Consider the following 233,352-nt stretch of genomic DNA (forward strand, 5'->3'; position numbering starts at 1 on the left):
AATAACATCCTAGTATGACTTATATATCATGCTCCACCACCCATATTAAGAAGTTTGCTAAAATAGTGGGCATATTACTTTCTGTTGGTCTCCAAAATGCTCTTCGCTCATAGATACAGACAACCTTCCCTTAATATGAGTGCCTAAGAATAACGCATTCAAAGGCCATTCCTAGTGTGAGATTAGTAATAAACAGGAGTTTATTACTAATTAGTAATAGTAATAGGATTACTAATAGTAATTAGTAATAGGATTAGTAATAAACATGTTGAGAGCACATGGCATATGTGAATTGATTTTAAAGCCTGCTATGTGTTTGACATTTGAGGATTTTGCAGCAGTGGGCAAATGACTTACTGCACTTAAAAGACTATCCAATGCTAAAAACAATTCCAAAGTAAGAAGATGAATAGGATCACTAAGTATCAGATTGATGTTTAAAGCCTCATTAGTGTTTGACAGTATCTCAGGGAGCAAAGTAGTTGTTTAAAAATAGGCAGGGGAGGCAGAACTTCGAACAAGAACCCAGCCTGAGTACTTTTCCAGGATTTGCCATTGGATTTTTGTCTGGGGACTGATAGTGAAGAGCAGATTAATAGTACTGCCCCTTCAGACCCCAGCAAGGCTGTCTGAGAAGTTGATCACAGAAGCTGCTGACCAGGTAGCAGGAGAGTCCTTGCTATATACAGTACTAACAAAACAAGGTGCAAGATGTCCTGCAATAAATCTGTACCCCAGCAAATCATCCCCAGGGTCAGCAGGAGGTGCCAGTCGCACGGCTTCACTACCATTAGTGTTTTTCTTCATTATCTGCTTTCTGAAAAGCAGTTACTGCCTTAGATTTGGGGCAGCATGGAATGCCATGCTCAAATTCAAGGGGCTTACCCAGTGATTTTGTCCAAACCAAATGTTCTGTAGCTATGGATCAGCAAACAGCTTCATGAGCACAAGCCATGCAGATACAGACTTGGGTTTGTTGACTTTAAAGTTACAGAACTGTATTCAGAGTGGATCAAATCTCTGATGCTTTTTTTCAATTTAGAGTTGTCTTGTGCCAGAAGAAGAGATCAGCAAGTTGGTCCTAAGCTACCCTCAGTTATTGTCAGCAGTATTTTGTTTTAATTCAGATAATTTGTTTGATTTTTTATTCAGTGATTCTGTCATTTTTTGCAACACTATTGCAAACTTAGTCAACATGTTAATTAAGTTACCTCTCCTTTCCTAGGAACTGATGGTATTGAAAATGAAAGGATCATTTTAGTTGGCTTGTGTATTACAATTTGGACTTACTACATGTATTTGACAGATCTACCAAAGTTTTTGTAAGAGTGAGGTACAGAGGATGGGAACATACATTCACCCTGTAGTCCTGCAGGTTGGAAAAGGTCAACGAAAAGTGCACTCTCGTTTGTGCTTAAGGAGCCAGGCTAAAAAGAGTTCCAAAAGACTGTAGCTCTGTGAGAACAGAAAGGAGCAGGTGGATCAATACAAACAGCCAGAGAGAGGGGAGATCTGTCAAGCAAAAAAGCAGCTTAACATCCTTGTGGTGTAATCTAGTGAAGTTGAGAACACATCTGGGCTTCCTCCCTGCCACCAGCACCAGGCCTAGGGAGGCAAGAGGGTCAGAAACTCATGGGCCACAGAGTAGCTCTAGGCATCCTGGACTTGAATAGCAGCATGAATAACACTTTGTTATTCCATGCCATACAGGTGGATGACACAGGAAGACCATTAGGCAAATCTTGACCACAGCAGGACACCACAGATGGCAACCACCCCCCTAGAGAGAAAACGTAATATCAGGCTAATATTTTTTAATGGATCATGTGAGAGGCTCCAAACAGTAAGTCTATCTCCCAGGGAGAATGTGGGGTGGAAATGGTTTTTGCAGAGGCACCTGCAAAATTGATAGGAAGCAAACAAGCTGCATTGCAAGATTTCTCTGTGTGTGACTTGAAACTGGTTTATGCAAGATTTCTGTGTGTGACTTGAAACTGGTTTATACCCAGAAGTTGCAGACTCAGCTTATCATCAGCTCAAGCTTATCATCCACATACAGCATTTAGCATTTGTACACCAAACTACTTCATAAGTAGGAGCAGACTGCATTTTACCTAGAAGTAATCAAATATCCAATTTGTTAGAAGTTTATTCTCAGCAATAGGAGCAGGTGAACTTAAAAGGTGACTCCTTGCTTACAGAGTTTCTGGCTTTGCCAAACTGTGAGAGAGACAGTATATTATTTGCTCTTTGATATCCTGAGCCACTGGCTGCTAGGCTGTTACATCCACATAGGAATGTCAACAAGAATTTGTTTCTCACTTGTAACTTGACTAGTCTCACAGCCAGGAAATCAAATTAGCCAGATAGCAGCCCCATCTAGCAGAATAATTTTTATGCAGCAAGGCAACTTTATTTAAATCTAACTTCACACTTAAGTGAACAGATTCTCCAATAATGAGGAATCAGCTCTGTACACTTAGAGAAAATACTAATCAACTCCTCTGATAGTACAAAATAACATTTACTTTTTATAGCATTGACCCTGCTGGGTCAGCAGTGATGTGAATGGCATAGTAATTCAGAGGTTAGAGCAAAAGCACAGTGCAGGTCTTTCAGAAACCTTGCTCAACCATTCAGCAAGGTGATGCAATCATGCCTTGTCTGTGGGATCAAAGTGCAGCGTGTTTAATTGAAAAATAGAATAAAATAAAGTTCTCAGTCTGGGAGACCTCTTGGGGTTAGTCTGTTGAAGCATGTTCATCATTGCATTAGAGAATCTATTCTAGTGCAGGTTAAGTGGCTTTCTAGTTGTCCTGGGTTCAGCTGTGAAAATCTAATACCACAGTTAATCTCCTCTGACAAGCCTCCAGTGTATGTATAAAAACACTCAAATGGCCATGGCTGCTGGACAAATGCCTATTAAGTTAGCAGTATCTCACTATTTGAACAGCTTGCGTTAATGGGAAAAGGAATTATGAACAGCTAGAAACAACTTTTTGCTTTCACTTGAAAAGTCATCTTCTATTAACAGCTATTTCAGCTGTACCTCTGAGAAAGTTTGGGCTGTTCAGCCTGGAGAAAAGAGGCTGTGTTGAGACCTCATAGCAGCTTTCCTGTACTTGAAGGGGGACTACAAGGATGCTGTAGAGGGACTTCATCAGGGACTGTAGTGACAGGACAAGGGACAATGCAATCTAACTTAAACAGGGGAAATGCAGGTTAGATATAAAAGTTCTTTACTGTGAGGGTGGTGAGACACTGGAACAGGTTGCCCAAGGAAGTTGTGAATGCTCCATCCCTGGCAGTGTTCAAGGCCAGGCTGGACAGAGCCTTGGCTGATAGGGTCTAGTGTGAGACATCCCTACCTACAGCCAGGGGGGTTGGAACTAGATGATCTTATGGTCCTTTCCAACCCAAATCAGTCTGTGATTCTATTAATGTTAAGTATATTGTTCATTTAAATGTATTGTTATTAAAAAAATACAATTGCCATTATAGGCATTAGGTCAAGCACAATTTTACCTGTTCAGTTACAGCTGTAAGTTACTGACTGAAACCCACATAGACATATTGTGTGCTCTCTGGTGGTGCATATGGATAGGATTTAAGAGCTTTGTTTATACACAGTCAGCAGAGTCATAATTAAACCATACAAATATTGCTCATCTTAATATTTACTTTTTAATCCAGGGTGTGGATATGTCCTATTTTCCTTTTAAGTTTATAAAGTAATTAAAGTCCCCTACTAGTTTGCAGTTGAGAGAGTTGAGGACTAGTACATACACATGCTGATATGTTTAAGACCACTGAAACAACATCAGCCACCTACTGAATCATCAGCTCCATCCTCTCCCTTTTGAGTTAGTGGACAGAAATGGTACCACCTTCCTCTCAGACCTGCAGTACTTCTCCCACAGTAGTTACAGGGCTACTTCTCATCCTGGACAAACAGTTAACAGAAAGCTTACAGTCAGTCTTGAGGTCAGCTCCTACCCCCAATTCCTAACCTGTTCTCTTCTGTAAAAGACCCCTTGAAGGAAATAGGATTTATTCTCCCAAATCTTCAGGTTGCTCGATGCAACCAGAGAGCAGACTTAACTGAGCTACAGAACAACTTGCTCTGTCACACAGCAACAGCTGGGAGGAGTTTCTTTTATGTGAGAGCACAGAAACTCTTAACTTATCAGTGCAGTTGTTCACTTACCTTGGTCTCTTTCCCTCTCACCCTCCCTTCAATGCCTGATGCAGATTTTCTTCAGCTAGAGTTGGAACTAGATGATCTTAAGGTCCTTTCCAACCCTAACCATTATATGATTTTGTGATTATGCCTGTGCAAGCAGGCAGCCTAGCCTGCTCCCAGTGGGTATGTTCAATGAAATAGCTGGTGCTGAAGTCCCAGTAACAGCATTCCAGACAGCTGTTCTTCACAGCAGCTCTGGTATTATCCCACCAACTGGGTGCCCATTAACCATTAGATGCAGGAGGTAAGCTGCTGAAGCTCATCTTCCAGTCCATCACCAAAACCCTGTCCATTCCACATGTTCAGACTGCTCCACCATGCAAAGCAGGAAAGACTTAGCAGAGACAATTTGATCAGCAATGTGCTGTTGAATTAAATGTTCCAAACCAGCATACTAATTTATGCATGTCCAGAACTCCTACAGAACTATGTTCTTCAGAGCAAGTTCATTCCAATGAAGGAGCACAAGCTAGACCTAGGTTCCTCATTATGGAAAGAAGAGCTTGCTTAAATGGCAGCATATGTTTGTAACAAGAACTGGCAAGTACAGCAGCTTTCTGCCCTATAAAAATATCACCTGATAGAAGCTGGAAGTATTCTACATTATCCATCATACTAAAAGGCCACAACTTAAATTTGTGTTGAAAAACCTTACCTTGGAAAAAAAAACATGAATTTAAGCTAAGTAGTTGTTAACAATACTGTGGTATTGTTTCTAGGCATGCAAAATATGCCCTCTAACTCTTATTTCAGCAACAATCCTATTCCCTAGCCATCAGCGCAGTCCAGGTTTTTTAAAAGCCTGCTCCCACCCTGACAAAGTAATACATTAAGCCAAGGACAGTCCTCCCTGACCTTTGCTCTTCTCCCAGCAGGATAATCTGACTAAAACAGACCCACTTGCCAAGCATCTGAGCAGAGGTGCTTCCTGGAAAGTAAGGAGTAGAGACTAAGGTACTCTAGGCTTAAACCTTTGTTACTCCAGTCACACTTCAGGAATTCTTTAGCGCCAAGATTTCAGGCCAAGTAACTCACTTCTATCAAAGTTAATAAATTGAGTCAGTTCACTGGTCAAGTTGTAACAGACCATCAGTCTTAAAGCATTTATTGTTTACTTAATACATTACATAAGTTAAAACACCTAAGTTCCTATTACAGTGTAGGCAACCACACTTCCTAGTATGCCTCAAAAGCCGTAAGCAGTCAGTGCAGAGATGCATTCATCCCATAGCCTTGTGCAAAGCAACACCAGCTCCAGTCCAGGGGCCAGATTTACCTAGCCAGGCAGCTGCTTGGAACACTGCTCATGCCTTTGTAGCCTACCTTGCACATCTTCAAAACATACTTGAGGTTCATTTTTCATGTTGCCAAACCATTTCCTAAAGGGGGTGGCAGAGATCTGCTGCTCATGCAGTTGAACCAGGTTTGAAACAGGATTTACAGAGCTCTGCACTTGAGAAGGTCTCCTACTGCAGACAGGGTGAAGTTTAGGGGTTCTATGATTAATCTAAGCAGGTCTGACCTTAGATAAGCAGCTTCCAAAATCCCATTAATGGTGTCCCCACCACTGATGAACAACTCTATCCTCATGTTCAGTCACCAGGGTTCTGTTACCACATTCTTCCCAGCGTCTCACCTTCCCATTCTCCACCAAGATAAATTTCCACTCAACTCTGGTGTCTACTGGCAGACTAACAGATTCAGACCAGAAGTCGTCCTTGTCATGCTTGAGGGGAACATAGCTGTGCCACTGGCCAAGACACTCGTGGTCACCAGTAACACCAATGAGCTGAGCAGCCGAGTGGGTGATGTAGTGCACACGGAAAGTCACGTGGATGTTTTGAAACATGGGGGGCACGGCTGCAACTCGCTTGGCTCTCAAATCCCCATCAGGGCAGTCTCCTTGTTCCCATTCCTTGCTGTCTGCGTCTTCCATTCTGCCATTCTTGTCAGCCTCCCCCCAAGCCAGATGCTCAGAAACAACTTCCCAGTCTTCATGTTCCAAGTCCCTACTCTCCTGACCTTGCTGTTCCTCACTTCTATCCTTACAAACACCATCAGGGGCTCCTGCCGAGTTCATCACACACCATCCATCACTTTCCTGTCCCATCTGGGGTCTTGGTTTGCCAGCCTGGCTTCCATGGACATCAGCTGGATGCTCCCTGGAGCCAGTAGCACCCTGCTTCAGCAGCAGCTGCTCCATCTCCAGCGGTTCACTGGAAACTCCACCACCCTGAACATGGTTAAGCTCTTCTCTTGGCCCAGCCAACAGACACTCTCCTGGCTTCCGAGTGCTGGTCAGGGCAGCAGCCTTGGTCTCTTTAAGATCCTCTAGAAACAGAACAGGGATGGTTTTAGCAGTGCAGTTAAGCTTTACAGCAGCAAACCAAGTCCTCGCTTGCGCTTGGGCAGACCGGCACACCCCGTCCCCCAGCCGTCCCCCCGCCCGGTACCTGCGGCCGCCGCCGGTGCCTCACCGGCCACCTCCTCGCCTCGCCCATCACCTCCGCCGTACCAGAACCAGGCGACGAGGGCGGCCAGCAGCCCCACCACCAGCGCTGGCCACAGCCCCGGCCACAGCCAGCCCCAGCCCCGGGCCTCGGCGGGCAGCGCGGCCGCGGGGAAGCGCGGAGGAGCGGCGGGCGGCCGCAGGACGGGCGGCCCGCGGTCACGGGCCATGGCCGGGCACTCGCACTGCAGCCGCCGCCGCCCGCCCGGCGCCGCTTTAAGCCGGGACCCGGCCCCGGGGAGGAGCCGGCCCTGAGGCTGGAGGCGGCTCTTGTCGGACGGGCGGGAGGGGGGGGGGAAAGGGCAGGTCAGGGTAAAAAAGGCAAAAGTGAGGTGAGGAAAGGCTTCCTCTTCCCTGCTCCCTTTTGTATCATCTCCCCTTTTCCCCCCTTCTCTTTCCTCATTTGGGGTCTGTAGTTAGGCAGTCCACACAAGGTAGCCACATATAATGCAAAAATGAGGGCAGAGGACACACAGAAGTTAAGGACTGGATGAGTGAGGTTCTTCCCTATTTCTGTTGTAGGTGCCGCAGAAGTTTATGCAGCTTAATTCTAGCATAGTGATGACTGCATGCTGATGTATGCTGTAGCTGGGGTAACTGATTTGCTTTGTACTTTTAATGCCTGACCTGATGAAAATCCATTTTTTTCCCTGGTATCCCTAAGCAAGTGAGATTGAATTCACTATTAATGTTGTCACTTCTGCAACTAAAGACTACAATTGGATTTCTTAACACTGTCCTGCGCTTCTGTCTCCCTCTGCTCAGGAAGCTTTTTTGGGCTACCAAGACTTCAGAGTCCATTAGTGCAGAGGATAATTGATGTTCCTTTTAATTTGCCTTTGTTGTACTACTCAAGTTTCCTCTTTCAGCAATGATGTCAAATTGTATTTCACAACTAAGAGGTTATACAGATAAATCTCACTAGGAACTCAAAGAATTTGGTAAATGCAACTTATGACTTCATGTTTTGGTAGTTCTAGAGTGGCAAAGTGTAAAAATGTTTGTGGGTGTACATTACTAACACCAAAGATTAACCCCAGAGGAGAAGTTAGGGGAGGCAATTCTGTGCAATCTGACTGCTGCCTTTCTGAAACCCATTCTCTTTCTCTGAACAAAGGAGTTGTCATTACTTGATTTCTAAAGCCCACTGATGAGATTTTATCGGCTATCTCATTAGAAAAGTCTATTTCCAGTGTGTGAACTTCTTAATCTTTCCGTGTCATTTGGAGCAGTGCTACCTCAGCTTAACAGGACAGTAAATGTCATTTGAATTTATAGAAGCACAAGTGTGCAGCCTTCAAGCGAAGTTCCCTGGCTGATATGGAATATGGTGGCCTGTGCCAATGCACAGAATTCATGATCTACATACTTTTCCTTTCTTTGCTTGGCACAGTAGCTAAGACAGCTTCTCGGAAGCATTCCTCCAGCAAAGGGCTGAGCTTGTGTAAAATAAAATATCTACTTTGGTACTTTAATGTCTGGATGTGTTCAGGCCTGTGCTAAGCATGCACTGCTCAGATCTTCTGCTCAATAATACAGTGAAAGAAAAGAACTGAGAAGCCAGGACCTGCTTGGGCACTTTCTCAGGGAATGTGGTTTTGGGTGCACTCTCTTACCACTGCTGATGCTTCAAGGCCAGCTCAGCCTTGCTACTTAAAACAGACACTTGACTGTAATGAGTTGTGCTAACTACTGAAGCTCTTTGCATAGTAGATGATATTTTCCCAGTTTCCTTACATTTCTTTTTTCTAGCCTTCAAATCAGAGACAGTCCCATTGTACACCGCCTTGCTCAGCTGGGATTATTAGTTAGGGCACCTACTGTTTGTGAGGTAGTATGTGTGTACTGAAGTTAAACCTTCTAGTCATCTCCCTGAAGCAGAGCAGACAAAAATCCTTAACTATTGTGTTATGAGACTAAAAGAGCACCTCTCTGGCACTCCTCAGCACAGATGAAGAGGTAGTGTTTGGAGCTGCTAACCACATTTCTTTTCTTAGATATATTTGAGAAAGCAGCTTAGGAAGGAAGAGACACCAAGCTGACACAGCTTAGAAGTGACTATTACAGAAATCCTTAAGGAACAGTTTATTTTGGAGGACACAAAAGGCGCATGATGAAAGGCAGAGTGCTTCTTTAATGGGAAAGGAAAGAGCAAAGGTCTCCTCAGTTCTATTCATCTTCCATGTTCATACAACTCTCTTCTGTTGCCAGACTGTTTTTCACCCATTATCTCCAGAAGAAAGTAAAGCAAAGCATACAGATTACTTTGAGTGCTCAGAGAGTACCTGTTGTTACTAGAAATGTATTTGACTGCATAACTAGTATATACACTAAATGTATAGGGTATAACTAGTTTTAGGTTGCTGTGTCATGGTTGAAACAGTGATACCCTTTCCAGGTAGCAGTGCATTTGTGCTTTGGAACTCTTCTTAAGATGTCTGTAATTTATTTTCTGTTCCTTTTTTTTTAGAACAAGGTTCTTGGAGAGCACTAAGGCTGAAATTCCTGAGTCACTGATCACTCATTGAGTGTTAGAAGCAGCGATACTGTACAGAATAGTCATGGCCTAAGAGCTCACAGGATGCTGAGGTTCCTTTTCTGAAGCAAATACACAGGTTTACCTTAGGTAACATCCCCCTAGGTTTTGGTAGCCTTTCCTCCCTAGGGATTCTTGAAATGCTCACATCTCACATGGAGATCTCTGCCTTCTCTGGGAATTTCCGAAGCAGATTAACAGAAATGCTCCAAAATGCATTTTGTGTTTTTCTTGAAGCTTTCATTGGACCAACATGAAGGGACAGTACAATAAAGGAGTAAGAAAATAGTTTCTCCAAGCCTCAGGGGCACAGTTCTGATTCTGATGAATTCAAGACTTTAGTTTGTTCATGCAGCCATTTCTGATGTGGGGTTAGTTTGGAAGTTAGTGTTCTCTGAACACTGAGGCTTCATCCCACCGTTGTTCATTCTGTAAAATGGGATATCAGTTGCTGGACCATATTTTGAAAAGCTACGTGTTACTTTGCAGAATCACCAGCCCAGGATTAATTACTGTTCTGATATTAGGAGCCTCAAACCTGCAACTTCCCATTTCAAAACCAAGTCAGAGGGCAGATATTTGCTATTACAATTCTATAAACAACTGCACAACCATAGGTGTTATTGGGAAGGTCTAGCTCACATCTACTGTCTCAGATGAAGTTTCTGAAGTGTAGTCTGTAAAATGTGCCATCTAGTGTGGTGACAGGGAATCTCAGCTGTAGCTTAAGGCCCTGCTTAATCGGAATTCCAGTTCTGGCAGTCAGGGATGCTATTTCTGGAGCGCTTTTGAGCCTGGCCAGTGTCTGATACCATGGTATCCACAGTTGCAGTATTAAAGATGTTGGAGAGCACTGCTCTTAAACAAGCCTTGTGTGTGTGCAGTGCTTCTTCCAGTTTTATAATAGAACAAAATGGAAATATGAACACCTACACAACAAATACAAATAAGGGACCCTGCGGCTGTACTATCAGGGCATCTGCAAGATCCAGAGACAATTCAAGAATGAGTTTGGCAGGGAAGGCTTTATGGAGGCTTGCAGGGAGCTCTTCCTGAGGATGAGGACAGCACATGTAAAAATCCCAGTGGTGCTTTTATGAAGCTGTATTGAGGAGGGAAAGGAGAGCAAATCACATACCAGCTATTTGCTAGTGAGTTGGGTTGGGGTTTTTTTGCAGCCAAAGGAGTAAATAGTTTAACTGGAAATAGTCAGATTTGTTTGGGAATATACCTCTGTAGTAAAAGAGAAGGCACAGCAGAGTAGAGGAAGGCACGTAGGGGATATAAGGAGAAGGCAGAAGCACAGATGTAGTGGTGGATGCAAGTACAGAGGTAGGGTACTTTGTTCATCTCTTCTTCCTATCCCCAGCGAGAAGGTGTGCCCAAAGGCAGAGCTAAATGGAGATGGGCAAAGGAACAACATCATTTCGTAGATGTCTTAACCGTAGCTCACAAAGCCTAAAGTAGCTTTCCTTAGAAGCCAGGTTAAAATCTAGAATTCAAGACACTGCCATGGAGGTTTTCCTGGCAGCTGCTTCACACTTTCTGTGTTGGGTCCCCACCCAAACAGGCAGAAAGATGGTATGGGCAAAGTATTCACCTACTTTGGACCTGCATCAGACTCGAGAAGCCACAACCCTGTGCCATCCTTCTCCCATGGTGATTGCGAGCACCCCGGCTATGAGCTCTGAGCACTCTTCCCGGTGCAACATTTCCCAGGAGCCAGGAGGTGGCACATGAGGACCTTCTGTCCTAGATTGCTGACCCCCAAGTTGCTTTCTGCAGTAAGGGACTGAAGAAAGGGAGAGCAGAGAAGCAGGCAGGTTAGAACTGGTGGGAGTGGTGCCCTCAGAACTGGCCTTCAGGGTAGTTAGTAATAAGGATACCCCCAGATCCAAACCCACTTTACATTACCAGCCATTAAAATCTGGAAGGCAGCCAGGGATGAGCTCTTTCTCATAATGAATCAGCACAAGTGTCTATATGTCTTACAGTGCAGGAAAGCCAGGCACCATAAGGGCCTTTCCTTGTGTCCAGAGAATCAAAGCAATAGGCTGAAAGGGACCTCTGGGGTCCAGTTTGCTAGTCACCTGGAGGTCATCTGTAAATGCATTTATTTTTAAACTCCCCTCCAACATGCACTTGGATGGCAAATACATTTCTGCCTGTCAGCAGGCACAGGTTCCCAACCACTGCCAGTTACAGAGTTGAATGTTTATCATTCTTATTGTGAAATCCAAGTATTGTAAGACAGTAAAGCTTAGCTATATCTTAAGGGCTTTGTTCTTCATAGCCACCAACATAATTGTAGAGGGTCCATGTGTTCTCTACAAAAAGCAACTCCTAACAGTCAAGAAGCGCTGGTCCTTTTTACCCTTCTGCCACAAGACAGCATCAACCTACTGATGATTATGTGGCTGGTTTGAAAGAGCAATAAACCAGAGCCTTCAAGATGATGTATTAAATATTTAACTGTCCTTTCTGTTAGAAAATCATTGTTAGTTTGTAACCTAAACCTGTCCTCAAGAAATGTGGGAAGCAAAGTATTTCCAGTGTCTTTTTATCCCCCTTGTACTTAATTGGATCTTCTGATGCATGCCCTCAGTTATCTCTTAACTGTATTAGAAACTCTGCTTGCTCTATCCTGGCATGCTAGTCACAGGTATTGCAACCAGGCCTGAGGCTCTCCACATTTTCTTTAGAATTTCTTTCCATCTTTCCAAAGAACAGGAACCAAAGCAGGACATAGACATCACCCCCAGAGGTGGTCCCACCCAAGCTGAGAAGCAGACAGCTATCTCATGTTTGGCTTGGTTCTTACAATAGGATGGTTCCTTTTTTTTTGCATGAGGATGTGGCTGACATTTACAACCTACCAGAATCTTCATATCCTTCCCTTGCTTAACTCCTACCTCATCAGTTGTTCCTCATTCAGTGTTTGCACAGCTGAGAAGTTCTGCTTCAGAGAAGTCATTTGGCCCTGGTTTTGCACTCCCTTATTTGTCAGGTTTTGTCCAACATGTCAAGATCACTTTGAATCCATTTGAAGGCCTTCAACCCCTTTGTAGAGTTTTCTAACTGGGTTCCATCTGCACATTGAATAGATTCTTTGAAAGAACACCAGGTTTCCATGAATGTTCAAGGAAACAGCTTGTGATTCTGAATTTCTTCTATTATTTTTCCATATTATAATGCATTTCACTCTTGCTTAGCTTACTCAAAGCATCAAATGGATCTAATACCATTCTTTACTACTTACCCATAGTAACCTGACTTTTAATTCCTTCTTGGGTTTGAGGAAGAGCTTATGGCTTGCCCAGGCCAGACTCTTGTTTTAGTTCCTTAATTTTCTCTGTATTTGTGTACTGTGCTAGTAGCATCAAGGAATGACAGCTTCCCATAAACCCCCTTTCCTCAAAGATTTATTTCCAATGAGCCATTCATTATTTGACAGCTTTTTTAGTTTATTAGTCACCCTTTTTGCAAGTCATGCTTTCTATTTTGTTGTTCTCCGTTCTCTTTTCTCTTAGCTGGTACAGTTGTATTTCATGATTGATGACTGATGTTTTTTCCCTCCTCCTGGGTTAGAATCAAATCCTTTATCAGGATGCTACATATTTCTCCTCCCCATAATAAACAGCCAGGGATGTATCCTTATTTATAAGGCAGTATCAGCAGTCTTTCATGTGCCTTGAAATACAGTTTTGCTGACATCAGATCTGCGTTCCCTATTCTGAAACTGTTCCTGCAAGTTCCTCTTCCCGAGTCAAATTTTTGAGGGATGATGCCATTGGTCACTTAGTCATGTGCTGCATTGGTCTGATGACAGGAGAAAGCATGAAGTCCTTTCCCACTCAGTCATGTTAGAGGAAAAGGCAAGGCATTAGCCAGTAATTTGGCTTAACAAGCTAACACTTGATGTAGTGACTCCATCCTGAGACCCAGGCCACATGCTACAGCCAACCAGGAGTGTGGTTTTCTTTCTGCTTCTCCCAAGTGTCTTCTGCTTTGCCATGACTGTGGTGTCAGAGGATACAGCTAACCTCTGTAAGATACTGCAGACTGTGCTGAACTCTAGTTTAATGGTTCCCACCCGAGGCACCAGCACTGCTTTTGGCCACAAGATAGTAAATACTCAAAACTCATGCTGGCAGGCACAGCTAGTTTGAACTCACTTTCCATGGATGGGAACACCTTCCACTAGACCAGGCTGCTCAAAGGTCTTAAGAAAGGAGGTGCCATAGGCTTCGTAGCAGGACTAGACCCCTAGAAGCCCCCTCTTTTCTTTAACTCCCCAGTCTGGGCTATTTGAACATAGTTTCCTCCATACTTCCCCTGCAGTGGTCACTTTAAGACCTCAGCTGTGTGGCACATTTCCAGGCAAGTTAGTGCCTATCATGCCTTTAGCCAGTGTTGCCCTGCTCCAGGACAGGAGTTGTGGGCTGTGACACACAGAGCCTCATTGTACAGGCTGGTAGACACAAGCTATTTGTATCAAGGCTGACACACAAAACATTTGTTTACTGATGACTGCCACTGACTAGCTGGGAGTAGGGCTAGGGACTAACAATGACTCATTCTGGCCTTAGTTCTGGGCCTACCAAATGTGCATTTATGTGTAATAGACATTGGGGATCAGGAAGAAACTCCCGATGTGAGCCCTTCTGGTCTCTTTCCTCATCTGTGCCAATAAATTGCACTTAATAATAGAGTCATAGAACCATAGAATAATTTGGGTTGGAAGGGACCTTAAAGCTCATCCAGTTCCTACAGCCTGCCACGGGCAAGGACATCTTCCAGTAGACCAGCTTGCTCCAAGCCCTGCATAACCTGGCCTTGAACACTGCCAGGGATGGGGCAGCCACAGCTTCTCTGGGCACCCTGTGCCAGGGCCTCAGCACCCTCACAGGGAAGAGCTTCCTAATGTCTAATCTAAATTCCCATCTGTCAGGTTAAAGCCCTTCCCCCTTGTTCTGTCCCTACAGGCCCTTGTCCAAAGCCCCTCTCCAGATTTCTTGTCAACCCCTTTAGGCACTAGAAGCTCCTTTAAGGTCTTCCCAAAGCTTTCTCTTCTCCAGGCTGAACAAGCCCAGCTCTCTCAAGAGGGACAATCTGCAGGATTTGTGCATGGTAGGACTCCAGAGAGCTCAGCTGTGCTGGTATTGCTCCGTGCTGATACTGCCTGCTAAAATATACTTGCATTTCAGAATTTCAATTGCAGTTAATTGATTCCCTGAGTAAATAAGAATGTAATGCAGGCTAGAAAATCATCTAATTGCAGCCTTCAATACCTATGTTTATTTCAGGAACAAGGGAAGATATCAGCCTTGACTTAAGACACAAAACAGACATTGATTAGAGGTCTGCAGTCTTACTCAAATGCACAGGCACAGTCAACTGCAGTTAGCAGAGACTGGAAAAATCTCTTGCTTACTTTTCCAGACCTCTACTTTTCCTTAGTAAAATAGTATGTAGAGGTTGTGTGCATCTAGGCTTCATTGCAGCAGCATGCATTTTAAGCTCCAGAATCTTGAATTCTTTCAGATCAATAAGAAGTTGAGCTATAGGCTAATAAAAGGGGGGGGGGGGGAAGAGTCCTAGAGCACTGCAGTGGGTTTTATAAAGGTACTGGGTCAACTGGTCACAACTACACAACAGGTTTGTCTTTGGCTTCAAAAGAAGTAGTATGGGGAGTGCTGTGAATGGGTGTCGCAACAACACATTTCAGATATGATTCTGTCTTACTGTATTCCAGTGGAGCTTCCTTCACCTTGTCAGAGTGGCATTCATGTGGAATATGACTCACAGGGAAATGTGTGCCATTGGTTTGCCAATTTTAAATGTACCCTTCACTTAAAACTAGGTATATGGATAGTTGCAACTGTGTTTAGCCAGGCTGAATCCAAAATGAGGAAAATAAACCTAACAGGTCTCTGATCCCTCACCAGCAAGTGCCAGATGCACTTGGCAGCTCTACAGGTTAAGCTGACTTGTGATTTGCTTTGCATTTCAGCTCTCTCTGTGTACAAGGCTCCTGTCAAATCAAAGGCCTTGGGTCAGGTACCATAGTTTCCATCTACCGCTGAATTTATGTGGATTTGGGTCCTGAACAAAGTCCCACTGACAGCTATAGACTGCGATCCTCACTTTTTTAAGAGCATTATATAGGAAAAAAAAGAAGTATATGATCACCATTTATTCCATTGAAATAAGAGATTCTTTACTATTTCTGGCATGTTCAGCATTATCATGAGATGCTTTCACAGCTGGAGGGTAAAGCTTCTGCTCTCCAGTGCCCTGGACTGGTTCAGTACCTGAGCTGTGTAACTAATCTGACCATGTTAGCAAGATGTCTCAGAAACCTGCCAGCTCCTCATAGCTTTACCTATGGTAAGGTCAAAGAAATATTTTTTATGGTGATCCAGGCTTTGTTGTCTTCCTATTTGTAAGTAATAATGAGGGGCAGGGGATTTATAAGGCAAAAGGGAACACAATCCTGGACTGGTTTTGCATTTCAGGTACCGGATGGATGCTCATGTCAAGGAAGAATAGCAACACCTACATTGCCTTCACCTCTGTAAAGATGTTGTCTTTTAAATGAGAGTGAAATAACTGAGGGTGGTGGCTTAGGTGGTGGTCCATCTCCCTCATGAAATCTTTCCCAGCTCCCTGCTTTGACCTGAGCTTGCAGTTTGGTTTAGCAGATGTTTTACATGCCTTTATTTGAACGAGGTGGGCACAAAGTAGCTGTCTTCACTGGCTGGTGTCAAAGCTGAGGACCAAACATGCAGGACCACTCAGGCTCCAAGATCTCAGGGTGTGAGAAAGGAGCTGTGCTGGATGCTGACGTTCAGAAGCGAGATGAAGGTCTAGATTACAAGCCAGGTGCTGATAAAACAGATTTGGTTTGTCTGTTTTCCCGATAACACACTTAAAAGGGAAAAACTCGATCCAAATACTGCTAACCCTGATGGGTTTGGGTCTACTCCAGGTGGAGCCTTGTGAGGAAAGAATGAACATGCCAGAAGGAGAGGCAGGTGCTTGTGAACTCCATGTCACTGGGTGACTGCATCCAGAACTTCCTCCAGGGCCAAGAGAAGCTCTCAGTCACTCATCCCCAGCTACTATCTGCTTTGTTTGCCATGTTTTTGGGACATGTGCTCCACACTCTCCTCTTGCCTGTCCCCATGCTCACCAGGTCTGCCAGGAGCCCTGCCAAGTGACACATTGCCTTCCCTGCTGTTGCAAATAAGAAAGCCAAGATGAATTATGGATATCCTCTTTTTGTGTCAGCACAGCCAGATTAACCTTTGCTCTATTGCTGTGAACAGTATGGGCACATCTCAGCTGTGCTCTCAGCTCCTCCCTGGGTGCTCCTGCCCTTCTGCTTGGCCCTTGATGTGCAGTGGGTGTTCTCAGCTGTCCAGGGATGCTTGCAGTGCTCATCAGCAACAGATCAAGCAAACCTCTTTGGTCCTGGAGCTGCTTCAGGACTGTATTGCTCTGTCAGTCTCCTTGGGCTCTAGCAGTCTAACCCATAATGGCTCCTCCCATGCCCTGAGTTGCCCTCAGGGAAGAAACCGGGTGGAGAGCAGGACTAAATGAGCAAGTGTGTAAGATCAAGCACTTGATAGTGTTCTTGGCTGCTGCAATCTGCAATGAAGCACTATGCAGTCTAGCAGCTATAACTTGATTTAAGGTAGTAAAACTCTGACAGTAAGAGATTTACTGATTAGATGGGGGTGGCACTGCAAGCCAGGTCCTCACCAAACTTGGTACACTGTTTATGTTATCCAGACAGTGCCACTTGCCAGAGTCTTCCATACATCTGAGTGCAGATTCTTCTCCTTCCATAGAAAAATCTCTTTCACAGCTTAATGCAGGTCATAAGCCACTAGTAGCATTCTCCCACCCCACAGCATATTTCATAGTATCACAGACTGGTTTGGGTTGGAAGGAAGCTTAAAGCTCATCCAGTTCCTACCACCTGCCATGGGCAGGGACACCTTCCACTAGACCAGGTTGCTCCAAGCCCCATCCGACCTGGCCTTGAGCACTGCCAGGGATGGGGCAGCCACAGCTTCTCTGGGCACCCTGTGCCAGCGCCTCAGCACCCTCACAGGGAAGAACTTCTTCTGAAGATCTCACCAATCTCCTGTCTGTCAGGTTAAAGTCATTCCCCCTTGTTCTGTCCCTACAGACCCTTGTCCAAAGCCCCTCTCCAGGTTTAGGCACTGGAAGCTGCTCTAAGATCTCCCTGGAGCCTTCTCTTCTCCAGCCTGGACAAGCCCAGCTCTCTCAGCCTGTCTCCAGAACAGAGGTGCTCTAGTCATCAGAGCATCTCCATGGCCTCCTCCGGACTTGCTCCAACAGCTCCATGTCCTCTTGTGCTGGGGGCTGCAGAGCTGGATGCAGGACTCACCAGAGCAGAGTAGAGGGAGAGCACTGCCTCCCTCGACCTGCTGGCCATGCTTCTTTTGATGCAGTCCAGGACATGGTTCATTTCTGGGCTGCAAGCACACAAATTATTTCCTCCATCCCCCATCCCTTTGCATGGTTTCTTGGCCACGTTCATCTTGAGAGTGCCCAAGATGAGCAGTGAGGGCTCTGGCATTGCTCTGCAGCAGTGGTGAAAACAAGATGTTCAGCTGAGTAAAGCGGACATAGTGTGGGTCAGCAGGTAATGCGGTGGGGAGAAGAGGATCAAACAGAGCAGAGTTGAGTAAGGAGAGAAATGTGGGTGAAAAGAACAGCAAGGAAAAGGTGGCCTGAAGCAACACTCTGCCCTCCCACAGAGGTGGCACTGTTGGCCACCCCCAAGTCACAAGGCTTTGTGTAGAAGCAGCCCATGAGTCAGGGAAGCAGCAGACCAACCCAGAAGTAGCTGATGGGTGTGAGCTGTTGCACTAGCTAACCTCGGTAGAGCTCAGATTATGAGGAATATACGTGTAATGTTAAAATGTACTACATGACCTATATCACAGTTATGACAAGAATGAAGAGGTATGTGTGGCTTACAGTTCCTGAGGACTGTGGTTATTTAGCTGGAGAGTGTCAAAGAGTCAAGCAGGACCAGACTTCAGAAGGAAGACCATTATTGTTAAAAGTATTAATTTCCTCAGAAGCAAAGCTGTAGACAAATCTCTCATCTCCTGAAGTGTCATTGTCCCAGTTGTAGAAGTCAGACAGTGTTCTAAACACAAATCCCCGTCCAGTGCACACGCTTTGTGCACAACCCTGTGCAGCTAAGCCAGGAGCAAAGGCTGCTGTTGCACAAGCAGCAGCTTTGTTCCCAAACATTTCTGAGGTCACTGTTGCACCTGGCAATTGCAGGGGAGCTCTGCCCTGTAGTGAACTACTTCCCTCCCAGCAGTTAATTTGTACTGCGTGGGCAGAAAGCTTGAGTGCAGTGAAATTTGGTTGCTACTCACTTACAAACCTTTCAGAAGTTTCTCAACTCTCAGATGAAATCAGAATAATTAGATTATTACTTTAGTAATTATGCATACAGCACTAGAAACATACATAATATGTGTAATTTCATTGATGACAGCTATGTGTATTAGCTGCACATGAAAGGGGGAAGAGCAGAGTCTCTGAAAACATCTTCCTTGGGTGTTTCCCAAGAGCTGCTCTTCTAAGACTGGGAAACATCCAGCCAGCAAAGGCTCTTTGTGGTGAGCTGTTAGGAAACTTGAGATGTTAAAGACCTGCGGGTCACCTGTCATGTTTTATGTTCTGTTGGTGAGCTGGGCTGAGCTAAATGGCATCCAGGAGTTAAATTCCTGACACTATGCCAAAGAGAGAGATGCTGCACCTTCATAAAAGCACCGTTCTTGATAACTAGAAGGTGTCAGTCCCTGTAACATTTATCTCTGATTTTCTTCTGTTGTGTATTCCAGAGGAAAATACAGCTAGGATTCAAAAACACAATGATGGAGATGGAAGTAAAAAGTACCACACGTACATAGATGAAAGCAGACTACAAATACCATGCAGCAGAAGGAGATGAGTGGACAAATCTACCAAAATGTTAGAGAAACTGGTAATTTCATAAGTAAAACACTTTCCTAGTTACAAAGCTGCATTCTCACTGTTGATATGAAACTACACTTGGTTCTGGAAAGGCTGTTTCATGTCTCTATACACCCTCAGGTCACAGCTCCTGAAGGAAACAATGTAAGAGTGGCATCCAGTTAGACCTGGTGTAAACAGGTCTGTCAGCAGTGAGAGACAATTGTAGCACCAAAACCAGAAGTAAGGACAAGCGCGATTCTTGTCTTGGGTGGCAAGGACCAGAAATACATGAGGTGACATGGATATGAACAAAGAGACAACGAAAAAATCCTACTTCCCCTGTCTGCTGTTCGCACCCCAACATAATACATTCCCTAAAGAAAGGTTACTAATAGTTACTAAATTACAGGAGTAGGATGAAGGATTTCTGGAACCTGTTCTGATTTGGCTGATACCATTCTATCTGATTTCCAAATTCCTTCCTTGACAAGCCTTTTCCTTCCTTACACAGACCCCAGGGAGCCAAGAAACTCGTGTTAAACTGGAGACGCCACAGTACTTCACAGACAACTTCAGTAAGTAATGGCCCTTTATATTCATTAAACATTTTCCCAGTGCATAGGGCAGGACTGCTTCATCCATGCTTTAGTTTTTAAAAGGGGTTTTCAAATGATTTTAATAGGTGGAAATCATCAGGAGAGACCCTGGGCTAACGCCCTGGGAGCATGAAGCCTGCCCATTTCATCACAAGACAAAACTGGGGCAGCCCAGCAGTGTATGTGGGTGATGCGTGCAGAACAAGAGGCAGCAGCTTTCTGGGGCAGCCTCCACAGCTGCCTGCTTCATGTGTTCTTCTGCTGGTTTCACCATATTTATGATGTTGGTGCAAGACACCCACCGTGCGTGGGATCCCAGCTGTAATGGCTCTGTACAGGAACAGAAAAACAAGCTCTGCCCAGAGTTTACAATGGAGACCTGACAGCAATGCAGACCATGAGCAGAGTAACTATTGTGAACATCATAGAATCACAGAATGGTTTGGGTTGGAAGGGACCTCCAGTTCCACCCCCCTGCCATGGGTGAGGGCACCTTCTACTATACCAGGCACTTTCCATTAGAGCAGGAATAAATACTGTCATTTTACGTGGTGGCCATTCTTGGGAATGGCAAATTAATTAGTGAAAAAGTGAAAGGAGTGGGGAGAGGGAAAGCTAAGGGAAGGGAGTAAGAAAGGAAAAAGAATGAGGACACGAAGTCTTCTTTCACTAAGCACATGTTTTCCTGAACGTGGGCCTTATCTGCCTCTTCCTCTTGTAATATCATCTGGTATGAGATGATGTGCCTCTGCTTGCTGCAGGGATTTATAATTACAGCACAGTATAGTGCCCTGAGCCAGCAGTGCACCCACGGCATTCCCATGCTGCACTTCAGAGGTGGAGTCACCCTTCATGGGAATGTTTTAAGTGTGTCAGTGCTAGGAAGAACTTTCTGCATTTCCAAAGGTAAAATAACTTGCCACGAAAGAAAATAATTCACAAGTGACAATGTGGAAAATCTGCATGGAGAAGTGAGGGGGTTTGTGCATCACAGGGGTAGTTTTCTATGAAAAACCAAGGAAAAACCCCAAACAAAACCCCACTGAATAAAGCAAACCCAAAAATTCAAGAAATCACCACTTGATCTGTAACTAGTCATAAATATTCATGGCAGGGTTCAGCTAAAAGGATTTCAGTGGTCCTGCGGGCTGCAAGAATCCTTTTGCAGTAGCAAACCGAACTTATCCTTTGAAAGAAAACCCTGTATCTCCCATTTAAGATATCTCAGAATGATGGAATTCCTTAAATATTCCTGCCTTTCTTTCGATTTTCCGGGGTTTCAGTGCTCACATAAACCAGCATGTTCCTTAACATCATTGATAAATAATAGAGAAATAGAGAATTCCTGTCTGTGCTTGTTCTTCTGTGTTTATCTCTGATTTAGAGACACAAGACCTGGTCAGGTTCTTTCTTACATTGGACTGCAGCAAGATGTCCTCGCTAAACACCACAGGTCAGAGCAGTTAGACTGCTTCAGGTGAGATGAGGAGAAGGTCTCCCTTCCCCTGCTTCAGCAGTCATGGAGAACAGGTTTAAGGTACTGCAGGAGGAGGCATCTGCTTGTAAGTATTTTATTTTTACTGCATGGGTGGAACCACAAAAAAAAATCCAGTTTTCCAAACTATGAAATGTGACCTCATCACCTTTCACAAGCAAAAGGAGCAGAATAACATAACACTGTTATTGCAATTACAATTGCAGGAAGTAGTATTTATGAAGCAAAATGCTTCAGTCCATCTTAGCAGGATATCCACTTGATGGTCTGCTTGCTCTCTTCTAGGGAAGGCATTATTAGGAGCAGGTTGAGGATGGCAAGCTGCCAGCCTCATGGTTTGGAAAAGCAAGAGGAGAGGGAACTGACTCAGGAAATGCTGGCAGCTTGGTGATGGTTATGGGACAGAAGCCCTCTGTCTCAGAGGTTTCCCTTCCTCCTGTGCAGTATGAAGGCTGAGGTGGACTGAACTGTGTTGGCAGAAGCTGAGCTGTTACTGAATTGTGGAAGAATCTGATCCCTGTGAAGCTTAAGTCATCCTAGAGACACTTCTTGTTCCCTGCAAGTTTTTCCTTAATCTAATTCCTAAACCTAACACCCCATTTCAGGTTTTTCCCTAAACCAAATGCCCCATCCCTGGCAGTGTTCCAGGCCAGGTTGGATGGAGCTTGGAGCAACCTGCTCTAGTGGAAGGTGTCCCTGCCCATGGAAGGGGGGTTGGAACTGGATGCGCTTTAAGGTCCCTTCCAACCCAAACCATTCCATGATCCTCCGATCTTGCCGAAGAACAGCTGTTCTCCTCCTTGTTTTCCAGACAATCCTCTAAAGATGCATCGGGAGCTGCATCCCAGCACACACGGAAACTTCAGCTGTGCCAGCGGGAGCTCGTCTTCCCGGCAGGAACACACACACACCAGCTGGGAGCCCTTTCCCCCTCTGCCGGTCAGCAGGGCACGGTCACAGCCGGTCACAGCCCTCCCCGTACCGCAGGTCCCCGGGCACCGGCACCCTCCTGCCCCTGCGGGGCGGGCGGCACCAGCGGCTCCTCCCGGCCCGTCGGCGCTCGGGGCGGAGCGGAGCGGGCGTCCGCCCCTGCGCCCGGGCCGGGGCCTGGCGGCGGCGGTGCCTGGTGCCTCCTCGGCTGGAGCCATGAAGTCGCTGTGCCTCGTCACCGTGGGGGTCCTGGCCATGACACTGCTCATCGCCAGCATCTCCTTGCTGGTAGCGCACGTCTTCCAGACTGTGGTGGACCTGCAGGTGAAGCAGGTGAGAGCACGGCCTGATTCCCACCCCAGTCCCTTCTGGCTGCTTTATTCCCTCTCAAATGAATCCTGGAAGAGAACGGAGGGAGGGAAGAAGGGGCTGGTGGGTGGCGGCGGGGTACAGCTTCCTCCTTGCACCAGCTGTGGCTGGGGGAGGGTAGGAGCATCCCTGGGCAGTGAGCCCTTTCCTGCCCTGCATCAGCCGGCTGGGCTAGGGCTCAGGATGGATATGAGGCTGCACTGGGCCTTGGCTGCGTGAAAACTGAGTGAATAGGAGAAAATTCTGTTCTCCCGAAGCGATTTTATTGGCTGTGAGGAAGCAGCTGTAGTGAGAAGGCTTCTCCAGAGCTGTAGCAGATGGGGTGAGCAGGAGACACCAAAAGCACCCCCCGTTTTCGCATAGAATCATAGAATAGTTAGGATTGGAAAGGACCTCAAGATCATCTAGTTCCAACCCCCCTGCCATGGGCATCCCTGTCATAGATTTCTTGCAGCTTTCGTACAGTAGCTTATTCTACTGCTTCATTTGCTGCTGCCTCTGGAGCACAGCCAGGGGTGCTATGGGCTGAAACACGTGGTAGTAGCCCAGGCTAGGTGATGACAGTGAAGCATTTCACCCTGTTGTTACAAGGTGCTTGTAGCACGTTTTGGGGACACCCAGCCTAGCATGGTTATGAATGCAGAGCCCTTCAGGGTTGCTGGTCTGCCCAAGCTTTTGTTCCTCTCTCATACTGGCTCTTTACATTCATCCAGTGGTCTAGTGAGAAGAGTCAGCCATGTTAGTAATGCCTTTTGGGGTACTTATAGGGAGCTTACTTACTTACTTACTTACTTATAGGGAGCACTTCCTAACAGAAGCTATTTTGTCTTACCTTAAATCAGCTGGGTTTCGTAAGTGCATTTTCAGGTTGCCAGTCATCGTAGAGCAAGTTGTGGCACTCTGAAGTGTGCTTGTAAACTTTGGGGGATAGCCAAAAAAAAGAAGCTACCATAGGTTAAGCAGCCTGGCAGTGTGTCAGCTGCTCTTCAGGAGCTGCTCATACAGCTATTCCTATAGAGTTTGTTCTCAGGCACATGTTTCTGCTTTGCTGGAATGTAGCAGGGGCAGTGGATGGTTTATCATAGAATCACAGATTGGACTGGGTTGGAAGGGACCTTAAAGCTCATCCAGTTCCAACCTCCTGCCATGGGCAGGGACATCTTCCACTGGAGCAGCTTGCTCTAAGCCCCTGTGTCCAGCCTGGTCTTGAACACTGCCAGGGATGGGGCAGCCACAGCTTCTCTGGGCGACCTGTGCCAGGGCGTCAGTACCCTCATAGTAGAGGGTGGTGAGTTATTCTGACCTATCCTGAAGTCATCTGATAATTAGCCTGTACCTTTTCTAGGGCAGTCTGAAAGCCAGGTATGGGGCGATGTGCGTATTCATGTATGCAAAGTTGCATGCAAACCAAGGCAAAGCAGCGCAACTTTGCAAAGGTGTGTGCAGCCTCATATCTCAGATCAGAGGTCTTTGAAAAGGACCCCACCATCCTCTGCATCACAGTAGAACTCATCCTTTTGAGTCTGTTTCATGCTCTCATCAAAAGAGCAATGGGGTATAAAAACATGGTTTGATGAGAGAGTGTAGAGCTGTCAGGAATTAGGCGTGATCCTCCTTATGCGTATTACCTCTTAGCCGCATGCTCCTTACCCTTAATGGTTCATTATGTAAGAGTAAGTTGGTATTCACTCAGCAGAGCTTTCAGTAATGCAGGATAAAGTTTCCAGAGCTCAGTCTTTCCCTGCTTACCACTCTTCAGCTCATGCTGGTGTACATCTGGATTGTACAGAATCCAGTGTCCTGTACCCTGTGCCAGCCACTGCTTCCCTCCTGGACTTCTGTGGGAGCCACACACCCAAACTCCAGCATGCAGATCTCAGCCCCAAAGCAGCATGTTCCCGGTTACTCTGCTGATTCAGCTGCTTTCCACGTGGGCTTTATCTCACATGAACTTTTTCTCATTCATGTGTAGTCTAGAAAGCTGCTGTCACTTGTGTAACCATGTGTGCAGCTTTGTGCAAATAGACAAATCTCTATTTGCCTTTGAAATGTGGCAGGACTTGAGCGTTTTCCAGCTCTCTGCAAGGCACAGCATGGGACATGAAGCATTATCTCTGTGCTCTGGCCCTTCCTAGCCTCAACTGCTCTGTCACTGGAGGAGGTGCAGCAAGGGCAAGAGATTTTCCTTATGACAGGTAGTTCATAGAATCATCTAGGTTGGAAAAGACCTTTAAGGTCATCAAGTCCGTCCATAAACCCATCATTGCCAAGTCCAGCACTATATCATGTCCCTAAATGCCACATCTATATATCTTCTAAATACCCTCAGGGATAGGGACTCCACCACTTCCCAGGTAGCCTGTTCCAGTGCTTGACAAGCCTTTTGGTGAAGAAACTTTTCCTAATATCCAGCCTAAACCTCCCCTGGCACAGCTTGAGGCCATTTCCTCTTGTCCTATCACTTGTAACCTGGGAAAAGACTGACTCACACCTCACTCCATCCTCCTTTCAGGTAGTTGTAGAGAGCATTAAGGACTTCCCTGAGCCTCCTTTTCTCCAGACTGTTGTTATAACCCCAGTTTCCTCAGTTGCTCCTCATAGGACTTTGTTTCTAAACCCTCTCCAGCTTCATTGCTCTTCTTTGGACATGCTCCAGCACCATGCTCCTTTGAGAGCTTGTCAGCAGTCCTGAGACAGAGCTGACTTACAGTTGAGTTTTGGAGCAGCTGGAGCATGCCTGTGTCCAAACCCAGGACCTGTGAGCCACTGAGGATTGCTTAGCTCTCAGCAAGGGGTTTCTGTGGTGCATCCTTTCCAGCCAAAGGCAGGGTGCCTGGGTACAGAGAGGGTGTGGGAAGAGTGGGGAATCCAGCCTGGTGTCATGCTTCCTTGATAATCAACTTATCCTCTGTGTTATTTGCCAGTCTTGCTGGCTTTTTGTGAATTAGGGTGCCATGCCACTCAGATGTCCAGCTTATGAGTATCTGTTCATTGTCAGGGGTTGACACCTGAAAAACCAGCAAATAATAGGAAAAACCCTGTAATGAGCAAGAATAGATTAGGTGCCCACAGGAGAAAGTCCTTCCTAGCTCCTACCAGTGCTTGCCTTGTGCTCTCTGTTAGGTACATGATTATGTATTTTATTGCCATAAGCTTGCAGCTTATGAATATAAACACCTTTGATTTGTACACCTAATTCCAAACCTGGGCAATCAGTCCTCTGCCTCAGGTGAGGCACAGGGTGCCCAGAGAAGCTGTGGCTGCCCCATCCCTGGCAGTGTTCAAGGCCAGGTTGGACACAGGGGCTTGGAGCAACCTGGTCTAATGGAAGGTGTCCCTGCCCATGGCAGGTGTTTGGAGCTGGATGAGCTTTAAGATCCCTTCCAACCCAAACCAGTCTGGGATTCTATGATTCTTTATGCCGTATACCTCACACTGATTATTTTAGCAAACAAGTCTTCTAAACCCTTGAAGTGTCACTGGACATTGGCTGACAGCCATCTCTGGAACTGGGTTTTCTGGAGCATTTAGGACCCAAAAGGACAGGGAGGATACCTCATCCCTTGATTTAGTTTCTGTATTGATCAGTTTTTGCTGTTCTTGTCTATTTTGAAATACTAGAACTCCTAGCACAGTTAAGTGGAGGCTTTTATGAAGGATCAGTTGAGATGCTCCTTTCTGTGTAAGTTACAGAAATGTTCAGCACCATTTCCCACCCCCCATCACTAACAGTAACAGAGACTTTGTGTAAGGGAAGCTTGCTTTCCTTTGTGTGAAGCATGGTCAAGACAAGACACCAGCAAACAAGCTGCAAATTCAGGACTGGCATGATAAATAAAGTGAGTAGGAATGATGCTTTGGCACACTTGAAGTGAGTGTGGACTCCACTTGGAAAGGAGAACCTCTGCTCTGCTTCTGAATGTAGACAGTAGATGATAATTGTCCACTTGTTTTAGCCTGTGATCTTGCAGTAGGTACACCCTACGTTGTACATGTGCTTGTGTTGTATCTCTCTGAGGCTTCTAGGCTGCTCCCTCCTGGACTAGTGCTCCTGGAGGGATGGGGGAGAGAATGGAAAGAATGTAAACCCCATGGGTTGAGATAAGAGCAGTCCAGTAACTAAGCTGTAACACAAATCACTATTGCTGCCACCAATAATGGTAAGGGAAATAACAAGGGAAGAGAATACAATCGCTCACCACCCACCAATACCCAGCCCAACCCGAGTAGTGATCTAGCCCTTCTGGGTAACTGCCCCCAGTTTATATAGTGGACATGATGTGCTGTGGTATGGAATACTTCTTTGGCTAGTTTGGGTTCAGTGTCCTGTCTCTGCTTCCTCCCGACTTCCCCTCCCTGGCAGAGCATGAGACTCAGAAAGTCCTTGGTCAGAGTGAACATTCCTGAGCAACAACTAAAACCATTGGTGTTATCAGTGCTGTTCCCAGGCTGAAAGTCAAAACCACAGCTCTGCACCAGCTACTAAGGAGAAAAATGGCTGCTACTGCTGAACCCAGGACACTTGCATATAAATGTCCAAGATGAAAAATCTGATTCTCTGGCCTTACAATACAGCAGCAATAATGACAGCAGAGCTGTGTCTTTTACATATGTTGGATTAAAAAGCAGTGCCGTGTTCAGTATCTTGCAGGCTGCCCACCCTAGTAGTGAACACAAGCTCTGATGAAAAAACCCACTGGTGTAACAACAGACACTGCTCTGGTGTGGAGGAAAGGCAGCAGAGCTAACCCTGGATGCCACCAGCTGAGGGATATGGACATATGTTTTGCTCAAAAAGATGTGCTTCTGTTTTTCTCTCAGCTCTAGGCTGTGTAATACCATGTAACAGACCCACTGGGTAATACTTGGTGAAAACTGAAGAGCTTACCATTTTTCATTGAGAGTTTCCCAGGGTCTGCCTGACTCCAGCTCAGAGGTTTGTGAATCTGGGTTTGTAACTGGAGCTGTCACTGTACAGAGCTATAAACAGACATGTCATTTCTGTGGGAGATCCAAATGGTGCCAGACAGATCCAGGAAACAAGTCACCAGATGACTTTGTTTCACTACCCTTTTGCTCCATAGCCCATCTCCCAACGGATCACTTGTGATTTCAAACTTTCAAAAGCCTGTGTTTAAACTGACCTGCAGAGGAAGACTCTTGCATTTCCTTCTTACTAATGTTTATTGCATGTAATCTGATGCATACGTGTATATATACAGAGGATGACAGAAACACACCTTACATTTAGCATTGATACATTGAGTTGAGGAGCTTGTGTTCAATCTAGCTCAGGAGAGGGGGGAAGGGGGCCATGGCCTCCCTGAACACTATAAAGGTGATCTCACCGTCATAAGGGATCAACTGGAGCCTAAAACTGGAATGAATATGACCAGGGTGCACTTGTTTTTTTAAACATTGCACATTAGTTGTTAGGGAACAGTTCAAATCCCTAGATTTAGATGGTTAAGGACAGGCGATAGTTACTCTGCTTGTCAGTGTCACGCTTATACTCGTGGTGTTTCATGCACGTGCTCTCACAAGTGAGCTTTTTACAACTTAGGAAGGGAGCAGACATCTGTAGTTCACTACATCACCACTTTGGGTATAAGTTGACTTTGGAATGTGGTTATTTGCGTGTGGAGAAAAGCTATCATGGTCATCTGGAGGCATCTTAGATACATTGCTGTCTTGCTCCCAGCTGTTTAGGGTGGAACCATGGAAACACTACATCTGATATGGGGAGGTTTCTTATTCCTGATCCTACAAACCAACTTCAGGAGAGCTCTGTCTGAATACAGAGATGAGCCTCCTTGTCATAGATCACAAGTATACAGGATCAAAAGCATTGGGCTATGTAGGAAATGGTGTATATGAGGTGCTTGTAGTTCCAAAGAAATGCTGAAAGCTCCTGAGGCATGTCTAAAATAAGTTCTTTTTCATGGTGTGCACAGAATACGTGGCTTGAAATGCCCCATGGGAAGCAGGCTGCAACTGGGAAGTGCTACCAGCTGGGTTGGCTTTCACTGCCATTCAGCAATACTGCTGCCATTCCAAGCTCCTGCCAATAAATTTGTCTTTGAAACAGTCTTCTCTTTATCTAGTCCTTCAAAATGAAAAACTACATGGAGAGAAAACAGCTCCTTAAATGGGAGGGCGAAGAATGAGTCCTGAGGCAACTGTGGCTGATGAAGTGAGTGAAGGCCCCATAAACAGTAACCAAGGAATGGCAGTTGTCCAGTCTGGCCTGCTTTCCAGCTCGCATTTACAGTATATGACTTGTTTTCTCAAAAGAATAAAAAGAGCATGTGTTGATGAGACCCATTGAATTGCAAATGATCTCCCCCATCCCTTCTGCCTACAGGTGATACAGTTGTCAAAGATGTAGTTTTCTTTGTGCTTATTTCTGCAAAATCCACTCTGCAAGCCAAATTTCTGTACTACCACCACAGTGGCAGAATGAGTGTTGTAACTATATGAAAAACCTTGATTTTGGTGGTGATACTTTTGTAGTTGGGGATGAGTTTTAACTCAAATGTAATGGTAATAAAACAAGGGGTTGAGACCTATAATATATATTTCTATTACGGCTACCTAGAGGTTGTGGTTGTGACTTTCCTTATAACATGTTTGTTCTGGTAGGTAAAGAAATTACTGATTCATTACTTAAGTGCTTCTCTCATAAAATAACCATTTATAGCTTTGTCTTTTGTAGGTCCGTGTTTTATTGGTTACAAAATAGACTGAGAGCCCATGGGTCTGGAGTTGCATGTGCTCTCGTTGCTTCAGGACACTAACTGTTCATGGTATCTTATACCAGGTTAGGGTTTTGCTGGCACAGGATCACTGTGTGATAGCTGGTAAGTCGTCATTCTGAAAAATGTCAGGCAGAAGTGTTTGTGGAAAGAAGTAGATAACAAAGCTGATAAAGGTATGCCCCTAGCCTGTGAGCCTGTAGCATGTGTCTGATTTTGTTGATATTTAGTGAGATGCTTCAAAAATGTATTTATAAGCATTGTAGAATTGGAGTCTCAAATTCTATTGCCTGTGCTTATTCTAAGGGCATAGAATTCCTTCCTTCCAGAAGTATCTTACAGCATCTATCATTAACAGCTAATCTATCTTCCTCTTGTTTTAGGGAACAGTATTGAAAAATGGCACGGAAACCTTTGAAGCCTGGGAGGATCCTCCTCCACCAGTCTACATGCAGTTCTACTTCTTCAATGTGACAAATCCTTTGGAAGTGCTTCAAGGCGATACTCCTCTTGTAGAGGAAATAGGGCCATACACCTACCGGTAGGATCATCATTTCACTGTTTTCACATCACACTAAACCTGTTGCCTGTGAGGGAGCCAGAAAGTGGGATCCAGAGTGCTTGGGAGCCAGTTCCAGGAGGAAAACCTAGCTATTAATGTGTGATTACTCACATTCAAGGAGGCATCATCATACACCACCCAGACAGCACAACTAGACTGACATTTGAAGTACCTGAGATTAGTTTTGGATTAAGACAGAGTTCTGTCAGATGTTGGGCAAGATTTTGCTTGTTTGCTGCTATTCCTCAGCTTCTGGACACAGAGGAAGTTGTTTGCAGCCTAGTAGAGTGTCTTATTTGAGAAAAGAACAGTCGTGTGAGGTTTGAGAGTCTGGGGAGAGGATGATTCATGTGTTCACTCAGAAGTTACCTCCCAGCTGAAGTTGCACAATTTGCATTGGTAAAATGTGGCCAGAAAACCAGTTAGAGAGTGGTACTATAAGGATCTTCCTCAGCCAACCCCACTGTAAAACCAACTTGGATTGAGACATATCTACCATTTGTACAGACTGATAGAATTACTACAGCTACATGCAATGTTGGAACTTTATCTGGCCTCTTGAACTTTCCTTCTGTGTGATATGGCTGCACACAAAACAATCTGCTGCATGCAGAGTGATTTTAAAGTCACCTTACAAATGAGTTTTCCTTTCGAGAAATGAAACCAGGAGTAGTGCTATGACAGGAAGTAGTATGGTCTTTGAAGTTACAGAGATACGAAAACCATGGCAAAAGGTTGATTTCTCATTGTCAGACTCACTTCTAGTCACACACACTCATTCAGTCTGGGCACCAGCTCAGTGCCAGAAGGAGATGTCTTTATCTATGCTGCAAAAAGATCAGAATCTGGTTGTTAGTGTTTAAAAAAGATACTGTAGAATAAAAGGGAGAGCCTTTGTGGTAGCTTTGGCCTCTGCAGTATATCTTGCCTTTCTGCTTCTTTCCTCCCACACCTCAGCGTTGCTTCACCCTCTGCCATCAGTCTTTTTCCCTATTTCCTCTCTATTTCAGTACTGTGTCTGTTTAGCCTTGGCAAACTACATGGCAAAATAACTCATCTTAGATAAACTGGTGGGGCTGGAGAAAAGACATCATCTTTTAATAATAAGTTCCTAATCTTTTCTTCAGGTCTCTAATATGATGCTGATAATTGGCTAGCCATGCATTCTCTGTCAGGAAGATAAATAGGGTCAGCTCCAGGTGTAGTACACCTACATGAAACCACATAGGCCCATGCTTTTCTGCAGCCTGGTACTCAGTCCCCTTGGCTACCTTAATTTTTTCTCCTTAGTTCTGGCTGTCTCCTGGGTGTTATGCATAGCCCCACTTGTGAAGCTTCACCTTATCCATGAGAGAGTGTGATGGGATGGATGGGGTTGGTGGTGTAGCTGGCTGGGTTGGTCTGTTCCCAGGGGGAGGCCCAGCTGGAGCTTCTGGTTTGTGGCTGGCTGGGAGAGCCTTCCCCTGCAACACCACAGGCTGGCTGTGAGCCAGTTGGGTGATGCAGACTCTCCCTAAATTGTTTGTTGCAGTGTGAGGGAGGTTGCCTGTTTCAGTTGCTTCTGGCTTGTTTGGTTAGCCTGATTTTGACATGTCCAAACAGGATTTGGTTGTTCCGTGCTTAGTTTGATAGAAGGAAGAGGAAAATTAGGAAATGGAGTGCTCTTTTCCAGCAGATGTGTTAATCCTTGCCTGACTGTCACTGCTGGTACGAGACTGCAGCTATGGGTGGAGGAAGAGAGGAGGCATGTGGGAGGAGAGGGAGAAAGGAGGGATGTCGCATGCTGGAGCCAGAGGATAAACACCAACTTTAACTCACAGGCCCTGTGTAGCAAAGCCTTAAAAAAAATCATTTAGGTTTAGCATGTGGCATAACACCTAAAATGCCCTAAACATGAAGGATGTGGCTCAGTGCTCTTATGAAACAGGGTACTGGGGAGAAAGGCTGGAAGTAAACTGGCTCAGACAAGCAGAGTGACAGAGAGGAGGTGGGAAGGCTAAATAATCTCTTCCTGCATATTCTTCCTGCAGTTTATAATTTAGAACAACAGAGTTAGATTCTGTAACTCAAAAAACCCCACAAAAGCCCCACAAAAATACCAATGTAGTGCTTGCATTTTAAAATCCTGGAAGTTAAATCTGCAGCATATAAAATAATTATAAAGTACAAGCTGCTTATCTGCCCAAGCCTAAAGAACACTTCAATATTGCTTGCTCTTGCACACATACACAGCTTTTTGTCTTTAACATCTGAGATCCTCCTACTTGTATCTCTAATCAATTTTCCTCTCCTACCCTTTTACACTTGGAGAGGCTTCTCAGGTTAACTCTGGCCTATTTTAGGGAAGGCACTTACAACTGTCCATTGCCATCCCCTCAGTTCAAACCCTGGGTATAAAGTAGGTTGCTATACTAGAGGCTCGTGGCAAGTCAGACTGGAAGTGTGGCCAGACCAAAATGTTCCTTGGTGGTAGAGATGCTGAAGAGTGGTAGATTTGCTGTTTGTGTAAGAAAGATGGAAAATAGTTGGAACAGTTTCCCAGGCCTTTCCAGGCCTGAACCAGATTAATACAGCTGCATTGATGGATCTAGTGCAGCCGTGATAGGATGTAATATCTGAAAGGAATAAAAAACATCATAGCACAGGATATCACAGAATAATTCACTTTCACACCTTGGGGCTTAAAATCTACACCAGATGCAAAGCAATGAAAAAGCCAACAAACCCCTGAGTGAATGGAGACTTGGGAAATGCAGAGCATTTCACTTCATATGTACACCAAAGGTTTCATGCCATGGGCAGACAACCTGCCATTCCCCTTTGCTGAAGGGACACGCATAGCTCATTTTGAGCCCAAGCCAGCCATTTGTGCAGAATTGTGTGCTTCTTCTTTGTAAGATGGTAGTGGCCATGGATTGAATTATGGTTATGAGCTGTGTCTCAGGGTAATTAAGATGTGACTTCCTCATCGTGCCAGCAGGTAGCATTTGATGTTTCTTGCCAACTGCACTTGTTTGACAGCAATCCTGAGTTTTATGATGCTTGTCTGAGTGTGTAGACAGTAACAGAAATAACCTCCCAGGTCATGAGTAGTTCAGGGCAAAAATTCAGTTGAATTTCTGTTGTGCCCAGGATTTCTGCCTGAAAATTAAAGGAGAAAAGCTGAAATAAAGCTTTTTATATGGCCATGCTACATGGAAGCCCAGAAGTCCTAGTGCAAAGTACTTTAAAGCAAGCAGTAAGATGCTGGTAGGTTCTTAGGTCAGGTTAATGAGACTTACATGAAGCCTACATCTTGTTCTGCCTGAGAGTGGATTTTGCCTGAAGCAAAGTGTAGTTTTCAAATTGTACTTCAAGGGCAGTCCCATATCTAGTGCCTCTAAATCCTTCTGTACTGTTAAAATTGTTCTCTTTCCTTGGAGGTTTTTAAAGATGAGGCAAAATACAAACTGAACTGAACATGTGGGGTGACATTTCTGAAATAGCCCCGTGAGGTCTGATTCAGCTTACACTGAAACAAAGGGGAGTTCTGTGGCTGATGGCAGCAGAAGCAAAAATTAATCCACTCCTACTGAGCTGTTCCTGCCCTTTATGTGCTTAAAGCAGTAGAATAGCCATAAGTTAATCGCAATTAATGTCATGCATACTTATTTAACTTAATTAGAGAACAAACACTTTGTTTTTCAGAGAATACAGGCCAAGAGTGCACGTTCAGTTTTTGGACAATGGTACCAAAGTATCTGCTCTGAATCCCAAGACGTATGTATTTGAACCACAGAAGTCAGTTGGAGACCCTCAAGTGGACCTGATTAGAACAGTTAATGTTCCTGCAGTGGTGAGTTCTCTTTCATTTCTGCTAGGAAATCATCCTAACACACTTCATAACTCACAGCTTGTTGCTTCATGCTCTCTCTGTCTTTGTGGTAGATAAATGTGATTGAAGAACCAGAGAGGCAGCTTCTATCTGGGACAGATACTGCACTTAGTTTTGGGTTGGACTGTTGTGGTGTATTTTTATGATATTGCTCCTTCACCGTACATCTCTCTAGTGTTAGTGCCTCACCCTTGTGCTGAAAGCTGACACACACTGCAGGGCTGAGCAGAGATCAGGCTTGTTGGGTTTCCAGGTGTTAGTGAAACTGGAGAATAAGGTGAAAGTACTCTGCAAAGAAAGTCTTATTTGGGTGATCAGAAGCAGACTATCATTTTGGGTCTCATACAGGAACAGTATGAGAACAAGCAGATCCGAAGCTGTCCTACCTTCCAAAAGTAGACTGTACTAAAATATTTGTTGGTTGTGCAACTAAGCCTTTACTCCCTGTACTAGTTTAATTGACTTACATTACAGAATGCATTCATTTCTACTTTCCCGTCAACATTTCCAAAAATGCCTTCTCTGACTTTATGAATGAATACATAAACACACTACATAAAGGAGTAGATAGGACTCAGCTTACTAAAAATTACAGATAAGACAGTCAGTGTATTTACAGTTCCTCCCAGGATATGAGTGGTGGTAAGGATTATCTCCTGTTCAGGTTTGTTACAGTGATTCACTATAGCAGGTAGCGTGAGGAGAACTGCAGGTTGGTTTGCCCAAGGCATATTCCCTTCTTTTGGTTTTGCTTTGTTAAAGACATGTTGTGAATCACTTGGCAACTAGAAAGGAAATAAATTTGGGTATTGTTTGCATTTTGGAGAAATTGCTGTCTTTTCAAAGCGTAAACTGTGACTTCCTAAGGCTAGAATTCAAAGCATGTCTTCAGATGGAAAATACTTGTGAAATCCAGGCTGTTTAGAAAGCAGTTTTGCACATTTCACTTAAAATCCATTCTTAAGGCTATGGCAGTTAATGACATGGAACTGAGCTGGTGTCGCAGTGCCAGGCTGAACAGGAACCTCCAAGAGCACATCCCTGTAGGAGAAAAGCTGGAGAACCTGTTAACCAGCACTTACTTGCCATGAGCAGAAAGAATGAAGCCAAAAAGACAGCTGAAACATGTCTGTGTTTGTATGTGGATGGTATTACTTATTCTACAAGAAATCTGACTATTTCTCTCTTATTCTGATACTCTGTCAGACTGCAATGGAGTGGACCAGGTCAACCCCTCTTCAGTTTGCCACAGAGGTGCTGCTGCTTCTGTACCAAGAATCCCTGTTCACAGTTCACACTGTCCATGAATTACTGTGGGGCTACAAAGACAGGCTCTTGTCAACCATTCATCTTTTACATCCTGAGATAGATCCAGTGTTTGGTTTCTTTCATAAGGTAACCGGCATGCAAGATTTTCTGATGCTTTACATGGGAACGATGTTGGTGCTAAGCAGTTAGGAAGGCTGGAGATGGGCTGCAGGGACAGCAAAAGGGTGTTCCCTCTTCAGTTTAGCTGGATCTAAGCACTGGCTATGGCACAGCTGTGGGTGTTTTATTTGACTTCTCTTTATCAGGTATGGATAAGCTTCCCAAGGACAAATCACTCCACTATTGCCTGTGCTCTCTTGAATAACATGGGCTTTGCAGGCCCACTTGTGCAAACTACTAGAACATTTCCTGACCTATTTCCTTAGTCATTGATTGCAATGACATGTTATTTCCATGCTGGAGCTGTTACTGACTTCCACAGTGTTTCTGGTTGCACATCCATGGGCTTTGGAGACTACTTGTTTCTTGGAGATCATCTGCAGTGCTCAGGTTATTTTCTGTGGGTTTATTTTTTTTTGCTAAGGGCAGTTTCTTTCAGTGGCAAATTTCAAAGGTAACATTAGATTAGCCTTTTTTAATTTCCTTTATTTGGGAGGGGTAAGAATCTAGCCAGATCCTTCCACCTCATTGATAATCAAGTGGAATTTAATGAATTGCACTTACTTCCCAGGGAGTCCATCACTTCTGAGGTGGATTTGAAGTGATGACAGCTTAAACTCCTGCCACCTCATTTCAGTTACAAGCTGGGTGTTACAAAATGAGCAGAGTGAGTAAAAACTCATGTATCTGTTTGCAGATGAATGGAACTGATGATGGAGAATATGTTTTCCTAAGTGGGGAAATCAACTACCTTAACTTCTCAAGGATTGTGGAATGGAAAGGAAAAGAGTAAGTTTTTCAGTGTGGTCTCTGTCAAAATCTGTCCCTTTTAACATTTTGTATGAAGATAAGCATTGTTCTCCAAAAAAGGGTTCTCTTATAGCTCTTAGCAGCTTCAGGCCAGCCCCCCAGTATTTTGGTATGTATCATATAACTCTGAAGGGAAGACATCCCAGCCTTTAGTAAGCAGACTGCTGGGACTACTCAGCTCTGAACCCCTGACTGCCTCTTGGCACAGGGGACCCTCTCTCCCTTTCTTTCTGTAGGACACCCATCCCAGCCAACTGTTGGGACAGTATTCCCACATCTACACAGCCAGTGTTCCCAGACACCCACTTTCTTACTGCTCTGTACCCAGAGCCAAGGTTGGGGCAGCTTGTGCCTGGGTATCCAGCACCTCTTCAGTGTGCAGCCTGTGTTACCAAGAAGCCAAAAGATGAACTTCCTAAAGCATGACCACTGCTCAAAGATATTCTAGCCCTTACTATATTTTTTTGGTTTTCTTCAGGTCATTGAGCTGGTGGACAACAGAGACATGTAACATGATCAATGGGACAGATGGGACATCCTTTCACCCGCTGATTAGCAAAGATGAGAACATTTATATCTTTTCATCTGATTTCTGCAGGTAATGAGAAGAAAATGTTAACTCAGACTCTAAAGCAGAGCATTTACATCCATTCCTCTTGGCATTTCATGTTAGGCTGGTGCTTTTCCTCCTGTGATTTTGTTTAACATTATGAGTGTTCTGCAGTTATTCATGGTATGAAGGATGAGAGACTTAACATTAAAGAAACCCCAGTCTGCATCAAGTGAAGGAAGTGCTATTTCAACATGAAGTGAAAATCTGGAAGATGACTGGAAAGACAGACTGGATTGTTTTGCGAGCCTAGTCATGGAATGAATGGAAGGATTTACATCAACTTTGCCCAAAGCTTCTTTCCTCCAAAGTCCTCCTCTCTGCCCTGCTTTTTTAGAGAACCTGGATTGTCCTCTTTAGACATTCATGACTTGACATAATGCTGTTTGAAATGCAACAAGATGCAGAAAATCTTGGTGTTTCCTTCTTTATGTTCCACCTCATCTCCTCCCTTGGCCATTTCCCTGTCTGTGAACACCCAAACTGAGCTGAAATTCCCTATTTAAATCAATATAGATGTATGTTATGCTGAATTCAGGACTTGCCAACTTGTTCTATATTTCTTTCCTTGTCCCTCTTGGTAATACATACAGTTGCTGTCTCACACAAGAGGCAATAGCAGCATGGGGACTACAGTAAGACCCTGAGATGCTGGAAGCAGGCATTAATGTCCCTGGAGCAGCACAGCTGGCACAGGATTATCTATTCTGTGCAGCAGCAGAGTGATGGAATGCGCATTTGCTGATCAGAAGCCTAATAAATGTAATACTTAACATCTTTGGGCTTAAATGAAGGCTGTAGACTACTGCAGACTTAAGTAGATACACAGACAAGTGCTCAGGAATTAACAAATTGGGGTCTGGCTTTTCCTCCTTGCAGATCTTTGTACCTTGTGTACGACAGCTCGGGAACTGTTGCAGGCATCCCAACCTACCGCTTTGTGCCCTCTGCTATGGTATTTGCTAACACGACAGTTAACCCAGGCAATGCTGGATTCTGCGTGCCACCAGGAAACTGTCCTGGCACTGGTGTTCTCAACGTCAGTGTCTGTAAGCAAGGTATGTTACCAGGGTGTGGAAGCAGACTGGAAGAACGTCAGTGGGGAGCATGCTTCTTTCTGCCTGAAATATAGGAAGACACTTTGGTGAGGCCTGTAGAGTTATGATTGTGCTCAGTGAGATCTGCCACCAGCAAGCGATCATTTGGTTGTAAAATGCAGCAGCAATCTGAGGGGATGTTCTTGTCAGATCCTATCTGCTCCAGCAATTATTTAAATGAAGGAATTAGAAGGAAGTACCAGACATGAGACATGAAGCTGTGCTTCAGCACTTCAAGAGTGTTGATTCTTTAGCTCCAGAATGGACTTTTCCTTTCAGTGTAAATGGCACAGAGATGAGTTTTGGGGTTCTCACAGACTTCCTTGAATCCTGCTCTGTCTTGTTTAAGTGGTGACTTCTTATGTTTTCACATTCTAGGAGCTCCAATATTTCTATCAGCTCCACATTTCTACCAAGCAGATCAAAAGTTTGTAGAAGACATAGAGGGCATGCACCCAAAAAAAGAGTACCACGAGACGTTTCTGGACATCAATCCTGTAAGTGCAGCCTTTTTAAAAGGGTTATATAGGGAATCCAAGCACATGGGTTTAGGTCACCTTCTTGGGTGGTGTCTGTCAACACTGACCTCAAGGAAGGTGTACTAGTTTATGTGGAACTGGACTACTTGGATTTGCTTGTATAGAGCAAACTTTGCTGGATGGCAAGAATTAAAATACGTTTCCCTTTGTGTTGTGCAATTAGAGATGCCATCAGACTGGTAATGATGAGATGAAGGGATTAAAATATTTCTTAGAAACAGGTGAGGCTCCTTTTCTGGTTCACCCTGCCATCCCAAACATCTGAGTATTACCTTGACTGTGTTTTGCCCAAGCTGAAAAAATTGGGTATGTGGACCAAGAGAGGAAATCTATATTCCATGGGTATTGGACTCAATTTAGATAGCATGGAGTCATGAGAGAAGAGATACAGAAGCATAGTGATTACATCTTTTATGGGTGTTTAAAGAGTTGTTGGCATTTTCTGCATGAAATGTCAGAAATATGAGGAGCTTGGAAGTGATGCTCTGTGGTGGTTTTACACTTGTGGTTTAGCCCCAGCTAAGCACCACACAGCTGCTCACTCACTCGTTCCCAAGCAGGATGGGGGAGAGAATCAGGAGGACAAAGCAGGAGGAACTTAAGGAACTATGAGAAAATGATTGGACTACTAGTGCAGCTGCTGCTTGGTATCTGGTTTGGTACCAGGTTCTTCCCGTGACCCTGCTCCCACTTACCCAGCTTTTTGGTAACTGCCACAAAATGGCACCTTCCCCCTCCCACCCACTCTCCATAGGAAATTTTGCTGCTCGAATGAGGAAAATATTCCTGTGCATCCCATTGCAGCCCTTACTGTGTTGTGTTCATGCTCATTATCCCTGTGGCCATACCCTTTTATTAGTTGTTGATACTCTGATTTGTTTCATTCCCCAGTTGACAGGGCTCGTCCTGAAAGCAGCCAAGAGGATGCAGGTCAATGTTCACATCAGAAAATTACCTGAATTCTTGTAAGTGTTCTCTGCTGCTAGGTGGATACATCACATCTGATTTGATACTCACAATAATTTGTCTGCAGTGTTCAAATAGAATATTGGTTGGAGGCAGCAAGTGGTAGAGAGAGAAATCCAGTCAGATTTCAGCTGTAAGTGGCAGTATCCTCTCTTCTCAAAGATCAAGTAGATTTTGCAGTTTCATCTGCAGAGTAAAAGCAGTATTCAAGAAAAGCAAGATGTTATGGACCAGGTCCATGTGGTGCTTGTGGTGCATTTATCACGCTGGCTTGTTTGCTCACAGAGAGTGTTTGCCACCATGGAGTGCAGCTCAAACTCGTTGCAGTGAGGATATGTCATACTACTCTTCACAGCTTGCAGGAGATAAATACTGTAGTTACCATCGTTTCTCAGCAGTGGTCACATGAAAACCAAGTGAAAAGGCAGGAGGCCTGCCCCTGCCTTTCCCCAGCAAGCACAAAACACAGACCAAGTGCTGTGTCTTACAACAGCAGGCAAGAGAGGGCTTGTTTGATCGGGTAGAGGGATCTTGTTTGTGACTGCATTCATAAGGTAAAGGGAAATCTTTGTCCTGAAATGTAGGCAGTCAGTACAATCCTACAAACACGAACAGGGTACAATCCCAAGTAATGTGTGGGTAAAATGCCCTATGTCTTCTTTGCTGCAGGTGGATTCTGTCTTGTTTTCTGGGTATTCCAGTTTGAGTGGCATATCCCCAAATTGCAGCTCAGTTGTGCAGAAATACAGTTCCCGGCATCTTGTGTCTTTCTAACATACTGATTTACTTACCACTAAGGCTGTGTGGTAGCTATTCTTTCTACTAATCCTCTGAGCTTGTGTTTATTGGCACAGCTTTGCTACATATTGTGTAAAACAGAAGTATTTTACCTGCCTGATATGCCTGGAAGATGTTTCTTCAGACCAGCACCACCTTATTTTCTAGTGTCTAGGAACTGTTACATTAACACAACTGATGCATAAGCTGTTATGTTCTGTGTGCCGAATGTTGGAGGGATGGGGGATTGCTGCTGTGAGCATGTTCCTTGCAGAATAGTTTCGGTGTTTTGCAAATATAAATCATCTTCAACATCAGCTTAGTTTAGCGTTCTTGCTGACCAGCACAAATCTGCCATTCAGCTGGTGATTAATGGGCCTCTTATGGATCCTTCTCTTTTCCTCCCAGCCAAGCCCCTAAATATGCCACTGCTCCCAAAACAGAATTCTCTATCAGTCTTGGAGAATGAGATTGTTCTACTCCAGGAGGCAGGTGAAAATCAACCACAAGAAGGAACAGCCCAGAGGGTTTTTTTAGGGACAGTTTCCTCATTCGTTGTTCGATTTTCATCTGTCTTCAGAACCCCCAAGTTGAAAAGTTGTGAACCAGTAATTTTTTATTGTTGATTTTTTCTCACACAGTGAAACAGGCAACATCCGAACGCTGATTTTCCCAGTGATGTATATAAATGAGGTAAGTATTTTTGTTGTTTCATTGCAGCCTTGTGCTGTGTTTATGCTGGCAAAAACACTGGTTCGGAGCTAACCAGAAAAGAAAATGGTGTTGATCACTTTCATACAGTGATAGGTAGGAAGCTGTTGCTGTTTCTTTACTAACATCCTCTGCTGTTTGTTGACCATAGCATCAAGTTCAGCCCTGCAAAACACTCTCAGACAGTCTTTAATTTCAAAGGTCTTTGAAAGGGTCGAAGGCCCATGAGGAAAAGGGATGCTCAGATGAGGAGGTAGGAGTTCACAAAACCACATCCTTTTTTGCATAATCTGTTTTGAATACTCCTATACTTTAGCTGGATCACTGAATTAACTGGATTCAGGGAGGACTCTAGGGGACCAGTTTCAATGATGTACATCATTATCGCAGGCCTATATTGTTCCATGCCTAAACTGAGAGTTAAAAATCTACTTTCTTTTGAAATATAGACTATGTAAAGCAGTCTCATACAAAGGAAGAACACAGATCAATCTTTTTTTTACCTCCTCACATCTCTCTCTTCCAGAGTGTTCTGATTGATGAAGCATCTGCCAGCAAACTCAAGCATGTCCTGCTGGAAGCCAGTGTTGTAATTGGAATCCCATTCGTAATCATGGCTCTAGGAATTGTTTTTGGGATTGTTTTTATCGTGCTGGCGTGCAGGTCCCGAGGAATAAGTGAAGAGGTCAGCACCATTTGAATTTGGCCTTGCTTACTGTATATCTGCCTGAATTTGATTTTCTTTCTGTTGCTTTATACCTGCTCAGTATCTTTGTGCACACAAACGTTTTTATATGTTGTTTTTGTTTAACGTGACCTTTCTAGGGAAGGGAAGTTCTAATAGACTCAGAATAAATCGCCAAAGCAAAGGAATGGAGCTAATAAGAGGAATGTGGTAAGGCAGGTCATGTGTCCTGTGCCCGATTCCCTTTCCAACAGCAGTGAAAGAATCAGCCTGTCTAGAGGACCCTGGTGGATAAGGTGCAAGAAGTCCACTGTAATTAAGAACACTGTCAGAACACAGTATGTCAGTGTTCTCAGAAACAATTTTCAGCATCATAACGCAAACCTATGACCCAGGTATGGGTGAATTTTACAGACAGCAGCATGCAGAAAGTTTTCACCAGACAGTACTGATTTCTAGGTCTGTTTATGAAAAGTCGTATCATAAAGTGATGTGCTGGCATTAAGGTTGCTAGTCATGCTGAAAGCTGATGCCAAAATTTCACCCTTATAGGCAAGGCGGTCAGGTTCGGACAAGACAAACTACAGATCCTCTGGTTAGAGAAATAGACTGGGTACTCTAGTAGGCTGTTTTCTCCCCGTAGTTGCTGTTGTCTTATCGTGATCTCGCTTGTATGGTGTTTCCTAAATACTACTTTTTAACAGTGTGAGAAAGCACACTCATACCTACCTCCAGAGCACCCAGCCACCCTGTTCATATGCTTTGTCTTAGTCCAGCAGGACCTGGGAGTGGTAGCAGTGGTGGCGCTTTGGCAGCAAGGTCTCCAGCCTCCTAGCCTCAAGTGGTGGCTTTGAGAAGCTGATCTTTGGCTCTCTTGGCTTCATTCTTGATTCTCTCATGAACCAAAAGTGGTTCTTCGGGTTCCTTTACATGAGAGACTTTTGCCATTGAGCTTTTAAGCTTGCCTGTTACTGGCTGGCTCAACTAGAGAGTCAAAACTGTCCCATTGCCTGAGGTCCCTGTTCCAGGCATTCCTGCCCAACCAACAGGTATAGCTTCACATCATCTCTCTTGGATGTTCCTGAACATCCTGAACATTCATTGTACAGGGATTAAAATGAGAATGGGACACCTAAATTCCATGTTTTCTCTACATTGCCTTTGTTGCTTTTTTTGCAAACAAAAGTAATTCAGCTAGTTAATGCTTTCCTTGTGATCCCCTCCACACATGGCAGTTAAGGCCTCCTATCATCTGTAAGGTGCTGCTGTGAGCCTGAGGTCCCTGCCCAAGCTGCCACCCATCCTCTGGTACTTTTATAGTGCACTGCTGGTTCTCTTACAGCAAATTGCAATTAGGAGTAGGAGCCAAGAGCTTTTTCCTTTCTTGTCTGGAGTCTCAGCCATGCAGCTTCTCCATCATGGAAGCCCTCTGATGTGCCACATCTAACTTGCTGTGTTGTGATTCTTTTCCTTTCAGAGTACGGAAGATGAAAGGTCGCCGCTCATCAGGACATCTTAGTAGGTTTCCTTTAACACATGAGCTTGGAGAATAAACTATTAGAGTTGACCTAATACCAACTACCACTACCCAGCATTCTCTACTGCAGAGAAGCGATTGTGTCAGGTGTAACTTTTTGTGGTATAGAGATGGAAGAGAAGCTGCACTGTCCTGAAGGGAGGAGACTTTTCTAAACAGCTAAGTTACATTTTAAAACTGCTTGAGATCCTGCTTTTTCCAACCCCGCACTCTCTTTGTACCTGCACTGACAACCATAGATGATCATAACCACTGTATCGTTGAAAATAAAATGGCCTGAATCAATACAGAAACAAGACAAGGGACATTTCCAAATGGCCTTGAGAGTGTGGGCTGCAAAGGACCTTCTTGGAACACATCAGGCTCCTGTGTGCCCTGGAACAACAGACAATTGGGCTGTAGGCCTAGGCTTATCTTTTCTGTCAAGTGTTGTGCGCTACTTACTACCAGTATGCACTGACTGTGTATTACTCATGTCATCACTCCTTTCACACATATATTTGTACAACTAATCCAGAACACTGAGTGAAACCTTGTTCACCACCTCTAGTTCCCAGGTAAAAGGAGGCTGATGATTTGAGATGTGATGTTGTATAGACCTCTTCACTATTGTAACTCGGAACAGGACCCCACTGCATATTAGGATGCATTTCTCCTTAAGGTCTGGGTTTTTTTCAAACCACCCCACAGCATAACATTGTTCTTGATGGTGGAGGGTTCAGAAATTGTGTTCTTGTTCCACTGGTATTGGTGGCATGGTTGTCAGCTGGTTTAATGTGAATGCAGACTTGGCAGTTGACTGTTGAGGACAAAAGCACATCTCCGTATTAAGGTAGGCATAGGGCTTTGAGAAGTCATAACACTTATTGTCAAGCAGAAATTTGTTTTAAAGATCACAAAGGTATTTTCCCCCTGATGAAAAGAATATTCTTGTGGAGGAGTATTTCCATTAGACCTAGAGAGTGAAATGTATTTTAAAAATGTATTATTGTCTTCTAAATAGAGGCATTGGGTTTTGCATTGTCTTGGTTTTGTGGTTTTTTCCCAAGGCGGTGATGTGTTCAACAGTCCCATTCATCTGGAGCCAGTTCCCCCCAGCAAGTTTGAAACAGACTGCAATTATTTATCACTGGTATTACATAAAAGCACTGGGCAGAGTGCAGGCTTCTCGCAGTACTGCAACCCCAGCTTTGCCTCTTCAGAGTGTTTGCCATGGCAGAGGCCAGAGCTGCTATCTTGAACCTCAGCCAAGGACTCCGGTCAGATACTCGCCTGCCTCTTGCTCTGGGGAACAAAGAGCTTCTCACAACTCCCTGCAGTGATCTTGTCAAGGGTGTTGTGCTGGAGATTGAGCAGGCTAAAACTGCCACTTCCACACACCCCCAAAGCATTGCTGTCTGAGTGGTAGAACAACGGGGTGAAACTCCTGGGGAACTCTGCTTTCACCCACATACTGCTCTTGTGCCTGTTCTGGATGCCAGATGCATTGGTGGGAGTTACAACCACCTCTTTTGTGCTATTCATAGAATCACTGAATGGTTTGTGTTGGAAGGCACCTTAAAGCTCACCAGTTCCAACCCCTGCCACAGGCAGGGACACCTTCCACTAGAGCAGGTTGCTCCAAGCCCCATCCAACCTGGCCTTAAACACTGCCAGGGATGGGGCAGCCACAGCTTCTCTGGGCACCCTGTGCCAGCGCCTGACAGGGAAGCCCATCCTAATGTCTAATCTCAATCTCCCCTCTGCCAGGTTAAAGCCCTTCCCCCTTGTTCTGTCCCTACAGACACTTGTCAAAAGCCCCTCTCCAGATTTCTCCTCAGCCCCGTTGGGCACTGGAAGCTGCTCTAAGGTAACCCCGGAGCCTTTTTCAGCCTCAACAGCCCCAACTTGCTGGAACAAACCTTTCGTGGGGGGAAATGTGGAGGGCGGAGCCGCTCCCGAGTCATTAATCCCTGTGGGGAACCGGTGAGCGCCCACCCCTCTCGTAGTGGTACCAACCCGGAAGCGCTTGGCCGCAGAGCCGGAAGGCGGCGGAAGGCTGTATTTAATGGTTGCAGCCGCCTCGGCTGTCTCTGTCCCATCGCGGCTCCGCTAACCAGCACCTCATGGCCTTCAGCTTCGGGGCGACGTTGGGCGCTGGGGCTGCCAACCCCACCGGTGAGCAGGGAGGATCCGGGACCGGGGGGGGCGGCGGGTGTTGTCTCCCTGCCGCGCGGTAGCCGAGCTTCAACGGTCGTGGGGGCGGGTGCCCCCCCACCAGTGAGAACCGTTGCCCCCTCAGCGGTGATCGGGCGCCTCAGCGGTGCTCTCCTCGGAGCAGTCCGCAGCCCGTCAGCGGTGCCGGGGCGTGCGGACAGCCCCCTTCACACTCACCCGCAACCCCTCAGCCATGGCGGAGCAGCCAAATACCCCCCTCATACCCATCCGCAGCCCCACAGCGGTGCCGGGGCGCCCGGGCACCCCTGTGGTACCGATCCGCAGCCCCACGGCGGTGCCGGGGCTCCCGGGCACCCCTGTGGTACCGATCCGCAGCTCCTCATCGGTGCCGGGGCTCCCGGGCACCCCTGTGGTACCGATCCGCAGCCCCACAGCGGTGCCGGGGCTCCCGGGCACCCCTGTGGTACCGATCCGCAGCTCCTCATCGGTGCCGGGGCGCCCGGGCACCCCTGTGGTACCGATCCGCAGCCCCAGAGCGGTGCCGGGGCTCCCGGGCACCCCTGTGGTACCGCTCCGCAGCCCCACAGCGGTGCCGGGGTGCCGTGGTTCAGTGAAGCGTGGCCGGTACTCTCCCCCCCGGGGCCATCCGCAGCCTCTCAGCGGTGGCGGAGACGCAGGTCCCTATTGTGTCTGGAGCTCCTTTCGGCGTGGCTTCGGCGGGGCCGGGTGTAGCCGTTCCTGCTCGTCCCGTCGCGGCAGAGCCGGTGAGATCCACTTTCCTCCCCGGTTTTCTCCCCATCAGTCAATAAACACGGTCCCCGCCGCACTGCCCGAGTTCCGTTCGGTTGTTATCCACTCCCCGCGTGGGGGAACGTCCGGGGGCTTCATCCTGCCCAGAGGAGTGTGAGTTGCTCTTAGGGCGCTTGTGCCATGGTGATGGATGCTCGGTGGTGCCTGGTTAATATTGCCAGGTCCCTCGAATCATCACTTTTGATTGAAGTAATATTCCTGTTTGATTGAGATGCTCTTGAAATTTAATTTTTGAGCAATGTAAAAGTGCTGAATTTGTAAGGTGGAAAAAGCCTTTTTTCCTTTTTTTTTTGCTGCTGTTAACTGAGTGTCAGAACATGCCTTACTCTAATTTAGTGGAATCTTTGTTGGCTCTTACTCAGAGTAGACACTCTGGGTAAGTCCTTTGGATAGGGCTCATCTTCACTGTAGCTGGCCTCATCTCTACCATGTGGTCTTTCACTGTGGCTGATTTAGACACAGACTTTCTGGTCTCATCTTCAAGTAGAAGATAATCTTGCGCTGCTCGTACACTGCTGCAGGGTTTATGGTGCTCACAGACCAATATTAGAGGGAGTTCTGGGATCACACTTGCCATTGTCTGTCTAGTGTGAAGCTGTTACCAGCAACTCCTGGGAGAGAACTGGGGAGCTGCTCCGTTAGCATTTGTCTTAGAGCTGAAATAACCTGGATGCATCAGGTAAGTTATCATCAAGCACTGGAGCTGACAGAGTTTGCAAATACAACTTGAATAACTCTGCCTGGGGGTATTTGAGGCACACATGGTGCATCGTCTGCTGGACTTGCAGTTTGTGGGTTTTCTGCCATTGCTGCTCATGTGTAGGTATGGTATTAGCATGAAAATAGTTTATTCTTGTCTTCTTGATAGCTTATGAAATAATTATGGTACTGTTGGTGCCACTAGTGCAGATGCAGCTGTATCGAGCAATCTTAGGTGCTTAAATACTGTTCTTAACAGGAATGTTGAATTGCATGGGTATTTTGATGTGTAGCTTTGTAATAAGATAGGAAAAGTGTTGCCTGCTTTATATACAGTATAGTTGAAAAATAGCACACATATAGCAGTGAAGTAGGGAGAGTGGGTCAAACAGGATTTTTTGTGTGTTCAGTAAATAATGTTTAATGTCAGTTAATATCTTCCTCTTATTTTTAACTCTGCCTGTCTTGCCTATGGTGATGGGAAAATATTTGAGTTCTTCTTTCCTGAACCTACCTTTTGTCTAGAACTAATGCTACCTTGCTCTTTTTCTGCTTCCCGCTTGTCAGGATTTGGTGGGCTTGAAACTACAAACTCCACTGCCAGTGGTTTTAATTTTGGTGGTTTTGGCTTAACTGCTAATCCTGCAGTGAATTTTAGTATTGGGAATTTCGGTGTTTCCACTACCTCAACTCCACCATTCAATTTTGGTAACAGTCTGGCAAGTGCAGGTAGATAATTCAAAGTACTTGTTCTGTTATATATTATAAATGTTAATAGCAGGGGTCCAAGAATTACATTCTAAACTGAGAATCCATATTTAGTGCTACTCTTCATATCCAGTGAAGGCTGGAGCTAAAAGCTTTGAAAGTGGAATGGGTTTGAGAGCCACAGGCTTGTAGAGGTTTTGCCTATTAAATTCTGAAGAAATGGCTACTGAGAAAAAATATGAATGTACCAAATCCTCAGGCTCTGAAATAGAAATGAATTGTGGTAACATCTCAGTCTGACCCAACCTAAAAATGAGCATCGATTACCTATCAAAACAGCATCAGTTCTCTGTTCAGACTCAGACAATCATGAGCCATTGCAGAGCTGGTCCCTAACTCCACATTTCCTGAACATGAGATTCTTGGACTACTGCAGTCATGTTTTCCATCTCCCCCCCGTGTCTCCTCATTGGCCCTCCGTGAGCTGTCATGAATGCACCACATAGTTTCTGTGGAGAAACAACTTGTATACGATCAGCACAAAGTTAACAGCCCTTCCTGTGACCTGTGTTTCCTGAAGGCTGTTCTGAAACAGCACCCATCCCAGGCTCTTGTTAAGAGATCATCTGTGTGGTGTGTGTGCTGGGTGCTGACTGTAAGAACTGTTCACAGCCCATGTAGAGCCACCAGTTCTAAGGATCAGGTGATACCATTTCAAGTTAAGTCTTTTCCATTTCATATGAAAATGCCTAACTGTATGGATTTCTAATGCTTTTAATCATGTAGAATTAGCCCATGGGGTCTCGTTGCCACTGCTAGTTGAGGAATTACATTCATTCCAGAGTGCCATTGCTCCCTGCATTAGTGTACTCTTACCTGTTTTGGTTTTATTTGGTATGAACACTATTGGACTGTATTTCTTCAGCTGAGTTTGAACTGCTGCAGGAGAGAACTTGGATACTTAATTGTGCTTAGCAGTTTGTACTCCTAGATCCCTTTTCCGGAAAGGATGACTAAATTTACTGTGAGTACAAAACTACCCAAAACATGGTGTTATCTGATGCCACTGCTGCCAGGGTTTCTTGCTCGTTGGTAGCTCAACCATCACAGGGAACAAATTCTCTCCATTCGCATTAAGATGTTTCCTGAATGAAAATAAAATGTGATTGCAGGTCAGCTTTGGTCTAAGCTTTTTTTCTGGTTTTTTTGACATCTACAAGAGGATCCAAGTGTTGTAGGTCTGAGAGGCTTTTTGTTGTTGACGTGTGAGTGAGCAGTAGCAGAATCTGTTTGACAAACCTTTTGTCACAGACTGTTTTCCTTTGTTTGAGTATATGGAAAACAAGCTAGAAATGGAGAGAACTTGGTGTCCTGGGGCTAGTCAGAAGTCCACAGGCTGTACAGTGCATTGGCACCAGTGGAGCGAGGAGGTAGTGTGGTGGCACCCAGCACCCATGCAACCTCACGTGCTGGGAGGCCATCCACCTCTCCTGGCACAGACACCCTGTATAGGAGCACCTCTAAGGGGGCAGATGGGAAGAAGGTGCTCTCTTGGGGCTTTCTCTGGCGCAGTGGAGCTCAGGCACTCACTCCTGCTAGTCATTGACTGGTTTTCCTGAAAACCTGTGGGAGTCTGATTGCTTTTGTGTCTGTCTTCCTCTGATAGACATTAAACTGCAAAATGAGATTTAACAGGGAGGATAGGAGGGAAACTGGTCTTAAGAAGAAAGACCTTGTAGAATTTTACCTGTGCATAGAAAGAAATGGTTGCTGTGACAGCATTCCTGTTATGCACACAGCGAGTTTGTGCACCCTAGCCTTAGTCTTTACCTGATGTGTTTCTGGTTTTGCTCTGAAGAGGTTAGGAATGTTTAAAAAGCTCACACAGGTCAGATTGTTAAACACTTAGCAACCACACTGACTGCTTGAAGTATTCCTCAGAAGGAATCTAAATAATACTATTATGAGTTGTGTCTGTCATTAAGAAAAGCACATCCTGCTGTTAAAGGAGCAGGATGGTAGCTCACTGCTGCTTTTTTACTTGCTTCTGTGGCACACCATTGATGTATTGGCTATCTGGTTCATGTTTTCTCCCCGACAAACTTGATACCCATGATCTATGTGAACTACATGCTTGTAACATAGCACGTTGTCTGTCAGCATCTCTTCTCATAACACTCCTTGGTGCCTGCAGTTTTTTGTTGTGTTATGCACAGCTGTTGCTCACAATGTTCCATCTACCTTACTTGTGATCTTTGTTTTTTAGGTGCTTTTGGAGGATTTGGGACAACTACCACCACTGCAGGACCAACATTTAGTTTTTCTGCTCCTACCAATACAGGCACCAGTGGTAAGATAGTACAAGTCCCAAAGGATTTGCTTTAGAACAAACTGGGGGGCATCAGGCCTTCACAATAATGTTTTGGATTGAGCAGGTATCTTCTTCTCAATAATTACTTGCTTATTTCCCCAGGACTCTTTGGTGCTACCCAGAACAAAGGCTTTGGATTTGGTACTAGTTTTGGCACAGGCACTGGAACTGGCTTAGGCAGTGGGTTGGGAACTGGGCTGGGCTTTGGAGGCTTTGGCACCCAGCAGCAACAGACCAGTAAGTACAGCCTTCTCTTGATTTACCCCTTCCCTGGCAACAAAAGCATAAGGCTGCAGCAGGCATGCAAGTAGTTGGATGGGAGTGTGTTATAAAAAAAGGCTGTTCCACTTCTGATCAATGGATGCTTCTCAGAAACTTGGCTTTTGAAATGCCTATGGTTGCAGCCCTTGCTTTTTTCTTAAACAAGAGCTCAAACAAGCGTTGAGTTTCACCCTTCAGTTTCCAACAGCAAATCCCCCTTTGGTTTGGTGGTGGTTAAGGCTAATTACAGAATTGATGCTCGCAATGACAGCATTACTAGAAAGATGAGGAAATGGGGTTGAATTTAGTCTAAATGTGACTTGGATCATGACCAGGTACAGACTGAGTGCACTGAATTTATAACAACAAATCTGTCCTTCAGATTGAGGTCTTGGAGGTGCTACATGATGTCATGTGTTGATATAAATGTCTTATTTAAAGAAAAACTAATCTCCTAACTCAGAGTTCAGAAACTTGTGTTGCTGATGAAGACTGAGTATAAAAAGACACTTTTGAAAAACATTATCCAATTTTGATTATTTATTCTGTGCATTTATTTTGCTTCTCAAAATGTGAAGGAAGTGATACCAATGATACACAGATGGTATGTGTTAACAAATGAGTCTGTCTTGGTTGGTAAAGGAGCTAATTTGTTTTCCTTCATCCTACACAGCATTAGGAAGTGGGTTGTTCAGCCAGCCTGCTCAGACCCCCGCCCAGTCAAACCAGCTGATCAACACAGCAAGTGCTCTCTCAGCTCCAACACTCTTAGGAGATGAGAGAGATGCTATTTTGGCAAAATGGAACCAGCTGCAGGCCTTCTGGGGTACAGGCAAAGGTTACTTCAACAACAACAGTGCTCCGGTGGAGTTCACACAGGAAAACCCCTTCTGCAGGTTTAAGGTATGAATTGTTCACCTGCCCATGAATGGTTCTGAAGCAATTGCCCTACTTGCTGGGTGGTGGAGGGTCTTGTGAACATTACATCAGATATAATTTCTGTTAAGGGTATTCTGAAAGAGTGTTTTTCCAGGTGATGTACACAGTTCTGATGCATGCTAATGAAAAGGCTTGAAGATGTATAGATGCTGGAAATATGGGCGTTGTTACAGTACTAGATAACAGGTGCATATGTGGATCATGAAAATGACATTTTCATGTGATAGTATTCAGATTAGTGTGTGTGTAATTGCAGCAGATCTCTAGGGTTAATTTCAGTAGGTATTTGTTTAGGTTACAGTATTACAGAAACTATTTAAAATAACCTTCTAAATAACATCCAAAAGAACTGTAAACATCTGGAATAAGAACTTCAGGGTCTTTCTTTGCTTTGTTTATATTAGAAAAACCCTCTATGAACCTGGCCTGTACATACCGTTCTAAGTACACCAGCCTTCAGGTTTCTTCTGCCTTTATACTTGCCAGTGCTAAAGCTCACTCCATGCCCTATGTGATATTGTCAGCTATTCCAGATCCTGCTTCTCATCTGAGCAAAAGATGACTTTCTTGCTAAGCTTCAAGCTTGTCAGTGAATTGGGGTCGGGGATGGTGATATCCTCCTTTCCCAAGCCAGTTCTTTTGAAGCACAAACTTTCTAACCTGAATGTAGGTTCATACCTAATTAAAACTAGTTTTGATTATGCACATCACGACAATTGTATAAAATCTTTACAGCAACTGAGTGCCTGTGTAACAAATATTTGGCTTCTGTTGCATTATTTTTTTAGGTGTTACCTTGAATATTTTGTTGCCAATGGTCCTGGCAGCTTGCTTTACTGTAAGTTGTGGCCTGGAATGGCTTTATAGCTTTCTGGCCTTTGAAAAATTGCAAAGTATTAGTTGTGTGATGCAAAATTTCTTATCTTAGAGTTTCATTTACTAGAAGTTTTCCTTTCAGGTTAGACAGTGCCACATACTAGGCTTACTTTTGTCCCTGTGACTTGAGTGTTATTAATACCATTATGAATCAGCATACCTTAAGTTACATACTGAAAAGTTCCATGAATGCCAGCAGTGGCAGATGCCTAAGGAAAATGTTAGACAAGTTGGTAGCATGGATGTTGGAGCAGAGTGTCATAAGCTAGTTTGATTTATTGCCTCTGTAAGCATCAGACATCTAATGAGAATGAAGCATTGCCTAAAGGGTTTCACAGGTATTCAAGGAATGCGCTTTCACCCAGTTCCAGCCCTAGAACAAATGAGAAGCAAGCAGAAGAAGCATGTCCAGCAGGTCAAAGGAGGTGATCCTGCCCCTCTACTCTGCTCTCGTGAGACCTCACTTGGAGTATTGTGTGCAGTTCTGGTGTCCTCAACATAAAAAGGACATGGAACTGTTGGAACAAGTCCAGAGGAGGCCACGAGGATGATCAGGGACTGGAGCACCTCCTGTATGAAGACAGGCTGAGAAAGAGGGGGCTGTTCAGCCTGGAGAAGAGAAGGCTGCGTGGAGACCTCATAGCAGCCTTCCAGTATCTGAAGGGGGCCTACAGGGATGCTGGGGAGGGTCTCTTCATTTGGGACTGTAGCGATAGGACAAGGGGTAATGGGTTGAAACTTAAACAGCAGAGGTTTAGATTGGATATAAGGCAGAAATTCTTTACTGTTAGGGTGGTGAGGTACTGGAATGGGTTGCCCAGGGAGGTTGTGAATGTTCCATCCCTGGCAGTGTTCAAGACCAGGTTGGATGAAGCCTTGGGTGACATGGTTTAGTGTGGGGTGTCCCTTCCCATGGCAGGGGGTTGGAACTAGATGATCTTGAGGTCCTTTCCAACCCTAACTATTCTATGAGTCTGTGATTCAAGCATCTGGAAAGGTAATACTGTAAACTATTTTGGAAGTCTAGTGATTGTTCTGTATTGAAGCTTGGTCCTCTGGTTCCTTTTGCAGCTTGGAAAACGTGTACATTTGTACCATGTTCCTGGTTGGTATTAGCTCTGAAGTAACATAAATACCCTGTTGAATTGGCCTCTTCCCATCCATAGCTGCTTGTTTGTTGGTTTTTTTTTTAATGAAAGGGGATAATTTTGTAAGTATTTGGGCTGTTTCAAAAGCTGGTGGCCTTGTGGGAGAACATTGAAGGTGAATAGATTTTGTTTCTGCATTGCTGAATATGTAGTAACTTAAATTTTCAACCAGTTGCTCTACAAATTGAAGGTTTTTGTGCCACATAGATACATTTGTGCTAAGTAATACATTGCTGGTTTTCGTTTGTTCATTTGCAGGCTGTGGGTTACAGTTTAATGCCCAACAACAAAGATGAAGATGGCCTTGTGGTCTTGGTCTTTAACAGAAAAGAAGCAGATATTCGAAGCCAGCAGCAGCAGCTCGTAGAATCACTACACAAAATTCTGGGGGGAAACCAGACACTCACTGTCAACATAGAAGGTGTTAAAACGATGCCAGATGACCAGTATGTGACTTTGATGCAGTTTTGGCTTTCTATCCAGTATTATATGTTGTAAAGGGATATGCTTAGTCTGTTTTGGCTCTCTTACTCCTTGACTTTAGATCTGTTCATCCCGAGTTCAGTTTTGTGTGTCTCATTCCTTGGTGTTGCTTTTTTTCTGAAGGTTTTAAGGCTATTATCTTTCCTGTGTATGTTACTTGCTTTTGCTGGAGTTGAAAGCTGAGGACCTCAGCTAAGGTCAGGAAATAGGCTTCTCCAGACCCTGCTCAGCAGCAAATGTTGGAGATAAAGATGCTAACCATGAGGACAAGATAAATAGTTCGTATTTAAGGAGCTGTGAAGTTTGTTTTCACTTGATCATGCATAAGATGGGCTGGCATTGGGGTTTATTGTAATAGTGACTTTGCAGTATTCCAGGTCACAGATGTTTGTTTTGGTGGGAAAGCTATTCCCAGGCTAGCAGAGTGGTCTCATTCTGCATATGTTATGTCAGAGAGCTGTCTGCTTGGAGTTGTTTGGGGGCCTCAGGCTACTCTGCTTGAAGTACTTCATTCAGCACACTAACATTTCTGCTTCTTACTTTGACCCTGTTCATTCTGTTTCAAAGACCAAAGGTTTTAAGTTATTCTTAATGTAGGAGTAGTATCGCCATATAACATGGTTGTTAAAAAGGGGGCTGGGGGCAGAATGTAATTCTGTGGAGTACTGTCAGTTTTCTCATTCTGCCTTGCTGTGTTAAACCCTGTGTTTTCTGGTAGTTTGTCTGTCAGTTACCTCACAGAAGTTAAAACTGTCAGCTGGAAGAGGTGGTAACTTTGATTTAGGGTTGTTCTTTGTTGTGTTAGTTTCTGTATACTGCTGACCTCTTTCTGACAGTATGCATGTTGTCTGGCTCAGGACAGAAGTGATAATTTACATTGTTGAGCGCTCACCCAATGGCACCTCAAGGAGAGTACCCGCAACGACCCTCTACGCACACCTTGAACAACCCAACATCAAGGCATCCCTGCAGCAGCTGGGGGTCAGCTTCTCCATGGCCAGAACAGAGCTTTCCCCAGCACAGGTCAAACAGCTCCTGCAGAATCCCCCTGCTGGTATGTGATCTGGGGCTGCACAGGGGCACAGCTGGGCCTCTGCTTCAGCTTTGTTGGGCCTCTGGGAAAAATGATGGTGTTGGGCAATTGGAAAACACCTTTCGAAACTACAGGAGTTTCCAAGGCACTCTGACATACTCTTGTAATGGGTTTAACGACAGCAGGTTTCCCCGTGCAATGTAGTCTGACAATACAGTTATGATTCATCAGTAATATGCCACACACCACTATACTATATGATACAGTCATCATAAACCCCTTCAACTTGTGCACTTAAAAAAAAGGTCCATATCAGAATAATCATGTCCTATATTCACTACCTAATTTTCAGTGGGGTTGCTTAGCCTATGTATGTGGCCAAAGGTAGTACATAGCTTTATTTTAGAGTAGGCATGCGCCTTTCCTGCAGTTTCAGAGGGCAGTTGTAGCTAATGCTGTGTCTATACAGTATCCCATGTAATACTTGAAGGGAATTCCCTGCAGGGGGTAAGGGGAAGCAGCCTGTGGTTTCCAGCAGCCAGTATGGAGCATGTTCAATAAGACCAGTGTTTAAAAGCACAGCAAAGGTTATATCATCTGGATGGCAAAAAGAGCTTGGCCTACTCCTGCAGGACAGAGACAAGCTGCACTGTTTCCCAGCTGCTGCAGTGCTGGGGAGTAACTGCTCTGTGCACAAGCAAGTTAGCTGTTTAATGTTGGAGGTGTATCATGGGGCCCGTGTAATGATGGTCGGGCACATCTTGTTAGTCCATGACTGAAAGGAAAGCAAAGGTTGTAGGCTTACAAGCAAGTAGGGTGGGCAAGGAGAGGTGTTGGTGCTGAGCTCAGGAGAAGCGGGCACACCCCAAGAGTTCTGGTATAGAGGCAAGAGCTCTTACAAAGAATGAGCTAGAGCATGGTGCAATGAAGAATGTTGCAGTAGCTGACTGTTCTGGTCTTGAAGCTGACCTGAAATTGTTCAATTACCACCTGTTTCTGTTTCTGGCATGTCTTTCTGGTCAGCAAGTCAGTTGCTTCCCTATCTCCGTTCTGTTTGTTTTTAACTAGCATGCCTACGTCTGTGCATTTCATACATGGATCTGATTTGCACTGACATTTGGAGCGTAATACCTTGCATCATGATGCTAATGCACATGCACAGTCAAACTGCTTTTTCTTTATGTAATTACCCAGTGAAGCAGTTAATGGCAAAGCAAACAACTCTTCTGTAAAGAGATCAAATCCATCAATAAATCCTGTTAGGAACCATGATAATTCTTACTGGGATTACTTTTCCCACTGGTTTGGTACTTTGGTCTTTAATTACTGATTTTTTGGTATTTCGTTTTATGCAACAACCAACCTGAAGAGGAAAGATGACCCAGGTGTAGCATACAGTGGGATCAGCAGGAACTTTTCACCTTGGCATATGGATTGTCCCATTTGATTACCTATGGGTTGTACCTTTCCTATGCTTTCAAACCAGTAGAAGTGATTGACAGCCTTTTGGACTGAACTTAGTGTCACGGTCCACAACCAAGACTTACTTAATGAACCTGAATTTGTATAACAGTCATTCAGGTTAGCATAGTTGAGAAGGTTTGTAACAGCTGTAAGATATGATATCTGTTCAGATCCATCCACACTAAAAACTTGTCTGTTTTTTTAAGGTGTTGATCCTATTATATGGGAACAAGCCAAAGTTGACAATCCTGACCCTGACAAGTAAGTAATAGTCTGTATCAGTATTACAGAAAGGTGAAAAATATACAATATTGTGTGTGTAGTACCCTTCAGGTAACTTGTAAGAAACTAATTAGAGAATAACTCTGTCAAGTGCTGATCTCTTTTGAAGCAGTGAGGATTACTAGAAGTGCCATTCTAATCCCTTTACCTGCTTAGGTGCTTAAGGGTTGTCAGGATCAAGAGCCTTACTTGGATTACTTCCAGTTGTTGTGTCCTCCATTATATGAACTGGTTATTGTGACTTAGTTTTTGCAGCCATTATAGTTTTTTCTCTTTATTCCTGCAGCTGAAAGTGATGTACCCTTGTAGCCTCCAGTGAGTACAGATAACTTAGGCTGATGTCTTTATGAAAAATGAATGTGTTGTAACAAGCAATGAGGACTGTAGAACCTTGCAAAACAAGATATGTCTTATTTTGTAATAAACTAAGATTATCTGTAACTTCATAGTAGTTGTATTAATGATTTTCAATTCACATCACCTATTTAATATGAAAATGTGTTGTAAGAGATATTTGTATTCTTACAGGCTCATTCCTGTGCCATTGGTTGGTTTCAAGGACCTGTTGAGAAGATTGAAGGTCCAAGATCAGATGACCAAACAGCATCAAACTCGATTAGATGTAAGGTTTCTTATCATGGCTCCTTGCTGTTGATGAAAGATGGGCTATTAAAGAGCCTCCCCCATGCCTGTTCTGAAAACTGGAACTATGTGCATGGGGCTGTGGCTCTATTTCTTCATATATATCTTCATTATATCTTTTGGCCAAAACTGAGCAGTGCAGTTTGGCTTGGCTTTTTTTTCAGGTTCAAGCTTCCCGTGTTGTTACAGGCTAATTCAAACCAGCTGAATTAAGTTGCACTGGCACAGACTCTTAATTTGGGTGCCTGGTTTTCTGCTACCTTCTGAAAATCATGGTTGCATCTGAAAATAAATAGAAATCAGAGCCGCAAAAAGCTTTCTGAAATCATCTTTGAAACTCCCCATTTTAGATCGGGACTAATGTGTTCTGTTATTAGAAACTCTTGTGATTTCTAACTGACTCCATCTCCTCTGCAGATAATATCAGAAGATATCAGTGAGCTGCAGAAAAAACAAACGACAACTATGGCAAAAATTGCCCAGTACAAAAGGAAACTGATGGAACTGTCTCACAGAACATTACAGGTAACATGGATAGTCTAAGAAACTCATTCTGACATACAGTATAGTGCCAGAAGGCAAACTGGGAGGGGGCAGGATGACCTGTGCAGTTTTGTACATGGACGATGTTGAGAAAGAAATTCTGACTTCATCAAATGGTGTTATTTAAGTAAGAGCAGCAGAGGTCTCAGGGAAGGCCTCCAGCATGTCATACTGCTGTGGGAAGTACACTCTCAGTACTTTGAAGCTGTGGGACTGCCCCAAGGTTGCAGAGGAACGGGCTAAAGAGAGCAAATCTGATGAGAGACAAGCTGGTGGAAGGACAAAAAGACGTGATTGGATTAGTGGGGAAAGACGGGTGAAGTCATCTCTAATGAACCTGAAAGACTTCTTTTGGTAGGTGTTAATAAAGCAGGAGATCCAAAGGAAAAGCGGTTACGCCATCCAAGCAGACGAAGAGCAGCTTCGTGTACAGTTAGATACAATTCAGTGTGAACTTAACGCACCTACGCAGTTCAAGGTGAGTAGTTAATAGCACTTTGCTGCATCACTGATAGGTATTGAAGTATTTTTGAGTTCAGAGAAGTATTGGAGTGGCTTGCCTTTTGCATGTCTTTTCCTCTCCCTCCTCCCTCTCCCAAAAAGCAGTTTAAAATGGAATGAGCAGCAGTGCCTCCAGCCCTGGTGCCTCAAAGAGTGGTACATGCTAGAGCTCTGACAGCTGTGAATGAGTTGGGTTTGATTTAAGCCTGTCTCTCTTCCTAGGGCAGACTGAATGAGCTCATGTCCCAAATCAGGATGCAAAACCACTTTGGAGCTGTGAGGGCTGAAGAGCGCTATTATGTAGATGCAGACCTCTTAAGGGAAATCAAACAAGTAGGTATTACTCTTTTAACTTTATAACTTAAGCCAGCTACACAGGAACCTGGGAGATCTGTCTGAGAACTTATACCAGGCTTTTCAGTCAGCCAAGGCCATGGTACCTTTGAGAAATACTACCTTAAATCAGTTAAGTTGGGCTATGCTAATGCTGGTTTTTAACCTATCTACCTGCAGCATTTAAAACAGCAGCAAGAAGGCCTGAGTCACCTAATTAGCATCATAAAGGACGACTTGGAGGACATCAAACTTATAGAACAGGAACTGAATGAGAGCATTCCCAGAGGAGCCAGCTTCAGTTGATGCAGTGGATGCTGCTGGGCTTACACAGAAGCTGTTACTAAAGTTCATGGTTTACCTTGCAAGGCTAAAAGAAAATAAACCACATACATACTTCCTAAAAGCGATGGTATTTTGGCTGTTACCTTTAGAATTAGCAAAGTCTCTCCTAAGCTTTTGAACTTGACCTTTGGAAGGTTTCTATTTTGTAAAGCTGCATATGCTTCAGTAAAAGAAGGACAACCGAATCTGTTCAGATACTGTTTACTATAAAACTCTATGTACTGTTGTACATGTTTCCTTTTTTTATCCTTTTTCCCTTTTTTTTACAACAGCATTGTCCTGGAAATGCAGTACTGATGGAATTGTTCCAACTGTGACTTGCTCTGAGGAAGGCTTAGTGCACTTCCATGTGTTTGTCAAAACAATCAGGTGCCATCCTTATGTATACAGCTAATTTAAATCATTACAGATCTGTATGTTGCTGTACGTACATCAGTCTCTGCAATACCAAGTAGCTTACTGGGGCAAGCTGCTGGAAGTTGGTGTTTCCCATTTCTGTCCTTCCTTTGGACTGTAAGGATCTGACGGTTATGTTTTCATCACTTATGTGAATTATACAAAGCTTTGCTGCCCCTTAAATAACAACAGAATCTCTAGATGTTGTGTTCTGCCTTTTTTGAATTGCTGGAGAGTAATAAATTCTGTCTGACTTTGTAATAACATGTGATCAGTATTGGATCTTGCTCAGCTCCATCAGCAAAGCAGTGAACCTGCTGGCAGCTCCAGGTTAATGCATTCTCTCTCCTCCAGGCACTGCAGGTAACAGATATCAAACCCAAGGTCACAGAGCTGCTTGGCAGCCTCTATCCCCAACTGAAATACAAGGTCATAGTCCTTAGATCCTACCTGAGACCAGGTACTCCAGAGCAGGGGGCTACTACAAGCACGGGAGAGACAGCTTCCCCACCCAAGTTGCCTTTTTTTCCTTATTACAAAAGTCACAGAATAACTGAAACCAAAATACATTATTCTCTGCAGTAGGAGTCTGTTACAATAGAGACAGAATAATTTTGTTCAGTAATCACAAAAAAATAAATAAATAAAATAGGCCAGAACCAGCAATGTAGAAAAATGTTTATTAAATGGGAAGTTGTGCTCTAGCAGTTGCTACCAGCTTAAAACACTACCTACAAGAAATACTTCCATTTTACTACACTGGAAGTAGACCTGTAACATTTTATCACATGTATTGACAAGATAAGCTAAATTGTACCTTCCCTTTGAGCAGGAAGCTCTACTTGAAACAGATCCTTCTTAAAAATGGCCAGATTTGAAGTGCAGCTTATCTATTTTACCTGTTCCCTTTCCATAATGGATCACTGCTGTTGGCTATAGCAGTCACTGTTTTCAACCAAGAAGTGCTCCAGGTATCTGCCTTGCCTTTCTCCACATTTGCAGGCACGCTCTGCTGTTAGGTGGGGGGCAGTCCTGGCTTCACGGGCAGTCAAGGCATTGAAGGTGGCAACCCACACCAGGTTCTCACTACTGTGACTGTTTGACAAGGCGGAAGGCTTCTAGGAACTCATTGAAGTCAATGTTTCCATCCTTATTGAAATCAATGCTGCGAACTAAGTCATTGATTCCATCATCCTTGAGTTCAGTGTTCATGTGGGAGCTGAACAGCCTCCAGGTTTGGTGGAATTCCTCAAACGAGATGAGACCTGTGGAGAGGAAAGGAAGGCCACAGCCACCTCAGCACAAGGTCACCATAGGCACTGCTGATAGGAGGGACCCCTGCTCAGGCTTGAACTCTCATTCCACCCCTGCTGTCTGAGTACCCTTAAAAGGAGGAAAGAAATCACTCATCATCTACATTTCACCTGCTGCAAACAAATTTCCTACCATGGAGAACACTGACTAAAACACAACTTAAAGCAGTAAAGAGACATAATGCAATCTGGGAGAACAAAAGAAGCCAAAGATTTGTGTTTTCTCTTGCCCAAAGTAATTTAGTGGAGATGACTGCTAGGAAGCAGGTAACACTCAAGATCCTGGGTATACTGCATTACTATCAGTGCTCTCATGACAGTTTTTGTGCTGTTGAACTTCAGAACAAAGAATTACTAATTCTCTACCTGGACTGCACAGAGCCCTTCAAAATGCATTAAGTTGGTGGAATCACACAGTGATATTTCAGACGTTCTTGTGGGAGGAGGAAGACCCAAGCCTTAAGCCACTGAACAAAAATGCCTTTGTATATACTAAAAGGGGCCCAAAAGTAGAGCAGAATACAATGCAGTGACCAAACACCCCTTGCAGACCTGCTTACCTGAATGATCTCTGTCAATGATCCTGAATATAGTCTCCAGGTTGGATCTGTTTCGATAAATGACTTCCAGCAAGCTTGTCTGGATGTGCTGAAAGACAACAAACTCATGCTCTGACATTCTGACAGCTATCTGCTTTCTCTGAGCAGTTGCTGCTACCTTCACATAAATGAAAACATTTACTGCTCTCAAGAGTTTGCCAGCAGTGCACTTAGCATCATTGTGCCTTATGAAACACCTTGGTGATGATGGATCCTCTGCGCAACTCTGTATTGTAGCAACTTACTGCTTCCAAACATGGCTTTTCTAGGCTAACAGAGAAGACAGTGACTTGGGTTATGCTTTTTAACCATTGCAGAGTTGGTTTTGCTGGGTGTAATTAGAGAAACTGTGACTCAGAGAATGGAATATAGTTTTCCTACTCAAAGGCCTGCATTCAAAACTACCTTTAGGTTTTGATTGCACATGCATCATCTATTTCTGCAATGTACTGAATGTTTCTGGACTGATTCAGTTCACGCAAGCTTTTCCGTCGACTTCAGTATGATATTGAATTACACAAGAACTATCAACTTCCCTGTAGTACCTTTCTTGGTTCCACATATTGACAGGATCTGGTGATCTGCTTTGATGGAAGGGGGTGAGTCCTTACCTCTTTGCTCCGCCGCTCCATGGCCAAGTCATCCAGCCAGGACTTGTATTCCAGCATGCCATCTGCTGTGCTGCTCACCAGTTGTGGCCTCAGCATTCGCCAGGGCAATCCCAAGTGCAAGACTGACTCCACTGCTGTTGCCCAGTTGCTCAGCGTGATCCTTCCTGCAGGGAAGAGCTCTGAGAATCAGACAGCTGGAAACACGTAAGGGCAATATAAGCCTACAGCATTATTTCTCCATGGCACACTTCAGCTCTTTGGTACAGGCAAAAGCCCTACATGGCTGTACAGGCATCAGGCGCAAGTGCTTTGCTGCTCCCCCCTGCCTCAGCAAGCCTTTGATCATTGCAAGAGGTCAGGGCCACGGGCCTGCAATCATCTAACAACAGGAAGACACTAACTTTGGGTATTTCATTATAAATTTGTGGCCTACAGCCAGGGTCACCCTGCAGATCGTGGCCTACACAGCTGTACTAGTATTTCCTCAGTGACCCAGAAACATGGAAAATCCTCTAGTTTAGCAGCTGCTGGAACAGCTGAACTGGCCTTTGGTCAACAATTTGGCTGCCAGACAAGAAAGCAAGGAAGTAGTTCTACCCAGAAGCAGCCAACCACTGTGTCCCCAGCTGGACAGAACTCAACACCTCTTTGCAACTGCACCAGCAGAGCACCCCTGGCAGATGTATAGTTATGAACTCTCAGCTCCTTCCTTAAGGCTCTGACAGAGACAGCTGCTACAAAGGACATCCCTCACGTCCCTCTTCCCTGTGCTTTTAGACTCCAGGGTTGAAGGAACATGTAGAGACCATGCAGCCCTTCCCAAGTGACACGACAGACATGTTCCAGGTCAAATTCACCTGTATTGTCCGTATCATAGGCCTTGAACGCGCTGATGAGGGCTGAAGTGTGAGCAAAGAGCTTCTCCCGCAAAGCTCGAAAGGCTGACTCCTCTACTCTGCTGATTCTGAAGGGTGCAGAAAAGAGAGAACCACATCAAGGGCTTGCTATGAAGCATGAGAGAAACTGCACCCTCCTGATCCTCTGGCTATCCCTGCATTGCCCAGCCCCTCTCACAGCTGCTCTGCACAGCTACAGCTGCATCTAACTGCTCCTGACGAAGCACTGCAGGACAAACTCAGCCCTGCATCAATATGGGAAGTGAAGCAGGAGGGAACCTCAGCAAGTGTCAAATTTGACATTGAAAAGAGAATGGAAAATCAGCAGTCTGTAAGTTTCTGATCCTGTAAGCTCCCTCCTCACCCCTTGCGCCCGCACAAAGCTGGAATCCTCCTCTAGTGCTATTACTTAGTAAATCAAGCTGTGAACGTTCAGCTCCAAAGCCAAACATTCTCAAAGCTCCCCAGGTTTTCCCTTGTGGAATTCTGACTTGGTGAATACAGCGCAACAGGAAAGCCTTGCCTTTGGGTCATAGTGAGAGTATGGGCTGCCTTGTTGGCTTGGTACTGAACAAAATGGGGGACGAGGTCTGGCCCCAGCTTCACGTAGGCTCCCCTGTTGCTGCCAATCTCATAGTAGTTTGAGGCTGAAAATATGGTCAGGACCTAACCCAAAAAAAGAGAGATATTTAAGATCAGTACATACATCCTATATAATATACACGTGTATCTGTGAAAACAACACAACCAATCCTATGTGGAGTTAACAGACTGAAAGCACCATATTTTATGTGGAAAAGGAAGAGTTAAGATGGCCTGGAAGCCTTACAGGTTGGAGTTGGAGGGCAGTGCAGTTCCTAATGTGGATCTGACCACACAATGAACTTCTATGATTTCACTGTGTTCTCCTGACAAACTTCCACTCTCCACTGCAGATAATGGAGTCAAAAGTGCCCCCGTGGAAGTCACTGAAGTGACCCTGAATCTTCCAAGAGCAAAACTGCTGCAGCAGCTTAGTAACAGCTTTTGTATGTCATCTTCAGAAACAGCTGCATTAAGAGGGGGCAATGGCACAAACAGGTTCAAATCTCAGCTACCATGCACAAGAACATGATTTGCCTGCACATCAAATGCCCCTCACAGTGTAGGTAGCTCCAGACTGTCCTGACCTAAGACCTCATCTGGAAACACAGTTCAGTAATTCCCAATAGGGCCGTTCAATGATCTTGTATGCACCTAACAAAGCCCCATTGGAAGAAATGCAGAGCTGAGAGAAGCCACTGTAGAACACACACCCTGGCAGGTTGGAAACCCAAGTATCCTTCATGCCATCCCCCTCACCGACCTTCCGGTTGTGACAGAACTCGTAGCCCTCTTGCTTGCACTCGTGGGAGCGGATGAGGAACTGCAGGTTGTACTTCTCAAGGATCTTCCTTGTCACGTCAGGCCCAAAGTAGCAGCCACCACCTCGCACTGTGTTTACTATGCAGCCTTCCTGAGGCATGGGGTCACTCCAGAGAATGTCTAAGAGCTGAAGGGATGTGACACATTTACTGAATGAACTGTACCCAACAGAGATCACCCACCTAAGTTTATGAAGCAAATACATCTCTGCCTCCAAATCCCTCCCTGGAGTGCTGCTATTGCCATAGTGCAGGTAAACAGGTATTTGCTGCATCCTAGCTGAACCACCATTCTGCTCTGCAGGGCTGTCACACATCTGGTCCACCACAGAGGTGACAGTATTGTAGGCCTGGGGGAAGAGGGCTGTCCCTAAATCAGGCCTGATACAAGCTCTCCTTTTGCTGCCTCTAAGATTTCAAGGAGCCTTGCCTGTCCTCCCCCACACCAAAACACATCCCAGGGCAGGAATACCTGGCAGATCCTGAGGCCCTGAGCAGGCTTAGTGTTAAATTCCTTTGTACTCTAGACAGGACATTCCACAGCCTCCAGAAATGTAAGTGCTGACTCAGTAACTGCTATTTGGATTAAGGTTTAATCTCTTTAACCCTGACCTCAATCTATAGCTTTATTCTGATAAGGTGTGCAGTGCTGAGTTGTCATGGAACACGGAGTAAGGAACGATGGTTTCAGAGCACACAGAAGAAGCTTACAGACTGGTCTAACACAAACAGGTAAGCAAATTCCCAAGCTCTGACACTCCATAACAATCTACTCACAGGGCAACCCAGCTAAAACTTTCAGTCTGCTCTTAGCCCACAGCATCACAACTCACTTGTCAGCAAAAGACATGCTCATTCATTACCTACAGACTGACTTCAGGTGCCCCACATACACAGCCAGTGATACAGCCCCTGGTCTCTACAGTCAGCCTTGTCTATTCTATTATTCCTCTTCCCTGCCATGATTCAAGAAAACCTATTGCTCTGCTCTATGTCAGAGCAGCAGTTTTAATTATACAGCCATGCAGAGAGATCTGTGCACTGCCCCACATGTTCTGCACTGAGAGCAACCCTGCAGGAGGCACATACAGCCCACTAAGCTCAGGGCCCCACTAGACTACTCACCTGCTTCCAGTCCTCCTGGCGAGTCTGGCTCGGCCCATCCAGATCTGTTAAGGAGACCATGCTGGCGTAGGTGAGCTCCTCCTCCTCTGAGTCACTGATGTCCACCAGCCGGCGGCACCACTCGATCTGCTCCTGCACCGTCTGCCGGACCCACCTGGAGAACTCCAGCCTGTTGGCTGTGCTGGGAGCCTGGGCTGGTTGGGGGGAGGGAGGTAAACTGCGAGCTGCCTCATTCCCTGCTGGGTCAGCCTCCGCTTTGCTCTCCTCATTTGTTTCCTGTATTTCCACGTTTCTATTTGACTTCTTTCTTTTCTTCCCTCTCAATACAGAAACAAACTGAATGAGGTAAAAAAGAGACCAGATCACATCACTTGGAAACCAGTATCTTCAGCTCTAACATCTTCCACTGGCAGACTGTCAAGTGACCCAAGCCTCAATTCCCTTTGCTACCGTCAAATGCTCATCAACTGTGAGTGATTACTACTGCCATCCTCTCATATATGCCATTCTAGATTTACAGCTGGGGTCCCCCATCCATCCTGACTACAGATCACTCATCTTCATTGGCTTTAAGGTGCTCAGGCATTTCACAAAAGATATAGTATATAGATTTAATCTGCAATAGGAATGTGTTGGCAGAATGAGGAAAGGACTAATCCTACACATTCCCTTCACACCTCCTGCACATACACTATTAAACCAAAGTGATCCTCTCCAAGCCTGTACCTAAACACAGTTTGTCTAGGAAGACCATCCACAGCCAAGATGGCTTGTAGAAATAAGCTCCTCACCACAGAGCAGCAACACTGTTGTCTCTTGCAGTGTTTAGGAAATGAAACCTACTTTGTTCCTGTGAATTTTCTCAAGCACATCCAGGTCAGTGGTGTCAGAGATGCCCCCATGTATAATGAGGACTTTCTGATCAATCAGGGTGGCAAGGGGGAGCCAGCAAAAGACATTCTGGATCATCTTCAAGATTTTCTTCCCATGCACCTAGGAGGACAGGTCAGAAAGGAAAAGATGCTAAAAAGCATCAAGGCTTTAAAGTAACTTCTCTCCTTATGTAAAGTAGACACCAAAGTATACCTACCTTGTATTTATGCATTACTTCCTTAGTGAAACCATAGCTAAAGGAACAGGAGAAAGGAAATTCAGTGGGATTTCACAGCGACACCCTTGACATTGCAACCAGCCCCACACAGAACCCATACCGTAAGTTGACCATGTGGTCCTCATGGTTCCCACGGTTGAGGTGAACCTCGTTTGGATAGATCAAGAGGAAGGTGAAGAGGATGATGAGGATCTCAAGGGACTGTTTGCCTCTGTCTACAAAGTCCCCGTTGAACACATAGGACTTAGAAGGGGAAGGAAGGCCATTCTGTAAAAGCAAGGAACAGGAAGATGTCACGAGAGGCCTCCCCACAGTGTCAATGTACCTCTCCCTGCCAGCCCCACATGCTCTCACTCCTGTCCCAGGTTACCTTATGCAATAGGTCCTGACTTCTACTTTTATCCTGTAGGTGCCCAGTGGCAAATGCACCGACAAGTGAAAGCTGTCAGTCAGGAAGAGCTGCCACTAGTACCAGCACTTACAAACATGTCCACTGTCACTTCCCAAATGTACACGTATATCACATTTCAGCAAGGGAATAAGCTACTGCTTTGTGAAGCCAAACTGATCAAATTGACCTGGAGAATTGCATGTGAAGGTCCCAGTTTGCAAACACTTCTCAGCATGACCCATGCGATCCCTCTGCCCATGCCTGGCCAGCCTCCTACTCCAGATTCGGTGCCTACCTTATAAAAGATGAGGAACAAATCATCCAGCTGGCCATGTAAGTCTCCTAACAGGCACAAAAAGACAAGTCATGGTATGTTTACCTTCAATTGAAAAAGACACCAATAAATAATAAAGTATCACCTCTAGAAACTGAAATATTTGAAATATTGAAATGAAAATTCTGAAATAAACTGAAATATTTGGGAAGTTCAAGGTACAAGTTTCTTTACACTGAGGTTCGGGCCCACAGGAAAATGACATGATGTAAAGGCTGACACCTGAGAATACCAAAAAACCCACACTAGCTTCTGAAGCCTCTGATTCATAAGTTTCATTCATTTCTCTCTTATGATGATGATACAACATGACATAAGAAACTGATCATTACATGGGAGAAACCCTTGCATATGAAATAACAACCAAACTAGTTACCATCTGGGGCAGGGTTTATCAATGGTGTATCCCAAAATCTGTCCCAGAAGCCAAACACAAGATACAAGCAGACAAACCACGTTCCCTCAACGCCCTGTCTCCTTCCTGTTCTAGACCAAGCAGAAGGTGGGCCAAGACACAGACATGTTCCCTCCACCCTCCAGGCTAGTCTGTACAGCAGCTCACAGTAAAGCATCATAGGGTAAACCTGCATATTTTGGACAGCACCAGTTGCTCAGTGCAAGCAGGCATTTGCTTACTGGCCTCATTTATGTTCCACATTCAGTACAGAGGAGGGCACAGGTGCTTGCTACCATTTGATATCCTTCCCATCCCTTCCACGCAAGTGATCTGCCCCACAGACTGTGCAGTACCCCCCTCCCAGACCTACCGCACACGGTGACCTCCTCGCTGTAGCACGTGGAGACATGGCTGATGTTTGGCAACTGCTTGAGATGCTTCCTGGTCTCATGCAGGAGGTTTAAGACATAGCGAGCATGGAGCTGCTACTAGGAGAAAGCGAAGGGATTAAAGCAGGAAATCAGTGACCTCTGAGCAGCAACACAGCTCTGTCGAAGGACCCAAGGATCCACCAGTGACTGATAGCCTGAGTGGCAGAAGCTTTCACTGGGACAACAGTGCTGACCTATGGGCTTGTAAACAAGGTGAGGACAACACTGGGAAACAGCAGGACCAAGGAGTCTGACCCAAAACAGTCTCTGCACTGGCAGGGCTGGCAGGGGAATCCAAAAGCCCTAGGCAACACTGCTTCTTAGAGCAGCAGCAACACCAGCCCAGCATCACACATAGGGAGCTGCACCTCGAGATCTTTCTTAGCCTTTTCCACCTTAAACCAGGCTGTGAACTCCCACATGTCCTGCAGAAGTGTTCATAGGGTGTAGGCATTTAATGTAAGTCAAGGCACTAGAGACCTGCGTTTTTAAAGTCATTTTGACTTTACAAATAACAGAAGGGGCCTTGTGGCCTGTTTTGCAGTTCAGAGGGATGGCAACAGAACACTGCATTTGTACAAAAAAAAGCTTTGGGAGTTGTCAGAACTGCATTTTCAGAAGGGAAAAAGTGTCTGTGGTACTGGGGGAAACACCAAACCATTGCCAGCCCCATTCCCTTCACAGCCTGCCAGCTGTAATACTCCAGTCAGTTTAACTTGTTAGTAAAGCTAAAACCAAACTATCTATCCTAGACCCTTGTGTAGAGGATGGGAAAGCAGGTTCCTTTTGGGATCCTTACTTGTTTCTGTTTGAAAGCTTCCAGCAAGGCAGTGGCATGGTCAGGAAGGAGCGGGAAAGAGAGATGGGGTCCGGTGTAGGAGTCTGGCACCTCTATGGATTCATAGTCACAGTACTTCTCCAGCTCTGCCTCTTTGAAGCTTTCCCCACTGATGAACATGCGACTGATGAAATCCCCTGGATGCAGATGGGTCAGTTAGTTTGGAAATAGACAAGGACAAGTTTGGTTGGCTCAGTGCCCCATTCTAGCCATTTGCTACAGAAGAGCTGTTTGGTGAGGTCAGAGCGAGTGGCAGGGGTGGGAGACAGCCTCCAGTTTGACACCACTACAGAATCTGCAGCAGGGGAAAAGGCTGCAGGGACAAGTTTCCATGTGCTATGTGTCAGGCAGTGCTGGCAGCTACGCTAGCAAAACTTTGGTAGAGCCAGATGGGCATTGGATGCCATGGCCAACTGAAATCTTACTTTCCATGACATGCAAAAGCAAGCTGTGTCATAATGAACCATCTCCTACATCCCACTGGCTTTTGTAAGCTTGCACCGACATTCTCAGAGCTGCACAAAATCTGTCTAAACACACATACACCTGTTTTTAGTGCTATAACATCTAGGAGCAGGACACTACTGTCCCCTTTTATACAGGCACCAAAAGTCTTCCTCAACAGTTTTGCTGTAAAATATGTGGGGTGGTTGTAAGAAAAAGGGTGGCAGTTTGAGAGGAAGGAGCAAATACTTCAGCAGGTTATGGTCAGCAAAGTAAATGGTTAGTTCTGACTTACTGCCATGAGATTTTAGAGCTAAGCTTTTTAGCAAGTTCCCAGCACTAAGATAATGCTCTCTGCAGATTCAGGAAGATACAGTATTGGTTCCCACAGAACTTCTTCCCCCCCACCTCAGTTATAAGTGGGAGACTAACTGTAAATCAAATAGACACCCTAGAGATTTCTAATTCTAGTTGTAGAAAACATATGGAGCTTCTATGCCCCCTTCTAGCTCCTAAGGAGCTGGAACTGTCCCACATCCCTTGCACAGCTCTGACAGTCTCCAGACAATACACTCCCTATCCAAATTCCTGATGCCATCACTTTTTAGACTCTTTTGATTACTCTTGCCATCCTGAAGGGGCAGCACTGGACAACGAATCAATACAGGCTGCAACCTGAGCTGCTGGTGCTCCACTACAAGCCACATGTAGAAACTTACTCTCTTTGCTGCTGCTTGGTGTGAAGTGATCCATGAGGTAAGTGAAGAAGTTGTGAAGCTGCAAGAAGAGAGCAAGCCCATCATCATTCACCCTGGAATGAAGTCCTGCAGAGTAGCAGCTTAAAAAGATCTTCGTTCTAGAAGTATTGTCTAAGCCCTTCTCACATTGTTGGGTGTGTAGAACAAAGCATGCTATACCAATTCTAGTTTGACTGTCTTGTGAACAAATCACTATGTAGCTTTACCTTCACCAAATAACACTGTCTATTGTGTCCAACTCAGGAAAAACAATACTAACTGGTCCTTACAGCTTTCTTTCAAGACTTATTACTTAGGGTCTCATCAGACATAAGCAGGCAGGAAGTCAAGAGGGTAAGAAGGGGCAGGAAACCCAGCCCTTGGCCCACTGAAGTACTTAGAGATTTACCAGCCAGTAGCCAGAAATGTGGCACAGAAACCCCCCTCGTGTGTATTTTCCTAGGAGCTCTTTTCCATGGCACCTTACCTTGATCTGATCCTGCTCACAAGCATACTCTATGGATTGAAAGATTCTCCAGGTGCAACGTCGGCGCATTTCCAGGCGAGCAACATAGCGCCGATACCACTGCTGGATCAAGACAGCTGCCTTGAAAGCTGGGGACAAAACCAGAACCAGTGTGCTGTGGTGCACTGGCTGCAGCTGAGGCATCCTGCTACTGCTCCTTTCCTGACCCTGAACACTGCAGAGGGACCTCTCTTCTTCAGTAAAGGCGTTCTGATGCCTAAATACTGTGGGCAGCAGAACACCCGCATCTTTCCAGTGTATTGGGAGAGGCTGATCTGACTCTGCCTGACCAGAGACCTCTGATGAAGCACTTCTAACCATCCCTGCTGGCTCCTCAGCACCAGCATTAACAACAGCTTATTAGGGCCTAAAGACCCAAATGTGCTGTTCAGTAAGGAGCTGAGGGAAAACAAGACAATGAGTCCCCTTCCACCTTAAAAATATGGGGGTTATCCACCTTCTAAGCTAAATCAGTTCCTCAGGTTTTGCTGTTCTGGACAAACTTCAGAAGGGATCTATTCCAGCATAAATGTAAACATACCATTATCTTAGAGTAAAAGAAAGACAAAATTAACACCCACAGTGAAAAGAGGCAGACAGATCTTTGGCCACGTCCTGACACAGAAGGAACGAAATGCAGAAAATGATGACTATTTGCCCTGATATTTAAACCATAACCATTCCTCTGTGTTTTCCCCATTCCAGTGTTCTCCATTAAAATATTATTTCACATGGGGTGTGTGCATATCTGAAGTACATTGGTGTGGGGTCCTGTTTGCTTTTTCAGGTTCTGCCACAATCTAGTACCTCTAGAAACAACTGCATCCTCCTTAACTGCTCTTGACCCCACATGGATTGCCTGGTTACTTTACAGCACCCTGCCAAACAGCTTTGTAACTCATCTCTCTTTCGATGACCTCTGTATGCCTTCCTGCAGTCCTACCCTAGAGCCCTACATCTAAACCATTTTCTAACACTGCTTCTCTGTGGCATCCTTAGCTGAGGGGGGGAGGGATGACTGCCCTATCTACAGGCTAGCCCCAGAATCAAATGGAGATGACAGAGCTAGCTCTGCTGCAGAAGCTTGTGTTCCTTTGGTATCTGGTTTGTGAGAGAGCACTGCCACATTCACCAAAGCAGGGAGAGCAATGGGAGGTGTGGGGTGGAGAAACCTGATTAAAAAGAAAGCAACACCCCACCTGTACCCCAAAGACTGCTACGTGCTGGCATGAGACAAAGAGATCACATTAATTCAATTAGCTTGCATTAATTATGTAATATAAACCACTCTCCTTGTACTTGAGCAGGAAACGTTGACCTTTACCTAAATAAGATGTCCTGATGGCTTATGTATGGAAAATAATAATCCTTCTAAATTATGTTACTGTTGTTACAGGAGTAGGAGCTGCAGAGCACAAACCAGAAAGAGCTATCGCTATTGTGCAGCTGGGGAACTGAGTCGTGGTGAAGTCATGGGCAAGAAGGTACAACTTGGCTAGCCTTAATTCAAGAATAACTTACGTAGTCTTTGCCTGAGCCTTATATCTTGGAGACAAAAATGCCTACTGAGCTGCTGTGCTTTGGGAAAAGAAAGGCTGACTTTTTCCATGCAGGTTGGTGCTCATGATGCTACCTCTTCAAGGCTCTTTAGCAGCCACCACACTAGCTACCTCACTCCCTGTACAGTAACTTGGCTGGCACATAACCAAAATCACAGTCACAATCATTCTCTAAAATAAACAACTTCTCAATATCTTGCATTCCCCTAACAGTGGGTAAGTGCCTAATTACTGTGGTAGGAGTCAGATATATTTCAAGTGAATACCAAGCGGAAACTCACAGCTATGACTCCACATGTACCAATAAGAGCTTTGAAATATTAAAGAACAGATCTATGAAAGACTCGTTAGCAAACACACAGTGAGCACATCTACCACCATTCACATTATTTTAAACTCCAGATGGGCAAGGCATGGGATTTTTATGCTACTATACAGAGACTGACTCTGCAACTGAAAAAGCCAGGTATTGTAATTCACCAGCTTACCTGGGTGAGTTTCATCTGGCAGTGTTTGTACTAGTTTAGAAAAAAAGAATAAAGAAGGAAGAGAAAGAGATTTATCCACATTTTATGGGGATCCAAGCAGTAAAGTGAATCATACATCATCACATAAGCTACTGAAAGCATGTCAAAATGGCAGCACTCAAACTAAAATCTGCTGTTCATGCTAGCAGTCCAGGTCACACATCAGCCTACAGGATCTAGGCTTGAGGAACCCTCTACTGGGTTCCCCATCCCCTTCCTCCCTCAGGCCCCTCAAAAGCCAGTTTGTCAGAGCTCTACTGGCTATGCTTTCTGTTGGGAACAGCCTCTGGGCCTTATGCAAGGGGTTAGGACAACACCTGGCACTCTGTACATGGATGGAAACTTATAAGCAGCTCCACATCTGCAGATCACCAGATCTGAAGAGTTTGAAGAGCCAGACACAAGAAATTCAGAGAGGTTTTACTGTCACGGGAAGCTTCTGACGGGGTAGTGGGTTTCAAATAAGTAACTAGTTTTACATTATACTTTGTTTGCTATAGACAAGCCATTATCATAAAACAGCCCTGAAGTTGTTGGGCAGGTCTGTGGTTTTCTGGTGCTATAGGCAATAGACAGATTTAATTTACTTTAATAAAAGTTGGAGGGATATCTTCAACAAGATAACATTACAATCAAAAAGGCTGAGTCACAGTGGTATCCCCACTTCCTTCATTTCTATCTGCAGTCACTACTTTTCTTTCCAAGGCTCCTGAAACAGTTTTCACCATTCTGCTGTTCTGCCAATGCCAAATGATTCAAACAACAAGGGAAGTGAACATTTACTTCTTTACACTTCATTATATGTAAAGTTTCACGCATAATCTCCCTTTGTTCCACAGCAGACCTAAGCACACACCCACAGAGCTGATACTATCATACAGAGGGTTTCATAAAGATAAATCATTATAGCTTTGAGAGCCAGCAACTGATAATCCTTCAATGTTAGTGCTAACTGGATTGCTTTTTGCTGCTTAATTTCTGTTCAGGTTTTCTTGATTTTCATCTAACCCTGGTCTAAAATAGCTGTTATTTTCTCATGTCTGTTGGTGGTCTGCCAACAGCTGAGACTCCTTGTTACAGGATACAGAAAGATGTGACCTCAAACTCAATACTATGATGAAAACCAGGTAACTCAGAATAGAAACAGATCCACTGCAACCTCCCAACAGCAGGTGCAGGAGCAGACACTCAAAGACTTTTCAAAGAGACACTCACCATTTTCAGACTTCTGCAGGGAGTACTTGTAGTTGGCATTTCCAGAACTACCAGATCCCATGTTCTCCAACCAATGCTCCTAGAATGTTGCAGTCTCATCCACTATCTTCAAAAGCACCAGAGAGATGCAGGAAAGACCATTCAGCCAGAATCAAGACAGCTGCAACATGTCCCACAGTGCTGAGAATCTATAATTAAATACATAAATACTTGAGATCAACGAGCAGGTGCCTGTCTTGTGCCCAAGTACATCTTCCACTACCAGGTTTTTCCAGCTACTTCCTTGTCTTCTCTATAGAAGTCATTAAGTTGATTCATTAACAATTAGTATATGCAGACAAATATTCATGCATATAGCCATCCCTGAAAGATAATTCTCATTCTGATGGATGAACACAGAGACGGTATTGAAATCTATTTGCAGTACCACAGCTAGAGGGGAAGTAAACCTAAAATAACAATTAGCTATCATAAGAAAGTAATCAATCAGCTTTGTTAAACACTGCTTTCCTTCACTTGTGGATCTGCTTCAGTGTGGGAGCATATTATACCATCAGCTGCCCAGGTCCTGCCAATTGCCTGTATACAAGGACAGCCAGCCAGGCTTCTATAACATCACTGCTGTGGAAGTCTCTGGCCAGAGCAAACAGTCCCTATTCCAAGATTAGGTCAAATTCTGAAATCTCTCACTTTGAGAACCACCAGAATATTGCTCACAGTCAGACATGCTTCCTCTGGAGGAAAAGCCAGCAATCACATACTACTGCTAGAGTACTCCCAGGCTGTCTGGCATGAGAATTGTACTCCTTTTTATTCTAACCTAGAACCAGAGGAGGGGAAGGTAGAGCATCACCTCGTAGAGCATCATCACCAAAGAAACCCATGGACTTAAGAGTCACACATGATCAGAGACAACAAAGAGCAACAGAATTCAGTGCCTCAGCAGACGACTGCAGGCATACAGAAAAGATGCATGTTCCCCATTCACCAGAATTCCTGTTCTAAAGGTGAGAGAAACACGTAACAGCCAGACTTCGCATACACCCCCAGACCCAATGGGCAATATAGTCTGTTTGCAATGCTGAAAACATAAGCTACTGACTCCTTTAATAATACCATACAATACTAAATAAAACTCAATAAAGGAAAACTAGCACAAATCCGTTTGCGTCAACCACCCTAAAACAAGAACAACAAAAGCCTGGCTAAATTTCCAGGCTTACTGTAAATACTACTTTAACTTCCTCAAAACCAAAGCAAGTGACAGCGTTTTGAATCAAATCCTACAGCCTGTCACACCCCTGAGCTTGTCCACATCACAGGTCTGTGCAGAATTTGGTGCTTCAGCCACATGAAGTGAAGGCTTCCTGCAAGGAACACCATCTCACTCCAAAACGACGGTGCTCCTCGGTAAGATGACACACTTCATGTATCGTGCATACAACTGAATCCCCTCTAAATTGACAATTTCATAGGTATTCAAACAACTGAGGGAAGAGATGAGCAGAATAGGAAGGAAAGGAAAGAGTACAACAGGCTGGCAAAAAGTTTACTAGGAAAAACTGAGAGATGTCAGAGGGAAACAGAAATCCTAAGGTCTGCTAAAAGCAAACCTGCAGCACGCAGTTCCACAGCTACAAGTGAACAGGAAAAACAGAATCAGATACTTCCTCCAAGAGCACAGCTGCCAACTAGCACTAGAGAAAGTGATGGTCCTGCCTTGCCCTCCTAAGAGGAAGTGCTTGTATATAACCCACGTGTACATCAGACTTGGCACATGTAGCAGCTGGAAACGAGATGGTGAAGCCTGTTTTGTTTTATTTACACAGGCACTGACCTCTGGACCTGCACACTTACTGCAGTGCCAAAAAGGAGAACTTTAGTTTTATACAGCTTGACATGTAAAAAGGGTATTTCACTTCAAAATATGGGTGCCGAGGAACTACTTCTGAACACAAAACGTTACAGTGAAAGAAATGGAACTTACCTTGCCATCAGTTTCTAGCTTATGGGTTCATTAAGGTAGACACAGTAGAAGCTCTCCACTTTTTAAGTTCTTGCTTCTATTTCAGCCCACTGAGTGATCAATAAGCTCTGAAGTGATTTGCTTGATTAGAGGTTCAGAAACTCCTCCTCAGAACATAAATAATCAAGGGAGCTGCTCCCTTGGCACACAGCACAGGCTGCCATGCCTGCCAGCACCTGCAGCGCAGAACATGTGTGCTGCTCTGCAACACACACAGACCCTTCCATTTATTTACCGCATGGTTCTTCTCAGCAGCTTTAAGAATCCTCTCCCATGTGACACTTAAGAAAGGCTGGAGATCTGATAAGGATTAGGATTACTGAAGAGGATTAGGAATGAGAAATACAGTACGTTGGCCTCTCTCATCTTGAGAGTCAGCTCTTACACACTTTCAATTTGCTGTTTGCTAAATGCAAACTTCTGGAGGAAAAAGGTTTCACCCATTACCTATGTTGGGATGAAAAATGGGGCTTCGTAGCTCTGTACTGCAGAAACAGAAGGAAGGATGAAAAAGCAATGATAAATGTATTTAACTTAGTTCCATTTAATTACCTAACAATTCTAAGTCATGAATCTGACCAGGCTTAAGAAAGCAGAAAAGCTGTTTTACCTCTCAGTCTCCAAAAGGCAGGTGGAATCTCACACAGAAGGATGATCACCAAGCAAATTCAACTAACTACAGATGATCCTGGTTTTTTTTAAAGATCCCACGGAACATCCCATCCTTCCAAAACCAGTGTCACTTTTTAACAGTCCCAGTACTGTGCAAAAGGTTTTATTTTGAAGTATTAACAATCTTAATTAATGACTGGAAAAAGGGAAATATAACCCCCATTTCCAAGAAGAGGAAAATGGATGACCCAGGGAATTACAGACCAGTCAGTGTCACCTCTGTGCCTGGCAAAATCTGGGAGCAGATTCTCCTGGAAGGCATGCTAGGGCACATGAAAAACAACAAGGTGCTTGGTGACAGCCAGCATGGCTTTACTAGGGGAAATCCTGCCTGACCCATTTGGTGGCCTTCTGTGATGGGGCTACAGAACTGATGGACAGGGGTAGAGCAGTTGACGTCATCTACCTGGACTTGTGCAAAGCGTTCGACACTGTCCCACATGACATCATTGTCTCTAAATTGGAGAGACACCAGTAACAAGTGGTGTCCCTCAGGGATCAGTGTTGGGACCGATATTATTCAACATCTTTGTCACTGACATGGACAGTGGGATTGAGTGTGCCCTCAGCAAGTTTGCCAATGACACCAACTGTGTGGTTCGGTTGATACACTGGAGGGAAGGAATGCCATCCAGAAGGACCTTGACACACTTGTGAGGTGGGCTGATGCCAACCTCATGAAGTTTAACCATGCCAAGTGCAAGGCCCTACACCTGGGTCGGAGCAATCCCAGGCACAGCTACAGGTTGGGCAGAGAAGAGATTCAGAGCAGCCCAAGGAGAAGGACTTGGGGGTGTTGGTCAATGACAAAATGAACATGAGCCAGGTTCAGTGTGCACTCACAGCCCAGAAAGCAACTGTATCCCGGGCTGCATCAAAAGGAGCATGACCAGCAGGTCAAAGGAGGTGATCCTGCCCCTCTACTCTGCTCTTGTGAGACCTCACTTGGAGTATTGTGTGCAGTTCTGGTGTCCTCAACATAAAAAGGACATGGAACTGTTGGAACAAGTCCAGAGGAGGCCACAAGGATGATCAGGGACTGGAGCACCTCCTGTATGAAGACAGGATGAGAAAGTTGGGGCTGTTCAGCCTGGAGAAGAGAAGGCTGCGCGGAAACCTCATAGCAGCCTTCCAGTATCTGAAGGGGGCCTACAGGGATGCTGGAGAGGGACTATTCATTAGGGACTGTAGTGATAGGACAAGGGGTAATGGGCTCAAACTTAAACAGGGGAAGTTTAGATTGGATATAAGGCAGAAATTCTTTACTGTGAGGGTGGTGAGGCACTGGAATAGGTTGCCCAGGGAGGTTGTGAATTCTCCATCCCTGGCAGTGTTCAAGACCAGGTTGGATGAAGCCTTGGGTGATATGGTTTAGTGTGAGGTGTCCCTGCCCATGGCAGGGGGGTTGGAACTAGATGATCTTGAGGTCCTTTCCAACCCTAACTATTCTATGATTCTAAAATAAAAGGAAAAATACCCAAAATAAAATAAACTTACACTTGTTCAAATCTAGATTCTTTTTTTCTAAATCTTAGAAAAACCCACATTCCCCCAATCTGTGCTGTGGCTGCACCTGAGCACATTCCAAACAGCTGATGAAACAAAAACCCAACAGGAGCAGCCAATTGCATCCTGAATATTCATAGCTACCAAATATTGACACACTCCAGAGGTGTTTATACACATCAAAACAAATACACCTGATTAAGTTTATATACCACTGAGAAGATAATCAGCCTAACACTGCTGAGGTCAACATGATGTTACACCTGTAAGGATCCTTTTGTCTTCACTTGTGGGTGGCTGTTACATAAACTGCTGGGATCTCTGTAAATTACACAATGTCATTCTGGAATCCGAGAGACATCGTGATTACTGTCATTTACATCTTCCTCCTGAAATTCCCTTTCTTTCCAATGTGTTGTTCTAGCACACTACTCCTAACACGTACAAACTGGGACAAGGCAAAGCTGGCAGCACATTTATCCCAGCAGAAGCAAAGGATGCAGGTAAGTAGGTTATGACACTCAGCCAGACTCAGCCCAAGGAGATAAAGGGCCCACAACCCCAGAAAGCTGTAGCAGGAACTGTTTGCATAACCAGTGGACAATTACTCCAAGGCAACATTGCACATACCTGGAAACAGTGCTCCAACCTAACTCTCTGATCACACGTCCTTCTCTCAGGGAAACTGGCATTAGGAGGAATTTTGTCCAGTGAAGAATGGGACCTCTGAGCTTTATGTAAAGTTATCCACTGGTATTGACTCTTTAAATCCTTCAGTATTTCTGGGGTGCTCCCAGGAAATACCCAAATTCAAGATGCAGTCACAGTGGAACCCAACAAACAAAAAAAGCCATCAGCTGCATATGTTTATTTCACTATATTCAAACCTACAGGCCATGCAAAATACAGGGTTTTTTATTAGTCAGCACATCAATACATTTCACAACCCTTTCCAAAAACAGTAAAAGTAATTTTTAGCCATCAACAGCTGCTAGTAAATTACAATTAGTAATTACAAAGTAATTCCAATAAAGTCAATCAAACTTTCATTACAGTTCACCAACAGTATCACCTGCAACACTTCAAAGAGCCAACAAGCCATTGGTTCCTCAAAGGTTCACATACTTAATAAGCCAGAACAACTGTACTGCTTGTGAAGGTGATTTTAAAAGCATACGCTGGTCTTGGAAAGCTTTAGCTTTTCACTCATTTCGTCTGTTGAACTAAAAAAACCCAAAACAAACAAAGATTCAGAAGAGAGCACAGCTTTGTATAGAATTAAGAAACAAACTTGTCAGAATCCCTAAGAGAACAGAACTGCTCTTGCTACAATCACATGTGCAACGTAACTGCCACAAATATAATACTAGTCATAATCTTAAAAGCTATTCAAACTGGAACAGGAGCTTCTCATGCTTCTGCCAAGACCACACAGCCAGAGCTTCTTGGAACAGAAACAACATAGCCCAGTACCTTTCTCTGAACACATTAAAGCTACTACAAGAGGCACCCTGGGCATTTAAGTGCTTCAACTTTTTCCACAGGCTCACAGGACAAACCCCTCAAAGGATGCTCATGTTCAGTCACCTGCAAGGGGCTGTCACAAATTAGGCTTCACCTTTCTTGCTGCCAAGTGCACCAACCCCTCCTGCTGGGATTAGGTTGGCTCTGGCAGGGCCTCCTGTCACAATCAGCCACCTGCAGGCATGCAGGCATAGGAGTGGGGAGACTGGCAAAAATAATAGCAAGAATGTGCACAGAGGGAACCTCTCCCCTTAGGTCACAACAGCAGCCAACCCCTCCTCTCTAGCAAAGCACTTTTCCTATGATAATCTCCAAGAGTTTTGCAAGGAACATCAATACTTGCGGATCATTACAACAACAAGGGAAGGTATTTACCCAAGGTCAATAAGAAAACCAAGGGGAGAAGCAGGAATTCAGCCTAAGTCACCTGAGTGCTACTTCAGTGCTTTGTCCCTCAATGACTCTTCAGACATTTTTATTTAAGTGCAAGTACCTGGGAGTACCAGCACACTACTTACACCTCTTCACGTGTCAGTTCTGATCCAGGTCTGGTACTTCTCTGGAAGGGCAGCGCTCATTACTGTGGTATACACCGTGTTACTGGCAGAGAAAGAGGTAAGGAGTGAGTGAGTGACATTCCAAAGGCAAGCAGGTTCGTTTCTAAAACTAGCAAAGCAGAAGAACAACTTTTAGTGAAAACAAATGTTCTGCTTAGGTACAGAAGGGTTAGAAAAAGTGAGAAGGAAATGGACAAAAATAAAGCTTGCTGGCACAAATTTTTAGTATTTTTCCCCCCACTTGAGAACTGTATTTCTACATCCATTTTATCACTGTATTAAAAAAAATGGTACTTCTGACCTTAGCAGTGACACAGATATAACCTTCTCCTTTCCAAATTTCCTCACATTTATATAACAGAGGAGAAGGAATCCTGGTATTAACCTTGAAGAAGCCATTACCAAGCTCTCATGCCAATAACCGATCTAGAGAACACATTGAGCTCCATATAAAAGCAAAACAAAACAGGAAAGCCCACAAAGGTGCAGAACAAAAATGGTACACTGAAATAAATCTCTCCAAAATCCAGTATGTGGTACCTAAAAGCTATGTTCCCATGTACTATTTTCTTCCTTTTTCTACATCAAGCAAAGCTACATCAGAAACTCCAAAGAAAGCCATTTTCAGTGTTAACACAAATCCTGCGGTTCCAAAAGTGCAAGGCACAAATGACTTAGCAGAAAGTTCAGTTCCTCCTCTAAGCAGTCATTTGCTTTACTTCTACAAAGGAACTTCCCTTCACCAGGCTGAGCCTGATGAAGTGTGGTTTCTTGGCTGGGGTAACAGACCAAAGAGCAAGAGTGCTGTGGAAGTAAAACACAGCATCATATCCACAAGCAAAAATCTAAGCTGGAAAACCACAAGATAATCATACAGACACATAGGAATATCCTAAGCAGGTTTGTGATTGAGTAGAAAGCAGCCAGAGGTATGGCAGGAGGCACTGATTAACATCTCTGGGTCCAGTACTTACTTGTTTAAGACTGGCTTCACTGACAACACCTGTACAGAAAGTTTGAAGAGTTGTCATTTTGGTAAATGAAGAGGGAATTAAAAGGCTATTTAGAGACAGCAATAGGGTGAAGTTATGAGAAGGAATAATGCAAACTCAGGGATTTCTCTTGCTGGTTGTTGGGGGTTTTACCATCAGACCATCTTACAAAAACGTTTTCAAAAACCCCTCTAAATACACAACATTTAAGTTCCCCAAACTCACTGGTAAATATCACTCATGCCTAACACTTTATCTGCCTACAGTCATATTTATAATTGTGCTTGAAGTAAAGAACTGCACAAAGATGATGCTGATGGAATTCACCTCTTTCTACTTAGATTGGCAGGCTACTACAAAATGCCCAGGCAAGTGAGTTCAGAAATACTTTAGCAAACAAACTTATCAGTCTTTAGCTCTCCAGAGATGGTTGTACTGCACACCTTTGTCACCATGCCTTGCCAATACAGCCTTTAAAACCCTGACAAGAATGCAACTGCACTGCTGCTTCAAGAAAGAAATTTTAAGTCAAAGTCACAATGCAGAATTTAAAAGAAATACCTTAAAGAGGGTATCAAAGTTGATGTTGTGCTGCCCAGTAGCATTGAGAGCTTTGATAGCTGGAGTTCTGGAAGAAAGCAATGCAGTATTATTAAACACATTTTACTGTTCCAAAAGCTACAAAGCACCAATGTGAAAAATTCCTCACTAAATGTCTTTACACTGAGAAGTCTTCCTTGGCCTTAAATAATCCAGAATTCTGTGTGACTGAATCTAGACTCACATCACTGTAGCTACTCTATTACTACACCACTGAGTACAGACCAACAAGTAATGTGCCGACAGCTTTTTGCATACTACCCAGCCTGAAGACTCTGTGATGTCTGCGAGCACCTTCATAGCATCACCAAATACTTCTTCACTGTGAATCTAAATCCTTTAACTTTTACTAAACTTTGCTTTATAAAGTAATTTTCAGTATATGCCTTAATTTTCTCATCTTTTATGCCAGTCAATGCCACACAGACTTTCCTCTGGCATCTGTGAATTTCACTCCTTACTTTATCTGTTTCCTTTTGAGTGGCTTTACAGAAACAGAGTAAGCTGCCTGCTCAAGGAGCTGACACCTCCTCAGAAAGGAAAACACTCAAACCTCTAAGCCTTTTCAAAATAACAGTGTTACCTCACCACAGAGCTCCAAACTAAATTCACCTTCGATCATCAAAAGGAGGAGGGGTAGTCCAGTGGTCATAGTTTGTCTCCACACGAAACCACCTGTAACACAACAAACAGATACAAAAGCAAACAAAAGGCAAAAGGTCATTAATCAAGGCCAAGACTTGGTGTCTCTGTCTTGCCAAAATGGAAAACCTCCCTAAAAACCCTCCTTCCTGTACTTCATGCCAGCACAAGGACACCTATGCTAGTACCCAGTGGCCTGTACCATAAAACACTGAACACAAATGAAAAAGGAGCAACCTCTGAACTCCTGCTGGCCTCAGTGACAAAAGCACTGCTGACTGCTATAAGAGCAGTATCAGACCTTTAAAGAGATGACTGGGGAAGAGACCATGGGTATGATGCAGCCAGCAGCATTCCATTGGGAGTACACAAAGCTAACAGGACACCTGGCCATGGGTAAGCCAGTACTTACTGACTGACTGTATGCACTAAGTGCCCTTTTCACCACAGGGCAACTATTTAGAATCTCCTTCATGTATTACACTGCTGATGTCAATAAAATGTATAGAAAGTTATTTTTGAGCCCTCAACCCTTCTACCATAGTAAGTAAAAGCTACCTGGGAATTGCTGCATTCCCGGTGCAATACCTGGCAGATGGACAGGAAAGGCCTCCTTTAGAATATAGCTAAAAATATTAGCACATACGGATGCTTTTTCCACCCTTAACCCTCCAGACTGCCCCAACCTGGTAAGGTGATGCGACTCCTTCTCAAAGAGAAGGAGCTGGGGCTCCTTGAAGAGGCTTTCAAGCCTTCCTGTCCAGCTGTAAGCATTAATAAGCAACACCCTGAACCTCTTGAGAAAGCCATGTCACTAACCTTACCAATCACCCAGGAGGGGGTATGAAAAAGAACACAAAACAAAATGGGTTTTGTTACTTACGCTCCACCTAAAGGATCAAGAGGCCAGAGATCTGCTGGCCCCTTCCTGTTCCTCGTTATGACCATGCCTTCTTTGGGCGAAACACCTCCTACAATATAGTAAACTTCAGCAATGATGGGAATGCCAGCTAGTCTGAGAACAGCTGACTGAAAGTCCTCTGCTCTGCTCAGGGTCTATAACAAAAAGAAGATCACAGTGAACCAGAGATCAGAGCATGGTCAGGCACAAAAGTGAGCACTGGGACATCTTAAACAGGAAAATGGGTCCAGCTTTTTTGAAACTGACTGAAGTGCTACTTGAAAATATTTCTCTGAAAATAGCTTTCCAAACTGACTGGCATATGAACATGAGCTTGGGAATGAACTCACTAACCCCAGCTTTGCAAATACTCAGACAGTAAATACACAGACACATATACACACACATATGTACACATATGTATATGGTTAAAAAGCAGAAAACACGTGAAATTCAAATGGAATTATTCAAAATGAATCTCACAAAATGCATCAATTTATTGAATTTATGTGAAACTAAAAGGTGTAACATCAGATTTACTAAGGGTTTGTGAGTACAAACGACGTCACTGTGAAATATGAGAAAATAACTCGGGGCACTTACATCTCGGACAAGCCAGCTGACAGGGTAATTCCGATTCAGAAAAGCTGCTATTGCATTTTCCCACCATCCACCACCCTCTAGAAAAACAGAAGGAAAAGAAATTACTATACATGCATGTTATGTATGCTCTGTGAAATTTATCCTCCTGCCTTCTTCTCCCGTCTCTAGCTCTGCAATCTCTCCCTTACTGCCTTACAAAAGAGCAGTGCAATAAATTCTTTCATTCTCTAACTACACCACTATGGTAAAACCATCAAATTTAGGCAGCTCATATTGACTAACAAAGCACACACCATCTGAAAACAGTCAGAGCCTCTGTACCATCTCAAGCTCACTGTTTATAACACTGAATGGTGATAGTACTCCTTTGCTACTGTATTCCTTTACTGATATTTACACATAAAATGTGCTGCAGAATCAGGCTAACATACCCTGGAAAACCCCCGGTTTACAAAATCTGTATTTCAATGCTCACCTTTCTGTATCATTAGATACTGAACTACCACAGACAGCTATATCAGTGAAACAGGGCAGCTGCCTATCACCATAAAATGTCAACACTTCAGAAGGGCTAACAAAGTGCATTACATCCAGGTAATAATAAATAGACAACATAATCCCAACTGAAGTTCAACCACAGCAGCCAGATTACCACCCCTGTCTTCCAGAAAGACCTGTAACAACATGGGTCATCATTATCTTTGATCATCTACCAAAAGTTACACTGTTCCTGTGACCAGCTGCCTTAACAGGGTGCTGTAAAATGAGGAGTCTGAGGTACGGTGGACAATAAAGACGACAGCACTCAGCACTGTACAGAGGACACACAATAGCACTCAGAACTTACCAGTGCTAGCAATTTCAGTCAAAAATATCATGTTCATTCCTGTTTTGATCACTTGCCAGCTGCTCAGATTTTAAACTGGTTTTGTTCATAGCTGAATACTAAGCAATAAAAAAGTCAAAAGTGACTGGAACCAGCACTAGCACTTTGTAATAGCTATTTCCAAAAATCTTGTATTCATATAACTGTCTCTGTCCGTCAGCTCAAATATTAGCATGAATCACCTCATTAGTCATCTTACTGAAACACTACAGCAGGAAGAATTACCAAGAAATCATGAAACAGCTAAAAAAGAGGTAGCAATAGTGTTTGTGTCCTTGAGAAAAACAGCACATACATTTTATAATTATTCATATACCAAAACCACACAAACCCAGCAGAAACAATATGTTTGTCACTTGATAAACCTTCACCCTAATTTAAAGTCAACCCCTTTGGCAGCTGTAGTTCACATACTCGTTTCTGTAAATTTTGAGTTCAGAAACAAGATTGTCTGATTAAAAGAGAGTATTCAAAAGACAAGGAAAAATGCTTACCACAATCACACATGAAAAATAAACAGTTGCTTTAGATGTTGGTCCTAACTCAGACTACACTGTTTCCAGTTCTAACAGCTAAGAAAGAACGGCAAAAAGTAGCTGCTGCTTAAAAAGAAAGGAAAAAAAGAGAATAAAAAAAAGAGGGGGGACAGGATGGAAGAGGTAAACCCAAGGTCTGAGTTGGACATAACTATTAGTATCTGTGAAACTGAAGTGCTGATGCAAAAGACAATGACCCTTCCTCTGCCTTCCTGTTACAAGACCTTCTACTGACAGGTCTTAGTTCCCAGTACTGACATCTTTCAACTTTCTTCCACTACTGGATCTGTCCTCAGCTGCCCTCCCAGCACCTCCTTGCATTCTCTCAAGCCCTGCTGCCCCTACCCTACATCTGTGTTACCCTTCTCTTCCCATCCTCTTTCAAGCTGCCTTATGTGGACAGAGAAATGCAGAATAAAGAGCAAAGGACGGAGAAGTAGGAAAGCATTTATTTGCTCTACACAACTGGGACTTTTTTTCCCAGTCTCTACTCTGCCATCTCCAGTTACTTCTCTTGAACAGACCCCATTATTTGTCTCTTACAGCTTTCCCTAAAGTCCTCTGCCTCCTGTGACACTTTTAAAGCTCAGATAACACTGTGATGGCAAACAAACCCTTCTCTCCTTTGCAACTGCCAAAACCTGGCAGCATGTGTGCTTTCACTCCCTGAGGGCAAGATGAGACATTAAATTTCAGCTCCTTAATCGTATTTTTCCCTCCAGGAGAATATGAGAGAAGGGCCAAAAGAGGCAATGATCAATAAAACAGTGTATGTTACATCAAGTGCCGAAGACAGATTTGTTCACCTCGTTCATCACCGGAGACTGTGAACTTGTGTGGACTTTGTCCAGTCCATAACCCGACGTAACCAAGAAATGTTGTGCCTTGATATGCTACCTGAAAACAGGAAAGACGCAGGATGTCAGCATGCTGGAACAGAATACTACTTAAAATACAAGCAACATTCTCTAGTAGCAAACTCTACTCTTTCTCTAAGAAACACACTTTAGTCACAAAAATTAACAAGGCCTCAGGAAAAAAAAAGCCTTAGAATCAGTCCCTGCCCAGACTGATCTCTGTTCTCTATTCTCTAGTATTTCTCTTACTATCTTGACATTTCCTTCCTTCAACATCTTCCAAATAATGATCTTGAGATACCAGATCATGTTCTTCTACTTGTTCCAGTTTATCATCACAAGCTGAATGTCCAGAAAGCAAAGAAACACAGCATTCATCCCACAGTCCTGGAGAGAGTGACAGCAGCACTCTAATAATCCATTAAACCTGGGATGCGAACCACATTCCTACATTAAATCCCAGCTGCCTATGCAGCCATATGACCGTACCATGTTCCTTCATGGAGTATCACCCAGCCAAGTCAACCACAGATCATACCTGTCCGCTCTTTATAAACTGCACATCAATTGTTATCTTGCTTAAAATATCAACAAAATCATAATCCAGGTTCCGACCGTGGTAAATGTTTCCTTTGTCATCCTGAGCGACAATACTAGTACAGAACCTTCCCAAACAAAAAGGAGAAAGAATGATTTCAGACAAGGCTATGACAACACTTGCAATATTACAGTTAAACTAGGTAACGTTTCAGAAGGAGCAACTGAGTTTATCTTCTGCAAAGTATTTTACTAATGTGAGCATACAACTAGGAGTCTGCATTAACACCTATGTTGCCCAGCCTGAGAGAACAGTCTCATCCTGCACTTTCAGGTAAGGTTTCTGACAGGTTTTAATTTAAAACTGGAAAAAACCGGAGGGGAGGGGGGGATAAGAATGGTTTGACTGAAGCTCTGTATAACTACACAACACTCCATAAGGTTTATGCACAATATTCATGAGGGAAAGTCCTCTTCCACACAGTCTAGCACACAAAACTGTCCATTATTTATCAGGTCACATATTACAGACCAGGTAGGAAGCAGCAATTCTAGTTGGAAAACATTCGTTGTTTCATTTTACTTCATTATTTCCAGTTTCATTATTTCACATCTGAATTGAGATGAAAAGCCAACATCTGAAAACGTCCACAAAGCATCAGTCTACAACATCCTGGATTTCATTCTGACAATTGCACATTATTTCATCTCCGTATGGACTCCACTCACACTTTTAATCACAACGAGATAAAAAGATCAAACAAAGTTCTTTCAGCTGTTGTTAAGGTGTCAGCCATCTCGGTAATGACCTAACCTCCTCTCTAGAACAGGAAATGGGCTGGAATTCCAAATAATGATTTTAGGATTCTCTGCTTATGTCCTTCCAGTGATACCCAGCACTGCCTTTCAAACTGCAAAGGGAAAAACACCTGCAAACAAGTACTTTGCTCCCAGATGATGCTTTTCATTAGTAATGTTAAGGTTGAGAAACATAAAATCTCATGAGCTTTACCCAGGGCTAAGAATGATGCCCATCCCTTATGAAGTACTAAGAGAGCCAACATTTAAATGACTGCCTCATGTGATATTAATGCCTATTAAAAGAAAGATTGCTTTCACCAAATACCAGAAGGTAAGAAAATCATAATCAAAATACTGTGCCTGGTTTTTAGAGCAACCTATATTGATTCTATATGGAGAAATACTTTTAGGCTCTTCACGGGCAACACCAAGTGTTTATTACTCTCCTGAATATGCTTGTAGGGGGGAAAAAAGACAACAAAACTGAGTATTCTTTCCACTGATGCTTTGTTTTCTATCATAAAGATACTACACCCATTTTCCATTGTGCAAATCAAAGATTACATTACACAGTCATTGAGAACATTCCCCCAGAAAGCGGCTGGGAAGCAATCTGATCTCAGACAAAAGGTTAAAATAACTAGATTGCAGTTTCTAGTTTCCTTTTTAGTGAAAGTGGACAATTTAAATGACAAAGGAGTGTATTACAGGGTCAAAGACAAATGAACACAAATACTTTGAATTGGTGGTCCTTCCTGATTAGCAAAAATTATTCTTATACCTCCATTTATTTAGACAGTTATATATTACCTTTATCAGCAGATAAAAACACGGTTTGCATTCCTCTTACAATTCAGGATACAAACTGCCTAATGAGAATGAAACCTTCCAGCTGGACATAGGAAACAGTATGAGAATTAACAGCGCAAATAATCTGCCACATGTCTACACCTGCCTTTCAATGCATCGTCCCAGATGGAGCTAAAATGACTCTCAGCATCCTTTCCTACCAGATCCTGTAAGTACCACTTACGCAGTAGATTCGTAGGCAAAGTTAAGCAGGACTCCATCGCCAAGACTTATTCCCAGGGCTCTGCACAGTCCCAGCATTTCCCCCGCGAAGGGCTGTGGCATAAGGAACTCCAATTCCACTGCTACGGATCGAATAACTTCGTGGACCCATTTTGGTACCCTTTCACTGCAAAACACACTCAAGGCATGAGCTGAGACAGAAACAAAGAGGTCTGCACCTTACACTCAGCAGTCCGACACTCCTCTGGCAGCCGCTCATCCCCAGCCTCTCCCAAGCTACATCAGACACCCCTGCATCCCTTCCCTCTCCAAGTCCCATAGGCTTCTGCACATCCCCCGAGAAGCCTGCACAACCCTAATGCCTCTGACAGGTTCCTAACTGTCCGAACAATGCAAACGCACTAAGTTAACCTCAAGCCGCCCTAAATTCCTGGGATCCGCGCAGCTCAGCAGCCCTGCCGCATCCCTTCACCCTCTTGCCGGGTCTCGGCGGCCGGACAAGGGCTCCGCGGCTGTGAGGAGTGAAGCAGCCCTGGCTGCTCCCTCCGCCGCCGCCACCTCACGCCCCTCTCCGCGGCTGCCCCGTCCGCACTCACCCGATGACCCGTGCGACGGCGGCGCGCAGGAATTCGGGGTCGAAGTGCCTCAGCACCGGCAGCCAGCGCTGCTCGGCGGGGCTGTCCAGGCTCACGTTACACAGCAGCGGGGCCGCCGAGGGGGGAGCCGGAGCCGGGGCCGCCCCACACAGCAGCGCCAGCAGCCCCCACAGCCGGGACCCCCACCACATAGCGCCGGCCCCGGCCGCAGGCCTCGGGGCGGGCCTAGGGGAAGGGCCGGGACATGGCGGCGGCCGCCCCCTGTGGTGTTACCTCAGGCAGTGAGGAGAGCGGGTGCACTGCAGCGGAAAGAACCCAGCGGTAAGCGAGCGGTCAGTGCCTGCAGTGCAGTGCTCCGCGGTTGGGTCTGGCTGAGAGCTTGGAAGAGGCAAGTTCAATAGAGTAGGGGAGGGGAGAGCCACGGCCCATAGCTCTCCGCTTGCGGTAAACAAGAGGGAAAAGGGAGACTAGACACTTGCCATAAGGAGTATAAAACGTAGTTGTCCCCCCCCCTTTCACCCTCCAGCTCTTTGGTTTTATGATAGCTGCACATCCAGGGAAAGGGGCTTTGGTTCCTCAATCAAAAACAGAATAGTGAAAGAGCAGTTTATGGAAGTGTGTCTCCTGTTTTAGTGGTCTCTTCAGCCCCATAGGATTGCTCCTCTGCATTTGCATCTCCAGATCTCACCTACACATCCTCCACTTGCTATTAGGCCAAGTCACAATCCCTGCCTTGTCCTCAGAAGAAGCATTTAATTAAAAGTGACATTTGCTCTTTATCTCCCCTCCACCTCTATAAGCTTTTCGGCTTGAGGAAGCAAGATGTGACAACAACCCACAAATAAAACAACTAACAGGAATGAAATACAACTGAGTATTAAACATAAATATAGCTAAGCTAAGTGAACTCCCAGGTGGGACAAACATTGACCTGCTTTCCCATGAAAGGAAATAAGTACCCCATTGAATGCTTTCCATTATACTGTGCCCCACAAGGAAACCATTTCAAACAGCATTTGAGAAAGGATGGTGCGACCAGTAACCCCTTGAGTTCTGGCTAAAGCAGGAGTTACTTTTGACAAAGAACCCAAAGATCAATGTTATGTTCACGCATACCTCAGAAATCAGACAACAGCAACTCCCCCCACAACAGGTACTGACAACGGAAGATTCCTTAGATTGCCTGTGTGTAATAACACGTTTCTATTTCAATGGCAACAGGAAAACTGCCTCCAATAGGCTCATTTTATTCCTGCTTTCTCCATAAGCCATAATGAGATTGCTCTTTCCCCTAGCTGTTCACTTGAACTTACCTGTATTAGAAAAAAATTGCTTTTATTATGATTACACTGGCAAAAACCAGCCACTGATGTGTCTGCACACTGATGTGTCTGCAGAATCATGTCCCCAAGACAGCCACACACCTTACACACACACACATTACATACACACACATTATTTTTCCTTCCAATGATCTATTTATGAATTGCTTAAAATACTTTTATCATGAGTTTTGTGTTCTCATACTTACACATACAAACCCAGGTGTAAGTAAATCGTATTCAATGCAAGACAAGCAATACCTTGCAATTATAAAAAAAAAGAAAGAAAATCCTGTGAGGATTAAAGCCTCTTCCATCTGTCCTAGAGATGCAGTTCCAACAGCTTGAGCATGTTCAGTTTAATACAGAACAGACAGAGATAAATCATTAAGGCATTTGAGTCCCTTCAACCCTTTTAGGGGAGTGGTGGGTGGAAATAAGCATTTCTAGGGCTGTTTCTTCAAGGGTGATGAAATATTCCTCTCCCTTACTGTTCTGTTACTTCAGCAGCCGTTTTCTCTTTTTCAGAAGTGCATCTCGCAGAGCCAGCTAAACAGAAAACAAGAGGGGAATATTCAGGTAAGGAGACAGCAACACTCACATCAACAGCCCTCTTAGGTTTTTTCCACCCCAAAAAAAAACCACTAGCAGTTTATCAGCTAAAACTGGGAGTGTAACTGGCCAATGCTAGTGACTAAGGTGACAGAAATGCTGTGGGTATTTAGCTAAAGTCAGTAGTACAATTCAAGAAAGAGTGGGGCTTCCAAAAAAAAAAGAAAAAAGGTTTTATAACATCATTAGAAACCCCTAGATAATGAGGAAGATTAGATTAGCATCAACTGTCCTTCCACTGACTCATGTTCAGTTAGATGAGATCAAGAAAAAACTTCAGCTGAGCAGTAAGTAGGATTAAATGGCATTTTTTGAAAGAGTATTACAAAGCTTCTTTTCAAGGTGGGAAGGAGGGATGCTAGAAACCTTTACAAGTGCCCTATGACTCTAGACAGAGATTTGGTGTGTATTTCAGACATGTTTTTAGGGGTTCCAACACTATGCTACAGAATCATAGACTCAGAATAATTAGGGTTGGAAAGGACCCCAAGATCATACAGTACCAACCACCCTGCAATGGGCAGGAACACCTCACACTAAACCATATCACCCAAGGCTTCGTCCAACCTGGCCTTGAACTCTGCCAGGGATGGAGCATTCACAACCCCCCTGGGCAACCTATTCCAGTACCTCACCACCCTTACAGTAAAGAATTTCTTCCTTATATCTAATTTATAGACAATAGTCTGTTTTATTCTACCACCAAAGCGGGAAGCATAGCAGTGTCCTACAACTGTAGTACTCCAATCCACTTTAAACGATTATTTCCATATCATGATCCACACAACTGACACTGTGGCCTAACTTCCTGTGAAAACAATGACGTATTTATTCTTTCACCATTTAGCTGTCACATTTAAACTTGAAACATTAGTGGGGAGTACTGAAACCATTCAAGGTGGCTTTTTAGGAAAAGGGAGCCAAGCATAAGAATCACTGTAACAGCAGTTTCCTCTAAGTGCCTGGATTGTCAGTTTGTGACTTTGTGTGTCTGAGAGCTGGGTGAACATGGTCAGCCTTATTTGTGGTAAGGCAGAATGATAGCAAATAAAAAGACTACAGGGGATATCAGTCCAAGTCTTCCTGTTTAACAGAAACACACAAGGCATTATCTCTCTACTGAGTCTATAACCCGTTTCACACTTGCCACTCTTAAGGCAAGGAACTGCAGACAAATATACATTACCCTAATGATATGAGCCTGGAAACAACTCAAAGGAGATTTTGTGAAAGAAGCATCTGAATGCACTCTAGCACAGGAAAGTAACACCACACAACCACATTATTCTAGAAGTTTTTCTTGGAACATGCTCAGAGGAGTCCAAATGTGTAACACCCTGTAAAGCCCTAGACTGGCCATCTGCCAGGTTAGATAAAAGGATTTTAAGGCATATTGTTGTTAGCACTGACTTACGCTACCAAGGTGAAACACAGGAGGGCAAGGCAATATGCCTACACCAGTGCTCCAGCAACAGCTGCCACACACAGTTTGGGCCTGATGCCCAGCTGAGGGGCACCACAGGAGAAGGGGGCTCCCTGTCCACATGCTTCTCTTGGCAGCGGTGCTGTCCCACGTGCCTGGGGTTAGATAAGTTGTCCCCTCGAGTTTCTGCCTTGCCTTTCCAATATCCCTCTAGCCACCCCTGGTACGGCTGCCTACAGAAACACACCATAACTGGACTGTCAAATAGACATTTGTATAGCCTTTCCCAAGGGCCACAGCCAAGCTCAGAGCTAAGGAAGCAGCAGAGGGCAGGGCTTCACCAATGAGAGCTGCACATGGTGAAAATATTATGGCAATCTAAACAGAAGCCTTTTTGGTTTTCCTAAACAGCTTCAGATAGATAGCAAGTACCATTCATGTCTGTGCTTTAAGTACATTTATAACAAGCTGTTAGAGGACCTGAAAGCCGAGGCAGGCCAGGCCAGAGGAGTCCATGATATGGCAGTAACGGGTGAAAGGACAAAGAAATAATACAAAGTGAAGAAACATACTAAAAGCTGATCTCAAAAAACACTCCTCCATATCAGGGAAGCTACTTCTATCACAGTATTATATCCAGGGTTCTAGTATGATCTTCAATTTATGTAAGGGAAAACAAACATATCATGTCCTTCCTAACCTACACATCACTTGGCAACTGAGCTTAGTTCTCAATGCACATTGAAGCAGAGACTGACAAAAGGATTCTTCACCATGACCATCTCTGAATTACCTCCTCATGACAGAGTTCACAGGAAGCCATCTCACCCAAAGGCCTTTCCAGCAATTAAACTGTCAAAATCAGCAGCAATGACTGAGGGCACAGGATAGACAGCACTTCATTTCAAGTTTACTCTCAGAACGGCCCATCTACTTTCAACATTAAACATTACCTGTTTTTCCCTGAAAGAACGCTTGGTTTTTGTCCGGACACTATGGCTATATCTCATCATCATGAAGTTCTTGTGCTTTTGCTTTTCTTTGTTGGAAGAGCTGGCAAATGGGTTAATTCTTGTTTTCTTTTTCACAAATTCTTTTCTGTCTGTTTTTCCAGCCTAAAATAGACAACATTATAATAATTTTTCATTCCCTACAGTTAACATCATCTGCTAAGGCGAGAGGTTCTATGGCAGTAACAATGAATGCAGGTTGAGTATGACTTTGTCATGCATTTTTCCATGCTGACTGTATTTAAGTCACAATGGAAATTGAGTGTGTCTATTTTCATTGTCACTTGTGACCAGCAAGAGGCTGTTAATTTGTTACAGCCAAGGTACAACAGAATAAAACTATACAAAACATTTCTCAAAACACAGATGGCAGGTGGACACCTCTCTTACAGATGCTCTCCACCACCTCCTCCTTGTGCAGGAGATAAACACAAACCTAGATCTAGAGAGGCACAAGATATGAAATCTCTTGTTAGAGCATCACCTTTGCAGTTGCCAGCCTGGTCTCCTTGTCCGATTTAGGCTTCTTGTGCAGATGTTCAATATCTCTGAGTGAAAGCAGCTCTCCCCTGCACACACACAAAAACCCAACAGAAGGCCATTACAAACAAAACTTCACCTGGCAAGTAAAACAAGATGCCCTCTTGAACCTTTGTCTCTCACTCAGCTCTTACACCCTTGTCCTTCCATAAACTTTCACACAAACACTTGTTGTTCACAGTCTAAGCCTCATGCCTGGGACAACCCCTTACACAAGTCTCTCATTCCTGTTTTCAAGTCCTGCTTTACAAAGCTTATGCACTCCAGAGATACAGTTGTGCAACTACTGCTATAAACCCCCCTCCCGCCCATTGGTCTGAACAAGCAAAAGAGACTCATGGTTTCCAACAGCCCCTCTTGTCTTCTCTCCCACATATAAACAAATCTTCCAGCTAGGATCTGTTCCAAGCTGTGTGGCTCTTCGCTTTGTGTCACCAGGAGATTGCTCCGTGCCCTGCTGCAGTTAAAAGCAGTATCACCAGATTACAGGTGACACAGAGAAGAGAAAGAACTCATCAGTAGTCCATATCCCACCTGCCCTCCTCCTCTTCTTCATCTATTTCAATGTATTTCCTCTTTGCAGCTTTGCCAGGTGCAGAATTCACTTCTTTGGAAAGCTGGGCAAGACGTATTTTGTGGAATTCTTCTTGAGTGAGCAGCCTGCTTGTACTGACTGCTGCAGCTTTGGCTTTCCATTCATCTATGGGCATGCTCTTCATCTTCTCTGCCTTTTCAAAGAAGTACAAACCATAGTCATCCAGAGCCTTGCAAACCATTTTTATGCCCCAATCCATGACCCCTGCCTCCCAAATACTTATGTAGGGGCAATATTGTTGGGAAATGCTACAACCAGCTGTAAGGTTTCTGTATAGTCTTACACCCAACATGTAGCACTAGAATAAAGATCCACTCAGCATTTCAGAGTGAGTAAAAGAACCTCATATAAGTGTTACAGCTCTGAAGGAGTTTAGCCCTGGGACAGTTTCCAAACTCTCTCCCTTACCTAACAACATGGGTACTTCTGCACAAGAGCTGAAGGGTACTTCAGCCCCACTGATCCTGGTCAAGGTACTCCACAGCTCTGCATAGTTATTTGTGAGCAGCCATGTCAAGGTGTGGAGCAAGATAATCTGGTCTGATATTACCAAGATACTTATTTGGGGTAGAAGACACATAGAACTCACTACTTCTTTCTGCTCCTCATCTGAGGAGTGATGCACATCAATCCATTCTCCATCTTCATTATCTTCTTCCTCACTCAGACTAGCACTTTCCCATCCATCTGCTCAGGGGAAGAAGCACAGAGAGTTGTTAGTACAGATTCTGCTTAACTGCTTGAATTGGAAATAAAATTTAAGCTTGGATTGCCAAATACTACTTCAAAGTTCATTTCCAGTGTTCTATAATACACAAAAACTTTCCTCTAGGGAGAGAAGCTTAACACCTGAAGTTTCATAGCTGTAAAACATCTGTCCCTCTGCTTTTCCATCCTTCGGTATCTATCATAACAAGCAACACAGACTATCAAACTTCACTGGGTAAACTGCAGTTATTCGAGGATAGTATGAGAGCTCCTTCTTGGACAGACACAGACATGCCCATGGCAGGGGTGTTAGAACTAGATGATCTTTAAGGTCCCTTCCAACCCAAACCATTCTGTGATTCTACATGCAAGCCATACAGCATGTGACAGCAACAAATAAAGTCAACGTACACCAAGTTTTATGTCCAAATAAGATCTCAGTGACAACAATGCTCACTAGAGAAGTAGTAAAGAAAAGAAGACCAACCTTCTTCTTGGGCTCCTCCCTTTTCCTTTTGACTCTCAACATCCAGTACTTCTGCTCCTGGAATATAATCTTTGGCATCCAGTTCTCCATATTCATGAATCCTGGCTTCCAATGAAGCCTCAGTAGGTTTGCCCTGTAAGTTAACAAAATACATGTTAAACAGGCTAGTGTTTTAATGTCCACAAATCAATCAAAAAGTCTGGGGAGAGGAGGGTGCAAAAGGAACTCTGCCTGATAAACTAAGAGAAGATCTTTAGTTACTAGGATGTTGAACGCATTCTAGGAAGATGGTCAGGCTTGCGTAACTGTCTATGACTTTGATAAATCTGAACTAACAGAACCTTGAAATAAGAGGACACCATGTCAGAAAGGCAGGGGAATAACATGAGCCTGTGTTCATGGCTAGTGGATTGCACGTAGAACAACACTTACTCTGAATTTCTTCTGCAGCATCTCTGGATTTAGGGAACGGAAGAGGTGTATCAGACATCTTGCAGACATCATCACATCTATCCAGAAAATAGGGAATTAGGATTAAATACAGAAAAGCAGACTTGTGAGCAAACCGAAAGCCCACTCACACCTCTTCTGAAGTTATAATCTCCCCCCAGTTTCACCCGTGCAGGATCCAGCTCTTCCTTAAGGCTATATTGTTATTAACAAGGTGTTTGCCTTCTTTGGCTTTGTCACTTAGTTTCCCTGCCATAACTACCCTTGATTATTTTGTCTCCTACATTTATACTCTCAAAATACAGAGAAATGCAACCAACACAGAAAACTGTACCTCTCAGCCCACAGAAAGAAATACAATATTAAGATACCACTATTGTGAAGGCTGTAACTATGGAGAACCAGCTAATATAGGAAAATAGTTTTTAAATCATACCCATGTAAAATACTCACTTTTATTTTTATGAGTCTTGTACTGAACGAGGTCTTGGAGCAGATCTTCAGTCATGGCCAATGGACATCTTGCAGTGATCTCTTTTATTGCATTGATTCTGAAAAATGGCAAGTGATTTATTTTGTCAACACCACAGCTGGTAGAGGCTCCCACCAACAGACTGAGTGATCTGGAACGTGAAAAACCTTATACAAAAGAGTAAGAAAGAACAGGACAAGGAGCTCTGTGCCATGGTTCTCAAAAACCATCCCTCTTTGGCCCCTGCTCTACTCTCCAGCCATTGACTAGAAAGTCAGGGAAGTAGTTCTTTCTAGAAAGTATGTAACAGTTTCACTAACAGCAACATTTATACCTGCTGTCAGTAGTGGCATTTAATCCACAAAACAAACTCAGAATCCTGAACTAGGACACTAGCCACTCACTGAGTTTATACTACTATATGTGTGTGTGTGTATATAGAGAATAGATATATATTGGTATATACTGATATAGTAATTCACAGACAAAAGCTCTGCCCCCAAAGTAGAAATAACAGTATCCAGGAAACAAGAAAAATAGAAGATCAAACCAGAAAGCAGAAAACCCACACCATGATGAAATCCAGAAAAGTGAAGCCACAACAGTAAGCCCAGAAACCCATCATTCTGAGGAATCTAAACCACTGCCAACAACAATAAGGGAGGTTTCTGCTGAGATACTGTCCTAACACATTTTTAATCAAGCAGGTTCTGTAAAGAGTAGTACAAATAACAGGAAAAAGTTGTTGCAGGTCAGTCAAAAAAACATAACATTCAGATTTTCACAGGTTTTTACTGTTCTGTACCCACCCTACGGTCATGACCTCCCCAGAATTCTTGTCAGTAACAAAGTTGTTGGCAATGGTCATTAACACTGACTGGATAATCTGAAAAGAAGAAAAAGAGGTTAAATTGACAATGTATATTTAATAAAATTGGCAAAATTCTTACATATTAACACCCAACAGAACATCTTCACAGAAGGAGCTCAGGACTTGTCACTATAACCTGTAAATATTTTCTAGACAAGCTCTCTCTTGCAGAAGTGAAGGCATAAGACATGGGTTTGGGTCTTCTTCACCTTTATAGTAAAAAATCCCTTGGAACTTGCTGAAGTAGCCAAAATTACAGTAAGCTTTTAAAGACTAAGGGTCTGACCAGATTCCCTTTTACCCCTCCCCATGAATGCACTCAGTTCTGTTCTGGTCTGCTGTCCATTTTTAACATCATCAAGCACAGGTGGAGTACTGACCTCAGGTGGAACTAGCTGATGCGAAGCCTGTGCAGCAAACAGAAGAATCTTTGTCACTTCTGGAAGAAAAGAGGGAAGAAGATGCCAAATATATACTGCTGCAGCTCACTCTGGCTAATAGAGGCATCCACCAAAGCAGCCAACTCAAACCACTCAGCCTAAGTCTCAAAGCCATTTTAGCCTGAAGTTACTCAGGACAACTATTTCTCCTTTCCCACCAAGGGAACTCACCTGGTCTCCACCCCAGCAGCAGTGCAGGCCCTTAATAGCCAATCAAGACACAAAGAAATGCTCTACAGCTAGAGTGAAAAACACTAGTAAAACAAAGCAGCAAAAGGCAGTCAAGCTTTGCTAACTAGTCAGGATTTGCAAGGAATCAGGGACTCAAATAGATGCACTTTACTCCATTGCTTGAGTTTCTCAAACACTCATGATCAGGAGCAGAGCACACACAGCTTCCATAAAAGTCCAAAGTTCTTTGCACTTCTAGCAGTCATAGCCTTTTACTTCCTTCACCCAAAACTCTGTGGAGTATTTGTACTTCCTACTAACCTCCTGCTGCCTATTTGTTTACAATACTGCTTCTAAGAAGTGACTGTAGATGTGAGATGACAGGACCAGCAGCATTATCTATTAGTAGCTACTTACCTCTCTGATGGGGCTGTAGGAATCTCTGAACAAAGGGGTAGAAATTAAAAAGAAAAAGCTGCAAGAAAGATGTAACAGGTTAGCTTCTTGCCTTTTAGTTTGAGATCACCACCCTAGGCCAATATGCTGTGAAACAACCCAGCATGCTCCCCAGATGCCTCCGGTTTTATTGCATTGTGCATTCTAACATCCTGAATTTGATAAACATGGAGATGAACAAGTGACTTACACAAAGGAGCTGAAGGCTCAATCCCAAACTCTGTGAAATCCAGAGCAGCTCTTGTTAGCCTGTGCATCATTCAAATTAGGGCACTCTGCTGCACAACCCTACAGTGTACTAGTATGCCTCAGGGACACTATCTTCTCTCTCAAAATATAAAGACTCCAGTGATGTCAATGACACTTAGGCTGTACCTCAGAGTGTGGTACATGAGCAATCGCTGGACTCCTTTGAAAAAGCCTTTCTCCTTTGAAGAATCTCCCGGGAGCACACAGGTCTTGACAAAGACATGCTCTCCTGTATTTGTTAGGGACAGCTCAGCTGTTCCAGACCAACAGGCTTTCTCTAACAGAGGTCACTTAGTCCCACACAAGTCCATCCCACTGCACCCTTCCATGAGGCCCACTGGCAACTAACTAACCATACATCTGCCCTTTTCAACACAGAGGAAAATTAAACCTCATACTCCAGAGCCACAAAGCCATAGCATGCCAGCACCCAAACCAGGCTGGCTACCATCACACCATTGTAAAATTAACAGAGTATCTACCTCGTGTATTCCGACTAGCCTAGATATTAGGTCCATAAGCATCATCTTCACTTCAAATCGCTCCTTAGAGCTCTCTAGCTGCTTCAGCAGTTTCTCTGCAAAGTCTAGAAGAAGCAATAAGAGATTTGTGGTAGACTTAAAAAGCACAAGGCAGAAATCAGCCAGGATTAGCCTTTAATAAAGGCTGTCAGTTCCATTTGGGTTTTTAAGCCCCAGTGCCCTCCCACACAAGAAATTAAAGGTGGCCAGAGCACTGCTCCCAATGGGGAAGTTTTTCTTCTCACATGCCTAAAAAGGTCCAAAGATGTGTACAGGCTCAGCAGAAGAAAACTAGCAGAAGTTCCACAGCATCATAAGCATAGGGTCAGTATTTACAGCTAGGGGGTTTTAGATAGATTTTTGGTTCATCTAAAAAACAAAATGCCTAGAGGTTCACTAGATGAGGCTAAGACCAAGACAAGTGCTATTAGACAAACACACTAGAAAAAGGGATACACTTTTGAAGGGGGTAAGCCAAGGAAGCTGTAGTAAACTACTCTACAATTACCAGTTTATGGGCTTCAAACACAGAACAAAGAGGTGGAGAGTTGCATCCTGATTTGTAACAACCCCAAGCAGATGATGTAATATTGTTCCGTCCTTGTCTGACTATCTACAAGTGTTCCACTACACCAAGCAAAAGACACCTGATCTTATTCTCTTCAAGTGCTATGAAGTTCTGGGATAAAGCACACAGCAAATATCACATTGTCACATTCATGTCTACTTGTCACTCACTGTCCTTGCTGACTTGTGTCTAAGCTTCAGAGTCCAGGATTAAGACCGATCTTGAAAATGACAATACACAATGCAGGCTTACCTTGGGGATCATGAATCAAGTGAATAGCAGAGAAGTTGAACACCTCTGGCTTGCTCTTCTTTTTCTGTTTCTGCATACAAAGAGAGACACAGTTTTTTTCTTTCCACCTAACCTAAGAGGCAACAGGAACTATATCAAAGGTTTATTTATTAAGACATCACACACTTTGTAAAGTAGGGGACCACACAAAGGGTACCCAAAGCAGAAATAATCCACAACTTGGACTTTAAGCCTGTTTCAAAACAGCTGTCTTCCAGGTAAGCACAGCATATGCCTGGCCAGTGGACACTAGAACACTTAAGGGCCTTTACCTAGAAGAAATGACAGAAGGTATCTAAGTCAACTGGGACAACGAGAAGATCTCTGCACTTGAAGAATTAAGCTAAAATACTGCCAAGTCAGGCACTCCTCACCTTGAGAACCTTCATCGCTTTCTCCAGTTTCTTCTTGCGCTTGGTGGTTTTCTTGTTGGTTGCATAGCGCATCATCAGATCTCTGGCCGTGGGAAGATCATCCTTGAGAAAGAATGCAAGGAAAACAAGACTCAGGAAAGCAAAGGATTTCTTAGCATTAGTCTTCAGACAGACAGCAAAGGCATCCTGCTATAAGATGGGGCCAGCTGTCAGAAACACTGCACTTTTTGGTGAAGCATAGAAACAGCTAGAGGAAACAAGATGGAAAACTAACAAAGCAGACACAATGGTCACTAGGATGACAGGACTATGATAAGTTTGAAGCACACAGAGGAGAAGATTTAATCACATACCTCAGATTCTGAGTCACTGTCTTGTTTCTCATCTTCATCTTTCCCCAGAAAGAACTTCAAAGCAGCAACTAACACCTGAAAAGCAAAGTAAGCATATGTAGGACAGGACAAACTGACAAGAGTATTTAAAACACCCCTACATCCACATCTGAGGTTATACCAAGTCTCCTCTAATTTTTTATAGGCATGGATATGACCAGAAAGCAAAACAAATCACAGAGTAAGCCAGAGTGGTTTACTGAGAGTCAACTTCTGCTGAGCAAATACCACCTCCTCCCACAATACAAGTGGTATTTGAGACTAAAACAAAGACCAATCCTCAGTGAAGCTTGTTAGCAATTACAAAATAAATTGCACCTGCAGGAAAAATGGTAACATCCAATTTCATCAAGTGATTTGTGTTCTCACCTTTGTCACTTTTGAAAAGCAGGCAGTTGTGATGACATTGACTGTTTTGGCATCATTCCTGGTATAAAATAAAACATCACCTTTCACTTTAAGTTTGGCAACTTCAAGTTATTCCCAGAAAAATTCCCATGTGACTCCTAACAAGCAGGAAGCTCCATCAGAATCAATCCTCTCAATGTTCCAACTAGATTTGCAAAGCAGTAAAGCTTCACAAAACCAAAACACACCAAAATTCCTCCTCCCACTGTACCTCACAAGCTGTATGCTAATTTAGCAGCTTTTACGTGCAAGAGCTCCAAGAAGTCAGCTGCCCACAGCTTCACTTTCAGATGTAACACACACAGTTTACATACCATTTTCAACTAAAACATCAAGTATTCCACCTAACTAACACCAAGACTTCACTCAAGAGTGTTTCTTCCCATCTAAACCCCATTCCACATAATACAGCCCCTCTGGAACAAATAAAAATATAGTGAAGTCACTGTCCCCTGCATTACATTTTACATTACATGATACAAGTGATGTCGGAGTGGTTGCATATGCTAAACCAGGGAAGCAATACGAGCCTGCCAAGCCTACCAAATATTTCTTCTGTAAAGCTCAATCATCACATCCAGAGATATCTTGGCAGCAGTGGGATTGCTGTCTCTCAGCATGGTGTACATGAAGTTCTGCAGTGTCTAAGAAACAAGTTCGGAAGCATTTATTGCTGCAAGTCGTTCATGGTATCAAGAGATTCAACTGAACTACATTTGAAAACCCAAACACTTACTGTGTTTACTTTGTTGTTTTTGTGTTTAGCATTGACATTCTTGATGTCCGACACAATGTGGGTATATAAAGTCTGTGAAGGGAGACACTCAAGTTAAGGTTTAAGTTAACAGCTGGAAAAACAAGAAGTTATCCTGTCAAGTCTCACATATGCTTTATTTTCATGTATTTGAAAAGCATACTTACACTAAGGCAGGGAAATGAACCCCATGAAGTATTACAAATTCCCAACCCGTGCTCCACACAGGCATGTTCCAATGGCCAGTTTAACAATTCTGGTGGCAGAAAGCAAGTATTGCCACTTCTGTGGCAAAAACCACCCCAAAATACAGCTTTAACCAGCAGCTAGTGTGGTTTTAGTTGTTTCCCTCCGAAGCCCTCACAAAGAATTCAGCAAGACCTATTCTGACAGCAGCCTCTTTAGGGTTTTCACCTGCAGCCACATCCAGGCTGCTCCATTCCAAACACAGGACATGCTAAAGATACTTACAGCTGCACATCCCATTGTTAACCCAACACACAGCTTAAGTGTGCCTCTGCCAACTGCTGCACAAGCAGAACTAACTTCAACTTTCCTATTTTATTACCAAGGAAAGGAGAAGAGCTGCCTGCCAGTGCTCTGTCTCTTCCAGCAAGTCAGGCAAATCCTACTGGAAATCAAGGTGGGTATTTTAAGCACAGCTTACCTTTCGTAGAAGCTTATCATGACACCGCAGCAGTTGGAAGAAGAGCTCCAGCAGACTCGTTGGGCTTATTAAATTCTTGTTCCTTAACAAGATCAAAGCCTTACAGAAGGTCTGTAAGAGAAACAGGGATTCGGATCCAGAACGTTATAATACTCACCAGTTTCTACGTTTCTTAAAAAATCAAAAAGTGAACTGTAAGCTCTCAGCTCACATCTAAAGGGCATATTTTAGCCACAGAAGGGCTCAAACCAGCTTTCAGTGTTGGTCTTACCATACGCAAGTCAACATCCAGGACTGTGTGGTGGTAGGACAACAGCTCCTTCAGCTGCTGGGGAAAACTGGCCATGTGCTCTGGGTAGCAGTGGGCAACCTGCATGGAGACAGGTCGTTATCATCCTATTGTAACCTTTTAATACACACAAAACTAAGTTCATAATGCACAAATGAAAGAGGTACAATACAATTAAAAAACGCTTTCAGAAACTCGTACCAAGTGCTCAAACACAAGACTTATGTTGCCGGGAACACACAACACTGCTGCAGGAACCTCAGTCAAGGCACAGTTTTACAGCAGCTCTGGCAACATTAACAGCAAAACCTGCCATAGCCACCACGCTGGTGGTGGGCTCCAGGCCAGCGTCACAGCGGCCCTTCCGAGGGGCAGCGGCTTACCTGTGCCAGGAACATGACCAGCTCGGCCAGCTCCTTGCTCGGCTTGTCCGGTTGGAAGGTGAAGATCTCCACATGGGACTGGTAGTGGTGGTACTGCTGGAGGAACTGAGCACACACAACAGGGCCGTCAGCTGCTAGCGGCACAGGCACCCCTTGGCCCCCCAGCCCTACACTGCCACCCCGGCCCCCCGCTCAGCCCCTCACCTCCTCGGTGTAGGAGGTCGGGTCGCGCTTGATGAGGTTCTGCAGCTGCGGCAGGTTGCTGGGCAGCTTGTTGCCCTGCCGGCCCGACATGCTGCCAGCGCGGCCCGGCTCCGGCCGCCACACGTGAGAGATCAGCTGCGCGCTGCCATCTTAGCCCGCCCCTTCCCATCGGTGCCGCCGAGGGACAAACTTCATCGAGCGGCGCGTCCTGCCGGTAGTGCGCCCTGATCTGGAGCGTGTCGCTGCCTTGCACTGGCCGGGCACTCGTTCCGGCTGGATCACAGAGCTTCATTTGGTGCGAAAAGACAGGTTTTAAGTGTTAAGTGCTACTAGTAGTGCAGCAACACTGCCGAGGAACGAGATCTGGCCCTTAATTCTTAAGGGATGTGGATATGTCAGCAGCGTGGGTAGGTTTTCATTCACCCTGTGATTTCTAGCCGGGGTGCCCAAGGGGCTTGCAGCCCTGAGATCATCTTCAGCACATAAAGTGAGCTCTTCAAGTGAGACCAAGACCAAGAAGAGAGCTTTAAAAGAAGAGCCTTAACATTCACAAGGACAGCGCTTACAAGGCAGGGAAAGTGAGGACAGATTGGGGAGTACAGGAGAACAGTACATCTAGATTTTACTAGCTGTAGATACAAAGCTCCTCAGAAGTGACACTCCTCCCACCTCCCATCTTCAGGACGATGTCAAACACATGTCAGATGAGTGTATGGGGATGGTGAGCATTCAATGTGAACACTCAACAAGGATAACAAACTTTGGCAGCTCTTTCTAATTCAGTTGTCTTCTTGATTTATCTTTAACTTGTTTTAAATAGAAAGCTTACTTCTTACTTTGTGTAGCTTTTAGCCCTTTAGGTAACTGATTATTTACACTGCAGAACAGATTTACGTTATTATTTTACAGAGCATACTTGTCTTACATATCAACATAAAATTAAGGATTAAACATCGCATTGTTACAGGTCCAAAGTTATGAATATTACTTCTCAAATGAGACAAAGCTTTTCCCAGTAAGAGACTTTCATTATGACAGTAAGAAAGTCACAGCCAGCTCTAACCACTTGAGCACATTCACTAACTGGCTGCCTGTAACAACCTGAAAATATTGGTTCAGATCAGTTCTGGCTTTCTCCAAAGCCTGAAAACAACTGGGTTCCTACATAGGAAGCACATCCAGGCACAGTGCTTGCTGAGACATGCTCCAGCTGTCAGACACTGCTGATGCTGCAGGTACTGAAAATCAAGTACAGCTTCAGCATGTAAACAGGAAGCTGTGCAAAGCTGAGGGACCACTTGCCACTGGCAGGGACACTGTAGACTTCTAACTGGGGTCTAACACATCTTCTGGTCACTCACTCGACAAGTCCAGGGGTTGAGGGGGGATACCCATATACACTCACACATTTAAAGCTTCCCTTTCAGGGTCACCTGTAACTTCAGGGGAATACACACATCTTCACTCACTTCAAGTACAGACACCTGCAAGAGCACAGCTCAAGCCTGATGGGCTGGATACTGCCATTGATAGTAGGCATTAAAACCTGAAGATGAAGGAGTTTAGTTCTTTAAAAAATAAAGGAAAAAAAAATCATCTGATTTCTGTCACCCTGTTCTTTCTAAACACTGATAGAGCTCACTTTAAAACATAAGCCAGGACAATAGCGCTAAGAAAAAAGAGTATTTCACATACTGATCTTTAAATTGATTAATTTCATGAATTAAGCATCTTGACATACTTAGTTTCTGCTTTCAGGCACCTCTGCTCTGTTGAAGACTTCAGTATAGTATTAAAAGAACAGAAGCAGAATCTCATATGATTGTGACCTTTCACTCAACACCCTACAGTCACTTATCACCACAAACTAGTTTGGGTAAAGACAATGTAGAACTACACAGCTGTTACCTAAACTGAATCAGAAAAGCAGATCAGTTTAAGAGTAAACTGTCCTAATACAGCAATAAATTACGAACTTGATTAAATATAACACTTTAATCAGACTAATAATTTTGGAAACAACCACATTAGAAACCAACCTTGCTCACATCATTGAAGATACCTGTAACAGTCTACTGGTTTTCTTTCCTAGTAGGTTGGTAAAAACATTATAGCGTTTACTTCTATGGAAATTAAAGCTTTTGTTTAGGTTAGAAAAAGTCTAAAGACTGAACTATTTTTTTACTTAAAACCCAGTGAACAGAGTAACCATCATACATATACCATAACTATCACACAGCTTGTTTAATAAGATTATTATTATTTGCACCTTAGCTGCTTCACATAAGCAAACACTTAGCATAAAAGTTTTATAGCCTCTTCAGTAAAAATTAACTTTGTAGCCTTTCAGAAAGATTCTAATTTCTTAACTAAAGCAAGGAAACAAGCTACTGAAAAGCTTCTAATCTTTTCCTATAAACACAGCAAACATCCAAAAGCCATTCCATAAACTTACCTTAATTTTACTAAAGCAACAATTTAAACATAAAAAATCTGCTCATTAAGAAACAAAACTGGATGGTTTCTTTACTGCTGCTATGGCTTTCTCAGCTATTACAAAGAAAAAGCAAGCATTAATTTAGTGAGGAGCTCCACATGAGTATTTATATCCCAACCCCCTTGTCTCCTGCCCACTCAATTAGTCTGATTTCCATGAGCTCATCAAGCCAGGAATGCTTAAATTCGGGGGGGAAGAGCCACTTCCTTTGTTCTGTTGGTGTTTTTTTTTTGTCAAGTGTATCTTTGAGGTGAGAATTTGAGATTTTGTTCACCCTGCTTGTTTTAGGGTTGGAACCTCCGGAGTGAATCACTTGTGCTGTGAGTAGGATGTGTTATGTAACATAATAGGGAACTTTGCTGGAAGAATCATTAGGCAGTGTTAAAGGGTACAAAGTATGATTTGTTTAATTTATGTGTGATTACTTCCTGATCTGTATATGGATGCTAGTAAGCTTTGGCTTTTTGAGTATTTTGAGTTGAAGGGTTTTTGTGGGCTACATTTAATACAATGTTATTAACTTGATTTATTTAGTCTTCTTCTTAACAACTAGCAACAAATTCCTCTAACTCCCCATTGCATAAGCAGCAGAACAGGATTTAGGTAAGGAAGACAGACCTGGGAAGAGTTAAGTTTAAAAGCAGTCTGTGAGCAGATGAAATAAAAATGTATTCCTACAAGTCAGAGGCAAAATGAATTAAGTTTAAATGCACTAAGTAATTATTCAAGAAACATTAAATGCAGCTGAAGAACCACCCTGACCTCTGAAGAACAAGGACTTGATAGGTAAGTATTGCAAGCCTTAAGGGGGAAGCCTTGTCCCACCTTCGTCAGAGAATGAAATGGAGGAGTTCACACCATTCTTCCCCTCAACATCAGGACTCCCTAAAAAAATCCCACTTGATGTAGCAGCTGCACAGTCTGAGAACCATGATCTTTCAAAGCAAGGTGTGGTTTTGTTGGCACATCTAAGCCTCCAGCAAGGAGCATGTCTCAGCCATCAACACTTCCACTGGTCTTTCAGGGAAGGATTCAGAGCCTGGTTTAACTTTCTGTGTTGCTCTGAGTTGCCTAAAACCTGGTTAACACAATCCAGGTTAGTGGTGTAGGCTTCTCCCTTTTAGAAAACATGGAGGGAATGAATCCTGATGCATTATAAAGCTGAAAAGCATATGGGATTTTACTGAATGCCTTTTTCTTGTTTCCCAGTGGCTGATTGTTCTGCCCAAGGTGATCTAAGCAAATACTTGCTCACAGCTGCTTTGACTTCCTGAATGCCTCTCATAAGTAGTCTGTTGTGCTGGTGTTTCTGGGCTTCCAGGATTTGCAGCAGGGTGATTTCCAGTCTTATGGAGGTGAACCTTTCATTGTCTCTACAACAGGATGCACAAATAAGTATGGAAACTTCATATTTACGCACAAGGTTCTAGAGTTAGAGGCAGAGCCCCAAGGACTGACTAGTTGTAACCTCAAGAGCTGTGCTGGGAGATGAAATGCAGCCTCACCATGACATACGAATTTCTTGTATCATATTTGAAGATGAAAATGTCTGAGATGTCGGTGAGTTTAGTACCTAACCCCTGAAGTATGTATAGCTGTGCCAGTAGATGGCAGGAGTCTCTTTGCAGGGAGGCCCCTTTGCATTTCTCTGAGTTGGCATCTTTTTGCCACCTTTCATTTCTGAGTGCATGGTCCATAACTCTGATGTAATAATGTAGTTAGGGTAATCTGTCCTCTTTGCTCTTTTCTTCAAGTTTGTTTTTTCTTGGAGGACAAGACACCTTGTATACAAATGACTAGCCCCTGCCATACCTGTCTTGAAGGCACTTCTTGCAGTGGTGAGGTAGAATTCTGATCTGCACCTTGCAATTTCAAGAGTGATTTAGGTGATGTTTGGATGTTCAAACTCTGGTCCTGAACTGACTGACAGGGCCTTGAAGCAGTTCAGTCAGGTGGAACTGATCCTAAAATCATAAACCTTGATCTGTTATAGCTTCTGCAAGTACATCATGATATTTCTATCCCAGTATTTCAGAAGGCTTTGCCTGTAAGTATAGGCAGTTATTTAGGGAGAACTTCTTCCTCACTGTGAAGGAGGGAAGAATACAATTATAGACTTGGCTTTTTCTGAGTTCTCATTGAACTGGAACATAACACACAGGCTGCTGCAGAAAATACTTTATTCAAAGTTTCACTTAACAAAGCTGGGATTAGGGGAGTAAGGTTTTTGCTGGTTTATTTCAATTACGTGTGAAGCCACAGATCAGTCTAAGGCTTAACAATTAATTTCTGACAACAGTGAGAAACATACCAGCCATGCTAAAGGTAATGCTGGACACCTTGGGCACTCATTCGTGATGTCTCTTACTTACATGTCAGATGCAATAAGGAGTCGGCTCCTTGATTTGGGAGGGTTTTTTTGTATGAAGAGCAAGTCTACTGATGTGAAAGAAGGAATAAATCCCTAGCTAAGGTGCTGCTTGAGCAATTGAGTCACCTTCATGGAATTTCTTGGAGTTTTAAATGTGAAGTGAGGAACAAGAGGAGATATTTGAGCTACCTTCTGGGTGGTATTTATCAATTGAACTGGGAGCAGGGGTGGAAGAAGGCACCAGTATCAGTAAATAAGCATGGAAAGTGAAATACCTAATGTTCTAGAGGGGTTTACTTTTCCTGGCACAGCTGAGCTCCTGGCAACTTTGCAGAAGAGTTCAGGGTAGAGTTATCTGTTGGTCTTCTCTAAATGTACATGCAAGCTAGAAGCTTGCAATGGTCAAAGTGCTTTAGGATGCCCAAATGACTATGACCTTGAAAATGGAATCCTTGGTCTTATCCCTCATCTTTTCTCTCAAATCTGATTGTACCAGAGCCTTCTAATCATGACACCAAGTCTGCTAATGCAGTCAAAGGGTTTTTTTTTTAAGGTTGTGTGGAGGCTTGCTCGAGATGGCTCAAGGAGAGAAATACACAGATATTCCAGCAGCCTTGCTCAGATGAAGACTGTTGGAAGACCACCAGAAAGAGAGGCTTTCTAGTGTTGTAAATCTATGTAGTTCCCTTTCCTTAAAGGGAATTACTGATTTAGATCTGCTTTAGATCTGGTCTATATGGTGATAACATCTGGGGCATACAATAATGGCATTGTAGATATGTATTGGGGATGAAGAGTCTGACAACCAGTACCTGCTCGTGGGAGATGGCAGTAATCTGCTGTTGAAAACAGTATGAAGAAGCAAGTTGGCATTACTCTGGGATCTGGTATTTTGGATGCTCTTGTCTGGGTGCTAATGGTGCTATACAATATTTTTTATAGGAACACTGAATGCAAAGAGGCAGTGGATTAAGCTAATCAGCATAGCAGGATGCCGGTGTCAGAACTGCTTGCAAGTTTTTCGTCTCTCCATGGTAGAGGAATGGGAAGTTTGTAGTGTAGCACTTGTCCCGGTCATAGGTGTAGCAGGTTTCAGGTTCATCGCAGGAGTTGCTTTGCTGGGCCTTGTATATCTCACCACCCAGCTCAAATTCTACAGGATCACATTTTTTGCAGCTGGAAGAGATGGAAAACAGAACAAGTGTTCAGAGTTGTGATGAGAAGATCATGAAACCCCCATCTTCCTTGCTGATCTGCATATGGAGCTAGGATAGTATTGTGGCCTTTTTGGGTTTTACAAAGGAACCCCCAGCCAGATGCTTTTAGTGTAGTCAAACTGCTGTTGTCAAGACTGGTCCCTGAAAGGGAGGGTTAAGTAGGCTATGTGTAATTTGCTTATATTTAAGACATTTGAGACTTACAAAGGTCAGAATGAAACATTTCCTGTAAGTGTGAGCCCTTGTAATGTGAATTAATCATGGAGATAACAATTTCTTGGCCTGGAGCTGAATATGAAAGCTAGACTGTGGGGAAAATTTTCCTCACTGACCCTGCCTCACCTTCTCTAGTGGCCTTCAAGCGTGGTCTTGAGCTTGGGTAGACGATGCTGCTGAGGAGAGGAAGTCTTAGGAAATTACTTTAGTAAATAATTACTTACAGGTCAGTCATGCGGTAGACAAAAGTGGTTCTGAGGGGGGACAGGGGGTCAGAGATGTTCTCTCGAGCCTTCAGGGGAACTCTGCAAAGGAGGGAAGAGAATCACTGTTGTGAAAACTGCTTATTGACCAGAACTACTCTGCTGGGAACAATTCTCAGCTCTCGTTGTCTTGTTCAGACTGTCTGCATTCCAACTTTTCTCTGTAATAAAGCCCAGGAGCAGCACATTTTGGCCCTTCAGTGCCCTCAAAGACAACCCCAAGATGACTGCAGCAATTTCTGAAAGTGCCACTTGGAAGGGGACAGTGCTGATAATCCTTTATTTAAACTCTGAGCTCTCAGATGCCTGGGAGACTTGCAGGACATGGGCATGTTTAATTACTGTTTCCAGTGTTGTGAGCCCTACTCCTGTGGCTCTAAGCCTGAACTTGGTCCATGTTTCAAAGACACACACCCTGCTGTAAGGTTTGTGTGAATAAAGAAGACAAAATCTTACTCTTCAACTGAGATCTGCCTCATAGGATTAACCTTTGTGATAGTTCAGGCATTAACCAGTTTTCCCATCCTATATAAATAGCAGGCTTGCTTTGAGTCCAGTGTTATCAGCCCAATTTGGGTTCGGGTTTAATCAACTGTAGAAATGTTATACCCTACTTCCCCAGTCTATTATGTAAAGGTACAACAGGACTGCTTAAAACATGAAAATGCTTTTTGTATCTGAAGGAACAAAACACTTATGGGCTCATGTAAACTATAAAAACATGAAGCAAGGGGAACATTCCAAGATACCATAGAAAGCAGCCCACAGGAAAAACACAATTCAATTCCTTCATGCAAGAACATGGGAAACAATGCAAAGAAAAAGGTGCTCCATGGAGACTTCATCTCCATGTAACACTCGTCTGCCACTTACAGGATGCGTATGTTTCTCTGTAGGATTTCTTCATTAGGATTTTCTTTGGAGCGGACGAGCTTTGAGGTCACTGTTACACACTGACACTTGTTATTGACCAACACTCGCTCCATGTCCTCAGGGTCACGTGGATAACCTGTGAGCACAGGATATGCAATCCCAAAGTCAAGAAGACAAACCTTGAAACCTGCTTTAGCAGAAAGCCAAGTGATGAACATGCTAGAACTGCATTACAGATACCATTACAGCATCTGGGTTGATTAAAACCTGGGTTGCAACAGGTACAAATTAGCCTCTTGGCAAAGATGAGTTCCACTGTTCTCCCTGCTTCATCTGCAGTATGGTTCTGTATGCAGAGGTGATGAGACTGGGATAGAGCAAATGATGGACCTGGACACTGTGTGGCTGGTCAGAGGCAAACATGCAGCAGTTTCTCATGAAATAGGAAAAAAATCCCCTTGCAAGCCTCAAGCTACACCTGAGAGCAGAAGTGCTGCTTTTACCTGCATGGGAGAGGTTACTCAATTCCTTTGTCATGCACCAGGACTATTCCAGCAGTCCAAATCCTAGTTTGGATCTGGCCTCTAAATGAATGTCCCTGATCTTGCCAGTGTAACAGTCTTCCTTAAGTAATATGTTGTCCTTCAAGCCCTTCAGGGAACAGATGCCAAAAAGCATGACAGGACCCAGCAATACAGCAGCCTGCTGACTTGGCAGTGAAAGGCAGGTGGCCCTCATGCTTGTGGTTTGCAGGGACGGCTGCAGTTTTGATGTTCTTAAATAGAGAAGAATCAGCTTAGGTCAACATGAACTATTGCTATTCAATGTGAAACCCAGTTAAAATGGGGTAAAACATCCTATCTGTCACCCAAGGGCTTTTTGAAGGTTCCTGATTGTGTGCAATACCTTCTTACTGTGCAGGCAGATGGATTTTAAGTAGTTGGTTTTGCCCAAACCAGAGCCTCTGGTCTCTTCACCCATAATAAGCCAGCTCTGCTTTTATATGCATGCAGTTATACCCTTTTTAAGGGATTGCTTTACCTCTGTATTTCTGAATTATGCTAAAATAATGTTCACAGCCATCACTATGTTATTGTTCTTCCTACAGAATCTTCAGCCTGCTTAGAAGTACCAAAACCACTGATCTTTGTAAAATGGGGTAGTTTATATTGGGCTCAGCAGGACCTCAGTTCTGGGGACTTTCCTACTCTGCTAGTCCCTTGGCTTAACTGTACAGGGAAAGAAGAAACAGGCTGATGATGCCTGTGTTCATATCTGTGAAGGATTTCAGAGTCATTTTGACTTAAAAGGATTGGTCCCAGCAGCTGTGTTTGAGTTATCAAAGCACACATCAGTAATGAAGCAGAAACACACATTGTATAAGCTCATGTCTGGTTTTTCTCTTAATCTCCATATTCAAAGCTGCTGGGTTTTATTAGCAACAGACCTTGTTGCTGCAGGGTGAAAGGGATGGTGCTCAAAGCCTGTGGGAGCAGTGCATGGACTTGGAGGTCGGCTGTAAGTTTTCTGATTGTCAGCCACCATTGGCAGCAGCTTAACTGTTACATAAAGCTGTATGCAAGCCCAGGCCAGGCCAGGTCTCTGCAGTGTTGACTGGCAGAGCCTCCAGGTATCTAGTCCATGCAATGTCATGCCAATTGCATTACAGGTTTTCTACCTAAGGTTTCTTACAGCTTCCTTCCTCCTCCACAATATGTTGGTCTCATCTGCTTCCTTGGGGTTATTTTCTGTGATCCTTGCAGATGCTGGTTTTGTGAAAAAGGCACCAAAACTGTAAAAGATGCCTCAGAGTGACCCTAAAATTCCCCTGGTGGTTACAAATGTGGTTTCTGTGACAAGCAGCAGCAGAATACTTTTCTGAATAGGACTGACAGTGGAGTTTCTTGATCAGGAAGGAAATGACTTTGCCTTCTGACTTTGGGCAGTGGAGCAAGCCACCATGGGCATATTCCCACAGTTTTCTTTATTTCTCTAAAGCGTATCCTGCTATAGCATGTGCCCATTGAGCCCTCTGGAGCAAGGGCTGGCTTTTAGCATTTCTCTGTACTGCACCCAGCACAACCCAGCAGTACAAATGCCACTGTAAAATGTGACTGTGACCTCCTCGAGTCTTGGCCTTTCTTTTGTCTTATACAAAGTCTCTTGCTTCTTGTCCTTCATACAGACCTTCCTCTGGTGTCTGCCAGTGTATTCTGTGTAACAATGTGTGCAATTCCTTATAAATCCTTAATTCAAAGCCAATAGTCAAGTCAGATTCTAATGTCTTTGGGAATTGCTCCAAAAAGTTTGGGAACAGGCTTTAATTCATCTTCTAAAAGTATATTAACATACTCTTATGAATATGCAGATTTTTTTTGACTGTACTCTAAAAATAGTGTCCTTATTTAATTCCTTGTGTAATGTTCTTGGCTCCAGTAAGCAGAAAATAGATATATTCTATAGAATGTTTTCAAATTAAAATTACAAAGCTCAAAAAAGGGTGGCTTTATCAGCACTATCTCCATGCACCAACCCAGTAAAGTCCCCTTGGGAAGAAGGCAGTTAAATAAGAGATTTCCTCATGCCCTTTTAAGTGTCTACAGGTTAGATTTTCTGGTGCATGATTCACTGCAAGGTGGTGTTCCCTCCTTCCTTAACAGTTATGCGTATTTCAGTACTGGCTGGTCCTGAAACACACTATGAAGCCCAACAGAAGCCAGCTCCAGCACAGTGAAGAAGCAAATGCATTCCAAAGATCTGTTCAAACCCTGCTGCAGGTCCAAATGGCTAATTTATTAAAGTAGGAAGAGGCTCAAATAGCCCAAAAATACATTCATTTCAATGTAAATAGTCCAAAGAGCAATCCCATAGCTATACATAACTCTAAATTGACCTCCCCTCTAAGCTGCTCATGTATATCTATATGTCTCAAGCCATGCATATGAATGGAGAAAGCCAGACTAGGCTCTGTGTTGAACCAACACAGTTGGTGAACTCAACATTTTCTGTCTTTTCAGCAAATAAATTATAGAGCTGGATGCTTTTCACAGGAAGCAGTACTTTACAAGGACCTGCCTGGGTAGGCAACAAGATGCCCTGTCCCAAAAGTGGGAGGAAATGCAGGGATGCTGCTGTTCATGCTGTTGGGATGGTTATCCTCAAGCATTGATTTAACCCTGTGAACCAGACCCACCTTGTGAATGAGGATGACTGTTGTATAGTATTAGTACAGTCAGCACCCATTAGCTGTGAACCACACTGAGAAGTGTGTTGGGATGACAGTCTGATCTCAGTCTAAACCAAGAGTATCCAGAAAATTCAGTGGAGTTAGACAATAAATTACAGTTTAATCAGAAATAAATTTGCTGTATCCATATATAGGACTACCAGAAAGACTTTGGAATCCTTTAAATCCAGCAGGTAACAGTCTTGCAAGCTTCTTACCACTGCAGAAAAGCAAGCATGCATGTTTGCTGTTTGTTGCTTCAGAAACCCAATGAAAAATGACTAGAGTCTTAAATCTGCAGATAGTCATGGCTTTTTTAGCCTCAAGGCAGCAATTAAAACCACACAGCTCTGTGGTGCAGAAAGACCCTGAGGTGTCCAAGCAGCACTGAAGCATGACGGCTTGAGCAGGACTTGAGGTGGTATTTTTGGCTTATAGAAATATTCCTGACTACACAAACCCCATCACTGCTCTCTTAAGCACAGTTATCCATGCTCTTCATTTCTCACCTACCTGCCACCAAGACGAGCCCCAAGGAGATGGCCAAGGCCACACACAGCAACAAAGAGCTCTTCATTGTGCCTTCCCTTCTTTTGAAGAACACGAGTGGAGAGCCTGCCTCTGCCTATAAGGGTGCCTGGAAATGATACAGCTATCTGTTTCCTAAAATAAAAGCCCAGCCGGCCAGCACAGCCACTGTGGAAAATGTGGCTGGGGACTGAAACCAGGCAAGTTCAATGCATGAAGACTTCTGGCTTTCAGAGGGGAGCAGGGGCAGATGGTTGCAATATTACTATGCCTTTCTATTCTATTCATCACAAAGTAACAGAGCTGCTGAGTGCAAGCTAGTGCAAATCCACCCTGGTCCTTAAGGGACATCTTGTCTTCAGGGCTAGTAGTGCTGAAAAGGAACTCCATGGATTTGCTGGTTAATGACAAGTTCTGAGTCAGGTCCTGAGCAAACTCTGTGAGGTATTAGGCAAGCAGACTTCTCCTGATGGAGGGGAACCCTGGAGAGGACCTGGGATTTGGCTTTTTTTCCTAGATTTGGGATCACTTATATAACTCTGAAAGCTGTCTTTAGGATGTTTATGTGACTTGTGCAGAAAAGCCCACTTCTTAAGGGAAGCCAAGTCTTAGCAAGGGCCTCTAAACACCTGCACTGGGAGACAAATGCAGGGGGCAGAGCAAAGTATAAACCCCTGGCCTGTTCTTAGGGTTATTGCTTCAGTGTTTCCTGAATTTCTTCTCCTGCAATGTGTGTTTCTCTCAGTTAACATGAGAAGCACAGGGTAAATCTTCCTGCATGCTCCAGCTTTTCCTTGTGCAGCAAGCACCAGCCCTGTGACCAGATACAAGCTTTTCACCCAGCCTGTGCCACCTTGGGCTCACCTGGGACTGGTTGCTCTCAAGAGGCTGAAGTCCTTAGGCCATGCTGCCAGGCACCCAGTTCCTAAAAGGGCAGCCTGTCACCTCCTTTGTTCAGACCTTGCAGGCTTTGTATCTAACCCTAAAGGTGTTCAAACACCCTGGGATCTGTCCCCTGAGCTTCTTCTCCTAGCACAAGCATCTCCTCTGGCAGCTGCATCATGCAATAAGCTGTTGTGTTGCATCAGCAGTGCTCACATGCAAGGTTTCCCTGGGGGGGTGATGGGTGCAAGCCCACCTCCCAGCAGGGCATCAGGTTATGCCACAGCTCTTTATAAATCTTGTTCTCTCACTAGGGCTTCATTTTTAGGAAGGCAAAATATGGTTTTGTTTCCTTTCTCCCTCCCCAGGAAACATTGCCAACAGTTTCATGTGGAGCTCTCTTCTGAAGCAGCAGCAGTAAGATGTTCAATGTGTCCTGTCTTTTGCAGAAGGTTAAAAATAAGCCTGGCTAACTATAAGGTGGTAGGGATGTCTGTCTAAGGCACTATTTGGTACAGTCTTCTTTGTAACAAAATAGGTAACATATTAAAAACATACAAGATGGTGGGATGCAGGCAGCAGAATAAAGCACTTGCAGAAGAGTCTGGTTCTGCTCAGTCTTGCCAAACTGCACTAATAAAACACAGCACTGGTAAGGTCCAGGCAGAGTCATCCATGACCATTTTCAAGCCCAAAGGGAGAGACTGAGCAGAACTATATTTAGTGTGATTCTGTTGATTTCGATGGGTTTCCCCAGCTGCCGGTGCTCAGCACATCTGAATTTCAGTTGCTAAATCGATATGACTGCATACAGGCCCTTTGGGCTGTATATGGTGGCACAAGAGCTATTTTAGTCCCGGCCAGCCACCTGCGTGTCTCTGAGCATTCTCATCTTGCTTGCAAGCTCTTTAGAGGAAGATTTGTTTTACGGTCTGTTACTTTTATGGACTACCCCCTTTTTACTGTGTGACATTTGAATTACCAGAAAATTATCTGGGAAGCAGACATGAAAGAACTGCAGCAGTTTGGTAAGGGGCTGGCAAACATCACTGGCATAGGACAGCGGAGGGGTAATTGAGAATCTGAAAAGAAATGGGAACCAACCTTGTAGTCTCAGTCTCCCTTCACTTGTCCTGTGCCTCCCATCAGCCCTGGACTTGCTGAATGAGTTTCCCAGGTCAGATGCTGGGTAGGTGCCTGGGTAAAGTGAGACAACCTTGTGTCTGTGTGTGTGTGTCCTTGCCATGCTGGGTGAGGAACGGGAAGGAGGACAGCTGTACCATGGCATGGGCCACCTCCAGATAACACACCCCTGCTAGCAGTCTGTCCTATGGCTGGCTTCTCTCTTCACTTCTCACTTGGAAGCAAAGTGGTGGGTTAAACCAGACCTTCAGTGGTCACTGATTATTGTATTGGTGGTGGTGACTCCACTGGTGCTTATAGCAAACCCCTGTGCTTTGTCTTGAGCAGTTCCCACTGACTGGATGAATTGACTCACATCAGATATCATTTCCAGCTTCATCAGAAATAGATGTTTTCAACAAGTCCTAGAGAAGGTTCACATATCTGTAGATGTGACTCCTTTTCTGCTCTTAGACATTAACCTTGGACTTGGCAAGGTAACACATCAATTCCATTTCAATCCAAGTGGAAGTCTGTCTGATGTTAAGGCTCTGAACTTTGAAAGGGCAAGTGTCAGGGACACACTGAAGGCCTGGGCTTCTGTAGGGCACACTTACAAAAGTTACCTGGAATTTTAATGACACAGCAATCAGCTGCAGACTTCTCTGGGTGGACCTCACACAAACGAGGGTGGGATTAAGCAGCAAGGTTACAAAGCCTGATTAGCAGAGATGGCTGTGTTTTAGTGGCCAACTAGTATCAAGTGAGGATTTCCACTGAGGTGTGGCTAACAGATCGAATTAATGCTATGTCTCACCAAAACCAACTGATTTTTGTTGCTCTTTGTTTTGCAGGCCTGTATCCAGGGGAGGTGGTATCTGAAAATTGGCACAGGCAGATTTGGAAATGGTGTTTTAGCCTGAGGTGAAACATATCTTTGGTACAAGAGCACACATGGACAATTTAGACCCAGAATTGACTATGTAGATGTCAGAAAAACTGCTCATAAGGGAGACTTGCCTGCTATCAGCTCTACCAGCATTCAAAGGAACCACTAAAAAGCAAGTAGTTGTGCACACTCCCCCCCCCCCCCCCCCCCCCAACCGTTTCAGTTAACTTTAATATTTGCTTGGCAGGTCTTTTTCCACAGGGAAGTGTGCATGAGTATGTATAAATAACACTGCACCTGTTCTGTGGTGAGACAAAGGCACCTGCACTTGTTCTACACAGAGCTCCTCCTGTGGGCAGGTGTGCCTGCTTAATTTACCAGGCTGTGGGTTTCTGAGCTCAGACTAAGCTCAGCACTGTGCCCCCTCTGCTCCTGCGGTGCAGCTACCTGCACCTTCAGAACAGAGCACTTCTGGGAGACCCTGTAGTAATGTTATGTAAAGACTGGGTGATGGGAAGCACTCGGAAGAGGTCATGATCTCGGATGTGTCCAGGAAGGTTCTCGAGTACTTCTTTTTCTCTCTGAAAGTTGGATGTGATCGTAGAGAACTGAGTAATAAGCCGTTTCAGTAAACCAGGGGACAGCTGTCAGGTGCACTTTGTATCTTGCTTTCCACCTCCCCCTTGTTGTAAGACTATACAGACAGCACCCCTATGTGTCTGTGCTTTTAGGCGAAGAGAAAAAACCCTGACGGGGGGGGAGGAAAAAGGCAGTCTTTTATTTCTGTGCGGCATTATTCGTTGCTGATACCTGCCACGACTGAACTAACTCCGTGCTTTGGGGCTGCCCGCATGGGACAGCTCCTCAGGGCTCTCTATTGAAAACCTAATAGAAGTAAACTCCGTTATACTCCAGCCTTGGGAGTAGCTACGAACCGGAGCTCAGCCCATGAACTAGAAGCTCAGCTGCAAGCGGTGGGGTTCACATGTGCAAGTACTTCCAGGAGACACCCGGCTGCGAGCTCGCCCCTGCCTTCCGACCCCTACCAGGGATCCCCACCGCGCAGGTCCGCCCCACCGCGGCCACGGCGGAAGCGGAAGCGTCGGGAAGCGGAAACACGTCCCGGTGGGAGAGCCGGAGCGGGGCCATGAGGACGCGGCGCGGCACCGTCCTGCGGCCGCGGGCACGGCCGGCCGACGAGGAGAAGGAGGATGTCGGGGAGCAGGTGGGCGCCGAGAGCCTGCGCGATGAGGTGGAGGAGTTCCATGAGGCACAGTTCCAAGCGGTGATGGAGGCCCTGGAGAGCGGGGAGGAGACCGGAGGCAGCGAGGAGGAGGAGGAGGAAGTGTTAGGGCTGCAGCTGGCCGAGGACAGTGAGGAGGATGGACACGGTGAGGAAGAAGAGGAGGCGGAGGAAACACAAGGGGTGGATCTTTTCCTGGACCACAGCGCAGAAGAGGATGGAGGTGAGGAGGAGCATGATGGGGAAGATGAGGATGGGGAAGGTGAAGGTGAAGATGAGGATGAGGAAGGTGAAGATGAGGATGGGGAAGGTGAAGAGGAGTTAGAAAATGAGGTTGAAGATGAAGATGGGGACTTGTCCATGGAAAGCGACTTGGAGGAGCACCATCAGGACACCAAGCTTCCTCATGAGCTCTCCTGGGGCCAGCGCAAGCAGATCTACTACGACACAGACTACGGGAGTGATGCGCAGGCCAAGGGCAAGCATAGCCAGCAAGAGGTTGATGCTGAGGAGGAGGAAGAGGAGCAGGAAGCTCAGGTCATCCAAAGGCGGTTGGTGCAGGACTTGGGGGAAGATGATTATGGGTTAGATGTGATTCAGGGCTATCTGGCTGATCAGCAGAAAACCCACGACAGCAAAGGGCAGAAGATTGACAAGGATTTGCAGGCCCTTTCCAAGAAGGAGCAGCTCAAGCTGCTGAAGCAGGAGTCCCCTGAGCTCCTGCAGCTGATTGAAGACTTTGAAGTCAAGTTAATGGAGCTCAAGGATGAACTGTACCCACTACTGCAGATGGTCAAAAATGGCACTATCCCACAAGGGAAAGGCAGCCGCTATTTGCAAACCAAGTATCATCTCTACTTGAATTACTGCGCCAATATCAGTTTCTATTTGGTCTTGAAGTCAAAGAGGATGCCAGTTCATAACCACCCCGTTATCGAACGATTGGTTGCCTATAGAAATATAATCAATGACCTAGCTGTTATAGATCAAAAGCTGTCCTCACAAGTCCGTGTGCTTCTGAAAAACTACTATGATAAGAGGGAAGACAAGTTACGGAAGGAGAAGAAATTTGCAGTGTTTCTACCACTGGATGTTAAGAAAACCAAACCCAAACGTGCTCCTGCACTTGCAAATGGCCGGGCTTCTGCTGGTGAACCCTCAGATGAGTCAGACCTGGATGAAGAGGCTGCCCTAAAATACTACCAGATGATGGAGGAGAAGTTGAAGCTCAAGAGGAAGAGAACTGAAGATGAAGACAGGCTTGGAGAAGAAGCAGTGTTGGATGGAGAGGATCCAAACAAAAAGAGAGGTGTCACTTACCAGATGATCAAGAACAAAGGCCTCACACCCAAAAGGAGGAAGATCGATCGGAACCCCAGGGTTAAGCACCGGGAGAAATTCCGTCGTGCCAAGATCCGCCGCAAGGGCCAGGTCCGTGAAGTCCGGAGGGAACTGGACAGATATGCTGGGGAGCTGTCTGGCATCCGTGCGGGTGTTAAGAAAAGCAGGAAGCTCAAGTGATAGTTCTTGTTGTCCATTCCTGAGAGCTGCAAGCAGCACTGCTGAATCCAATAAAGATCTTATCAAACATTATGTGGGGTTTTTTATTCCTAAGCAAACTGGGGTTGGGTTGGCACTTGGGTTTGTGGTTTTTTCACAGGATGCTTCTGGGAAGGTGCCACCTCTAGAAGTAGCACAGCCTGTGGGTTAAGGTGTTTTCCTGCACTGGAATGTTGTCATCTTTCTCTACTGTAAATGCTGGGTTTGGGGGCTGCCAGGGATGTGTGAAGCAAAGGGAATAAAGTAGGCTATGTGGGACAGTGGGGAGATGGGATAGGATGGAGTGACCTCCTGAGGGCAGGTTGTGAATAAGGTTGGTGCAGCTGTCACCACCTTTTCCTTTTTACTATCTTGTTTTAGTCCATCCTTTTTGTGTGTTGAACTACAGAATGAGATACATATGGTTATGGTATTTAATTCTGGTGATCTCCTGTTTGCCCTCATGTTTTGGAACTAACTACTCTGAGGATCTCCTAAATCTCTAATTTTCTAACTAAGCAGAAAGCTATTACTTAAATGCCATGTGGCCTGAGATACTGTTTCCCCTCCTGCTGAATTCAGTGAGAAGCCAAGCAAAGACTTCCCTGCATTTCATAGCAGTTTACCTGTGATAAATACATTAAATTCATCTATGATAAACATGTTAACTGTTGTCTGCTGTTGTAGGTCTAAAGTAGCATTGATACAGGACAAACAGATGAGGTGTAACATCTTCAGTTTGAAGGTAAACTCAACCGCACACTGAATTTCTGACTGGGAGCTCTGGTTCAGGTTGTAAAGGAGGAATGACTGATGAATTTTCCTTAAAAGCTGAACAAACACTGTCTCAGGTAAGACCTACACTTGAGCCTGGGACAGTTTTCAGGGAGCCCATCCTTAATTTGTGTTCCAGTAGCATGTGAAAGGTACTGCTGTCAGCTTTCCCTGTGAAATCATTTAAGGGGAATGAATATTACAGAAACCCCAGTGTATCTAGGTGGTTTGTTTTGGGTTATGTTTTGTTTTGAGGGGTTATTTTTGTGTGCTCTGCTCATTTTCTCCAAGCAAGGTATGCTTTCATAGGTTTTTATGTCAACCTTTGCATTCTAGGCCTGTTTCTGCCAGAATCATGCTTTTAATTGCAATTCTGAAGCAATTCTGTTGACTTTCAAAGCTGATTGTTAAAAGGGGAGGTAGAAAAACAAGATTGCTTCACAGAAACAAACTGCAAAGCATTGGGAATCAGTCCCTGCCATAGAGTTGCCTGGGTCATGCAGGCAAAGTTGAGGCTTTCTTCAAGAGGTTGCTGAACATGTGTTCTCATTTGACTATGTTCTCTGCATCTTGATGGCCTTAGGTGAGATGTGAAACATATCAGCTGTGGGGATAAAGATGTCCTTCGCCTGTGCTTTCTTGTCTTCCCTTACTGTGTGCAGCAACCAACAGAGTTAGCCTCTTGCTTTTTCCAGAGAGAAATGCAAGGCTTAGAGCTGGTACCAGCTTTAGCAAGGAGGGGGACAGAGCTTCCCAAAACTGCACCTTGTATTAACCCTGTGCTGGGATCACGATGGAGGCCACCACTGATAATGCCAAGCTATGCTCCTGAGGTCATTGAAAGGTAGCATGTTGGATAAAAAGCAGCTTTTTCTGGTGAAGAATGGTGTGTAACAGTCATCATATGAGATGAGAAAAAGATCCAGCAGATCTCAGTACAGCACTTGCCCATGTACATTTCACATTTTGTACAAAACTGAAAGGCTGATGATGGTTCGTAGATCTGCAATCAAGCTGTAAGTATCCATGGCAGCTTTGTGGTGCCTTGAAAAGCTTTAGGCAGCTTGCATGCAAAGTTCTGGCAACTTCCATCTAAGCAATAAATAAGAGAAACACTAAATTAGTGCACCATCACAGACCCAAGGAACATAACAATGAGGCCATACGGAAGAGGGAGCTCAGTGTTTCGGCATACCCGGCACAGGAAGCCAGCAGATGGCCCAGCACTGTAATGAAGATTAACCACAACATTAAGTTCAGTTGGTTAGTTCAGAGATTGGACAAAGCCATGAATAGCTCACTCCCGTATGGTTTTATGAATGAGTGATTGTGGGAAGGCCATGCGAGGGAAGGCATTGTGATGTTCTAAGAGATGCTTCTTAGAGGGATGTTTTGAGCTGAAGGGAAATCCTTGGTGCTAAACAGGTTTTGAAGATCTCTGTGAAAAGGGGCTATGCAAATAAGGGGAAGACCATGGATGATGGTCATGAAGATAAATGAGAAGTGGAGCAAGGTTGTGGTTAATGCTGTTTTTTGGCTGGGATTTTTTTTCCTTCCAGCAGTGCTTCTGGAGAGGGTTCTCATAGTGCCAAGTGACACTGAATGGCACTTGTCCTCACCAGGCTCCTGCTTGGTGAGTGCTGGCTGCTTTGCTCAGAAGGGGCTGGTCCTGGGGTCTGCCTCAACAGCACCTAACACAGGTTAGCATTTAAACACTTGGGCAACAGCCACATCTCACGTGAGTTGCCCCACGTGGCTGTGGAGATACCTGCCCCTGCATTGTTGCAGTGCTTCAAGCAAGCAGATGGAAATTCAAGAGACAGTCCTTTGTGCACTTAAATATGAATGATTTGCGTTTAAAAAGCACGTAGTGTGTAGCAAGCTCTAAGGAGAGGTAGAAGGTGCTCTGTTGGCTTTCTACACATGGCAAGCAGTCCTTGGTGGGCGATCAGCATCCAGAGAAAGCCTGGCTTGGCTTTGAAAGTGTGAGCAGAAAAAGCACAGTGGCAGAGAGGTGGACAGTGCTTTTTCTGCATCACAACCTGAAATTTCTATTGATGCAAGGTAAGGAAAATACATTGAATACTTCAGAAGGAAATTCTCCTGCTGCTGCTGCCTTAAATTTTGTCAAAGCTTTCCTCATTGTCTTCCATAATACTCCACCACAGTCTGGGTGTTGTTTCACTCTTGCTAGCACTGGAAAACTGAACTTCAAACGTTCAGCTTTGAGATTTGGAAAACGAGTTAAAGCATCTGTTAAATCAGTTGCAGCAAACCAGCAACCTGTTTCAGCTTCACCACAGGGCACTGAATGCAGGATGTTCTTTAGAAGCAGGCAGATTTGTGTTCTCCCTTCTTACTGACAGCACTACAGTCCACAGTAACTGCCCTGCCTTAATGAGAAGTCTATTACTGCCTTCAGAGAAATAATCCCCTAAGTGAAATTCCAATTGGCATGGTCTATGTGGTAGTTGTGGTAGTAAGGAATATATTTGGACCTTGTATTGTCACCTCTTGTCAAGAGAATATGAAAACCTTGTTGATGGGATCTTGCCCTTGGGAATGCGAGGGGGAGGCAGGATGTGGTGCAATAGCTTTTCTTTGTGGGTGAGTTAAAAACCATGTGCGAGTCCAACTTCCTTGTTGCTGTACGAAGGGGTTTTCTTAAGGTTAAAATCTGTGTTTCCCTGTGCAGGCTCTGGTCCCATGAAGGTATCTTTACATGTACAAGGCTGCCGCTTCCTTCCTTCTGGCCCGATGTAGAAACAGTGAAACACAGGTGATGAGATGGCATTTAACTGGAACAGGGCGGGTGGTGTTTGTAGCAGGGTGGGAGGCTTATGGTAGAAGCTGAGGTCGGTTCACCTTGGTTTTGATAAAGCCTGAGAAAGACGACTTGGCAGCAATGACAAAGGAAGTGTTACGGGTATGAGGCTGGAGGCAAACAAACCTCGCAGAAGGGTGGACACAAGGCTCTCTCCACACCGCCTGCAGTCTGGCTGTCCGGTGTCGGTCAGCCGGCGGTGACCCATCCGTCGGGGAGCGGAGGCCTGCTGCCCCGGGCCGAGGGGAGAGCTCCTCCGCGGAGCCGGGCCGGGCTCGGGCCGCCGCAGTCCCGGCACCGCCGGGCCCCGGGCAGCGGCAGGTGGGTGCGGGTCGGGCCGGGCCGGTTCGGGTCCGAACCAGCCGCTCCTCCCCGCAGCGAGGGCGGACCGGGGCGGGCCGAGGCGGGCAGCGGCCCTGCTTCCCGGCCGGGGCGGGGCCCTGGCGGCGATGGCGGAGGCGGAGCGGGCGTCGCTTGTGCCGCCGCTGCCTGAAAGTTCCCGGGACGGGGCCGCTACGGAGCTGCCCCCCTCCATGGAGCAGCGGGACGAGCCCGCAGAGGCGGCGGCGGCCTTGGAGGAGGAGGAGGAGGCGGCGTCGCCTGCCTCGCCTGCCTCGCCGCCGTTCTTCCTCCTCTACCCCGGCCATGGAGGCGCGGCCGCCGCCGCACCGCCCGGTGTGTGGAGACCCCCGGCGCCCCGCGGCGGGGACCCCCTGCCCGTGCTGGTGCTGAGCTATCCTGGGCCGGCCGGAGCCCGTGAGTAGCTGCGGGGCTCCGGCTCCTCCCCGGGCGGCCGGAGCTTCCCTCAAGGCGGGGTGGTGCGGGTGAGGGGGGGCCGGGGGTACGCGGCAAGGCTGAGGGTGCATGGAGCGGTGCCCGGGAGGTTTGGAAGGCACCTTGCCTTTGGCTTGGGGTGTAGTTATGGGGTGGGCAACCGTGCTGGCATCGAGGGCAAGGCGAAGGCGTTTATGAGGGGTACATGGCGAGGCTGAAGTGTGTTGCTGCCTGTGGGGCGGGGTGGGTGGGTGGCAAAGAGTTTTCTGCTTGGTAAGATCGCTTGTCGTGTTCTTGCGGTGTATTTGGGTGAGCCGGAGTACTGTGAAGTAGGTGTTGTGTTTTAAAAGCAAACAAAACCTACGTGTATGGGTGTATATAGAAGAGGTCTCCCCCTTTCAGTCCATCCATCTTGAAAGGAGTGAATAGCTGCAGCTTCTGGGCTTGGGCCGGGGTGTGGGTGACCACCTCTTTGCCTTTGCTGTGTCTCCTCCTGCCTGTGTTCACTCCCATACTAGCTGATTATTTGGGGAGGATATCTTTCCCCCTCTCTCGCCCTCCTCCTCATCCCCCCACACTCCAGCAGAGCACTAACCCGTGAAGGAAAAGCCCATTTCTGTAATGCCAGCAGCAGGTAAATGACACAGCTTTGCTTTGAGCTACTTGAAGGGTTGTCTCTGATGGCGAACTTTTGTCCGCAGTCCAAAACTCCCTCCGCAATGAGTTGCTTAAACTGAGAGTGTCCTGTCAAAACCTTCATTATTACTTCTCTCCAATCAGGAAATCTTTACCGAGTGTAGTCCTGTGATGTGTATGTGAAGTACTGAGCTATTTCTGATAGATAATAAGCTTCTAAGAAAAATATGTAACCTTAGCCATCCTATTTTTGCTGTTCAAACTTCGTTGTAAGGTTTCTGTGTAGATGTGGCCAAACTGAGGCACTGAGGTGAGCAGCAGTGGTTCACAAGGAGTTAGTGTAAAACCTCACTTGTTGGACAACGCTTTATCCCTCGTGTGAGCCTTGTTCAAGTGGCTGTTCATGTAGGCTTTGTGGAAGACCCTTATACAATAAATGTACATGTTTCCTTGTTCTTTGCTGACTCTGAGGTAATAGATGTCTCTGCAATATCCTATGTCAAAGCCTCCTCAGGAAGCATCAGTGATTGATGTGGTGATAGCAGTGTCTGAAGGGAGCACAGAGCATGATCTGCTCTCATGGTGTCTTGGAATCTGTTTCTCCCAGGGCAGACTCTGTAAATATCTTTTTCATCATGTCTTGCTTTTTTTGTTGTGTTATTCCCGGTTCTCATGTCTGTAAGAGCATTTATCACTGAGCAGCAGGAGCAATGGATTCTGCTGCTGTCTTGCTCATTCACTTGCTGCTTTGGGTTGACCCCCAGTCAGTGGGTTGAACTTCACTCAGGAGCTGACAGTATGTTGTGTGCTTAAATGCTGATGCTCATCCTGGCTATCTGTAGAGTAACGTGGCCTTACAGGTATTATCCCTTCTTGTATCTCATATAAATGACAGTCATTCTGTGCAGTGGTGTTACTCGTGGCCCGGGTTATGAAGACTGTTATGTCTGTGCTCTGCTTCTCCTTTTTCCACAGTAGTACGTGAAGTGACTCTTCATGTCTGCTTCCCTTGATCCTTCAGTGCTAGAATTACTTTAAGAGTTAAGGTAAACCAAGGAGTGTGAAGAAGGCTATTTTTGCAGCTTGTGTGTGTATTAAAAACATCCCAGTGATACACTTTATGGAGACTAGTTCCCCTCTATGTAGCTGTGAAATGAAAGAAGCAATGCAAGTGAAGGATGTTTCCTGCTGCATCACAAGTTCCTCCCTTCAGCCCCTGAAGGCTGTTATTTCCATGATTAGTAATAAAAATAACTACTCTGTATTGGCATTTATGTGTTCTAGTGCAGGGAGAGACCAATACACTGAAAAGTCAATACTTCAGAATGTTTTTGAGGTTTATTTAGGCTTGGGGTTTTTTGTGTTACGACCCAGTGGTTAAAGTGTTGTCTCTCAAGAGGTCTTACGACAGGATTGAAGGGTACATTAAGCTGCTTTTTAGGTACAGGTGTTTCCAGACAGACAGAAGGAACAAGAAGATTTACTTAAACATGCTGAGCTGCAGGAACTACAGTGAAAGCAACTTGATTATGCTGGCTTTACAAACAAAACCACAGCAAATAAAACCAACCCTGCCAAACTAATTCCTTGCTCCCACTGAAAGCCTACCAGATACCATGATACTTCGAGTTTTCCTTCCTGTTTTTTAATGGTATCCTCAATTAGGGGATTTACTTGAATCCTTAAATAATATCTCTGCATTTCACAGTAGGGAGACAAAAACCAGTTTGTCCCTTATTCTAGAAATTAAGGAATTGTGTCACTGCTTTTCAGGCTGTTAAACCTTCTTTTGCCTGCTTACATTTTTAGCATGCGGGGTTCAAAGTGCTGCTGCTGTTTGAGGTAATACATGAATCTGTGCTGACAGAAGAGTAAGAAATGGGCTTTGCAGTGTAGATGCTTTGTTACTAATTTCAGATTATATTCCACCTAAGAGATTGCCTGGAGAGAGGCTATTGGAAGAGCATATGATTTGTGGAATAGCAGCTCTGTTGGTTCTTAAATCAGGCACAACCCTGATGCTGTTTGTAGTCATCTCAACCAGTAAAGCCATTGCTGGACAGCACGTTGATGTGAAGTTGAAGCAGAAGTGAAAGAGAGAGCAAGTCATGTTCATAGGTTTGCTAGGAGCAGGTTTTCACGTGTCAGGCAAGAGCATGGGCAGAAAATCGGAACATCAGAATTGTTTCCCTTAGAAATTGGGAGCTTCCTTACTGGACCAGGCTGCCAGGCTTGTGGGTCTGATAGAGCAGCCACAAACAGCTTACAAGCATTAGGAGAACTTGGAGGAATCTGCTCATGATTCATATTTGTCATAGGCTGCAATATAAAGACTTGCATTTCTTCATAGTCTGAAGTAATAGTCTCCTCTGCCAACACTGGCACTTTGCTGTACAGCTGCTTTGCTGTACACAGTGATGGGGAAAGTTTTATCATAAAGTCTGAAGTTCAGCTTGCTGGCACTGGAGGTGAAAGTACACCCAAAGGTGCCCCTTGGAGCCCAAAAGGCTGTTTGGGAATTTGGCTTTTATTGCTTAGATGATTCTAAGTTACTCAGCTTTTGAAACTAAAAATACTTCCCAGTACAGCTGAGCTTTCAGATCCTGGTGCTGATGGAGTGCCTTGCTCTCAGGTGGTTAGTCCAAAAATTACAGCACAGTCAATCTCTAATTCTTTAATCATGACAACATTTTTGCAAGAACTGCCTTGTTTTGTCATCTAGCCAAAGCCTCCGTCTGCCTTTGCCAAAGTGTGGCTAACATGAGGGTTTTGTAAGACCAGCCAAAGCTGTCGGACTTGTTCGAGAAAGTGGTTCTTTGTGAATAACTCCTCTTCATCTATACCTGCGCTTGGTTCTCTTTCATCCGTGGGCAACCTCTTGGATCCTGATGGAGTTTTACCAGTAGGCCTTGAGTTGCACAGTAGTTTTATCAAAGAAATTATGAAAATACAAATATTCGATATCTTTCTCTTTTTTTCATCAGTGTTTCTAAGTATATCCATGCTACGTATATTTTTTTTCCTTACAGGACTAGAAGGTAGTTTTAGAGTGGTGAAGTAGCTCTGTTTTAAGGTGGCGATTGTTAAGTGGTATGTTGTGTCCAAAGCTTTGTTTTAAGCAAATAAAAATCAAACTAATAAACTGAAATTATTTCAAGTTGGAAAATTATTTTCCATGTACTTTAAGTATCCTTGTGGAGTATTTGCAGCAGGATCATGGTGTAGAAGAGCCTGAAAATAGAACTGAGGTGGTCAGGGCAGACTGGCTTCATTTATTTCTTCATGTTAAGAAGTAAATTGTATAAAAGAAATCCAGTGGGAGTTGAACAGTTACTTACTTGTTTTTAACAGAGCTCTGCTGTGATGCTGTGATTCAGCTTGCCAGTGCTGAGTTCAGTTGAAGACCTGTGTTGTGAAACAGGAACTCCTGGGTCACACCTAAGGCTGTTTGCTTTTCTAATTGGTCCAACCAAAACAGAATTAAACTGTCTGAGGATTAGGTATGTTGGACACCACTTTATGCAGGAGCTTATGGTGCTATGTTGATTCTAAGGAGTTTATCTTGATCATTTGCTGCTTGCTTAGACTCTTTCAAAAGGTTAGCAGGAGGGACCAGCTGTTCTCCTGTAGCTGTTTGTATATGGCCATTTCCACTGGGTTAAGAGCAGTGAAACTACAGGTTGTCATTGATGACAGGATGTATACGTATCACAGGAATTAAAATGCTGTCAGCACAGTTTATAAGCCCCATTCTCTCTCGGGAAGGAGGAACAATAGTAGCTGTTGTTGTTCATGTAATAACTCTCCTTTGCATCACTGTGATAACACACTACATGGCTCTTTGTTTGCTTTAGTCTGAGGGGGGCAAAGAGTTGCTGAGTCAAAATGTTATGCACTGAGCAGGAGGCTTTCACTAAAAGCAACTTCTCCCTCTTGCCTGTCAGAACTGACAGCTCTTAACCCTTTTTGCCAGTGTTAGGAGGTTATTATGTAATGGGTGCTTTTCTTCAAAAGCTTGTATGTGCTGGTATGCTGAACTCTGTCAAATGATGAGGTTTTGTATTGCACAGCCTTAAGCAATAGATGTACGTCTTTGTATCTCTTCAGGGAAGAGAAAGTACAGAGAATAAGGTCCAATGCATTAATCATTCATGTGTTCCTATAAATATACTGTTCTGGTGAACAGTCAGCCTTGGCCAAATTTAGCTGGGGGGACTAGGCATCCATTTCAGGTAGATGCACCATTATCTGCTCTCCGTAGGTACACTGGAGCCACCCAGGAATCAAGATAAACTAATTTAGTGTTGCCTGATCTCACAGTTCAGGTGGGTGGTGACACTGTGTCCTGTGCCCTGGTTAAATAGTAACCTCCGGAATAAGGAGGGTGTCTGTGACCTGGGACCTCTTGTCCAGGGAAATGGAGGAGATGGAGCTGGTTGGGAAGTGACAGAGCAGCACAGCACTATTGCCTGTTCTTGAGTCATTGAAAGCCTGCTTGTCTGCCTGCTGAGGGGCAGTACTGCTTCATCAGCCTCACCTGAGCTGTACCAATTTTCAGGTGAGGTTTTGAAGCACTGGTATTCTGTCATGAATCTTATAGATGTTTGTGGTATTCACCCTTGTTGTTCTTCTGTGTGCATGTGCTGTCCTAAAAAAGCTTAATCCTTGATCACTGTAGTGCTTGGAGCCAGGTCTTTCCCCCCCTCATTGTTTCCCTAAAAGAATAAATCCATCTGAACATTGTTTTGTGTGTGGGAAATCTTAGCTCAAAGGCACCCTTTGGGAAGGTAGCATGGCAACTAAAACACAAACCATGACTTGCACACTTACTATGAAAACAAAGGTGGTACTTTAATTCCTGTAGTGGCATCCAGGCATGCGAAAGGAATACAAATGTGGCTTTGTATTCCTCATGCTGCCAGTCTGTGCCTCTTTTGTAGTATGGAGATGACGGATGAGAAACCTGCATGGTGCCTTATGCTTGCTCCCAGATGGACTAGCACAGCCCGATGAGAAGGTGCTGTGCTTGAAGAGAGCCTAATTGCCGTCCCTGCATCAGCATCCTGGGAATCACTTGCCCTCCGCTCGGAGCAGCTGATCACATGAGCCTGATTTTTCAGTTCAGTTCATTAGTCAGCCATTTTGGTCACCACCCTGCTCACTGCGCACAGCCAATCCTGTCGGCACTCCGGCTTTGCTGGGAGGAAGAGACCAGCAGTGTGATTCTGGCAAACCTGGATATCCATCTCTGCATTCTCCCTTTGTTTTTGCTTGGGTAATCAGCAGAGGAAGCTGTTCCTTTTCCTTGTGCTGCTTTGCTTTATTTTTTTAATAGAAATATATTTTTTGCCTTGTTTTTTCCCACCCCCTGGCTTTGATGCAGCAGCCAGGTCTCCTGTGGGTGCTTGGGATCAATAGCCTCTAGCACAGCTGAAGACGACAACAGTTGGTGGCAAGAAGGGAGGACGAGAGGAGCCTGAAGGAGCAGCGTTTTTACCTTGCTTTATATATGAAAAGGCCAGAGCAGCCTGTGCGACCCTGAGCACATCTGCCCTTTAACAGCAAGGTATTTCTCATTTTCTTCTTCGGAAAGCTTTTCAGTCCTGATTTTTCCCCCTGTTCCCGTTGTTGTTGTACCAGCTGAGTCATCATGTCTGCTCTGACGCCTCAAAGCGACATGCCAACCCCCACCACAGACAAGATCACTCAGGCTGCCATGGAGACCATCTATCTTTGCAAATTCCGAGTGTCGATGGATGGAGAATGGCTCTGCTTGCGTGAGCTGGACGACATCTCACTGACACCTGACCCAGAGCCTACCCATGAAGGTACGGACCGGTTCCCTGCCTCGGGATCCCTGCACCCATCGCATTCTTACTGACGAGGTGGGAGGGGTGTCTCCAGGATGAGATGCTCTCGTGCTGCCTGGAGAACCCTGGACACCGTTTGACAAGTTAGAAAGCCACACTGGTGCTTTAGACTGCCCTTAGAATTTGCTGTGTCTTTCACAGTCCCCCCTGGGAGAGAGATTCATGCTTAACTGTTAGTATTTTTTAAGATGTAGCTGGAAAGATCAGCTTTGTAGGTCTCAGGAAGGAAGATAACTGTGATATGTGCTTAGTGATGCATTTAATCGCAATTGTACTCTTAAAGCAGGGCTTATAGCTTTATTAGCTGCCAGCTTATACGAATGGAGCACATTGGCAAAACACGGCCCTGTGTCTGCATATGGTCTGTGGGTAGTTTTTGGAAAGCCCCAAGTGATTACGCAGTTGGGCCCGTTGTCAGGTGATGATACCATCACACATCTGCTCACTCGCTTCTGGTGAGCATGCTGCTGTTTATACTGGCTTGGAAGCCTGAAAAGTGTAATGTATCTTGCTTTCTTCTTGAAAAGGGCTTTGTTATCTGGGTTGGGGGTGAGAGCATGTTAATACCACCAGGTCATGTAAAATGAGGTTTGAAAGCTTTGTGATACTAAAAACACAAGAGGTCATACATGCACTGCTCTACCAATAAAAAGTAGGGAAGAAGGAGGTTTGGTGTATTTCTGCTGGAATTTTGGCCAGTAACCAGTGCTATCACCAACACTGCCAGGTTCTAAGTGCCCCTTTGCTGCATGCTGAGTGTCTTTGGCTCTTACAGTGAGAGGGATCCATCTTTTTATGCCTGACCCTTTTCCTGTAAGCACTGAAGTGTCACTCCACCAAGTAGTCTTGCTTGGCCCATTTGATGCTGACTTATCAAGCCAGTAATGTTTTATATTGTCATCTTGCTGGATGAGGCAACTTAAACTGTGGTAAGGATTTGAGCTTTAACATTAGTTCCCAGGTGATAAATCGTATTTGACAGCTGCTTCCAGTGGTGGCAGCCCTTGGCTCTGGATTTGCTTGCCAGATTCTTAGTCACGCAATGGGATACTAGGCAGAGGTTTCAAAGGCAGAGCCTAATGCTCCCCTGGAAGCATGTCCTGAGATTTCAGGGGGGTGCTGTAGGCACAGGAATGCAGAACCAGAGTAGTGAGCACAGGGTGAGCCAAGGATGCAATAATTCTTATACCTGTATGGGGTGCAGACCATTTCAGACCTTGCTTGGTCTCACTCATCTGTTTTTGGACTTCAGTGTTTTGGGGTTTTGAACAGTACATTCTAGTATAGGTGAAATGATTTTTATATATTCTCTCTACCTCTTTCATAAATAGTACCTACTCTCTTGGCTTGTCACATTGTAGTCAGTAAATGGCCTTCCAAGCAGCCTAGGGCTCTTCTCTTAGTATAGCCTGGAAAACCTTGCAGTCACACTATCAGTCAGTCCTGCAGAGCCTTACTTTTTGTATGCATCTCTTTCCTCTCTGTTTGCCTTCTTGCTCTGAGCAAATTCATGGGGAAAGTAGGCTTGGCTGAATCCAGTGTCTGTAATGGAGCTTTTCTGGGTTGCCTTACTGAAATACCTGAATATTCAGTGTTTTGAATGTATCTGTACACTTCAGTGTATAGATTTCCCCCTGGCTTGCCTAGGTAAGCAATTCTAACACTAATACTAGACTAACCATTCCCCAACTAGAAAAATAATTGATTTTAAAGCTTCAATTACAGTCACTGTCTTGCAAGTACCATAAAGGATTAGAAATCAGCAAAGGGTTAATATTAGCTTATTTCATTGCCATTGTATTTAATTCTGTATCAAAAAAATGAATAGAGCTGTATCATAATGACCTTTACAGAGATGCTTATACATTCATAAAGTAAGGTTGCTTGTTGAAAGCCTGTGAGACTGGTTATTTTGGGGAAGTGAGCGGTGGTTGAACCCAAGTTGTGTTTTTAACAGATAGAAGGTCAGGAAGAAATGTGCATAGTAGAAAAGCTGACACAGCTTTATCCCTAGTGTTCAAACTGGTGCTACTGCATCAGCACTGCTGCTGTGTCCTCGCTGTGTGTGCAGGACAGGCGTTCAGTGCTTGTCTGAGAGAAAAAGCAGGGCAACTAAGATCTGAGGCTGGTGTGTCTTGTAAATACTTCCATAAAACTGATGTAAAAAGGTGGGGATTATGAAGAAGGAGGGGAAAAGAAGCTGAGAATTCTGTCAAAAGCACAACAAAAGGCTGCATTTTTTTCCCCTTGCAAATCAAGACACATAAAAATAGTATATTGCAGCAGCAAATCCAACAGTTTGTTGTCATCAGCATTTGAAGTCTCCAGTTGCTGTTCTTCAGCTCTTGCTGCTTCCTGACAGTTTTTTGCTGCTGTCATCTGCTATGCCCTAGCCCACAAGCAGCCATCCTGCCTTCCACCTCCCTGTGTACCCATCGTGTGGTCCTTGTTGTGCATCGTAGGTGTCTGCACCCATCCTTGCATCCTAGAACTGCCTGCCTATAGTGTCATAGGGAGAAGAGGAAGAGCATGGATATGGGCAGTGGGGAAGTAAGAAGAGAAGACAAAGGGTCAGGAACACAATGGGGAAGGTTAAAAATGCAATGGGAAAATAAGATGGTAGTCTTGAAGAGTTCAATGGCTGTAAGCTTCTGCTGGGCTGGCTGCTCTTCTGTAGGGTCCTGTGAATGACTCAGTTGTTATATGGAGGATGAGTGGTCCTAAGTGTTTCCTCTCGTGGGTCCCTGGCTTTTTCAGCTGAGTTATCTTACAGGCCTTGCACCTTCAGGCTTTACTTTGTACCACTGGCTGTGGTGTGAGTTTCCACTTTGCTGTTTTTAAAGATGTTTTTGTTTCCTTGAACCTATACCAAAGGTAAGGCAAAAAAGTAAAATATCTGAGAAAACAGAGTTGTGATAAGCAAGAAGCTTCAGTACTTTCTTCTTTCTCTTTCCAATTGAAGTAGTTTGTTAATAGTGGTTAGTTTTACTATATTTCCTTTTTTGTTATTTATTTAAAACAGATCACTTGGGAGTTTTGCCTCATCCAGGAAGAGGTGTAATAAGCAATTCTAATCTGCTCTGGTTTGATATTCCTATCCAGATAGATCATATTTTAATTCCAGTGAGAGAGAGGCATCAGAATAGTTTTAATCTTAGAATTGGGGTGCCAGGGGAGCTAGAGGCTGGGACAGGGAGAGAGTTAGTGATGTTGAGTGCATAGTGGTAAGCACAGTCTTACTCACTGGTGTTTAAAAACAATAGGCATTCTCCTGTGGTCGTGATGTTTTCTAGTAAGTCCAAGCCCAGTTCCACTACTTTTTAAGCCAAAGGCAGTATACTTTGGGAGATGGATTCAGAGCTGAGCTGGAACAGTGTAAATCTGGAGTAATTCCATTCCTGACAGAGAGTTGGTTGTTTCTGAGTGTAACGCTGAGTAAACAAGTTTTAGTCAAGTTAGGAGAAGCATGTACCATTAGTAGAGTTGCTGAGTTTCTGGCTGCTTGTATGTATTCAATATAGCATCTAATATGGATGCTCAATTTAACAATAAAAGTTTGTTATTGATGCACAGTTTTCCAGTTGTTTGGAACAATTCTGTGTGTATGAAAAGATGATGATTTTGCTACATATTGTAATCTGCTTGGTTCAGAGAAATTATTTCATTTTTTTAAGCAGTGGTTCTTCATTAGGTAATAAGAACTTCACTGTGCTCTGCAGGCAGCACAAAATGAAATGTGACAGGAATGGCTATTGAGCTCTTGTTTGTGTGCAAGATGTAATGGTCATTGAGGCATCTTTAGGGACCAAGGTGTGAAAATATCTTGATTATTTTTCTGTAGCACTTGTATATGGGATTTGGGCCCTAATGTCAACTTTGGGACAATCTATGAAATGCAAAAAGGGTCTTACACAGTTTTACAGAATATTAAATTTCTACTTGGAATACTCAGGAGGAGCTTCATCTCAGAGCAATGGAAGTTTTAATACTCATGGGATCAGCTTGTAATTGAGAACAGAAGGAATACACATGATAACACTATGATATGAACTGCAGCTGCCAGGAATTACAGAATTACCATTTTGTATTTTTTTTAATCCTGTGCTGTTAGCACTAAAAAGGAAAAGTTATCTTTTTTGTATTACAATTTTTGGTAGGAAGGTCAGTTTGGTGGGTTTTTTCTGCTTTTTTCACCATGACTTTAAAAGTTTCGGTTTCAAACACGTTCGTGTAAAATGCCCTGAGTAGAAACTGTACAGCTCTTCCAGAAAAGCAAATGCTCTTTTCAGTGCTCAAATGCCTCTCACCCATAAAACTGTTGCACTGTTTACTAAATCGGCCTTCGGATTCTACCTTTTTTGTCTTTGGGCTTTTCCCATCACAAAAGTACTCTTAAAATACACGTGGTGGCAGAAAGCCCTGAATGGATCAAAAGGAACTGGGGGCTAGATGTAATAGAACAAATATGAAGTCAATAATATGCAGGATAAATGAAATACAATGTGTTAATGGTCATAAATCTTTTGAATAGCAGTTAGGTCCTGTAACTGTTGACAGCACGTACTGGAAAGTAATATGATAAAGATGATCATCTCCCCAGGGATGGAGATGTCCTCCTTCCTGTATTTGCACTGAATCCCATCATGATCTGGGCAGAAAAGGAGGCGTCCAAGAGAAGATGGACACTTGATCCTGAGCCAAGGGGGAGGGAAGGTTCAGTTTCTGAAAGCTCCTAAGGACAATAAGCACAATGTGCCAGCCCTCCAGCTCATCTGAAGCAATTTAGAGAAAAAGATTGAGTGCCTAATTACGGTTTATGTTTTACACTTTAGACTTTTGTAAATATTTTTCAATGCTTTAATTGAGGAATTACAATCATGAGCTTTTTTCTTTGCTCTTTTAAGCTTGTTTAGTCCAAATTAGGTCAGATCTGGGAAATGTGGAGCAGATTTATTTCCCTTAGAAATAATGAATCAAAAGTGTTGCAGAGAAACCTCTTGGGTGTCAACAAAGATGGGAAGTGAAAGATAGGGAGGAAAGGGAGAGGGGGGAAGGATTTTGTTTTTTCTTTTCCTTGTGCAAACTATCAAGTGCCAAAATAAAAGAAGAAATTTCCTGGAACAGTTATTCAGGTATTTCCCTCTGGAAAGAGGATAGTCGTGGAGAAACATTCCATGCACCTCCATGCAGTTGCAACACATGGAAATGCCTAATGGTACATACCGAGACAGGAACAAAGCTTAGGGTGGGGTACCATTAGTACATGTGATGTACATTTGCTATTTCCTCGTCCTATACATATAGCGGAGAGTGGGGTTGGAATTCCCAAGTTCTCTAGGATATTTTTCTTCCTTTTTATCTCCTCCCAGTTTGCACATATGTCACTGCTATTTCTTTTGGCACAGCACAAGCCTGAACTTAGGTCAGGATGTGCATGGCACAAGAATAATGGTCATGTCAGTCTGGTGCTGCCAAATGGGGACCTGGTGCTGCCAAACGAGGAGCAGTGTGCATTAAAGCAGAAGTGATGACAACGGCCTTTAAAAAAGAGCAAACATAATCTACCAATTTCACTCTAAAGATATTGCAGTCAGTTGTCACAATCTGTAATGAAAGCACAAGCTGTAATGTGAGGTGGAGCAGTTCTGGGCAGCTGGATGCTGGATAAAGATGCATTAAGGGAGAGAACAAAGAAGGTGGGCTCAGGACAGCAGCGAGGCAATCATGGCTGTGCTGATGCGGTCAGAGGCAATACAAATACATAACATGAACTATTAACTGCTGGTGTATATTACCTTGGTGATACTACAGCAAGCTCAGGAGCATTGGTGAAGGACAGCTATAGATGACAGAGGATAAGGGAAGCTGCCCAAGGCAGCAGCCTGCATGTTCTTCATTTTGTTCTCCTGCCCTGCACACATAGAAGTTTAGAGATGGGGTTTTTATGTAACAAGTTTTTTAAAAACAGGGTTTTCTGTAAGCTGCTTTCTAAGTTCTGAACAGATTGTTCCTGACTTTATAGGCTGCAGGCTGGCTGGTCACCTCCTGGGGTTTTGGGTTACAAGGTGTTTGAGCATGACACCGAAACTCTCTGCTGGTCCCTTGTCCTTGCTTGACACTTCATGATCCACCTGATTTTCCAATCTAATCTGCAAAATAACATTTCATACCTCTGATTAACAGCACCTTCGAGCAGCCTGATCTAGTGGAAGGTATCCCTGCCCATGGCAGGGGTTTGGAACTGAATGAGCTTTAAGATCTCTTCCAACCCAAACCAGTCTGTGATTCTATGATTGTTTCTTGACCACTTTAATTATTTCTTATTAAATGTATTATTTATAATTCCTAAGGCAACAAATACAAATTAATGCAATTTAAATAAATATAATAATCTGACTATAAGTTTCTGTTTTATGATATAAGTAGTATTTGTCCATATAGTGAAGGAGAATGGGCTAGCCTTGGGAAAAAAACCCCATGTGAATCCAATTTTGTCATGCATATTCAGTATTTCCCAGAAAGCTCTGCCAACTTTCCCCTGTGCTGTGGCCCTGAAAAGAGCAGCAAGTGGTTAGAGCAGCAGACTACAAGTTAAAATTGGACAAATTATCCTATAATGAACCCTCTGAAGAGCACATGTGTCAGCATTCCTTCCAATAGCATCCTTCTCTGGAATACTTTTTCCTATGTAGGGCATAATGAGGCATAACTGACATTGAAACTACCTGGTTATTCTGATGGCTGTTGTAAAATTTCACTTCCAGTTCAATTTTAAAGTGCCTTTGAGTGAACATGGGACTTGCGACTGTCACTCCTGGCACTCTGATTCAGGCACAGCAATGCGGCATGGTGAAGTGGTCTTGTCTCTCCTTTGTGGATGAAAAAGAGTGCTTTGAATATTAGGGCTTATATAAAAGAAAGATGTTGAGTAAAAATGGGGGATTGGGAGACAGCAACCCTTATTGCTTGACACTTCTGTTTGCAGTTGGATTGGGTTCACTCAACCATCACCTGATTCCTGCATTTAGTGTTCAGTCCTAACTTGTCTGCACTTGTGCAGGTCTTATTTTAAACTTGTTGGTTGTTTTTCCTCCTTTCCTCAGACCTTATTTCAGTCATGGCAAATCAGTAGGCTGGAGCACAGGGAATTTTAACACTAACGTGTTGGTAAAGTGCACTCCAGTTGTCTTTCCTGCTCTTGGAGTTCAGCTGCTGGCATGTTCAGTATTTATCTTGACTGTTGTGAGCAAGCTCAAAAATCACGCCTTTCCTTATCAGTAAGCAGAATATGGGGACCCTGGTCTTGCTGCAGTTTTATCTGTTTATAATCCTTCAACAGAGTTCATATTTTCTGTAAGGTTAGTACAGAAACTAACAGATTTGAGTCAAGCCTTTCATAGCCACAGGGGCATGACTGGTATTTCTCCATGGATAGAGTACTTCCTGTATCAACTTCAGCTTTTACTTCCCCAGGCTGGTGCTGGTTGTTTTTTAGGTTATTTTAGTTCTCAGCTTCTCCATATGCATTTGCTAAGAACTTCTGTACCTAAAAAAAAAAAAGCCAAGCCAAATCCTGACCTATTTAATCTGTCTTTGGAGGAACTAGATTATCACATGATGCTCGGAAACTATAGTAAGGATGCATGCATTTATTGCTTTGTTCTGAACGTATATATAGCTATATAAGTAGTTTGGAGCATTCCATCCTCTTAGTTGTACTAACAAGGTATTTACTAATAAAAGTAAAGAGAATGTGAACAAAAAATGGATGGCCTGGAAGCTGTGTGTTTTGGGAACTCAGCTTTTGTATGTAGCATGTTTTCTCAGCACTGTGTAGTAGTATTGCAGCCCACTGCTTACCAGGGTTGCCTATGGACTTGGAACTTACGCACAACAGTGCTGGGGGCTGCCAGGAGGGATAGGAGAACATCAGGATGGGAGCTGGAGAGGTACAGTGGTAGGTTGGAATATTCATAAAGGTTTCTACTACCCAGCTATTTTAGGCTATTAACTTCAATCTTAAATAATGAAGCACTCCTTCTGTTTAATAACAGCATGGAATAATTTTATGTTGGTACATTCTCCCAGGGTTCATTTTTAAAAGCTTTTATTTGTATGAGAAAGCATATCCAGTAGCAATATCCCTACTCCTGTATGAGTTGCTCCAGATTGTAATGTAACTGTTGGCTATTGCATATGTATGTGAGAAATACTACAGCAAAAATGAAGATCTGGGCAAATTCAGAAAGATAAAGTTAGGATGGAGTGGTTTTGTTGTTTCCTTTGACACTGGCTTTAAAAGACACTGTGGCTGCTATGCCAGTTAAAATGATGAGTGGGATTTTCATGGTTAATATGTTAGTGATCACAAGTACTCCAGTTCTTTTGGAAAGAACTTCCTTATGCATTAATTCCAGTGGGATATTCAGTTCCTTAATACTAAACTTCTTGGGAGTCTAGTTGGAATGAGGTAATTGTTTCATGAGGTTGTGGTCATCCTGTTTCTTAAACTTGGTGTGCATCAGTCAGAGACTTGAGTATTTTTCCAGAATAAACTAAAATATTGAGTTTGTCTTAGATGTAGCATGGCAGGGAGCACGGAAGCTATCAACTCGCAGGTCTTTGTGATTTATTGATGTATTTATTTGTGTGTATGGGATGGCTTTTTCCCTGCTATTTGGTGGAAATTCCAGACAAGCAGAGAAAACTGCAGTGTGAAAGAAAGAATTAAATGTATGCAAATGCCAGTTAGATGCATGAAGAAATGTATGAAAACATGAAACTAAGTGGTAATTAAATGTGTGCTTTTGCCTCTAAATCTATACAAATCTCATAGTGTCTGTATGCCAGTATGAATTCATGCAGTTTTTACAAGCATTTCTCACTGGAAAAGAAGGGTTATTGCCTGTAGGGATGTAATAGAAAATATATGTGACTGTGGATATTTTCTGTAACCTTTACATGAATCACTTGCTAAGGGTTAATAAATAAATGTGCCATAATCCCTTCCCCTGAAGTGGGTAGCAATTGTCCAGGCAGAGCCAGCCAAGGTCCTGTGAGGCTCTTTGCTGCCTTCTGTGAAAGGTAGCCCAGATGCTGAGTGAGGTGCAGGGGCTGTGTATTCAAGTGATGGGAAAGCAAAACCTGTTCTACTGTGTGTAAGCCTCCTCTCTCGCTGTTGTTAACATTTGTCAGAGTATATCGCAGGTTTTGGGGATATGGAGCTGAGAAAAGAAAGGCTTCGGGGAGTAGAGAGCTTTAATTGGAGGCTACATGGTGCCTGTAGGGAGGAGTTTGAAGTGACAATATCAAACATTAGCTTGTTTATGTAATGTTGCTACATGTAACATTTCCTACAAATACTGAACTTCTCAATCACACATCTGCATTTTAAATCCTACCAAAAAAAAAGAAAGAAAGAGAAAGGGGTGAAAGTTACTCATGATGGAGGGAGATCAATTTGTAGCATTCCAAGGTAGGAGTATGGTCCAGGGAAGAGCTGCACTAAGCTACAAGTGTCCTGAACCCTCACAAAGCTGTAATATCCTTGTAAGACCAAAAGCCATAAGCTGACAGGAGGGAGATTTAGATTAGACGTCAGCAAGGAGTTCTTTAGTGTGGGGGTGCTGAGGCCCTGGCACAGGTCACCCAGAGAAGCTGTGGCTGCCCCATCCCTGGCAGTGTTCAAGGCCAGGTTGGACACAGGGGCTTGGAGCAACCTGGTCTAGTGGAAGGTGTCCCTGCCCATGGCAGGGCATTGGAACTGGATGAGCTTTAAGGTCCCTTCCAACCCAAACTATTACATCCTTTAATGAAGTATAGCACATGGGAGGAGCTGGTGGTGGTGGGGAACATCACCAAGGATTTGTTCTTGCAATAGCAGGGAATTTCTCAGGTGAAACTCCTAGTGGTTCCTAGCAAGCAGAGGGAGGTTAACCCGAATGCACTTCCTGTCTGTGCCTGCCAAAATGAGAAATCCCTGCTGAACCAAAAGCTGTCTTAGTGTGTAGAGTTTATAGGGTTTTTTGCTTTAAATGCGGTGACTGTGGCTGTGCTGTTCGGGCCCTGCTGGCTCTGACAGCAGGAGGAGCAGGCAATAGCTTTTCTGTGGGAGGGGGGAGGTCCCAGTACCATGTGTACTTTGCTCAGGACTTTGGCAAGGTTGGGCTGTGAAGGGACATTCAACTGATTGCAAATGAGCACTGGGGAGAACAGGCACGTAAGTAGGGAGCTGAAAATCCCGCGGGGGTCAGACCCTCCAGGGCCTCATCTGGCTTCACTTTTTGGGTTGGAAAACAGGGAATCAGTGGGCATGCTGAAACAAGTTTCTCTTGTCCTGCCTGCTCCTCTGCCAGGATGCCTCTTCCCCAGGCCTGTCAGCGTCTGCAGGCTCCTGCCATGGGGATAGAGGTGTTTCCTGACCTAGGACTTACTAAATCAGCATCAGGAAGACAGCACAAAACCTGGGACCGAGGTCCAGGCTCAGCTGGATTGTCTCAGCAGTTTTCGTTTGGAGTCACAGTCATAATCGACTTAAATCTCATTTCAAGCTTCTTTTTAAATGTCCTCAGTATGCCTCTTTCCCAAAAGGTGGTTGCTTTTCATGTGTGGCTGTTTCCCTGTTTGGGGGTTATTTTGGGGCTGGGTAGGAGGAGGAAATTGAAGCAAATGCTGACTTTGTACAAATATGACAACTTTGGTGCTTTGATCTTGCAAAAAAAATAATGCTTTTCTTGCTTCTCAGGATGTGCTTTACAAAAATATTGCTTGTCTTAATGCAGAAAGAAACAAAGCTATAAAAGCTTTACTGAAGCCTACCTTAATCTGACTCTCAAACACCTTGCTGTATTGCTTTGTGCAGACTAAAACCCTTTTGACTTGCAAATCTCTTGCCACTATGAATTAAGACTTGTATTATGCAAATCTCCCTTTCAGTTAGCCTTTTTTTTATACCTTGATTTTGAATCTTTCCTTTAGATCATGGCTTGCATGACATTTTCTTTCTTTTCCTTTCTTTTGGCTGTTTGCAAAGACTCTTGGGAGGATTTGACAGATGTGGTGGAGCAATTGCGTGATGATACTGAAGGTGCGTGCCACGCCAACGTCTTTCAGCTGTTACTTACACTAATGATTGGCTTTTGCCTTATGTACAGTTTGCCAGTGCCAATGGCTGGGGCTTTCTGAACGTGCTTGTCTGGTTGAACCAGGTTCCCAGCCAGAACACGCTGTACTAGTTGCACTCTGTGTGGATGGTTGGTTTCTGCTGTTAGAGTATTAAACAAAATGCCTTTGATCGCTCAAGTCTATGCATTGCTCTTGAAATTGTCTCAATTTACATTTAAAATGGATATTGTGAAGGCTTTTCTTACTTTTATCAGCCCTTTCATGGGTTCCATGTGATCAGTTTTGGCTTCTAAATTCTTATTGATCTCTCTTTTGAAAATATGTGCTTATAATATTGCTTAAAAATATGTTTCAGAAATGTTGGGGTATTGTGGCTTCAAGTAGAGGTAGAAAAAGTGATTCAACAAGGGGCTAATTTACTTATATCAGATGCTTTCTAAGGCAATGATTTTTCTGATCCTGATATAAACGCAACTTAAATGGTTGCAGCAATATACGGAAGCTAAATTGTAAAAGGATATTTCAGAAATCACCCCAAAGCTTTAGATTTTCTGAACTATTTCTATTGATCAACTCCAGACTTTGTAACAGTGACTCTAAAACTTGGAATTGCGAATTTTGATTAAAACTTGCCAAGTACTCCATGAGGTTATTCTTTGATAGTGCTTCATATTTCATAAAAATGGTGAAAAACCCCTATTTTATGAAATAGCTGAATCTCCAATTCGGCATTCACTCAAGTAGATTTGTAATCTGGTGACAAAATCAAACTGTTCATGCCTGGAATGGAAGTGTTTGCAGCACAAAAAGCTAATACACCTTTGGGAGGCAGAGGACTTCTTTTGTGCCTGGAAAGTTTAAGTGCTCATCACTAGGAAGAACATAGATGAGTGTGTAGAAGGATGGTTAGGGTATTTATACAGGCCACATGATTTTAAATGGCTGTCTCAAATTAGAAGCTAAAGATAGGGTTGTTGATGTCTAGAAGATTTATGAGCAGAAGTACTGTTAATCTCACACTGATAATCCTAAAGGAGTAAAGTCAGTTGGTGCATTTCAGCTCTTGTTGCCAATTTGTGCATGGAGTGTTTTCAGAGGTGTTGTGGATTGCAGATACTATGGTGTCACTCTTCTTACCAGTGTTTTACTCAGTTTGATCTAATTCTCACTGGTAGGATGATAACCAAAAGCTGCATTTGTTTCTTTATAGCACAGATAAGCAGTTTAAACATGAGACATGGAAAAGCCAAATAGTGAAATGGAGTGGGTTTATGTTATAGATTCAGGGTTATAAATAGGGTAAAGTATGAGCAACACCATGAAGGATAAATATGTAGCTGTGATTACTACTAGAATGGTAACTGTTAAGGAAGGTAATGCAGCTACGTTTGGGGCTTACTTAAGAAAAAGGCAAAATCAACCATGAAAAAGCAAAATTTGCTTATATTTGGAAACTTGGATGGTTTAGATCTTTTTCAAGAGGGTGTGCTATGCACAAAAATTAGTTTTGATGCATTAACTGCATCTTTGGCTGGTCATATTCTGTGGATGATGCCTTTCTTAACCATTGTGCTTAGTTAAATGCCTGGGCTTAGCCTTGTGGCTTGGTAAACACAGCAGGCTTCTCAACAGAGCCACAACACATGGAGATGTTCTTTCCTGGCACAACAGCTAATTCCCAGCACCTCCAGCACAAGGCACCTCCAAGGCTGTCTTTATGGGGGGGGGGAAAGGGTTGAGAATGTTTCTGTAAGTCATTGTGCAGTTATTTTGTATGTGTTTTGCTGGGGGGGGTGTGGGGTGTGGGATGGATATGTTTGAAATGTGTGTCTTGGCTGTTTGTCCTTCTGTCTTTATTTCCTATGACCATTCTTGTTTTTTGGAACCCCTACATGCTGGTGTGTGTGGGAAATTGGCCTCCTTTGTGGCTGATCAGGGACTGGTAGATGCTTGATGTAGGTTGGGACTTCCCCCTCAAAAGTCAATAGTAAGGACATAATAGCAAGGACAGATGAAGCAGTGGTGAGGCCCTGGCACAGGTCGCCCAGAGAAGCTGTGGCTGCCCCATCCCTGGCAGTGCTCAAAGCCAGGTTGGATGGGGCTTGGAGCAACCTGGTCTAGTAGAAGGTGTCCCTGCCCATGACAAGGCATTGGAACTGGATGAGCTTTAAGGTCCCTTCCAACCCAAACTGTCCTATGGCATGATTCTATGAAAATGCATCTAGTGGGATGCTAGTCCCACTGCTTTCCTCTTTATTAACAGTCCCTCAGAGTAGACAGGTAGAATTTTGAATATAGACACAAAAACTTTGTAGACTTAAACATAAATGTGTAGAAACAGACATGCTTCTGCTTTTCACTTCTGAATAGTCATGTCACTTTTATCAGCCTTGAAGAGAACGTCTGCATGATGCACAGAACATGCATTGCCCCATCCTTGAGGTGGTACTTGGGGGCTTGCATTGCTGGAAGGCAAATGAAGCATTTGGAGCTGAGGGAATGTCAGGAAATAGAAGAAGCTTAAAAAACCATAATGATGTTGAACTCCTGTTTAAATGATGTCCGTCCTTAATTTATCTAGGGATTTGCTTTCCACATTTGTTTGAATTGTACATGTGTTCATGATTTTGTAGTCTGACCAGCTGGAACTAATGTCTTTGCTGATGTGAATTGGCTTAACTGAAACTGTGCCCTGTAGATAGCGGGCTGGTTTGTTTTGAAAGCAAGTCTTTGCCCATTGACATATCTCAGTTAATCTGAAAACAGTGTGAACAGCTTGCAGGATGATATTTCTCTTTCACAGGCAGAAGCAGCCTTTCTAAATTTCAGATGGCTTTGTGCTCTTGATTGAGGATGGAGTCAGTACATGGAGCACCTTGCTCAAATACTACTTCACTGGCATTACTTTGAGCAGATTTGTTCACATTTGCAGTGTTTTGTGACTTTCAGCATTTGATCAAAGTTCTAGTTTTATTCTAGGTTCTTAATACTTTTAGAATAATTTAACAACAGATTACTGTTAGCAGGTGAGAAGTACTCAGACCACAGTTGCAGCTGAACCCTTTGAGATCTGGTTTGGCATTGACTTTTTCCTTGAGCTTGAGGTTCCTAAGTATTTTAGAAACCTGAGACTTTAGTGTTTTAAGGAAATAGGTGAGCTGATTGGTTTACCCTGTCATTTTGGTGGGATGCAATTGCAGTTCAGTCATGATCACTTATATCCCATGTGGTTAGAAAAAACTGTTCTGTAGAAGTTACAGTATCTAAATAGCAAAGTGTCTTGAGAACTTAAGATTCTCAAAGACAAACCACATTGACAGGCTAAGTTTAAGGGCCAAGATTTTACTTCTTAATGTTTTACAAATTTAGCATGTATAGTAAAACACTGGGAAAGGTTTTGGAGTTGAAGGCAGCAAGAGGTAGTTGGGGAAGATCCTGACACAAACAGAGATTCTCAATTGCACATCAGGGTCAGACTTATCAAAGCAAAAAGGGTCTGGTTGAGTTAAAGCTCTTTGGGTAGTGTTATTGTGTAAAAGTCATCTTTGCTTGCTGCTTTAAAGCTGTATATGTTGCAGTGCACATAACAATGATATAAATTAGGATTTATTTTTTGGAATAAATCTTTGTGATTTTATCTTGTTTCATAACTATATAACAGTTATTTGGTTTGCAAGATGACATCTTGGATGAGCTGCATATGCAGAGCACCATCGTTCACAACAGACTAATGAAGTAGAAATCTTTAATTAGTGAATGTGATGATTCTTTAGGCTGTGATTGCATGTTTTAGTCTTAAATGAAAGCATAGCCCTATGTTTTATTAAAGTAGTGATATGCAACAGTCACAGAGCTCTCAGACTCGGGGAAAGCCATGTGCCTTACCTTTAAAAGCATGCCTTTGACCTCAGTGTAGGTCTGTGTGAGGCAGCAGCTCTCCATACTCTTAAGAAATGTGTATGGTTTCCTGTGAGTATGTAATGGAGTAGGACACTGATCCTGAGCAGTATCCTTGGGCTCTGCCATAATTCAGATTAGCTAATAACTGCAGCCAAAGTAATATTTCTATACAAGCAGAGCATTATTTTGTGCCAGTATTTGTCTGCAGTAGAAACAAATGCCACAGTTGTGTTCATGTACTCTTAAAGGACAGCTGTGATAGACATTGTTGGAGGTGTTTGTCATTAGTTTTATCCAGAAGTACACAGGAGAGTGTTTTAATTGCAGGTACAAAAAGCAGGTTTTGCGAATACTACATCTGACTTGCTTTTCCTGAGTCTGTGTTCCTGGTAATGGTGACTGTTAACCTTGCTGGAAATCATAATATGGATTGTAAATCACGGAACAGGTGATCTGCTTAATGTACGTGCCAGATCTGTTGGCTTAAAATAGTGGTAGTTCTGCAAAGGCAATAAAAATCACCCACTAAATGAAATCTTTCTGCAGTCTAGTGCTTCTGTGAGTATTTCATTCTTAAATGAGTACTTCCTAAATGATGAAAATAAGTTGGAATTGCGTAATCTCAGCCTTTTTATAAGATGTGAATCGAGGCAATCAGTGCTTGAAGAGGGTAGTGCAAGTAGAACAAAACTCTTGGGGTGTTCTGATCGCTTTATCCCTCAGCAACGGAAGATTGGATGGAGATACAGGAACAACTGGACTTATTTGGCAGTTCCTTGGACAAGGAGGTGTTTGGCCTGGCACACAGCTAGACTTGTGGCTGTCAACTGGTGGCAGTTCCAGCTGGCATTGCTTAGTGCCATGTGGACTTTCTCCTTCTCCAACAAACATCTCCCCTCCTTGAGCTGCTTAGTGCAGTTCTAGTGGAATTTAGAGCAGGAGACTTCAGGTCCTGCTTTATCCTGGAGGAGAACAGGGTCCATCTCAGCTCTACACCATGGATTTTTTCACAGCCCTCAGCTTCAGTAATGTGTACACGGGTGTTAGTGCTATTGCCACAGTGCTTGGTCTGAGTATCTTTCCAAGTCATCATCAGCATCCCCAATAAAACAGTCTGTCCTCTGGCAGACAGGCCACCCAAAACTAAGTGGCAGTAATGAGACCTTGCCTGCTGTGGAGCCATGGGCACCTGACAGTGCTTCAAAGGCAGATTCAGCACATCCCCCGTTGTTCCAAGGTTTCACAAATGCTGTCTTTCCATTCCCTTTCATGATATCTCAGGTTCTTTGAGGATGTTTGCATTTCTGCTTCAGGAGTTGCTGCTTGTCTCCCAACCCTGAGGTGCCTTTTGGTGTCTCCTTCTGTCTGACATAAGCAGTATCAGTCTAGTTGCTCTTCTTGCCTGTTTTGGATTCAGCCATAGGTTACTGAAATCAAGATGTTACTCCTATCAGCTACAGGCTGTTGGGCCTGCAGTGCTTTTCAAGCTGCAGGAGGTAGTGAAGGTTGGAGGTGGGAACTATGGGAATTTTCATGGCTCTATGAAGTGTTGCTCCTTGCTCTCCTTATGGTTAATGAGTGCTGCCAAGATTCCTCACTGCAGTGGCACTAGGTTTGAGAGGACGAGAAGTTTGTGTTTGAGCAACTGGACTTAGCATCAGCATCATGATGAAGCAGAATGATGACTTCCATCATCAGAACAAGTCCTGTAGGCATCTGCAGTAGTCTCAGGAGAACATATGCCTTGGTGTCTTCTGCTAGGTTGTTGCTTTTGAAATTGCAAGCTATATTTCTTCACAGTTGTGTTGACAAGAGGATGAGAAATGCTAACAATCCAGAAGTAAATGAGTATCTTTCTTGAGGTGTTGGAAATGCACTGATGGTGTTTGGGAAGAGAGGATAGGTGTTGGAATGGGCATGCTGTACAAGTCCTGGAGCAGGAGGCCTGAAGGCCTGGAGTAGATTGCAAAATGGATGTCTGTATTTATTTCATGTGATGAAAAGCAACTAGCAAGTATGAAGTCCTAAATATTTGTACTGTGGTAAAGGAAGAATATAGTCTCAGAGGATCTGTCTTTACTGGGACATAGAATGAGTTGGGACATAGAGTGAGCTGGCAGAGGAGCCATGAAGATCAGCTCCTAATTGTCAGGGATAAAACTCAGTAGTGTTGATAAAATGAAGAGAGAGAGGTGGGAATTGGCTCCATTTTACATCCAAGTTGGAAAAAAGAAATAATGAGAAGGCAAGATGCAAGACTGGGTAGAGATGCATTGCTGGATTAAGTGTGGGTTGATTAATGGTTACCTTTAGGTGGAAGAACAAACACCAAGTTGCGAATTCTTGGGAGTTTATAGTTATTGGACGTAGCTGGGGATTTGAGTGGGAGCAAGTGATAGGCATAACATTAGTAGCATGTCATCAAGATGTAAAGCACAGTATTAATAGCAGCCTTCAAGCTTTTCTGTCTTGAAGATGTAAAGCTTTGGTAGTTATTTGAAGTATTGAGGCACCCTGAATGTGATACATTGCTTATTCCCATGTCGTTGTGGCTTTGGCCAAAAAAATGCTAGTTAAATTTGGGTTTTTTTCTACAAAAGGTCTGAAAAAAGTGCCTCATGTGAAACTCTCACTCCCCCTAAAGATGTCTTCAAAACTGAGGAACAGAAAGAGAGGGATGGGATATCTTATTGTACTAAAAATGGCTTTTGTTACTTGACACTATTTTCCTTTTTCTTTAATAGATCCTAACTATCTCATGGCGAATGAACGCATGAACCTGATGAACATGGCGAAACTGAGTATCAAGGGATTGATTGAATCGGCCCTTAATCTGGGCAGGACACTGGACTCCGACTACGCACCTCTCCAGCAGTTTTTCGTTGTGATGGAACATTGCCTTAAACATGGCCTGAAAGGTAAGATGCTGGAGAGGAGTCCTCCAGGCTGTTTGTCAGAGCGTAGGAGTGAGCAAGAGAAATCTAAGATCTATTTGGGGATCTGCAGTAGGCTAAGGAGGGGTGGACCAGGGTCACCGCTGTGGTCACAGTTGACTTGTGAGGCCATAGGAAGGGATGGAAATCCCCCCAAGGTATAACACTGCAGGTGAAAAGCTCACAGTTGTTGCCGGAGCTTGCCATTTTTAAACCAGCTTTTCTGGTGATTTGAGTACAGCTAAGTTATCAGTGATAAAATTAGCTCCTCAGCAACCTCATGGCTCCCTTTTTGTCTGTGGAGAAGGAGCAGGTTCCAAGTGGTGGTGTGGTCCTTCTCCCTGTAAGGTGATGGTCAGTGAGAGAAAATGACTGTGCACACATCAGGTGTGATGTAGAGAGAGTGACAACACCCTAGAAGAAGTTCTGACCTCTGGCAGTGAGTCTGAGTTGCTGGATTTCACTGGATGTTGTTGTTTTGGCACGTTGGGATGTGTGGACTGTTTTCTGGCATCTGTTTCGAGCTCCTGTTGCGTTATTTGAATGACACCAGTAATTGTCACACTTGGGCAAAGGAAGTCGTCTTTGGTACTTGCTGCCTGCAGCAGCAGGCCCAGAAGAACCTTTCTGGCAGTCTTTGTCTACTGTTTCTTTACTTCTGACCATGCCTAATGGGCTCTTTTTAAATCATCTTCTCTTATAGCCAAAAAGACTTTTCTTGGGCAAAACAAGTCATTTTGGGGACCTCTAGAACTAGTAGAAAAACTTGTTCCTGAGGCTGCAGAGATAACAGCAAGCGTTAAGGATCTCCCAGGGCTGAAGTAAGTACAGTCTTTTACTGCACAAGTACATAATATGTTACTTTATTGTATGTGGGATCCTGAAGAAGAGAAGGAAGTGTGAAGATAATCTTCAGGAATAATCCTGCCACCTTGGGCTGATAAAAATAGATCATTACTCTCTTTTTCTTAATCGAGGATCTGCAGAAGGAGAACATAGGATATACTCCTTCAATGGCTTCTTATGGGCAGTAGTGCATTTATGGACAGTAGTGCATTTATGGACAATAGTTCATTTATTAGTAGCACTGAAGCGGTGACCATGAGTCTTAGGGCTTGGAACACCCTTTACTGACTTTTTCTGAAGTCACACTGAAGAGGAAGGGAATTAGGAGGAAGGTGATTACAGGTTAAATCGTACTGAGGCTGATAGAGTAATTTTCCTTCTAAATAAATTCAGGTAAACTTGTAACATTTGTGTGAAATTGAAGCTCAGTACGAAGTTGGACAAGATACTAGCTTGGGTTAAAGAGGGGAGTTAAAAAAACACCGAAAACATATATTGCTTTTAAAAATTCCATAGTCATTCCAGACATCAGATTCAGGTTTGATTATTCCCATGCTAAAAAAGAAACTGTAAGAGGCTTTCAGCCTGGGAATAGAAAAAAGATGCAAGGAAGCTTTTGTATGAGCAGCAGGGCTAAGGTTAAATCTTCTTTGGTGAAAGAAGAGATGAATAGATTCAATAACAGCCTTTTTCGGGTTTGTATTTAGCCATGTGCATATGGACAAGTGCTTTTACTGGAGATCTGTGCAAGACTCTTCCTGGCACAGCTAACAGGACCAGTGTGCAGTGCCAGTAGTGTTGTGCCAGAACTCCTGTACCTTTTCCTATTGTAAAGGAATATTAAAATATGAAACAAAATGAAATAAAGAACAGTTTTAGAATTAAGTGTTGAAACCTTGGATTCATACTAACCCTTGGGAAATGTCATGTTTTAGTGAGGTCAAGAATGGGGAGTAATAAAGATGACTTTCATGGGCAGTGGCTGCTTATTCCAATTAAGGTTAGAAAATGAAGTGCCCCATATGCTCTTTGATATAAGACAGTTGACTGATGTCTGGAGGTAGAGAAGAAATTTCCTTCTGATCAGTATATTGCTCAATGTGGCAGGTTTACACCTTCCTTTGGAGTAACTGGTGCTGGCTTCTGGCTGGGGTAGATGAGCCAGAGCTGTGATGCAGCATATCAGTTGTATTTTTAAAGCTGTATGCTTCAGATTGCCAGAAGAAACAGAGGGAAGGACTGTGGCTGTAACCCATTGCATCCTGTGAGCATGTTAACAAGCAAACTAGTTGAAGAGAACAGTACTGAAGTTGTGTTTGCCATTGTCTTTGTGGATTCTCACTCAACTGAATACCTCCCTGAATGAGTGACGCTTGGGCATCTGTGATGAACTGAAGTATACCCGTTAGTCTGACTTGCCTTGTGCAAAGCTGATTTTGAATTGGAAGGCAATGTGTTGAAGCAGTTGATCTCTGTCTGTGTAGTAACATCCAGCAGGGTTAAGTCAGGGAAATATTTTTAGTATAACAAAAAATGCAGAATTACTTGTGAGAGAAAAGTGATTGCTTAAAGTATTTTGTAACTGTTTGCATTTAAATACCTTGTATTTCCTGGTTTTCATGGAATCTCAGGCTATTTTGGTTGGAAGGGACCTTGAAGCTCATCCAGTTCCAACCCCCTGCCATGGGCAGGGACACCTTTCACTAGACCAGGTTGCTCAAAGCCCCATCCATTCATCAGTGCCAGCTCTCTTTGAGATATGGATCCTTGAGATAGAAGGGGATTATTAGAGCTGTTTGTGAATGTACATTGCAGTATGCCTGTAACTGTTTTGTTTCTGGTGTTTGTAGGACACCTGTGGGTAGAGGAAGAGCTTGGCTTCGCTTGGCTCTGATGCAGAAGAAGCTTTCTGAATACATGAAAGCCTTGATAAACAGAAAGGATCTTCTCAGGTGAGTGCTGAGCTCATCCTCAGATTAGGTTATGTGCACCTCTGTCTCCTTGTAAGATCTGTATGAACTTCTACACCCAAACGTTAAAGTATGTGTGTACTTTTTGTGAGAAATGTTAATGTTTGTGACATGCAAACCGTCTTCTGGAGGATTAAGAAAGTGCAGTATTTGTTCTTAATTCAGAAGCTGCTAATTCTCCACTTTGTCTCAAATATTCATTAGAATAAACACAAATTTTTGGCTACAAAGAGATTATTTAGGTGAGATACAGATACAGAAGAGATAAGGATTTAATAAATATGTTGGGTGCTCCTTGACTCAAACCAGTAGGTGTTTGTTGGCTGTCCATGTAAATCCATACCTGACTTGAGGTTAGAAAGGACAGCTTGGTATTGTCTACTGGAAAATGTGGCAGTGGCTTGTGTTAATCACAATAGTAATAGAGGAAAAGAAGGGTGCTACTTAACTCTGGTATTAGGCCCCACTCTTAAATCTTCAATGTGCTGTGCCATTACTCCACAGCCGTGCTTACTTTCCACCACATTTCAGTGGTGAGGAACCAGATCTTCTACTCACTGGGTCTTTGCCTTGCCTAAAACCTTAATCTGCTTAGAGATATGTTCAGTCAGAGCAAAATTACATGGACAGTACGTAGAAGTACGTTTCTGTGTGGACAGCATGCCACAGCCTGGGTTTTTGTTGAGGCTGAGCTTGCATTGTGTCTGAAATAGAAGGGATCCATCCCGTGCCAATTGACATATTTTTAGTTGACTTTTAAAGATTCAACACTTGTCTTCTCTTGCTGTGCGTCATGCAGTGAATTTTATGAGCCTAATGCACTGATGATGGAAGAAGAAGGTGCGATCATTGCTGGCCTCCTAGTAGGTTTGAACGTCATCGATGCCAACTTCTGCATGAAGGGTGAAGACCTGGACTCACAGGTATTTGGTATTCAGTTAATGTGGGTTTTTTCTGCTCATTGGAATTGGAAGAATTTTGCATTGTAGAGGACTTTAATCAACTGAGGTGTAAGTTTGCTACTAAATGCAATGCAAGGCTAATATAAGCTTGTTACTCTGAGTGTGCTGGTGGCACTGAGCTCAGAGACTCAAAGTTTTGGTTTGCACTTTGCTGTTATGCTTTGCTGTGGTCTGCACACAGGTCACCGTGGAGTGAAATGCAGTAAATGAAAAAGGAGGTGAAAATGGGCAAGGACGTGGCTAAAATAAGGGGAGAAATGGATAGAACTGTTAATTCACTTATGCTGTGTGATGAAGTCATTGTAGCTGTTAAAAGAAAATCAGCCTGTGTGCACTTATGTTCAAGCTTGCATAAGCAGTGTACGTACAGATAGGATGATGGTAATGACTTATTCTTATGACCTAAGACTTGCAGCTTGTCCTAGGATAGTTTTGCTTGAAATAAGCCATGTTTTCATTCATTTTGGATAGATAACTGGTGTAATGAGTCCTTGTTGTAATACATCATGTATCGATGTCCTAACTGAATGACTTAAAACTTTCCCAGCTACAGACAGTGTTTAGTCTTAGAAAAAGTGTTTAATGTTAAATGCATTTTTTTTACCTTTAGGTTGGGGTTATTGATTTCTCAATGTATTTGAAAGATGGGAACAGCACAAAAGGCAGCGAAGGGTAGGTACCTACACAGTTGTCCTGTTTCTTACCTCTTGGTAACTTGTATTCAAGTATTCCAGGTTGCCCTGCAAGCTGTTATGGTTTTAATTAAAAAGCTACGTAGGCTGAATTGTTGTTCTATGATAAACCATAATATATTAATAAGATACTGTAAATGTTGAGAGGGGGCAGAGGAAAAGTAAATTCTCCTAGGAATTCTGTGTTCTTCCTTAACTGGCAATTGAAGTTAAAAATGTTCTAAGAGTGAATAAGGACTGCCCTTCTTTAAAGCCTTTTTGGTAGGCAGCTTAGTAGCCCTTGTCCCTTGTGTGGCTAGCAGGTAGGTATTTTTGGCACCAGAATATCCTCAGAAAAAAGAATAATTCCCCAGTCAGATAAGACCATAACTAATAATAGCCTAAAGTACTTGTGCCACCATATCCAAATGGGCTGTGCAGGTGGCTGGAAAACAAAGTGCAGGCACACTGACATATGGATCAGGTGTTGGGGTTTTCTGAGCTTCTTTGAGAGTATTCCTTCCTTCTAAGAAAGTCCTTAAATTCAGGTATGTATTTAATAATTATCCTTCAGGATCAGGTGTTTTGTTTGCATATATTTTATCTGTAGTTTTTAGAACATGCTTTTCTATAGATAAGATTTCCTGCTAGAAGTGGATGCAAAACGTGTTTGACATTTGGATTTTGGTGGGATGACTCTTGGACTCCTGTCCAGTATCAGAGTAGTTCGGAACCCTTTTTTTTTGGTCTTTGAAATAATGCTGTGCTCTTTGAAATGCCATCTGCTTTAATCATTCTGGTTGGTGTGTCACCTGAGTGTAGTCCAGGTGAGTGTAGCAGTTGCAGCTTCTGAGAAGTCAGGGAACAGTGACTGATAAAGGCATAGACTGTAACTTGACTTTGCTGTTTCGTATTCATCCTATAGTCCATTGAGACCTAGGGTCTTGGCACATTCTGGAGAGATATATAGATGGCAATATTTCCTCTTTGACCTATAACAGTGTCTCTTAGTTCCTTGAATCCAAATGATTGAGCTGAATGGTGTTTCTTCTTTCCAGAGATGGTCAGATAACTGCTATTTTGGATCAGAAAAACTATGTAGAAGAACTCAATAGGCATTTAAGGTAAGATGTGATTTATTTATTCTTTATTATCTAGTGTAACAAGATAGAAACCAGGATTTTTAAAAAGCAGGAATTACTGTAGGGCTTTTGTTTTCTCTTCAACAGTGCTACAGTAAACAACCTGCAGGCCAAGGTGGATGCCTTAGAAAAATCCAACACTAAACTGACCGAGGAGGTAAGTGTAATAGGAAATAATTTGATGTTTTGCCCTCTTGGAATTGGGTTTAAAAAGGTGATGGAGGAGTTATTTTTGGATGTCTGTTGTGTGTAATGATGAGTATTTAACAATGAACCTGGAATAACTGACCTGCTGAAGAATTGCACTGGCTGTTGCTGTAAAATGTGAGGTGGAAAATCAACTGAATGTTGATGTTAGAAAACGCAAAAGCTGCTGAATGCACTTGATCACTCTGAAGTCTTTGTATGCTTTCTGATATTTGGAAAATATCTTAGAATAAGTTGTATGGTGCTTGTAGTTTCAAATGCCCTTCAGCTGATGCAGGTTATGGGAGGTCCAGCCATGACAAAGACATTTTTAAATGTCTGTTTTGATGGTGCAGAAATTCACTACAATGGAAAGATAATAATTGAAATGTTTCAGTAATTTTCTCTGGCCTGTCACAATTTGCAAGAAATAAAGGAAAAATAACTATTAGGGATGAAACATTTTTCAGTCTGAGAAATGGTTGGTACCTGAATCAGAGCTCCAACCTGTATCTTTAAATGGGTATTGCAGTTCATTAATAATGGCATAAATGTAATAAAATATTTTGGGGTCAGTTCCCTGACAAATGGGTGATAAGAGGTCTCATCCTAATGGATGTACAGTATCTCTGTCCCCATGTCACTTAGCTGAGTAGAATGACTTTGATTGGGATGTCTCAGTGCTCTTGCAGAACAAATAGGAAATAGAAATTCTTTTTTGCTTGTTCATCCTCATTAAGAGGTCTGTGTGTCTGGTTATTGAGCTGTTACTCTAATGGATGTATTCCAGACAATGAGAAGCTTTAGTGATGGAAATTACTGTATCCACTCTTGCAGTTAAGGAGCAAGAAATGCTTTTTACAATTAAAATGTTCTTTTAGTTCTAAACATGTGGTCTGCAGTAGAGGCTGCCTTTCTCAGTGCTACTGTAAGTGGATTTTGATTCATCACCTGCAGAGTATGGATGCTGTGCCAATTAGGGATTGTACCCATGAGAGTAATTTCAGTGCTGACTGAAGTGGTGTTTGATTTTTAATGATTTACTTGTTTGCATCTCAGTGAAGTCTGCACACTGTTCAAAGTAAGAATATAAGTGACACTGGAACACACTGTGCCAGCCCAGGGGTGTTTGCAGGATGTAGTTAATGAACTGTGCCACATGTAACATCAATTTGTGCATTTTTGGCTTGAGCTGTACCAAAGACTCAGGCTTTTATCAGGGTGATTTCTGTTTGGGTTTGTCACTTAATAACATGGCTGATGTCTTGGAATGTCACTGAGGTTTTCTAGTGTGCAAGGCTGACGTAAATTGTGATTTACAAAGTCAGGAGGAGTTTTCTGAAGTTATTTTGGCCTTTGAACACATGCTGTTAGTCTGCAGAGACGTCTCCATTGGGAATTCCTCTGAGGTACATGTGCTGTCTCCTATGGGTGGCCTGTGCTGTTGATCCTCCATTTCCAGTCAAATCTTCCTCGTCTGGTGAGATTCTCACTGTGCTTCTCCTGCCCAAATACTTGAGCATCTTACATCTCAGATGCTCTGCCTAGCAGTGTACCCAGACCACTGAAGCTTTAGCAAACTCACACAAGCATTTCTTCCTGGTAGCAGATTTTGGTTGCTAGAAGTGGCGAAATTTAGCTGCTCTGTGCTCACATTTTTCCATCTTGTTATCTTTGGCAAGGGAAGGGAATGGAGTGAGGATTTCGGTTGAGTTGCACTAACCACATGGTACACCAAGTCTAGCAGGTAGAATCCTCAAGAAGTCAGTAATTTTACTGGAAGACAGGAACCAAAATAGGTTAGGAAGTCTCTGTTTTGGCTAATATTAAAAATCCATCACACTGGCACTAACTGATGGTTTTGGTTTTTCTAGTAGCCCTTCTCTCTTTTTAGAGGCCAGGTTGTCTTTAGCCACCCCAAATATGGAAGAAGATGGGTCTAAAGAGGAGAAAAAAACTATGGCCAAGTATGTTTGTGATACATCACTGTTGTTCTGTTTTGTTCACAGCTTGCAGTTGCAAACAACAGGATTATTACACTGCAAGAGGAGATGGAACGGGTTAAAGAAGAAAGCTCTTACATCTTAGAATCCAGTCGTAAGGTTGGTGTGTGTGTGTGAATGATTTACTGACTCTTTGGGGCAGCTTCCACCCAGGTTGAACATGCAGTCCATGTTTGAAAGAGACTTTATTTCCTTATGTATCTCACACAAAAAAAATGCAATAGATAAGCATGACTGCAGGTGGATCCTCATGGAGGGTAACAGATGGATCCTGGCTACAGTAAATCCTGCCTGGCCATAGCTGATTAAAGCATGAGCATGTGCAGAGCTGAGAGCTCACACAGCATGTTCATGGCTTGCACGGCAAGGTGTTGGAGGGGACAGGAGGAAGAATAATTTGTTGAGAGGCTGGCAGAACAATTTGGACGTAGGAGTTGTGCTGCTTTTTTGGCCTGAAATACAACCGTCTTCAGAAATCAAGCGGCAGGATCTCTAGTAACTATGGCAGAATCAGGTTTTAATTCTAAAACCCCCAAGATCGTTTCCTTAGGATTTGTAACCATCTATAATATACTGTGAAAGTTCTGAAAATAGACAGTGTCTGTTTAATTCATATCCATTGAAGTGCATGGAGCACTTGGGGAGACAGGGAAGTAGAATAACCTCCCATGGAAGCTGCATGCTGAATGGAGCTCTGATTTTTAATAGTTGCAGAATTCATTGTCCAAGTGGTGGGAAAAGCAAATAATCAGCAAATGTGAGGGTTAGTAGTATATAATAACAAGCTAATTGGGTGTCTTGATTAATTTAGGTCACTAAAGACAGAACTGCTGATGGACATGCACTGACTGAGGCACGAAAACAGTTAAAGGAGGAGACTCAGCTGCGGCTGGTAAGGGCTGTGTGAGCTGGGAGCTTGTGATAAATGGCTTTTTCACCTAATAACTCCATGTCAGACAATCAGTTTTGACAGTGTTTGACCAGTTTTGGGTTTTTTTTCATTCTCATCTTCCTGCTTCATTTTGTGGCTCTGTTGATCAGTTTAGGACTGTTTCTCAAGATGAGCAGTGCAGTTGCCTTTCTGGGTCCGATGCATCCCCCTTGCCCCATCCCTGGCAGTGTTCAAGGCCAGGTTGGACAGGGCTTTGAGCAACATGGTATAGTGGAAGGTGTCCCTGCCCATGATGGGGTTGGAACTGCATGAGCTTTAAGGTCCCTTCCAACCCAAACCATTCTGTGATTCTAAGAATATTGCTATTAACTGAACTGTTACTCCATATCGTATGTTCAGCTAGTGGGGAGAAAAATGCCTGAGCAGGATGCTTTTAGGAATTCAAGTTTTCCAGCTTGATGCTGCCTGATCTGTATGTTCCAGGATGTGGAGAAAGAGCTGGAGGCACAGATTGGGATGCGGCAGGAGATGGAGCTAGCCATGAAGATGCTGGAGAAAGATGTTTGCGAGAAGCAGGATGCGCTGGTGGCGCTCAGGCAGCAGCTGGATGATCTCAGGGCCCTAAAGCATGAACTGTCTTTCAAGCTGCAGGTAGGAAAATAATTCAGTCAAATTCTGGATAAAAGTGATGGCTTTTCTTCTTCTTGCCCCTCTCTATTTAAAAAGTGCAGTGCGTGGGTTACAGGGTTACAGGCTGGACAGCATACTTCTGTCTTGATGCAAGAAAGCTCAAGTGTTTGAGGTGGAGGTTGAGGGAAAATGCAGTTTCTTCTGAAGAAAGACTCACTGTTATCTGGAAATATATGTGTGTGACTGGAGAAAGTACCTTCTGTGGTTCTATAGTATGAAAACTGAGCCATGGTAGCTTCTGTTCCAGTACAATTCAGTATTGAAGGTGTATGGTGTATTACATACATTACTGAGTGATGGAAAAGCAGACTCTTATGACAAAGAGCAACACAAAATACTCAGAAAGAAATCCCCAAATAAACTTTAGGACAGGAAAGAGTGCTTCTGCTTTCCTTGAGCCAGTCATTCTCTGCAAAGCAGTTGTATGATATTAGCAGGAACCACATTAATATTTGTTGTACAGGAAGCTTCATTAATGATGGTATTGCCTTTTTGTAGGGCCCAGCTGTGGCCTGCTCCGACATGGCAAGATATTTGTCCTTGCAGTATTGACCTGGCCTTTGCTTTTTGAGCACCTTTTCCTACCTCTTTGGCTTCTATCCCTTTGGTTTCATTTGCCACATGATTTATGGTGGCCTATTTTGGTTTTACTGCTACTTACAAAAGCCCCACAATGCTACTTCTTGCAGAGTTCAGACATGGGAGTGAAACAGAAGAGTGAGTTAAACAGTCGCTTGGAAGAAAAAACAAATCAGATGGCTGCCACCATCAAACAGCTTGAACAAAGGTAAAAAATGAAGCTTTGACAATTACAAAAGCATGTGTATATTCTGATGGGAATGTCCTGCAGACCCTGCATGGAAGTGCTCTGCTCAGACAGTGATGAACAGAGCTACATGATGAGAGCTCTGGTTTTTGAGATGCTGTTCGGAGTGTCTTGCATGCTCTGGAGGGCTTGCAGTAGAAAAGAAAAGTAGTAATGAACACAGCAGCTTTGTTTATCTGCATCAGCTGCCCTTTTGTATGTTGTTCAGCCATTACAAGTCAATCACTGTCTCTTGTAGCACTGATAAAAAATAGAAATAGGAACTTGGAGAAGTTCTTGACTGTTAATGGCAGTATTAAAGAGGGAGGAGGAAGGAGGAGCAGCAGAAGCCAGGCTTGGAGGTACCTTGGTTATTCCACATCTCTCTGCTGCTCTTCGGAAAAAATACCCCCAACCTGAAGCATTCTCTTTATGAGAAATCAGATTGATTTGAGAAGAAGCAATGCTCATTTTCCCTTGTTGTCCTGTTCCTGAAGCCGAGCTTTGGCCAGAGGTTCAGAACTTCACTCTCTGGGAATTTCATTGACTGTTGCACTAGTGCCAAGAAAACTGTAGCTCTCAGGAGCATGTGGTGCCTGGGACTTAGTTAACGAGTAGGTCAATTGCACTAAATTAACATTCTCATTTCAGGGATTGTATTTTGAGTGGTTCTTTATAGAAAGTTCATCTTGTTTGTAGAAAATGTGTATTTTAAAATGTTTTATTACACCTACTCAGCTAATTTATCTGCTCTCTTTCTCTTGCTGTTCTTATTTTCCTTTGTTATCATCACCCTCATTCTGACTTACTTAAACAGTGAAAAGGATTTGGTGAAACAGGCAAAAACCTTAAATAGTGCAGCAAACAAACTGATCCAGAAGCATCATTAGACATTTTTATGTCTGGTCACCTCACAGCTCTGACATCAGAACTCCTTTATGAGGGGAGAACTTGCAAATTGCTAAAAGCAACTGTTAAAATGTTAATTGTCACCTAAAGTTGGTTTGGAATTTGCTGAATTTTTAAAATCAGTGAGTTTTTCTTCAGAGATTTAGAGTCGGGTATAAAAATCCCTAACTTTGCCCTTTAAACCGTGTTAAAGTACCAATGAGTTGGCCAATAAACACACCAGGAAAGCATAAGGAATGGGAGATCTGTGGCTCTGTACGCCCTGGTGATGCATACTGTATAGAGCAGCACAAGTCTTCAACCATTACGGATCCTAGGCGTGTTGGTCAAGCCACTGTCAGATTGGCCAGCTCTGGGAAGTCAAATAGTTTTCTGTGTTCCCCTTTTTGTGCAGTAGATGACAAAAATGCATCCCTGGAAGTTGTTGAAAGTAGTTGTGTGCGTAGCCCAAGCCGTTCCCTGTTCACTTCTGTTGTGTGGGTTCAGCCCCAAGTCCGAGATGCAATCGATCATCACCGTGAAGACCAGCCCTCTTGTAAACAAGACTGCTTGCAACGATTTTGCCTTAGTGACTTGGTGGGAGGGTGGGGACTTCTCCTTATTCCTTTAAACTTCATGTGTCCAGAATTAGTAGCTAGGTGTCTTAGAGTAACATGATAGAGTGGTAAGTTCAGTGGAAACCTCCTTATCTTTGCATTGCCTTGCCTTCTACCTCTGCCATGAATCCTGCTAGATGTGCATTGAGGTTCTTCCCAACCAAAGGAAGCCGAGGAGAGGTGTTCTGTTAGGTCCTTCCTCTCCCTAGGAAGGGAAGTCATATGTTCAATAACAAAAATCTGATCTTATTCTAGTGTTTAAAAGAAACAGAAGCATAAAATAAAAATAGAAGAAAGGAACAAAATGTGCAATGGTGAGGAGCGGAAATGGGAATTTGGTCCTTGACCCTTCCTTGTCTGAGTAGCTAGTGGTTAAAAAGGAAGAGTTACATTTAACTATCACACTTCTTTCGTTTGCTTGGGGAGATTTTCTTGCTCAATCCGAATGGAATTTGCTCATGGAAGAACAGCTAAAGCTTGGGAATCAGCTCTTGATAGGAAAAAGAATTGCCAGCTTAACACCCCAGTGTAAAATTTTAAGTAACTGTAGCTGGGAGTAATAATTCTCCTGCATGGGGCCACAGAAGTTCACCATGCTGGCCTGCCACAGGCCTTAGGCTCTAAGTGCTCCTTGAGATCATTTTTTGCTTTCAAGAAGATCACATTGGGGGGGTTCTGTGTTGAATAAGGGGTTTTTGCTCTGGTGAGATTCCTGTCAAAATTCTTTGATGCCAGTTCTCCCTTTTTTCTGTGGGATAGTGCTCTTTGGGGTACTAGGTGGCAGATGTAACTGAAACACAACTGGAGAAAGAAGCCCTGTTGATGCTCACTAGGTATGTTTGAAATCAGTGAGGCTCAGCCTAGTCCTACTGTACATAAGTGTGTGCCCTCACTTGGCTTATTTAATGGACTCGTGCACACAAGCAGACTTGGAGACCCCATTTGAAATCTCTATGTGATGCCCAAGTAGTGTGCTTGGAAATATAAAATTAACCTTTAATAACTAGAAACTCATTTTAACTACCTGGAGAATAATAAAATAATATTTAAAAGGTGGAAGCTTTCATCAGGGTATCCAAGTAGCTGATGAGAGCAGATAACTCCCCTGCTCTTCCCCAGATGTCTTCTGTGGAATTAAGGGGTTGTGCTGGGTTTGTTTGTTGTCACAATAATGCTTAAATAAGGCAGAATTAAGGATCTGGCCTTTTCTGGTGTCAGGCCCAGAGTGGAAGTGCTTTGGTATCCTAACGCCTTGTGTCAGTCCATGGAAGAGACCAGGAAAATGCACTAATTCTCAATAGAGTAGCTAACCTATGTTGCAAGTTCCAGTTACACGTGTAGAGCTGAAATGTAACGTACATTAAAATCAAACTGGACTTAAACTTCTGTGTACTTGAGGTTTGCTTTGAATCTGGATAAAAGTGATGTTTTATGTTTTTCATCTAATGGCTGTAAACTGTAGTAATAGAATAAAAACTATTGAAAATCAGAGCTTCTGCCTGGTTCACCTACGTTTTACTTTAAAATATCTTCCTCCTTCCCATTGATTTTACCATTCCTTTCTTTTCTTTTCTTTTGGCTTTACCTTTTCACTGGATGTTTTATTTGTTGGTTAAACTCAGTCTTCCTCCCCACCATGGCTTTTGTTTTTTATCACAAGTTCATGTGGCTCAAATCCAGATTGCGACAGTCAGAGAAGGACCGTCAGTTGGCCGAGCAAGACAACCGCCTCTTCAAGCAGGAGTTTGGGGACAAAATCAACAGCCTCCAGCTCGAAGTGGACGAGCTCTCCAGGCAGCGGTGAAGAGACCCTTTTCCAACCTCTTTTCTGGGCTGTTCGTAGTAGAAAGTAGGCAGAGTGATGGCAAAGAGAGGGGGTTGAGATGGAGAAAGACACTTGGTGTGTTAGATGCCAAGCAGGTGTTAACCATGAGGAGATGAAATGCTTTAAACTGACAGAGGGGATGAGCTCTTAGGCAGAAGCTGTTCCCTGTGAGGGTGCTGAGGCTCTGGCACGGGGTGCCCAGAGAAGCTGTGGCTGCCCCATCCCTGGCAGTGTTCAAGGCCAGGTTGGACACAGGGGCTTGGAGCAAACTGGTCTAGTGGAAGATGTCCCTGCCCATGGCAGGGGGCTGGAACTGGATGAGCTTTAAGGTCGTATTTTCCCCTGCAGTGTCATCAGTTTACCAGTGTTTGGAAACCAGACAAATCCTCTTATCTTAAAATAGAAGAGTGTCTCTCCTTCTGCAGCTGTGATGCATCTTTGGTTTGTTGCAAGGTTACTGGGATGAACTGTGGAAAAGCATTGCTGTGTGCTTTCATTTCATTTTCATCCCCTGCTCCCTTCCTGGCACAGCTTTTTGTTTCCTTGTTCAGAAAGCTACAGAGGCTCCCCAGAAAACCAGCAAATGGCTTTTATCACAGATCTGTGCAAGGTTCTGGGTGTGTATGGGTGATCTTAGCAGTGTTCTTGGTTATAAGGGCGGAAGGCATCTTCTATGCATATGCAAACTGGTCTATTTTTACATCAGCTGGACTTTTTCTCAAGCTAAATGGCAACGAAAGTATGAAAATGATTGAGCCTCCTTTACCAGGAGGCTGTACTGCTTTATTTAGCTGAGGTTCTACAGCAGGGAGTTGCTGGAGGGTGCTGCACTGGGATGTGGGCAGTCTCGCTTGAATTACATTCCTTTAAGAGGAGATGGTGCTTTTTGTGCTAGTGTTGGTTGTAAATCAAGTTATAAACAAGAACTTCCTCAGTTGGTTTAAGTGTCAACATGGCCAAGTATTCATTTCTGGGTCTAAGTCTCCACCAGCTTAACTCACTTCAGCTGGGCTATGGAATTAATGCAGCTGTAGTCATAACGAGTTATTTCAGTAACTGTCAGAGTGGTATGGAGATGAACAAGGGTAATAATGGATAATGCTGGTTTAAATATCAAAGAGGGTTCTGAACGTTTTATAGTATAAGTCTTGCTGCTACTTTTACCAGCAGATACTCAGTTTCTAGGCTCTGATTTCAGAGCAGGGGTCACTCCCTATGGCAGCTACTGCATTTCACTTGGAATGACTTCAGAAAACAGTGTTTCTAGTGCTTTGGTCCCTTACGGTCTGTGTGCTCAGAGAGCTTTGTTGGTGTTCCACACAGGCAGGCTGCAGTCATGGAGGCAGTGAGCTTTCTGGTGGCCCAGAGTGAAAGTTCCTCTGTCATCTGGCAGTGTTCAAGGCCAGGTTGGACAGGGCTTGGAGCAACCTGGTCTAGTGGAAGGTGTCCCTGTCTGTGGCAGGAAGTTGGAACTGGATGAGCTTTAAGGTCCCTTCTAACCCAAACCAAACGATCCACAGCTAGATTTAGAGTCGTGCTCTTCTTGAGCCTCCTTCAGGCTGTGTCAGGGAGCTCAGATGTCCTTGACCACTGATGAGTTGTTTTCCCAAATATGAATGCACTGCACTCAGCCACACTTTTCTTCCCTTGGCTTGATGCACCACTGCACATATGATGCACAGGACAGACACCAAAGCCTAGGCTGCTTGGCACTCTTGAAGCAGCATGTGTCATCCCTTAGTACAGGTTAGGCTAGACCAGGGGCTGGAGAGCACTTCCAGTGAGGAGCCTGCAGTTGTTCCGTGAGGACCAAGCTCCACTTTCAGGTGAGGTGTCAGAAGAATTGCCACAGCTCTCAGGGGGCAACAGTCCATCAATCCCATGTGGATAGCTTTGGGAAATGGTTAAAGATGCTGGCTTTGGTTTCAGAGCCTGTCCTGTAGCAGTTGATGTGCTTGAATGTTGATGTGTTTGAAAACAGTGCATATTGACAGTTGTGTAGCAGATGAAGAAGTAGGTTTTGTTCCAGGACTTCCAGACATAGTCAGGAGGTTTATTTCCCTCAAAACTGGAATTAGATGACGAACATCTAGATTATCCATCCTGACATATTATGGCTTAACTCACTATGAGACACGTTGTTATTCAGAGGCAGTTTTCAGCTCCTGAGTTGGGGTTCAGTTGCTTTAATGTGAAGAGAGGGTTAAATCGTTCATTATGTTTCCATGTCAAGTGTTAGAAAACCATAGCCTTTATTCACAATTCCACCTCGATATTCTAGGAGCCACCTGGAACTAGAACTGAAGCGGGAAAGGGACAGATGGTCACACAGTCACCAAAGCAGCCAGGAAAGCAAGAAAGGCACCAAGTCTTGGCTCAGGCAGGTAAGACAACTTGTATTCTTGGCTTGTGTTTTGCTCGTTTGCTGTTCCTGAGCTTTGTTGGGCAGTGAGTATGTAATACTGATATCCTACAACAAAGGCAGCTTTGGAACATTTGTTTACACACACTAAATAGGCTGTTCCTGAGTTGAACCTCACCACAAAAATGGCAAGGACACTGGTTTCCTCTTCCAGACTGGGTACCTGGCAAGGTTTTGTGCAGTGATTGTGGCTTGTCTTCACTAGATGAATAAAACTAAGGGTAATACAGCAGGAGAGATGCTGTACGCCTTACATCTGATGAAAAGCAAGTTTCCTTGCTTTTATTTCTTGTATTAGAAGGGAAATTCTCCCAAAAGGAATTGATAGAAAAATTCAGAAGGCAAAATTGTCTCAAGGGCATCACAAATCACTTTCACTGTTCTTTTAATGCTGCCCATTAGTGAATTTGGTGGTTTTAAAACAAAGGGCAGTGTTCATGTTGAGAGCAGACCTCTTGGTTCCCAAGTGAAACTCCTTTTTTAGTAGGAAGTTTGCCTTTGAAAGCTAAAAGCCACTCTGCAGCTTTTCCTGCAGAGCAAACCAGGCTTGTCTGCTGGGGACTGGCAGTAAAACTGTTGTTCTGGAGAACATAACTTGTAATGATGAGAACTGTGAAGTAATAACAGAGGCTGTAGCAGCAGTTCCCATGTGTGCTGCTGCCCTTGAGAGTTGCTTTCACTGGGCTCCCCTGGGCTGCTTCAGTGAGCCAAGGTGCAAAAAGTGACTGCAGAATGGATGCCTCTGTTGCCACAAAACTTGTAGGCAGTGCTTGGTGCAGCAGAAGTGTCTTTAAAAAGCCTGTTCAGCCCATCTGCCTCTTCAGCCCCTGCTGTTAACATAATAGTGACTGTGAAGTTTCTTGTACCTTCTAGCAAAAGGAGGTCATTGGACCTGTTGAAGAGTCCATCTCTAAAGTGTGAAGTCAGCACAAAAAAGTAAAGCATGTAGGGTGGATGAGTGCGTATGTGCTTTCTCATAGTGTCCAAAGACACCTCTGTGCCAAGGTCGGTATTCCCAAAATAGCAAGGTAAAGCCTCCCTTTGCAGTATGGCAGGGCTGAAACTGGAGTCATCACACAGTTCAACTGATGGGTAAATGTTTCCTTTTGGCAGGATGGGAAGCTCAAAACCCAGGAAGAAAACACTAAAGTGAAGCAGTCGCTAGGAGAGAACAGTGTCCTGACACCCAAGTATGAGAGAAAGGAAGTCTCCTTTTTGCCTTCTCCTTTTTCAAGTCCTGCTTCCCCTTTGCTGATTTCTGTGCTAGTGGGAAGGTTGTAATAGTGCAGCTCCCCTTTCTTAAAAAGATTTTCAACCTCATGCCCTTTGTTGAGGTCTCTGCTGCTTTTTCATAGCACTCAAAGGGAAGGAAGAGGTTCTGCCGCTTGCCCTCAGCCCTTCTGGGTCTGAAAAGCTCTGTCTTGCTCCAAGTTCCCTTTCTATTTGTGTCTATAAACCTGCTCTTGATCAATTGTTCTTACTGAACGAGCCTTTTGTAAGCTTTTCTGTTGGTGAGGGAAAGGAGAAGGGTTGGTGCATCAGTGGTGTTTGTAGGTAATAAGCTGTGGCTTCTGGACCAGAAGAGAAGCTGCTGGAGAAAGAGAATTGAAATAATGTTTCAAGATGACAGTTGTATGAAGATCAAGTTCAGGTAGCATGATTCTTAGCTGTACCTGGATCCAAATCCATTATCACTGCCTGTTTGCAGCAGCTGGAGAGGCTCAAACGTTTTGCAGCAACAAGTTTAAAGCTAGGTTTAAATTGTGTTTATACCATTGAAACAGTCTTTTCTATGCAGTGCTCCCTTTCTGAAGGTATTTACTAGTTTTCCTCCTGCTCTTCCCGTTTAGCCAGGTGTGCTAGATGTCTGAACAGCAGCAGTCATGTCCTGCCACTCTGCTTTGCTGTTTGACAGCCTCATCTCTTGTTCAAGCCGTGGCATGGTTTTGAAGAGACAAACCCAAAGCTCTGTATGGGTGGGATGTAAAAAGAAAGGATGAGGAATTCTCTGATGGTCCAGATGTTACTCTGAACTGATGCAATGAGTGAAGTGCCAGCTCCAGGTGATGATGTTCTTCTCTTGCAGGTTACTGAGCAGTACGCAGGAAGAGCAGGTTGGTGATTCTTTTTCCTGCACTGAAATACTGAAGGGACAAGGATGCTGAGGGAGCTCCTGGGTCACTGCAGCATCTTCCCTGCCCCAATACCCCAAAGTTTGCCCTTTGGCTTTTGCCTTGGGGAGAATTTGGCTGTAGAGTCCTTAGAAGCAATTTTTCCCTGGTATAAAAACCCTGCTGCATGTGTCAGCTCTCGTTCGCAATGAAAAAGGAGTTGATTTCCCACCTTGATGCTGGGCCAGCAGCCTGACACTGGCCTGAAAATGGAGCTGCATGGTCCTTGTTTCCCACAGCCGTGCTGTGATTCCCTGTCTGCCCCGTGTGACTGTAGGTGATCCTGCCAATGCATGATGTGCTGTGAATAGAGGGGGTTAAACGCACGAGCACATGAAACCTTCTTCTCTGTTGTGCGATGTGGATCAGCCGCAGAGCTTTAACACGGGTGCTGTGTGAAGTAGCCCATAAAGCAGAATGTCTTGGTTTTCACTTGGGGTTTAGGAGCAGCTCTCAGGACCTGGAAATGCTGAGATCTGCCAGCTCTGCCAGGAGGAAAGCAGCCGGAGTAAAAGAAAGGTAACTTCAAGGCCTCACCGTCCCTGTTGTATGGTGACACTGTTTCCGCCAGTATGGTGACACTGTTTCCTCCAGTTTTCATCTCAGTAGTGCAGATTTCCTGCTGGTGACCTGGGACAAGGAAATGAGCCCTGTTCTGAGCTCCATTTTACCCTTAATGTAAACTTGTTGAACAGTGCTTGGTTGAGGGCTTCTCGCTCTGCTTGGTGTTCAGTGGTTTAACTTCTTCCCTTTTCAGCTAGGTGGGTTCTTCAGGGACCAATGGGAAGTGAGAATAGGCAGTGGTACAGTTCTAATTTCTCCACTTGCCACCTTGCCTTCTTCTTATTTGTATTGTCTTTTTTTGTGGCTAAGCCCCTCTTGCTTTCCTCACTGCTTTAGTGTGGATCTAGAGGGATTACAAGAGAGTTACCAAGAAGGGTGTTCAGTGGCAGTGCTCCACTCCACGGTGGAGCTGTGAAGCATTTCTCTAACCCAGCAGATTTGGGTTAACTGAATATTCATGAGCGGAAATGTAAATGTTTTTGTTGGTCAGGTCTTGAGCATCTCTAATTCCTCTGTTCTCTTCCTGCCTCCCAGAACATCTGCAAGAACTGTGGTGGCATCTTCTGCGATGCCTGCGCAGTGAATGAGCTGCCCCTTCCGTCTAGTATCAACCCCGAGCGTGTCTGCAATCCCTGCCACCAGCAGCTCATCCAACAGTACTCAACCAGTCCCTTGTAGGGGATGGGCTGCAGGGAGAGGTGACAAGAAACGGCTGTAGATGATGATGGTTTCTGGGGTTGGTCAGGGGTATGTGAATAGAAGATGCTTGCCTGTGTTTGGATGTCAGAGGGGAAGCAGCTTCATGGTGTTTACAGTCTCTTGTGACAAAAAACAGTCTGAGCCTTCCCTGTACAAAAACCTGCCTGCTCTGAGGCCTGAGCTTGTGCTGAAGAACTGCTTTGGGAATGTCATGAGAAGTAGCCCAGGATGTGCCTGAGCAGCCTCAGGACACAGTGAGAACAGACCCCCCCAAAACAAGCTGTGTGTGTGCAAGTTGAGGACGTTCTCATCCTGAAGTGTGGTATGAAAGCTGCTGCTGTGAAGCAGAGGCTCACTGAAAGTGGAACACGAGCTTTTAATCCTCATGTCTGGTTGCACTTGAAATCCCGTTTCTCCTTTCCCGGTTGCCTTTGACAATCTGGCTCTACCTGCTACATCAGTGCCAGGCATCAGGAGGTGGGTGAGATGCCAGTAATCCCTTCCTAGCTTCGTTTCTTTGGCTCAGCACTCTGGCCGTGGGCTTGGCATGCAAATCTATACCAAAACCAATCAAAGCTGTGAAAATTCCCCTTCTGTATTGTAAGGGGTGGAGGTGTTGGTGCTTCTGATGGATGCACAGTATGAGAACTGGTGGCCTGCACTGATCTGGCATGTAAGCCTTATGGCATCTCTGACCTCCCTGTCAGAGACCCTCACTGTGACTTTGTGACTACGCGAGGGTGTAAGTGCACCTCCCACCTCGGTGTGCTAACAGAGGAAGTCCCAAGTATTTAGACACAGAAAGTGGTTTAGGGCCACTTCACCTTGTCCCCTTGCACACGTGGAAGTGTCACCATGGAAAACCTGGTGTTTCACTTTCTGCTAGGTCAGAATGAAGGCAAGATGAAATCAGAATGCTTTGCACCTACTAGAAGTGGTAGTTTGAAACACAGTTTAAAGAGGTGTCACAGTTTATGCTACATCATTCTTTGTTGCTGTCATCTCATGGAATTTCTTGTTAATCTGAAAAGCGGTGGTGGCTTCCTCACAAACACACAGCAGGTCATAGTTGTGTTGGGTTTTATTGGAAGCCTGCATCAGTCTTGAAGACCATAGAATGTTTTGTAGTCCATAGAGAACTGATGTATTTATGTGACAACAAATGCATTTGGGTTTGTACAAATAGTATTAGGGGGTAGTGGTTTAATTCCTCAGAGGGGATTTTCTGTTCAGTAGCTTGGCTGGGACTGCATTAAGTGTGTCAGAGCTGAGGTTTTGTGGCTGGTGCGAGTTTGGACTATGAATTACTCTTCTAGATCCCTCTAGGCCTTGGTGTGTTGAGCCACACGAGTTCTCCAACTCCTCTTATTGCCCTTTACAGGGGGGAAACTTCATGTAGTTTTTGTGCTCTTCCCCCCCCCCCCCCCGCCATGGCAGTTACCAGATCCATTTCCTTGCTGCTGTCCCTTACAGTAGATGAGTAGTTGTAAACTGTTGAAATATGAAAAGCCTGGAATTTGAGTGTGGGCACCCTCCTTCAGGGGCTGGACAGCAGAGATGGATGGGGAGGACACCAAGAACAGTGGGACAGTTTTGTGTATGTGCTGTACACGTTGACGACATGTAAAATTCCTGCACCCAAACCCAGTGTGACTCACCCCCCTGGAGAAAGTGAGACCCACACAATTTCCGTGTCAGAGGGTTAAACTAGAACCTGGGCGCTCCCTGTCAATCACTTTTAATGCTGGTATGACCAGCACACTGCAGCTCCTAAGGGTTGTGTGCCCTGTACCCAGCTTTTAATCATCCAGCTGGAGCAGCTGCCACTGTGCTTGCTCAAGGTGAGGGCTGACACTGTTGTTGGTGTGAAAGAGAGGACAGCTTGTGAGCAGGTCCCGTGGAGACACACAAGATCCCTACTCACAGGCAGGGAGGCGACTGAAACCCTTCAGAGCCCTGGAAACAGGCATTTTGGAAGGTTAGGGTGAGAGGGTGTTCCATGTCAGCACTTGCCTCTTCCCTTGTATCTCAGCCTCAGTGAAGGTCTCTGCTGGGACATACTGGATGCTGCAGATGTTCAGGGTGTTGGCTCAGGTACAGCTTGTAATGGTGGAGCGTGGGCTGACACTGGCTGTCAAGCCTGGGGGAGCAGAGGGCAGGTTTTCTGATGTTCATTTTGTTCCACACAATAATAAAAACTTGGTCATCTGTCTCACATGTCCTGAGTGGTCTTTCCATACCCTTCTGCCTTGATTACACACAGGGGAGGGATGAGGTGTTGGCTGTCTTGCTCCACCCCCACTGACCTGTGTGTGAGGATCTGAAATCACACTGGTTTGTTAACTGTGGATACTGGTGGTTTACTAATCCTTTGTATACCATAATGGAGCTGGAGACTAGAAGGGCTCCATCCTGCAGCATCTGCCATCCCTCCAGTGCAGCTGCTTCTGCTTTTCAGCACACGATCTGGTCACAGTATGGCAACACAATTTATTACATGCTTTTACACCATGCTAACCTAGATTTTAAACAGTTTATTGTCATTAGTGCACAGTGACACTTGTCCTCCATCTTTATGCTTGTATCCCCGGAATGTTTGCTTGGCCTAAAAAGAGAAGAAAAATCACTGCCTTGCTGTGGCTTGTCACAGTGGGTAGATGAAAACATTAAGAAATAACCTGAAGAATGTTACTGTGTCAGATTCCACTGTAATTGTAAGCAACATCCCCCCAGCCTAAAGACCAATTGCTGTTAAATCCATGGAAAAGGTTTAGCCACATTTCCACATCAGGGAATAATAACCCTAGCAAAACCTTACATCAATCATGCTAGCACTTTTCAAGGGAGGAGGGGAACGAAGCTCTCCCACTCCCTGCAGCAGGCCTCAGCTGCAAGGGGAAGCTGCTGTTGGAGCCAAACCATGCCTGGGCATCACAGCAACCGCTGCCAGCTCTGGCTGTATCCCCAGGAGCTGCTGCCCTGTCACCTCAAGGCTGCTATACTGTGGAAGCAGACTCGCTGGGTGGAGGGTGTAGGCTCAATGCCTGACCTCAGATTAGCTGGGATGAGCCCCTTCAGTCACTCTAAATTTTAGCCTTGAAGCTGGTTGAAATCCCATCAACAGAAGTATCAGAAACAGTAAACGTGAGGCACACACTGGTAAGGATGAACAGGACTGAGAAAGAAGGATGCACTTACCAATCTCAGACTGTGCCACTGTCACTAGCAGTTTTCTTTTGCCGTCGGATGTTTATTCAGGAATAATTCAATGGCACTGCACTCTGGAGAACAGAGAGAGAGAGGCAGGCTGGGTTTGGGTTCAGTGACTTGATGAGTTAGTTTCTCCAGTTTCTCTTTTGCTCATTTTTGCAGAAATCCAGTGTCTGATTATAGGGTAATTTGGAAATCTACATTTAAGATGATCCCTTTACAAGGGCAGTTAATAGCAGCTTGACGAGTTGTGCCCATGTGCCAAATTACCCAAGGGTCTGAAAGATGCCCTTGTCTTCACTTACGCAGCTGGGACCCCTCCTTGGCCATCGCAGCCACTGCGTCCTCATGGCTCTCGAAATGCACGTCTGCTTCTCCTGTGGCATCTCCATGGGAGTTGTATTCTATCAGGATCCTTGTGGGCTTCAGTGGAGCAAAAAACTGGAAAGCAGAGAGAGTTTTGTAAGGAAGAAAGAGAACAAGAACATGCCCCATTACCACAAAAAATGCTGTTTCCATTTATAAAGCCTGTCTGGCTGTGGGGCAGCCTGAGCTCTTGAGCAGCAGAAGGTCCCCCTTCTCCATCCAGGTGAAGCTGGTGCACACCCAAGTCACCTATCCCACCCTCTGTAAGCTCCTGGCAGGGTAACGCTTGGCAGAAACACAGCACACATGTTCTGTAGACACAATGTCATTAAGTGCAGGTACATTCAATCTGAGACACTGCTTTGCTATTAAAATCTATAAAATTGAGAATAAAACAATTCTGAAATTCATTTTTGTACAATCAGCTACTCTGAAACATAGATAAGATTATAAATGGCTACTTGAGCCAAAGTGATAGACATTAGGCCAGCCCCACAAGCTTTAATCCATTGGTATTTAGAGAGATGGCTACCCTGGAGTCTGTAACCCACAGTGAACTCCTCAAACACATTCAGCCTGAAGCCACGCAGCACTGAGGACTAAGAGCAACATGGATAAATTGAATATTTTATACCACTTATAGGATCATAGGAATCATAGGACAGGTTGGGCTGGAAGGGACCTTAAAGCTCATTTAGTTCCAACCCCCTGCCACGGGCATGACCATCTGTGACAATTCATCAAGGGTTTCCATTGGTAATGACTACCAAATGTCATTCATAGCTTTACTGTTACTTACATTTATAATGTCTCGGGCACTAGCCTGGGTAGGGAAACCCTTCATATGAACAAAGTGCAGTGGTGATGAGACACTCCCAGATTGTACAACATGCCCGGAGCTTTCCATTCCTTCCCTGCACAATTCTGTGGAATGGAGGAAAAAAACACATCATAAATGCTGGCAATGATGATCAACCTCACCTGAAAGCTGTAAACATGTGGGGTCATGCTCACAGCAGACATTCAGGGTAGAAACGGGCCTCAGAAAACACACACAAGAGACTCACTATTTCCTTTTCCATCACCAGAGCCACCCATGTCAGTCGATTCCCTTTCTTCAGAAATGTATTCATATTCTCTTCTTGCTTTGCGGTAGATCACTGTCTGCCTGTCATAAGGCAAATGCTTTTGCATTTGATGCTTCCTACTGACATACACTTCTATGTACCTGGAATGCAAAGGAAAAGATCACATAGCACTTCTTGCACCTCTGCAGAGAGCCCAAGCTTTTGAGAAAGCACCTTCAAGATGCTATCCCATCCCAACTCTGCTCATGTATGAGGTGTGAAAGCCATAGTATGGCAAACAAAGGGTTTGATACGCACCCTTTTATGTGAGTCTATTTTCCCCTGGCTGCACAGCTGCAAACTGCACTTTCCAATGTCTACAAACCCCCAGTTAAACCCCCACCCAACTCCAAGCGAGGCAACAGGCAGGCACAGAAGATGCACAGGGTCATATTAAATGCTTCAGTGGCACTCTTTAAGATTTTACAGATCACTCTGGAATTGACAGGATAAAATGTAATGTACGTGAAAGTCCTGGCTATATTATACCAATGTGTGATGCAACATTCAGGGACCCACTTACACCACAGAAAGGAAAACACAGAAGAAAACCAACCAACCAACCCTTATTCATAGGTTTCAGCAAAGTATAAAATTACAGTTCCTTATGTATCCAGCTGGCTACCCCAGAACCCCTGAACCTGGAGCTGCCTGTGCTCATCTTCTGGAGCTGGCAACAGTACCAGCCAGGCTGCACAACAAATATAACTGCTAGTCTGAAGCCATTTCCACAACACTGAAGGAATAACGTGATGAAGAGGAGAATACGGACATCCAGGTGAGGAGGCTTCTCTCCCTGCCTTGAATAAGGAAAGTAACCCCACGTGCAGGCTGACAGAGGCCCCAGCTCAGCACTGTGTGCAGCTGAAGGCCATTTCTGGATAAAATTGTTAGCTCAGGAAGAACAAGTAAGTTCAAGCTGACAGCAGTTTTGGCAACCACTCAGTTTCTTGGCTAATCCCCTAGCACCAGAGATGTACAGGCTGGGGTGGGTGAGTTACATCAGCTCTTGTTTGAGTGTGACAACCATGGCAGATTGATAATTCATTAATTGCTAGTGGAGAGCAGGGAAGTACAGTAGTTAATTCAATTACAGGGCACACCTCCAGAGCACCTGTTCTCCTTTAATATGGAAGGGAGGCACAAACACAAAGAAGTGCAGGCTGGGACCAGGAAGCAGGGAAACAGAAGAAAGGAAGTAAGTGTTGGGTGGAAGTGGGGAAGTTGAGAGGTTTTCTATTATGTTAAGAGCCAGAACTCAGTGGTTTAAGGAAGATTCAGCAGGGTAAAAGCAATCTTGTTGAGGCTGTATTTTTTTTCCTCTGAGTGTAGCTGTGGAGGCATATAAAAGAAGTATAAATGTGGTGCTCAGGAACGTGATTTAGTGGTGGACTTGGCAGTGTTTAGGTTTACAGCTAGAACCAACGTTCTTAAAAGTCTTCCACAACCTAAATGATTGTGGTTCTGGGGAAAAGTGATAGACACTTCTCCTCGACAAAAGAGGGGCTCCTGGGATGTGTCTGGCACAGGGCTCAGTGCTCTGGAATTACTGAATATGGATTCTTTAAGGAAGAACAGCCTAGGTGGATGAGGTCGCCATAGAGGCCAACAGCTGTATGGTGTCAGCCAGCAGTCAAGGTTGGGAATGGATTCAAGCCTAGAGGTAAGTGGTAAACTGTGCTTCATACAACAAACTCTCCAAATGGAGACACTGACTGTGCCTGGTACTAGAGACAAGGGTTACCAAAAGTGGAGAAAGGTAGGGAATCTGGTGGAAATCTGGTGAGAGCAAATGTCTGTAGGAGGGGTAGGATCCCCATGCACTTGTGACTGGGCAGGCAGGTTAGCGCTCTTAGCTCTGAATGCTGTCAAACCACTGTTGTTGGGATGAGGCTGCCTTCAGGAATGCTTGGAAAGAACAATCGTTTTCTCAGAGGCCCCAAATTCCCCCAAGCTACAAGTGCTGAAGGGACATCTGCAGCATACAGAGGTCTGCAAAAGCCTCTTCAGTTTTCTCACAGTTCTAAAGAATACATGATCAAAAGAGGTAACACTTGGGTTATCTGAGGGTAAATACTGAGTATTTTGAATACTTGAGTATTTCAGAGGTCCTAAAACATCTCTTTTTGAATGAGGCATAAAACAACAGTCTGACACAACTATGACAAAGGTTTAGTTATGATTTCTACTGACACATGAAGCTAAAGTTGAGTTCTGAGAGTAATAAAGGCAGAAGCTTCCTTAATAAATATGGGGTAGCTGAAGATTATCTGTTGCACCTGGTAATAAGCAAGCTGTCAGTCACACAGCATGCTTCATACCATGCTCCTGCACCCTCACGAACCCCAGTGGGGTACCTACCTATTTCCCATATATTCCCTGTGTCGTAGCAGGGCTTTAGCTGCCATATCAGGAGCTGCAAACTGCACAAAAGCTTCTCCTGTTCTTCTTTCTCCCCGGTAAACAAAAACGATGTCAGTTATTTTCAAACCTATAGAAAGATGGGGAGAAAAAGGCATTTACATTGTCAGGAACTTGTGCTCAGGGAGGCATCTTTTTTCCTTACTCTTCTACAAGTTTTCTGAGAAGCTAATAAGGCAGTTAACATAGCTGGGAAACAAGTACTCATGCTGGCCTACACAGCTTGTTTAAACCTCTAGTTTCTCAAGTTTATTTGCTTGGTTTGCTAGTTTTCACATAAGCTTGATTGCCAACAATGAACTGACTTGAGGCTTCAAATAGCAATGAAAATACCAAGTGAATCCAACTTCTAGACAACAGAGACATCCACAGCACAAAAGTTCCTGAAATAGTTTCTTATGGTAATTTTTTTCCCGTGTCTTCAAAACTGAGCTCAAATTCACTGAACTTCAACTTCTGTGCTTTTGTAAAACATCTTGGGAAGCCTGTAAGCCAGTAGGTAGCTGTATCTGACATGATACAGAGCACACGCTGGGCTAAGCTTTTACACTTATTTTCTTCAGGAATGCTTTTGTGTACCTCACTGCAGCTTGTTCTTTTCTCAAAGGGTCTCTCCAAGATCCTGAAGAAATGGAAATACCTGCTTCACAATGGTGCCCTAGTCATTGTGATCATTCTGCTACTATATGCTTCCAAACATACTGAACTACTTGGTATCAGTTCTGCTTTTGGTATGGTTACTATGAACCTCAGTGCTACATGACTCCATGTGCATGCCTACATGGAGAAGAAAGTGAAGAGAGAACTGGTTTTGGTTTAGCCTACAACTTAGAAGTTTACCTAGACAAATGTCCAGCTGTTTTGCAAAATCTAGAAAGGATACTTGGTAGATGAATGCAGGCAGCAACCACCTGGATTGCTCAATGTGCACACATGCTGTGTGATACTTGCTCAGTTGAGAAGTGGTGCAGTTAACTTTCACAATCACCATCAAGCCACTCAAACATTTCTGTTAACGTGGCATATGTGACCTAGCTGTCATGATTACCAAGCTGTGAATGCTCCATGTTGTATTCACTTGTACTATAATGATAATACAGGCATTTTTTGCTGTTCTTAATGTTGCTAAATTATCTGCTAACATAAATACAATTGCAGACAATAGGATCTAGGTTCCTCTCTTTCCTTCCCTTGGATTCAGAAGAGTGCTGCAAGTACTTATCTTAGGTTAGCCACAAGCTGTCCAGAAATATATAGTTACTTCTAGCTGCAGGAGGACAGAAACTCCTCATAGTGTTTAAGCTGTTCAAGCTTGTGTGAGCTTTTGCTTTTCTCATTTAAGAGGAACACCAGCATCAACTTGCAGAAGTAAACACCTCACAACCAATAATCACAGAGTAGGCTGCATTACCTGAGAAAAAATACGTGATATCATCCTCAGTGGAGTTGAAGGGAAGGCCTCTGAGTAGTACAACTCCATCATTAATGGCTTGCGACTCATCCTGCAGATTCTGCAGTAAGCTCTCTACATCACTATCGTGTACTTCAAAAACTACAAGGAACACAGGAACAAAACATGTTTTCTTTCGCAGTACTCAGGTGGCATTCTGCAAAACTTCCTGTTTCTTCCCCCACCCCATATTCCATGGTCCTGCAAGGGTGCCACTTTGATTTTTTCCATCCAGCCCAGGAATTGAGGTATAAAGGGTGCCCTGTTGGCTAATTTGCTGCTCTGTTTCACATCCTGCATCTCTCCACACTCACACCAGCTCACTTTATTATCCAAGCAGTTCTTCCTCACTTTATTATGCGTTCACAATGTAACTTGTGCTGTTGCAAACCCACCTTTCACATAGCGCGGGCCCATGTACCTCAGGTGCTTTTGCAAGGCTCTCTGGACATCTGCTTTTGACTCCAGCTCGATCAAGGCTTCCCCCTTGCGTCTCCCATCACTGTGTAAGAGGAAGTGTATGCCGTTCTCACCATTTCGAATTCTACAGCCTAGAAATCAAGGAACCCATGATACAGGAACATACACAACTTCATCAAACACGGAGCCTTTTGATCACAGATGAAAACTGAGTATTCTCCATAAAGCTATCCCCCCTCAGCAGTGCAAAACACTGCCTTGAAACAAAGGTTAGAACACTCCTACTTTTCATCTTAACTCTACTGCATCAGGCTTATCATGGATAAGAAAATGATATCCATTAGCTTCCACAGCTGTATAACTGGAAAAGATATATTCTCATATTGTTGGCAAACTGAATTGCTTGATTTATATGAAATCAAGAACAAACGCTATAGGTTTTCAGTCTCTACAGCTATGCTCTGCCTGCTCTATGTTCCTATCCCATAGACCTTAAATGGACCTAATATAGTATGGATGGATCAGTCCTGCAAGGGTATGCACAAGCCTATTAATTAGGACTGGAAAGCAACACTGAGGTTTAAACTAGTATGTAAAACCCACTCCAGCTTGTTTACAAGAGGAAAGCTGGGGGGTGAAGCCAACTGCAGCTGCCTTTAAAGGAACCACTTCAAACTGGATTGCCTTTACTGGGGAGACATCGATTAAGAAGGGGAAGACTTGCCAATTACATATAAAATGCCATAAAGATGAGTTTTGAAGTGGATTGTTTTATATGGGTAAATTGTGAATAATTTGGCTGTAATAACAGAAACTCCTCTTTCTCTGGCTAATAGTCTCCAAATTCTTTTTCAGTTAACTTAGTTAACTACTGAGTGCACTACTGTAAACAGTTACAAGGAGAATTAGGTCCCATACTATCAAAAAAGGTGAGCACGTCTTCCTCAGTGCAAGAGAATGGGAATCCTTGTGCCCTGATGAGAAAGACATTGTCGTTTTCTGCCTTGGGTGACTCCTGTTCTTCCTCTGAAAGGTGACCTTGCTGGGACGGTGCATCTGTAACCTGTAACCAAAGGAGAAACAAATCCCACGTTGACAAGGAGCAGCGGGCAGCAGCCGGCAGCGGTACCCGGTTCCGTGCCGCTCTTTAGCTGGTGCACGGTAACGGGGCAGTGAGGTGGGACGGAGGGGATAGGGAGGCTAAAGCACAGGCCAGCGGCGCACATGGCGCACGCAGCCGCCGCCTCCCGTTATCAATGCGCTAACGCTCTCGCTCCTGTCCCCGGCCTCACTACCGGGCAGGCGAGAGCGGCGGGGCCTACCCCCGGTCCGCCGGGACCACCCCGACTGCCGCGGCTCCATCCCGGGGGCTCCCCCCGCCCGCCGCCATCTTAGCCCCGCTCCCCCCGGCTGTACCTGACTGTAGCTGCGGCCGGCAGCCCGGAGCGCAGCGGGGGCCCGCAGCGTGCCCAGCCCCGGCCCACCGGCGGCAGCGCCGCAGGGCAGTGTGCGGGCGGGCGCCGGGAGCAGGCAGGGCAGCAGCGGAGGGCAGCGGCCCAGCACCAGGGCAGCCAGGCCGCGGCGGGCGGCAGCGGCGGCGGCCATGGCCGACGGGGGGCTCCGCCTCCCCTTCCCAGCAGGCGCCGGTGGTGCGGGCGGAGCGGGGGCCTTGGGTTGGGGGGGCTCTGCCTTCGCTTCCCAGCGGCCTGAGGGGTTGTATCCTGTTGCTGCCCGTGCCTGGCTCCTTCGTGCCTGCAGCCGACACTCACCCGTCTGGGCAGGCCCCGGCGGCTGCTGTCGTCCGACTCGGAGGACTTCAGGCGTGAAAAGAGGGAGCGGAACCATGTCCCGCGAGCGGGGAGAGGAGGTGGGGTTGTCTCCTGCCCTCTGGTGTGCGGCGGATGGAGGTCTGTGGGATGCTCCTTGTCTGACACGGGTGAACAGAGAAACGTGGGTCAGGGATTCACAGGTTATCACTGGCTTATGCTCATGTAGAGCCTCTGTCACCATTAACATTGTTTTATATAAATGGAGCTTTGCAAAACCAAACACGAAGGGAAAAAAAATCCACGGTATTTTTGCAATGTAAAGGTTCAAGTCAGACTTAACCACAACAACCCTCTTGCATCCCTTCCTGCAGACTTTTAATAGAACTGATTTTCTACCCCTTGCTCCCATGCTAGCTTAGCAGTCTGTGAGGCAGTACTGGCTAAACCTGTCTGGGAGAAACACATGCCTTCCAGATGATCTGGAAACACAGTCCTGGTGTTAGTGCTGCACTGAAGAGGGATGAGGAGGGAATAGCCAGCACCAGCTTACCAGGGAAGGTAGGCCATGCTGAACCCGGAAGAATATTTAGGATGAAGCAAAATGAGCAGGAAGAGAAAAGACAAACCCCAGAAAACCGACACCAAAACAATAGTGGAGGAAACCAAGGGAGAATATAGAGGCTCCGATCCAGGGTATTTAGGCAGGTGATAGTTATGACAGGGAAGAATTTCCTCTTCTGTTGTTCTTATCGTGGGATCACCAAGAGAGTTACCATCTTAAGCCACTGCAGACTATCACTCAAAATATGGCCTTGGGTTTTTGAGCAGAAGTCTTTCACCCTGTAGTAGTGCCAGTCCATTCATTTATCTGAAGCCTGGAATGTTTCTTCCTTATCCATGTTTCGAAAAAGTTAACAAGCTATTTTGTTGCCTTGTTGTTGCTGGCTTTAGCTTTTATAAACTATTGCTTGTAACAAAGTTCCATAGGACAGACTATTACCTTGAAAACAGCACAGTCTCTTGAGACTATCACTCCAAACTCATGAATTTTCAAGGTAAATCGGTTATTTATACACGTTTTCAAAGGAATGTTGACCTCAGTGCTCAAGCAGTTCACATTCCAGTTTTTCATAGTCTACTTGTCAGATTTCTCTTCAAAACCTTCTTTAAATAAGCAAGCAGATTTTGTAGAGCAGAAGTTGAGATAACTATAGGAATTCATCTTGAGCACTTTATCTAGATTGGCTTTCACACTGTAAGTTTAATAAACAGATCCCTGAATCTTACGGACTCAGGGAATGTTACGCACATTCCTCTCACGAGCAAAGCAGGGTGCAAGGAAGAATCCCTTTAAGAGATGCTTTCTTCCACTCATTTTTTCATTCAGTATCTTTGCTTCCCAAGTACAGTAAAATATATCCCACTGCTGTTTGTCTTGCAGCTTGTCAGTGTGTGTGAATTTACCTTTAGAGAGCAGCATTCTGTTGGGCATCTGCAGTTTTCCAGAAATCTCGGAGCTTCCTTGGCAAATATGAGGGATCAAAGTCTGCACCTATGATCAGGGGAAAAAATAAATCAAAATCATCCAGGGAGAATAGAATTTGCATTTATTTTCTCAACAGAACTGGTATTAAATGAAGTTACTTATGAGAGGAAATTTGTTAATATAAGTAGAAATAAAAAACCTCGGTAGATGTCCCTTCATTCTGCTGCTGACCAGGAAGCTGGATTTATCTGCCTTGGAAGATGCCTTATTCAATAGCCAATGTTAAACTGGTTATTGTTAAAAATAATTTAATACTGGCTGTGCTTTAGTTTGATCAGAGGAAAAAGAAAAAGCTTCTGAGTTGATACTAAAGCAATTACTGATCTTATATTGGGAAACATTACTTATCTCTTTGTTTAATCTGTCATCAAGAAAAATTACTTATTTTTTGTTGTAGCATTTCCAAAATTGCTTATTTAGCTTTAAGCCACTCGAGCAATGAACCTTCCATCAGTTTCTATGAAAGATGAGCTTGTTACACAACTGCTCATCTGCAGCTAGCTCAGCATTCAGCAGAAGATAGCATGCTTAGCTTGAGTGAGCCCACCAGCTCTGGGAAACAGAAAGGAGAGCAGAATTTATCTGCACTATAAACACTGCAGAGATTTGTGGGGCAGGTTCTACACCAATAATTTATTTCTGAGACACCCTAGGATTGTAATTTTTGCCTTAAAGATGAAGCACTCGGATGTGGCTAAAGCTATAGTGGAATGTGTGGTCCTCGTTTGATACAAATACATTGTATTTTGAAGCATTCTGGGTGCTGCTGCCTTTCCCTTGAACATATAAACTCACCAAGACAAACCTCAAAATAAAGAGCATTGTTCCTGGTTTGGGAATGGGAAGTGGGGATTCCCAAACGTTTGTAAGAAAAATTGGTTTTATTTTTCTTATACCCTCAGTAGTTTGCCTATATCCTCATTTTGGGGGTGGGCCCTTAGCTGACCGCTTGCCCTAGGCAGCTGCGTTAAAGGTTGCTCACAAACCAAACCGTTGTGTTGAAATACCAGAAGCCATTTGGACATGTTGCTTGTACAAAGGGTCAGGCTACTGAGTGAGGAGGGCACAAATACTGGTTAAAGTATTTGTTAATGACCGTGGTGGTTATCTCTGGGTTGGGTACCTGAACCCCTTTGCCATGTACCTGAAGAAGGTGGATAGAGAGCCTGAAGAAGCCTGGATGGCATAAATAATGTGTTTTGAGTCCCTGGCTTGACGTGTTGGAGCAAACTGCTGTTCTTGCACATCCCAGAGGAAGCAGTTTGGGATAGAAGAGGGGTGAACAATGGCAGGCTGCGCTATTGTTAAGGCACTTTTTGTGGTTCCACTGTGACATTTGGGAGGCAACCACGGGGATTTTAGCGCCAACGCCACCTCAAAGCTGTCAGAGGCATTTATGTTACACCAGTGCCCGAAAAGTATCGCCCAGTGACACTGGGACACTGCGGCCTGGAGCAGTGCAGAGGTTTACCCAAGGAAAGTGGCCTTTGGGTCACTCAGGGCTGGGGGAAATGTTTCCAGGGAGCCCTGTGTTGCCCCAGGGCAGAGGGGGGACGCCTGACGACAAGAAGGGAGTGTTTCAAGGGAGGGCAGGGTGGTTGTTTCAACGGTAAGGCGAGGGTACCTCAGTGATCCGCAGCGGAGGGGCCGCAGGCCTACCCGCGGAGCCGCCTCAGGAGGAGCCTGAGGACTGCCGTGAGGGGCGGTGCGGCCCCGGGGCCTGCTGGGGGCGATGGCTGCCGGGCGGGCAGCGGGAGGCGGCGGGGCTGTGTCCCCGCCCCGCGGCGTTCTCCCCGCACACGCCTGCCGTGCGCTGCCGCTGCCGCTGGGAGCTGAGCTGCGCCGAGCCGAGCCGAGCCCAGGCAGCCGCCGGTCCCACTCCGTCGCCATCGCCATGAGCTTCTTGTTGTGAGTAATTGTGGAGGGGGTCAGGGCGGCGCATGGGGAGGGGGCTGGCCCTGCTCCGGTCGCCTCTCCTGCTTGGAGAAGAGGAAAGGTTCCCTTCCTCCTTTCCTGCTCCGTCTCACCCGGCAGGGCAGCCCGGCCGCCGCCCGCCAGCCCTCCCCGCCGCTCTGAGGGAGCGGGGTGGCCGCTCCCTCCGCCATGGCGTCCCTTTCCGCACCTTTCCTCCGCTCTCCATCCCGTTCCGGCGGCGGAGCAGCGCCCTGATCCCCTCTCCCTTTGTGCCCCAGGCCTCCGGGGGACCCCGGCTGCGCTAACGGCTCTAACGGCCACATCCCTCCAGCCGCGGGGGCTGTGAGTTAGCGGCCGCTCGGGGCCAGCCGGCGCCGCTCGCGTGTGTGGAGGCCGGTGGTCGGCGGTGGAGCGGGGCCGAGACCTTCCTCACGGGCCGGGCGCCTCCGACAGAGGGGCCGTGGGTTTACAAGGGTTTTAGCTGAAGGCCGGAGGGACCTTCCCGGTGAGCGCTGTGCTGCAAGCCGAAAGGGTGCCACGGGAGAGCAGCCTGCAGGGGAGAACACCCGTCTGCTGGAGTCTCCCTTTTTATTTAAACCAGTGTTTTTTTCGCTCATATCAAGGCCGGTGTGGGCAGAAGTTGCTGCCCGTAGTGTTACCTGCGGTAGATAAGTTAAAACTGCATCGCACTGATGCAGCTCTGGCGAGGAGCAGCGTTGAAAAGTTAATTCCAGGTTCAGGTAATGGTTGTGCAGAGGAGTGATGGGATCTGGCAGGGACAAGGGATGAATTTTGGTAGGGACGGAGGAGTCTGCAGCAGACAGGGTGAGATGTGGTACAGAGCAGTCTGTTACGGACATAAAAGGGTCTGGGTATGGACAGAGCGATCTATTACGGGCACAGGGGGTCTGTAACAAACAGGGGGATCTGGTATGAACACGATGATCTGGTACAAACCCAACGAGCGAGGGGTCGCTGGTAGGGTGTGTGTTGCTAATAAGAAGGCAATTGTTTACTGCGGCATAAAGAAAGCTCCCTTAGGAGTTGGTGGTGATTTAGGTGTGCAAAGAGCCTTACATTTTGCAGTTTTGCTTCGTGGACAGTAACTGAATGAACTTTGGTCCCTCCCCTTGGGAACAAAGACGTGATACTTGTGACAATTAACATAAACCGGTTCAGTGACCTATTAATTAAACTGAAGATGTGCTCTAGGGAAAGAAGGGAAATCCAAGCAGCTGAAAAAGGCAGCCTCGCAGAGCTGAGCTCCACTAAGGCCTTCGCCCTGCTGAGAGTTCATGTGCAGTTGGAGTTACGTGCGAGCAGTTCATGGGACCGTTGCCATAATATCTGACAGTTGTTAAAGGCTTATACTGATAACCAACAGATGTATATGTAGCTTGCTTTTGGAGAAGATACTTTATCTTGGGAACCGGAGTGTTCTGGTAAGTTGTGTTCTCATGGAAACAAATAACACTGACACTGGCTTCCTTCTAAATCTCTCCACTGCATGTATCTTTTAACTCTGCCGTACCAAACTAGCTCGCCTGTTGTTGTGTTACCCCAAGAAGGGTTTTTAAAGACACCTATCAACTGCAGGGTGGAAGCTACAAATGGGAGGTGGGTACAAATGACTGTCCATGAATTCAGTCTGTGAATTCTCCTAACGAGAAGCCCAGCTGTCCCTCTCCTTCATAATTCTCAGCTGCTGCAGTGGAGAAGGGGAGGGACGACACACAGGATTGCGAGTACAGTGGTGTCCTGGGAGTCTGGTTTACAAATCAGAGAGCCTCCCTCTCTGTGGCATTTGTCTAACTGGTAACAGAAGAGCAAGAAACCCTCCACCCTCTGTCACAGGCAGTAATGAGATGCTTGTTTCTTTTTCATACCCTTCTGAAACCCAGGAAAGCAAACTGTGCCCCCCACTTCCATTGTTTGAAGTGGTCCTGCTGGATAAAATACAGGAATGGAAACTGAAGTTACTGCATGGCAAAACTAGAAATGTTAGCCAAGCTGCCTCAGCTGCTGTTGGTGGGGTGGTTTAGATGGCACCTAATTTGCTCATCTGCAGTCTAGAAATGGATTTTTAAAGTATAATTTAAAAATATGCTTTTTAGGTAGGCTTCACGGAGATCAGAGAAACTTTCTATGTTACTGGCAAGTAGTGTTTGTTGTTGGTATGCTTTTTTGTTTGGTTGTTTTGGTTTTTGTTTTGGTTTTTAATGTATCCACAAAGTTAGCATCGCCTTTTGACAAACTTGAATTTCGTGTTAACTTGGTAGAGTTATTCAAAGATAGTGGTTGAATATCTTTGCAGTTTACAGATTTAGCAGCAAAAGCTTGTATTTTGAGCTGCAAATTCCCCACATTTTCACAGTACTTTTAAAATCCTTTTTCACAGTACTTTTTTCACCTCTTTATTTCACGAAGAGTTTCCTTGGTATAGAGGTAGTAGTGTTGATTATCCATGCTGTTTTCTCTGTGTTGGTGATGCTGTTGTCTTTTTGTGAACTGCATCTCGATTTCAAACAAACAATAAAGATGTGGCAGATTAAGTTTGTCCTTCTGCACTTCAGACCAGAAACGTTCTCTAAACTGCAGTGAGCCAGTTGCACAGGTTTATTATCATCAGTAGCTGAGCTGTAGTTTGTCAGTTTGACACTCAAGTATGATATCCAAAGCCCTGCTCTGCTTGGAGGTTTGCTTGTTGTCAAATAACAGGGCGATTGTGCTTGGATAACACAGGGTGCTTGGGGCCCCCCTTGCAGCCCATTGCACAGTCCTTGTCCACTGGCAAACCCATTGCTATTCTTTGCTGTTGCTAGGGACAGGGACATATAAAGCTACAAAGGGAGGGGGGAAATAAAATCAAGGCAAACCATTGTGCTCTCTTGTTATGGATAACATTACAGAAAGACTGTCTTTTCAGACAAGTCACTGAATTAATACCACTCGGTTTTGACAGCAATAGTTATCTTCAGCAATGTTATTTTCTCTTTCTGATCTGTTTCTTCCTGTCTGAAAAGACTATAAACCTCTCCAATGGCTGAATAGGTTATCCTAAATCTTTTATAGTCCAATTTCTTTTGTTTTTTCTTTTTCCCTTAAAAAGAAAGAAAAAGAATTGGACTAGAAACTATTTTCAGTTCCCAAAAAAAAACCCAGTTTGATAAGTTCTCTCTAAAAGGAAATTACAGCATAGTTGCAGGTACTTGAGCTTCCATCTCCAAGGAAGAAATTAAAGATAGTTCTAGTAGGCGTGCCATATGGTTGCATGCTTGTGTTATCCTACACTGGCAAAACTTACATAAAAAAGAAGCTGTATGAAAAGCTTTTATTTTTAAAAAAAATATTAGCTTTTGTTATCAAAGTTGTGAAACTGTCTTTTCTTAAAAAAAAACCAAAAAACCAAACAAACCCCAAACCATTTATGTATTAGTAAATCCCTCTCAGAAAATTCTAGTGTATAGTTTTGTTAAAAATCAGATTCCTTTAAGTAAGAAGTTACATATACTTTGGAAAGACTAGGAGCTGATGGAGACAGCAAATAGGGGTCAGAACAAGTAGCTGTTCAGGGTGCGTGTGTTGATGAATCAATGCAGAGTTAACTTGTACACCAAACTGGGGGAAAGGTGCTGCTCTTCCTTCTCTGTCTCATCATATAGCACATCAGAACCTAGCAGCTTCTGATGATGTGTGTCCTCGGTTCATCAGTAGCAGTCAATTTTCTCCTTAGTAGCTGGTGCAGTGCTGTGTTTTTGACTGTCAGCCCGGGAACAGCACTGATAACACTGATGGTTTTAGTTGTTGCTCACTAGTGTTTACTTTGACCAAGGACTTTCTGAGTATTATGCTCTGCCAGGGAGGAGAGGAAGCTGGGATGAAGCGGAGACAGGACACTGAACCCAAACTAGCCAAAGAAGTATTCCATACCACAGCATGTCATGCCCAGTATGTAAACTGGGGGCAGTTACCCGGAAGGGCTAGATCGCTGCTTGGGTTGGGTTGGATATCAGTTGGCAGGTGGTAAGTGGTTATATTCTCTTCCCTTGTTATTTCCCTTACCATTATTGGTGGTAGCAGCAGTGATTTGTGTTATACCTTAGTTACTGGACTGTTCTTATCTCAACCCGTGGGAGTTACATTCTTTCAATTTTCCTTCCCATCCCTCCCAGAGCAGGGAGAGGAAGGGACGGAGTGGGGGAGGAAAGGACAGAGTGAGCAAGTGGCTCTGTGGTTCTTGTCACTGGCTGGGCTTCAGCCATGACAATGTGGGTTATTTTTTCATAAATGTAATTAAAATCACACTTTGTGTATATATATATATATATATATGTGCAGAAGGTACAATGGGATGTTGGCTTTTTTTCTTGCATCTCTTACAGAGTAACACCAAAGTTGGAGCTGATGTGGTTTTCTTTTCAGATTGACAAGCATTGTGGCCTTCCTAATTTCCCAGTCTGCTCCTGCCCTTGAAGAACATCATGGATATTTGTTGTTTCCCCTTCCTCAACTTGGCTTGATGCTACTACTTAACAAATGAAAGCCATGTCTAAAGTAGGCACTGGTTTTGATCTTGCTCTAGCTGGAGAGCAACCAACTGCTTCCTGAGTGCCCCTTCTTCTGATAGAAGCTGGAGATGTCGTATTTATCTCCTTTTTATCAAGGCCTCCCACAGAAGACTGTTAGGCACTTCTAAACTGGAATTTTGGTCATTGAAAATCAGCGTGTAGGCACTTAGAGACTGTTAGAAATGGGAAATTTATGCTTGCTGAACATTCATATGTCTTTCTCCCTGTATTTTCATGTACTGTTTTCTTCAGATTTGGCTTCTTAAATGTAATCCTACTGTGCAGGTTGTGTTCCTAGAGCAGAGATCAGGGTAGAGGCTCCTGACACATGACTCTTTTACCTTGCTGTAAAATCTGTTGTTTAACCAGAAGCATTAGTGATACTTCTAGTTTCTTTTTTGAAGAGCATTGAGAGTCAGAAGTCTCTTGAGTTTGCCTATGAGTAAATTGCAGAGATAATTCCAAAGTTATTGCCAACTTTTTAAAGATTTTTTTCCTTTTTCTGTAAGTCTTTGTTACAGTAGCTTTGAGGGAAGCAAAAGGATTCCTTAGAGTTTCTGTGGAATCAGCTCTGCCAGTGAATTTCACAGAAAGCAGATTTTTTTCCCCCTATTTTCTGTATTTTCTATTTTGATAGCTGCCTTTAGCTTTCATTGGTAGTACTAGTCTTATAGTTGGGCTCAGTGATCTTAAGGATCTTTTCCAATCTAAGTGATTCTAGGATTCATTGGATTAATGACTGTCGAAATACTTGCTCTTACCTGAAAATTGTGTTTCATGTTGTTGAAGCCTATCACTTCACTTGCAGTGTGAACTCTGTGTTTTATTCCTGTTTTGAAATGCCTGATTTGTCCCTTGCCTGGCAGCTGGGTTTGCTTTTAAGAAAGGGAGCATCTAGAAAGTTTTCTAGTAAGCGAAGAAAAGCTTACACAGAGGTGTTTGTGTTGCCTGTTGTACTGCCTGCGGTACTCAGTCAGCTGTCACTCTGCTTCCCTTCTTCATCTTCCCCAAAGACCCCAAACCAGTTTGTTAGGGTGCAGCTTGCTGATAGGGTTAAACTTACTGAGGCACTTCTTATCCTTCTAATGAGATGGTTGAAGAAGCTAAAGCAGCAGAGAAGTATTAATTCCTTTTTGGTGTGATTAGTGTTTCGCTAATTTAGTTACTTGGCTGTCACCAACCCTGTTCTTCCAACTCCAACTTGTATATGCCTTACTACCTGTGTAGGTAGTTGAGCTCTTGCCATTCCTCTGTCAATTACTTTGTTCTTTCTTGATGAGTTGGATGAAATGTCTGCTTGTAAGCTAAACTTTTTCAAAAAGTACCTGATCTAATTTGTGTATGATGAAGTAGAAATTACTTGTAGCCAACAATGTGTGAGTGCTGCTGCCTTGTCAGGGAGGGGGGAATTAGTAATGAAGCTGTTTTCACCCTGTGCATGGCTTTTATTTCAGCAACAACGAGTCTGCCTCGGAATAACAGGGCTGTGCACAAGTAATTCAGAATGAAAGGTATCTGAGCTTGGAATTGTATTGGAAAAAAAGCCCCACTTTTGTTGCTAATACTTTGTTTTGGGGAACATGTAATTGAAGAACTGAGCGACTGACACTTTTAAGTGTTCTCGGATGCTTCTTTCTCAGTATAGAAGCATTAGTTTGGAATGAAAAAAAACCTCAACCCAACATAGGAAGAAAGACATTGTTCAGTGTGAAAGTTGTGTTTACCACATCACAGTGATGCCCAGTCTTAATTGCTTCCTAATTGTTTGCTTTTATGCAACAATTGTTTTCCCTTGTTTGTCCTACTCTCTTTGTGTTTGCAGTGTAAGTGAACCTATGCAATTAGCTATTTACATTCCTCAGGCAAGAACAGTGGTGGAACAAGGATCAGTTTCAGGGGAGGGTTTGTGCACATGGACAGGGGCTTGAAAAGCAGGTGATAATTTTCTGTCAAGTCTTTGGATTTAGGACCTCGACCTGGCAACAGACAGCCACGGTGAGGACAGGGGGTCCTCAGGTGATCAAGTTACCTCTTACACTGTGTCCTGAGAGGTACATAGTCTTTCTTATTTTGCTTGAAAAAGCATGAAATATTAGAAGCATTTATCCACCGAGGGTGGCTTATGAGTTGCAGAATGCTGACAGAATGAAGCTGCTTGTTTTTCTTAGAGAAGCAAATCACTGCATTTAATTAGGCCACTTGAAGTCGTCCATAGTAAGCAATCAGAAGGATATTGCTGCCAAAGCTATCAATAAGCCTTTGACCCACAAATCAACCTAAACCACAGGATAAGCTTTGTGATGCTTTTAGCAGTTGTAAACTAAGCCACTTCCCTCTAGAGCTGAGCTACAATGAACTTGTTGTTTATTTTTTGTCCCCTTTTAAAAGAAACAACTTTTTAAAGTACACAGGGAGATTGTGGGTTGTGTATTCAAACACTGTAGAATCTGCTTTCAGCTGTAAGTGAATAGAACTTAATTGCTTTGCACAGACTGCTTGAACTTTTTCTAGCCTGTGAATTCCATCATGTGGGATTATTAGGATCCAGTGCTTTGCTTTGTCATCTCTGCATGTGTTGCTTTTTTAAACATGGCATTTCTTTCCCTTTAGCCACTTTTGTGGCTCTAGTGTCATGTTGGCTGTCAGTGTTGTGCCTTCTCCTGCTGGATCATATGTGAATGTTACCGAGGAGAGTGATGGATGAGTTTGGACTGGTGTGAAGGACTATGCTGTGATGTAGGGAGGTCACCATAGGTGAATGATGTTGAAAGCATTCGGGAGATAAAACTTGAAAAGTCTTGTTTGGAGTCTCTATGAGACAACTTGGGGCAAGAAAATGACTTTTCTTTACATTTTCAGGGGGCTCTCTTCCAGTGGAAGACATCTGTTTAACTCTTCTAGAAGGAAATACACTGAATTTTATAACTGACCAGGGTGCTATAAATTTCCATTCAGAGTTATGGTACCTCCTGACTAGGTTATCTAAAACCACACATGTGCAGCTTGTCTGGATCACTTTAAAGCACATCATAAAGAGGTACCCACAAAGTTAATTTTACAGTTTCTCAAGTAATTTCTCTGAGCCAGCAAGGCAGTCTGCTTGTGGATCTGTCAGATGCTTTCCTAGGGTGCTGCTGCTTGGGTCAGTATTTTGGGGAAGGGAATTGAGAGGAAGGGAATGGGAGCTGGAGTGGCACATATCCATGCTGCTTAAATTGGCTTTTTGATCATAAGTCTGAAATAACTTCTGTTTCTTAATAAGCTTAGCAAGTATATGCCTTCCAGGACCTAATACCCAGGTTTGTTCAGTGTACTACCACGTACTGTATATCTCAGCTGTGTTCTGTTTAATTCAAGTCTCTGCTGCTGGTTTCAGATCTGTAGCCTGACTCAGCAGACAGGGAATTCATGTGTAAGAGATGGTAATTTTGTGTTAATGAAAAGAGAGCCCCCTCTCTGTGAATTCATGAAGGTAACAGTGTGGGTTTTTTGGTTGTTATGGGTTTTTTTTTGTTTTGTTTTGGTTTTGTTTTCCCTTTGCAAATGTATTTTGAGCCTTTTAAAAGCAGTACTTGAGGTGAATTCATTTGTTCTTGTGTTTTCTGTTTTTTTCAGGGGAAGGGTAAGGATTCGGTGCAGCTTTTGGTCTGTTTAGGCCTTGCCCTTCACAACATTGACTTCTTTTGCTTTGATATAACTTACAAATGTAAATGATCTTTCTTCCTTTGTTCCCCTTCATTTTGAAATCCAACTGTGACGTCAGCTTCTTGTCCCAGCCTCCCTTCTGTGGGTTTTTTTCTTTTCCTTTTTTTGTGAAGACAGTTTCTATCTTGTTCACTCTCTCCTCTCTTCCCTTTCCAGTTCACAGCTGTACCTTGGCAGGAATCCATTACTTTTGTTAGTCTTACATACCTTCTGTGATCCTACCCGTATTTCATTTGAGGTTTAGTTAAAGTTTGCCTCTTTGCCACATACTCGAGGGTTTTTTTGTTGTTTAGCATTGCACTTACCTTTAAAGGTAGCTTACCTCCAGAGTTGATTGCTTGTGTCCTAGAGATGTGGGCACCCTTGAAGTTCGGAGTCTTAATCCCTTCCTCAGATCCAGGAATCAAATGGCATTACTGTGTCTTTTACTTGTCATACTTAGTGGCACCAAAATACTGCTTTTTCTAACGCCGAAGTGTAACTTTTAATAAAAATCAAGTGTCTTTAATATCCTGTTATTACCTTCTGTGGATGACAGCTCTTAAAATTCCTTGCTGCAGTGTAAGTGGAAATGAGGAAAAAACTTTATATTTAAACTCAATATAGAACAGCTAAACTGACTGTGGACTCAACTGTCAAATGCACAAGCGTAAATGATGTCAAAAGAAATGTTCTCCTGTGTATGTAGGAGCTATTGATCCCTTTCAGGTGCTTTGGGCAGGTGGATTTTCCTGATGTGATACTTTGCAAGGTGTAAGCATATTTTACTGAAGATGGTTCCGCACAACTTACACAAGATTGTATTAAAAATGGGGGTAGTGTAAGAAATACTTAGAGATGAGAGAATTCAGTGTATTTTTGGAAAGCTGTTAGGTTGTTCATTACTGCCTTCTGTCCATTTCTTCTTCTTGTTGTTCTCTGTATTATTTCTTGCCTATAATGATTGTTCTGTTAGTTCCTGAATTCAGACCCACGTTTTACCTATTAATCAACATGTAAGTGTAATCTCACATACGTGCTTTGAGGTTTTCTTTGGGGAAGTTGTGTATTTCTCATTTGCCATGTTGGTATCATCAGCCTGTTTTGTGTCAGGGTTAAAACAGACGACAGCCTTTGGTAAAGTGCTGAAGTGACTACTCCCCCACTGAAATTTAATTAAGTTTCTCCTTTCTGACTTTGTATTTTTCCTAAAAGCATTAACAGATTGTCCATTTTTTGTGTTTAAAAGGATTGGAGACTTCCTTTTTTCCAGTTCCCTGCTGTGATTTTTTGGGTTGTATTGACTAGATTTGCTTTAGTCATTCATAAAGCATTGGTTTTTAAAACCACTGATCAGCATTTTGGGAAACCATCCATGTTCTGAAGCGTGTTCTCCAAGCTCTATATTTGGTATATAAGTGAGGATCTAATTTGATACTAGAGCCAGGCTTTTACTGCTGCAGTTTATCATCCTCAGTGGCTTGCAGATTGCTTTCTGGAAAGCTCTGCTTCCTACTTGCTTAAATGTATTTAAAGGGTGTGAATGTTACCAGCAGATCTGGTTTAGGATGCAGAGAGCATTAGTAATGTAAAGACAGAAGGAGGATTTAGCTGAATACAAGGAAGTCTCTGTGGCAGGAGGAACAATTTGCTATGGAAAGTGGCATATACCTTTTGTATGGATGTTTCTGTTTTATCAAACTGAAAAAGTACTATAGTAAAAGAAATCACGGGTAGGCAAATACTATTAATCACCTGCTTTATTTAGCTGACTTGCTGCCCCTTTCCTCCTGCCCTTGGTAGGTGATGCTGTACGGGATTGGCAGTAGGCAGGGTGGCCCAGGGCAGGATGTATCTCTCCAAGCCACTTCATGGTATTCTACTTCATGGTATATGAAGGTCTTCAACTCCCTCATGCCTTCTTAAATGGCTAAGTAAACCTTTGCTAAAGTTTCCAGTATCTTTGAACACAATCAGATGTATTACTGAAAGAAATAACCTGGACTTGTAGCTTCGTGCATTTCCTAATATTTCTTTCATAATTTGTTTAGTTGTGTCCATGATGGTACTTTTGTAGTTTCGATTTCTGATCATCTGTGGGTGCTCGTATTCTGTGTTTGATAGGTTTCCTTCTCTTGTTGGTGTTTGATTGCCTGGCCATGACTTGAGTGTTAATGCTTCTCTGTTAAAAAAAACAAACCCCAAACCCTAAAAGTGTTCCATTGCCTTATGTTCTGCGGGATGTTTGAGTTGTCGAATACTGCTTTTCATGTTTCTATGTGTCTGCATAACATGTGCTATGTCATCCTCATTCCCACATGTGTTACCAAGCGTTTTCCGTCTGTGTAATTGTTTTGCCTTAGAACACAGCATTTTCTTGGAAACATGAGTGACAGGGTTTAAAAATGTCTCAAAAATAAGCATATGTTTTTCTTTCTGTATTTGCCCAGAGAAGCTGTGGCTGCCCCATCCCTGGCAGTGTTCAAGGTCAGGTTGGATGGGCTTGGAGCAACCTGCTCTAGTGGAAGGTCCCCCTGCAGGGGGAACTAAAACTAGATGAGCTTGGTCCCTTCCAAACCAAACCACTCTGTGATTCTATGATCACAAATTAGAGGGAGAACATCTGTAATAGTTTGGACTGCAGACAGCACAGGGTTGAGTTTTTCTGCAGGGTTCAGTGGGTACGGAGCACACAGATACCTTTCTGTTCAGAAATGCTACATCATCTTCTGTCACAGGCCTTTGACTTTGTTTCTGGATTTGCTTGCCACAGGGCAGAACTGCATTCTCTCTGGCATAGACTTAGTTCTCCTTGCTGCAGGGTACATACTGCGTTGTTTTCAGCACAGCATCCTTTCTGCTGCTTTGTGTAGCCTTGCTATTTACAGCTCGATTGAGTCCGCTTTCTCCAAAGGAAAGTGCACCCTACACTCATGTACAGCATAAATCAGTGTTCAGGTGATTTTTTTAGTGCCAATTTTTATTTGTGGGAAAAGGTAACTTTTATAAAAGAAGTGTTGTTATGTCTACTGGATTATTTGGTAGGTGCAGTAAAGTGAGGTTTGAACATTTGTGGAAACTAACTTTGAAGCGTAAGTGGGTGAAGTTCTGACTTGTGTTTGAATTCATGCTGTGCCATCCCTTTTAAGTGAGCTAATGCTAATTGACAGAAAAAAGGGTTTCCTGAGAAAAGAGGAGGACATTAATGAGAAAATAGCACTCGAGTTTGCTGAGAGCTTAATTAGTGACTGAAATGATAAAGACACTGAACTCGATCTCTGGGGTCTGCAGGAAAAAACAAAGCCATTGGAGAGAAAGGAATACTTTGAGCTTCTGCAAAGCTGCTAGTAGCCTGCTCTTGTAAAATGTAGTACACAAATATTAGGATATTAGAGTCTGCAGAAATAAATCTGGTTTTGATTATGCCGGTTCCATGATGTCTGTATGTACATAGTAAATATTAGTATTGAAACAGTCAAGGAATCTGGATCTGATAGAAAGAACCTAACAAAACAGCCTCAGCTTTCTTAGAAAATCTCATTGTGTTTGTAATCAGACAGAAGTTTTGTGAGTGAAGACAGCATTGTGTTTGCCTTGAGGTGGTCAGTGGCTACCTGGGAGCATCCAGCAAAAGCTTCTGGATAATTGTGGTTCCTCTCACGTGATGGAATTTCACATGGGTATCAGAGGAGAATATGTGGAGTTCCTTGTGTCTCTGCTAAAAACCTCCTCCTTGTAAATTGGTATGAAAGCTTGTTTCAAGTGATGGTTGTTGATCTTCAAGCTCTTGGAAAAAAAATCAGTGGTGGAACTTGGGAGCAGCAGAACAGTGACATGGATAAAACATGCAGAGTAAGCTATGTTTTATATCGCAGACACGTTCCTGTTCTCTGCTGTCTGCCTGCTCGTCTCTGCAAGTGACTAGGGCATCCCTGGCTGCATGTGTGCTTCTTCCTTTTTTCACCCAAGTTTTTCTCTGCTGGCTACTCTTGCATGCTGCTTTTGTGACTATGGCCTGCCCTATCCTTGTGGTGCCCAGCAGGGCTGTGTCCTACAGAGGACAAGGCTTGAGAAGTTGAGTCACTTCCGCAACCATTGGCTGCTCTGGGAATTAGTTGAATTGTGTTTCTGAGAGCACAGGCACAGCTCTAGTAGTATCCTGGGAGGGCAGCTGTGACTTGCTTTGTTTATTTTGATGATTTTCCAGGAGATGATGAAAATGTATTAACATGTTGTAAGTGAAACAAGGGAATTTATTTTGTGTGTGAGCATAGCAAACTGATGATGATTTCCTGGTTACAGGATGATGTTCTGGATGCTTGCTTGTTCCTTGCATTAGAAATTGTGATTACTTGGTAGAAGGGTTGCATCCAACTAGGTGAACAGCAGGAACACCATTGCCACCTACATGAGTGGGGTTGTAGTAGACAGGAGGGTTGTAGTATAACACCTCCCCCTTGTTTACAGACACATTCTGAGCTTGCAGACAGAAAAACAGAGGTGGAGAGATGGGGAGAAGTGTAGGTGTCTGGCTGGAAAACAGTCTGTGGCCATCTAACATCTCTGTGGATTTCATGCAAAGTGACCTGCTGCAGGGCAGGTGAGGCCATGTGTCAGAGGGAAGAGGTAAATGTCCGGTTCCCAAGAGCCAGTTCCCTGTCCCTGAGTCACAGCTACGCCAGCAAAGGTCTTCAGCTCTGTGCTGAAATGGTGACTTCTGCTGGTCGAATCCCACGTTTGCTTGATTTAACTGATTCTGTATATATAGAAGAAAAAGAAAAGTACTTTAAGAATGTGGATGTGTTATGACAGCTTTCAACACTGGATGGTGATGGTTGGGACAAGCAAAAGCAAAACTGTTCCTTAAGGCTACCTTAAATAACTTTCTCCTTACTGGATGCAAATAATCTGATAAACTTCTGCTGTTTTAACATATGGAGTCTTGTGTATAAAGATATTTGTATTTTTTATGAGCTATTGATGAGATGATGGCTTTTTCATCTGTTTCCTCTCACACCATCCTATGTAGAACTTCAGTGTATGAAGACAGCTGTTTTCCAAGAAGGGGAAGCCAGGTTTTTATTCCCATCTTAATGGCTAGAGAATCAAAAAATTTGTAACAATACCTGCTTCATTGTCAGTACTCTGGTAGAAGAAAGCACTATTTCAAATCAGTTACAGTGATAATAGTCACTGTACCCCTTGAGAAACAAAACCTACAGAAAATAGAATTTACTCCATGGTGTAGCAAAGAAAAAAGGGTGTGATGAGGAAGGATGGGATGAAAAGAAAAAAAGTGGGATCTGGAGTTTTGTCTGGATTTCTATTTATTCCATTTCCAGGCATCTGATGAAGCTCTTCTTTTAGGAATAATCTGTGTTGTATTGCCATCATTGTCAAGTCCATGTGCTGAAAGATAAAGACACTGTTTTAAATTCCCCTGATCTGTCAAGAGGTAACTTGGCTCTGAGCCCTTGGGTTATAAAGCGTGGTAGTGGTATGGTCTGTTGTAGCCTTGGCAACTGGCTTTGGCTTGGGCAGGCAGTAGGTAAGCGAACTGAACAAAGACATTCCTTACAAAGTGGAGGCCTTGTGTTACCAAGGGCAGTGCTAGCTTTGGGAAGAGCTGTTTCTGAACAACCCTTGCTTTTCACCATTCATAACTATCATGTTTCTAATTTCAGTGACTTCCTCTAGGTGTAGTAAACAGTTTATATAGTTCTATGTCATCCTGGCTACTCCGGGAAACTTCAGTTGTGTGCCATTGATCTAAGTGGTTTTGGTTACTGTTTTCTACAGTAGTGTATAAGCAATCAACAACATGTATTCCATTTCTCTAGGAATGACCATGTGTTTATGGGAATTTTTCAAGTCCAACTAATTATTTCTTAAAATAAACCTCCAAAGAAACAAAGCAACACAAACCCCTTGGGCCTGGAATTGCTTTCTAACCAATGCCTTACCTTTTGAGCGAGTAGCTATGTTATGTAAGGAGTTGGCAGCTCCTGATTTTTTTCTCCGTACAGGCTACTTTGATTTGCTTATTTATCTTGGCAGAGTTTGTGTTTCCTTCCATGTGAAGGGAATTACACTTTTTACAGCTTGATGTTTGTGAGTTATTTTTGTCAAGTGGGAGTGCTCTTTAGAAGCGTATTGCTTTCGTTAGTATTCAGGATAATACAGTGACTGTATCTGAGGAATTTACACAGGGACATTTTTTCAGGGTGAGCCCTATCAGCTTGTGCAGTTAGAATCTTCACTTATCAGTATGCGTGCTTACTTTTAACTCAACAGTGTTGAACAGCCTTCAGATACCTCTTAATGCTGAGTTGAAATCCAGTATTGTACTGTCCTGAAGCACTTCAGGCTTCTCAGTTCTCTTTGGCAGGATTGACAGCATCATGTCTCATTTCAAACTGTTCGCCTTCTCTGTGCAGGGGCTCTCAGATTCTCCTTCATGGGAAGCAACATCAGGGAATAGAACAGCAACTACAGAACTGCCTGTAGCTCTTAAGTAGCTGGGCTCTGGGGTTTCTCATTCTTTGCTGTCTTTCGCTGTCCTAAGGTGGTGGTCAGTTCATTTGACTTGAGACCTGCTGCATAGTGGTATGTCAAAGGAACACAGGGTTGTGGAATGCTCGCTTCCTGTAATCTTACATTGGATTTGTTACCTCCAGATTTAAGTGAACTGAGTGAGGACTGAGACAAGCATGTTAATGAGTGGGAATTTGACTGGAAAACAGTTAACAACTTGATATTGTATAAGCTGAAGAAAATAATGCCCGGTTCACACACTGTCTTTCTTCAGAACAGAAATGTTGTGACTACTCGGTTTAATAAATAGAAATGCTAAGTTAAATCTTGTCAGTGCATTTCTTGAATGTGTACCACTTTATTTTACCTGCTGTCCTTCTGGTACTGTGATTGTCAAAGGGAAAAATGCATTTAAATGCTGCCACTAGTGACTCGATTGCCAAAAAGTAGCTTGAGTTTTCATTTTAATTTCTATGTTGATGTGTTGGCTCTTGGAAACTAACACGGTCGTACTCTTGTGTGTCTATTCTTAGCAGGCTGTTATCATTTGAAGCTCCATATTATTGTTTGAAGGCTTGAAGTGTTTGCTTTTCTGGAATTTGGTTCTGGCCTTCCAGCATTTCTGTGTCTCAGGGTTTAAAAAGAGGAGCAGCAGGAGAAAGACGAGGTACAGAACTAAAACATAGGACTTCTCTGATAAATCTACTCCTTGGCCTTTGGCAATGAGGCGCTGCCTTTGTTTCCCTGTAGCTAACAGGTTCCTGATGATGCCGACTTCAAAGATAGGTTGTGAGGATTAATTAATGCTTGCAAAGGCCTTTGAAGATGAAAAAGCAGGGGTTGAAAGATGAAAGTTTCCATGCCCCAAGTGAATGTTCTGCATACTGTCTTGAGTTCATCTCTTTGAGAATCTCTTGAGCACTTCCAAATATTTCAGTTGGAGTGTGGTAGTGAAAGAAAGGTGATATCCCATAGCCTCAGTGTTATACGCCAGTTAGGAGAATATAGGTGACAGTGCCACTGCAGCATTTTCTGTCCTTTCCAGCATTTGATAAAACTGTCCAGTGATGAGCCCTGTAAGAAATGGTTGATGGGAATTGTAGCGGTGTCTTCTTGAGCCTACAGGTAGCCTGAAGCAGGTTGGAGGAGCAGTGTTCTCTGTACCTTCCATGGAAGTTGAGTGCTTGTGGTACTGTAAAATAATGTCTTTAAATTTCTTGTAAAACACGTCAGTTTGGTGTGTGATGTGCAACTCCATGTGCAGGGAAAAAAAAGGCTTTCAGAGATGCTCCTGTCTTCTCCAGGGTGGCTTCTCTTCTCCGTCTTCCGTTTTGCCAATGGCGTAGTAATCACATACTGTCTTAAGTACTGCATTAATTTAAGGTGCTGTAATGAATTGTTAGTGAATTACGGGATAACTTGGTCTGGTTTTCTTCCCTCAAGAGAAATCTGAGGAAGACCTTGGAGCACTTTGGGTATTTCAGTGGTTTAGGCTGTGGTGCTGCTGTAGAAGGAATAGGATTGGCAGCCTGGGTGGAGGCAGGATTTGGGCTTTGATCTGCATCCGTATGGTTGATTGCGAAGCATGCTTGGTGTATTTGCTTGTCAGCTTGAGCAGTGCTAGACACAACAGTAAGTAAGAGCTTGAGGTTCTGTGGTAAGAACAAGCTGTAAAGCCTTAAGTGCTAGGCATGAGGAGCCTAAACTTTTTAGACTTCACAGACTTTGCAGAAATACCTAAAAGCTCCATTAAGAGACTTGAGCACACAGTTGGGGATGAGTTGGTTTAAGCCAGGGTGTCCAAGATGCTTCTCCTAGGAACACGAAGGTTTAAGTGGCACCTTTCCCGCAATTAACAAGAAGTGTATAAAGAATTTAAACTGGATATTTAATGGCTTTGATTGTAAAGGATTTTCCAAGGCTGTGTTTGAAACTGAAGCGGACTGCTGAGGAGGACACCTGAAAAGCTGCCTTTGTTCTGGAAACACCATCTTGCTAACCTAAGACAGAGCAGCCTGCAGAATGCACATCATTGATAACCCTCCCTGTCAGCAGATGACAAGATAAAACTACAGCTTCGGAGGAAGTGTTGTGTTCTTGCTTACAAGCAAGTTGTGACGTCTGTGTGAAGCCAAGCAGTGTGTGGGCTTGTGGCTCGGAGGTGTGGCTTCTGTGCCAGCCTCTGTGGTTGTCCTGACACAGGGAGTCAATCACTTCAAACACGTTTCCTGATTTAGTGCTAGGTCAGACTGCATCTGGCACTGCTGTAGCTGCACTTACCTATAAAAATAGAAGGGCATAATTTGCTAGAAATGGTGGATGTGGGAGTGAAGGGAGCAAAATGTCCTTGGAATTGCAAGAATCTTTTGAGAAGCCGGTTGTTCTTGGCAGGCTAGAAACTGGTAGTGACAAATAGTGGAGGTGATGCATCATGTTCCCCGATTTATGACCTGTTTATGGCCAAGACAAATAGGGTCTTCAGTGTGGTATTTCTGAGGGTTTCTTTGTCCCGGTTTGCTTCTGCATTAATGTGATATTTCAGAACTGAGGAAGGATTGAAATAACTAACTGGGAAAGAAAGGCAGCAGAGCAGGTGCTGCACGCAAGCTTGGAGCATTTCAGAGTCGTGAGAGAAAAAGGACACAGATACAGCTAATTCTGTTATGGAATGTAGGTGAAAATTAAGTGTCACACTTAATCAAGACATCTCTTTAAAGTTAACTCCTTTCACTGAATGCTCAAGGAGTTGAGGAAATAGACTTGGAACAAGAAGACTTAAATCAGTCACATGAAACATATTTGCATAATAGGGGGGGAAAAGGCATTATTTATATATTTTGTGTTTTTTAAGATACCTTCAGCTCAGCACTGGGAATCCTACTGTAGGATAGCAGGAATAAGATGCTGCTGTGGGCAGGGTTTTGGGAGGAAGCAGGACTACTTAATAAAATAACCATTTGAAAGGTTAGGTAACTGATAGTGCTAAGTTGTTAAAAAATGATGGTGGGTTTTGGTTAAAGAATAGGAGAGTTTATGAACTAGTAAGGTAGTTGAAATAATGTTTGCAGCAACATTTACAAGTAGACTTCCCAGGAGCAAGCGTATCCTGTAAGGGTTTTCTCTTAGAGAAGTTGTATTAGGTTGTTGAGTCCCAGAGCTTTTGTTTGTATCAAGCAATGTATGGCAGTGCACGCCGTTAACCAGCTTTACATACGGTGAACTGCATAAATGCATGGAATTCTCATAAGTTATTGCCAAAATTGCAGGTATTTCCATAGCACGAGACAATAAATGCAGCCTACGTTTATCCTAATTGCATTTCCTTTTGGATGCTTGCCTGCCTTTCGCATGAGAGCTTTTCCTGCTGTTTTAGGATGGCCATGCTGGATTTGAGACATAGTGATCAGAGAAGTAGTGAAGGCAGATATGAAATGACTTATTTAAAATGGTTGATGAGAGCAACTCATTGTGTATGCTGTTGTTACAGCTTTTGCCAGGTTATGGGAAGAAACCAGTGATTCTGGAAAGGGGTAGCGGGGATTAAGTGGCAAGTGTTCCCTGTATCTGTGTAGAGCTTTCTCCATCAGCTTGGGGAGCTGCACATGCCCAGCAGTAGTTTGTATAATGAGCTTGCAGACTTTGCATGGGGCAGCTTCACCAGACCAGTTACAGCAGTGAAGTTTTTCATTCTTGATCACTGTATGAAAATGATAGTGCTGCAGAAGAGAGGCTGATATATATTAAGTTTTGAAACATAGTGAAAGGAGGACTCAGGTTTTAGGAACTGGGGGTTCTATGTAAGCAGCAAGGAAGGATCTCTTACTTTCTTATTCCTGATAAATGAATGTCTTGAGTTTGGAGTGAGGGTAAGTCTGTGTAAACCTTTGGTTTGCTTTTTATGAAAGTATTAGGAGTTGTTTTCCCCATTGTCTAGTTAGAAAGGTAGGAAGCGCTGTGCTTGTGCTTAGCATGTGCTGGTTTTCTTCTGCCTACATTGATACATGTGGAAAGGTAACGGTACCAGTCTCTCTTGCTCTTCAGTTGCTGTGAATATTACCTTGTGCCAGTCCTGTCTGTGCGATCATACACTAAGGCAGTTGGCAGATGTTTAGATTTGTATTAGATACATGTTGGCATTGTGGCTATGAAGTGGATATATTCCCAAAGATAAAGATTTGTGTCTCTTAAGGAGTCAGTTGAAAGATCTGGAGTGTTTTTTTGCTTGGTGGAGTTCCTTTTTTGGTTGCATTCTCCTCAGAGCTGGTTTGAACCTGGCCTGGCAGCAAATGCAGGTGGCTGGAGGGGTGGGAAGTGAAGGGAATTCCCTGAGCCATAGAAGCTTCATACTCCCACTTGGAGGCAATTATTTAAGATTTGGATCTGGTATCTTCGTGTAGGGTGAAATGCAAATGACTGGGTGCATGTTAGCAAGGTCCTGTAACAGAATATATATGGGAACCATATGTTTCCTCTTCCGACTTTGGGCTCATAGTTGTATTTAGTAGCTGACTGCATTAGTATTGTTCTGGGGTCTGTGTGAATGTATGTGGCCTGTTGTACTCTACCATTCCTTGATCCCTGTTAGTCCAGCCAAGGGCTTCCTTATCAGTTTAGAAAACAGCAGGAAACTGGAGGCTGGAAGGGGGAGGAAGCTGCTGCAGTCAGGGTAGCACCAGGACTGTGTAAATCTTCAACCAAATGGACTTGTAGGATCTCTTCAATTTCCAAAGAGGCAACTGCAAAGATGCTGTTGCCTGGCAAAAAGGAGTTGTTACCTGGCCAAAGCTCATTACTCTATCTCCAGTTTCAGTATGTTTTCTTCTTTTGTTAAGGTCTAAACTGAACTTGATGAGCTCTTGGGCAGTTTTGTCACATGTTGGCAAATGAGATGTTGGCAATCCCGTCATGTATTTTGGAAAGAACAGTTTTTGTTGCGTTCTTTGTTACACTGTGTCTCTGCTGGAGCTGTTTGTGTCCAGGAGTCTAGAAACAAGAGATCATCATGAATTTTCTGTTGATGGCTGTAATGTGGCGTGGTGGGGGGAATGAAGTTTCTTGAAGTGCTTCTGTGTGACAGCATAGCTATGCTATCATTGTCCAATGAGAAGGTACAACCGTCATGTGTTCAGCATGTGGTTTAAGTGTTTAGTGAGCTGGAGCTAATAAAAATTTCTGTTTGGTCCTGTAGAGAGATGGTGAAAAATGTCCAAGTCTTTTATATAAAGAAATGAGAACTGGATAATACTTGCCATGAAAATTCTGCTGTTTGGGTTTCCTAGCTTTCCACTTTCTTCATTGGAATTCGGAGCTCAGTTTTCCTTTTCTGACTGTAATCTTCTCAGCTCATACACTAAACCACTCAAAAATACTGGCTGATTTGACACTTGTTTGCAAATAGGTAATTTTACACGTGTTTCTGGTATGTGAAGGGGTGATGTACATCCAGGCTTGCTGCCACCACGTAAAATGTGGAAATGTACCAGCAACAGCTAAAGTGTTAATGTATTTGTGAGCAACTGTGTTTTGAAAACCAAGTTTGTAAACAGTACCAGATAGTGGAAAAGTTACTTTACTTTGATAGGTAAGATAATATTCTGGATCAGCTAGGCCTGCAGAAAGTATGCTTTCCTAAATACTAGCAGCTTGGGTTTGAGGGGTTAATAGTAATTACTTATCATACCTCATTTGGAAAGTCAGAGCTCTGAACAGGCCCCTACCTCCTTACTACACTTTTGTAGGTGTGATGACATTTCATGTCTGATGAAGGTGGATGTTAGAACATGGGGTTTTCTGTTAAATAGTGTGTTTCATTTACCAGGGTAAGCCTCCTGAGTGTTCAGAGTAAAGAAGGTTTCTGTTTGGCTTGGGTGCTATCCTTGATAAGCAGCTGTCCAAATTCTGGGGAAGGAAATATCTCTGGTCTCACCTTCCCCATGATCCAGTTTGCCCAGAGAGGGAAGGGAGCCTGAGCATTCCCACTTGCCTGGCTGGTTTAACAGCAGAGTGAGCAGGTGAGAGGGCAGGGCAGTGGAGAATCATGTAACTGTTTAAAACAAGTCAAAGCACCTGTACTTTTGCATCCCAGTCTGTGTCAAATATCCTTTTTCCACATGAAAATACGGGATTGGGAAAGTGTTTAATGTTAATCCTGTGATTATGCTTGCCTTGTTTGCTTCTTTCTTTTTCCCTTTCCATGAGTTCTCTGAATATCTCCTCTTCTAACACAGTGGGAGTCGCTCTTCCAAAACCTTCAAACCAAAGAAGAATATTCCAGAGGGGTCTCACCAGTACGAGCTGCTAAAGCATGCAGAAGCTACGTTGGGAAGTGGTAATCTCCGGATGGCCGTTATGCTTCCAGAGGGTGAAGACTTAAATGAATGGGTTGCAGTGAACAGTAAGTGGGCTCATTTTTTCTTAATAGGGAGTGTTGAATATGGGTAGACACTTGTGGGGGGACACCTCTGTACTCCTTTCTAGTAGGGTGTCATCTTCTAGCCTGTGTGCACCACTTGCTGTCATTGGGAGAGGCGAATGTAGTACTGGGAAGAGCTGACAGATGCAGTGTGTCTCCCAGAGACAAAATGCTCTTAATCTCCTTGTGTAAAAAATACGTTCCTGTTAACAAAATAATTCTTCCTCTTAGTGCTTAAACTCTGAGCACTTGATTGCAAACAAGTGCTGAAGTGGAAATTTCACTGCTGTTTTGAGAAAGTAACCTGTCGGTGCCATCTTAATATGTTTAATCTAGCTCTTCTCCAGCTGGGGTTCTTACCCAATTGTTTAGTCAACCCTCTCTGAGCTAAGCATAAACCCTTAATTTAGTTAAGCACGAAGACCTTAAATGATGCTGAAGACTACGGTCGTGTGTATGGCCTGACTTTCCTTTTGACTATAACAAACCCAGAGATCTGGCTTTACAATGCTCCTAGCATTAGTTCCTTCCTTGTTTTTCTACCAAGTTGTGAGCCTTTGCTCTGGTAAGTGTCTGATGTCATTATTTTTGCTTCCTCTAAAGCTGTTTATCCTAACCCTGTGCTTCACGCTAGGCCAGGACAGACAATGAGGCCCAAATTAGTGTTTTCTGATTGCCTGACCATGTTTCCTCCTTCCTCTCCCTGCTGCGTGAATTTGCTGCCTGCCTTCCGCTCTTAAAGAGTGGATTAACCCAAGTTCTGTCATGCTCTGTAGCCTATGTGGAGTTCTGGCTGCTAGACTCTGTGCCCTCTCTGGTTATTTCGTTATCTTTCAGGTCTTTGGCTTGGCCTGTTTCTGTGATTGCACAGTATTGATTGTGCATTGCAATGCAGGATAAATTATGCTCAAGAGAAATGTCTTCTAATTGTGGTTCTGTTTCCTCTTGCTCTTTGACATGTTCAGGAAGTGAAACTGCCATACTCATTTCAACCTTCAGTTCTGAATGAGCCACACAGTGCTCTGGTATATGACCTGCTACTGCTTCCAGGGAATGATGAAATTGCTGACACCATTCTTTACAAAAGTCTATTCATATGGTGTTGCAAAATTGTCTAGAAAAAAAAAACCCATCCCATTTTTCTGAGTAAGCATTACTAAAGAGGTTCTGATATTGTTGGCATTCTTCCCATTTGGTGCTTTCTTCACTCCCTGCCTGTCTCTTCTTCTCTGTCTGTGGCAGTGGCATTTTTCCCTTCCCAAATGACTTAACTGCTAAATGAGCTGGATGACAAAAAGAGTGGGAGCTGCCTTTGGGTAACAGCTGCATTCTGTGATGAAATGGTCCTTGGTTGTGCCTTCTTGCAGCAGAGTTCTGATGTTGTTGGTGTGGTGTTTTTTTTTTATGCAAGTGATTAACTGATTACATTCTCCATTCATTTACAGCATCCCTCTACCACACCTAGTACCAGCTAATGGTAGCAGTGAGCTGTTGATTGAGATATCTAATACAGAAATAAAATGTGGGACTGAATGTCATTGGGTTTGACCTTTGCAACAGTGAAAGCACAGGAAAGCATGGCTCTGCTCCTCTGCTTGTTGCTCAGCTCTTAGCCTTACTCATGTTTTCTGGCAGTGAGTTGGTGTACATGTAGATTTTTGAAATAAGTTAAAAAACCATAAAGGTAAAAAGTCTATAATCAGTTTGGTTTGAGTTTAATTTGAAATCTCCTTGATTTGAAAATACCAAAAATTTAATTAGGTAAGTACATCCTGCCCATATCTTTATAATAGAACACCAGGCAGTGTGCATGAAAATAGGAAATGAAAATAGGCAGAGACACTGTACAGCTTTACACATGCTGGAAAGGGGGTTCTTGGTTTTTCTTGGTTGTTGCAAACTGCTGGCTGTTGGTGGTGGATGGGTGGTGTGTCTCCTGGCCTTTTGAGACTTGGAGTGTGGGATTTGCAACAGTCAGTCATCTTGTGGACGTCTGTGTGGGTTTTGGGAACACGCTTGCCTGAAGCAAACGTTGGTCTGTGGTTTCCACTGGGAGCAGGGAATGGAAAATTAATTACCAGTTCTTGCGTACGCTTAAGGAACAAGGGCTGTCTATAACCACTTCTTCCTGTCTTTGGTAGCGTTAACTGCCTCCTCCCTCTGCCCAAACAAGCTGTAGGGGTCCTCCTGGCCCTCTGTAACTGCTGTCTACCTTTCCCAATGTTGTTTTGCTGTTTTCTGCTTTAGCTGTGCTGGGGGGGAGGAAAAGCACCCAGATTTTGTTGCTAGAGATGAGCTGTGCTAGGAGCATGCTGTACCAACTTTTATTTGCTTCCCTTTTTTAATACTGGGAAGTGACATGACACAGTTGTAGCTCGTATCATGCATCTGCTGGACAGTAGCTGTAACTTGCTACCATGATGTTCATGTAATCTTTGAAGTTTAAGGAGCTGTAGTATTTAACACTTGCTTTCCTTCAGCCATCAGTTCCTTTCACAGTACCTGTTATCTGCTAGTTCTTACATTTGGGATGCCAGTTTCCATCTCACTACAGCAAACCTGTATGTCTCTGTAACAGAGTTAAGCAAAGAATGCAAATTTGGATAGGCAGGCACAATACTTTTAGTAGCAGAAGCGATGTAGCCTGGACTGGGCACTGAGGCATTAAATCTTTATCTGTATTATACATGTGGTTCCTTTCAGGGTAAAGCTGTGTCAGCTGAATTTGCAAAGCACTGTGGTTAAATAGAAGGAGTGGAGCTCCACCACACTTGATTTGGGTTTTTATATGATTGCTGAGTATCATCCATGCATCAGAACGGACACATAAGGACACCAAAACTAGTCCCACAAGTCTTGGGTTCCTGTAGGCTTGTATTACATGGGTTCATCCTAAAGCTGAATTTACAATTTCCATTGTCTGAAAGACATTTTGGAAAAACAAACATATATTGATGCTATGGTAACATGCTGTGCTCCCCAAAAGATACAAGGGCAGGGGACATTAGTTGAGGGGAGATAAAGTGCATTTTATAAATGATTACAATGTCCACAATTCTGAAGAGCAGGACTGCTGTTAGGTTACTGAAGAAGAGCCTTGCTTCCTAAGAGTACCAAGGAATCAAGCACCTCTTTAAAGTAGTAAGAGCTATGGGAATATTTAGATACGATGAGTTCTAGTCTTTTGGGAATTCAACTGTAGACCATTTAAAAGCAAAGTTTTGGCTAAGAGAACTGCTTTCTCAAGCATGTAACAAAACTGAAGCAATAACCAGTCCTCCCCAGAAGACCTCCCATACGTGTAGTGTTTGACCATGACTAAGAGAGGGTGGATTTAGATTAGACATGAGGAAGAAGTTCTTCCCTGTGAGGGTGCTGAGGCGCTGGCACAGGGTGTCCAGGGAAGCTGTGGCTGCCCCATCCCTGGCAGTGCTCAAGGCCAGGTTGGACACAGGGGCTTGGAGCAACCTGGTCTAGTGGAAGGTGTCCCTGCCCTTAGCAGCCGTTTGGAACTGGATAAGCTTTAAGGTCCCTTTCACCCCAAACAAGTCTGTGATTCTATGAAATGTTCTATGAAAAGACAGTCTCTTGGAATACAAAGCCTGAGGGGAAGTCAGTGTCAGCTAATGAGTAACAGCTCTCTTTTGCTGGAAACTTTACACTGAAAGTCTCGGTTTTATTCCAGACTAACCAGTAGAATTTGGGATTCTAATAAACTGCACCAAACTTTCAGAAAAGCAAAAAACTCTGCTTTCTCTTTCCCTTTTCTTCTTTTAAAGGAAGATTTTGCAGCAGTGAACAATTGAATAGTCATTGCTGGAGGGTGGTGTAGGACATTGGTGGTTGTATTCTGCATCTCCTTTATGGTACTTCTTAAAAAGTGGTACCAGTGAAGTGGTAACAGTGAAGCATTCCAGGACCCTCTGAGCAATGTGTGCTGTTAAGGCTGCAGGAAGCTGGTGTTGCTGTTAAAGTGCAGATTGTTAACTGATGGTTTAAATGCTTTTACAGCTGTCGACTTCTTCAACCAGATCAATATGCTGTACGGAACCATTACAGACTTCTGCACGGAGGAGAGCTGCCCTGTGATGTCTGCTGGCCCAAAGTAAGGTCTTTTTTCATGTGTTATTGAGAAAATGCATTTTTTAACATTATTTTTGCATTTGAGAGCTCGATACTACCTCAGCCAAGTGCCAGAGATCAGGTAACTTCTGTGGGTGGAAAGGGTGTCCTCTTGGAGTACTGTATACAGTTCTGGTGTCCCCAGTGTGAAAAGGACATGGAGCTGTTGGAGCAAGTCCAGAGGAGGGCCATGAGGATGAGGGGGCTGGAACACCTCCTGTATGAAGATAGGCTGAGAAAGTCTTCCTGGAGAAGGCTGCGTGGAGACCTCATAGCAGCCTTCCAGTATCTGAAGGGGGCCTACAAAGATGCTGGAGAGGGGCTCTTCATCAGGGACTGTAGTGACAGGACAAGGGGTAATGGGTTTAAACTTAAACAAGAGTTCAAGGTATGTGTAGGAAAGAAGTTCTTTATTGTGAGGGTGGTGAGGCAGTGGAACAGATTGCCCCATCCCTTGCAGTGTTCAAGTCCAGGCTGGACATGGCTTTGAGCAACCTGGTCTAGTGGAAGGTGTCTCTGCCCATGGCAGGGGGGTTGGAACTGGATGATCTTAAGGTCCTTTCCAACCCAAACCAGTCTGTGATTCTGTGATTCCTGTTACCCATGAAGGGATGAGAAATTGGAACCATTAAGGGAATGGGGAATGAAAAGGTGGGTTTTTTTAAGGTAGGGGTTTTTTGTTTGTTTTTCTTAGTCCTGGAAAGTAAAGTCATTATCAAACTATTTTTTGCCTTTATTTTTTTTCTGAAATGTTAATGAAGGCTTTTTAATTAAAGATCTGAAGTTTTTATTGGCAAACATTCACTTCGGGATTACCAAAATATTTCCTTTAGGTGTTTTGAGTAGGTATTGTAGAAATAAATCGGCTACAGATTTTAGTAGTCTGGATAAGAATCCCCTACCCTGTTCCTCAGTGAGGTTTCACTTCTTTGATTCTTGCTTATGCTTTTGTACAGATGTCCAACATGTCTGTTTTTTATTGCTCTCCAGCTGCTTAAGTATCTTCCAGATGAAAATACCTGCATTTCTCAGTGAGTGGCAAGGGAGGGCGCTGCTTCCTTTCAAATGAACAAAAGCAAAACCAAGTCCTCTACTTCCTCCTCCTGTTATTGTGTGAAGCCAGGAATTGCTGGTGGAGAGCTGAGGATGGACCGAGGCTGCTGCTGGGAAGGCAAGATGGAGAGGGCAGGAGCTCTTCTAGTTGGAAACAGCTTGATGGACCAGGAAAGGCTTTGGCACTACAGTCCTGAACTAAAAACGGATGATGCCAAATGCCAAACCAGTGTAGGCAGGCAGACATGCTGCTGCAACATGGGAAGGGGTGAAGTACCAAAGGGAGAGCAAGTTCACCAGTATGCAAAAGAACTTGTGCAATACCATAGCCTATTGTCTGCTTTGTGCTTTGGCGTGCAGAGCAGACTCTTCAGTTGTTAGATAAGAGCATGAAAATATTTCTTTGCTTTATTGTTTGCCTGCTGAGAAGCAGTTATTTAGGGGTGGAGGTTAATTATTAAAGGTTTAGGTGGCTGGTTGCCAGGCTAAAGAATTTCTCTCCAAGGAGACTGATAACCATTGCCAGAAATATATGACTTACTCAAATAGTTATGAAGCAGGGTAGCAAAGAGATGCTTGCTGCTTGAAGTTGCGTTCTGACAAGATTTTTATTAGGTGATCTCGTTCTTTAGTTGGAGTGAGAGTGGTTTGCTTTTGCTTATAACATTGTTTTCAGGGAAGTACTGCTGGAGAACCTGTCAGCATGAAAGCACTGAGATTTATGGGGTTTTTCTTCTGGTTCTTACACCTGTGGCCTGTTCTCTTCTAGCTCAATTTATGTTCCTTGAAGAGACATTGAGACTTAGGTACTCATTAGTGCTTCTAGGCTGAAGGTTGCTATCTGCTCACGTCCATGGCTCCATTTTCATCCCTTTCAGAGAAAGGGTATGAGTTAACTGAAACGACTTAAATGGGGTTGTTTGGAACAGATAAGGTGGCCACAGCGTGAGTAGCTGGGGAGAACCAAAACAGCAAGCATTCTGTGGCTTTAAAGTCTGATTTTTGTGTTCCATTGGGGAAATATTTATGTCTGATGTCTTCAGAAAGGGTTGTAAGGTGCTTGTGCATTCAGAGGTAACTGTTCAAAGTTGTGGCTCAGTCACAATTTTCAAGGTACAACTGACAAACTCTATCAGTCTATGGAGAAGTTAAATCAGATGTCTGAAGTGAGAGGATAACAGAGTGGAAGTGTAATGTTCCTGTATCCATTGCCGGGTGCTGGTGTTTTGTCTTCAAAATCCCTTTAAGAGGGACTTGACTGTAGTAAGGAATGCTGACTTAGCATTTATGAGGGGCAGGCCATTGAGTTAGTTCAGGATTGACATAAAGATCAAGAGCAGCTCTCCTCCTGTTGTACAGCTCCTTGTCAAACAATTTGAATAAGTATTGGTTTAATTTGTCCCCAAACGTGATTATTCAGGGTAATGGTCCATTCTTTTCACTTCAGTAAAGAACAACAATTTCTTACCCAATCAAACCTAGTTGGTTTGTGGAATCTTTTCAGTTTATGCTTTTCTTATGTCAGTTGCAGGATCATCATTGGTGCAGCAGCCATGATGGTAAGTTAAGAACCTGCAAAGAAGTATTTAGTTTATTAGCCAGCATTGGGTGATGGGGATATTCTTTATTTTCCTCCCTAGTTACAAGTGTTCAGTAAGAGCCCAAAGGAGGGATGTGGCTACTGCATTTTGCAAAGCTGGATGTCAGAACTGGGACTGTGAGGTGGAGGTGCTGGTCCTGTGCTGGTTTATACATAGGGATATTTTCTAGCTTGAGAAGCACAGTTGGGTTTTCTGTTTATAGATGGCAAATAACTTGTTTGCTAGCATGAGAGAACTCCACCAGAGTCATTGGGAATTCTTAGCTTTTCCCCTGCACGTGCTGGAGTGAACAGTGTATTTCTTTTTCTCTGTCCTTGACACAGTGCTTTGATTGTCCTTAAGAACCTGTTACTGAGCTGTTAGAGGTTTCTACAAATGTATTTTCTATAGGGAGGCTGCCTATCACGATAAAGTTCATTAGTTTCTATCACCAGAACTGTAGGTGTCTGATCGCAAGCTTGAGATAGAAATGTGATTTTTACCCTTCATTTCCTGTAGCAGTTCAGATGATTCCTACCTGGGGGAAATATTTCTCTTTGTGTGGGTTTTTTTTGTTGTTGTTGTTGTTTTGGTGGTTTTTTTGGTTTTGTTATTTTTTTACTTTAGAGCTTCTTAAAGGGTCCTTCTCTGGCATTTCTTCCTGTAAAATATACAGAGTTAAGCCATAGTACTGGGGGTTGGGGAGAGAAGGAGGCTTCTTAGGGATATATGTTATTTGGATGAGATTTTTAGTGTCCAATTTCATTTGTTGTCCTTGTCTCCAGGCCGAAACTGGCACCTCAGCCAGGTGTTGATACCTGTCCTATGTTAATACGACTTAAACCTCAGTGTTAGGTAGTGCTGGGCAGTGAGAAATACTGATTTTTCAGAAATCCAGACATGTTGTGGTCTGCTTAGTGTCTATGGAAATTCTGGATGTGTTTGAGATGCAATGTGAGAATGTTTCCAGAGCCTCTGATTTGTTGCTGTTAGAAAAATGGGATCTTTTTATAACATTGTGTCTAGTGTGCTCATGATCACTTGTGAAATTGTTTATTGTGACAGTGTTCTCCCAGGTACTGTTCTGACAAAACTGAATTTACTAAAACCAGGAGCCAGGTTTACCAGGTAGGGTGAGGTTTTGCATCAGATGAGGTGTGTGATCTTTAAAACAGAACACCTTCTGCACTGTCCACACAGTACTAACTGGACATATCAAGGGAAGGTAGTTGCAGCCCAGACATTGTGGTGTGCTACTGCTGTCCTAAGAAATAGCAATCAAATAGAGCATGAGATGTGAACATTACTAGCTCTGTGAATGGAAAATGGTAAAGAGAGCACATGCTTGACTATTCCAGAGTCATGTCAGTGTTTTGTAAAGGGGTGATATCAGCTTATCTACAGATGGAAGAATTAATCTACAAATCAGTTACTGGCCTGCAACCATCAAGTGAGCCAGTGGTGTAACTTGAAACTGAGATTCCAGTTACTGAGATTCTTCTGAAGCTTGGTTCACTGCATGGTTCAGAAGAACCTGCAAAAGATCTTCAGATGTGAACCTTTCCTAAGGAGGGCTGGTTAGACTAGAAGCTTTCTTCTAACTGTTAACTGAAAGGCATTTTATACCAGCTTCCAGTTGTGCAAGAGTATTCCTAGATATTAACCTACCTCTGAATCTCTTCACTGTCTCTGACACAAGCATAATTTGAGATCTCTGCAAGAACTGATGCAGTTTGGCATTTAGTTATAAAAAAATCTGTAAGAATATTTTGAAATATAAAGAAATCAGGTAAATTGTAGGAGTGTAACGTGCCTGGCTGGTTGGGCATTGCCACTCACTTTGCAGTTCTTCTCTGCCAGTGGAGGTGAAGAGAAGTTCAGTGCTAGGGAGTGGATGAAGTGTCACATTAGAAACCAGTCAGCTGCCTTGACCAATTTGAGCCCTGGAGCTGAGCTTTTGTGTGTGTGAGAATCTCATGTAACCAGTGGGTGTTTCACTTCAACAGGCTGTAATGGTTTTTTCTTAGAGTCATAGAATCAGGTGGTTGGAAAAGACCTTGAAGATCATCAAATCCGACCATTCCCTCAGGACTTCCAAGACCACCACTAGACCATGTCACTGAAGGCCTCATCTACACAGTTGTTGACCACTTGCAGGGATGGTGATTCCACCACTTCCCCGGGCAGCCTGTTCCAATACCTGATTATCCTCTCTGTGAAGAAATTTTTCCTACTATTCAGTCTAAACCTCTCCTGGTGCAACTTGAGGCTGTTACCTATCGCTTGCTACCTGGGAGACAAGACTGACCCCCAAACTACAACCTCCTTTAAGGCAGTTGTAGAGAGTGGTAAGGTCTACCCTGAGCCTCCTCAAGATTCTCAGAGGAGGGGAAGCTTTAAAAAAGACTTAAGTAGTTATTGGCCATTCAGGACTCGGAAACCTACTCATACAGCACCTTTTGGCATACAGGAATGCGGGTTTGACCTTAGGCTGTTATGTGCATATTGGCAGGAGATTTGCACCCAAGGGTGAATGAACTGTGCTGTAAAGGACGAAGTTTTTGAAGGCCTTCACAGACTGGGAAGAGGATCTAGCTAAGGCAGGATTACAGTGGGGAGATAGGGCACAGAGCAGCTGCAGATGGCTTGGGAGCACCTGGACTGCAGTTTCAAGGAAGGGCTGTGGGAGGGTGGGGGGGAATGAGGAGCAGGGAGAACAGCCTTCCAGGCTTCATGTACATGATTTACATGTGTTAAGAAATACCTTGTTGTTGTTGACCCAACCCAGATATGAGTACCACTGGGCAGATGGGACCAACATAAAGAAACCAATTAAGTGCTCTGCACCAAAGTACATTGATTACCTGATGACTTGGGTCCAGGATCAGCTGGATGATGAAACACTATTTCCTTCTAAAATAGGTAAGGTAAATAAGTAATTGAACGCTGTGTTTGGATTACAGTTGTACAAGATTATTCAAGTCTTACAGCATTGAAAGATCTCCTAAATGACTGACAAGTAGAGCAAGTTTAAAAATTTATGTTACATATATAAAAGCACTTTTATCACTAAGGATAGAATTGATATAGTAGTATGTGAACTCTGAACCATATGTTAATACTTACATACATAACATGTTATTAAATATCTATAACAGTTCTCAATGTGGGAAGTGCTGTTTCCATTTAATAAAGCTGTTAATCAAATCTGTTGATTTTACATTTCAAACAGTAGGTTTTTACCTTAGAAATAACTATGTAAGCAGTAATTGGTACAAACTGGCAGCTTTCTAATGCAGAGAAGATGTTTGGTCCTCAGGAAGAACTTCTGCGCTTTACCTCCAAAGAAGCTGAATTGCTTCTTTGATCTTAAGTTAACGATTTATTTTCTTTTCAATTGAAAATGAAAGATGTACATTTTTAAGAGGTTTCTTTCAGAAAAGCAGGAGGAAAATAATGATCTGCCACCAGTTTGGAAACAATAACAAGAATGAAGCCCTGCTTCTAGAGGCATGAAGGACTGTTCTAAAGCTCCTAACTGGCAGGTTTCCAGTGCACCATTATTCTTAGGCTTATGATCATTGTGGAAAAAGGAACAGAGACCTCTTAATTGCTTTTATTTTGTGGAGAGTTTCTGAAGCATTTGACACATTGTCAGTACGCCTCTTCAGAAAAACAGGGTCAGCTGTCATGATCAAGGGGCAATTGTTTTTCCTTGTAGTTAAGCAGAGAAGGCTTTAAGAAGATGCCTTTCTGCACGGACACAATTCAGAAAGAGACTTAAACGCCAACAGTGGGTAACCAACTAAATATGAACTTCCCATGAGATGCAGCAGCTGGTAAAGGAAGTGTAATGTCCACGTAAGCAGCGTAAGCTTAAGTAGGAGTATGAAAATTGTACTGCTAGGGTGTTAAAGTGTTGGTGGGGTAATGATTGGCATAGAGCACCAGCTTGGGCCTGTGGCCTTCAGACAGGACTTCAGCAGTTGGAAAGACTGCAGGAGAACTGAGCTGACAGGGGAAACTGCTCCCTGATGAGAAGCTGGACAGGTTTAATCTTTTTCGATGGATCGTTTTTTAGCCTGTGGATGTGTCAACCCAAGAGATTATTGGTCCCAGGAGCTGGTTGCTGTTTCCTAACCAATTTTAATAAAACTTGTGCACTGACAAAGGTCCTTTTCATAGAGATGACTGAAAAAAGTATGTTTCAGAGTACTTAGGCAGTTACGAAAGCATTCAGTAACCTCTGGCTAAGGGATGGTGGTGAGCAGAGTGGAAACAGGACTCTTTTTCTGGGCACAAGACAGGTGGAAGAGAACCTGTTTTCTGATTCCAGTTCAGCCAAGAGAAGTGTTAAAACTCAGTGGCTGATACCAAAGGTGATTTCAGTTACCAACTCAAAGGTATCTGGTGTCCCTTGGAGTGTATAGCCTGTGGTATCTTGGACACATGCACAGGGCCACTGATGAGGCCGAGAGCCTGCAGTAGGCTTCCCTTTCTCAGCACTGGCACTCAGAGGCCAGGTACATGCATGGAGGGCACCTACAAGCACATTAGATACCTTTGTTTGGGTATCTGAATCCTGCCAGAATGGGAGGAAGATTTTCTCTCAGAGAAGGCTCTTCAGGGAACTCAGCTGAGACATAACAAGGTTTAATAGCTGGGAGCTGAAGCGAGGAGGCTTCGGTGTAGAAACATAGTCAGATTTGTCTTGGTAAAAGTTCAGGAGCTACTGGTTTGCTGAAGGGAGGGAAACCTCCCCCACGGCCTTTCAATGAGCTTGTGGCTGTGCTTCAGCCCAAGTACATGGTGTAATTTACAGGTTAATTGGCGAGTGAAACAGAACAGCCCTTCTTGTGCAAGGCATAGGGTTGGGTTATAGTGGCTTTCAAAAGACATGACCATGGCATGGGCGTTGAAAAATAAGCCATCTGTTTTCTTACTTCTAGGTGTACCATTCCCAAAGAATTTCATGTCAGTGGCAAAGACAATTTTAAAGCGGCTCTTCAGAGTTTATGCTCACATTTATCACCAGCACTTTGATCCAGTGATCCAGCTACAAGAAGAGGCACACCTCAACACTTCTTTCAAGCACTTTATATTTTTTGTTCAGGTACGTGTGGCAGGAGCATTATGGTTACAGGTACATTGTGGAAAAAGTGATGTTCCAAAGTCATGCCCCTTCGGTTTTGTAACAGCTGGTATGTTCGTAGGACAATCAATACCTCCAGGACCCTAAGCTGGTGTCTTACCCCATATTTATGTGTATTTACTGGTAGAAGCTTTCAAGGAATGTAAAAGTTCTCAGTTTCCTGTAAAACTGGATATTGAAAAGTGTTCCCTATCAAATAGTACAGTAGAACAGGAATTCCTAACAAAAGAGGGAGAATGGCATCAGAAGCCAGATTGAAAAGCTACAAAGCTTCAAAGCTACATTTTTCTCTCCCTTTTTTCCCCTTTCCCCCCCTCCCTTTAAAAGAGCATCCTCTTAAATTTCCTTCCTTGAAGTGGGAAAAAAAAAGCTTCAGGCAGTTGAGCACTGCTATTCAGGTAATGGCAGGCAGGCAGAAAATACTGCAGTGCTGAAGCCCGGGCTCTAAAAGCCTCCTACCAAGTAACTTCTGTCTGAATAAGACTTCTCACCAGAGCTGCATGTATAAACCCCTGTCTTTCTTCTCATCCTTGTTGCAGGAATTCAACCTTATTGACAGAAGAGAACTTGCACCTCTTCAAGAACTGATTGAAAAACTCACCTCTAAGGACAGATAAAAGGAAAAGGATTTCTTGAAATCACTTTTTTTTTTAAGCAAGCGTGTGGTATTTGGTTTTTGTTCATTTGTTTTTTTTAAAGAACAAAACAACCCCCTGAGCTGTTACTTCAAACAGCCAAATCCACTTTCTGTGCTTTTCTTAGGGGAAATCTTTTCTCTGTTAGTGACACGTGGTAAACAGCTTTTTTAAAAAAGAATCTTATTTTTCATCATTATTATTCATTGTGGAATTTTAGCAGGTGCTGAGTGTTTGTAAAGGAAATGTGCTTGGTTAGGGGATTGACTCTGCTGGTGGATGGGTTCTGTATTGTGTCAGTGGTAGCCCATTCTTATGAAGTCCCTAAAAGACTTGCTTACATTCTCTAAGTGCCTTGGCAGACTCACTTCTGAGGTGCAAAGCACATACAATACTGAACATTGCTGGAAACAGAAAATACAAACTAACACCCAGGACACTTACTTGTTTTAGGAAAAAATATATATGCTTACACTAAAAAAAAAAGCCATAACTTGCTGAAATCAGTGATCTCCAGCTTTTAATACAAATATCTGTCTTATTTTTTTAGAGATTAATATAAAATTTTTCAGAAGTAGATATTTCTTATAAAGAAAAGCAGTGGTGGAGTTTTGGTTGCTAAAGCAGAGCGATGAAGGTGTGTCAAAATAACAACTTGTGCTTAGCAAGTAGTTACGTGTCTGTTGCCATTGGTTTGGGCTTTTCATAGTTGCTTTTATTTTTTTAACAGGGGAGCATCCACTGGGGTCTGTCACTTTGGTGAAGGTTCCTCGCATTTGCCAAATGAACAGTTAGTTTGCACAAATATAGTTAGGAAAAATAGTTAATATTAAACAAAAAGTGCACTGGGGTAATAGTAAGTAAGATATGGCTTGAAAAATAATTAGTGAAGTAATGATTTTAAGTTAAGAACAAAAAGCCTGGTTTAAGAACAAAAACCTGTCAGTTAAGAATAAAAAGCTCCCTGGGGGAGCTCTGGTGGCCAGTGTTTTCTGTGGTAGATGTTTCTTGGAGGAAATACAATTCCGTGGACCACTTTGGATTTACATTGGCATGATGGTGTTCTCCTCCACTTAAAATTGCAGCCTGTCTCCGAGGAAGAACAGCAGTTGGGAAAAGCAATAGGAATGTACTGGTGAATTGTCAGTGCTTTGTCATTGGTGAAGTGCATCTTCTGGTTCTGAGAAAACCAAATCAAAATGTGGCCTTCCCCCACTCAGTTCATGTCTTTGCCTCTCCAGCCTTATGTTTTCTCAAACCAAATATGGGAACGACCTGGGAGAAGTTGACCTCCAGAATGGTCCGCAGGCAGTGACTTGGGGATTGCTGCTGGAGCTCTATCATCAGTCAGGTTTCTCATTGCAGAAGCCCCTATGAGTAGCTCTTGTTCATTTATATATTGTCTAAGCCATTGTGTTTTGGATTCAAATCTGTGCTAGGTTCTTCAGTGTGCTCTCCAGTGGTACCAGTGGTTGCCAGAGTATGTGAGGTGGTGGTTAATGGTGCCAGGCTTTTGCTAGATTGTGACTACACAAAACACCAGTTTTTGACTTCAGTGACAAAGACCTTAACTGACTGGCATATGCTCGACTGACCTTGAACCTCTAAACTGTACAGGTGGAGCCACAGTTAGCATGTGGGAGAAGCTGAACTTACATTATGTACACCTTTGCTTGACTGAAAATGCTGAATAAAGGGGAAAATACTGTGCAGCAGCCTGCAAAATATGCAAGTGGCCATGAGTACAGCCCTCTGACGAATATCTAAGCACAGTAATAAACATGTACTCATTTGGAGACTAGAATCACTACTTGTGTTAACATGATATATTTCAGAAGGGTATATAATATAAGAACTGTAATATCTTCAACAGTTAAATTCCTGGCCTCCTTAAACTGCTTCCTGGAGAAGCGATTTAATGGTTTGTTACCTCTTCTGTCTCTCTTTTCTTTCCTCCCTGGACAGACATGAGAACAATTGAGAACACCCAGTACAGAGCTAGAAACTGACAGTGTGTGCTTGTTTCACTGCATTCAGGTTTGGCTACACTAATACTAGGCAGCGAGGCTGCTTGCAAACCAGCTGCAGTTCAGCATTTGTCATGAAGACAGCCCTTGGTTTCATTCAGAATGAATCATTCAAGAAGATGTATTGTGTTGGTATTGCCCATTATAATCTCCTCAAAGGACAAGTGAAATGTTCAGTTGTCCTTATGTTTCATTTTTTGATATCATACAGCATTACCAAGTTTTCTTAATATGCAGATGTCAAAGGAAGGAGCTTTTATATGGTGGTTTCCATGAGTGTTCGGGTTGGAGTTACCACAGTCCACACTGAGTTAAGCTGATGATGCAAATACAGCTTTCCCTCAAGTATTTTAACAAACTCCTAATTTGAAAAAGGCTGAGTAAGGTCTTATCCCTTCTCAACCAGTGAGGATCTTGTCTCTCCTGTGTGCAGGACTCCGGTCATGCAGGAAGCTGAATTTAAGAGTGTGCCTCTGTCTGAGGAGTGTCTAATGGCTGAAATTCCCCGGTACAGAGGCATGAAGAGTGCTGCAGATGTAGTTGGATATTAAGAAGTCCTGTAAATTTTCCTATGAAAACTGTTTTGCTGAGTTGAGTCAGTGCTGTTGGAGATGCTGTGTGTACATATTCCCTGTGCTGATAACACATGAAGAGAGCCTTCTGACCCATGCTAGAGCTCAAGTTATCACAGCAAGACACAGGAGAGTGGCAGAAGCCTGCTCCAAGGTGCTAAATAGGAGATAACCTCCATTAGGTTTGAAGCTGTCAAGATGTCTCATTGGTTTGGTGTCATGTACCCACAAGAAACTCGAAAGAAAAAATGCTTATAAGTGTTAGGATTTGCTTGAAGTGATACCAGTGCAGTAGCTCTCATTTTTGGCATACTTCTGCTCTGGAAAGTGGTTTTTTTTCTCTTTTAAATAGCCAGTTGTAGAAATTTAGAGGCATCTGGTGCAGTTCAACCAGTCAGAATTAGAATTCCTTATGCAAAAAATGAGTCTCATGTGGATAGTGTGTTCTTTGGATTTAGTATCTGGCAGTAGAAAACCCTGTTACAGACTAGTTCCTAGGACTGTAATAAAAGCTTGGAGATCATGATTTGCCTGACAGCTGTATGAACACATTGTTTAATTATACAACAACACTTGAAAATGACAATATTGAAGACATGTATGCAGCATTTGGGATTTAGTCTCCTTGTGCTGTTTATATTTGCAGCTTTTTGCTTCAGAAAGGTGTGGGACCAGAAGCTAATGCATGTTTACACTCTTGGAGCAAGGGCACATTGAAATGCTAAACAGAAGTTGCCATGATGTACAGATGGAGTCTGGGTGGAGTGAATGTGTTGATAAAATAGTGCATTTATTGGGGGGAAAGGAGAGAGCACCCTCTTGCCTCCCAAATAAACCCCATAGAAATGAATCCTGAACAAACCCTGTGTCGCTCCAGGCCACGTTAAAGCGGACTGTGGTGTCATCAAACTAAAACTGAGCTTAGCTGTCACTGGGAGTGGAAGGTGCTGGTGGGGTTGAGCCAGGCTGGGCTGCCAGTGCTGCCTGAGGCCTTCCCGTGTAAGCGGGTCCTTAAATCCTATGGCTTGTGGTGGTTTCCAGCCACTGTCATCTTGGAGCACATCAGTGACTTTAGTGGTAACTTCAGGAGGTTCATCTACCTCGAGATGGGATGGGGAAGGCGCTGCCAAGCGGGTCAAGTTGAGCCACCGCTGCCAGTGGTGGCACTGCTGAGGTGGTGTGGATATGTCATGTTCTAGTCTTTCAAGGCAGGGATTCAAGTCAATCATGCACATAGAAAATAAACCCACCATGTTCTGCCGTTGCAGGTAGCTAAATGCTAGAGGAAGGGAGAAAACAGGTTTCCATGGGCAGGTGGCCCATCTGCAAGTATCAAGTTTCTTTTACTGCTTACTATGCAATGTAGAGCTTTGGATTTTTGATTTTACTTTACGTTTGAGAGGAACACTCTCCTTACTCAGTATTTAGGAACTGAATACTCTCCCAGTCTCCCTGACATGCATGTAACAGGTAAGGATACCTATTTGCTGCTATGGACTTTACTTACCTTCCAGATTTATCACCTTCCCTTTATCTGGAACGACCAGACACAGTTTCACTCTAAACACATCCCTTTTGGATAGTTGTTCTTCTCTCACTGCCCTCTCACCCTTCCTACCTGCTGGAGTGCTCTATTACTGTATATAAACCCCCCCCTTTCCACTGGGCTGTTAAAAAGCTGTGGCTCAAACACAGGCTTCTTGCTTTCCTTTCACTGAAAGATTCCCTGTTATGACAGGTCCAGTTTCCTTCACTGCTGATACCAGTTGTTTCTTTCCAAGCTGCACTATTAAAACCACTAGCAGTTTTATGGATGCCCTCATCATACCCTGGATATCTTCTCTTCTAGGATGAGACTAATATTGGTTATTTTAAGTGTTAAATCTTTTGATTTTCCTGCTCTCCAACTCCCTAAAGTGTTCATAGAGTATTGTATTTTTAGGGGAAATTAATTTTTATAGCCACTAAACTATACTCATTATTTTTGTACATTTGCAACTTGGAACATTTTCCAGAGATGTGTTGCTGAGGAAACATTTATTTCCAAGGCTTGTGGTACTACTTGGCTACACTGTGGTGGTGTTATTTAGTACCTAGAGGCACATGTGCCATGCACAAGAGAGGAGAAGGCAATAAAGTGAATGAGGTTTCAATAAAAGGCCGTTTTTGAAGGCAAAAAAGAAATTGGAGATGATGAAAGCAACACTAACCTTTTCTCCTCTTTTAGAATCCTGAAATAGATGGGGTAAAATGTGTTGTAAATTATAGAGTGCAAGATGAGAACCCTTACTGTGAGCTAACCGTGCCAATACCGCTTCCGCTGGTAGTCACTGATCAATATCTTAGTTTTAAATAAGAACAGCTTTTAATTACAAAGGAAACAAATTGAATGTCTGAAAATCTGCGCCATGTTTATTTGAGAGTTGTAAATATTGTATACAGATTGTTGTATGTGATGGGACAGAATATTTAAATCCTAGCTTTTTTTTCAATGACAAGCTGAAGGCTGTTTATAAGAGAAAATAAATAGCTATGTTTGACCATGATTGTCTTGATTTCCTTCTTGAACTTGTTTCTAAAGTATCTTTTCCTTGTAGATAGCCGGTTTTTTTGGTTGGTTTTTTTTTCCTGTATGTTGTCCACGTACAAACATTATTACACCTACAGATCGGATGTTTGTAATTGCGTTGTTTGTATTGTAGGCAAACACCATAGCAATAAACCAGAGACAGTGCCGTGTTTCATGACCCGAAGCAACCCAGTGTGGATGGAGTTGGTCTGGGATACCAGATCATGGGTCTGCCGCGGCTTCACCTCGGCACTGACCCCCGGGGCCATTAGAAAGGTTTGCAATGCACTGACTTAGATCACCCCTTCTCCCCAAATCCAGACTGCTTTTGACCATGCTTTGAAGCACAGGCACTTCATTCTTTCCCCTTCTTTCTTTCTCCCCAAAGCCTCTTACGACCTTGCCAGTCCCAGCACTCCAGGTTTCCTACCCCCATCCGATTCCTGCTGATGCCCGTACCTGTGCTAAGTCACCTCTTGCCAGCACCTGATGAGTGGTTTGTGCCATTGGTTTAGAAAAGGTGGTTGAAAATCTCACAGTTTATGTTAACCCCCATGTCTTGGGGTTGGGGACGTTTGAGGGACCGTGCCAGGAGTGGCTCGTACACAGTTTTACACCAGCGTGTATGCTGATCACGACTCCCTTTTGTTGATGGGTTTTTCCCTGTTGGACCCTCAGGAACCAAGATAGCGCTATGCTGGGATGGTATTCTGGGAAGCACCCAGTCAAGTGCGGGTTCAGTGGGTGTTTGGGGGCTTTCAACTGCAAACAAGTGCCTCGGTCCCTCCTAAACCCCTCTGATTGTGACTTCTGGTATGGGAGATAACTGGTGACACCCTCCGGTCCCCTCGCTGCTCCTCTTGCTCTGCCTGCGGCTAGTTAGGTCTGAGCGAACCCCATCCCGCCCCCTGCCGCCCGCCCATCGATGCGCTCCGTTCCTGCCGCGCATCCGCAGATCGGGGCTCGACTGCCCGCCCTGCCGCCCTCAGCGCGCCAGGTTCGAACGCTGCTGTCCGCCATGGCCACTCCTCCCAAGCGCGGCCGGCTGCAGAGCAGGATCAAGAAGATCGCGGTTGAAGGAAACATCGGTGAGTCGGGATTGCTGCCATTCCTTCCTTTCTCCCTTCCCTCGTCCTTTCCTCCTTTCCCCCCTCCGAGCGACCTCCCTCCTTTCTCCCTCCTCGCCGGGCTCTTCCTCACCTTTGGCCTGCGAGAAAGGGGTTTCATGAGGTAATGAGGTGTGAGTCAGGCCGGCGGGGGGTGTTGTGCCGACAAGCCCGCCGGTAACGTTAACTTTGTTGGCACCATAGGAATTAATGAATTGATGCTATAAAAATGGCGGGATTTGGGGGGGGCGGAACTTGAGGTTTTGGTTTATTCACCTCATTAAAGATGCGTTGGAGTCTTGGCTGAGGCTTCTCTCACAGCCTTCCCGACTGTAGGGTGGAACACCGGTGTCAGTGCAGACTGTTGGCTCAAATTTGTCATGTTCAGGGCTCCTAATGAGCAGCAGAAGCCTGTTACGGAGAGCAGGAGTTAGGGGCTGTTCATAAGACACTTTCCTCTGTTTGTTTTGGTGGTTTTGATGGTCTTTGAGTTTTGTTTGGTGCAAAAAAAAAATTTATTTTTTTGTTTTATGGGTTTTTTTGTGGTTTTTTTTTTTTTTTTTTTTTTTTTTTTTTTACAAGAGGATGTGTTTAAAATCGAGGATCCGGCTTGAAGAGCTGTCAGCTCATTTACTAATCCATGCTGCGGCAATTGATAGCACCAGCCGTTGGCCTGTGTCAGCTTCAAGTCTCTCTATTTAAATATATAGAGATATTTGGCAGATGAATGACTTGTGTGCTGGAGGAAGTGACTAGTAGCACCTCCATTTGAGAAACCATCACTTCTGCTTTATGTTTCTTTCAACGTTGCTTGCCTTTTTTTTGTGGGGTTTGTTTTAGATTCCTAAAATAACTTGGAAGGCTGTAACTCCATGCCTGAGATGGGACCACTCGGTATCCTTAGAAACTGAAGACTTGGTGTTCTAATTGCAAATATAACTTTTTGTAATGTAGATAATTGAGCTGGGCTGAGACATCTTGTCGTTGTGTTGTTGAATTGGCTATTGGTGTGGTATACAACAAAAAGGAAAAATCTGATGCTCACTGAATTGGTGATCTGTGGTACTGGATGGTCTCTGATGACATCAAGTGAACCATATGTGGGTGTTGGAGACTTCCTTATGGGACTTGAAACTGGAGTTGTATAGTGGTTAAATAATGCCACTCTTCGGTGTGAAAATGGTAACAAATGTGGATTTTAACTGTGGTTTTTCCTGCATGCTTTGTCTACAGCTGCAGGGAAATCAACGTTTGTGGAGATCCTTAAACAAGCTGATGAGGAGTGGGAAGTTGTTCCTGAGCCTATAGCAAGATGGTGCAATGTTCAGCCCAGCTCTGAAGAGGATTGTGAGGTATGGCACAAGAAACTGAGGGTTTTTTTTTTTTAAACAAAAAAAACTCCAAACCCCAGTTGTATGTTCTCCTAATTTCAGAAGACCAGTACATATGATAGATGAAAATATATGTGATAGCAACTTTTTTCCTGATTCTTATTTCAGTATCTGAGTTCCTGTTTTCTAGTTTGCTTGGTGAATTGTAGAATAAATGTTATTCATAGTCAGAATATAAATGATAAAGGCTGTAAAAGCCTGTTCTATGTATAAAAGCAAAGGATGGAAAAAGAGAGTACTAAAGTTACTTTTATCAACTCCGAATGAGCAGAGGGTTCTCTAGGTGACCTTGAAGTTGTCCCTTAAAGTATCTAGGAAATAACTAACTGCTAAATGGTTTGTAGTGGTGGTTTTTTTAGTCAGCTACCTGTAATTTTGTCAGCAATCCAGCTCCTACCAAGTTGCCACTGTCCTGGCTGTGTGGAGCTTTTGAAGAATTGTAGATAATTTTCTTTTTTAGTTTTGGCAAAAAGTACAGTGTGTTTTGGTGAACTTAAGTGGAAGCTTTTAATGGAGGTGTGACATTCTGTGGTGTGGAATATCCCATTGGCAGCTGGGATCAGCTCTTCTAGCTCTGTTCCTCCCAGCTTCCTGCCCACCCCAGCCCGGTTGCTGGGGGGCAGAGTGGGAAAGGGAGAAAGGCTTGAGGACATTATATATGACTCCTAAAATTAGATAGGAGACACAAAAAGGTTCCTAAGAATAAGACAATGCTTGGTGTTAAGCTGTTTGTGGATGTGTCTGTGGGTGTCTTACACTCTTCTGCCGTGTCAATAGCCTGTAGTATTTGTGCTGTTGTCTTATTCACACAGTACCAGCAGCAGCTGCCATAGAACAGCACGGGACTGCACACCAGCTTGGTTATATGAATACTGTACAGCCCAAACAACAGGCCTTTGTTTTTTCTCCTTTTCCTTCCTCTTCCTGACAAAGGTCCTCTGACTTGTGAGAGGTTGCTGTAGCTGTATCTTCTCTGCTTGATGACAGAGCAGGAGGGTATATCCTGGTTAGTGGAACCAGACTGTGTCCCCTGATTCTAGCAGACTTCTGTCCTCTGCCAGCTAGGACTCTTCCAAGCAGTTCCCAGGCAGGTTTGGGCAGTAGAATAGCCCAGGGCTCTGCTGACAGCGCACTGCACTTAACTGTGTCCTTCTGGAGGCTTCGGAGGTGGTGTGCTGTGAGCAGTGCTCTAGGATGATGCTTGGCCAGTGTCAGAGCATAGTGCTGGGCATGTTTAGTTTACTACCGCAAGTATTGTTGCAGGGAATTAGAGGCGAGGATGAAACCTGGAATTCCAGAATCTTTTGAAAATATTTAAGTATTTGGATTTAGTGTTAATGTAACAGAAAGACTCAGAGAGAAGCAATCATCTTTGGTAAACTGGGGTTTTGGTATCCTGAGTCACACAGCTTTCTGTTTCCGTGAGCTTCAGTGGTTCTCTCAAGGTGTTGGATCTCCATTGTTGGCTGAGGAAGATCTTTGCTCTGAAGTCTGTTCTGAACCTCCTAGACAACGTGAGAGGTCTGAAGATGCTATGTCAGTAGCTGTTACCATAGGAAGAACTGTAATTAATAGATGAAAACCAAAATAAGGCCAGTTTTAAGCTCACACTTGCCAGAGTAAGAGGAACATGGATTTTTCTACCATGTTGTTGACTTTTTGTACTGATACCTTGTAAAGAGTGATCAAAGTGTTTTGGTACTTGGGCATGTTGGCATTGTGGATTGCAGAGAATTGCTCATTCAGCTCAGTGTCATGAGAGTTGCTCTGGAATTTATGCCTTGTATTACAAAGAGGGCTGAGAGGTAAATGAAGCAGTTGTAAACCTGAAATGAATGCTGAACAGCTTTAATGTTGTAGAGCAATTCTGTTTCACCTTAATTGTCCACCTTCTTCACTTAAGGGGTCTCTGTATTTGTTAACAACCAGGAGCTGACCACATCACAGAAGAGTGGTGGAAACGTGCTTCAAATGATGTATGAAAAACCAGAGAGGTGGTCTTTCACTTTCCAAACATACGCGTGCCTGAGCAGGATCCGGGCTCAGCTCAGGTCCCTTGATGGCAAGCTCAAGGAGGCAGAGAATCCTGTTGTCTTCTTCGAGCGATCTGTCTACAGTGACAGGTACGTTGGACTGGAGTCCTTCAAGTGAAGATCAGAATTCTCCTAAGTAAAACTACTGGTTAGAGGGTTTGTAATTTTGTTGTATATTCTCAGTTAATGAGATGTGTAGTTTCTCATTCTTTGAGTGTAGGTTTTTTATGCTTTGTGCATGAAAGTTTCTCTTCAAAGAAAGGAGAGGAGCAGGCATCAAGAAAAGTTGCAATTTCTTCTTTTGTCACTTACCCTTGTTTTCTTTTACGGTCCTTGATTACAGACGTAGCTATTTTGTAGTGCTGTACCCTGTGCTTCTGGGTTTGGAAGGGTAGATTTGATAATTAAGAAGGTTAGATTTTATATTTGAGATGCCAGTTACTGATTCTGTGGGCACATCTCTGGCCAGCTCTAGTGGACATAGAGGATGAGGACACCAGCTGTTTCTTTCCATTCCAAACATACCTCAAAGAAGTTGTAAAATTACTATGCTCAGCTTCTTCTCTACTTACAGTGCAGTACTTCAGGCGAACAAAGCAAGAACTGTGTTCAAGCTAACTTCTGTTTCCATAACTATTATGTGTTCACAGGTACATCTTTGCAGCCAATTTATATGAGTCCGATTGCATGAATGAAACTGAGTGGGCTATTTACCAAGACTGGCACTACTGGATGCATCAGCACTTTGGTCAGAGGGTGGCGCTGGATGGCATCATTTATCTCAGAGCCACTCCCGAGGTGTGACCTTACAGAAAACGAGAGTGCATGTTCTGTGCCTTGCTTGCAAAATTTGATCTTTGTTTATGCTTCATTAGGATTTTTTGTTTCGTTGGTTGGTATTTTTAAGTATAGTGTTTAACTATGATTTAGACCTTTTTTATGATAATAGAATAATGTGCTTGCAGTCAACTCCAGTAAGGTCACAGTTGTGTGCCACTGCATGTCACTGTGTCTTTGTTTTAGGGATTGCTTCGGCTGTCTCAAGCAAAGAAACAGTTGAAAAATGCTTGCTTGAATGTGATATTCTTAAAATCTTGAGCTACCCTTATCTTTCGCTGTAACAGTCCTAATGATTCCAGTGTAGTTCAGGTTGCAGTATTCCCCTGACGGCTGCAGTGCTTGAGTTATGACTAATCAGTCTGGAAATACTTGAAAGAATATTCTTTCAAATGTAGCCTGTGTATTTTTTAAATAAAATATGATGATATTGGTTTTCTAATTATAAAAACAGAATATATGGCAAGAGTAAACCAGAAAATACCGCTGGAACTGGAAACTACAGTTTCTCTGAGAGCTTTCTTGTTAGGCTTGCTTCTGAGAACTTTTTTTGTTTGGTTGTTTGGTTTTTTTCTTTTATGTAAAGAACGTGTATATAAACAGGAAAATACAACAGTTTTAAACAGTTCTGATTTGCTCCTTATTGAAGCTCTGGATGTGTTCAGGACAGGAATAAATGATATCCTACATGGGAAAACTGGTTTCCTAAGAGTGTGAAATATATAATGAGATTTTGTAATGTCAGTCTGTGCTCTTTTCATGCAATACACAGGTACCCCTTCTTTGAATAAAAAGCTTACTTGAGACTTTCCTTGTAGTGGAGAAATAGCATGATATGTTTCCTTGGGTTCCCCTTTGATTTTGACTGTAGTCTGGGCTTCATCAGCTGAACATGGCATAGTGTTTCTATGCTAGTAAGATAGTTAGCAAGTTGAATATTCATCTCTGGCAGAGAGAGGCATATCGAACACAGTAGGATGGGTTGGCAAAAGAAACTTTCGCAAACTAGACTTTTTCTACAAAAACAATAGTTTTTTAAATTATTATCTTTTGCCTTTAGAAATGCTTAAATAGGATTTACTTGCGTGGAAGAGATGAAGAGCAAGAAATTCCCATGGAATATCTGGTGAAGCTTCACTATAAACATGAAAGTTGGCTTCAGCATAGGACACTGCGGTAAGGTTTGTTTAATGGTTACTTAAGGATGGATAAATCTTTGTAGGGATGTTTCATAATATTTTTTCCACCAGTGAAACTTCAGCTTTTCCTATAATATGTAAAGTTAAACTCTAGGAATGTTTCTATCTGTAGTTCCTTAGTAGTACTGGCTTGACATGTTAATCATCACTAGGATGCACAATGTGCCTTGAGTTCTCTTTACATAGAACTCTGAATAGCAGAGGATTCAGCTGAGCTAATTTAATATGCAGTTAAATTTAACTTCAGGTGCTGGGGGAAGAGGATGTTTGAGAATCAGTCATGTATCTTAGGTGCAACTGTAAATTCAAGCTGCTTTATATTCAGAGTTTGTGGCTGTAGTTTGTATGTGTAGTTCTTATGGGATTCTTGACAAGGAAAATGCTGACAGACTTGAGCAATGAGTACTTGTTTTCAGCTACTAACATTTTCTGTGTTCCTATCCTAATACAGAACGGATTTTGAGTATCTCCAGGAAATACCTATTTTAACATTAGATGTTAATGAAGACTTCAAAGGCAAAAAGGACAGATATGATCACATGACTGAAAAGGTAAAATTTCATAAGCAGAACAAACTGATGAGTGAGGTTTGCTGCCAGCATGTCAAAAGGAATTCAGTACACTTCTTGCATCCTGAATTGCAGCACTGTTTGAAGTCAAGCTAGGCTTAGAACCTGTGGTTCTTTATAGTATTTCCTACATAAAATTTCTATTTCAAAAAGAAAAAAAAAGGAAAAAACTAAGGGGAGGAAATGTTTCAGGCATGTTTGAGAAGACTTTGACATTAATAGCTTTGTTTGTAAATAGACTTTCTAATTTAAATATCTGTCAACTGTTTGAAAGTCTTCCTTGTGTTAGGTGTGAAAGTTCTCACCTACAGGACTAGTGAATAAAAGAACTTTGGTTCCAGGTACTGTGAAAATACAGTACAAAACCAGTACAAGGGGAAACTGAATGGTGAGTTTCCTGAACCCGCAGCTGAATTCTGATCTGAAGCAAATGATTTTAGGTTTTGTTGATTCCTCTAGCTAAACGAAGGGAAGTATGGGCTGCCCCCTGTCCTGGTTCCCATGTCACAGCAGGGATCCTTTGCTCTAAAAATGCTCTTCAGTGTATAGCCATCAATTCTAAAATAGTCCTGGAGTTACATTTGGATAATGAAGAGTCTTACAGCCTGCTGCAGTATTTTTAGCCTTCTTTATTAAATTGGAACTATCATGAAAGTTTTTTCCTTCAGTTGTGTTTATGGAAGTGTTAGTCAAAATCCTCAAAAGTGGGGTCTGAAACTTGAGGCAGTACTTTTCAAATGTAGCTTTCTAACTTCAATTACTTACAATTACTTTGGGATGTAATGCAGAATATTCATCAGAAGCATTTTTTAGTTTTATTTGAAGGCATGGAAAAAATGCTGTCTATTTGATATACAAAGAATTCAAGGTGAGGTTTGTGCTTGCATTAAGATCTAATCCTTAGCACAAAAAGATGTAATACGTATTTTAAAGCTAGGTCAAACCATCAGCATTTTAGCTGTTCAGGTATTTGCTTTTTGAAGCTTGGTGGGGTTCAGCTGAGGACAACTTGACTTTTATTTGAGTAGTTGCAATGAGTTACAGATCTTAGCGATGGTGTGTACACACATTTCTGCTCTTTGGAAATAAATTGTTTACCTCACAAGAAGACCAGCTTTGATCTCAGTTGATCCTCTGAGAAGTAGAGCTGCTCATCTGATTAAAACCAGTCTTAATAGTATTTGCTCTTTTAAAGTTTGATACTTGATGGAATGATTGGACAACACAGTTGTGGAGTGAATATGTTTCCCATCTGCACCATGAGATAAGGCCAAGCCCAGGCACCTGTATAGGGATTTCAGAGGATTTTACTTTTGCAGGGCTGTCAGGTTATCTGGGAGCAGTCTAAGCCCTGTGTTGGCCTTCATATTTTTATTTTTTTTATTTCTAAATTTTCAAATTCCAAGTGGACTCCCAAAACTGCTACACTCTTCATGAGGCTGGGTGCTTGGTCCTTCAGTGTAGCTCATGTCCCGTGGGGACCTAAACCTGGCTGCTTCCTTCTTACCTCTGCTGTGACGCTGACAGGCAGAGACCTGTCCTGAAACTATGCCTAGTGCTAAGCTTCATAGTGTACTTACTACTGCTTTGAACCTTCCTGAAGCGGAGGGGGCTTTCTCATAATACCTTCCCAGTTAGAGCGCTGGCACAGTTATGTGTTTCCTTCTCTCCAGGAAATCATTCTGACCTCTTATTTTTTCTGCCTCCTTTAACCCCCAACTAGGAAAGGAAGGGTCACAGGTAGAGAATGTGATCCAAGATCTGTTTCCATTTCACATCAAGAATTTGGACTAAATGCTTACAGGTATGCTCTGTGTATGAGAGCTCTGACAAAGGAATAATACCACGTTCTTTAGTACATTGTCAACTCCTTTCCAGGCAGTAGTCTAGCTTGAGGGGACAGAGAAGAAAATGCTCCCAGTTCAGGCTGTATTGCAGCTACTTGCTAGGATGTTCTTGAAACTGGGAGATAGGAGTTGTATGTTTCTTGGGTCTTGTTGTATTTTAAAAAAGGTGGTCTGGCCCTTGCTGACATATATTCCTCCCCCAAGACTGTAAAGGGAGGGATAATTACCCTTTTGTGAAGGTGGCATGACAAGGCAGCACATGTATGTATGGCAAGAAGCAAATTCTCTGCATGTTGTCTTCCTGCCACCTTTGATAGTGACCTGAATTTAAAGTCTGAAGTGACCACATACTTAGGAGTGTAGTGGTAGCATGCTGCCTGGTTTGGATCCTGTTCTCATGCCATTGCATGGATTATTTAAGGTGCTTTGCTGTTTTTTGGTACTCAGGATCAGGGATTTCTGACTCAGGGTTTTAGATAGCTTTCTGTGGGCCACTATTAATTTTTAGGTAGCTGTAGCCATTTGAACCACTCTTCAGGTACTGGAAATGGAGTTCAACAGTACCTGAGCTCTTTATGGAACTGTTCTACAGTATCAGATTTTTTTTCAGGAACTGTGGTTTTGCTAGGTACTGTTATTTGCTATCCTCAAATTCCAAGGAACATAGTAATTAGATGCATTGGGTTGTTCATTGACGTGAAATGTGAGCAGTGTTCTGGCAGTGGGTGTGACTTGGTGCTTTCCAAATGCTGGTGTTTTGAGGTGCTCATTATCTTCCTCGTGTTTAGGTTAGACTTGCTTTTACAATAAATCAACTGCAACATAGGGCCATAGTTTAGGACCATGGGAGGAATGAGCAGCATTCTACTGAGTGTCTCTGCACTTGCTAAGTTACAGGTATCATGGCTGAAAAAGTTCTTGATGGACAAGAGATTGCATAGATGAGGCTAAGATTCTTTTTCCCAGTTCCTGTTTCTGTAGGCTGTAGTAAAGCATAAGGCAATGGGGAGGTAAATGTGGTTGCTGTATATTTCTGTTGATAAATACTTAGTTTGATTGACCATGTTTGTTTCTTTTTGCAGGTTAAAGAATTTGTGCGCATGTTATAATCCTCTTTGAAGTGCAGGCAGAGTCAAACTCTTCCAAACACCTGCACGACCAAAGTCTGAAGTGCAGCTTCTGCTTTTATAGAAGGCCTCTGGAGAGGCAGGACTCAGTACTGTTGATTTAATTGTGAGGAGCAAACAAGCTTTGTGAATAGGAAATTATTAAATAAACTACTAGGTCTGTTCAGTATTTTATGAAGTAACACACAGATTCTGAAGACACTCAAATTCAAAGAGTTCCTGAATGTTTTGCCTGTTTCTAATCAGACCATTAAGTTCTTCTGGAGTGTTTCATTGTATTTTTTTAAGTTTATTTTGTGCCCAATAGCTGTTTAATGTTCAAGAAGGTAGTGGGGTTTTAGATCTCGACTTTTTTTAGTGGAATTGACTTGTAATGGATGTCTTATTGTTCTGAGGAAGGAAAAAGTAAACCCCATTTTTGCTGCTGAGGGAATTTTAATATAACCTGGAGTTTGAGGCTATTGAGAGACTTTCCATTGTTCAGCATGTTTTCCCAAGCTCTTAATACAACAGAGATGCTTTTGTTGTTGCTAAGTCGTCTTCTCCTGTGGAGGATTGTTTGCTTGATGAGTACTGTAAAAGGAAGAACATTTTGCAAAAGGCCTCCATTTGTAAATGGCATGTTTCTAACCCTTCCCTTAATCACATTTTGGATGTCAGAGGTGGCTTCTTGCTTTTCCTCCAGCTTCTCCATTTGTTCACTGAGCCTTCTAAGTGCCTACATGAGATCTGGCGATACTGGCAGTAGGCTGTCCCTGTCTTTTCTCATCCTCGTGTAGTAAGAAGGGGAGACTTCTGTGGAGTAGCTGCTGCTCTAGTGCACTGTGTTTTATTGACTGAGCCACTGTTGTTTCAGGTGCAGAAAAGACTATAGAGGGTACACATCTCAACATAGTGTTTTATGAGCTGCTTTGTTCTGCGTTAAACATTTCTGGTTGATTGCACAGTTGGCTTTTGAATGCCAAAGTCTATTGTAAAGCATTTTATTGTTTGCTGTGATGCCTGCGTTACCTGCGAATTTGAGATGCAATCTCAAATTCCTTTGTGGTTGATATTGTGCTGGTGTGCTCTAACCCTTGACTGAAAAATAAAGGTATTTGAAAAGACTTTTTCAGTGTTTGATAGTGTTGGCTCTCTTGTCTTTTAAAAGAAATGATGTTACAGATTGGGATGTCATACTGGTGCAGCAAAGGAATTTAGGAGTATGTGTTCTCAGTGTATTGGCTGTCCCAAGTCCTATAAGATTTCTGAAACGCTGACTGGATTCAGATTTTTTTTTCACGTCTGTAAAATGTGTTTATGGGAGAAAAATACAGGGTTATATAAAATGTGTCATATGTATAACTTACTGATCAGTGAAAGTGGTTGTGTAGTATTTATGTTACTGTGGAATGTATCAATAGTATGGTAGAAAGTCTTGGTTTAGACTGTCAGATTGCCTAGGAAAAGGAGAGCTTTTCAGATCTTTGTTCCAGAAATGAAATGAGGTGGAATGGATGAAAATTGTGTTCAGATTTTCTTTGCAGAACCTTTTAAAACATTCTTGGCAACAGTCTGAACAGTGGCAACTTACTTTGACTAACTGCAATTATACCTACAGTTTCAGCTGTCAGAATTGTGGATTTAATTACAGAACTGG

At 43.7% G+C, this 233,352-nt stretch overlaps 12 protein-coding genes across 18 annotated transcripts; 6 read left to right on the plus strand and 6 right to left on the minus strand.

Moving 5' to 3' along the window:
- Positions 1 to 5,314: 5,314 nt before the first annotated feature.
- Positions 5,315 to 6,932, minus strand: STBD1 (starch binding domain 1). The gene is made up of 2 exons (XM_034065065.1): positions 6,697 to 6,932; positions 5,315 to 6,574 (listed from the first exon to the last, which is right to left on the minus strand). Exons 1-2 carry the CDS (start codon positions 6,920 to 6,922, stop codon positions 5,793 to 5,795), a joined length of 1,008 nt encoding a protein of 335 aa, XP_033920956.1. The 5' UTR covers positions 6,923 to 6,932; the 3' UTR covers positions 5,315 to 5,792.
- Positions 6,933 to 22,474: 15,542 nt separating this feature from the next.
- SCARB2 (scavenger receptor class B member 2) lies at positions 22,475 to 44,071 on the plus strand. Of its 2 annotated transcripts, XM_031043395.2 has the most exons (13): positions 22,475 to 22,659; positions 29,834 to 29,991; positions 33,700 to 33,847; positions 35,093 to 35,281; positions 36,012 to 36,103; positions 36,603 to 36,722; positions 37,614 to 37,792; positions 38,210 to 38,328; positions 39,262 to 39,335; positions 40,755 to 40,806; positions 41,351 to 41,509; positions 41,650 to 41,719; positions 42,987 to 44,071. In XM_031043395.2, the coding sequence occupies exons 1-12, from the start codon at positions 22,543 to 22,545 to the stop codon at positions 41,677 to 41,679; spliced, it is 1,437 nt and encodes a 478-aa protein (XP_030899255.1). In that variant the 5' UTR covers positions 22,475 to 22,542; the 3' UTR covers positions 41,680 to 41,719; positions 42,987 to 44,071. The 2 variants fall into 2 exon arrangements, with proteins under 2 accessions (XP_030899255.1, XP_005142789.1); XM_005142732.3 differs by lacking the exon at positions 41,650 to 41,719.
- A 977-nt stretch (positions 44,072 to 45,048) lies between these two features.
- On the plus strand, positions 45,049 to 59,303 carry NUP54 (nucleoporin 54). Its single transcript, XM_034064556.1, has 12 exons — positions 45,049 to 45,203; positions 49,687 to 49,770; positions 49,894 to 50,028; positions 50,726 to 50,955; positions 53,274 to 53,461; positions 54,356 to 54,552; positions 56,202 to 56,256; positions 56,806 to 56,899; positions 57,337 to 57,444; positions 57,821 to 57,940; positions 58,186 to 58,296; positions 58,477 to 59,303. The coding sequence occupies exons 1-12, from the start codon at positions 45,152 to 45,154 to the stop codon at positions 58,600 to 58,602; spliced, it is 1,500 nt and encodes a 499-aa protein (XP_033920447.1). The 5' UTR covers positions 45,049 to 45,151; the 3' UTR covers positions 58,603 to 59,303.
- Positions 59,304 to 59,757: 454 nt separating this feature from the next.
- PPEF2 (protein phosphatase with EF-hand domain 2) lies at positions 59,758 to 73,555 on the minus strand. The gene is made up of 16 exons (XM_034064470.1): positions 73,495 to 73,555; positions 70,155 to 70,282; positions 69,650 to 69,707; positions 68,448 to 68,623; positions 67,588 to 67,702; positions 66,782 to 66,828; positions 66,196 to 66,362; positions 66,075 to 66,111; positions 65,828 to 65,977; positions 64,985 to 65,320; positions 63,802 to 63,987; positions 62,980 to 63,122; positions 62,418 to 62,524; positions 61,561 to 61,724; positions 60,911 to 60,998; positions 59,758 to 60,302 (listed from the first exon to the last, which is right to left on the minus strand). The coding sequence occupies exons 1-16, from the start codon at positions 73,553 to 73,555 to the stop codon at positions 60,124 to 60,126; spliced, it is 2,142 nt and encodes a 713-aa protein (XP_033920361.1). The 3' UTR covers positions 59,758 to 60,123.
- Positions 73,556 to 78,553: 4,998 nt separating this feature from the next.
- Positions 78,554 to 88,966, minus strand: NAAA (N-acylethanolamine acid amidase). The gene is made up of 11 exons (XM_031043397.2): positions 88,763 to 88,966; positions 88,168 to 88,332; positions 86,335 to 86,461; positions 85,746 to 85,836; positions 83,518 to 83,594; positions 82,897 to 83,069; positions 81,984 to 82,046; positions 81,333 to 81,399; positions 80,754 to 80,782; positions 79,741 to 79,822; positions 78,554 to 78,921 (listed from the first exon to the last, which is right to left on the minus strand). Exons 1-10 carry the CDS (start codon positions 88,951 to 88,953, stop codon positions 79,747 to 79,749), a joined length of 1,059 nt encoding a protein of 352 aa, XP_030899257.2. The 5' UTR covers positions 88,954 to 88,966; the 3' UTR covers positions 78,554 to 78,921; positions 79,741 to 79,746.
- Positions 88,967 to 90,428: 1,462 nt separating this feature from the next.
- Positions 90,429 to 103,573, minus strand: SDAD1 (SDA1 domain containing 1). The gene is made up of 22 exons (XM_005142731.3): positions 103,420 to 103,573; positions 103,216 to 103,320; positions 102,815 to 102,913; positions 102,544 to 102,654; positions 101,859 to 101,930; positions 101,666 to 101,766; positions 101,084 to 101,141; positions 100,676 to 100,750; positions 100,323 to 100,424; positions 99,910 to 99,979; positions 99,051 to 99,154; positions 98,281 to 98,338; positions 97,633 to 97,691; positions 97,191 to 97,267; positions 96,363 to 96,460; positions 95,892 to 95,968; positions 95,460 to 95,592; positions 94,854 to 94,951; positions 94,204 to 94,397; positions 93,614 to 93,698; positions 93,073 to 93,234; positions 90,429 to 90,633 (listed from the first exon to the last, which is right to left on the minus strand). Exons 1-22 carry the CDS (start codon positions 103,507 to 103,509, stop codon positions 90,583 to 90,585), a joined length of 2,079 nt encoding a protein of 692 aa, XP_005142788.2. The 5' UTR covers positions 103,510 to 103,573; the 3' UTR covers positions 90,429 to 90,582.
- A 4,506-nt stretch (positions 103,574 to 108,079) lies between these two features.
- Positions 108,080 to 114,732, minus strand: JCHAIN (joining chain of multimeric IgA and IgM). Its single transcript, XM_005142730.3, has 4 exons — positions 114,596 to 114,732; positions 110,857 to 110,992; positions 109,945 to 110,025; positions 108,080 to 109,463 (listed from the first exon to the last, which is right to left on the minus strand). The coding sequence occupies exons 1-4, from the start codon at positions 114,657 to 114,659 to the stop codon at positions 109,262 to 109,264; spliced, it is 483 nt and encodes a 160-aa protein (XP_005142787.1). The 5' UTR covers positions 114,660 to 114,732; the 3' UTR covers positions 108,080 to 109,261.
- A 3,889-nt stretch (positions 114,733 to 118,621) lies between these two features.
- Positions 118,622 to 120,339, plus strand: UTP3 (UTP3 small subunit processome component). The gene has a single exon (XM_013127383.3). The coding sequence runs from the start codon at positions 118,651 to 118,653 to the stop codon at positions 120,265 to 120,267; it is 1,617 nt and encodes a 538-aa protein (XP_012982837.3). The 5' UTR covers positions 118,622 to 118,650; the 3' UTR covers positions 120,268 to 120,339.
- Positions 120,340 to 124,329: 3,990 nt separating this feature from the next.
- Positions 124,330 to 170,688, plus strand: RUFY3 (RUN and FYVE domain containing 3). 5 transcript variants are annotated; one of them, XM_034064419.1, is made up of 18 exons: positions 124,330 to 124,639; positions 148,932 to 149,105; positions 149,824 to 149,941; positions 151,817 to 151,918; positions 152,736 to 152,859; positions 153,509 to 153,570; positions 154,628 to 154,693; positions 154,799 to 154,868; positions 156,907 to 156,999; positions 157,712 to 157,792; positions 158,276 to 158,443; positions 159,172 to 159,269; positions 162,473 to 162,592; positions 164,899 to 165,001; positions 166,153 to 166,229; positions 167,126 to 167,153; positions 167,655 to 167,729; positions 168,309 to 170,688. In XM_034064419.1, exons 1-18 carry the CDS (start codon positions 124,333 to 124,335, stop codon positions 168,450 to 168,452), a joined length of 2,010 nt encoding a protein of 669 aa, XP_033920310.1. In that variant the 5' UTR covers positions 124,330 to 124,332; the 3' UTR covers positions 168,453 to 170,688. The 5 variants fall into 5 exon arrangements, 4 of the variants coding, with proteins under 4 accessions (XP_033920310.1, XP_033920311.1, XP_012982834.1 ...); XM_034064420.1 differs by having other exon boundaries at positions 124,330 to 124,558; XM_034064422.1 differs by lacking the exon at positions 124,330 to 124,639 and adding an exon at positions 130,646 to 131,121.
- Positions 170,689 to 170,943: 255 nt separating this feature from the next.
- GRSF1 (G-rich RNA sequence binding factor 1) lies at positions 170,944 to 179,072 on the minus strand. The gene is made up of 10 exons (XM_034064423.1): positions 178,884 to 179,072; positions 178,386 to 178,530; positions 177,443 to 177,598; positions 177,009 to 177,149; positions 175,538 to 175,667; positions 173,117 to 173,277; positions 172,849 to 172,973; positions 171,989 to 172,124; positions 171,672 to 171,754; positions 170,944 to 171,078 (listed from the first exon to the last, which is right to left on the minus strand). The coding sequence occupies exons 1-9, from the start codon at positions 179,070 to 179,072 to the stop codon at positions 171,696 to 171,698; spliced, it is 1,242 nt and encodes a 413-aa protein (XP_033920314.1). The 3' UTR covers positions 170,944 to 171,078; positions 171,672 to 171,695.
- A 3,519-nt stretch (positions 179,073 to 182,591) lies between these two features.
- MOB1B (MOB kinase activator 1B) lies at positions 182,592 to 221,581 on the plus strand. The gene is made up of 6 exons (XM_034064600.1): positions 182,592 to 182,690; positions 203,710 to 203,876; positions 207,906 to 207,999; positions 213,438 to 213,571; positions 215,599 to 215,762; positions 216,341 to 221,581. The coding sequence occupies exons 1-6, from the start codon at positions 182,677 to 182,679 to the stop codon at positions 216,416 to 216,418; spliced, it is 651 nt and encodes a 216-aa protein (XP_033920491.1). The 5' UTR covers positions 182,592 to 182,676; the 3' UTR covers positions 216,419 to 221,581.
- Positions 221,582 to 222,563: 982 nt separating this feature from the next.
- Positions 222,564 to 232,790, plus strand: DCK (deoxycytidine kinase). Of its 2 annotated transcripts, none has more exons than XM_005142728.4 (7): positions 222,564 to 222,692; positions 223,944 to 224,062; positions 226,031 to 226,224; positions 226,785 to 226,932; positions 228,032 to 228,147; positions 228,622 to 228,721; positions 231,669 to 232,790. In XM_005142728.4, the coding sequence occupies exons 1-7, from the start codon at positions 222,623 to 222,625 to the stop codon at positions 231,693 to 231,695; spliced, it is 774 nt and encodes a 257-aa protein (XP_005142785.3). In that variant the 5' UTR covers positions 222,564 to 222,622; the 3' UTR covers positions 231,696 to 232,790. The 2 variants fall into 2 exon arrangements, with proteins under 2 accessions (XP_005142785.3, XP_030899256.2); XM_031043396.2 differs by lacking the exon at positions 231,669 to 232,790 and adding an exon at positions 230,463 to 230,588.
- Positions 232,791 to 233,352: the final 562 nt, after the last annotated feature.

This window comes from Melopsittacus undulatus, chromosome 7 (genome assembly GCF_012275295.1).
Source record: "Melopsittacus undulatus isolate bMelUnd1 chromosome 7, bMelUnd1.mat.Z, whole genome shotgun sequence".
In the NCBI taxonomy this organism is placed as follows: Eukaryota; Metazoa; Chordata; class Aves; order Psittaciformes; family Psittaculidae; genus Melopsittacus; species Melopsittacus undulatus.

Excerpts from the sequence above, each read along its gene's own strand:
- SDAD1 (XM_005142731.3), bottom strand. The coding sequence starts at position 103,509 with ATGTCGGGCCGGCAGGGCAACAAGCTGCCCAGCAACCTGCCGCAGCTG. Across the intron at positions 100,751-101,083 it reads GCTTTTCAAAAGTGACAAAG|GTGTTAGTTGCTGCTTTGAA; the intron begins GTGAGAACACAA and ends TTTGCTTTTCAG. Across the intron at positions 95,969-96,362 it reads CAAGACTCATAAAAATAAAA|ATGTGATGATGTCTGCAAGA; the intron begins GTGAGTATTTTA and ends TTTTCTGGATAG.
- UTP3 (XM_013127383.3), top strand. The coding sequence starts at position 118,651 with ATGAGGACGCGGCGCGGCACCGTCCTGCGGCCGCGGGCACGGCCGGCC.
- PPEF2 (XM_034064470.1), bottom strand. The coding sequence starts at position 73,555 with ATGGGATCTGGTAGTTCTGGAAATGCCAACTACAAGTACTCCCTGCAG. Across the intron at positions 70,283-73,494 it reads CCTGCAGAAGTCTGAAAATG|CTTTCAAGGCAGCTGTCTTG; the intron begins GTGAGTGTCTCT and ends TTTTGTCCCCAG. Across the intron at positions 66,363-66,781 it reads TGTTCCTCATCTTTTATAAG|AATGGCCTTCCTTCCCCTTC; the intron begins GTAGGCACCGAA and ends TTGCTTTTACAG.
- NAAA (XM_031043397.2), bottom strand. The coding sequence starts at position 88,953 with ATGTGGTGGGGGTCCCGGCTGTGGGGGCTGCTGGCGCTGCTGTGTGGG. Across the intron at positions 82,047-82,896 it reads CTTGATCCTTTAGGTGGAGC|GTGGTTTCGTGTGGAGACAA; the intron begins GTAAGTAACAAA and ends GTTGTGTTACAG. Across the intron at positions 81,400-81,983 it reads CCTCCTTTTGATGATCGAAG|AACTCCAGCTATCAAAGCTC; the intron begins GTGAATTTAGTT and ends GCTTTCTTCCAG.
- MOB1B (XM_034064600.1), top strand. Across the intron at positions 213,572-215,598 it reads ACTATTTCCTTCTAAAATAG|GTGTACCATTCCCAAAGAAT; the intron begins GTAAGGTAAATA and ends TCTTACTTCTAG. Across the intron at positions 215,763-216,340 it reads ACTTTATATTTTTTGTTCAG|GAATTCAACCTTATTGACAG; the intron begins GTACGTGTGGCA and ends TCCTTGTTGCAG.
- JCHAIN (XM_005142730.3), bottom strand. The coding sequence starts at position 114,659 with ATGAAGAGCTCTTTGTTGCTGTGTGTGGCCTTGGCCATCTCCTTGGGG. Across the intron at positions 110,993-114,595 it reads GGGGCTCGTCTTGGTGGCAG|GTTATCCACGTGACCCTGAG; the intron begins GTAGGTGAGAAA and ends CTGTGCTCACAG. Across the intron at positions 109,464-109,944 it reads GTCTACCGCATGACTGACCT|CTGCAAAAAATGTGATCCTG; the intron begins GTAAGTAATTAT and ends CATCTCTTCCAG.
- RUFY3 (XM_034064419.1), top strand. The coding sequence starts at position 124,333 with ATGGCGGAGGCGGAGCGGGCGTCGCTTGTGCCGCCGCTGCCTGAAAGT. Across the intron at positions 154,869-156,906 it reads ACACTAAACTGACCGAGGAG|CTTGCAGTTGCAAACAACAG; the intron begins GTAAGTGTAATA and ends TTTTGTTCACAG. Across the intron at positions 166,230-167,125 it reads AACAGTGTCCTGACACCCAA|GTTACTGAGCAGTACGCAGG; the intron begins GTATGAGAGAAA and ends CTTCTCTTGCAG.
- DCK (XM_005142728.4), top strand. The coding sequence starts at position 222,623 with ATGGCCACTCCTCCCAAGCGCGGCCGGCTGCAGAGCAGGATCAAGAAG. Across the intron at positions 222,693-223,943 it reads CGCGGTTGAAGGAAACATCG|CTGCAGGGAAATCAACGTTT; the intron begins GTGAGTCGGGAT and ends CTTTGTCTACAG. Across the intron at positions 224,063-226,030 it reads GCTCTGAAGAGGATTGTGAG|GAGCTGACCACATCACAGAA; the intron begins GTATGGCACAAG and ends GTTAACAACCAG.
- SCARB2 (XM_005142732.3), top strand. The coding sequence starts at position 22,543 with ATGAAGTCGCTGTGCCTCGTCACCGTGGGGGTCCTGGCCATGACACTG. Across the intron at positions 36,104-36,602 it reads GTGGAATGGAAAGGAAAAGA|GTCATTGAGCTGGTGGACAA; the intron begins GTAAGTTTTTCA and ends GGTTTTCTTCAG. Across the intron at positions 37,793-38,209 it reads CGTCAGTGTCTGTAAGCAAG|GAGCTCCAATATTTCTATCA; the intron begins GTATGTTACCAG and ends TTCACATTCTAG.
- NUP54 (XM_034064556.1), top strand. The coding sequence starts at position 45,152 with ATGGCCTTCAGCTTCGGGGCGACGTTGGGCGCTGGGGCTGCCAACCCC. Across the intron at positions 49,771-49,893 it reads TACCAATACAGGCACCAGTG|GACTCTTTGGTGCTACCCAG; the intron begins GTAAGATAGTAC and ends TTATTTCCCCAG. Across the intron at positions 56,900-57,336 it reads AGCATCAAACTCGATTAGAT|ATAATATCAGAAGATATCAG; the intron begins GTAAGGTTTCTT and ends TCTCCTCTGCAG.
- STBD1 (XM_034065065.1), bottom strand. The coding sequence starts at position 6,922 with ATGGCCCGTGACCGCGGGCCGCCCGTCCTGCGGCCGCCCGCCGCTCCT. Across the intron at positions 6,575-6,696 it reads GGCACCGGCGGCGGCCGCAG|AGGATCTTAAAGAGACCAAG; the intron begins GTACCGGGCGGG and ends TTCTGTTTCTAG.
- GRSF1 (XM_034064423.1), bottom strand. The coding sequence starts at position 179,072 with ATGGCCGCCGCCGCTGCCGCCCGCCGCGGCCTGGCTGCCCTGGTGCTG. Across the intron at positions 177,150-177,442 it reads GGGCCCGCGCTATGTGAAAG|TTTTTGAAGTACACGATAGT; the intron begins GTGGGTTTGCAA and ends TGTTCCTTGTAG. Across the intron at positions 171,755-171,988 it reads CAAGGAGGGGTCCCAGCTGC|AGTGCAGTGCCATTGAATTA; the intron begins GTAAGTGAAGAC and ends TCTGTTCTCCAG.